This window comes from Leucopleurus acutus (genome assembly GCF_964270905.1).
Source record: "Leucopleurus acutus genome assembly, chromosome: X".
Classification (NCBI taxonomy): Eukaryota; Metazoa; Chordata; class Mammalia; order Artiodactyla; family Delphinidae; genus Leucopleurus; species Leucopleurus acutus.
In genome coordinates, this window is record NC_139148.1 from 99,326,162 (window position 1) to 99,611,031 (window position 284,870).

The following is a 284,870-nucleotide window of genomic DNA, read 5'->3' on the forward strand; positions in this document are numbered from 1 at the left end:
AGCCACGCAATGAGAAGCACAAGTACCACAACAAAAAGTAGCCCTCAATCGCCACAACTAGAAAAAAGCCCGTGCACAGCAACGAAGACCCAATGCAGCCAAAAATACATAAATAAATAAATAAATATAAAAAAAATAAGTTATCAATACAGTGACTTCACAGAAGACTGCTCATATATTTCATGAGAACTTTGGAAATCAGACTTTCTCTTCCAAGTCATGATTTTTCGTTAAAAATTCATATTCAGTATGGAGGAAAAATATGGGGCAGTTATAAATTTGTCTGAAAATATATTATATTCCTAGTATTCAAGAACATCTTAGTAGTAATAGTAGTAGTAGTCATATTATTCTGCATTCATTCCCATGGTCGGTTTAAAACCAACATTGCCTATCTTCTTGGATTATGCTCTCCCATCTTTGTAATAAAAGTTGGCTAAAATGGAAGGTTAAAAAATAAAACAAAACAAAGAAAATTCATCAAAACTGGAGACAGAATTTCCCAAAGAAATCTAAGGGTATTCAATGAGAGTTGATTTTTTTTAAATACTGCCCCAAGTCATCAGCAATTCTTAGACCATGACCTGCTTCTTTTTTTACTCTCCTTTTATTTTTTGAGACAATAACCATAAAACCCAATATGGAAAGTGACCCTATGGGTGCAACCACAAAGTTTCAGTGAGAAAATCATTGTTAAATTACTTTCAAGAATCTCCGAATTCCTGGTACCAACAGTAGACATCAGTGTCCTCCACAACTCCAGTTACATCCAGGTCAAGCCAAAGTAAGATTTTAAAGACTCTAAGCACTGAAAAGATTATGGTGCCTTCCCAGATAACACTTAGAGCACCAGGAAGGCAAAATAAAAAATTTAAACTAATAAGGCAACATAATTTAAGCATATTTTTTTTTATTTTTTTATTTTTTTTTTTATTTTATTTTATTTTTTTTAACATCTTTATTGGAGTATAATTGCTTTACAATGGTATGTTAGTTTCAGCTTCACAACAAAATGAATCAGTTATATATATACATATATTCCCATATCTCTTCCCGCTTGCGTCTCCCTCCCTCCCACCCTCCCTATCCCACCCCTCCAGGCGGTCACAAAGCACCGAGCTGATCTCCCTGTGCTATGCGGCTGCTTCCCACTAGCTATCTACCTTACGTTTGGTGGTGTATGATTGATTAAATATTGCATAAACTCAGTGCAGAGACAAAATATTCCTTTACCTGAGACCTTATGGCTGCTGGGAGGGTTTCTTTTAATTATCCCTAGCACACTAAAACAAGGAATACTTATTCTAGCTAGAACTATCTATTAATTTGATTTTTCTCAAATATATTCTGTAATATCTGTTATGTTTATGCTTTCTAGGACTGCTAGGATTATACTGTGTTCAAAGAAATGTTTTTGTTCTCCTTTGCTTTATAGATTCTCTTTCAAACCTCACTAGTAGCACAACGTCCTCTGTATTTCTAACCAATAATTTAGAAATTACTGCTGGATCCTGGGAATGAGGGGTTGCAGAGGGATAGAAAAGCTTGAAGTATTTCTTATTTTAATATTTTCAGTTAATTTCACAGCTTCCCACTAAAGCTTTAAAGTTTAAAGGCAAGGATTATTGATACCTTGCCTCTCTTTAGGCTTGTTATCCAGAAGATTGTATCTTTTGGCCTTTTAAAAATAAGAGTTTCCTGTCTGCAATATCATCCCCTAAGGGAAGTTTGTCATACAAAGCAATTATTTGAGTTATTAATGCCCTTAGAAATTTCATATGTTTTTAACAATGAAAACGATTATTTGATGGGGAAATTTTAAATAGAAACTATCTTTTAGTTGCATTAGAAACTCCTAAAGTGAACCACGAAAAAGAAAATATGCCAATAATTGTGTGATGGGAACATAGGCCTAGTTCTGGGTTTTGTTTTGTTTTTGATACTATAGACTCAGATTCCTTAGGTAAGATTTAAAATATGTTTGTTTGTGTGTGAATGGGGACAAGAGACAACAGAGAAAGAAAGCTCTTTAACTTTCCTAATGCTGAATATCTATGTTTCCTAAATAATCAGCTCACTGTCCTACTGCTCTATCTCAAAATCAATTATCTTCAACCTCATCATGTTTCTCTCCCTTTACCTCCACAAGTTCATTGTAATAAACACAAGGAAGTCATTTTAAAATATTGTGTTATATAATTCCTAGCACCATGATCTTTATTCACTGACAAATTTTGAAGAGCTATGAATTTTTAATAGCAGAATTACAAAAATTAAGTTTTGTCCCAGTCAATAGTAAACACTAGTTGGGAACCACCAGTGCTATAGTGAACAAATAATTCCTCCGAGGTTTTGTAAACTTTTCAACTTGGTTAATTGAACAATAGAGTTATGTGTTCACCCTGACTCCCCAAAATCATTAGGAGAGTTAATATGAGTGCATTTGTTTTGCACATTGCAAATAAGAAGTGCCAGATAAATGCACCATGATAATAATAATGATGAGCTGCAGTGAAGCTTAGTGTCATTTAATTATATCTTAAGAGTTGATTTAGCAAACTTTCCTCTTTTCATTAACATCAGAAATCATATATTCACACTAGGAAACAAACGAATGTCACTAACGAAACAATTTTGTTCAAGTAGCATGCTTTCAAGTCAATTCTTCAAAGGCATATAATGGAGCATACTTCATACAGTGTTGAACAAGATTATATAAGCATTAGTCCTTCTCCCTGACTTCAAGTAAGACCACACCCTAAGCTCACTAGAAAAAACTGAAATACGTCCGTTTTCTAAAAGCTGAGATAAAATATGATTCACTGGTACCTCTTGTTAACTACAACAGTCAGGTCACCCATCATCCTTTGCAGTATAGTGACTTCTAGGGTATACCTGTATCTGCTTTACCCTTCTTCTTTTCACCCGTACTTGGAAATAAAATCTGTATCTAATCAATAGCACCTACTAAGATGACGTTTCTAATTTACTGAGAAACCAGTAAGTATTTGCAGAAGAAAAAAGAAGTCTTACATATGCTACTGAAAATCATGAAATTAAGTGTAGCATTTACCTATACCATTTGGGGGTGGAAAATAAGTTTAGAAACACTGATACAATGCCAAGAATCCATAAAGATGGACTGTAATAGCAGTTACAGGTGCAAAACTGAATGAAAGTACATCCATAACAGGTTTTTTTTTCATTTATCTTAAGTTCAAGTTGAGAGTGGTTTTATTTTCATTGTTTTGGACTCTTAAAGATTTGTGACACAAGAGGAAAAGGATTTGATGATTACTGATAAAACTATACAGTGTTGATCATTCTTCTTGTTCATTGTTCTTCTGTTTCCTTAGAGCATGAATTCTCTGTGGGCTTAGCATTTGCCCTCTTATTATAGAAACCCTAAGGAGAAGAAAATAATGTCTTGTTCATAGTAGTTGCTTATTAATGGCTTTCTATGAGGTTCCACTGTGGGGAAAGGAATTAAAAACTTAATAATCCTGCTAGTTCTCTGAGCAGTTTAGAGCACAGGAGATATTTAAAGTTTTATGGCATTCTCCTGGGAAGCCATCATCTCTTTGCCTTTCCTCACATTTAAGATTTTAATTGCCTCAGTGTTTCAATAACAATTACAGCCTATTCGGAATTTTTCTTTTCATGATCTGACAGCTCTGAGTTTTAAATTCTGGGAATCTTTCCTGAAGTAGGTTATATTTGTTATCCAAAGTCTCAGAGGAATATCATTCTGTGCAATATGCGATCAATTTCCCATTTACTTGCTTTGGAGCCATCAGTCTTTTACCTGATTCTGTATATTAAGCAAGCAAAGCTTTTCAATGTTTCCATTTCCTTTTGTGCCACTAATCTAACAATGTACTGACTTGATCACTTGATTTCTTAGTCCACATCAATCCAAATAAAGTGCCTTCTGCTTTTTTTGGCATAAATTTAATTCAATTCTTATTCATGCTTGTTCAAATCTAATAAAGCTTCTCTATTAAGATGGATTGTGACAATGTACAACTTCTAATTTTTTCCCATTTTGAGCCTGATTTTCCCATTTCTATCAAAGAGAATGCCAGAAAAAATGAGTTAAATAAATTAAAATGTAAAGGTTTTAAACCCATTTACCTAACAAGGAGAACAAGACTTCGCCTGCTACATCTTGTGATTCTTCTGTTCCTTGCCTCTATTCTCTTCTAGTCAGTTTTCTGAGACTCTACTTTTTGCCCATGCCATCGCCCTCACTCTTCTACCTTTCCTGATATATCACAATCATTCCTACTCCTCACACTTTGATTCTATTTGCTCATGTCTCTGCCCCTATAATAACTGAACATTTTCCCCATGCCTCTTATATTAACTGTATTGATTAATTGTATGTTTTCTATTGCTGTGTAACAAATTACCAAAAACCTAGTGGTTTAAAACCATACCCATTTATTAGTTCACAGTTTTGTAGGGCAGAAGTCCAGGGACCTCCCCTGTATTCTCTGCTTAAGTTCTCAAAAGGCTGAAGTCCATGTGTCTGCTGGGTTGAGCTCTTATCTGGAAGCTCTGGAGAAGAATTTGCTTCCAGACTCATTCAGGTTGTTGGCAGAATCCAGTTCCTTAGGGCTGTACGACTGTAATCCCTATTTTCTTGCTGGCTGCCAACTGTAAGCCACTCTCTGCTCCTCAAGGAAACCCACATTCATTTTCACATGGCCCTCTCTATCTTCAAAGCCAGCAACTGCATATAGAATCCTTTTCATGCTTCAATTCTCTTCACTTACAAACTAGAGAAAATTATCAACTTATGAAGCACTAATAGGATGAGATTAGGTCCACCTGGATAATATCTCTTGCCGTATAAAGCAACAAACTCATGGAAGTAATATCTCATATTTACATGTTCAGGTCACACTAAAAAGGAGGGGATTATGCAAGGGTGAGTGTCACTGAGGTCATTCTAAAAGATTTGCCTACCATGCTAACCCATTATCATGGAAAGCCTTCTAGTGCCTTTCAAAAATTTTTGATTGATATCCATAGTATTGAAATACATTGTAGTGTGAAACTCGGAACACACACATACACAGTTTCACAAAAGAGAATTCTTACTATGTGCAATAAATGATGTTATTTTCTATTTCATAAAAAGAAAAGATTGCTTTAACCTACTAAATTTAGGGCAAAACTTTTTTTAGCCAAATTGGGAAAACCAGTCACTTCTGTTTCCATTTTGGAAACCCATTTGTAATTTTGGTGATCTGCAAAATTGATCTATGAAAATTGGGATGAGATAACATTTGAAGTGAGCTCTTTTATTTTTAATAGTAACTTATCCTATTCTCCTTTTATATTAGTATTTTTGCCATGTGCACATGGAATTACTTTTCATGTAAAGAAAGAGGATTAGGAATTCAATACGTAGATTGTTGTATTTAGGTGGGAGCATTTTATTCTGTGTAAAAACCACCATACGGCCTACCAATATAAATGACGTTTTTAGTAGTTATTGTGGTAGTCACTAGATGGCAGATGTGTATTGCCCAAAATAAAAGGTGCCCACAAGCCAGCAAGGATCTCATTCAGATTTGATGGAGAAATTAAAACCTTTACAGACAAGCAAAAGCTGAGAGAGTTCAGCACCACCAAACCAGCTTTACAACAACTGCTAAAGGAACTTTTCTAGGCAAGAAACACAAGAGAAGGAAAAGACCTACAATAACGAACCCAAAACAATTAAGAAAATGGGAATAGGAACATACATATCGATAATTACCTTAAATGTAAGTGGACAAAATGCTCCCACCAAAAGACACAGATTGGCTGAATGCATACAAAAAAAGGACCCATATATTAGCTGTCTACAAGAGACCCACTTCAGACCTAGAGACACATACAGACTGAAAGTAAGGGGATGGAAAAAGATATTTCATGCAAACGGAAACCAAAAGAAAGCTGGAGTAGCAATTCTCATATCAGACAAAATAGACTTTAAAACAAAGATTATTATAAGAGACAAAGAAGGACACTACATAATGATCAAGGGATCGATCCAAGAAGAAGATATAACAATTGTAAATATTTATGCACCCAACATAGAAGCACCACAATACATAATGCAAATACTAACAGCCATAAAAGGGGAAATCGACAGTAACACATTCATAGTAGGGGAATTTAACACCTCACTTTCAGCAATGGACAGATCACCCAAAATGAAACTAAATAAGGAAACACAAGCTTTAAATGATACATTAAACAAGATGGACTTAATTGATATTTATAGGACACTCCATCCAAAAACAACAGAAAACACATTTTTCTCTAGTGCTCATGGAACATTCTCCAGGATAGATATATCTTGGGTCACAAATCAAGCCTTGGTAAATTTAAGAAAATTGTAACTGTATCAAGTACCTTTTCCAACCACAACGCTATGAGACTAGATATCAATTACAGAAAAAGATCTGTGAAAAACACAAACACATGGAGGCTAAACAATACACTACTTAATAACGAAGTGATCACTGAAGAAATCAAAGAGGAAATAAAAAATTACCTAGAAACAAATGACAATGGAGACACGACAACCCAAAACCTATGGGATGCAGCAAAAGCAGTTCTAAGAGGGAAGTTTATAGCAATACAAGCTCACCTTAAGAAACAGGAAACATCTCGAATAAACAACCTAACCTTGCACCTAAAGCAATTAGAGAAAGAAGAACAAAAAAAACCCAAAGTTAGCAGAAGGAAAGAAATCATAAAAATCAGATCAGAAATAAATGAAAAAGAAATGAAGGAAACGATAGTAAAGATCAATAAAACTAAAAGCTGGTTCTTTGAGAAGATAAACAAAATTGATAAACCATTAGCCAGACTCATCAAGAAAAAAAGGGAGAAGACTCAAAACAGTAGAATTAGAAATGAAAAAGGAGAAGTAACAACAGACACTGCAGAAATACAAAAGATCATGAGAGATTACTACAAGCAACTCTATGCCAATAAAATGGACAACATGGAAGAAATGGACAAATTCTTAGAAAGGCACAACCTGCCAAGACTGAATCAGGAAGAAATAGAAAATATGAACAGACCAATCACAAGCACTGAAATTGAAACTGTGATTAAAAATCTTCCAACAAACAAAAGCCCAGGACCAGATGGCTTCACAGGCAAATTCTATCAAACATTTAGAGAAGAGCTAACACGTATCCTTCTCAAACTCTTCCAAAATATAGCAGAGGGAGGAATATTCCCAAACTCATTCTACGAGACCACCGTCACCCTGATACCAAAACCAGACAAGGATGTCACAAAGAAAGAAAACTACAGGCCAATATCACTGATGAACATAGATTCAAAAATCCTCAAGAAAATACTAGCAAACAGAATCCAACAGCACATTAAATGGATCATACACCATGATCAAGTGGGGTTTATCCCAGGAATGCAAGGATTCTTCAATATATGCAAATCAATCAATGTGATACACCATATTAACAAACTGAAGAAGAAAAACCATATGATCATCTCAATAGATGCAGAGAAAGCTTTTGACAAAATTCAACACCCATTTATGATAAAAACCCTGCAGAAAGTAGGCATAGAGGGAACTTTCCTCAACATAATAAAGGCAATATATGACAAACCCACAGCCAACATTGTCCTCAATGGTGAAAAACTGATAGCATTTCCACCAAGATCAGGAATAAGACAAGGTTGCCCACTCTCACCACTCTTATTCAACATAGTTTTGGAAGTTTTAGCCACAGCAATCAGAGAAGAAAAGGAAATAAGAGGAATACAAATCGGAAAAGAAGAAGTAAAGCTGTCACTATTTGCAGATAACATGATACTATACATAGAGAATCCTAAAGATGCTACCAGAAAACTACTAGAGCTAATCAATGAATTTGGAAAAGTAGCAGGATACAAAATTAATGCACAGAAATCTCTGGTATTCCTATACACTAATGATGAAAAATCAGAAAGTGAAATCAAGAAAACACCCCCATTTACCATTGCAACAAAAAGAATTAAAAAATCTAGGAATAAATCTACCTAAGGAGACAAAAGACCTGTGTGCAGAAAATTATAAGACACTGATGAAAGAAATTAAAGATGATACAAATAGATGGAGAGATGTACCATGTTCTTGGATTGGAAGAATCAACATTGTGAAAATGACTCTACTACCCAAAGCAATCTACAAATTCAATGCAATCCCTATCAAACTATGACTGGCATTTTTCACAGAACTAGAACAAAAAATTTCACAATTTGTATGGAAACACAAAAGGCCCCGAATAGCCAAAGCAATCTTGAGAACAAAAAATGGAGCTGAAGGAATCAGGCTCCCTGACTTCAGACTATACTACAAAGCTACACTAATCAAGACAGTATGGTACTGACACAAAAACAGAAAGATAGATCAATGGAACAGGATAGAAAGCCCAGAGATAAACCCACACACATATGGTCACCTTATCTTTGATAAAGGAGGCAGGAATGTACAGTGGAGAAAGGACAGACTCTTCAATAAGTGGTGCTGGGAAAACTGGACAGGTACATGTAAAAGTATGAGATTAGATCACTCCCTAACACCATACACAAAAATAAGCTCAAAATGGATTAAAGACCTAAATGTAAGGCCAGAAACTATCAAACTCTTAGAGAAAAACATAGGCAGGACCCTCTATGACATAAATCACAGCAAGATCCTTTTTGACCCACATCCGAGAGATATGGAAATAAAAACAAAAATAAACAAATGGGACCTAATGAAACTTCAAAGCTTTTGCACAGCAAAGGAAACCATAAACAAGACCAAAAGACAACCCTCAGAATGGGAGAAAATATTTGCAAATGAAGCAACTGACAAAGGATTAATCTCCAAAATTTATAAGCAGCTCATGCAGCTTAATAACAAGAAAACAAACAACCCAATCCAAAAATGGGCAGAAGACCCAAATAGACTTTCTCCAAAGAAGATATACAGACTGCCAACAAACACATGAAAGAATGCTCAACATCACTAATCATTAGAGAAATGCAAATCAAAACTACAATGAGATATCATCTCACACCAGTCAGAATGGCCATCATCAAAAAATCTAGAAACAATAAATGCTGGAGAGGGTGTGGAGAAAAGGGAACCCTCTTGCACTGTTGGTGGGAATGTAAATTGATACAGCCACTGTGGAGAACAGTATGGAGTTTCCTTAAAAAACTACAAATAGAACTACCATATGACCCAGCAATCCCACTACTGGGCATATACCCTGAGAAAACCATAATTCAAGAAGTGTCATGTACCAAAATGCTCATTGCAGCACTATTTACAGTAGCCCGGAGATGGAAACAACCTAAGTGTCCATCATCGGATGAATGGATAAAGAAGATGTGGCACATATATACAATGGAATGTTACTCAGACATAAAAAGAAACGAAATTGAGCTATTTGTAATGAGGTGGATAGACCTAGAGTCTGTCATACAGAGTGAAGTAAGTCAGAAAGAGAGAGACAAATACCGTATGCTAACACATATATATGGAATTTAAGAAAAAAAAAAGTCATGAAGAACCTAGGGGTAAAACAGGAATAAAAACACAGATCTACTAGAGAATGGACTTGAGGATATGGGGAGGGGGAATGGTAAGCTGTGACAAAGCGAGAGAGAGGCATGGACATATGTACACTACCAAATGTAAAATAGATAGCTAGTGGGAAGCAGCCGCATAGCACAGGGAGATCAGCTTGGTACTTTGTGACCGCCTGGAGGGGTGGGATAGGGAGGGTGGGAGGGAGGGAGACGCAAGAGGGAAGAGATATGGGAACATATGTATATATATAACTGATTCATTTTGTTGTAAAGCAGAAACTAACACACCATTGTAAAGCAATTATACTCCAATAAAGATGTTAAAAAAAATAAAAAAATAAAAATAAAAGGTGCCCACAGAAGGGAGTCTATTTATTAAGTATTCGAATTCTACCTCAGACATTCTATGGAATCTTGAGATTGTTCAACAATAAAGCAAGCCCTAACATGGTATAATTTAATGTCCTCTAGTTTTCTTTGAGAAATATTTATAATAGCTTTTTCTTTTATTTTAAGCTATGGCTTTTTAATATACTTATCTTACAACCCCAGCACTATAAATGGATTTGGATCTGCTAAACTTGAGACTGACATACAATTTTTTTCCAATAACCTTGTAACCAAATGAAAAACTGGCATAGCATGAATCCTTCAGATCCCAGTTAATTGTTACTTCTTTAAAAGGCATATTTGACCAACCAATATAAATTAAACTCGCTCCTAGAACCCTATCCTTTTCCTTCTTGGCACCAATCACAACCTCCAGTGATATGGAATTGGTGTGATTTTTCATACAAACTCTGTTATATGCAATAGACTTTCTTCTCCATACAAAAAAAGGATGTCTATTCTGCCTGTCACCATGTCACCAGCACCTAGCATAGTGCCTGACACATAAAAGGCCCTCAGTTAAGGCTTATGCAATAAATTAATGATGGATATGAGTGTGGATTCTTTTCTTTTTTCCTCATGAAGTGCTTTTTTGTTAGAGACCTTGCTTTTTCTCAGGGAGTACCAAGGCTAAAGTGAATCACCTTTACTGTCATTGCAAAAAGAAGGCAACTACTTTAAGGTATAGTTTCAAAAGTCTGCCTGTGCAACTTTTTAATTAAAATGTTGATTTTTTTAAAAATCCTTTCATGCATATAATTTTCATGGAGGAAGAGAAGAAATATCAAACTGCTAGCCAATGTGTACCTTCTTGAAACTGTATTTTCTGTGATCCATCTGATTTTATATGACTGCCAGTTCCCTCATTAACATCAAAGGTTACTGCCACAGATATTGGTCTGTTGCATTTCTTATGATTCAATATGAATTTCTTGGCAAGGAAAGCATGAGTCTACAGATTTGAAAGTGTATATAATATAAGCATAATAAATGTTTCTCTTCATTTCACTCTAGCAGTTTATACTGGCAGGTGATTTTGTACTCATTCATAATTCTTCTTCTTTTCTAGTAACATAAGTAATATAATGAAGCATTAAATTATTCCTTGAAGTGGAATATGAATTATGCTGAGTGTAAATAGGACTGACATGCTACTCTAAATCATTATGAATAGATGTGAAGGCATGTGATTGTACCTGCCTTTGTCAATAAAAAAATGCATTCTGTCATATTTTAAAGTTTGACGGACATAATACGCCTTCCCTAATTCACTGGCTCTTCATTTTATTATTGTTGTTTTATTAGAATAACAAATGCCCTGCTGAAATAGAGGCCTCAAGAATGTTTTGCTGATGAGCTTTGAATCCATATAAAGACTTCAAATAGATTGGACATGCTCATTTTTTCTACACCTGCCTGCCCTGATTTTTTTGAACTTGAAAGTAAAAATAACCCAGTTATTTGACTCTTTTATGCTTATTACAAGATTTAAGAGCAAAAAAGAATTGTGATCTGTTAAAATCGGTTTGCATAAATGCACTCTCCAGTTGGCTTAATCCTCTTTAAAATAGGCTGGGGCTTCCCTGGTGGCGCAGTGGTTGAGAGTCCGCCTGCCAATGCAGGGGGCGCGGGTTCGTGCCCCGGTCCGGGAGGATCCCACATGCCACGGAGCGACTGGGCCCGTGAGCCATGGACGCTGAGCCCGCGCGTCCGGAGCCTGTGCTCCTCAACGGGAGAGGCCACAACAGTGAGAGGCCCGCATACCGCAAAAATAAATAAATAAAATAAAATAGGCTGGATTATAGTACCATCTCATGCTGAAATCTATAGTTTTTGGTAATCCAGTCAAAAGAAAAGTAGTAACCAAATGATCACGTATAATTTATTTTAAAAATTATTAAATGGTAATAAATTGAAATGTAATCAGTGCTTTAAAAAAATAAGATTTTAAGATTTGTCCAGGCTGTTTTTTTCTAGAATTTATTAAAAACAACCAAACAAAACAAAAAAGATTTCAACTGCTGTTGTATATATAGAGAAGATACAAACTGTCAATGAATACCAGCCAGCACCCTAACTTAAATCAGAAGAAAATCTCCAAGAACTTGTTATCCTTAAAACTTCAACTCAAAAAGCTCAAGACTATTTTTGAGTGCTTACTATATGTATGCTTAAAAAATGATGAAGTGGGCTTCCCTGGTAGTGCAGTGGTTGAGAGTCCGCCTGCCGATGCAGGGAACTGGGGTCGTGCCCCAGTCCGGGAAGATCCCACATGCCGCGGAGCAGCTGGACCCGTGAGCCATGGCCGCTGAGCCTGCGCGTCTGAAGCCTGTGCTCCGCAACGGTAGAGGCCACAACAGTGAGAGGCCCGCGTACCGCAAAAAAAAAAAAAAAAAAAAAGATGAAGTGATAGAAACTTCTTAAAGGAATTTTTACTCAAAATATTATTACAGACATTTAGATTAAAAACATATATCTATCATGTTTTATAAGGATGTATTAATAGTGCATTGTTTCAATGGGACTATAAACCTAAAGATCTAAACATCACTTTAAAAACCTGCAGAAAAGGCCCATCAGTTTGAAAGCATGTGCTTTTATAGTAAACCATCATGATTGTTCAGTTATCACTTTCCCTTGAATGGATTGCCGAAAGCTAACGATTTCAGCTCAGGATGGTACTATAATCCAGAGGATTATAAAGAAGATGAAGCTGACTGAAGAGCGTATTTATGCTGAATCTGTTACTAAAGAGTGATTTTTTTCACTATCAGAAATAATTTCTTCTTCTGACGGTCCACTTATTCCCATATTTCAGTTCATGGCTTATGTGAGTGACTTTCTTTCCCTACCCGTGTAAATTCTCAGAGTGTTTGTGTATCTCCTCATTTGAGTATCATGGAAACCCTGTTGATTTCAGTTCTAGTCAGGCTTGAATACAGTTAATTCAGTCTTTCTGTCAACTTTGCCCTTTTTTTGAAAGTAAGACTACTTATACATAAATGTATTATAACCATTTCTAAGTGGCATGCCTCCCAATCTTTGAAGACAAAGAAAAAACTCTAGATGAAATAAATGTTTATTGTGAGTTGTTTCATTACGAATCTATTGTATTAGAGTTGCATATTAGGAAATCAATCAACGTTAACTAAAATAGTTTGGTACCTAATCATGTTATTCTGACCACGATTTTAAAATAATTAGATGATTCTATTGACTAATTTCAGAAAATGCACTTACTCACTAAATCAACATACCTCTTTAATATCTGCCAATCATTTAGCTTTTTACAGAGCAATTTCACATTTACCAGCTTTTTGGCTACACACTAGATTTAAAAAGGCACAGAAGGATTAAATGAGTTGCCCAAAGTTATAAAGTTCAGATGTAAAAGTTGTACTCAACTTTCTATCTTTGGACCGCAAAACTCAACGCTCATTCAAATGCAGCATACTTCTGTCTTCCTTTAATACAGTTAAAGTCAGCTTATCCCAGTATTTTATGCACCTTATCTTAAAGGTTTAGAGACATAATGTCCTCCAAAAGTTGGTTACCTGACTCAAAAATTTTAGTATTATTCAGTTTCACGTGAAATGGACAAAAAACTTTCTATGCATACTTAACTATGTGACCCAGAGGGAGAAGGCATTATTTGGCAACTCTTAAACTATAATAGAACACTTTATTGCTTGAAAGGAGTCTCTGCTTTCAAAACTACTAGTGCAATTAGTTTTATAAGATGAAAGGCAGTGTCATCATGTGAATCACTTGGGTTAATCCTAGTGCACCAAAGCTAAAAGCTATCTTTCTTGCTATTTAAAACCTTCCTAGTGGAGTTTTATTTTGCCTATAATTGTGTCAATTATGCTAAATTCACAAACTGTATTAAACTAATAATCTAGGACTGTTGGTTGGTGGGATTATCTCCATACTACTTGTTTGAATACATAAACTAGTGTGTTTTCCAACAGAACAAAATTGCCTTCTTTACATTTTTACTCTAGTCATGGAAGTGTTAATTGTATCTAAAAATCACTTTGTCCCCTTGCTATTGTTATCAGTAAATTACATGATCAAGAAAGCAACTGTGAGATTTAACAAAGTTTTGCATAAACACTAACTTATGTTTGAGAATAGCCCTGCCAGCTATTCCTGAAGAGTTAGTCCCTGGAACAGTATGCATAACACAACCATGTGGGGCCTCCAGACATCCAGGAATTAATACAGATTTGAAAACAATTTTCTTTCCCCTTCTTCCTTCTGTTCCCTTCCTCTCTCTCTTCCTCCCTCCCTCCTCCCCTTTCTCCCTTCTCTTTTTCTTCCTCTCCTTCCTTTCTTCCTTTTTTCTTTCTGCCTTTCTGCCTGACTTCCTTTTTTTGAATATTTAAAGAGTGAGGTGTTCAGGAATGCATTCCAAAGTAGCTTTCTACTGCGTTTAATTGTGTAGTCTATGACATTTCCTTCACTTCTTTTATTTAAAGGGAGGATATGAGACATTGGTACTAAACATTATGCATAAACTAGTGAGACTTTAAACATCTGTGACTTTTAGAGGCCCTTTGCTCTTGGTAAGGCTCAGCATCAAAGGACTGGAAAGAGAATAGACTTGCTTCTAATCTTGGCACCAACAAAAATTAACATAAGGACATTGGATAAGTCATTTATCTCTTCTGGATCAGTTGCTTCAATCGTCAAAACAGGAAGTTGGATGGTCTTTGAGTGTTTCCTTCAATACCTTTCCTGAGAGCGTACTTATTAGACATAGAAATTGACAGGTATGATGTTCAACTTGGAGAATGTTATAGTTTCTTATAGGAATCAAAGAACCACTGTAAGGGTTGGTGGTACAAAGTGAAAGAGTATAGACATTGGAATGAACAATTTTGAAATTGAATCCATCTCTACCACTTACTATCTATAGGTGATATTTTAACATCTCAATTTATTTTTTAATTTGGTATTGCATTGTTATCATGGCCAAGATTAAGTGAGAAAAACTATATGAAGTATTTCTCACAGCATTTGGCATACAATAAAAAATTAGTAAATGGAAACAATTATTATGCATCCCCTTTTCATATTCTTTTTTTATAAATGTATTTTATTTACTTATTTTTGGCTGCTTTGGGTCTGTTGCTGCACGTGGGCTTTCTCTAGTTGCTGGGAGCAAGGGCTACTTTTCATTGTGGTGCACGTGCTTCTCATTGCGGTGGATTCTCTTGTTGCAGAGCATGGGCTCTAGGCACGCGGCCTTCAGTAATTGTGGCACGTGGGCTCAGTAGTTGTGGCACATGGGCTTAGTTGCTCCGCGGCATGTGGGATCCTCCCGGCCCAAGGATCTAACCCGTGTCCCCTGCATTGTCAGGCAGATTCTTAACCACTGCGCCACCAGGGAAGTCCCTCATATTCTTTTCACGTTAAGAAATTTCTGCAGGGATTACTCCATCAGGAAGATCTTTTATTCTCTCTACATATCTTAGGGTGACAAATGGTGACTTAGATACTAACATTTCCCAGGGTATATCACAATGACAGATTCAGTGGCATGAACTTTATAAAGTCCTGTACTGAGATTTTCTCTACTGCCAGATGCAAAATATCAAGCCAAAAGGTACGTGGGAAGCTGATGAATAAATTTACACAAATATTGGCAAGAGCTGAGTACTTGTTTTATGAATGTAAATTCTCAGTTTTTGGCAAGTTAATTGCAATGACCATTTAGATAATTTCTGGCTTTCTCTGAGTAGCAGGTGTTCTCTGGAATCTGTAGAATTTTTCAAACCTATATATATATATGTGATGTAATATGATCGGCTATGGAGGCACTATATTGCCAACTCTTCTATCTTTGGCTTTTATTTTTTTAAGTTGCTTTTCTATACAGATGGATTTAATTTGGACCAAAATATTTTAGTAATTTAAAATAAGATTGTAAAACTCAAGGAATCTTTCTTTCAATAACAAGTAATGCGGTGACAACTGGTTTTATTTCAGAACTCCAACACCAGCAGATGGTGGGAAAAATTGTTTCAATAGAGAACAGCAGTGAATATAAAATCACAAATACGTTATTCAGTAACCTTAAGGATTGAGGTAATTTGGCAAAAGTAGCTTGCAGAACTTTTATTCTTTTATTTGTAGAAGAGATGAGTAAAATCTTGAAAACATTTAGAAATTATACCAATTTATTTTATCATATATTCTCCATTAAGAAATAATTGATAATCAGTGGAAAGAACAAGAATGTAATCTCTACATGGGCAGGGGTCTTTGCTTTATTTACTGTTGTATTCCAAGTGTCTAGAATGTTGTCGAGCATATACTAGGCATTAAATAAATGTGTTGAATAACTGAACAATGCCCTGATGAGCACTTAAGCTCTCTGCTTATACTGTCTTTCTAAATGTGTTGGTTTTTTAATCCGTAAAATAATGTTTTAGAATCTTGACTTGTTATTTACTAGGAAAAACTGCTTAACCTCTTTGAATCTAGCAATTTCTTTTTCTGTAAAATGAGTTGTGGAACTTCAAATTAGGTGAAACTAATTGTCATAGTGCCTGGCACACAATAGGTGGTCATTAAATGTTTGTGGATTTTGTTTTATTAGCACTGTACCTGCAGTTTGAAAAAAAATAGGCCCCTAGAACTTTAACCTAGAAATTGCTATTTGTAAAATAAGAAAATAGGACTCCTGTGACAGTTTTTGAATGTAACAATAGAAGTAACAACACTGCCTATGATTTACTACTTAAGAAGAACAAATGTCCATGTTGATGCATATATTTTTGTTAAACAAATGCATAATTTAGTCAGCATCATATGCCATTTGGAAAAATAAAGCATTATTTAAATGCCATTTCCGTGATATCATGAAATACTGAGCCCCTGAAATGAGAAAAAAGAATAAAGTACTCTCATTAACCTATTTCCCAGCATAATTTCAAAGGTCTATAAAATCACATATGAGGCAAAGGGGTCACACCGTACCTCAGTGAGGATTAGCACAAAATACATTTTCCTTTATAAATTTGCTGAGTGAACAGAGGTTTCCAATGAGAAATTAATACATTTAATCAATGCAAATTTTCAATATATTTAGTCACTGTTAAAAATTATGCCCAGTCATGCACAATGGAACCACTTTTGAATTTACAGCTACTAGAGAAATTCATAGCAAATTTAAATATTGTAATATGCATATTGCATGTGAAGCTGTCAGAAAACCTTATTTACAGTCAGTCACCCTCCTCTAAATGATCACATTTCTGTCCTGCAAGAATTTTAAGACCTTTACCAAATTAGAGCCATGCCCTGTATTTAATGAATCACCATGATTGCGTCTCCCTCGATAGCTTAAATGAGAGAGTTCAAGTTGTTGTAAGCTGTTGTTGAAGTGGAGAGGGTGTACTGATGAAAAGACTTTAATGAATTGGTATTTGAAATGTGGTTCACTCAAGGAGGCTACTTTTCTCAAAATACACTGTCATAATATCCACTGGGAAGAAAGCTATCAAAGAAGAAAGAGGCCTAGATAAGTTTACAGTATCTAGAAAGATCAATTTTTTTCTAGAGAAAATACATTGTCTTCATCATATTAGAGATGGCTAAAATAATGTTTTGTGTTTTGTTTTTCTTTTTAACAACTGGACTGGTGGCATATTATGGTGCTAAAAATAAAAACTGGGTTGGGCATAAAACAATGAATTCTGTCATCTTTGAGAAAACTAAATATTTTTCATGCTATATAACCTGAAAGCATATCTCATTTGTAGTTACAATTTCCTTTGAAAAACTTTCAAACATACACAGTAGTAGAGACAATAGTATAATGATCCTTCATGTACCCATAACCCAGATTTAATAATAAGGTTTTTCAATGCTTGATTCATCTATCACTTTTTCTTTCTCTCCCACTCTCTTTGTTGAATTATTTTAAATGATTTTGCTTTACTTCAGCATGCATTTCTAAAATTGTGGGTATATTCTTACATAACCATGATGTAATTATCATACCTAACAATTTTAAGAATAATCCATTGTTACCATCTACTATTTCAGTCCATATTCACATTTTCTCAATTGTCTCAGAAATACCTTTTTATATTTTTCTTCTTAAATTTACTTTAACTTTGGATGAAACTGTAGAATAACATGATGATATTTTACCAAAGTTGCCTACAGTTGGTCTATATTACACTATGAATCTATGTGATAGAAAACTGTCTCTACTGTACATGAGTGGGTGGAACAGTCATGACTGCCTATATATAGAATAATCTTTCAATGAGATGTAAAAACCGGTGTTTCTGTTATGAAGCATCTGTTATTTCACAAATTGCTTATTTCTGCCAAATGTGCAGTAATCAATATTTCATAGACTTTTAAAATTAGGTAAGTTAATTCTCCTGCTTGAAAAACATGAATGAAAATATTCAACCACTCAAAGGGGCTTTGAATCATCATGAAATGATTTCAACTTATGAGATTATGGTGTTATGGAGGATGATAAAATTTGTATATTCATAGCACCTTTCTTTTCATTCCCCAGCTCCAAAATACACACACACACACACACACACACACACACACACACACACGTACACACTTTGAAATCATGAGCAAAAGGGTTTGAGGATTTATGTTGGTTTGAACTTCTTGACAGATTGTATTTTTGTAAACTGAGTTGTACAGGGTATACTCTGGGAGGGCAATTAGAAGAATTCTTCATGCGTCTAGTTAGGAAAAAAGTGAAAACATATCACATATCATTTGTGGTCTGATACTTTAGCTTTAATGTCACTGAGAGGAGTTATAAAATAGGCAGCTCTGTTTCTCTAAATATTAACACCATCTGATATAAAGTTCACAGAATTGGTGCAAGAAACAGTATTTTCAAAGTTGTCGAATTGCAGTACCATTTTTCTCCATAAATAAATAAAAAGGAAGAAGAGTACACAAAGCAGTAAACAGGTTTTAGTTGAGCATTAGACTAGCAGAAGTGAAACTTTAGATAACCATGAAACTGGCCAGTACTTCTTATACTTCACTTTTCTGTAAACTATCCTAGGCATAAAGACGTTTTAAAATCAGAAAATCACAAATAATTTTGTTTTAAAATTTGTGTGCATCTGGGTAGTCTCCTAATTCCTTGAGAATGAAATACATATTTAAGAATCATTTAAGGAAGCATAAAGAAGAGATGGGACAGAATACATGCACATTAATTTGCAGGCTACATCACAAGAAAAATCAAGGTAAAAACCACTTTCACCTTCCTTTCAAATCAAGAGGCTTTCTCAGATGAATGTCATGTCCTACATTTCAGCAATAAATAGAAGTAGAATCTAATTGTAACCAAACTTAGCTATTTAGAAGCATCTTACTTGTAAAATAGCATAGAATAATGTTCAACATTTATAAAGAAAACCGGAATCACAGCCTTTTGGAGTCACAAGGGATAGAGATCCTTTATCACAACCCTTTCATGTCATGGTTGAAAAAGCTGAGGCCCAAATTGGTCCAGTGACTTATCCTAAATCACACATCAACTAAGTGATAAAATCAAGACTAGAACCGAGGTCTCCTACCTCTCAGCCTCATGTCCTTTTTGCTATACCTCACATATAACACCTAGGTGACTGAATAGTATTAGAATGATGTATACATTATATAGCTTATCAGTTATACAATTAATTTCAATTTTGGCTCAATTTTTTGAATTTGTGATATATTTTATTTTCACATTATTAATTTGTTATTTAATAGTATTGCCCAATTTTAGGGATTTATATGCATTGTATAATAATAACTTATAAAACAATAGTAGGAGTTGCTTTTTGTAGCTGGGGCAGCAGAACCAGCGCTAGATGGATCCTTCCACTCCAAAGTGGCTTTTTGTTTGTTTGTTTCTCTTCCCTTTATATAGGTGATTCTGAAGCTGTGAAATGACTAGCTATTGGAAAGAGGAGAAGTTAAGAGTTCATTCAGCTGTCCAGATGTATCCAAGTACCCCGATACTTGGCAATAAATACATCTGGGCAACTGATTGAATTTTTCGCTTTTCACGACTCGACTGGAATCCTCTACAGCCAGAAGGGCCTGCTATATAGCCAAAAGTTTGTGATCTCTTAAGCTAATGATATGGGACGTGGGAGTTGTTTATTGGGGAGGAGACAACAATGTAAATATAAGTGGGAAAACATTTTAGTTTGCAGCTCAATTGAATTTTAAGTATCTTAGCAAAAGATGGAGAGTTTCCCACCCTAGTTTGCAAAATTAAAATCAAACTAACAGAAAATGTTGAACTGTTTCCACCAATGACACTTGTGTGCTTAACTCACCAGTGTAAAAGGACTGGATTTTTTATTGTGATTGAGAAGGCCCAGCAAATGCTGGCTCATATTATTAGTATACTATAATATTTTTAAAATATCTAACCTCAAGCTATGGCTACATACCCAAGTCCATCTAAAGTATTTCCCCCAGTCACTCTTTATCCCATTATGCCACTCCATTTTACACATATCAATTCTTACTATCTGAAATTATCCTACTTATTTGTTTAGATGTTTATTGTCTGTGTCTCCTACTAGAATATAAGCTCCTGGAGAGCAGGGACCTGTTCTACTTTGTTTGCTACAGCACCTGGCAGAGTGCCTACCATATAATAGGCAATCAATAAATATCTGAATTCATGAAAGTGCTGTTATACAGAGTTTTCAGTCCTGCAAATCAGTCGGAATTGGTCTCCAACACAGAGATTTAGCATGTGGTTTGCTCCGCGAGCTCCCCTGTTTAAAATCCTTCAATTTACTCTGCTATGTGGATACTTATGTTGAGATAATTCAGGGAGAGTTCTGCTGCCACCTGTGGAGAAAGCAGCTTCCAATCGCTGAGCACACTGCCCACAAAGCCAGATTCTCTCAATGTCTGTTACGACTGTCAGGAAGTAGTTTACTTCCATTTACCCTTCTACCCTTCTTGAGTTCTTGTGGCTGGACTAATAAAATTGTCACAAGACAGACTAACAGGAGAAAAAGAAACAAATTTTAATTCATGCATATGAAGCACTCATAGAAATAGGACCTAAGAAGTGGCTAAAGCAGGCAGCTTGTATAATTTTTAGACAAGGAGACAATAAATTTGTGAGGAGTTGACAGGACAAAGGAACTTAGGCTTTGGGTGCTTAACTAGTGAGGAATCTAAACAGAGTTTGAGCTTGAGATAGTAAATTAAAGAAGTAACAAGGTTTGTTTATACAGACTTCTTGGTCCCAATTTCCCTATCTCTGGCAATAAGGATGTCCTACTTCCAAATGCAAGGAGTGCATATGATATTTATTTCCTGCTTTCAGGGAGACAGAAAGGAGGGTCAGAGTGTCCCTCTTGCATTGGCTGTTTCTTAATTTTAATTGAAAATAATCAATATGCCATTGAAGCATATTTGGGGGCAGCCTGACCTGGGACCCAACACTACTATCACGAAGTGAGTTTGATAGCTATTTTAACTCTATCAATTTCGAGGCTATTTTGTTTTTGAAGTATTATTTTAGGTAAATGGAATAGGTCTAGCTGCGAAAAACAGGATTTTATATACTGTAGATTTTAGGAGTTAACTATCTTGTAATGTCTCACTAAATTAAACAGTAATCACTCTCATGAAATATGTAAAATGCAAGCAGAAGCATTTAGTAAATACAAATAAGGAGAAACTCTTTCATGTTTCATTTTAACTTCAAGTACAAGAGGAACAGTTGAATTTGCTTAAACAACCACTTACATTATCTTGAGGGGGTGGGGGAAGGAAATGACAGTAATGACACTAGATCTGCATTCAAATAGAATAATCAACTTATTACCAGATCTAATGAAATGCCCAAGAGAGACCCAGAGTCTCATCCAGTTAATGCTCCCGGCCCCCAACCTTCATTTACAAAAGTATCTCAGTTTGGAGAAGAGATTATAAAATCACCCAACATATATAATTGCATATTCAGAAAAGTTAGAGTTCTCAATGGCACTTTATGAGGAAATGTCCATTTCTGTGTCTGAATGGCTGCATTCTCAGGCAAACCAAAGAAAGATGCAGTAAGCAAGTTGCTAGTATCATATCATCCTGTGATATAGATACTCAGTTTAGTAAGGAACTAATCACTCCCATTGAAGACTGTTAGCTTGAGGCTTTTTGCCTAATATAAAGTAACATTTTCTGGCAAAGCAGATTGCTAAACATTCGAAGGTCATGAAATTGCCTTTCCCAAAGGTTGTTCTAAAGAACATCAATTATCAAATTTCTTAAAGTAGATTAAATATAGGCCTGTCTGAAGGCAGAGGACTGGATTATGTGATCACTCATAATTTTTTCAGCCCTAGGAGTTCTGTGAATTCATAATTGTAGAAGAAATTAAGATCTTACTTGAATACAGAAGTTTTGAATTTATTTAACTTCCTAGAATAAATTTCTAAGTGAGCCTAACATGCTTGAAAATCCTGGATTGACTGATGGAACGGCAGGGTTTCTTTTCTTTATTGTAGAAGAGTTTTTAATCACACTGATCATAACTGGATAACTTAGCAATTTTTATTAAAACCATAAATAGTTATTATCTGATTTGACTGTAGTTAGCAAAGGTGAATTTTTCGTATGACAACTGTATATTTTATTAGAAAATCTCTACAGCACATTTGAAGTTGAAAGAAAATTCCTACAACATTCATTAGTCCTAAGAACAATTTTTGAATTAAAAGATTTCCCCTCAAAACGTTGTAAATCTGTGCCACATTAATATAGTCTTCCCAGGACTAATTTAAACATTTGTGACTAATTCACTTTTTTTTTTTTTTTTAATTCGGCACGCGGGCCTCTCACTGCTGTGGCCTCTCCCGTTGCGGAGCACAGGCTCCGGACGCACAGTCCCAGCAGCCACGGCTCACGGGCCCAGCCGCTCCGCGGCATGTGGGATCCTCCCGGACCGGGGCACAAACCCGTGTCCTCTGCATCGGCAGGTGGACTCTCAACCACTGCGCCACCAGGGAAGCCCTGACTAATTCACTTTTGATCTAGCCATCTGCTGAAAGCTCAGAGGCTATAGTAACCAGAAGGAAGATTTATATTTTAAGATTATGAGTCCATAATTTCTGAACAGAGAAAACTGACAAAAATTAAACCTCTTCGTATATTATCATTCAATTCTTAAATGCTTTATTATAAAAAATCAGAGAAGAATGATCTCAGTTAACTGTCTATTCAATAATTTTTAACAACATTTAGTGTCAGATGTAGGCTCTTCGGTATGAGAGAAACCAATCTGCTGCATCACCATGATGAGCTCGTGGAATTTCCAGAAATCTAATGTAAACTACATCTTTTTATGGGTTACTGTATACCCCCCAAATTTTGTTAAAACGTCAAGTAGAAACACTGGCATTTTCTTTTTAGCCTCATCAATATTATGTTTGACCTTGTCTGGGGAAGAAAGAATAAGAAACAGTTTGAGGACAGAAAATGCGATTGAAACATGAACAATCTTTCTTCAGTGTCAAAGGTGGAAAAGGTAATAGTAAAAATGAACTATAAATGGTTAGCTTAGAAGGTGCAAGGAAATGTCCACGGTTTTCAATAAAGTTGTAGACTTTTATCATCTCCAAACACAATTTGGACAGAACCACAGCTCTCCCTTTATTCTTAGGATATTTTGATGTCACACCTTAAATCACTTCAATTCTCTCCCTTTCGCTTTCCTTCAATCAGCCAATTACTTTGTACCCAGCACTTCACTAAGGAATGTGGGAGTTACCTGGAAAGTACACTTAGATGGTTCTTCCTCTCAAAAAGTTGTCTTTAGTACACATTTAGTACACATCTGCCTCTGCTGCATCGGACAAAACCCTTTGAACATTTTCCATTTCCTCACCAACCACCTCCTCTCATCTGGCTAGTCCTCTTCTCTTCCCTTCATCCAACTACATTCTAGATCCTTTCTACACTACTTTATTGAAATGGTGCTAAGCTCACCAGCAATCAATCTCCTTTTAGACAAATCACACCGTATGCACTCTGTTCCTTCTCAAAATACATTCCCTTGACATTTTCCCTTTTGCCTATTCTTTCCATTTTATTTGCTGCCCTCTCCCTTTATTTTTTTTCTCTAATGTCTACTCTCTACTGGTTTAACAGTTGACTCTTAAACCTAATCCTCAATTATGACTTTACTGGAGACCAAAATCATGGGTTTTTTTCCCCTTGTTGTTCTTGTTATTACTTCGAAAAGAGAGCAATGTAGATGCTCTTTTATCAGCTAAATGTGTGTAAAACTGAGATAATGTGCAAAACTGATTTCCCTTCCTCATCTTTGTAGTTTTCACAAATGAATTTAATAAGTATTCTATGGACCACAAGGATGGTCATATATCTCCCACCACTTGGATGGCAAATTGGCATGGAAAACTAGGTATCTCTTAGAGAGAGCATGGTACTGGTCTTCCAAGTGAATCATCACATTATTGCCCAATGAAGGCAAGAGGCATAGCATGACTAAACTCATGACCATGAAAAACCCTTATAAGGTCACTAAGAAGAAGTCAAAATCAAAGTTGTGTGCTGAAGAAATCTTAGCCAGGTCCCATCATAGTCATTCTTAAATTTAGAGCTAAATGAGAATCACACCAATTAGCTATTAAACTAACAAATTCCCAAGTCTAGCCTGCAACCATGTTGGAAGAGTCAAAGATAGCTTTTGTTCTTTTTAATTCATGCCAGCCTTTCTTCCCCACAGTGTTTTTTTGCTTTTTTTAAAAAATTTCACTTCCAAGATGATTATTAATAATGGCTTTTAAGTATTTCTATGAGTGATACTGATTCCGATAGTTTGAAATTTAGTTCTGAATATAGAGTGGAGATCCTATTTAGGGTCAATTATTTTCAAGTGCTCACACTATTTTTGATGATGGATGCTATATGACAGGTGACATATGTTGACATATGGGCACAGATTTCATAGGCATCAATTAAATATAATGCTCAGGATATGAGTTTTGCTTAGTTGAAATTCCACATTAACTGAAGTTATTCTGCAATATCTTGTGTACTATTAAGAACTATATGAAAAAAAAGAACTATATGAAAACTAATATTTGTCCCCTTTTTTGCCTTAGCAAACACAGTTACTGTTAGTGATGCCTGAAGATCTTACAGAACTTTAGAGAGAGCATGAAAAGATTTGTGATTTATGTTGCAGAAAGAAGTGAGAGATTGGTCTGAATGTGTATTTACTGATCCTGAACTTATTTCTGTGACTTAATCTGTAATTTTCTCTTCATGCTTGAGACAATTTCAGGTTAATCAATACTTTTCTCTACACAAAATTTTATATATATTTATATATATACACAAACACAAATACATATATACATACGTACACACATATAAATGTGTATATATATTCTTATTATGTTACTACATGATCAAACATAGTTTCTATAAGAATCACAAATTCTCATTAAAAATTAATCAATTACTCTCAGTTATCCCATGTGATTTTTAAATTTATTTTATAAAACACAAGTCCTCCCAAATTTGAATACTTGAACTCACATATATTTTTGTGTTTGTGTTCACACAATCATGAGAATTCCGTTATGAAAGATTGGTGGAATCTGAGAGGTATGCAGATCAGTGTTCAATTAGAGTTGTTTTTGTTTGTTTGTTTCTTATTAATTTCTTATCCGAGGCTTTAAGAGATTTTGCATCCCCTCCCCTTTTTGTAGAATTACTCACAGAACATTTCTCATACTGTAGTTAAGGGGATGATTTGGGGATAAATTTTTGTGTAGGTAGCACTAAGAGAACTCACAAGTGAGAGTTGAGGGATAAGAAGTGAGAAAAAATTAAATTTGTAGCTTGACTGACTAGAATAAGAGTGCTGTTGAATAAGATGGGAAACATAGGGAGGTGCAATTTTTTCTGGTAAAATTTTATTTCCAAATTTCTAAAAGGAACTAGAAAACATTAAAAAAGATTACTGACAAATTTTTATCATATTCCTTGAAAATACTTACAAATTAAACAAAAGCGATGACCTTTCAATATTCCATGTTCTCAAGCTATTCAACTCTCTCTTTCTCCCTTTCTCTCTCCCTTTCTCTCTCTCCCCACCCACAAACATACACAACTAAATTTTTCTCATTGACAGCCCACTACTTGCAAACTTAACATCACAATCTTGACTCTCATAATAGCTTGTGATCCCCAAAAAGAATACAGTTACATGTTTGGTATGAGAAGAGAGTATAATCAAAATCCAAAAAAAAGAAGATATAGAGAAGGCAACATGAAAAACAGAGAGGTTTACCTACTCTATTCCCAGTTAAGAATTGCTATGCAGAAAAACCAAGGGGTCTCTATGTTAATCATTAGAATTCACTCTGGGTATTTCTTCAATATCAATGTAAAAATTCATAGTGACACGTTTTACTCCGTGTAAAGATATTATTTCCACAAGGAGCACAGCAGCGATCCTCAGCAAATTTGCATCCAGTCTACTCTTGGCCAACATTTTAGCACACTGAATATAGTGAGGGCTAAGTGGTGAATAATCTCTTATGTAAATATTTGGTGGGGTTTTGCATTGCAACCAATAACTCCTTCAAAAATAGCCTACAGAAATCAAAGGTACTCACTCTGAAATTCTTTGATGTTTGTAGAGTGTTCATGTTTCCTTCCTAATTCCTCTGAAGATGCACTGTCAGTTCTTAATCAATAAATGAAACTAAATTTTGTTTTTCAATCATCGAGTGCAACTGACCTTTTGTTTGCAATTTTCAACATTATCCCATGTGCCCTGACTGCAGCATATTATCTGTTGGATACTAACTAGTTGGTTCATAGGGTTATTGCTATATTTAATTAGGTAAACTTAATCAACTCATTTATTTTGGTATAAACCTGTGGCTACCCTCTGGATAATATTGTTGGTTAATGCAAAAGTATAAAGAAAGCTATCTATGAAAAAGCAGATTGCTTCACTGGAAAAAAAAGTTAGAAATGTTGTACAAAATATGTTCACTTTATAAAAATGCTTAAAACTTGTTTTAGTTTTTCATTGCTCTATAAGATGAAACCTTTTTACTTTATACATGCTACTTAATTATTAGATCACAAACTTTCCCCCAATAGTTTGCAAATTAAGAAGCATTTATTCTTAATTTCTTTTTCAAAACACTGCTTTGTACTCCAGCAGGGGGAGATTTAGTAGAAGCCCCATATAAAGAAAGTATATACAAGAAATTTTAGAAAAATTATGATGGTTGTATATTGGTAAATAAATGAAAAATCTATTCTCCTTGCCATTTTTTATCACTTATATAATATGCTTGCTTGTTTGCTAAATTTAGTATTGATTATTTCTTATCACTTAATAAATATATTTACTTTTATTTAATCAAAGGTTATTAAAGTTATTTAAACTTTTAACTAACTCTCTTTTTCTTTTTTCTCTCCCCAGAAAGGATGGCATAATGAATCCAGTCTGTTAAATTTCCTCTTCTCAATTTTAAACTTTGGTTGCTTAAGACTGAAGCAATTATGGTGAACCTGAGGAAGGCAGTGCACTCGTTCCTGTAAGGATGTTATTACCTATTATTTTTTTAAAATAACTTTTCATAGTAGTTTGCTCAAAAATGTTAAAAAGGTTTTTATATGATTATTCAGCTATATTTGCCTCAATCTGTATAAATGACTTGCATTCCAATAGACTAATATTACTGGTGTTTTCTATTCAAAAACAATAAATGGGAAAAAAACCAATAACTTGAACTCCAATTAAACACAACCACTCATATGTTCAAACAAGTAATATCATTCAAAAATAATTCTGATACTTGTGGTTGCTTTCTATATGGTTAAAATGTAGAAATAAGAAAGGTTCTTTCCTCTTCCTTCCTGCATGAACTAAACAGCCAAGAGAATAAATGTCTTTACAAGTCTCTGATTCTATGAAAAATAGTTAAGGTTGCAAAAGAATGAGCAAGAGGTCAGGGAATAGGGGCTGGAGGATGTAGCTGGACAGGATGTAGCCTTGAAACAATGAACCAGTAGTTAAAGTCAATAGAACATAACATAAAAGTGATAAGGAAAGCATTGAATTCAAGCACTAAGCAATTCAAAACATGATCTAATCCAGGTATATCTTCTTTTTAACTTAGTAAAAGGTTGGGTTGCTTTCTTCTAAACCTACTCTTTGAGGAATGGGGGCATGGAAAACAAGATCCAGGGCTCTGTAAACTCTGATCAGTACAACTGAGAAGCCTTGAATCACCTTGCTCCTGCACAATCTCCTCTGTGATTTCTATAAAAGTGCTCACTGAGGAAACAGTTTACAGAGCAGTGTAGATATAAAGTACATCAACACTGGATCCTCTGCAATATGCACCATTATAGTCCATCTTAGATGTCATTGTACATTGTAGTGATGATAGTCTCAAGGATACGTGGTTCCAAGAAAACTAGAGCAGAGAGGAAAAGGAAAGGGTGAAGGACAGTGATAAAGAAGGGAAAAAAAGAGCCAGGTCTGGGAAAATGAAAGGACAACTTAGTATATAGGCCTTGATCCATATACCAAATGCAGGGCTACCTTAAAGAGTACCAAATTATTCTGCTATGGAATTAAAGAATTCACATAGAATTTTTTCCATTACATTAAGAGAAACAAGGGATCATTCATCTCTTCTAATAATGCCCATTGTCATATGCCATGCAAAAACTCAGTAGATTTAAAATGTACTCAGACTTTTAAATCAAATTATAATTTTGTTTATCGACTAAAAATGTCAGATATTTTCATTCAAAACTTAGTAGCAATTAATAAGTTATTTCAATTGTTCAGATAGAAATTGTGATTTTTGTGCATGTATTTTATGAGACTTCTGTGGGCTTAATAGCAATCAGCATAAGCTTTAGAAACAAGACCTAGATTACTCCTCTTCTGTAAAAGGACTGTATATTTTTCACTGAACAAGTAAATGTTACAAATTAGGTTTAATTAGAATACAGCCAATTCTTGATTATAATACTGTAGAAAATAGGACTGACTGCAGTAAAAATCATAATAATTTGCTCATAAGTAGTGCTCAATAAGAATTTATTAAATTGAATTGAATTGAAACCAGGAAACTGAAGTAAAAACTCTGTCAGGATTTTTCCCAACACCATTATTTTATTTAATAATTCACAAAAGATATAGTTAGATTCTACAAGCTTCCTCAATAATTCAGTATTTGTTTCATGGACTCTTTAATAAAAAGTAAAAATATATTTGACCAGCAGAGGTAGGCAAGATGAATGTTTTAAGTGGTTTTGTACCCCAAAGTTCTAAGATACTCAAATCATAAAATTCATAATTGGACATAGTTTTTCGTGTACTTTTGTTATATACAATTTTATTTTGTATTCTTCTACTATTTTTACAGAAATGTGAAAGGATTTAGATGTTTTCACAATTTACTGAGAAAATTTGAAGTTGCATTGCATATCCTGTTAGGACCATATTATCTAGGCTTAAGAATAAATATATTTGTGATTCTGCAACTGAAAATTGAAGATGCAGCATATCACTGTGAGCATAAAGTCTTGTGGGACTACTTGAAATGATCATCAACTAATTTAAACCAGAATTTTTTTTTAATTTCAGAACATGTTTTTCAACAGCTAGGCCAGAAAAGACCTTGGATTTAAAATTACTATCTGAGCCAGTTCTGCATAAATAAGTACCTTCTTAAAATAAAACCAGGACTTAAATTCTTGACAAATTTTGAAGTACATTTAGGGTATAGCTACCACAAAATACTTTTGTTTAACTTTGAAGGCAGAAAGAAGGTAAGCTCCAACATTTACTGAGGGCCTATTACGACAAAGGTATTATTTTGAGACTTTACATGTATCATTTAATTTTCACAACAATAATGTGATCATCCTCATTGTAAAGATGAGGAAATTGATCTTCTGAGAGGTTAAGTGACTGGTCAAAAAAAATCATTTAGGTCAGGTAGCCAGGACATTAGCCACATGCCAAATACAACAAATACAGTGACAGAGTAATCAAAGCTGAAAGCAAATACCTTGCTTCTATTTATTTGGTCCTTTATTTCAATAATTTCTATTCACTTTAATCACAAATTAATTATGATACAGATTTTTTGAATCACATATTATTTTAGCTTATTTTTTATGTCTCAGGAAAAAAGAATACATCCAGCATTGGAAAGAATTTAATGATTACTTCTCATGATTTGAAGAAAATTATTATGTATGTCTCCCACCGACATGATGCTTAGGATATCAGGCAGCTTTGACTAATGAGGAAGTAGTTTTAAGCTAAATGTCCGAAGTACTAGTTTTCACCCCTTGTAGAATGAGAAAGTCAAAATATTTTCATGATTTCTTCATTACGTTAAAATACATAAAGTATATTAACAAGATATTAAGAGAAATAATTTTTAAACGTGGTAGAAAATTATTATAATATTTTACTTAAGTTTAAATAAGGCCAATAATTTTTCAGGTTCAGTGTTCCAGTTCTGGTTCAGAAAGTATGGTGTGTGTGTGTGTGTGTGTGTGTGTGTGTGTGTGTGTGTGTGTGTGTGTATAATATTATAGATACAATTATGATAATCATAATCATCTAGTGTTACTACTGCAAGTTTCTCTGATGATTGATAATAAGTGATAGTCAATTTAATCACATATATTTTCCCTGTAGAAATAATATTTTTAGCTCAAAGAACAAGTGAATGAGATAATGAAATCAAAACTTTTACATGGAGAACTCATAGACTCTGGATTTTGTAATGTCATGTGTTCCATCCCCCATGCAATTTTCTTGCATAGAGAATTGGTTAGCACATATTGTACCAGTAGAGGAAATTTTCTTCTCTATAAATAATATCAGGGTTTAACAACTAGTACATATAGTATAGTTGTTGCTTAGTATTCATTAAATAACTATTACTGAACATAGAATACACATAAGACAGTCATTCACAGATAATAATTCTTGCTTTTAAGCAGGAAATATTGAATATACTTATTCTTGTTTATCTTATTAAGGAAAATAAATATTAGTTTCATGAGACAATTTATGGACTTACATTAATGTATGAAACCTGAATAAATCTCATATCACCATCAGGGGAAATTAATTTGGAATGTTCAAAACATAACCACGTCTGTCTCTTTTGCATTAGTCTGCCACTTGGCCTGAAATTCCTACCAGTAAAAATCTACATAAGTACCATCATGAGAGGTGTACATTTTAAATGACTTAAGAGATTTCTTTTCCAGCATAGGAAAGTAGCAAACCCACAGGAGTTAATTATCACCACAAATCATTTTCTAACCTAGAACAACACCAGAAAACATAGGACAGAAATGGGGAGAGTGTCAGGTAGAAGGAAAATTTACAGGACAGATATTAAGAAATTATGGGCCAGCATAAAGTCACTCAGCAAGTCAAACAATACTGTGGTTTCAGATTGAGTATAGAGAGTAAAAGTCTAAAACACAGGCTTTGAATTCAACGGGACTTGAGTACGGACCCTGCCCCTGCTACTTACTGCCTATATTTCCTTGAGAAAGTTACTTAACTTCTCTGAACCTCAGTCTCTCCTTATACATAATAGATATAAATCAGTACTGACTTCATGAGGATGTTATATGAGATCAAATGAGATTACACATATATATTTCAGTAAACTAAGTGCCTGACTCATATTAAGCATTCAATAAAAGTATTTGGGGGAGAGAAAGAAGAGATACTGAAGTTTAATTGAGAGTAGAAATGATGATGATGATGATAATGATTGTTAAAGGAAAAGCAGTTGATTTATGTAAGTAATTTATTAGGTACAAGCAATATAATATATACCTGATTATTTTTTTCTTAATTTTCAGTGTGCACCTGATTGGCCTATTGGTTTGGCAATGTGATATTTCTGTGAGCCCAGTAGCAGCCATAGTAACTGACATTTTCAATACCTCCGATGGTGGACGCTTCAAATTCCCAGACGGGGTACAAAACTGGCCAGCACTTTCAATCGTCATAATAATAATCTTGACAATAGGTGGCAACATTCTCGTTATCATGGCAGTAAGCTTGGAAAAGAAACTGCACAATGCCACCAATTATTTCTTAATGTCCCTAGCCATTGCTGATATGCTAGTGGGACTACTTGTCATGCCACTGTCTCTGCTTGCAATCCTTTATGGTAAGTACAAATTTATTAGTATTTTGATCTCAGATCATGTCATAAATCTGTGGCAGGTATCGTAAAAAATCAGAAAGTTAATTATTCTACTTGTATCATTTGGAAAATAAACAGAAAAGAAAATTGTGTGACAGAAGAAATTGGATGTGTGTATATTTATTAAATAAATCAGTAGCAGACTCTTGAAAAAGCAAAACAAATGTTTTATAATATATTAAAATCATATATAGATACTCTATTGCTCAGTGTCATTTGTAAACAATGACAATTGCCTTCCAATATACAGATTGTGACAGTGAAAGAAACATGTGCCTACCCCTATGTTCTGGGCAGTACACATACCTAGTACCAGCTTTTATACAAAGAAGATGAAAGAAGTTCATCATCTTCATTTTTTTTTAACATCTTTATTGGAGTATAATTGATTTACAATGGTGTGTTAGTTTCTGCTGTATAACAAAGTGAATCAGATATATGTATAATATATCCCCATATCCCCTCCCTCTTGTGTCTCCCTCCCACTCTCCCTATCCCACCCCTCGGTCAAAAAGCACCGAGCTGATCTCCCTGTGCTATGCAGCTGCTTCCCACTAGCTTTCTATTTTACATGTGGTAGGTATATACATGTAAAATAGATAGTTATCTATTTTACATGTATATATGTCAATGCTACTCTCACTTCGCCCCAGCTTACCCTTCTCCCTCACTGTGTCCTCAAGTCCATTCACTACATCTGTGTCTTTATTCCTGTCCTGCCCCTAGGTTCATCAGAACTTTTTGTTTTTTTAGATTCCATATATATGTGTTAGGATACAGTATTTGTTTTTCTCTTTCTGACTTACTTCACTCTGTATGACAGACTCTAGGTCCATTCAACTCACTACAAATAACTCAATTTTGTTCCTTTTATGGCTGCGTAATATTCCATTGTATATATGTGTCACATCTTTATCCATTCATCTGTTGATGGATACTTAGGTTACTTCCATGTCCTGGCTATTGTAAATAGAACTGCATGAACATTGTGGTACATGACACTTTTTTGAATTATGGTTTTCTCAGGGTATACGCCCAGTAGTGGGATTGCTGGGTCATATGCTAGTTCTATTTTTAGATTTTTAAGGAACCCCCATACTGTTCTCCACAGTGGCTGTATCAATTTACATTCCCACCAACAGTGCAAGAGTGTTCCCTTTTATCCACACCCTCTCCAGCATTTATTGTTTCTAGATTTTTTGATGATGGCCATTCTGACTGGTATGAGGTGATACCTCATTGTAGTTTTGACTTACATTTCTCTAATGATTAGTAATGCTGAGCATCCTTGCATGTGTTTGTTGGTAATCTGTATACCTTCTTTGGAGAAATGTCTATTTACATCTTCTGCCCATTTTTGGATTGGGTTGTTTTTTGATATTGAGCTGCATGAGCTGACTGTATATTTTGGAGATTAATCCTTTGTCAGTTGCTTCACCTGCAAATATTTTCTCCCATTCTGACAGTTGCCTTTTCATCTTGTTTATGGTTTCCTTTGCTGTGCAAAAGCTTTTAGGTTTCCTTAGGTCCCATTAGTATATTTTTGTTTATATTTCCATTTCTCAATGGATCTTGCTGTGATTTATGTCATAGAGTGTTCTGCCTAATGTTTTCCTCTAGAGTTTTATAGTGTCTGTCCTTACATTTAGGTCTTTAATCCATTTTGAGTTTATTTTTGTATACGGTCTTAGTAAGTGTTCTAATATCATTCTTTAACATGTAGCTGTCCAGTTTTCCCAGTGCCACTTATTGAAGACACTGTCTTTTCTCCATTGTATATTCTTGCCTCCTTTAACAAAGATAAGGCGGCCATATGTGCATGGGTTTATCTCTGGGAGGTCTATCCTGTTCCATTGATCTATATTTCTGTTTTTGTGCCAGTACCATACTGTCTTGATTACTGTAGCTTTGTAGTATAGTCTGAAGTGCGGGAGACTGATTCCTCCAGCTCCGTTTTTCTTTCCCAAGATTGCTTTGGCTATTAGGGGTCTTTTGTGTTTCCATACAAATTGTAAAATTTTTGTTCCAGTTCTGTGAAAAATGCCATTGGTAATTTGATAGGGATTGCACTGAATCTGTAGATTGCTTTGGGTAGTATGGTCATTTTCACAATGTTGATTCTTCCAATCCAAGAACATGGTATATTTCTCCATTTGTTTGTATCATCTTTGATTTTTTCATCAGTGTCTTATACTTTTCTGCATACAGGTCTTTTGCCTCCTTAGGTAGGTTTATTCCTAGGTATTTTATTCTTTTTGTTGCAAGAGTAAATGTGAGTGTTTCCCTCTTTTTCTCTTTCAGATTTTTCATCATTAGTGTATAGGAAGGCAACAGATTTCTGTGCATTAATTTTGTATCCTGCTACTTTACCAAATTCATTGATTAGCTCTAGTAGTTTTCTGGTAGCATCTTAGGATTCTCTATGTATAGTATCATTTAAACTGCAAACAGTGACAGTTTTACTTCTTTTCCAACTTGGATTCCTTTTATTTCTTTTTCTTCTCTGAGTGTTGTGGCTAAAACTTCCAAAACTATGATGAATAATAGCAGTGAGAGCAGGCAACCTTGTCTTGTTCCTGATCTTAGAGGAAATGGTTTCAGTTTTTCACCTTTGAGAACAATGTTGGCTGTGGGTTTGTCATATATGGGCTTTATTCTGTTAAGGTAAGTTCCCTCTATGTCTACTTTCTGGAGAGTTTTTATCATAAATGGGTGTTGAATTTTGTCAAAAGCTTTTTCTGCATCTACAGAGATTATCATATGGTTTTTATCCTTCAATTTGTTAATACGGTATATCACATTGATTGAATTGTGTATAATGAAGAATCCTTGCATTCCTGGGATAAACTCCACTTGATCGTGGTGTATGATCCTTTTAATGTGCTGTTGGATTCTTTTTGCTAGTATTTTGTTGAGGATTTTTGCATCTATATTTATCAGTGATGTTGACCTGTAGCTTTCATTTTTTATGGCATCTTTGTCTGGTTTTGGTATCAGGGTGATGGTGGCCTCATACAATGAGTTTGGGAGTGTTCCTTCCTCCGCAACTTTTTGGAAGAGTCTGAGAAGTAGGTGTTCACTCTTATCTAAAGGCTTGATAGAATTCTCCTGTGAAGCCATCTGGTCCTGGGCTTTTGTTTGTTGGAAGATTTTTTTTTTTTTTTTTTTTTGCGTTATGCAGGCCTCTCACTGTTGTGGCCTCTCCCATTGCGGAGCAATGGCTCCGGACGCGCAGGCTCAGCGGCCATGGCTCACGGGCGCAGCCGCTCCGCGGCATGTGGGATCTTCCCGGACCGGGGCACGAACCCCTGTCCCCTGCATCGGCAGGCAGACTCTCAACCACTGCGCCACCAGGGAAGCCCTGTTGGAAGATTTTTAATCAGTCTCAATTTCAGTGCTTGTGATTGGTCTGTTTATATTTTCTGTTTCTTCCTGGTTCAGTCTCAGAATGTTGTGTTTTTCTAAGAATTTTTCCATTTCTTCCAGGTTGTGCATTTTTTGGCATATAATTGCTTGTAGCAATCTCTCATGATCCTTTATATTTCTGCAGTGTCAGTTTTTACTTCTCCTTTTTCATTTCTAATTCTGTTGATTTGAGTCTTCTCCCATTTTTTCTTGACGAGTCTGGTTAATTGTTTATCAGTTTTGTTTATCTTCTCAAAGAACAAGCTTTTGGTTTTATTGATCTTTACTATTGCTTCCTTCATTTCTTTTACATTTATTTCTGATTTGATCTTTATGATTTCTTTCCTCCTGCTAACTTTGGAGTTTTTTGTTCTTCTTTCTCTAATTGCTTTAGGTGTAAGGTTAGGTTGTTTATTTGAGATGTTTCTTGTTTCTTGAGGTAGGACTGTATTGCTATAAACATTCCTCTTAGAACTGCTTTGCTGTATCTCATAGGTTTTGGGTCACTGTGTTTTCATTGTCATTTGTTTCTAGGTATTTTTTGATTTCTTCCCTGATTTCTTCAGTGATCTCTTGGTTATTTAGTAGCATACTGTTTAGACTCCACGTGTTTGTATTTTTTACAGTTTTTTCCCTGTAATTTATATCTAGTGTCATAGCGTTGTGGTTGGAAAAGATGCTTGATATGATCTCAGTTTTCTTAAATTAAACAAGGCTTGATTTGTGACCCAAGATATAATCTTTCCTGGAGAATGTTCCATAAGCACTTGAGAAGAAAGTATATTCTGTTGTTTTTGGATGGAATGTCCTATAAATATCAATTAAGTCTATCTTGTTTAATGTGTCATTTAAAGCTTGTGCTTCCTTATTTATTTTCATTTTGGATAATCTGTCCATTGATGAAAGTGGGGTGTTAAAGTCCCCTACTATTATTGTGTTACTGTTGATTTCCCATTTTATGGCTTTTAGCATTGCCTTATGAATTGAGGTACTCCTATGTTGGGTGCATAAATATTTACAATTCTATATCTTCTTGGATTGATCCCTTGATCATTATGTAGTGTCCTTCTTTGTCTCTTGTAATAGTCTTTATTTTAAGGTCTATTTTTTTCTGATATGAGAAATGCTAAGCCAGCTTTCTTTTGATTTCCATTTGCATGGAATATCTTTTTCCATCACCTCATTTTCAGTCTGTATGTGTCCCGAGGTCTGAAGTGGGTCTCTTGTAGACAGCATATATACGGGTTTTGTTTTTGTATGCATTCAGCCAGTCTGAGTCTTTTGGTTGGGGCATTTAATCCATTTACATTTAAGGTAGTTATCAATATGTGTGTTCCTATTACCATTTTCTTAATTGTTTTGGGTTTGTTTTTGTAGGTCTTTTCCTTCTCTTGTGTTTCCTGCCTAGAGAAATTCCTTTAGCATTTGTTGTAAAGCCAATTTGGTGGTGCTGAATTCTCTTAACTTTTGCTTGTCTTTAATGATTTTAATTTCTCCATCAATTCTAAATGAGATCCTTGGTGGGTAGAGTAATCTTGGTTGTAGGTTTTTCCCTTTCGTCACTTTAACTATGGCCTGCCACTCCTTTCTGGCTTGCAGAGTTTCTGCTGAAAGTTCAGCTGTTAACCTTATGGGAATTCTCCTGTATATTATTTGTTGCTTTTCCCTTGCTGCTTTGAAAATTTTTTCTTTGTACTTAATTTTTGATAGTTTGATTAATATGTGTCTTGGCATGTTTCTCCTTGGATTTATCCTGTATGGGATTCTCTGTGCTTCCTGGATGTGATTGACTGTTTCCTTTCCCATGTCAGGGAAGTTTTCAACTATAATCTCTTCAAATATTTTCTCAGTCCCTTTTTTTCTCTTTTCTTCTGGAACCCTTATGATTTGAATGTTGTTGCCTTTAATATTGTCCCAGAAGTCTCTGAGACTATCCTCAATTCTTTTCATTCTTTTTTCTTTATTCTGCTCTGCAGTAGTTATTTCCACTTTTTTATCTTCCAGGTCACTTATCCGTTCTTCTGCCTCATTTATTCTGCTATTGATTCCTTCTAGAGAATTTTTAATTTCATTTACTATGTTGTTCATCATTGTTTCATCTTTAGTTCTTGTAGGTCCTTGTTAAACGTTGCTTGTATTTTCTCCATTCTATTTCCAAGACTTTGGATCATCTTTACTATCATTACTCTGAATTCTTTTTCAGGTAGACTGCCTATTTCCTCTTCATTTGTTTGGTCTATTGGGTTTTTACCTTGCTCCTTCATGCTGCATATTTCTCTGTCTTCTCATTTTGTTTAAAATACTGTGTTTGGGGTCTCTTTTTTGCAGGCTCCAGGTTCATAGTTCCCACTGTTTTTGTTGTCTGCGCCCAGTGGGTGAGGTTGTTTCAGTGGCTTGTGTAGGCTTCCTGGTGGAGGGGACTGGTGCCTGTGTTCTGGTGGGTGGGGCTGGATCTTGTCTTTCTGGTGGTCAGGGCTGCATCTGGCAGTGTGTTTTGGGGTGTCTGTGAACTTAGTATGATTTTAGGCAGCCTCTTTGCTAATGGGTGTGGTTGTGTTCCTGTCTTGCTAGTTTTTTGGCATGGCGCATAAAGCACTGGAGCTTGCTGGCCCTTGGGGTGAGCTGGGTCTTAGTGTTGAGATGGAGACCTCTGGGAGAACTCTCACCAACTGATATTATGTGGGGCTGGGACATCTCTGGTGGTCCAATGCCCTGAACTCGGCTGTCCCCCCTCAGAGGCTCAGGCCTGACACCAGGCCAGACCACCAAGACCCTGTCAGACACATAGCTCAGAAGAAAAGGGAGAAAAAAAGAAAAAAATGAATAAATAAATAAATAAATAATTATTAAAATAAAATAATTTAAAAAAAGAGAGCAACCTAACCACTAAACAAATCCACCAATGATAACAAGCACTCAGAACTATACTACGATAAACATAAGAAATCAGAAACAAATCAGTCACAGCCAGCAAACCCGAAGTCTACAATTGCTCCCAAAGTCCACCGCCTCAATTTTGGGATGATTCATTGTCCATTCAGGTATTCCACAGATGCAGGGTACATCAAGTTGATTGTGGAGATTTAATCCATTGCTCCTGAGGTTGTACAGAGAAATTTCCCTTTCTCTTCTTTGTTCGCACAGCTCCTGGGGTTTAGCTTTGGTTTTGGCTCCACCTCTGCATGTAGGTCGCCCTCAGCATCTGTTCTGGCCCAGACAGGATGGGGTTAAAGCAGCAGCCTATTAGGGGGCTCTGGCTCACTCATGCCGGGGGGTGGGAGGGGTACAGTAGTTATAATTGGAATGTGGGGCAAGCCTGTGGCAGCAGAGGCTGACATGACGTTGCAACAGCCTGAGGCATACCGTGTGTTCTCCCAGGGAAGTTCTCCTTGGATCAGAGGACCCTGGCAGTGGTGGGCTGCACAGGCTCCCAGGGGGCTATGGATAGTGACCTGTGTTTGTACACAGGATTCTTGTTCGCTGCAGCAGCAGCATTAACGTTTCATGCTGGTCTCTGGGGTCCAAGCTGATACCCATGGCTTGCACCTGTCTCTGGAGCTCGTTTAGGTGGTGCTCTGCCTTCTGTGGGCAGAAAGGGAAAGAATCCCCTCTCCTCGCACATCCTGAAACAATGGTCTCTTGCCTCTTAGGCAGGTCCAGACTTTTTCCCGGACTCCCTCCCGGCTAGCTGTGGTGGACTAGCCCCCTTCAGGCTGTCTTCATGCAGCAAACCCCTGTCCTCTCCCTGGGATCTGACCTCCTAAACCTGAGCCTCAGCTCCCAGCCCCCACCCACCCCAGCAGGTGAGCAGACAAGCCTCTCAGTCTGGTATATGTTGGTCAGCACCGATCCTCTGTGCAGGAATCTCTCCACTTTGTCCTCTGCACCCCTGTTGCTGTGCTCTCCTCCATGGCTCCAAAGCTTCCCCCTGCCCACCCCCTGTGTCTCCCAGTGAAGGGGCTTCCTAGTGTGTGGAAGCTTTTCCTCCTTCACAGCTCCCTCCCAGAGGTGCAGGTCCCATCCCTATTCTTTTGTCTCTGTTTTTTCTTTTTTCTTTTGCCCTACGCAGGTACACGGGGAGTTTCTTGCCTTTTGGGAAGTCTGAGGTCTTCTGCCAGCGTTCAGTAGGTGTTCTGTAGGAGGTGTTCCACATCTAGCTGTATTTTTGATGTATTTGTGGGGAGGAAGGTGATCTTCTCATCTTACTCCTCTGCCATCTTGAAGGTCCCCAAGGCTCATCATCTTTAAAAACATATTTTAAGTAATCTTCCTAAATATTGACAAACTAAGTGCTTGGCACATAATAAGCACTCAATAACAGCTATTCTTCTTCCTAGAGTCTATAATTCATGTTTTTAAAAGGAGACAGTGATAAAAATTTTTTCTTTTGATTTTCTGCCATATCTTTGCCATATTCGTTTTAACCTAACTTTTGTTTCTAGCTAATATTTATTAAGAACAATCAAAACCACTTATACTACACTGCAAAGTTTCTTTCCTAGGGAGTTGGAGAACCCAGTTTGAATTTCATTGCCGATATGCTCATCTCACAAGGCAGTGAAATAGACTCCCTTCTCCCTGGAGTGTATAATGGAATTAGACTGGAAGGACTAATACTGAAAGTGTATCTAGTTCTCAAGTCCTAAAAGAAGATTACTGCATCTAGAAAATAATCTCTCATGGAACTTACAAATTAATTATCCTGTTCTAAATACACAGTGGTAATAGATTGTCTCAATAGGCATTTTATAAATAGTGTTCTCAGGAAATATGCTTTCCTTATATTTACTGAGTTTGAATGATGCATTAATTTCAAAGTATAAGTATTTTACCTTCTCTGTGAGCATTTTACCACACTATAGCTCCAAATTATGTAAGAAAAGGTCACTGGAATGAATATGCTTTAGAAGGTATACTTCGTCTTGTGGTGTCTATTTCATTTTGCCAGTTTCTCCCTTAAAAATATATGAGTGGTCAAAAAATGGCATCAGCCTAAATCCAAATGTCCTAACACATCCATCACCACACCCCCAAGCAATAAAGAACAACAAAACAAAACAAATAAAACTACACAATACCACCACCTAATTTGGAGAACATTCAAATTCCAAATAATCTGTAAGCAGAAAATAAATAAGAGATCACAATGAGCTTTCTATTAGGCTCCCACCATGTGCTGTTGTGAAGAGGAAGGGCAGTCCAGTAAATACTAGATGAAAGAGAGAGGAGGAAAGCTAGTAGGAAGCCTAAGATTGATCTAAAATCATCATAAGAAAGAAAGTCTACCCCAAGTATGAAAATTCTGAGAAACTTCTCTGGAAGCTCATCCTTTAGAGAATTGACTTAGAAGTGTACATAGGACTCAAGAAAGCAGTGTTGGAGAGGAACTCTTTGGAGGTAGAAAAGGGTTAAAAGGGAGAGGTGACTTTTGAAAAAAAATGCACAGTGAAGGGAAAAAGAAACAAGAGGGGAAATTTCATCAACTTACAAGACAAAAAAATGTCAACATGTAAGAACCCATCAACCCTCCCCCCACTGCCCTCCACTTTACCCCAAAAGTCCTCCAATAAAGAAATCATACTTTGTTACATGAAGAGAAAAGGGTGCTCCAGAGCTTGGAATCTTGGAAACTACCCACAAACCACTAGCCATGGAAACCACCCACAAACTGCTAGCCATGTTCATACAAATTCAAAGATGCAACCAACTTTCATCTATACCAAGCTACTATAAAAAGAAAGCAGAACATGAGAATAAAAAAAGCCATTTGATGAAAGTTCCCACAAATAAAGAATGATCAAAAAACAAAAAAGCTGTAACAAAATACTTCAAGATAAACTAAATTTTCTCAAACATTTAAAGATATATCTATAAAAAAAACACCTTGAAGTAGAAATCTAAAAACTAAGAAAAGAAATGGATAAAAAAATTGGTCAACATAAAGCAAAAGTTGATTGAACCCAGGAGAATAAAATAGGAGAAAAAGATAAAATCATATTGGAATGAACATTAAATTAAAAGTGCCTAAAGAAGAATAGATTAATATGAAAACTTAATAAGGGGCACTAAAGAAAAACACGGAAACAACAGAAAGAATGAAAATGAGATGGAGAAAGAAGTAAAAGAGGTCAAAAAGAAAGTGTTTGAGATGGAAGACCATCAAATAAAAGAGCCAATGTGTGTATAATGAGAATCCTTGAAAAGAAAAAAATATAATGGAACAGAATTAATATTTAGAACTATAATCCTGGAAAGTTTTCCAGAAATAAAAGAGGGTCTCAATGTACATATTGATAGGGCCAACCCAGTACCAAAAATTGACCTGGAACAGTCAACTCTGAGATATATCTGAGACATTAGGTGTTAAATAGAAAGAAAAATCTTCAGGCAAAAATAAGAAATAATTTACAAAAGCAAGAGAATTAGACTGGCTTCATAATTTTAAAAAATAACAAAACAAAGCAACACTGAAGCAATATTTTTATAAAAGTCAACCTCTTATATGATATTCTTTCAAAAGTAAATCTATAAAGACAGAAAACAGATCATTAGTTTCCAGGGTCTGAACATGCAATGCTGACTCCAAAGGGGCATTTACTTTGGTAGTATGGAACTGTTCTATATCTTGATGGTGGTAGTGGTTGTATATATATTTCTCAAAATTTTAAAAACTATATATTCTAGTATGCAGTTTTAAAAGGGTGAATTTTACTGTATGTAAGTTATACCTGAAATTTAAAAAAGAAAAATACTCAAATAAAGTTTCAAACCAAGATTTTATATCCAGACAAGTTGGCCATCAAGCTGTAAAAAGTTTAATATTTTTTAAACCCAGAGAATTCTGAACCCATAAGCCCTTCTTAAGAAATTGAATAATGGATAAGATTCATCTAACAAAGGGATGATTGGGAACTTTTCCTCAAAAAGATGGATCATGAGTGTTTAATATATTTAATTTTAGAGCTAAGACAGAAATAAAGGTGGTATAAGGGCATAAGAATACTGTCATATCTTATATGATATATATTATTTGTTATATAGTCTAACAACTTAGAAGCAATGCAACTAAAAATTGGGAAGAAAAGAGAAAGGGAAAGAGAAAGAAGAAAGTAGAATAATTTCATTGATTTTTCTATAAACAAAAGATGGGTGTTAATTTATATGACTCCAAAAAATGGCAAGCCAGAAAAACTAGATTTCATAAGAAAACAGAGGTCTAAGAGTATTAAACAGGATGTAAAGAAAACATGATATAAACATGATATAAGGTTAACCACTAGAACAAAAAGACAAACCTATCTAAAACCAAAAGAAATGCAATTAATAGAAGAGTAAAAAAAAAAAAAGTCAAGTAGAGGAAGAAACACAAGAAAATAAAACAATACTCTCAACATTATACCATGATACAATAACAGAGGTGAAAACAAACATACCAGTAATAGCAATACACTTGTATGAACCTAACTTACCATTAAAAATAAAAGATTTTCAAGTTGGCTTACAACAAATTACCCAACTATACTCTCTATATTTAGTGGAACTCATAACCCAGTGAATCACAATGGTTAAAATAAAGGGATGGGCAAAGGTATAGTAAGCAAATAGAAACACTAAGAAAACAGAAATTGTGATGTTGATATCTGACAAAGTAAATTTTAAATAAAAAATTAAAAAACCAGTAAGAGTAAAAAAAAAATGATGCTTTTTTTTCCCAAAAAGGATGCTTATTTATGATTAAAAGCTGTAATTAAGAAGTATACAGCAGTTAAGAATATCTATGCCCCCAATAACACAGCAATGCTCTTTTAAAAGCAAAAACTAAAGAACATGGAAGGATACATTTATGGATACATTCTACTAATGGGAGACTTTAAATATCATACTCAGTACAAAAAAATTGGACATGTAGGTCTTATGGATGTATATTAAACTTTATACCCTTATCATCGAAAGTATATTTTCTTCACGAGTTCATGGAACACTTACAAAAATTAATTATCCATTAGGCCACAAAGAAAATGTTAGAAAAGTAAAACTATTATGAAAAATACTTTCTGATAAGAACACAATAACGCTTGAAAGTATTAACAACAAAAGTTTAAAGACCATCTGATCTTGAAGTTATAACAAATTTTAAACAACTGTTGGTCAAAAGGACAAATGCAAACTGAAATTACAGACTACTTTAGAAATATGATAGAATACACACTACATATCAAAATCTATAGAAGATACTTAAGCAATGATCAAAGGAAAATTCATAGCCCTCATCACCTTTATAAGTAAAAATGAAGGTATACAAATGAATTAAATTCCTAGAAAGCAACCTTGAAAAAGAAGTGCAAAGTAACTCAAAAGAAAGCACAAAGAAACAAACTAAAGATAAAGCAGAAATTAATTAGGTAGAGAATAGAAAAACAATATACCTAATTAATAAATCAAAATCCTGCTTTTTTAAAAAGCAACTTTTAAACAAAATAAAAGCACTAGCTAACTGAAACAAGGAAAAAGGAAGAAACAAAAATATTCAAAATAAGAAATAACAAGGAAAATAACCATTGAAGCAAAGTAAATTTTAAAAATTAGATTACTTTGTAGGTTTATATGCAAATCAATTGAGAACATTAAAAAAAAACAGGTAGTTTCCCAGGGAAAATCAGGTTAGCAAAATTAACCTCGTTAGATATAGAAAGAAAGAGAACAATTTCAGTAGAAGAAATAAAGTTATCAAGGACCTACCACACACAAAAAAACATCAGATACAGATAGTTTCACTGGGGAATTCTTTAAAACGTTTGAAGACCAGATAGTTGTAATATTCCATAAATTGTTTAAGACCATTGAATAATTTTTTAAAAACCTTCCTAATTCTTATACAAAGCAAGCATAGGTTTAACACATAAACCAAATAAAGACAAAGCACAAAGAAGGAATATTATAGACTAACATCACTTATGACAAAAATTCTTTATAAACAACTGGCAAACAGAATCCAATGTCACATTAAAAAATATTATACGATGAACTGGGATTAATTCCAGTAACACTATGTTGGCCCAATATTAGGGAATCACTTAATAAAACATATTAATATATAATATCAACATTATTACTAATTAATATTTATTAATAGTTAAAGGTAAAAATATTATCAATATTGATACAATTATAATATTAACACAGCATTATATTTAGAACATTAACATTAAAATATAATTTTTAAAGTATGTGATTTAGCTCTAAAGACGTTGAGTGAAAAAGCCTTTATCCTAAAACATTCTAGAAAAGCTAGAGTTAATGGAAATAAACATGTGATAAATGGAATCTTTCTGATTTCTTTGAATTGGTTAACAAATAGTAGAAGATAATCTTCTCATGTACCTAACATATATCCAAAATTTGCATACCTGGAGTTCATTCTCAAAATGAAACAATTTTCTTATTTGTGTAAAGGTGGTACCACATTCCTAGATAAATGATGTACTAGGCTCTAGGACATTGGTACTTAGTGTTCACCGAAACCAGATGCCACTATCTTGTAGCTCTTTATCTGACTTCTGCCTGCAGGTGAGTTTTGTTTTACCCTAACCAATGATTTTTTTTTTTTTTTTTGCGGTACGCGGGCCTCTCACTGCTGTGGCCTCTCCCGTTGCGGAGCAAGGCTCCGGACGCGCAGGTTCAGCGGCCATGGCTCACGGGCCCAGCCGCTCCGCAGCATGTGGGATCTTCCCGGACCGGGGCACGAACCCGTGTCCCCTGCATCGGCAGGTGGACTCTCAACCACTGCGCCACTAGGGAAGCCCCTAACCAATGATTTTTGAACTTTGTAAATTGAATATCTTTTATTCAATTGTGTATGTGTTCCAACTTTGCTGTGTTTCTACTACTCCCCATTTTCTTACACCTCGCTGCCTTACTCACTGATTATAAACCTACCTGGTCCCTAAAAGCATTTAAGTTTGTGATAGGACTCACAGCTTGTGGGCACAAAAGAAACAACCTTGATATCAATACCCTAAATTCACTGGCTTGTTATCCCCATGTGCTAACAAAGTTACTCCAATCCCCTGGAAAGATACACACCTTCCCTCCAAATACTTCTAGAAGTCCCCAAGAGTTATCTCACATGTGATCATGAATAAATCAATTTGCATCACTCACTGTTGCAACCATTCTGGGCTTTCATCGAGCACGTATGTATCCACCGTCACCTGCCACCATTCACTATATATGCTGATAATCCAACATCTCTCACTGATCATCCATCATCGCCCACTGGGCATCCATCATCATTTGCTGGGCATCTGCTGAGTACCGCCCTGTCTGTTGGGAATCCACAATCTCCCACCAGGCATTGTGGTCTCTGCTGATGCTCTGCCATTTCACCACCCGTGACTTCCATGAGAATGCTGCTTTACCTGTCTTGGGTACTGTCACCTGGTATAGCCAAACCTACAAACCCTCAAGATACCACATGGTGCTGCATTTGCTTCAGTATTATATTTAGTGTTCCCTGAAAAAATTAGGAATATGTAGCACACTTTGTTATCTAAACATGGAAAAAGCAATGCTTGTCCTTGCCCTCTTCACAAAATCCCTCTGTAAAACAACTCTTTTTTCTTTTTTACTTACTGTAGTTTCCTCAGGGCTTACATTCTATAGGACTGATCTAGAGTATATTTGCTGATGCCTTAATTTCTGTCCTCAAGCATCCACATAAAAACTTCTCCCTGAAAGGCTAAGCAGTGATCTTCTCAGTCTTGTAACCCAGCATTTATCCCTGTATCTGGTATTTTTTAATGAATAAATGAAGGCTTCTTTCCCTCTTGCAAATTAATTCATGAGGTTAGATACTTGGGATAGCCCAGCTCCACACATCTAGAACTGTGAATCTTTACTTTTTGGTTTAAATGTCTACTCCCAATATCCCCTGTCCCAATCCACATAGTCATTTCACTACAGGCTCTTTATCCTGGGGCGAAAATTTTCTTTACCAAGTAAATTTTAATTCCAAGTATAAACGGGAAGAATGGCATTCAGTATATTTACAGAAAATTACAGTGACATATATTAAAGAACACAGTCCAGAGGTCCTGATTGTTGTTCTTACCTCTAGAGTCTGCTATCTCTAGTAATTCTTTGTACTTTCTTCTTTCCTCCTTAGAACAACTTTTGCAGATTACTTCTTTTATTCTCCAACAAATTCATAATGTAGTTTTAGTTAACATTCCAGTTCTACTTGCAAAAATCACTTCACTTACAGACAGATAGGCAGCACTAAGCTCACTAATAAGTAACACCTGAGTGCTGGCTCAGTGTTGGCCCCTATTCTAAGTGCTATACATTTACTATCCCCATTTAACAGGTAGGGAAATCAAAGCACCAAGAATTTAAATACTACCAATGATCTATTGCCAAGTTGGGAAAAATCCCCCTATATTTTCTACATTAACAGGAAACTCTCTTCTATCTTCTCAAGTTGGGTTTGGGTTTCCTGGTAGAGTACCCATTGCTGATGTTCTGAAGATTCACTTCATTTTATCCTTTACTTCTATTTGGCTAATCCCAAACACAATTCCTGATATAGGTATTTTTTGAGTTTGGAAAATCTCATTGTTTTTCATGGAAACGTTCACTGGCTTTATATCATGTTATGATGTGCCAATTCCTAGAAAGCTAAATTCTCAGCTCTTATTTCCAAAGACTCTTTCCCCTAATCCGGTATGTGTGATCCAAGAGCCTTTTAACTTGGTTCCATGATGATGTTAAAGAAGATGATGATAACAATAATTATTATAGCTAACTTTAATTGAGCACTGTATGGGAAGGAAAACTTGTCTGGGGTCCTGTAAATTAAATTGACAAAAGACAGTTTAACAGGAGAAAAGGTTTATTACTTATGCATACTGAGTTCTTCATAGAAAAGAAGTGAAAACCCAAAGAAGCAGTTAGACCCCAAGGGTGTATGTATCATTTTAACAAAGAGCAATAAATTGTGGAGAAGTGACAAGACAAAGGAAAAGCAGTTTGGGCTTCTAGGGGTGGTAAATTGTGGGAAGGTAAATATATGTGGGAAACTAATGGAAGATAAGGGTTACGTTTGTAAGGTTTGTTATGAAGCCTCAATCTTGTGTAGTATGGGGTGATAAGTGTGTCTCCAGTGATTGAGTCATTCTCCTCTTCCTGGTAGAGGTGGGGATGCGGACACCTTCACAAAGGGAAATTTATAACCTGACTTTAGGCAGAAACGGGGAGGGCCAGGAGCTTTTCCTATATTGGCTGTTTCTCATTTGCCTTCAGCTCAAAAGAATCCTTATGCCAAAGCAGCATATTTGGGGGATGGTATAGGTAGAACTTTACATTTTCGCCACTTCACAGATGAGGAAAACTAAAGCACACAATTTACCTGATTTTAGGGCCACGAAAGGCTAATATCCATTCTCACTTAGATCAATGACATTAAGGGCCCCATTCCCCCTGCTACTCAGACTGAAATTTTTGCCACTCATCCATGGAAATGTGGAACTTGCTATATCTTCCTGAAAAACCAAATGCTGATTCTTGCTTCTGTCTTGATACAGCTTTAGACACACAGAGTACCATAACTAAGAAAATAATCTCTTGTATATCCAGGAGTAATTTCTCCAAGCCCTACAATGATAACAATAGTTCACAGTTCTTTTACACATATCAGTGCTATACACCATTTTAGCTGATAGACACTCTTTTAGAAACATAGCTTTGCTCAAAGTAATTTCTGTTCAGTACATTTTAGATCTATTAACATTCCCTTCAGACGCAGAGTTTGAAGGCCCAGGTTTCAATGCCTTTGTTGCCATGTGATTAGAAAATAGAATTAAGGGGGTGTGGGGGAGGGGCATAATATATCTTCAAATAGTTGAAGGCTCTTCATGGCTCCAAAAGGTAAAACCAAAATAAATGGTAAAAGATACAGAAAGAAGCAGATTAGGGTTCATTAAAATGTTCTTTATCAATGAAAAGTTCTATCTTTCAAAGAAAGGAACCACTCCATTACCGAGGTTATATAAGGAACTTCTGCTTTGAATAGGAAGTTACACTAGATACTTTCTGTGTTTCCTCCTATGTTTTCAGATTGTATCATTAAGTTTCCTACTGATGTCACTTGGAATGAGTTACTTGGAGTCTGAAATTATCATTACGGAAGTAGAAGGAATGACAGGGAGATGAAAAGAAGAATTACTATTTCATACAACAGGGTTACATTTCACATGTGCTTTTAAGAGACCCTGGATGAAAAACCTACTCATTAATTATATATTATTTTAACAACTCAGAAAACATTTTACCTCTTGTTGCCATCTAAGTGAACATAAAAGAAAATTTGCTTAGAATGAATGGACTGTATATCCAAAACCCTCACTTTTAAACATTATGAGATGAATAAGAATAGACTACTTAGCCTTTACCTCAAAGGGCAGTAATTCAATCTTGAAAGCTGTCTTTCATATGTTAAATAGAATCGCTTACAACGATGAATCTGAATTGTTCTCATTTATATCTATGTGTTCCTAACACAGTGCTTGAACTGTGTAGTATCCGGGTTCTTGGACTAATTGTTAAAAGTTGATTTCTTTCTTTTCCTCCTTAGTCAAACTAAATTTCTATATTCTGCAAGTGCTAAAATTTGTTTCATGTTCCAAGTAAAAGATATCAGAAATATAAAATCTTTGCACTCTAATTTTCTTTTTTTTTTTTTTTTCTTTTTTTTTTTTTGCGGTACGTGGGCCTCTCACTGCTGTGGCCTCTCCCGTTGCGGAGCACAGGCTCCGGACGCGCAGGCTCAGCGGCCATGGCTCACGGGCCCAGCCGCTCCGCAGCATGTGGGATCCTCCCGGACCGGGGCACAAACCCTTGTCCCCGCATCGGCAGGCGGACCCTCAACCACTGTGCCACCAGGGAAGCCCTGCACTCTAATTTTTCTGCATTCAAAATATAGCAAATGCAAGCTACTCACCCATTATTCACATAACACTAAGTTCCAAAAATATACTTCATAAATTGTTTTTCCATGACTTGATGCCACTGTTTCTTTTTAATAAGAATATCACCAAGACAGTCAAGGTTAAATGAGATTTTTTTCTAGTATGGATCTTCTCACTGAGAAATATTTCATAAAATAGGTAGTGAAAGCAGAATTTTAATTATCAGCTTATGTATCTTTATTTTTATTCTTTAATTACATGGCAAGAGATATTTGAGGGTCTTTATGGAAGTATACAATTTCAAATGAGCCCAAACCATTGTAGATTATTTATCACTGTTTACTGTGTAATTATAAGATCAAAGCTACTGTGGATTTTTAACTCTATTCAGAATGAAGCAGGAAAGGAAGTATTCTGAATTAGTAGGTACACATGAGATAACTACATCAGGACACCTTCTGTAGAGCAAAAGTATTCCTTATTCTAGATCAAGATCACTTTGGAGCCCAAAAGAATTCACTAGCTAATTAAAAAAAAAGTTTCTCCTCAAAATTATGTAGCAAAAACCTTGAAGGGGAACTAAAAGAAAGGCATTTAATATTTATTAGGCACTTATTCATTTTTCTATTTTATTTTAACCCCATCTTATATACTCTCAGCTTAATATTTCCATATTTGTAGGCAGAAAGGACTTTTCTGAGTTTCCTATTTTAGGAACAAGTACAGAAGAGGAAGTTAAATGTGCGCTATTGGACTAATATAGATGAAGCTAACTTTCACGTATTTCATTTCAAATGGAAAATATACTCAAAACAGAGCACAGATAAATAATGAAAAGTAAAATCCTTATGTTCTTTGAAGTATTTCTCATGATGGGAGAGAATGAAGTCTCTAATTTTCAATTCCTCAAAAACCTAGGATTATAATCTCTGTATATACATGAATTTCACCAGTGGGTGGCATATAAACCATTGTAATCAACCAGGGTGTTCTCTAGGAGGGAAATTGGAGTAAAAAATAAAGATAATTATTTCAAAGATTTGAATTATATTTTGCTTAGTTACCAATAAAAAGGAAACGGTTTAATAGAAAAATTATACAAAAGCCGAACATGAATATAAGTTAATCATATACGTATTTGAATTTTGATAGTTTTATATCCTTAGCTCCAATTCTGCCTAAGAAATATTGTGTTTTAACTATATCTTTTTGATCAAATGACTCCAATAATGCCATATTAATATTGTGACTATGAGCAAATCAGTGGATATCTCTAAGAATTAGATTCTCCTTTATGAATGATTAGTTTTTATCGTGTACCTATCATGCTAAGTATTTTAACCTACATTACGTCACTTAGCATATACTTTACAGGTACTTATGACTATTAAAGACCGAAAGTGAAATTATTTAGTGAACTGTAAGCCTCTACACGATTTTAAGATATTATTATTTTTAGTATTACATTAAACCAAGCCTCTATCTAAATTTAAATATAATGTGCATATGAAAATATAAACTATGCATTTCCACATCTACCAAAACAAATGTTCTGGAAGTATTTTCTTGGTTTAACTATAATATAATATAAAATATAAATTTTCTGTTTAATTATAATGAAGTAAGTAAGCTTCTTGTAGTTTAATTAGAGTAGGAAAATTAAAGGATCAGTTAGCCAAAACTTACTTCATTAAAAAATACAAGGCAGGGCTTCCCTGGTGGCGCAGTGGTTGGGGGTCCGCCTGCCGATGCAGGGGACGCGGGTTCGTGCCCCGGTCCAGGAGGATCCCGCGTGCCACGGGGCGGCTGGGCCCGTGAGCCATGGTTGCTGAGCCTGTGCGTCTGGAGCCTGTGCTCTGCAACAGGAGAGGCCACAGCGGTGAGAGGTCCGTGTATCGCAAAAAAAAAAAAAAAATACAAGGCAAATTTTGAAGACCAATATTTCATAAATAAATTTTTTAGCATGCAATACTATGACAAATTACTCAATTAACTTTTACCATGGCTTACTCACCTAAAAGTTTAATTTTAGGTTAGTCACAATATTATTTTACACTATTAGTGAACTCTAATTAAATTAGTTATATAAATGACTGAACAAAAGAGGGGAAATATAGTGAGAGAATCTGACTGTATTTAATTCTGATGTAAAATATTGTAACACTGTAATTAAGAACTACCCTATTTTTACTGTGAAACAAACAAAAACTGAGTAAAAATATTACACTTGTAGCCTACCTGATGTTCTCTTAGAATCTGTTTTTCAGACGTGTTAGGATTACTTGAAAAAAAAGAGACAATTTAAACAGTACACAAAGGTGATAGTAGAAAAAATAAAAGAATACAGAAAGTAAAAGTGGTAGGTAGACTCACATTGCTTTCTTACCTATTGCTTTTTTAAAATTCATGCCTAATAGGGCAGAGCTATGGCCTAAGGAAATTATTATATGCTAACAAAACAATAACACAAGTAAGACCAATAATAGTGATAGCTATGTCTATATTGGGGCCCAGCTATATGCCAAGCACTTTACTCAAATCTTATGATTTAACCTAAAAATATTACATAATGTAGGTGTTACAATTCATCTTTTACAGATGAGGAAATCTAGTTTCAGGTTGAACAACTGATTCAACCTCAAAGTTTATGCTCTTTTCAGTCTGCTTTGCTGTGTCACACAAATAATAGTAGTTTCTCAGATTTAATATTTCTACTTATATTATTCACTAAAACATCAAAACAGTCTTTTGTTACAGGTATCATTATCTATACTTAAAGCTGGGGAGAAAAAAAAATGAGTTTGTAGTGATTTCAAAACAGTGTGCTAATAAGTAAAAATTATACAAGTGATTTAATCATTTTTTCCCTTAAAGAAGAAGCCAACCCCCTCACATATACCACATAAGGAATGACACATATGGAAAAACGTCCAGGTCATTATTTTTCTGCTCAATTTCTTACCACTATGACAATATTTTTCTGGATTTTGAAAGACCAACTACTGCTAGTCACAAAAGATTCTTAATTATCTTTTACCCTTGTCAACTAAATGGAAATGATAGAGATATTTTGTATTGTATCATTTAACTTACTTTGTTGAATTTTTCTACTATGTTTTTTGAATTTTCTTAGAGGTTGCTCCAGGTCTTATAATATGCATCTCTTTATTTTCATTCCTCTTAAAAAATTGAGATATAATTCATATGCCATAAAATTCACCTTTTGAAAGTATACAATTCAGTGGTTTTTAGTATATTCACAAAATTGGGCATTCATCATTATCTAATTCCAGAATATTTTCATCACCTCAAAAAGATGCCCCATAAAAATTAGCAGTCACTCCCTATAATATGCATTTTAGCTCAAAGCAAGCTTGTTAAGATTAATATTGAATTTCAATAGTATATAGAAACTTTGTGCCAATATACTTCCATTCCTTCCCCCTTCTTTGTGCTATTATTGTCATACATATTGCATCTTATACATTATAACACATCAAAATAGTTTTGTAGTTATTGTTTTATGTAGTTGTCTTTTACATAATTTTTCATGTCTTTCACATTTAGGAGAAAAGTGTTTTAATTCATATGAATTCAAGTTACCATCTAGCCTTTCAATTCACCTGGAGGATTCACTTTAATAGGTATTGTAAGTCAAATATGCTGATGACAAATTCAATTTCTGTTTATCTAGAAATGTCTTTATTTTTCCTTCATCTTTGAAGGATAGTTTTACTGGATATAGAATTCTTGGTTGACAGTCTTTTTCTGTCAACACTTTGAATATGTCATCCCAATGCCTTCTGGACTTGTTGGTTTCCAATGAGAAGTCAGCTGTTTATCTTTTTTGGGTCATTTTACATATGTTGAGTCATTTACTTCTTGCTGTATTTAGAATTTGCTCCTTGTCTTTGTCTTTTGACTTTGACTATGAAGTGTCTAGATGTCTTTCTCTAAGTTTATCCTAACTGGTGTTCCTTGAGCTTCTTAGATGTGTAAATTAATGTTTTCCATCAAATTTTCAGCCATTATTTCTTCAAAATTTTTTTCTGCCTTTCTCTCCATCCTCTCCTTCTGCATACATATTCCCATTATGCATACATTTGATGGTGTCCCACAGGCTCTGTTCATTTTTCTTATTCTTTTTTCTTTCTGTTCTTCAGACCGGATAATCTCTTTTGACTTATCTTCAAGTCCACTGATCTTTTCTTCTGCCTGCTAAAATTCACTGTTAAATCCATCTAATGAATTTATAATTTCAGTTATTATACCTTTCAACTCCAGAATTTCTATTTGTTTTTGGTTTTGTTTTAAATATTAGACTAATTTGTATCCCTCTATTGATTTTCTCTATTTGGTGAGACATTATCATCATAGTTTCCTTTAATTCTTTAAGTATAGTCTCCTTTACTTCTTTAAATATATTTTTATAGTTGATTTAAACACTTTGTCCAATAAGTCCAACAACTGAACCCCCTCCTGGATACTAGAAAATGACTGCTTTTATTCCTGCCTATGGGCCATACCTTCCTGTTTCTTTGCTATCTTGTATTTTCTTGTTGAAAACTGGACATTTTAAATAATATATTGTAACAACTTTGGAATTAGACCCCTTGCCTTCTGGTGTTTTCTGTTGTTGCTGTTTTTTTCCTCATTCCTGCTTGCTTTAGTGACTTTCCTAGATTAAGCTTATAGATTCTATATTCCTTGCAATGTATGGTTGCTATTTTTTTCTGGTGGGTTTTTTTTTTTTTTAATTCTTGTTGTTAGTTTTAAGCCTGGCTTCTTAGGAGTCACCCCTGAATCTGCATAGTGTCTGATCAGTCAATGATTGGTCAGAATATTTCACTAAATGTTTTAAGCCAGTTATACTTCCACCCTTTTCCATGGGGATTTTTTGTGTGTGAAGTCATACCTTCAAATTTCTGGGGGTTACAAGTCAGTTAAGACTTTTACTTTTACTTCTTACTTGAGAAGAGAATCAAGGAAAGCAAGAGATGAACTAGCAGGGGTCCTCTCCAGGCTTTCTTGGGCATATGCACAGCCATGCATGTATGCAGCCTCTTTAGGTCTCCTAGAATATGTTGGAGCTTTTTAAAGTCCTTTATATTTGTCATATTCCTATTACAAAGGCATTCCTTCTAAACTTTTAGCCAGGTTCTTATTTGTTCCAACTGAATTCACAGCCTTACACAACTACAGTGTTATTGAATCCAACTTATTGCTATTGTTTCAAAAATACCCAAGGTATAGGACTTTTTCTGAGGGACTGAATTCAGTCATATCAAATAGCCACATGCCCTGGGAATAGAGTGTTTCAAGGAAACTACTGTAAACATTATAAAAATATGTACAGTGCTATGGGGATGGAAATTTACAAGGAACTCCAAAACAAGTCAGGCCCCATTCCACTGGCAGCTGCTCTTCATGGCTACTGTGCTCCACTGTTGAGCTGGGAGGAGAATAGGAGCAACCTCAAGGGAAACACAGATGCCACTGTTCTTACCAAATGTAAGTAGGTTGTTTTTGAATGAATGTCTTTTAGGTTAGTTCTGTGCCTTTGTTTAAGAATACAATATCTCACAAGTCAGCTTACAAGTGGAAGTGCCCTACAGCTTTGTGAGTAGGATTTGATTAGCACTTTTGTGTGCAGCATATATGTCTTGGTGGAGTGGGAAATGATCATACATACTTTGTTTTCCCATTCATGTATATATCTTTGTTGCCATTTCCATGTTTAAAAAAAAAGTTTGTATCTGTCATTATGAAAACAGAGCCACCTAGATGAAGCTTCCTATATAAGAGACAGTGACGGACCGTCTGGCACATAGATGGAGGGTTGGCTGTATAATAAGGAATCTTTGCTCTCCCACGTCAGGCATGGAAAACTTTAACTTCCAGGCTGGTCATCCAGTTCCCATCCTGATTCTCTTTACTATCTCTTCAAACTCCACATAAACAAAAAAAAGAAAAATGGAGAATAAAAAATATATAGGGCTAAATAATCAAAGAGAATATTAAAAGTTTTGTGTATAAATCCTATATCCTTAATCACAGACTGACTAACCTCCCCAGCATTCCATTTCCAAAGACATTTGATAGAAGATAAAATTGCCTCCTGTTGCAACATTAATTTCCAGTTGTCTACATAGGCCTTTGAGGTAGGGAAGAGTGCACAGGCCCAACACTGGTTCAGTGCTTTGGGTAACTTATGAGGACAGTTGAAGCATAAGCAGCAGAGGTATGTTATCTTGGGTGGAAGACTATAGTTGCTATCTTAAATATTTAACCCATTCATACACATTATTTTTATTTATTCTCAAACAACTTACAAAGTAGATAAAACAGGTAATTTTCTTGAGTTTTCAGAAGGGAAAAAAATCCAACTAAATCCCAAAGTGGATACACACTTATAGATAGTATGTGACAAAGCAAATCTTCCTCCCTTCCTCATTAGAACCATACTCATTAGAACCATAGAATGTTTTCTCCTGTGCCCTGCAGGTCGGAAGGAGAGTTAAGCACCTATTAACAGTAATGCATAATATCTCCAATGCAGCTTCTTATTTTAGGCAAAAATCCTTTAAACTCAAGCAGGATCACTGCTTCACATGGACAGTGGGGCCCTGAGCTCTTTCAGACTCACAGTGCACTACTCTGGAAAGCCACTGGAGGGGTGGGGGTGTCATACTCAAAGATTAGCAGCTATCTCAAATGATAACTCTACATTTCAATAAAAATCTCTCTAGTTCAGAGCTTAGTTTCCCTTTGTGGGATCTCAACTTATTTGTAGGGGAAGTGGAGGCATTAGGTACAAGATGAGACTTTATAAGGTTATTTAGCAATGAGTTCTGTTTTCTGAAATATGGCAGTCTAAGTTTGTTTGAACAACACTACCAAGCAAATAAAAGTAAGGAATTATCAAGGCAAAATTTTAGTCAAGAGTGGAACCCAGACATAGGCTCAGGATGTTTACTCTGCAGAAATCTGCTTAAAAAGGAAGCTTGAGAGTATGCAGACAAGAACTCAAGCAGAAGATCATTCCCATTTTAAGCTGGCACCCTAAATGACTATACCTTAATATAAGGGTGATCCAGAGGTAAACCAGAACCACACCCTCACCCCTACGGTCTGCCAGGAAAAGTGACTTGGAATTGAGGGGCAGAGGGAACCTGTCCCTGATAATTTTTAACCATAAGCCAGAACTCACATTTTCAGTGGTCCAAAAAATTCAAGCTATAAATTTAGCTGATAATATTCTTGGAATATAGTGCCCCTGTGCATCAATAAGGAAATAGCAAACAATGCAATTGACAAAAAGACAAAATTGAGGAGGTACTTCACAAAAGAAGTCCAAATGGCCAATAAACATATGTAAAGATGCTCAGACTTATCAGTAATCAGGGAAATTAAAACTACAATTAAGTACTGGTAAATACTCACCAGATCGGCAAAAATTAAAGTGTGACTATACTTGTGCTGGCAAGCATATGGAACAACATGAAGTCATACACTTGTGATGGGAATGTAAATTGACACAAATATAATTAAAAACAATATAGCATTATATAGCAATACTAGAAAAGTGTGTACCCTATGATCCAGAAGGTCAATTGCTGGGTATATAGTATAGAGAGAGGCTTACTCCTGAGCATCAAGATATGTGTAAAAGAATTATTTGTAGCAGCATTGCTTGTAATTACCCCAAACTAAAAGGAACTAAATTGTATAAGCAATAATAAAATGGATACTTAAGTTGCTGCCTTTGGTAATATAACCAAATACTATACAGATGAGGAAGCTTAGGCACAGAGAGGTGCAGCTATTTACCCCAAATTTTACACAAATTTTAAGTGACAGAGTTGGGGTTTGCCTCCACGCAATCTAACCCTAAAGTCTTTAGCTATTACACTATGCTGCCTCTGTTAAATTTGTTTTGCAGGAAATGAATACTATTAGGTTGAACTATATGAAACTGGCATTTTTGCAAGTCAAGAGTTGAGTATTAGCAAATTCATATGGTTCAGCCTAATAGCTCTCCTAAATTCTAAGCCCAGTTGGCCTGAAATCACCTTGCTCGATGCTATCAGCCTACTTCTCCTTAGCTCTGTCACTCAAAATGACTTTCTAAGCTGTCGTTTATCTGTGAAAAAAGTTTCCTTTGTTCTTTTCCTCTAAAAGCCTTCATTGCTAAAGGGCTGTGGTTGATTCTTTCTTCCAGTTCTCATTTTGTTAAGTGACTGTGGGGCAAAACAATCTGATTAACCATGGGGGATGGAAATGATGAAAGCAATAACAACTGTCAACATCTGCCGAGAAAAACAGTCTTCGGCATACATTTGTACTAGTCATCCACTTCTGGGCAACAGAGTCTTTCCTAACTTAAAAACTCATAAGAATCTTTTTCTGGGTCACCCTATACACAGAATGAGGGTAAACCATCTGTCCCTGCACCTCGTCCCCCAGAGGAGTCTATACAACACAAACCCACCAAGTTTGAAATATCCTTCCAAAATTTCATAGAAGCAAATAAGAAAACATAATGCATCAATTTATACACACAGAGAAATTTCTCTCAGAATTATAGTTCAAGGTTTTAAGAAGACAGCAGAAGATAAAGGAATATGACAAGCAAGTCATGAAAAATTTGGTCACAAGAAAGTCTTTATGATTTCACAGACCAGAAATATCTATTTGTTGGTTATGGAAAAAATGAATTAAAATTCACAAATGCTTGAGACAACTTGTCTTAAGTATAAGAGATTGAATTAAATTAAATAATCTGGAAAAAGAAAGCTATAAAATGACAATGTAACTTTGGCCTAAAAGGTAGACCTTTTTCTAATGATTCAAAGCTGGGGTTTTCTTTTCATGCAGAAATAAACACACCAAAGCTAAATTTTAAAATCCCCAAATATTCCCTACAATAATGAGGAAATTCATTTTTATATATATTTTGTGTTTAGGAGGATGAGAACACTCTGTTGACGTTCAGGGATTAGTCCTGCATTATTCATCCAATAGTATTAATAAAACTAGGAAAAACTAAGGAATTCCCTGTCTCTGCCCTTCCACCCCCTGGCCCCTACCTCCAGACTAGCTGTAAGTCTTTATTAACTAGATAAATTTCAGATTCTAATGAGGTTTTATGCTTCATCAATATAACCTTCCCAATTCAGATGAAATCACGTTCAGAAATTAGGACAGTGTCAGGGACATTTTGGGAAATTTGTTGTTATATCTCAAATTCAAGTTTTTGTCTTCCTACTTTAACTTATGTCTGGGGAGGAAATGACTTTATTAATGTCAGTCTCCTCAAAGTACACTTGCTCTGGTCTATTCTTAGAAGAAGCATTAGAAAAACTGCAGTTCTCAAGAAAGCTGAGACCTCCCCCCCACTTAGTGATACCAGCTCAAGAAGAAAATAATTTGCTTCAAACTTCTAGCCCAGGGAGAGTTTTGAAGGAAAGATTTTGAAACAGTTTAATTACCCTTTTGTGGTAATCAGAATGGAAAACTGTTTGAGATTCTAATTATGTCGCAGAATGCCAAGTATTTTGGTGTAGTCATTATTTTGTTACTGTACGAGAGAATTATGATTCATGCTTTATCCTACTTTACACTTACAAAGAACCAAATACCCCAGCATTTCTCATTAATTTCAGGCATACACGCTATACAATGTTGAGTCAAATCCTCCCAGTGCTGCAGCTTCTCATTGGAAATTAAAGCCTTTAAAAATGTCACTTAAGGCTTCCGTGGTGGCGCAGTGGTTGAGAGTCCGCCTGCCGATGCAGGGGACACGGGTTCGAGCCCCGGTCCGGGAAGATCCCACATGCCGCGGAGAGGCTGGGCCCGTGAGCCATGGCCGCTGAGCCTGCGCGTCCGGAGCCCGTGCTCCGCAACGGGAGAGGCCACAACAGTGAGAGGCCCTCGTACCGCAAAAAAAAAAAAAAAAAGTCATTTAATTCTTTCTCAGTTGATTCCTGAAAGTAAGCTAACCTTTTACAGGCCTGTCTCAGAAAGAAAATAATTACCAGTAATTATAATTACTAGTGATCTTAATTAGAAGTTATCCTAAATATTAAGGTAAAAAGAAAATTGCCAAGGACCTCTAATAACTCAAAAAGTGAGCTTTGAGCTTAGCAAAAGCATGGAGGCCACAAATGGGAAATACTGCTAACACACGCACAACCAAGGACAATATTGATAAGAAGGGGAGAAAGTAAGAAAGTCTCTTATGTTTAGACAAGAGTTTGGAGGATGAGAAAATGGCTCAGATATACTCCAAATTCCTTATCCGTAAAATGGGGATGATAATAGTAAGTACTTTACATGATTTGAGGACTAAGTAAGGTAATAAATAAAACTCCTAGAATAGTGCCTGGTGCATAGTAAGCAACATATATTACTTACTATTGCTGTAAATAATATGTTTAGTATTCTAAGGATTTTGCTTCCTACCAAGTCTTTATATTATCTATAGGCCCTTAGAGTATCTTTTGAACAATGCTGAGTTATCTTTGTGCATCTAAGTACTTATATTTTGGCTACATTTTGCATAAAATAAATTGCTTTGTTTATTCTAAATAGACAATAACAGATTGGTTGGTCTGTGAAGGACATTACTGCATTTTTTTTGTTCTTTAGTCATGTTTAAAAAAATATCTAAAAATATCTATATAGTACATGTAGTTAGATGTCTGTCCCATTCTTCAAGATATCTAGGAACAAAGATCCTACTATTCTTTTTCAGGATAATCAAAGCCCTCATGATATTCAAAAAAAAATTCCACAATAGGTGTAAATGTGAATATTTACTTCTATGTCTTTCCAAGCCCTTATTTTTTCCACTGGTTCTATTGTCTTAATAATCTATTTGAGATGCAATTGCTTTCCTATCAAATGGATATGTTTAGTGGCATGAATTTCCATAAGTACTGAATTAAATGTTTGAGGCAAATAAAGTCCAAAAGTACCATTATGTTGAAATGTTTTACAAAAACAAAATGATTTCTGAATCCCAGCCAATGAACCACTTAGGTTAGGCAATATCAGTTCTTTATAGAAAAAATAATTTTCTATTTTATGGGAATTCATTGTGATAAGATATATAAAAGATAGATAGATAGATATTCCACTGTACTTATAAAATTTCATTTTAGAAGCTAAGTTGAAAAATAAGCACTCAAACCAATATACATTTTTATTAGAGATATAGAGTAGAAAATGATAACCCTTTCCTTTCTCCAACTTAGAATATAGCACTGCTCACCTTCCCATAAATATATTGTTCTCTATCAAGAGCTCACTGTTCTCGGGACTTCCCCAGCAGTGCAGTAGTTAAGAATCCGCCTGCCAATGCAGGGGACGTGGGTTCAAGCCCTGGTCTGGGAAGATCCTACATGCCACAGAGCAACTAAGCCCGTGCACCACAACTGCTGAGCCTGTGCTCTAGAGCCCGCAAGCCACAACTACTGAGCCCACGCACCACAACTACTGAAGCCCGCGCACCTAGAGCCCGTGCTTTGCAACAAGAGAAGCCACCGCAATGAGAAGCCCACACACCGCAACAAAGAGTAGCCCCCACTCGCCGCAACTAGAGAAAGCCTGCGCACAGCAACAAACACCCAACTCAACGAAAAAAAAAGATCTCTCTCACTGTTCTCTATCAAGATCTTTCTTTCAGAAAGACAGTTTCTGCTACTAAGCCCTGTGGTCTGTCCAGACATATGAGAGCAGCAGCACAATAATTTTCTAAGGGTCATTCTGCCTTTTTATCTTCTTGACCAAAGTCCCATACAATAATATATTGACCTCAGCCAATGCAGAGGGAGAGAGAGTATTTGCACAATCTTTAAAAAAACTTATTATTTAACAGTGAGTCTCTTAGGAAGATAGTGATTTTTTGTTTTTTGTTTTTTTCTGTTTTGTTTTGTTTTTTTTTGCGGTACACGGGCCTCTCACTGCTGTGGCCTCTCCCGTCGCGGAGCACAGGCTCCGGACGCACAGGCGCAGCAGTCATGGCTCACGGGCCCAGCCGCTCCGCGGCATGTGGGATCATCCCGGACCGGGGCATGAACCCGTGTCCCCTGCATTGGCAGGTGGACTCTCAACCACTGCGCCACCAGGGAAGCCCCGGAAGATAGTGATGTTTAACTGACCTAATCTTTACACTTCCAAATATTGAAGCTAGGTATCACTGGCTTCTCATTGTCCCTTGGACTTAGGACAATTAACGTTTGATAGGAAAAGTTACTTTATAAATCAATAGTCTTCAAATAATCTTCAAAGAATAATCTTTTCATTACACACATTACCTGTACTACCCATGTTCACCTTTCTGTAAGGGGACATTATGGATTTTCATAGTTATCTTTCTCTTCCATTGATCAGCCTCAAGCATGGTGTAATAAAGAGAGTACAGGATTGAAAGTCAGGAGATTTAGGTTCCAGGTCTGGCTGTACTACAGAGCTTAGCTCTGTCTGACTCCAAAGCTTGAGCTCTTTACGCCATTTCATAAGCACAGTGACACAAAGAGGTAGATGGTTGAAGCACTATCATTATTCTCATGTATCAAGATATGGTGGAGAATTGAGTGCCACATCTGCAACCAAGTGTTTTTTTTTTTTCATTCTATTGACAACCAGAGAAGGTGATATGCTTATGACAGTAATTGTTAACACTGGAACCACAAATCATGTGTCACCCTTGACCCTGTTTTCTTTCCACTATACCATTCTTTCTGCCAAATTGTGGCCCTCTTAACTCCAATCCACCTGTAGTCGGCCTAAGGTAAATTCTGGTGAAGGCCATTTAATGTAAGGTTTTCTAATTATTAAGAGTTCAGTTTCACTGATTAGGCAACACTGTGTTTTGAGTTTTTAACCTAGGCTATAGTATATATAAGTTAACCATCCATGGGCATAAAAGTGCCTACAGATTTTACTTCTTACCCTTAAATTAATTAAAGAAGCAATTAGTTGTTGTGCTACCAGGATTAAGTAGTGTTCGTGGCTATAAAAGATCCCATTGTTCCATAAGTGTTCTCACTTGGGAAGTTGGCAATAAGGCTTAATCAAACTAAAGAAAATTTTGCCAAGGCGGACACTGTGTAGCTGAAATACTCCTAGTCAGACTGGATGAGGTCTGTTCTCATAAATGGAGCATCTGGCTGTAGCCCAGAACAGCATATATGAAAAGGGATTTATTTCTGGGATACGGGGACTGAATCATCATCAGTTAGAGAAAGGGAACAAGCAATGTCCCATTGAGACACAGTAGTAAGATTAACCTTGTACTTGTCATCTATACGAGATGTTATGGTATGCATGTGCTAAGATAGGGGTCTTTGGAAATCACATATATGAAATAGCCAAATTTCAGTAAGAATATTTGCTTCCTTCATGTGATTTCACACAGCTCTGAATGTTAATCTTACTGTAAATTAATTATATTAGTATTAACATTGTCCTGTTAATATGATTTCAATAAGCCTGAAAGAATGGCTTGGCCATCTCTATATTCCCCAGATAATTAGGAAGACAACCTACTAGTTTATACCCAGAGTCTGAGGACTAAAAGAGACCTTAAAATTCAAACATCTCAGCTTCCCTCCTTTTACTGACTTGGAAACTAAGGTTCAGTGTGGTTAACTGATTACTCTAGACACAAAGGTAAGTAGTTTCAGAGGCAGTAGTAGAGTCTATTGAACCAGACTGCAGTCCTTTAAAACCAAGAGAGCCCTAGGCACTTAGAGCTTCCCAAGCATACCTGGCCTTGATTACACCAGGAACTGATTAATCTGACCCAGTCACAGTGCTTGGGGTTTTAATGTCAGGAAATGACCTAATTCTTTACTTTTCCTAGTATTTGTGTATTTCAACATGGCCCTTCAATGACTAAAAACTTCACTGCATATTATAATTTTATTAAATGGGAATGTGAACAGAAGGAATAACTTAAGGAATTTGACTGATGTGTCAGAACAGTAGTATGTTGCCGACACACAAAGAACTTTCAAGTAATGCTTATATTCTTCAGATTACAATTAAAACCCATCATATTTTCTATACAAAGTTAAATATGTTGCGGCATTAGTTATCACATAAAAACACTGCTTAACCGTAATATGCTGTTGTTGGTCATAGTAAAGACAGTGTATTATCATAGCACTAAAAACAACTTTCTCACTGTACATATTTACCTTTTATTTCTAAATCCTTGACTCTGAAAACATTAAGAAACATCTCCTGTGAGTTCCATGGTTAATTATTTTTTTTTTTTTTTTAAGGAGGACCAATTTTTTTTTAAGTTTTTATTTATTTATTTTTTATTTTTTTTTTTTAACATCTTTATTGGAGTATAATTGCTTTACAATGGTATGTTAGTTTCAGCTTCACAACAAAATGAATCAGTTATATATATACATATATTCCCATATCTCTTCCCGCTTGCGTCTCCCTCCCTCCCACCCTCCCTATCCCACCCCTCCAGGCGGTCACAAAGCACCAAGCTGATCTCCCTGTGCTATGCGGCTGCTTCCCACTAGCTATCTACCTTACGTTTGGTAGTGTATATATGTCCATGCCTCTTTATCGCTTTGTCACCGTTTACCCTTCCCCCTCCCCATAGCCTCAAGTCCATTCTCTAGTAAGTCTGTGTCTTTATTCCTGTTTCACCCCTAGGTTTTTCATGACATTTTTTTTTTAAATTCCATATATATGTGTTAGCATACGGTATTTGTCTCTCTCTTTCTGACTTACTTCACTCTGTATGACAGACTCTAGGTCTATCCACCTCATTACAAATAGCTCAATTTCATCTCTTTTTATGGCTGAGTAATATTCCATTGTATATATGTGCCACATCTTCTTTATCCATTCATCCGATGATGGACACTTAGGTTGTTTCCATCTCTGGGCTATTGTAAATAGAGCTGCAATGAACATTTTGGTACATGACTCTTTTTGAATTATGGTTTTCTCAGGGTATATGCCCAGTAGTGGGATTGCTGGGTCATATGGTAGTTCTATTTGTAGCTTTTTAAGGAACCTCCATACTGTTCTCCACAGTGGTTGTATCAATTTACATTCCCACCAACAGTGTAAGAGGGTTCCCTTTTCTCCACACCCTCTCCAGCATTTATTGTTTCTAGATTTTTTGATGATGGCCATTCTGACTGGTGTGAGATGATATCTCATTGTAGTTTTGATTTGCATTTCTCTCATGATTAGTGATGTTGAGCATTCTTTCATGTGTTTGTTGGCACTCTGTATATCTTCTTTGGAGAAATGTCTATTTAGGTCTTCTGCCCATTTTTGGATTGGGTTGTTTGTTTTTTTGTTATTAAGCTGCATGAGCTGCTTATAAATTTTGGAGATCAATCCTTTGTCAGTTGCTTCACTTGCAAATATTTTCTCCCATTCTGAGGGTTGTCTTTTGGTCTTCTTTATGGTTTCCTCTGCTGCGCAAAAGCTTTTAAGTTTCATTAGGTCCCATTTGTTTACTCTTGTTTTTATTTCCATTTCTCTAGGAGGTGGGTCAAAAAGGACCTTGCTGTGATTTATGTCATAGAGTGTTCTGCCTATGTTTTCCTCTAAGAGTTTGATAGTTTCTGGCCTTACATTTAGGTCTTTAATCCATTTTGAGCTTATTTTTGTGTACGGTGTTAGGGAGTGATCTAATTTCATACTTTTACATGTAGCTGTCCAGTTTTCCCAGCACCACTTATTGAATAGGCTGTCCTTTCTCCACTGTACATTTCTGCCTCCTTTGTCAAAGATAAGGTGACCATATGTGCGTGGGTTTATCTCTGGGCTTTCTATCCTGTTCCATTGATCTATCTTTCTGTTTTTGTGCTAGTACCATACCGTCTTGATAACTGTAGCTTTGTAGTATAGTCTGAAGTCTGGGAGCCTGATTCCTCCAGTTCCTTCTTTCGTTCTCAAGATTGCTTTGGCTATTCGGGGTCTTTTGTGTTTCCATACAAATTGCAAAATTTTTTGTTCTAGTTCTGTGAAAAATGCCAGTGGTAGTTTGATAGGGATTGCATTGAATCTATAGATTGCTTTCGGTAGTAGAGTCATTTTCACAATGTTGATTCTTCCAATCCAAGAACATGGTATATCTCTCCATCTATTTGTATCATCTTTAATTTCTTTCATCAGTGTCCTATAATTTTCTGCATACAGATCTTTTGTCTCCTTAGGTAGGTTTATTCCTAGATATTTTATTCTTTTTGTTGCAATGGTAAATGGGAGTGTTTTCTTGATTTCACTTTCAGATTTTTCATCATTAGTATATAGGAATGCCAGAGATTTCTGTGCATTAATTTTGTATCCTGCCACTTTACCAAATTCATTGATTAGCTCTAGTAGTTTTCTGGTAGCATCTTTAGGGTTCTCTATGTATAGGATCATGTCATCTGCAAACAGTGACAGCTTTACTTCTTCTTTTCCGATTTGGATTCCTTTTATTTCCTTTTCTTCTCTGATTGCTGTGGCTAAAACTTCCAAAACTATGTTGAATAAGAGTGGTGAGAGTGGGCAACCTTGTCTTGTTCCTGATCTTAGTGGAAATGCTTTCAGTTTTTCACCATTGAGGATGATGTTTGCTGTGGGCTTGTCATATATGGCCTTTATTATGTTGAGGAAAGTTCCCTCTATGCCTACTTTCTGCAGGGTTTTTATCATAAATGGGTGTTGAATTTTGTCAAAAGCTTTCTCTGCATCTATTGAGATGATCATATGGTTTTTCTCCTTCAGTTTGTTAATATGGTTTATCACATTGATAGATTTGCGTATATTGAAGAATCCTTGCATTCCTGGAATAAACCCCACTTGATCATGGTGTATGATCTTTTTAATGTGCTGTTGGATTCTGTTTGCTAGTATTTTGTTGAGGATTTTTGCATCTATGTTCATCAGTGATATTGGCCTGTAGTTTTCTTTCTTTGTGACATCCTTGTCTGGTTTTGGTATCAAGGTGATGGTGGCCTCGTAGAAGGAGTTTGGGAGTGTTCCTCCCTCTGCTATACTTTGGAAGAGTTTGAGAAGGATAGGTGTTAGCTCTTCTCTAAATGTTTGATAGAATTCGCCTGTGAAGCCATCTGGTCCTGGGCTTTTCTTTGTTGGAAGATTTTTAATCACAGTTTCAATTTCAGTGCTTGTGATTGGTCTGTTCATATTTTCTATTTCTTCCTGATTCAGTCTTGGCAGGTTGTGCCTCTCTAAGAATTTGTCCATTTCTTCCAGATTGTCCATTTTATTGGCATAGAGTTGCTTGTAGTAATCTCTCATGATCTCTTTTATTTCTGCAGTGTCAGTTGTTACCTCTCCTTTTTCATTTCTAATTCTATTGATTTGGGTCTTCTCCCTTTTTTTCTTGATGAGTCTGGCTAGTGGTTTATCTATTTTGTTTATCTTCTCAAAGAACCAGCTTTTAGTTTTATTGATCTTTACTATTGTTTCCTTCATTTCTTTTTCATTTATTTCTGATCTGATTTTTATGATTTCTTTCCTTCTGCTAGCTTTGGGGTTTTTTTGTTCTTCTTTCTCTAATTGCTTAAGGTGCAAGGTTAGGTTGTTTATTCGAGATGCTTCCTGCTTCTTAAGGTGGGCTTGTATTGCTATAAACTTCCCCCTTAGAACTGCTTTTGCTGCATCCCACAGGTTTTGGGTCGTTGTGTCTCCATTGTCATTTGTTTCTAGGTATTTTTTGATTTCCTCTTTGATTTCTTCAGTGATATCTTCATTATTAAGTAGTGTATTGTTTAGCCTCCATGTGTTTGTATTTTTTACAGATCTTTTCCTGTAATTGATATCTAGTCTCATGGCGTTGTGGTCAGAAAAGATACTTGATACAATTTCAATTTTCTTAAATTTACCAAGGCTTGATTTGTGACCCAAGATATGATCTATCCTGGAGAATGTTCCATGAGCACTTGAGAAAAATGTGTATTCTGTTGTTTTTGGATGGAATGTCCTATAAATATCAATTAACTCCATCTCGTTTAATGTATCATTTAAAGCTTGTGTTTCCTTATTTATTTTCATTTTGGATGATCTGTCCATTGGTGAAAGTGGGGTGTTAAAGTCCCCTACTATGAATGTGTTACTGTCGATTTCCCCTTTTATGGTTGTCAGTATTTGCCTTATGTATTGAGGTGCACCTATGTTGGGTGCATAAATATTTACAATTGTTATATCTTCCTCTTGGATTGATCCCTTGATCATTATGTAGTGTCCTTCTTTGTCTCTTCTAATAGTCTTTGTTTTAAAGTCTATTTTGTCTGATATGAGAATTGCTACTCCAGCTTTCTTTTGGTTTCCACTTGCATGAAATACCTTTTTCCATCCCCTTACTTTCAGTCTGTATGTGTCTCTAGGTCTGAAGTGGGTCTCTTGTAGACAGCAAATATGTGGGTCTTGTTTTTGTATCCATTCAGCCAATCTGTGTCTTTTGGTGGGAGCATTTAGTCCATTTACATTTAAGGTAATTATCGATATGTGTGTTCCTATTCCCATTTTCTTCATTGTTTTGGGTTTGTTATTGTAGGTCCTTTCCTTCTTTTGTGTTTCTTGCCTAGAGAAGTTCCTTTAGCAGTTGTTGTAGAGCTGGTTTGGTGGTGCTGAACTCTCTCAGCTTTTGCTTGTCTGTAAAGGTTTTAATTTCTCCATCAAATCTGAATGAGATCCTTGCTGGATAGAGTAATCTTGGTTGCAGGTTTTTCTCCTTCAACACTTTCAATATGTCCTGCCACTCCCTTCTGGCTTGCAGAGTTTCTGCTGAAAGATCAGCTGTTAACCTTATGGGGATTCCCTTGTGTGTTATTTGTTGTTTTTCCCTTGCTGCTTTTAATATGTTTTCTTTGTATTTAATTTTTGACAGTTTGATTAATATGTGTCTTGGCGTATTTCTCCTTGGATTTATCCTGTATGGGACTCTCTGTGCTTCCTGGACTTGATTAACTATTTCCTTTCCCATATTAGGGAAGTTTTCAACTATAATCTCTTCAAATATTTTCTCAGTCCCTTTCTTTTTCTCTTCTTCTTCTGGAACCCCTATAATTCGAATGTTGGTGCGTTTAATGTTGTCCCAGAGGTCTCTGAGACTGTCCTCAGTTCTTTTCATTCTTTTTTCTTTATTCTGCTCTGCAGTAGTTATTTCCACTATTTTATCTTCCAGGTCACTTATCCGTTCTTCTGCCTCAGTTATTCTGCTATTGATCCCATCTAGAGTACTTTTAATTTCATTTATTGTGTTGTTCATCGTTGCTTGTTTCATCTTTAGTTCTTCTAGGTCCTTGTTAACTGATTCTTGCAATTTGTCCATTCTATTGTCCATTCTATCTCCAAGATTTCGGATCAACCTTACTATCATTATTCTGAATTCTTTTTCAGGTAGACTGCCTATTTCCTCTTCATTTGTTAGGTCTGGTGGGTTTTTATCTTGCTCCTTCATCTGCTGTGTGTTTTTCTGTCTTTTCATTTTGCTTATCTTACTGTGTTTGGGGTCTCCTTTTTTTTTTTTTTTTTTGCAGGCTGAAGGTTCGTAGTTCCTGTTGTTTTTTGAGTCTGTCCCCAGTGGCTAAGGTTGGTTCAGTGGGTTGTGTAGGCTTCCTGGTGGAGGGTACTAGTGCCTGTGTTCTGGTGTATGAGGCTGGATCTTGTCTTTCTGGTGGGCAGGTCCACGTCTGGTGGTGTGTTTTGGGGTGTCTGTAGACTTATTATGATTTTGGGCAGCCTCTCTGCTAATGGGTGGGGTTGTGTTCCTGTCTTGCTAGTTGTTTGGCATAGGATGTCCAGCACTGTAGCTTGCTGGTCGTTGAGTGAAGCTGGGTGCTGGCGTTGAGATGGAGATCTCTCGGAGATTTTTGCTGTTTGATATTATGTGCAGCTGGGAGGCCTCTTGTGGACCAGTGTCCTGAAGTTGGCTCTCCCACCTCAGAGGCACAGCACTGAGTCCTGGCTGCAGCACCAAGAGCCTTTCATCCACAGGGCTCCTTAATTTGGGATGATTCGTTGTCTATTCAGGTATTCCACAGATGCAGGGTATATCAAGTTGATTGTGGAGCTTTAATCCGCTGCTTCTGAGGCTGCTGGAAGAGATTTCCCTTTCTCTTCTTTGTTCTCACAGCTCCCAGGGGCTCAGCTTTGGATTTGGCCCCGCCTGTGCGTGTAGGTCGCCGGAGGGCGTCTGTTCTTTGCTCAGACAGGACGGGGTTAAAGGAGCCGCTGATTCGGAGGCTCTGGCTCACCCAGGCCGGGGGGTAGGGAGGGTCACGGAGTGCAGGGCGGGCCTGTAGCGGCAGAGGCCGGCGAGACGCTGCAGCCTGAGGCGCGCCGTGCGCTCTCCCGGGGGAGCCGTCCCCGGATCCCGGGACCCCGGCAGCGGCGGGCTGCACAGGCTCCCCGGAAGGGCGTGTGGCTAGTGACCTGCGCTCGCACACAGGCCTCCTGGCGGCGGCAGCAGCGGCCTTAGCGTCCCATGTCCGTCTCTGGGCTCCGCACTCTTAGCCGCGGCTCGCGCCCGTCTCCGGAGCTCTCCCAAGCAGCGTTCCCAATCCCCCCTCCTCGTGCACCAGGAAACAAAGAGGGACGTAAAAGTCTCTTGCCTCTTCGGCAGGTCCAGACCCCTCCCCAGACTCTCTCCCGGCCAGCCGCGGCGCACCAACGCCCTGCAGGCTGTGTTCACGCCGCCAACCTCAGTCCTCTCCCGGCGCTCCGACAAAAGCCGGAGCCTCAGCTCCCAGTCCCGCCCGCCCCGGCGGGCGAGCAGACAAGCCTCTCAGCTGGTGAGTGCCGGTCGGCCCGATCCTCTGCGCTGGAATCTCTCCGCTTTGCCCTCCGCACCCCTGTTGCTGTGCTCTCCTCCGCGGCTCCCAAGCTCTCCCACTCCGCCTCCCGAAGTCTCCACCCGCGAAGGGGCTCCTAGTGTGTGGACACTTTTCCTCCTTCACAGCTCTCTCCCGCTGGTGCAGGACCCGTCCCTATTCTTTTGTCTCTGTTTAGTTTTTTCTTTTGCCCTAACCAGGTACGTGGGGGGTTCCTTGCCTTTTGGGAGGTCTGAGGTCTTCTGCCAGCGTTCAGTAGGTGCTCCGTAGGAGTTGTTCCACGCGTAGATGTATTTCTGGTGTATCGTTGTCAGGAGATAAGCTTCCACACGGTGGTTAAGAGACCAAGGCTTTTTTGCATCTTGTGCTCCACCATTTCTCCAAGTCCTCTTCTGAATGGTCTGCAACCGGAGAAGCGTCGCGCAGCTCCATGGTTAATTATTGAACAAACTATTTTGAGAGTTATTTACATAAAATTAAATAGCCCATAGTAGTGTGTAAATATATATATTATATACAGTATATATGTATTTCTCCCCACAAAAGGAGAACATTGCTCAAGTCTTCAGCACTATATAGCATTGAATTAATTATATTTAAAATTATCTCTCCATTCTAAATTTCAATATTGTCTATATAGTCTAAATTTTACTTAAACTTTGACCATACCAGTTTATGACTATTTCCTTGCTATTAAAAACACAACAGAGAGACAGAGAGAGAGCCCCCCCAATTATTTTCATTCTCCTCCCCTTCAAATGTTTATGTACCTAGGCTCAAGTGACAAAGAGATACAAGACATGATCTCTACCCTTGATGTTTATAGAAAGAGATAAAAAACTGCAAAGCAGTTTAGACCAAGTGACACATACACAATGTGTCATGTGAGGTGAGAAAAGGGAGGGATGACAAAGGATTAACAGTCAGAGAGGGACTCATTGAGACAATATCAAACTCAAATGATATTTTCTTGAACCTCAAAGTTACTATTAGTGAATTTCAAGGGCTAGAAAACTTTAGTTTCAATGTGTTAATTTCTCCAAGACGATATTCTTGGATAAAGAAGATATGGTATATATATATATACAATGGAATGTTACTCAGCTATAAAAAAGAATGAAATAATGCCATTTGCAGCAACATGGATGAATCTAGAGATTATCATATCAAGTGAAGTAAGTCAGACAGAGAAAGACAAATATCATATGATATCACTTATATGTGGAATGTAAAAAATGATACAAATGAACTTATTTACAAAACAGAAACTTACTTACAAAACAGATATAGAAAACAAACTTATGGTTACCAAAGGGGAATCGGGGAGGAGAGGGGGAGAGGGATAAAGTAGGAGTTTGGGATTATCAGATACAAAATACTATATATAAAATAAACAACAAGGTCCTACTGTATAGCACAGAGAACTATACTCAATATCTTGCAATAACCTATAATGCAAAAGAATCTGAAAAAGAATATATATATTATTCAGTTATTTATATATATATATATATATATATATATATAATCAGTCACTTTGCTGTACACCAGAAACTAACACAACATTGTAAATCAACTATACTTCAATTAAAAAAAGATGATATTTTTCAGGTAAACAGTCTCCGCACAGCTCTCTAGTAAGGAATGCCACTCAGAATAATAAAGTGACAATAAGGCAAATTGAAATATTATGCATTCTTTGGCATTTATTAGCATCATTTATATCACCACTCGTGAGTTACAAATGGTTGGCAGGAGCCATAAGGTCAAGAGTCACTCAAAATCCCTCCTCCCTTAAGAATAAAAAGATTTATTTTAATTACAAAGATTCTTTCTTCTTTTTTTGAGGGATATTTGGAAATTTTAGTACATATTCTTTCCCACAATGGGCAGAAAAATGAACTCTTCAATATCTAAAAATAGACTACAAAAAATTCATTAAATGAAAAGATATAACAAGTATTATAGACTTGAATTTATCAGTCATTAAGTTAATACCAAGTATGACACTTACTTTGTATTTTATATATATATATATATATATATATATATATATATACATACACACACACACACACACCTGGACATATTTATATATGCACTACGTGAAAGTTTTTTGTGTGTAGGCAACATACTACTGTTCTGACACATCAGTCAAATCCCTTAAGTTATGCATCCTTCTGTTCACATTCCTATTTAATAAAATTATAATATGCAATGAAGTTTTTAGTCATTGAAGAGCCATGTTGAAATACACAAGTACTAGGAAAAGTATATATTTATAAATATATCCATATGTTTATATACATTCCACTATGATAATATTTGATAGATGCTAAATTAGAAGTATATACAAACTTCCGATAGGAATATATCAGCTCAGAAGTTTCATTCACTAATACATTCCACTATGATAATATTTGATAGATGCTAAATTAGAAGTATATACAAACTTCCGATAGGAATATATCAGCTCAGAAGTTTCATTCACTAATTCATTCATTCACTATTCAATGACTAGTATTCACTTAGGATCTACTGTGTATGAAGCACTATTCCATATGCTGGCCAAGAGAGTTCTTAAAATATGGGATTTTGACAGGCAGAGGAGTAGGGCTTGACATTGTAACTAGTGGGAATGACATAAAAATGAGTGGTAAATAAGAATACATGATGTGATCAGGGAAATTAACCCTGTGTGGTAAGATACTGGGTGTGTCAACATTAGAGTAAGCTAGAAAAGCACCCATTCCATAGGAACAAGTTTTTGTGGCAGTTTATTTAGCCCTCCTATGACTGAGGCAACTCTCACTTAATTATAAGATATGGCTCAATAAGCCTTTCTGTGTGTGTGTCAGCTCATGCTAGTCACAGAGGGACTCAAGGCAGCCTTTCAAGCAGTGGGGAACATAATGCAACAGTAAAGAACACAGGGAGCCCCTATTAGGTAGTTGAGAATGTTCAGCTGTCTTTATTAGGCAGTGGAGAAGAGAAGAGCAGACCTACACATTAACACAGATACCAAGCCCTAATTCATGATTTTTTTCCCTCAAGTGTCATTTCCAGTGTTAATTTTTTCCTCTGGCTTTCCTATGTTGCCCAGACATACAACATTAACCAATAAGCATTTGAAGACATCTGCCTAGATCACAGTAGAGATTCCACTCAGAATCATACAGGCTCTCCCCAAAGTTCATCATCAATGCATCCAAGAAAAAGCAATTTACATGGAATCTAGGATAGAAAGGAATGCAAGATCATTTGTTGCTATGGATAGATGTGATGCCTAGATGCAGTAAAATGAGCTCCAATCAAGATTAGCTTTTCTGCCCTGTTCTTTACCATCATGGTGACATATTTGCCTCCATGCTAGCAAGGCATACTTTACTTAGATTCGCCTAATTTTATGAGTTAGTTCCTACCAAGTTAAACATCCACTCTCTGATAGAATCTGAGCATTTATGGACAACTATAACCACTTTGACAAGTTCTAACTGTGCAAAGAACTTTATCATCAGGAAAACCTGGTTGTATACATATATATATATATATTTATTCAAATGAATGATATTAATTTTAAAAGACTACTGCAGTTTCCCTAAATTTGGATGCATTTTCTAAGTCACAAAGCACCTTTGATAAAAGTAGTAGTGCAATGAGGTATAGAGACAATAAAGAATTTCCCCTATTCCAAAAAGGTCCATTTATGAAACTTTTACCATATTCCTGAGAGCCTAATAACTTATTTTAAATTGAGGCATTGTAATTTTGGAATCAGCAATCAGGGATTCTGCAGTAGAATTATGGGAGCTATCTAGTGAATATTTAGCACCAGCTATGAGGTATTCATATACAATTTTATGGAGCTGCATAAAGTTCCAAATACAAGATAATGAGCTTTCTCATCTATCTCTTTTACTTGAGCAAATAGGAGTCTCTATGGAAGCCAACTTCAAAGTCTGGTCTAATGATACTATTAAACACAGAGATGGGAAATCATAGAGTGAGGTCAGGAGCTTTTGCACGGAGTTTCTGTGCTATTTCCTGACACTTCCATTAGGAATATGAGCTAATTAAATACAAAAGGGGGGCAGTCATCTTAGAATGTGCCATAGAGTTTCACAATTTACCTTCTTCTCAGAAATATGCTCCATTATTTCCAAAGAGCCAAATTAATTTCTAGAAACTCCTCTGTCTCCCTAACCAGATGACAATTATTATGTAGCCCATGATGACAATCAGAGATTTTGTTGATAAGGGTCTCTACTTATTTCATTGAGTTTTGCTCAGGATAATGCCTTTTAGCTTTACATTTTCTGGTCTTATTTTACTGACATAGTGTGCTTAGGTTCTTTTTATCTACATAGCTGAAAAAAGGTTACCATCCTTCTCTTTTCATTCTTCCTGTAAGAAAAAGATAAATCAAGCCACTTGAGTATTGTCTATTCATCTGTCTTTTCAAACATTAAAAGGAGCACCTACACGTGCTGAGCTCTATGTTGAATAAACATATTCCTTTGCCTGTTAGGAGTCATAACGAAGGAAACTGACACAGCAGCTGATAATTTTAATACACGGTGGTATAAATGTCAAGTTAGATCTATGTCAGTTTCTTGAGAAGACAAAAAGAAACTAGCTAATGGCTTCATGGAGGTGGTGACACCTAAGCTAGTGAAATTGTGTCTCACACTCAGGTTTGTCTAGTTTCAAAGTCTGTGTTCATTTCACGATAGTGTAAGAGCAGAGGTTGTACAATGCTGAACTAGCAATTAAATGTTGCTGAATCTAAGAATAGCATGCTTTTATTTTATATAAGGTTGTTGAGATAAGAAGAATAAAAATCATTAAGAAATAATTGCTGCCAAAATGATGTAATGTTAAAATTGTATATAATTACTTTCTGATTTTGTAAAACTTTGCAATATCCAAAAGACATTAAAGTGATCAAAAGGAATAAAATAAAAATTTAGAAGCCTTCAGCTTTAGTATATGGATTCTGGAATAAGATTTTGTAATCTACATTTTAGAAGGAGAAAATCAGCCTGCAACTGGTATTTCTAGGGACTTGTTGCAGTACCATAATTTCAGGTAAAAAGTAATTCAAAAAGCTATCAAAGTCTTTGGTCCGGTGTCTACTTCCCCTACAGTCTTTCCCTGGACAACACATCTACTTTCATATTCTCAGCTACCATCTGCCGATGACACCCAAATCTAAAATCCAGGCCGCAAGCTTTTTCACCACTTTGAGCTTTTTATCTTCAGATCTTATGAACATTTTTATGCCAAGAGGAAAGCTTATCTGTTTGTGAAAAAACCATGCCAAAGCAAAAGGAAGCTGATCAGAATCCAGGTAATAAAACATAAAGGTTGAAAGTTAGGAATGTAGCCAGATAGTACATTTAATCTGAGGGAAACAGGCAGGACAAGAACTGGGATTCACCAATGGGTTAAAGAAGACTTTTCTCTGTTTATCCTGCTGAGTCCCATGGGGTGCCGCAATTGCTCCATTTTACTTTCCAGCCATTTCTTCTTGCCTTTTTTCCCTTTTTTTTCCCCCTGCCTATCTGATTTTCATACTTTAAAAGATTAATCTATTCCTCAAGGTGTAGACATAACAGCTTCATTTCCTGATTAACCTTTGTTGCCTCCTTAACCAGGGCTCAGGGCCTTCTCTTGTAATACGGTTTCACCATCCATCCACTATTTTCATCCCTGTAACTGTCTCAACACCTTTTCTTTTGCCATTTCATGTCTTCAATTTCAATTTTGAACCAAGACTTTCATCACACACACAAAAAAAGAAAAATTCTTATACTTCACCCCAAAGTGATTATATCATAGTGATGGTTCAGCTAAAATGTATAGTTTCTGTTTTTAAAAACCAATTTATAAAAATATTTTATATTATATTATATTGAATATTAATCAATAACAGATAAAATGTGACATAGCTAGACTAACAAACTGCTTATATCATAGATAGAATGGCTAAGTGTGTTCTTGGAATTCTTAGAACTTCAGAGTAAGCCTCTTATCAGGTGTCATTTGAGGGACACTGCGAAAGTTGCTTTGTCCTCCCACACCAGCCAAAATTGTTCCCTGTCACTTTGCCTTCCCTACAATTCCAATCATAGAAATCTAATTTATATTCAAATTGCTTAATTAAAATATAGGTACTATAAATGGGAAAAAGAGGTTTGAAAGTAATGAAAGTGTCCAAGGACCAATTTCATCTTTTCATAATTTTCCCCAGACCCCCCCCACTACATATTTTTTAGAGGATTAATATGCTAATGTTTATAGAATCCTTTAAAGTCTTTGGATAATGACAGATATTTAAGTAGTACAATGACAACAGAAATATAGCAAAATATCCAAAGAACATACAGATGTCACATATAAATATGGAATACTCATACTGGGGAAAACCTTACATATTTCCTCTTTACCTTTACATGACATTTCTCGTCACTTTAATCATGACAATATCTGCCTTATGGAAAAAAAAGTCATGATAATATTCCCATTGCAGGCATTCATTATGAAGACTTAATTCACTGAGAAATATATTAGCATATTAAATCTACAGTTTGTCTCTCAAGGCTAAATGTTTTATGTCACTATATTTCTAAATGCATAGTCTGAATAGAAGATAGGAGAGGAGTTATTGCAGGAAGCTTCTTCATGGGAACATTTTTGCTTTCTGGAAAGCTACTACTTGCTCCCAGCATGAGCCTTCATTAGTCATTTACATGGAATCTATTTATTAACAACCACCGGTTCATGCTCCAAACATTCAAGGTTCCTCATGGCAAAACAACCATTTCTTCCTAGGGTCACTTTTTTTCCTACTGTCTCTATGCAGCCACAATTTTGGAAATATTTTTAGTCCCACTACCTTCTCTTATGTCCCTTAGTATTCTGTGAATGGTTATTTACTCACCTAAACTGCTTTTCTGTAGAAATCATTATCTAGAGTGGTAGCCACCCCGAAACTCTGTGACTCCTTCCTTGGTTACCCCAATTTTGTTCTCCATCCCTTATATGGGTTATACACTTAACAAACCTACATTATGAAAACCGGGCCATATTCTATGAAGACATTGTCTAGTAGCTAAGATAGATCCAGAATGTTTAAAGAGAATGATGAAAATGCCATCTTAAGCCCAAATAAACTGTTAGTGAATTGAAGTAGCTGATACTAATTTCCAAACTTCCCAAGTAATGCTGGCTTATAAATTCAATTATTATGCTAAAGAGTGGATATTTTGTTAAATAAAAGTAAAAAACAACAAACAGTATAATAAGTATTTGAATATTTTTACCAGACAAAATGTCCTTTGATATTTAAGTTTATGATTAACTTTTTTAAACATACTGCAGACTTAGGTAGTCAAAAAGGTCTTTATAGTTTCATCTAATTAAATTCTTTGCACTCATAAAAAGTCATGCCACCCCGTAGATGAAAATCTACCCAAAATCCATCATACACATTCAAAATATATTTCACAATCTCCTTTATTAATGCATGCAAACATTAAAACTACAACCTCAATGATTAAATAATGTCAGAAACAGACTCAAGAAATAAGGATTTCGAGAGGGCTTGCGCCAGGGGGTGCTTCCCAGAGCTTCTGCTGCTAGTGTCCTTGTCCTCGCGGTGGGACACAGCCACCCCCCCCCCGCCTCTGCAGACCATCCAACACTAGCAGGAAGCTTACAAGTTCACTACCAGCTAAGCAAGGAAGAAACCCATGTATTCACCATTTATACAGAGAACTTTGCCAAGAGAAGACTGCACCACCTGAAGATTAACTGAGAGGGCAGAGGGCTTACCATTCAGATGGATCAGCAACTCTGACTCAGTTATAACTTCTCCTCAGAGGTTGAGTTCAGGGCTATCAGGTCCCTCACCTTGGGCAAAGTCACAGAGAATCTTGGATTGGATTCTGAAGTTGCTAAAGCAAACACCCTGGGTTTTGTTGGCTGTCTGGCTTCAGTCCAATACAACCACATAGCACCACTGAAGGCAGCCCTGTGCCATGCCACCACCGCACCTGTAACCATCCAAGGGATCTTGACAGAATCCAGCTGTGGCTCAATGATGGATTCGGATGTGAATGCAGTGACCATGGTGCATTCTTCATCAGATCTTTTTGAGAAGACAGATGAACCACCAATGCAGTGCAAAGTGACTCGGCTCTCATCGGAGGAGTAATAGCAGTGGTGATATTCATCATCTTCTCCATCATCGGCACCATGAGCCGCTTCCTTTACCAGCATAAGCAGTCACATCATACCAACCAGATGAAGGAGAAGGAATATCCGGAAAATTTGGACAGTTCCTTTAGAAGTGACACTGATTTTCAAAACACAGTGAGCGAGTGTAAGCGGGAATATTTCATCTGAAAACCTGCAGGGCCACCTCATACTCTTTCTTTGTTGTTCATTTTTGGTTTCTCCTTCTCCTCTTTCTCCTATTTTTTCATTTTGCTCATTCTCTTTCTCTGTTTTCCTTTTATTTTTGGAACATACCTGCATTCACCACAGCATCTATCCCCTCGAACCAGCCCAGAATACCAGGCAGCTATGGCCACTGCCTTCCTCTGTGACAAACTTATCATGGTGAAAGTGATCATTCAAGAGACTGATTACTTTATACAAGGAAGAGATACATGTGTGCACATGTCCATATTCAGTTCCGTACTTCCACTTTCTAAGATGCAGCCTTCAGTTCTGCAACCATTCAGTCTTGCAGGCTTTACCTTGAACCTGAGCTCTGTGACTTCAGCATGAAACGGTCATCCTCAACACCCTCCCCCATTTCATGTCCACCCCGACCAGGGAACTCAGGGTACCAAAAGAAGATGCTAGGGCCTGGTTTGTGTCAGTGGCACTTTAAAAGGAACAAGAGAGGTTTGTTGTGTATTAATTTCCCCCCCACAGGAAGCCCATTACCCTAACTCATCATCATCGTTCACTCTAACTCATCCCCTGAGTATTTTCAAATATAGGATTCCTGATAGTCGTGAGCTATTGCTTTGTTCCTTTCTTACCACTCTCTCCCAGGGCTGACACTTTAGAGCAGCACACAATAGCATAAACCTAGGGGAAGCATGGAAAATAGTCACTTGAAACTAGGAGGTAAAAAGAAAGCTGCTAGGAAGTAGAAGTTCTATAACTTAAAAAATGCCTCTTCCAGTTTTGTGGGAAATGCTAGCTAGGTTATTCCTGGGATTATTATACATATATATATATATATAATTTTATAAATATATATATATTATAATATATATTATTATACAGTATATACAGTATATATACAGTTCCACACAGAAAATTATATAATAAATAGTATTCTGTTTTGTAAACAGTCCTTTCCCTAACTAAAATAAAGTTTTACTTATCCTTGCCAGGTTTTCCAGAGAATACAGTCAGCCCTTTGTATCTGCAGGTTCTTCATCTACAGATTCAACCAACCACAGGTCAAAAATTAAAAAAAAAAAAAAAAAATTCCAGAAAATTCCAAAAAGCAAAACTTGAATTTGCCACACAGCTGCAACTAGTTACATAGCAATTACATTGTACTTATAACTATTTACATAGCAATTACATTGTACTAGGTATTATAAGTAAACTAGATATGATTTATGCATTCGGGAGGATTATATGCAAACACTACACCATTTTATGTAAAGGACTTGAGCATCTGCCCAGAGTCCTGGAACCAATCTGAACCCCACCCCCAATACCGAGGGATGACTGTGTTAACTAGCAGAGTGTTTTTCTATAAGTCTTTCATTTTTATCTGCTTCTACTTAATAGCACTGCCCTATTTTGGGCTATTTGACCATAAATTTCCATTCTGTCTCCTTTCAAAATCAATATGTAATATTTAGGAGGGCTAAAGAGATATTCGGATGATGACTTGAAAAAGATATTCTGCATCAGACAATCAGGCTCACCTTTCTCCTTGATACTTTTCCTCAACCCTAAGCTAAAACTAAAAGAATAGCTTTTACCTTAAAGTACCTTAAAGCATCAGAATATGTAAAACTGCTGGAAACTGGTCTTAGCATTTCACACAAGTCCTATAAAATCAAACAAAAAGAAATCTAAAACCCCAGCAGAAATTAAAAAAGAGTATTGGATGCATGGTAGAACTTCTAAATGTTTATAAAAACTACAATGATGTGACTAGAATGAGAAACAATACTAAAGTTTGTCAACCCAAAGGACCACAAACTATAAAGAGTCCAAAAGGCAGTTTATTTGGGGTCTTAGAATTGCTATTCTGGGAACACAGATTCCAGAGGAACACAGAATAGTGTCCCATCAGAGGAAATGGATAGGGGTTTTTACGGGAAAAAGCGGGAAGCTCATGCAGGCTTATACAAGTTGTTTCCCAAGAATTTGTATTGGAGGATAAATTTGTTCTATAAATACAATTGGGTTATTGAGCATATCTCATCTATTACTACGGAAAGGTATGTTTTCTCTAGTTCAGAAAAAGTACAGTTCTCAGCATTTTTTTTTCCTTTTGCCAACTCAGCAACTATTCAGCACTTTTATTTAGACTGTTCAGCAAAAGTTCAGCACAAGCAGTGAACATGGAGGTCCTCAGGGCACATCTCAGTCATTCCTGACCTTGCTCCTTTCACATGTTCAACCTAAGTTCTATCTCCTCGGTTAGGATGGAAAAGTGGTAAAAGGCGAGACTCACTCTCAGTCTTGCTTTCCAACTTCCTGATATGACAAGGGAAGCTGGAAGACTAAAAAAATCTGCATTAATCTAAAAAACTGGCAGTAGAGAAAGTATACAATACTATATAGTTGGCGTATATACACCAAATGTGGGAATAAACATTTTTTAAAGCACGTTACTGTAAATTCACAGAGCCACATGATTTTTATAGCTACTCTTATAATTTGACAAAAATTAAGAGCGGGTCTACTGTAATCAACTTCCTACATCTCAATATAAAGTTCTTCCTTCCAGCCCTTTAACTCCTTCATTCACAAATATTGTGTTCTATGACAACATTGCAGATCTCCTTGACTTTTGTCCAACTCTCTTGCTTCCTCCAAACTTCACTTTCTTACCTTTCCAGCTTTCTCTGAGAAGACTTATCTTATAAACCTGGGGAGAGTTAAGTTTATCATACTCAGTATTTCCAGAATATCATGTGCACTACCTCTGTCATGGCACTTAACTCATTGTAGTGAAATTTTTGTTTGCATGTTTGTCTCTCCATTATACAGTGAATCCCTAGTTATTAACATAGGAAAATTTTCAATGAAACACAATACAAATTGAATTAACAGGGTGAAGTCATGGCTTTTAATATGTATATTCAAATCCAAATTATCAACTGCATCACTTTCAGTGTTAATATCACCAAACTTCAGCGGTTTTGGGCTTTGATCTGTAACTAATTTATGAGGTTATTGTGATGCATAAATGATATAATCTGTAAAGTTTCCTGGAAAAAAAAATATACCTAACTAATGCTAGTTTCTTTTTATCTAATGAATTTAAGGATTTTTAAACATATTATGAAATATATAAATATGGCATTGTGATAGGTTAAACACAATAAACTATAATTAATCCTGGTAGAGCCTGAAAATCATTTAATAAACTTCAATGCATATTTCTAATAAACATTTTTCAAAGACGGAAATAGAAAAGTCATTTCTTAATATATTCTAAGTCAACAGCCAGTATAATAACAATGTGTGGATGTAGGATTAAACATATAAAAACATTTTTTTAAAAGTTAAAAGTACAGCAATAGGTCATACTATTTATCATAGATGAGACATTAAAATCAATGATAAAAGAAAACATGTTAGATAAATTTAGACTCTTGCCTCATTTCACACACGAAAATAAATTCTAGGAAGATTAAAAAGTTGAATATTTAAAACCTATCCAAGTAAACACAAGAAGAAATTGAAAAGGATATTTAGCCAACTATTGGATATTTACCTAACATCTAAGACGAAGAAACCATAGGTGATTACACAAATGAGAAGACTGAGAGATTTGGCTACATAAAAATATAACAATTCTGACTACAGAAACATTTTTTTTAAATGTAAAGTAGAACATAACTAATTATCAGAGAAATGCAAATCAAAACTACAATCAGGTATCACCTCACACTGGTCAGAATGGCTATCATCAAAAAGACTACAAACAATAAATGCTGGAGAGGGTGTGGAGAAAAGGGAACCCTCTTGCACTGTTGCTGGGAATGTAAATTGGTACAACCACTAGGGAGAACAGTATGGAGGTTCCTTTAAAAACTAAAAATAGAACTACCATATGACCCAGCAATCCCAATCCTGGGCAGATATCCGGAGAAACCATAAATCGAAAAGATACATGCACCCCAATGTTCACTGCAGCACTATTTACAATAGCCAAGACATGGTAGCAAACTAAATGTCCTTTGCCAGAGGAACGGATAAAGATGTGGTATATATATATATATATATATATATATATATATATATATACAATTGAATATTCCTCAGCCATAAAAAAAGAACAGAATAATGCCATTTGCAGCAACATAGATAGACCTAGAGATTATCATATTAAGTGAAGTCAGAGAATGACAAATATATATCAATCATATGTGGAATCTAATTTTTAAAATGATACAAATGAACTTATTTACAAAAGAGAAACAGACTTACAGATATCAAAAACAAACTTATGGTTACCAAAAGGGAAACATCGTGTGGGGGGGGATAAATCAGGAGCTTGGGATTAACATACACACACCACTATATAAGACAGATAAGCAACAAGGAGCTACTGTATAGCACAGGGAACTATACTCAATATTCTGTGATAACCTATATGAGAAAAGAATGGATATATGTATAACTGAATCACTTTGCTGTACATTTGAAACTAACACATTGTAAATCAACTATACTCCAATAAAATTTTTTAAAAAACGTAAAGTAGACTGGGATAAAATAATTGCAGCAAGAAACAAACATAAGCAAAATTACAAGATAAAGCAATGACTGACATAAAATATTTGTCTCATTTAACAATTGTGTTAAAATACTATATTATAAAATATACCTATAGGTTTATTTAGAAGAACAGTGTATAATGCACCCCCTAGATACTGGGAAATGAATATGAACATGATGTTTCCATATTCTCATTCATACTTCTGTTCAAAATCACCATTTCCATTCTGTATATTAGTAATATGATCTCAGTGTGCAAAATTTTCTACAATTTCTAAACTGTGTGAGATTATAAAATTTTAAGATGTGTTTACAACACAAAAATTATATGTGGATATAAGTCTTTAGTCCTTCCAAAATTCTCTCTTCCTTAAAAGCAACAAGAAATTTTACAAAAATTGTCAGAATCAACTAATTCAGGACTCTGGAAGTTACTTAAAAGCCCAAAGCAATCCAGGGAGTGTTTATTCAAAAAAAATGACTGAATTTTGCTAAGAGCAGCAGTCTCTGTAGCATTTTAACTTGCCCTATTTCATTACCCGTCTCAGGCTCCGGGGTAGCCTTGAAAACCAAGAGCCTGCAATCTCAGTGCAAACTAGCAGCCCAATACCTACCAGAGGGAACAGAGTTAGCACACTCCTTCAGAGCCTCATTTCCAGAGAATTGTCATTATTTGACATGTCTGGTGGTCCCCTGGAAGAATTAACACCAATTCTTCAAAAACTTTTTCAAAATTTTTTTTTAAAAAGAGGAATTCTTCCCTACTCTTTGTATGAGACTGGTAATATCCTGATACCAAAACCAGACAAAAATAGCATAAGGGAAAAAAATATATAAATCAATATCCTGTATGAATATAGATGCAAACATCCTTAACGAAATACTAGCAAATATATGAAAAAGGTTGGACACCAATATAATGGGTATTATCCCAGAAATGCAAAGTTGGGGCAAGCCGCTCAGGCGGTCCTGCGGATCTGTCTTTTGCTTCAACAGTGTTGGGGCAAAACAGACCGAGGGACGCCCCTTGCTCCAGCCTCCAACCACCCTCCAACCTTTTTTCCAGTCGCAACTTTCGGAATCAGCCACTCAGCCACCCTCAGCTTTCGGGACCAGCCAACACCATTTTTTGAGCTTAACTCCGTATTACCGATCAACCATGAGCTCCCAGATTCCTCAGAATTATTCCACTGAGGTAGAGGCTGCCATCAACTGCCCAGTTGACATGCATCTGGGTCCTCCTACACCTACCTCTCTCTGAGCTTCTATTTCCACCGCGAGGATGTGGCTCTGGAGAACGTGGGCCACTTTTTCTGTGAATTGGCCAAGGAGAAGCACGAGGGCGCCCAACGTCTCTTGAAGATGCAAAACCAGTGCAGCAGCCGCACCCTCCTCCAGGAGCGCAGAAGCCGTCCCAAGATGAGTGGGGTAAAACCCAGGACGCTATGGAAGCCGCCATTCTCATGGAGAAGAACCTGAGCCAGGCCCTTGCGGACCCACAGGCCCTGGATTCTGCCCGCGTAGACACGCACCCCTGTGACTTCCTGGAGAGCCGCTTCCTGCAGGAGCAGCTGAATCTCATCAAGCAGATGGCGACCACCCGATTAACCTCCACAGGCTGGCTGGTCCCAGGCTGGGCTCCGCCAGTATCTCTTTGAAAGGCTCACCCTCAAGCACAACTAGGAGCCTCCAGAGCCCAGAGGCCTTTGAGGAGCCCCCCTGGTGTCAGGGCTTCTGCCTGAAGCCTGTCTCTGCAGCCACTAGGGCTTTGTAACCGCCCTGGGGCCCTCTCCCAAGCCTTGGACCAAATGGAAACAATAAAGCTTTTGGCAGCAAAAAAAAAAAAAAAGCAAAGTTGGTTCAACCTGTGAAAATCAATCAATATAATGCCCCTTATTAACAGAATAAAGGGAAAAACACTACCTGATTACCTTAATAGACTCAAAAAAGCATTTGACAAAATCCAACCCCTTTTGTGATAAAAACAGATATGTGGAATCTAGAATGATGGTACAGATGAACCGGTTTGCAAGGCAGAAATAGAGACACAGATGTAGAGAACAAATGTATGGACACCAAGGGGGGAAAGCTGGACGGGCGGGGAGCGTTGATGGGATGAATTGGGAGATTGGGATTGACATATATACACTAACACGTATAAAATACATAACTAATAAGAACCTGCTGTATAAAAAAATAAAATAAAATTCAAAAAAGTATTTAGCTCTGAAACAAAAAAATGATATTTTAAGAATAAAGTTGTATTACTAAAAAAAAAATACTGAATCATCTCCATCAACCCTCAACCACACCTCAGTTCCCCCTTCCTAGCCCTTGAGGTCAGGTGTTGGCTAACTACATCCATGTGCCAAATCCTGGTGACTACTGATATTGATAAATAAAGTTTTCTTGGAATACAGTCACACCCATTCTTTCAAGGATCGCCTATGGCTGCTTTCAACCTACAAAAGTAGAGTTGAGTAGCTGCGAAGACTAAAATATATATTACTTAGCCCTTTACAGAAAATGTTTGCCATTCTCTGGTTTAAGATGCCGTTTGAAAATCCCAAGTTTTTCCTTGTTTGTTTTTTGGTTTTGTTTTGTTTTTCCATTGGCTTTCTTCTCTCTTAATTGCTGCATGTGAAAAAAAATAAAATGCCCTTCTACTCCATGTGTGCTTTTCTTTTGTCCAGTTAATTTATTTAATTAGTTTTTCATCTTAAAATATTTCTCACTATACTATAAAATCATGAAATGAAAATGAAAATGAAAACCATCTCACATGTAGAAAAAAAGTCTGGATTTTAAAAACCAAGAAAAAAATGCTTTCTAAATGACACCATCTGATTCAAGTAAAAAAATGACTTAAACACTAGTAATAACAAAGACAAAACACATTTCATGAAGAATACAAAAAGAAATGCCTGCTGAGTGTTTTAGTTCAGATGTTTCAGAATGCTGCTGTATGTTTTATGAGAAATCTGAGGGGAAGATTTCATAGCAGGAGGTGTTAATGTGGCCTGCATTGACTTAAGTGGTGATCCGGCTGGACTGTGAAACTGTGGGATGCCTATGGATTCAAGCTGCTTGTTAAAGAGGTACTCCCCACTGTTGTTCAGAAATCCTTCCTCACTTCCTCTCTCCTCAAGCTTCCCATCCTCTACCGGCTCAGTTTCTAGCATTTCAATATCTTCTTCCTTGCTAAAGAACTTGTCCAGGTAACTGGGTTAAGTGTTTTCCTTTTCAATTTGCTCATCCTTCCTTACCTCACAACAAAACTGACTTATGAGAAAACAGTCCTCCCCATCACCCACAAACTGGCTATCCCAAGAAGACTGGTACAAGCCTTCTAACTGAGCCAAATTGGCCATTCTTTTTTCCTGTTTTTCTCGGCTTCCTGACTTTGATATCAAACTTTTCAATTCTAGTTGGGACACTGAGCTATTCAAGTCATTCAATTTGTCATCAACAGCAGTAGGCTCATGTTGTGAATTAAGTTGAATAGTTCCTGCAATAAAGGAATCAAAATCAAATCCCTAATTCTTTTCCCTTTCTTTTTCAGCAAGTTGCTGTGATGCTATTGGACTTTAACCAATCCATTCCTTTCACATTTTGACTTGCCTTTCTTATTAGATTTTTCTTTGCTTTGTTCTTTCCAATAAGTGTGGGTTCATAGTAATGATTAACTTCACTCTCTCTCCAAACCAAGTTATCTAAGTATGATGATGACCTCGTTTTGTAGTTACCAGTATGGCTACACTCCAGATCACAATATTTGTTTTCATGATGATCTGGGTATTGCCAACAAGGCTCAGTAGAATAATTGGTCTCAAAAGCAGGATCCTCCAAATACTTTTCACTATCTCCATCCAAATATTTTCGAGATCAACTTGTACTTCTTCTTCATCAGTGACATCAGACAGAGCTCTTGGGTCAAGCTGAACTTCATCAATATCAAAGTTGTTATGTATAGGCCAATCATGCTCTGAAAATTGACAATCATGGTACCTTTCCCAGTTATAAATGTGACTATGAGTTTCATCCATAAGCAAAATATCATCAACTTCATCTTTAATATGAAAAGGACGACCTGAAATTGGCTCATCCATTGGAAAAGAATAAATGCTTATGTAAGGATGAGAAAGCACTTCTGCTGTCAACCGATCCATGGGGCTAAATGTCAAAATTTGTTCCAGGAAATCCAGTGCTTCTCGACTGATTCCGGGGAGCAGCTGAGTTAAGGGTTTGTGTGGCTCAGTCATGTCATTTCTAATGTAAACTGGAATTATGCTGAGAAGCTCCTGTCAATCTTCCTCATGTACAATAGGAATAGACTCTAAAATCAGCTGCATCTGTTCAAGTTCATGTGCACCTGCAAAGAGGGTTTTACCAGGCAGCATTTCAGCAAAGATGCAGCCTGCAGCCCACATGTCAATGGCTTTAGTATAAGTATTAGGAGAAAGTAAAAGAGGTGGGGATCTGTACCATTTAGGAACCAGTCCTTCAGAAAGATGACCTTAATGGGAATAATGGGGATCCATGATCCATGCAAGACCAAAGTCACCTATCTTCAGCACCAAGTCTTCAGTATTAATGAAAAGATTAGCTGGTTTCAGATCTCTGTGCAGTACGTTTGCTGAGTGAATATATTTGAGCCCACGTAGCAGCTGATACATGAAAAGCCTGGCATGCTCTTCCAGTAACGGGCCCTGCTCCAGCACATTAGCCAAGTCTGCCTCCATGTACTCCTGAACAATGTAAACACTGTTCAGTTTGGTAAGAGAGCCCACATCATCTGTTAACAGGCTACCACTAGGACCAAGAATTTCAAACACCTTCACAATGTTATCATGGTCAAGTCTAATAATTTTGATTTCACGTAGAGCATGTTTGACACTCTGGGGATCAGTAAGGACAATTTTCTTGATGGCTACTCTTTTGTCACAGTCATTGTCTACAGCAGAAAAAAACCAAGCCATTGCCTCCACAACCCAATGGTTTTAAGTCCATATAACTAGAGTCCAGATTTCATGAGACTTTTAAATTTCTCTGCCATTTTGAAACCCTTACTATTGCCTCTTCCTTTCAAATTGTTGAACTTGTGTAAATAAGGAAGAAAATTGGCATCAAAAGGAAAGATCTTTCAAAAAAGTAGAAAAAATAATAATTTTGCTTCCACAGCAAGGTGGTTTCATTGCATATGCCAACCAGGCCTGCTGAGTTCCCCTTAGATTTAAAGCTCAAAAAGCTCTACTCATACTGAGAATTAAAAAGTTTGCAGTACTCATAGGTGAAGAAAGGGGCAGCAACTCTGCAGACATTTAAAGAAAACACTCAAGAAACTCAAACGGAATGAAGTGACACTCAGATTTACTGTGCTGAAGGATTTAACATTTAACAAAAATGTGAATAAATATGCACACAACAGGCTTCTATGAACATTCTCCTCGCAGTGCAGATACATTCAGTGTTGGACTGGTCCTGAGCAGCATCATTCTAAGGTGCTGGCAAGCACTATTTCCGTTTTGCTTCTTTTCTTCCTTTGTTGCTGTATATTTCAACAGGAAGCTATGGGGGCGGTTGGTTAACAAAATGTCTTTCGTTAGTGACCAGGTGGCTCCAGCTCACCACAATCACAATCAAACCTACCGTCCATCTTACTCTGATACAACGGGACTTCTACGATTCATCGAGGGAGTGCGGGGCCCACGGACAGCCCCCAGTGTCAGCTCAGGTCTCCGGCTGTGCTGGCGGTGGCGTCTCCGAGGCACGGTTTTGTGTTATTTTAAAGCAAATTTGTGAAAGTTTTAAGGAAATTTTTTAAATGGCAATATTTTAATTGTAAACCACAACTTTATAAGTCATATATATGTAAAATATAGTTTGTTTTTAGCTATGGAATTCTATGTCAATATTGCTTTCCTTTCCCCTTTAAGAAGCTTTAGAAGGAGTTTCCGTTTTCTGTTAATTAAAATTTCACAGTAACTTTTTTTTTTTTTTTCGGTACGCGGGCCTCTCACTGTTGTGGCCTCTCCCGTTGCGGAGCACAGGCCCGGATGCGCAGGCTCAGCAGCCATGGCTCACGGGCCCAGCCGTTCCGCGGCATGTGGGATCTTCCCGGACTGGGGCACGAACCCGTGTCCCCTGCATCAGCAGGCGGACTCTCAACCACTGCGCCACCAGGGAAGCCCCACAGTAACTTTTAATCTATTCTCATTCTGCAGAGTAAACTGTTTGAACAGGGAATAAATAAAAACCAAAAAGCTTTACTAAAACTTAGGATGTGGGGATGTTTGAAATTGGGCATATGAAAGGCAGTGAATAAGTATTGGTTTCAACCTATGATGTAACAGAAGGGAGGTCATGGGGGCATTCAAGTTTAATACCTGGAGTTCACTTGGAGATGTACTGAATATTTTTAAGCCTTGGGTATTTACTGCAAGTAATCAAAAGGATCACTAACTAGAGAAAGCAGATATGGGTATGGGTTACAAATTCACAAACAGCAGTTACTAGGGTGCTCTAATTAAGGCTGTAGATGGTGTCTCTTTGACGTAGCTACTTTGAGTGTTCTAAAATCATGATTGCTACTCCATGCTTTAAGAAATCTGCCTGATACCTGGCAGCATGTTGTTGACACTAGTATCAGTAGCTATTAATTTAGACTTGACTAGATTTTTAGTAAATATTAGTATATAAATTTAAGATAAAAGTAAATTGAGGGGCTTCCCTGGTGGCGCAGCGGTTGAGAATCCACCTGCCAGTGCAAGGGACACGGGTTTGAGGCCTGCTCTGGGAGGATCCCACATGCCGCGGAGCAACTGGGCCCGTGAGCCACAACTACTGAGCCTGCGCGTCTGGAGACTGTGCTCCGCAACAAGAGAGGCTGTGATAGTGAGAGGCCCGTGCACGGCGATTAAGAGTGGCCCCCACATGCCACAACTAGAGAAAGCCCTCGCACAGAAACGAAGACCCAACACAGCAAAAATAAATATATACATTAATAAACTCCTACCCCCAACATCTTCTTTAAAAAAAAAAAAGTAAATTGATTTTACAGGTTTTGTCCTATATCTTTAGTTTAAATATATTGTAGAAAATGTATCCTCCCAAATAGTAAATTAACTAGTAGCCACCAAAAATTTAGAAACATTGATCCAAAAATTTCAAATGATAAATTGTTCAGTCAGGGATAAGTTATTCATTACTTGAATACTAATCTTTAATAAAATGTGCATTTTAGTATTTATGAATATGTTATTAGAGATTTAAAGGATTATTATAAAAAAGCATTATTCAAAAGAACATTTTAGGTTTGCTTTGGTCTTTAGTGAACATTAGAATGATGGGGTGGTCATCATATTTATCATTCAAGTACCTAGGAGAATTACCAAAATTTAATCCTGCTAGTATCATCAAGACTTGATAAATTATGAATACCAGATACTTTTTAAAAAATATATTTTCTCCTGTTGAGTTAGCAATCACCTTACATAAATGACACAGTCAAATAGGCTTTTTTTTCTTTTGAATATAAAGTACCAGATTATGGGTGTGCTTAATGTATTAAAATGAAACTAAAACCAAAAAATCTAGAGGCATAAATTTAAAGCCACAATAATATCTTATTCTCTTACCTCTATCTTTTCTTTTTCCCGCACTACTGTGCTAGGGTAGAGCCACATAGTACAAATAGCAGAATTTTTCATTAATGTATACTTGGTTAGGTAGAAAGCACCAGGAAAACACTCATCATTTCTTCTTTGTCCTTCTCCCTTTCCCACCCAAGATCCATAAAATTGCTGAGTCTTCCATTCTCTGGAGAAAATATAAACAGAGACATGGAAATCATTGCCATATTCCCATAGGGAAAGACTTGAAGCCAACTTGAAAGGAACTAGCTCAATTGCAAATCATAAGGAAAGCTCCCGGGTGGATGGGTTGTGGGACTATTTCAGGGAAACAAATCCAGGGTGTTATTCAAAAAGGTATTATACATCATATTGAGCCTTTCAGGTGTCTGGTCCTGGTGGAACTTCAGGTTCACGAATTTTTACAGGTAGAAAAGTTCTCAGAGCTGAGAGGCTTGAGATAGGAAAGTACATAATGCAAAATTTATTCAGCTGGAAGAACGAGGCCGACAGAATCTGTCTTTAGCTAAGTTTCTTATTTATTTCAGGATGTGGTAGTCAGACTGCATAGCCACAGAGCAGCGAGTCTCAGGATGATACTTCTAGACCTATGTTTTTGGCAAATAACTTGTGATACATATAAGATGGTTAATTTCAACTGGGACAACTTGGGATAACTGGGATAAATGTATGCAGCCCATCTAGGTTCTTCTAGCAATAGAATTGCCTCTACTGTAATATAAGAAGTCTGTGTTTATATTATTTAGAGTGGCTTATATAATTTAGAGGTTTATGTATTTATTTAGTAAGGGTCGACAAAATTGGAAGTGGAACTGGAGAGTGTTTGTAATCCATGATATATCTTGGCATCTATGTCAAGAGAATTTTCTCTTTTTATTTAAGTTGATGGAAAAGTATATTGTTAGAGATATGGGGTTTAAGTTTGAGTAAGAGGTGGGTTATTAGTTACCAGGCTTCTAGATCATGTAGGCCATTAGTAATCACAGCCAGTTCATCGGGAACAGAAGACCAGCTTGGAAGAGGTCTCCCTGAAATGGTTCACACAAAGACACATCAAGCGACAAGCCCTTTGACAGAAACTGGAAGGAACTTCATGATGCAGCAGTTAACAGTCACATGGGTGGGGAGGTTGAACATCCTGCGTAGTGCTGCCAGGAAATCCCTATTTTATACTAAGAGGGGGCTGGCTGGTTGCATATGTAGGATGTCCCATCTCCCCGCCCACATCGTTGAGACATACCAGACCGCCCACATCATCAGGACATATACCAGAAACACCACTCTGCCTCACTGAAGAACCATAAAATCTACATGTCAAGGAAGTACAGATGCTAAGCTACATCACTAGAAAGGCATTCTGACAAATCTTCATTAGAGGATAGAGTACTGTTTTCTATGACCTTGGCTCATGAGACACAGCGGGTGTATGAGTGGATCTGTAAGCTCAGGGCCAGTAGGAAATTATTGAACAATAGTAGCCAGATGAAGAACCTGCAGAGTTCCCAGCAACTCCACTAGCCATACAGGTAATGCCTCCAGAATTGCACCTCCTCCTTTCAGCACTACACCAAAGTAGGTGAGTTTAGTAGTTGGACATATTTACTTAGGGTGCTCAGAGACAGAGTAGATAGAGGGAGAGAGAATTTAATTCCTACTGCAGAGAGAAGCAAAGGTTATAGCCTAAAAAGCATCCCAGAATTTCAGGTCTGAGTGTCAAGGTAATACTTTTTTAAATGTCTCAACTTCAGAAGCAGGAGATTTGGGTGCAGTGGCCCAGAGAAGATCCAGTAATTCTAAATCAAGTTCAAGTGGGTGCAAACACAGTCTAGTATCAGGGAAGAATCAAGTTGCAAGGGAGTGGGTGTGATTCCAAGGGAGAAAGTTAGTGGCATTCCCCGAAAGCATTTAGAAGAAATAATTGATGTAAGATGCAGTATCCAATGATACCCAGGAGACTCCATCAAAGGCAAGGTGATAGGAAACATCAAGAACAGGGCTGAGCCCTTCAAAAACATGGGATAAGGAATAAAATAGTAAAGCAAAATCCAGCTTTACTGAATTTTATGGGCTAGACTCTTCTACTTCTGGATTCTCTAGAGAAGATAATCTCAGAATAAAAATAAGTCCATATATTTATTGGACTAATTTATTTAACTAAAATATATTTAAATGGAATAAATATAGCTTTATTAAAAATACACTGTCATAGTTACCTTCTCAATTTTCTCCATAGACTGAAAATTTCACTATGGACCTGTATATGAAAATTACTGATCTATAGGAGATGCTGCTGATAATCAATTCTGTCAATAGCATCAACCTGAGTGACAGCCTAGGATGCCATTGAGTTTTCCAGACTTTAATTAAGGTCCACGTTAACCTGGCCATCTCAAAAGACTTTGGAGTTCTAAAAAGGCTTTATTCACTATGCATTCAAATCTGGGTTAAGTTTCCAGTAAACTGCCCTGGCTTTGGCAGTCTTCAAAGAGTGCAAGTGGGCCAATGTTAGGCTAAGGAAAAGGCTGACTCAGGTTTGGGGATTCAGAGCTCTTGTATCCTTTTAATTTAATTTAATTTAATTTTGTTTTATTTTATTTTATTCTCAGCAGCACACTCTCCACTGAAATTCTGGCCTCAGTTCAGGAAATTTGTGATTTCATGTCTAAGGACCCCAAAATCCCATAAAATTTATGGGCAAACCATTGTTTATAATTATAATTCCCTTATACCTGTCTATGGAGTCTACAGAGATATTTCTTCTTTCATCACTGATAATGATAATTTGCGTCTTCTAGTTTTATTTTTCTCCCTCAGTCTGTTTGGAAGTTTATCAATTTTATCAATCTTTTCAAATAACCAATATTTCATTTCATTGAATTTTGTCTGTTATTGTCTTTCCTCAGTTTCATTGATTTCTGCTTTTGTATTTATTACCTCCTTTCTTCTGATACTTTGGATTTAATTTTTACCCTTCTTTGTCCATTTAATATGGAAGCCTAGATCATGGATCTGAGATATTTTTTCTTTTCTAAAATAAACCATTAATGTTAGTAATTTCCTTCGAGTACTGCTTTAACACTGTCACACAAATTTTGATGTTTTAATTTTCATTTAGTTCAAATTATTTTCTAAGTTAATTTATCTTCCTTTTTGAAACATGGATTGTGTAGACCTGTGTTAATTGCCAGATGCTTTGACTTTTTCAAGATATCTTTTTGTTACTGATTTTTAGGTTAATTCTGTTATGGTCAGAGAATATACATTATATGATATCAATTATTTTAATTCCTTAAGATTTAATTTATGGCTCAGGATGTGTTGCTTCCCAATCAATTTCCATGAGCTCTTGAAAAGAATGTGTATACTCCTATTGTTGGTTAGAGTGTTCTGTAAATGCCAATTTGTTGTAGTTTGTTGTTAGTGCTGTTCAGTTCTTTCATATCGTTGGTAATTTTCTGTCTACTTGTTATGTTAATTACTGAGGAAAAGATGTTGAAATCTCAAAGTATAATTGTGATTGTACTTCTTTTCCCCTAGGGAATGCACACTTTATTGATAGAGCTATAAAGAAATGTTAAGTTACTGGTTACTGTAAATGTCAGGACCGTGGTTAATTTGGAGGGGAGAAGGGTTTACAATTGGGTCAGAGCACATGGAAGGGCTTCTAAGGTGGCTGGAAAAGTGCTATTTCCTTTTTTTGGTAAAAGATACATATCATAAAATTCATCATTTTAACCATTTTTAAGCATATAGTTCAGTAACATTAAGTATATTCACACTGCTGTGAAGCCATTACCACTATCCATTTCCAGAATTTATCATTCCAAACTGAAACTCTGTACCCATTAAACAATAACTCCTCTTGCTCCCTTCCCCCAGCCCCTGGTAACTACCATTCTGCTTTCTGTCTCTGTGAATTTGACTATTTTACAAACCTTATATAAGTGGAGTCATCATTCTGTGTCTGGCTTATTTCACTAAGAATAATGTCTTCAAGGTTCCTCCATGTTGTAGCATGTATCTTAATTTCATTATTTTAAAGATGAAGCAATGGTCCATTGTACATATATATATGTGCGTGTGTGTGTGTGTGTGTGTATATATATACATATATATATACATATATATATAGTGATTGTACTTTTGTTTTCTTTTTTTTTTTTGCTTCATGAAATTTGAATCTGTTATTAGGTGCATAAATGTTCACTATGGTTATATTCCCTTGAGGAATTGACACTTTTATCACTATAAAATGGTTTCTGTTATCCCTAGTAATATTCTTTGATCTGAAATTTATTTTGTCTAATATTAATACAGCAACTCCAGCATTCTTTGATTAGTGTTTGCATAGTTTACCTTTTTCCATTCTCTTACTATATATCTATCCATATTGTATTTAAACTTGTAGGTTTCTTATAGACAGCATATAGTATTATTGTTCTTCTTTTTAATCCAACATGGCTATCTCTTTAAATTGATACAAATTACACCTTGTACCATTTACATGTAATGCAATTATTAATTTGTTTGTAATTATGTCTGCTATTTTATTATTTTCTATTTATCCCTTCACTTTTTCATTCCTTTTTTTCTATTTCTGAATTATTTGGTGGGTTCTACATTTCATTTTAGTATTCCATTTTTATTGATCTGTTGAAGTTTTACTATATTTCTCTGTACAATTTTTTAGTGATTGCCTCTTAGATTGAAATATACATACCTAATCTGTCAAAATTTCCTTATAATTAGTACTTTATTCACTTCAAGTGAACATAAAAAACTTACAACCATATCGTCCCCTTGGCGCTCCCCCTTTTTGTTTTAATTGCAATATGGAGTACATCTGTATACATTGAGAACCTTCAGATGATTTTATAATTTTTCTTTTTGACAGTTACATATATTTTAAAGATTTAAGAAAAGAAAAATAATTATTATATTTTCCCAGATTGTTTACCATTTCTGTTGTTCCTCACTTATTCTTTTTTTTAAAATCAGGAACCTTCATTTTTTATTAATTTTTATTGGAGTATAGTTGCTTTACAATGTTGTGTTAGTTTCTACTGTACAGCAAAGTGAATCAGTTGTACGTATACACATATCCCCTCTTTTTTAGATTTCCTTCCCATTAAGGTCACCCCAGACCACTGAGTAGAGTTCCCTGTGCTATACAGTAGGTTCTCATCAGTAATCTATTTTATTCATAGTAGTGTATATATGTCAGTCCCAATCTCCCAATTCATCCCATCCCCCCTTCCCCGCTTGGTATCCATAAGTTTCTTCTCTACATCTGTGTTTCTATTTCTGCCTTGCAAACCAGTTCATCTGTACCATTTTTCTATATTCCACATACATGAGTTAATACACAATATTTGTTTTTGCCTTTCTGACTTACTTCACTCTGTATGACAGTCTCTAGGTCCATACACGTGTCTACAAATGACCCAATTTCATTCCTTTTTATGGCTAAGTAATATTCCATTGTATATATGTACCACTACATCTTTATCCATCCATCGATGGGCATTTAGGTTACTTCCATGACCTAGCTACTGTAAATAGTGCTGCAGTGAACATTGGGGTGCAGGTGTCTTTTTGATATATGGTTTTCTCTGGGTATATACCCAGTAGTGGGATTGTGGGGTCATATGGTAATTCTATTTTAGTTTTTTAAGGAACCTCCATACTGTTCTCCATAGTGGCTGTATCAATTTACATTCCCACCAACAGTGTAAGAGGGTTCCCTTTTCTCCACACCCTCATCAGCAGCTGAGGGTTGTCTTTTCGTCTTGTTTATAGTTTCCTTTGCTGTGCAAAAGCTTTTAAGTTTCATGAGGTCCCATTTGTTTATTTTTGTTTTTATTTCCATTACTCTAGGAGGTGGGTCAAAAAAGATCTTGCTGTGATTTACGTCAAAGAGTGTTCTTCCTATGTTTTCCTCTAAGAGTTTTATAGTGTCCGGTCTTACATTTAGGTCTCTAATCCATTTTGAGTTTATTTTTGTGTATGGTGTTAGGGAGTGTGCTAATTTCATTCTTTACAGGTACCTGTCCAATTTTCCCAGCACCAGTTACTGAAGAGACTGTCTTTTCTCCATTTCATATCCTTGCCTCCTTTGTCATACATTAGTTGACCATAGATGTGTGGGTTTATCTCTGGGCTTTCTATCCTGTTCCATTGATCTATATTTCTGTTTTTCTGCCAGTACCATATTGTCTTAATTACTGTAGACTTGTAGTATACTGTAAAGTCAGGAAGTCTGATTCTGCCAGCTCTGTTTTTTTGCCTCAAGATTGCTTTGGCTATTCAGGGTCTTTTGTGTCTCCATACAAATTTTAAGATTTTTTGTTCTAGTTCTGTAAAAAATGCCATTGGTTTTTTGACAGGGATTGCATTGAATCTGTAGGTCGCTTTGGGTAGTACAGTCATTTTCACAATATTGATTCTTCCAATCCAAGAACATGGTATATCTCTCCATCTCTTTGTGTCATATTTGATTTCTTTCATCAGTGTCTTATAGTTTTCTGAGTACAGGTCTTTTACCTCCTTAGGTAGGTTTATTCCTAGGTATCTTATTCTTTTTGTTGCACTGGTAAATGGGATTGTTTCCTTAATTTCTCTTTCTTATCTTTCATTGCTAGTGTATAGTGATGCAAGAGATTTCTGTGCATTAATTTTGTATCCTGCAACGTTACCAAATTCATTGATTAGCTCTAGTAGTTTTCTGGTGGCATCTTTCGGATTATCTATGTATAGTATGATACCACCTGTAAACAGTGACAGTTTAACTTCTTCTTTTCCAATTTGTATTCCTTTTATTTCTTTTTCTTCTCTGATTGCCGTGGCTAGGAATTCCAGAACTATGTTGAATAATAATGGCCAGAGTGGACATCCTTGTCTTGCTCCTGATCTTAGAAGAAATGCTTTCAGTTTTTCACCATTGAGAATGATGTTTGTTGTGGGTTTGTCATATATAGCCTTTATTATGTTGATGAAGCTTCCCTCTATGCCCACTTTCTGGAGAGTTTTTCATTAATAGGTGTTGAATTTTGTCAAAAGCTTTTTCTGCATCTATTGAGATGATCATATTGTTTTTATTCTTCAATTTGTTAATATGGTGTATCACATTGATTGATTTGTGTATATTGAAGAATCCTTGCATCCCTGGGATAAATCCCACTTGATCATGGTGTATGATCCTTTTAATGTGTTTTATTTATATTTTTTTTTTAATTTTTTTTTTTTTTTGCGGTATGCGGGCCTCTCACTGTTGTGGTCTCTCCTGTTGTGGAGCACAGGCGCCGGACTCGCAGGCTCAGAGGCCATGGCTCACGGGCCCAGCCGCTCCGCGGCACATGGGATCCTCCTGGACCGGGGCATGAACCCGTGTCCCCTGCATCGGCAGGCGGACTCTCAACCACTGCGCCACCAGTGAAGCCCTTAATGTGTTTTTGAATTCTGTTTGCTAGTATTATGCTGAGGATTTTTGCATCTATATTCATCAGTGATATTGGTGTGTAATTTTCTTTTTTTGTAGTATCTTTGTCTGGTTTTGGTGTCAAGGTGATGGTGGCCTTGCAGAATGAGTTTGGGAATGTTTCTTCATCTGCAATTTTTTGGAAGAGTTTGAGAACGATGGGTGTAAGCTCTTCTCTAAATGTTTGATAGAATTCACTTGTGAAGCCATCTAGTCCTGGACTTTTGTTTGTTGGGAGATTTTAATCACAGTTTCTGTTTCATTACTTGTAATTGGTCTGTTCATATTTTCTATTTCTTCCTGTTTCAGTCTTGGAGGTTATACCTTTCTAAGAATTTGTCCATTTCTTCCAGGTTGTCCATTTTTTTGGCATAGAGTTGCTTGTAGTAGACTCTTATGATGCTTTGTATTTCTGTGGTGTTCATTGTAACTTCTCCTTTTTCATTTCCAATTTTACTGGTTTGAGTCCTCGCCCTCTTTTTCTTGATGAGTCTGGCTAAAGGTTTATCAATTTTGTTTATCTTCTCAAAGAACCAGCTTTGCGTTTTATTGATCTTTGCTATTGTTTTCTTTGTTTCTATTTCATTTATTTCTACTCTGATCTTTATGATTTCTTTCCTTCTACTAATTTTGGGTTTTGTTTGTTCTCCTTTCTCTAGTTCCTTTAGGTGTAAGGTTAGATTGTTTATTTGAGATTTTTCTTGTTTCTTGAGGTAGGATTTTATTGCCATACACTTCCCTTTTAGAACTGTTTTTGCTGCATCCCAAAGGTTTTGGATCGTCATGTTTTCATTGTCATTTGTCTCTAGGTATTTTCTGATTTCATCTTTGATTTTTTCAGTGATCTCTTGCGTATTTAGTAATGTATTATTTAGCTTCCATGTGTGTTTTTTTTACTTTTTTCCCTGTAATTTATTTCTAATCTCATAGCGTTGTGATCAGAAAAGATGCTTGATATGATTTCAATTTTCTTAAATTTACTGAGGCTTGATTTGTGACCCAAGATGTGATTTATCCTGGAGAATGTTCTGTGTGCACTTGAGAAGAAAGTGTAATCTGCTGTTTTTGGATGGAATGTCCTATAAATATCAATTAAATCTATCTGGTCTATTGTGTCATAAAGCTTGTGTTTCCTTATTAATTTTCTGTCTGGATTATCTGTCCATTGGTGTAATTGAGGTGTTAAAGTTGCCCACTATTATTGTGTTACTGTCGATTTCTTCTTTTATAGCTGTTAGCATTTGCCTTATGTACTGTGGTGCTCCTATGCTGGGTGCATATATATTTATAATTGCTATATCTTCTTCTTGGATTGATCCCTTGATCATTATGTAGTGTCCTTCCTTGTCTCTTGTAACATTCCTTATTTTAAAATCTGTTTTGTCTGATATGAGTATTGCTACTCCAGCTTTCTTTTGATTTCCATTTTCATGGAATATCTTTTTCCATCCCCTCACTTTCAGTCTGTATGTGTCCGTAGGTCTGAAGTGGGCCTCTTGTAGACAGCATATATAAGGGCCTTGTTTTTGTATCCATTCAGCAAACCTGAGTCTTTTGATTGGAGCATTTAATCCATTCACATTTAAGGTAATTATTAATATGTATATTCCTATTACCATTTTCTTAATTATTTTGTGTTTGTTTTTGTAAGTCCTTTTCTTCTCTTGTGTTTCCCACTTAGAGAAGTTCCTTTAGCATTTGTTGGACAGCTGGTTTGGTGGTGCTGAGTTCTCTTAGCTTTTCCTTGTCTGTAAAGCTTTTGATTTCTCTGTTGAATCTGAATGAGATCCTTGCTGGGTAGAGTAATCTTGGTTGTAGTTTCTTCCCTTTCATAATTTTACATATATCGTGCCACTCCCTTCTGGCTTGCAGCACTTCTGCTGAGAAATAGCATTAACCTTATGGGAGTTCCCTTATATGTTATTTGTCGTTTTTCCCTTGTTGTTTTTAATAATTTTTCTTTGTCTTTATTTTTGTCAATTTGATTACTTTGTGTCTTGGCATATTTCTCTTTGGGTTTATCCTGCCTGGGACTCTCTGTGCTTCCTCGACTTGGGTGGTTATTTCCTTTCCCATGTTAGGGAAATTTTCAACTGTAAACTCTTCAAATATTTTCTCAGGTCCTTTCTCTCTCTCTTCACCTTCTGGGACCCCTATGATGTGAATGTTGGTAGGTTTATTGTCCCAGAGGTCTCTTAAGCTATCTTCATTTCTTTTCTTTTTTCTTTATTCTGTTCTGTGGAAGTGAATACCAGCATTCTGTTTTCCAAGTCACTTAACCGTTCTTCTGCCTTATTTATTCTGCTATTGATTCCTTCTAGTGTATTTTTCATTTCAGTTATTTTATTGTTCACCTCTGTTTGTTTGTTCTTTAATTCTTCTAGTTGTTTGTTCTTTTAGGTGTTTGTTCTTTAATTCTTCTAGGTCTTTGTTAAACATTTCTTGCATTTCTCGATCTTTGCCTCCATTCTTTTTTCCAAGGTCCTGGATCATCTTCACTATCATTATTCTGAATTCTTTTTTTGGAAGGTTGCCTATCTCCATTTCATTTAGTTGTTTTTCTGGGGTTTTATCTTGTTCTTTCATCGGGTACATAGTCTTCGGCCTTTTCATTTTGTCTATCTTTCTGTGAATGTGGTTTTCATTCCACAGGCTGCAGGACTGTAGTTCTTCTTGCTTCTGCTGTCTGCCTTCAGGGGTGCACGTATCTTTTTGATTTATCGTTTTCTCCAGGTATATGCCCCAGATTGGGATGGCTGGAACATATGGTAGTTCCATTTTTAGTTTTTCGAGGAACCTCCATATTGTTCTCCATAGTGGTTGTACCAATTTACATTCCCACCAGCAGTGTGGGAGGGTTCCCTTTTCTCCACATCCTCTCCAGCATTTATTATGTGTAGACATTTTGATGATGGCCATTCTGACCTGTGTGTAGTTTTGATTTGCATTTCTCTAATAATTAGTGATGTTGAGCATCTTTTCATGAGTTTCTTGGCCATCTGTATGTCTCCCTGGAGAAATGTCTATTTAGGTCTTGTGCCCATTTTTTGATTGGGTTGTTTGTTTTATTGATATTGAGCTGCATGTGCTGTTTGTATATTTTTTTTACAAGTTTTCTTTCTTTCTGAAGAACTTCCTTAAAAATTTTTAAAGTAAGTCTCCTAGCAACCAATCTCTTAGTTTCCCCTCCTATGAAAATCTCTTTTTCTCACATTCATTCTCTGAAGGTATTTTCACTGGATATAAAATTCTGAATTGTGATTATACTGCCTTCTGGCCTCTGATGAAAGAGTTATTTTTCTCAGCTGCTTAAGAAGTTTTTTCTTTATCTTTTGTTTTCACCAGATTATTATGTGTCTAGGCATGATCTTATTTGAGTTTGACCATTATGGTTCTGCAGAATTTCTTAAATCTATAAATTTATTTTTCATCAAATATGGAATATTTTAGTTATTTCTTCAAATAGTTTGTTTCTGTATCAGTCTCTCCTCTCCTCAGATTCCAATGGCAAAAATGTTAGATGCATACATATGTCCCATAGGTCCCTACTATATTCATTTATTTTTAATTTTTTCTTATTCTTGTTCAGTTTGGATAATTTCTATTGATCTGCATTTGGTTTTAATGACTCTTCATCTACCATATCCATTCTTCTATTGAGCCCACCTGGTGAGTTTTTTCCTTCAGATATTTTCTGCAGCTCTAAACTCCTCATTTGGTTCTTTTCATAAGTTCTATGTCTTATTCGAGAAGTCCTCTTTCTGTTAATTTCAACAACATCCACCGTTTCTTCACTGAATATGGTTATGGGAGCTGCTTCAAAGGCTTTGTAAAGACTGTACTGTCCAATTTTAAAATTTAATGTAATTGAAATGTATTTAATGCATTACTGATTACAATAATTGCTGTTGGTTTTTGTAAGTTATCAAATTTAAGGGGATTCCATTTATCTCTATATAATTAAAGTTTTAGTTAGGAATGGCTCCTGTATTTTATCAAGTTATTCTTAAAAATCTATTAAAAGATCATAAAAGTTCTTTACAGATGATAATATAAGGGATTATATTGGTAGATTTTTATAATATTAAATTACCATTGCATTCCTGGAATAAGTTTTGTTTTAATGTAATATATTTTTCATTTTACTCTTTGCTGGATTCTATTTGTGAGTATTTTGTTTGTAATTTTGAATCTATATCAATGAATGCTATTTGTCTCTAGTATTATTCTTTCAGTATTTTGTGTTTTGATATTGACACTGTATTATTTTATGAAATGAATTAGAGAATTTTAAAAACTTTTTTGTGGTTATTCATCTTTTCATATATGTTAACTTAAAGACATCAATTATAACTTCTTTATTTCCATTCTAGCTTTGGAATGGCTTTACAGTCCAACATTTCCACATTTCTTTTTTTTTTTTTTAACATCTTTATTGGAGTATAATTGCTTTACAATGGTATGTTAGTTTCAGCTTCACAACAAAATGAATCAGTTATATATATACATATATTCCCATATCTCTTCGCGCTTGCATCTCCCTCCCTCCCACCCTCCCTATCCCACCCCTCCAGGCGGTCACAAAGCACCGAGCTGATCTCCCTGTGCTATGCGGCTGCTTCCCACTAGCTATCTACCTTACGTTTGGTAGTGTATATATGTCCATGCCTCTTTATCGCTTTGTCACCGTTTACCCTTCCCCCTCCCCATAGCCTCAAGTCCATTCTCTAGTAAGTCTGTGTCTTTATTCCTGTTTCACCCCTAGGTTTTTCATGACATTTTTTTTTTAATTCCATATATATGTGTTAGCATACGGTATTTGTCTCTCTCTTTCTGACTTACTTCACTCTGTATGACAGACTCTAGGTCTATCCACCTCATTACAAATAGCTCAATTTCGTCTCTTTTTATGGCTGAGTAATATTCCATTGTATATATGTGCCACATCTTCTTTATCCATTCATCCGATGATGGACACTTAGGTTGTTTCCATCTCTGGGCTATTGTAAATAGAGCTGCAATGAACATTTTGGTACATGACTCTTTTTGAATTATGGTTTTCTCAGGGTATATGCCCAGTAGTGGGATTGCTGGGTCATATGGTAGTTCTATTTGTAGCTTTTTAAGGAAACTCCATACTGTTCTCCACAGTGGCTGTATCAATTTACATTCCCACCAACAGTGTAAGAGGGTTCCCTTTTCTCCACACCCTCTCCAGCATTTATTGTTTCTAGATTTTTTGATGATGGCCATTCTGACTGGTGTGAGATGATATCTCATTGTAGTTTTGATTTGCATTTCTCTAATGATTAGTGATGTTAAGCATTCTTTCATGTGTTTGTTGGCACTCTGTATATCTTCTTTGGAGAAATGTCTATTTAGGTCTTCTGCCCATTTTTGGATTGGGTTGTTTGTTTTTCTGTTATTAAGCTGCATGAGCTGCTTATAAATTTTGGAGATTAATCCTTTGTCAGTTGCTTCATTTGCAAATATTTTCTCCCATTTTGAGGGTTGTCTTTTGGTCTTCTTTATGGTTTCCTTTGCTGCACAAAAGCTTTTGAGTTTCATTAGGTCCCATTTGTTTACTCTTGTTTTTATTTCCATTTCTCTAGGAGGTGGGTCAAAAAGGACCTTGCTGTGATTTATGTCATAGAGTGTTCTGCCTATGTTTTCCTCTAAGAGTTTGATAGTTTCTGGCCTTACATTTAGGTCTTTAATCCATTTTGAGCTTATTTTTGTGTATGGTGTTAGGGAGTGATCTAATCTCATACTTTTACATGTAGCTGTCCAGTTTTCCCAGCACCACTTATTGAATAGGCTGTCCTTTCTCCACTGTACATTTCTGCTTCCTTTGTCAAACATAAGGTGACCATATGTGCGTGGGTTTATCTCTGGGCTTTCTATCCTGTTCCATTGATCTATCTTTCTGTTTTTGTGCCAGTACCATACCGTCTTGATAACTGTAGCTTTGTAGTATAGTCTGAAGTCAGGGAGCCTGATTCCTCCAGTTCCTTCTTTCGTTCTGAAGATTGCTTTGGCTATTCGGGGTCTTTTGTGTTTCCATACAAATTGCAAAATTTTTTGTTCTAGTTCTGTGAAAAATGCCAGTGGTAGTTTGATAGGGATTGCATTGAATCTATAGATTGCTTTGGGTAGTAGAGTCATTTTCACAATGTTGATTCTTCCAATCCAAGAACATGGTATATCGCTCCATCTATTTGTATCATCTTTAATTTCTTTCATCAGTGTCTTATAATTTTCTGCATACAGATCTTTTGTCTCCTTAGGTAGGTTTATTCCTAGATATTTTATTCTTTTTGTTGCAATGGTAAATGGGAGTGTTTTCTTGATTTCACTTTCAGATTTTTCATCATTAGTATATAGGAATGCCAGAGATTTCTGTGCATTAATTTTGTATCCTGCCACTTTACCAAATTCATTGATTAGCTCTAGTAGTTTTCTGGTAGCATCTTTAGCGTTCTCTATGTATAGGATCATGTCATCTGCAAATAGTGACAGCTTTACTTCTTCTTTTCCGATTTGTATTCCATTTATTTCCTTTTCTTCTCTGATTGCTGTGGCTAAAACTTCCAAAACTATGTTGAATAAGAGTGGTGAGAGTGGGCAACCTTGTCTTGTTCCTGATCTTAGTGGAAATGCTTTCAGTTTTTCACCATTGAGGATGATGTTTGCTGTGGGCTTGTCATATATGGCCTTTATTATGTTGAGGAAAGTTCCCTCTATGCCTACTTTCTGCAGGGTTTTTATCATAAATGGGTGTTGAATTTTGTCAAAAGCTTTCTCTGCATCTATTGAGATGATCATATGGTTTTTCTCCTTCAGTTTGTTAATATGGTTTATCACATTGATAGATTTGCGTATATTGAAGAATCCTTGCATTCCTGGAATAAACCCCATTTGATCATGGTGTATGATCCGTTTAATGTGCTGTTGGATTCTGTTTGGTAGTATTTTGTTGAGGATTTTTGCATCTATGTTCATCAGTGATATTGGCCTGTAGTTTTCTTTCTTTGTGACATCCTTTTCTGGTTTTGGTATCAAGGTGATGGTGGCCTCGTAGAAGGAGTTTGGGAGTGGTCCTCCCTCTGCTATATTTTGGAAGAGTTTGAGAAGGATAGGTGTTAGCTCTTCTCTAAATGTTTGATAGAATTCGCCTGTGAAGCCATCTGGTCCTGGGCTTTTCTTTGTTGGAAGATTTTTAATCACAGTTTCAATTTCAGTGCTTGTGATTGGTCTGTTCATATTTTCTATTTCTTCCTGATTCAGTCTTGGCAGGTTGTGCCTTTCTAAGAATTTGTCCATTTCTTCCAGATTGTCCATTTTATTGGCATAGAGTTGCTTGTAGTAATCTCTCATGATCTCTTTTATTTCTGCAGTGTCAGTTGTTACCTCTCCTTTTTCATTTCTAAATCTATTGATTTGAGTCTTCTCCCTTTTTTTCTTGATCAGTCTGGCTAGTGGTTTATCTATTTTGTTTATCTTCTCAAAGAACCAGCTTTTAGTTTTATTGATCTTTGCTATTGTTTCCTTCATTTCTTTTTCATTTATTTCTGATCTGATTTTTATGATTTCTTTCCTTCTGCTAGCTTTGGGGTTTTTTTGTTCTTCTTTCTCTAATTGCTTGAGGTGCAAGGTTAGGTTGTTTATTCAAGATGTTTCCTGCTTCTTAAGGTGGGCTTGTATTGCTATAAACTTCCCCCTTAGAACTGCTTTTGCTGCATCCCACAGGTTTTGGGTCGTTGTGTCTCCATTGTCATTTGTTTCTAGGTATTTTTTGATTTCCTCTTTGATTTCTTCAGTGATCACTTCATTATTAAGTAGTGTATTGTTTAGCCTCCATGTGTTTGTATTTTTTACAGATCTTCTTCTGTAATTGAAATCTAGTCTCATGGCGTTGTGGTCAGAAAAGATACTTGATACAATTTCAATTTTCTTAAATTTACCAAGGCTTGATTTGTGACCCAAGATATGATCTATCCTGGAGAATGTTCCATGAGCACTTGAGAAAAATGTGTATTCTGTTGTTTTTGGATGGAATGTCCTATAAATATCAATTAACTCCATCTCATTTAATGTATCATTTAAAGCTTGTGTTTCCTTATTTATTTGCATTTTGGATGATCTGTCCATTGGTGAAAGTGGGGTGTTAAAGTCCCCTACTATGAATGTGTTACTGTCGATTTCCCCTTTTATGGTTGTCAGTATTTGCCTTATGTATTGAGGTGCACCTATGTTGGGTGCATAAATATTTACAATTGTTATATCTTCCTCTTGGATCGATCCCTTGATCATTATGTAGTGTCCCTCTTTGTCTCTTGTAATAGTCTTGTTTTAAAGTCTATTTTGTCTGATATGAGAATTGCTACTCCAGCTTTCTTTTGGTTTCCATTTGCATGAAATACCTTTTTCCATCCCTTTACTTTCAGTCTGTATGTGTCTCTAGGTCTGAAGTGGGTCTCTTGTAGACAGCAAATATATGGGTCTTGTTTTTGTATGCATTCAGCCAATCTGTGTCTTTTGGTGGGAGCATTTAGTCCATTTACATTTAAGGTAATTATCGATATGTGTGTTCCTATTCCCATTTTCTTAATTGTTTTGGGTTCGTTATTGTAGGTCCTTTCTTTCTTTTGTGTTTCTTGCCTAGAGAAGTTCCTTTAGCAGTTGTTGTAGAGCTGGTTTGGTGGTGCTGAACTCTCTCAGCTTTTGCTTGTCTGTAAAGGTTTTAATTTCTCCATCAAATCTGAATGAGATCCTTGCTGGGTAGAGTAATCTTGGCTGCAGGTTTTTCTCCTTCAACACTTTCAATATGTCCTGCCACTCCCTTCTGGCTTGCAGAGTTTCTGCTGAAAGATCAGCTGTTAACCTTATGGGGATTCCCTTGTGTGTTATTTGTTGTTTTTCCCTTGCTGCTTTTAATATGTTTTCTTTGTATTTAATTTTTGACAGTTTGATTAATATGTGTCTTGGCGTATTTCTCCTTGGATTTATCCTGTATGGGACTCTCTGTGCTTCCTGGACTTGATTAACTATTTCCTTTCCCATATTAGGGAAGTTTTCAACTATAATCTCTTCAAATATTTTCTCAGTCCCTTTCTTTTTGTCTTCTTCTTCTGGAACCCCTATAATTCGAATGTTGGTGCGTTTAATGTTGTCCCAGAGGTCTCTGAGACTGTCCTCAGTTCTTTTCATTCTTTTTTCTTTATTCTGCTCTGCAGTAGTTATTTCCACTATTTTATCTTCCAGGTCACTTATCCGTTCTTCTGCCTAAGTTATTCTGCTATTGATCCCATCTAGAGTACTTTTAATTTCATTTATTGTGTTGTTCATCGTTGCTTGTTTCATCTTTAGTTCTTCTAGGTCCTTGTTAACTGATTCTTGCAATTTGTCCATTCTATTGTCCATTCTATCTCCAAGATTTTGGATCAACCTTACTATCATCATTCTGAATTCTTTTTCAGGTAGACTGCCTATTTCCTCTTCATTTGTTAGGTCTGGTGGGTTTTTATCTTGCTCCTTCATCTGCTGTGTGTTTTTCTGTCTTTTCATTTTGCTTATCTTACTGTGTTTGGGGTCTCCTTTTTTGCAGGCTGAAGGTTCGTAGTTCCTGTTGTTTTTTGTGTCTGTCCCCATTGGCTAAGGTTGGTTCAGTGGGTTGTGTAGGCTTCCTGGTGGATGGTACTAGTGCCTGTGTTCTGGTGGATGAGGCTGGATCTTGTCTTTCTGGTGGGCAGGTCCACGTTTGGTGGTGTGTTTTGGGGTGTCTGTAGACTTATTATGATTTTGGGCAGCCTCTCTGCTAATGGGTGGGGTTGTGTTCCTGTCTTGCTAGTTGTTTGGCATAGGATGTCCAGCACTGTAGCTTGCTGGTCGTTGAGTGAAGCTGGGTGCTGGCGTTGAGATGGAGATCTCTCGGAGATTTTTGCTGTTTGATATTATGTGCAGCTGGGAGGCCTCTTGTGGACCAGTGTCCTGAAGTTGGCTCTCCCACCTCAGAGGCACAGCACTGACTCCTGGCTGCAGCACCAAGAGCCTTTCATCCACAGGGCTCCTTAATTTGGGATGATTCGTTGTCTATTCAGGTATTCCACAGATGCAGGGTATATCAAGTTGATTGTGGAGCTTTAATCTGCTGCTTCTGAGGCTGCTGGGAGAGATTTCCCTTTGTCTTCTTTGTTCTCACAGTTCCCAGGGGCTCAGCTTTGGATTTGGCCCTGCCTGTGCGTGTAGGTCGTCGGAGGGCGTCTGTTCTTTGGTCAGACAGGACGGGGTTAAAGGTGCCGCTGATTCGGAGGCTCTGGCTCACCCAGGCCGGGGGGTAGGGAGGGTCACGGAGTGCGGGGCGGGCCTGCAGCGGCAGAGGCCGGCGTGACGTTGCAGCCTGAGGCACGCCGTGCGTTCTCCCGGGGGAGCCGTCCCTGGATCCCGGGACCCTGGCAGTGGCAGGCTGCACAGGCTCCCCGGAAGGGCGTGTGGCTAGTGACCTGTGTTCGCACACAGGCCTCCTGGCAGCGGCAGCAGCGGCCTTAGCGTCCCATGTCCGTCTCTGGGCTCCGCACTCTTAGCCGCGGCTCGCGCCCGTCCCTGGAGCTCTCTCAAGCAGCGTTCTTAATCCCCTCTCCTCGTGCACCAGGTAACAAAGAGGGACGCAAAAGTCTCTTGCCTCTTCGGCAGGTCCAGACCCCTCCCCGGACTCTCTCCTGGCCAGCCGCGGCGCACCAACGCCCTGCAGGCTGTGTTTACGCCGCCAACCTCAGTCCTCTCCCGGCGCTCCGACAAAACCGGAGCCTCAGCTCCCAGTCCCGCCCGCCCCAGCGGGCGAGCAGACAAGCCTCTCGGCTGGTGAGTGCCGGTCGGCCCGATCCTCTGCGCTGGAATCTCTCCGCTTTGCCCTCCGCACCCCTGTTGCTGTGCTCTCCTCCGCGGCTCCCAAGCTCCCCCACTCTGCCTCCCGAAATCTCCACCTGCGAAGGGGCTTCCTAGTGTGTGGACACTTTTCCTCCTTCACAGCTCTCTCCCGCTGGTGCAGGACCCGTCCCTATCCTTTTGTCTCTGTTTAGTTTTTTCTTTTGCCCTAACCAGGTACATGGGGGGTTCCTTGCCTTTTGGGAGGTCTGAGGTCTTCTGCCAGCGTTCAGTAGGTGCTCCGTAGGAGTTGTTCCACGCGTAGATGTATTTCTGGTGTATCTGTGGAGAGGAAGGTGATCTCCGCGTCTTACTCTTCCGCCATCTTCCCGGAAGTCCCACATTTCTTAATTATATTATCAGAATATTGGAAAATTATTTTTTCTGTGATGGGATTATAATTTTCAGGGTGGGGTTATTCCTTTATACACTTAACAAATATTTTTTGAGTGCCTACTTTGTGCAAGGCAAAACTTGTCTCTATTATTTCATAGAAATAAAGCCCTTGTATTTTTTCATTTGCACAAATGAACTGAAATTTTACAGTGTCTATTATTCAGTCTTTGCCTTTATTGTCAATATTGGTGGGGATGCCTGTGATTTTTGGAGTTACTAAGGCTGACGTAATCTGTGAATAAATAAATGAATGACTGAATGTAGGAAAATGTCTTATGAAACACTACACAATTTTTACCTCTGAAAACAAGATTTAATCTCATTCAACTAATTGACCTCCCCCATGGAAATTATGCTATGTGGCCTTTTTGCTATGCAACTTCCACAAAACTTCTCACATATTTCTTGTCTGGAATGTGCCTGATCACATAAATTTATCTAAAGAAAATACACTTTAATTCCATTGAGACAACTAGAAAAATCCATTTGTCTTCTTAACAAGACAAATATGAAAACTAAATTCTAAATATTTTGAATTAACAGGTCTGTAGTGAAATCCAGGAAGGAATATATTTAATAAGAATCTTAGGGGATAATTGTGATCAGCCATAATTGTACATCTTGTATGTTTCAAAGTAGACTTCTTGAAAACCCTGTACAAGGAATATTGTCCTCTATTATAAAAGCAATTGAATTTATTATTCAATAAGAAATAGTGTATGGTGATAGGAGGTACCTTAGTGTTCAGGAAAAAGTGTCAGATTTGGAGCAAAATTCTTTACTCACACTGTAGACTTGAACAAGTCTGAAACTTTGAGACACATTTTCCTCACACTGTAGGATAACAGAACTGACACTACAGAATTTTTTGTGTTGTATGGACTATAACTAAAAATGAAGTACCTAACTAACACTGTGCTTGGTATATGACAGGTACTGTACAATAGCTATTGCCATTTTTGCCATTATTAAATATGCAACTGCTGAGAAATGACCAGATAGTGTATTGACTTTGCAGAGTGGACATGTATCCTCATGAGGCTATATATTGGCATATGGTGAAGTTGAGTTTAGAGTGAGGTTATGATCTGTTGAGAGGGATGTATTCTTTTATACATTTAACAAATATTTATTTAGTGCCTACTTTGTGCCATGCATTGACCTAAGCATTATGAATAAAACAGTAGAAAAATAAAACAGATAACAATATTGACCCAATGCATCTTATATTCCAGTGGTTATGGCAACAAAATTTTCCACATAATGGCAGTGAGGTAATACTTGTGTATTTGAAATACAATTTGAAAAATAATTTTTGAACGTCAAACAGTTCGAGAATACCCAAACCCTCAACACAATCAACTTCTAGATGGATACAATCTGAGGAGATTACAAGATAATGATGAACAGAAATGGACATTCATAAACATTTTTGTTTAGAAGAATTTTTAATAATGTCTTTGATTTCTTTGTTGTGCTCCTTGAATTCCAATGGTTGTTAGTTACACCTCTGCAGATAAAAACTATTAACTCTATTAACTCTAAACATAATACAAAAACAACTATCTAAAGGTACTGGAGAAAAACCTAAAACAGAAAGATTCTGGAGGGTCTCAAGACTTGGAAGAAGAGAACAGCACTGGTTGAGTTTCCAAATTTCATGACTTACAGTCGAAGAGGAAGATGCAGTCTATGTCAGGTCAAGTGCCTAAACCTCCAAAAAATCTGCAGTTATTGTAGCCCAAAGAAACTGAGGACAGAGTTTGAGGAAATCTCAAAGCTGAAAGTTGAGGGAGCATATAGGAAAGGGCAGAGATAGAGGGAACCATAGATTCTTCTCTGGGGAACCATAAACTTGGCTTAAATCTCTAGCTAACCTCTGAACCATACGTGTCTGGGGCAAAATCAAATTTCCTGAGTTGCCAAATTATAAAATTCAAAATATTCAAGTTTCATCAAAGGTAAGAGGAATGCAAATAAACTAGAAAGTATGGCCCATTCACAGGAAAAAAAATTAATAGAAAATGATCCTGAGGAAGCCTAGGCATTAGACTTACTAGACAAAGACTTTAAATCAACTCTCTCAAAAATGCTCAGATAGCCAAAGGAAACCATGGACAAAGAACTAAAGGAAACCAGAATTTGTCTCAACAAATCAAGAACAGCAATAAAGGGATATAAATTATAAAAAGAAATCAAATAGAAATTTGGGGGATGAAACGTACAAAAATTCAATTAAAAATTTACTAGACCAATTCAACTGCAGAATGGAGCAGAAAGAAGGAAGAATTAAGGAACTTGGAGATAGGTCAATTTAGATTATCCAGTTTGAGCAGAAGAAAGAGAAAAAAATGAAGAAAAATGAACAGCACCTGAGAGAAACAAGATACTATCAAGTTTACTAAGCTCAATGAATGCTAAGCATATATTACTCCAAGAGATCCACACCAAGACATTATGGTCAAAATTACAAAGGATCTTTAAAAAATTAATAATGAATTTTCTTTAGAAACCATGGAGGTCAGAAGGCAGTGGGATGACATATTTAAAGTGCTCAACAGGGGCTTTCCTGGTGGCACAGTGGTTAAGAATCTGCCTGCCAATGCAGATGCAGGGGACATGGGTTCGAGCACTGGCCCGGGAATATCTCACATGCCACAGAGCAACTAAGCCCGTGCACCCCAACTACTGAGCCTGTGCTCTAGAGCCCAAGAGCCACAACTACTGAGCCTGCGTGCCTAGAGCCCATGCTCTGCAACAAGAGAAGCCACCACAATGAGAAGCCCGCACACCACAACTAGAGAAAGCCCGCATGCAGCAAAGAAGACCCAGCACAGCCAAAAATAAATAAATTGGAAAAAAAAAATAAACAAAAAATAAATAAATAAAGTGCTCAACAGCAACAGGAACAACAACAATTCTGTCAACCAAGAATTCTGCATATGGCAAAACTCTAAACTATCCTTCAAAAAATGGAGAAACTGAGATTTAAGGCACAATAAAGTCAACAAAGTTGATAAACCTTTAGCTAGAAATACTAAGAAAAAAGAGAGAGAAGACACAAATTTCTAAAATTATAAATGAAAGCGGGGAAGGGCATTATTACTGACCTTACAGAAATTAAAAGGATTATAAAAGAATAAATGAATAATTGTACTCCAACAAACCACATAACCTAAATAAAATGGACAAATGACAAATTCCTAAAAGCATGCAAGCTACTAAAAGTGACTCAAGGGACTTCCCTGGTGGCACAGTGGTTAAGAATCCACCTGCCAATACAGGGGACTCGGGTTTGAGCCCTGATCTGGGAAGATCCCACATGCTGCGGAGCAGCTAAATCCATGCGCCACAACTACTGAGCCTGTTCTCTAGAGCCCACGAGCCACAATTACTGAGCCTGCGTGCCACAACTACTGAAGTTCGTGTGCCTAGAGCCCATGCTCCACAACAAAGAGTAGCCCCCACTCGCTGCAACTAGAGAAAGCCTAGCGCAGCAATGAAGACCCAACACAGCCAAAATAAATAAATTAAATAAATTAATTTTTTTTTAAAGTGACTCAAGAAGAAATAAAGACTCTGATTAGACTTTATAACAAGTAAAGACATTGCATCAGTAATCAAAAAACCTTCCAACAAGACAAATCCTGGACCAGATGGCTTCACTGGTCAAATTTTATCAATTATTTAAAGAAGAACTAATACCAATACTTTTCAAACTCCTACAAAATAAAAGATTAGGGAACATTTGTAACTCATTCTATGAGACCAGCATTATCCAGATACCAAAGCCAGATAATGACATCACAGGAAAAGACAATTATAGACCAATATCACTTATGAATATAGATGCAAAAATCCTCAACAAAATGCTAGCAAACTAAATTCGGCATCATATTATACACCGTGACCAAGTGTGACTTATCCCAAGAATGAAAGGTGGTTCAGCACATAAAAAATCAATTAATGTAATGCATCACATTAATAGAATGAAGGTAAGAAAACCACGTGATCATCTCAAATGATGTAGAAAAAGCATTTAACAAAATCTCTCTTTCATCATTAAAAACACAGAACATACTAGGAATAAAAGGAAACTTCCTCAACATGATAAAAGGCATGTATGAAAAACCCACAGCTAACATATCCTATTCAATAATGAAATAATGAAAGATTATTCTTTAAGATAAGGAGAAAGACAAGATATCTGCTTTCACTACTTATATTCAACATTGTACTGGAAATTCTATCTAGAGAAATCAAGTGAAAGAAAATTAAAGGCAGAGGAAAATTGGAAAAGAAAAAATAAAATTACCTCTCTTTGCAGATGATGTGATCTTACATATGGAATATCCTAAAGAACCCACACACAAAAATATAGATCTAATAAATGAATTCAGCAGAGTTGAAGGTTTCAAGATTAATACATGAAAATTAGGTATAGTTCTAAACAAGAGCAATGAGCAATCCATAAATGAAATTAAGAAAATTTCATTTATGAGAGCATGCAAAAAAATTTCAACTGATAAGAGCATCAGCCATAGAAAAGAATGAAGTACTGATAGAAGCTACAAAATGGATGAACCTCAAAAAGAAAGAAACCAGACACAAAAGGTCGCCTATTGTATGATTCCACTTACATAAAATAACCAGATTAGCTAAATTCAAGAGACAAAAGGCAGATAAGAAATTGTCAGGGGCTGGGGGCGGTGGCGAAAATGGAGAGTGACTGCCTAATGGGTAGTGGTTTCCTTTTGCAATGATGAAATGTTTTGGAACCAGAAAAAGGTGATGGTTGCATAATGTTGTGAATGGGCTAAATGCCTCTAGATTGTACACTTTAAAGTGATTAATTTTATAATATGTAAATTTTACCTCAATAAAAAATAATGTATGTAACACTGAATGCATTATCATCATCATCGTCATATCATTACTATGGAAAACAATGTTTACCAAATTTTACTTTCTTTTATAAACTTAGATTATGAGAAGAAAAAATACGTAGACTAAATTTAAAACTACAGTTGGTATAATTTACATAACATGTTCTTGTCTTCTCTCTGTTCTCTTTCAGATTATGTCTGGCCATTACCTAGATATTTGTGCCCCGTCTGGATTTCTTTAGATGTTTTATTTTCTACAGCGTCCATCATGCACCTCTGCGCTATTTCGCTGGATCGGTATGTAGCAATACGTAATCCTATTGAGCATAGCCGTTTCAATTCACGGACTAAGGCCATCATGAAGATTGCTATTGTTTGGGCAATTTCTTTAGGTAATTAACTTTCTTGGCCAGTAGAATTGCAGCGGCTATGCTCAATACTTTCGGATTATGTACTGTGAACAACGTACAGACGTCGACTGGTAACATTTGCGTTTAATCGGGATTCTTCTATTTAATAATTATTCTTAACCTATTTATCTGATATTTAGGTTAACAATAATGTAAGAAATGTAAAGTATATAAATATGCAAATGTAAAGTTTCCATTTATCCTGCTAAATTATTTTACGTGTCAAAAATGCCAATGAATTCTGCAACACAGACACATAACCTTTGAGATAATTAAAACGATTTGAAGATGACAAAGATACATGGTAAAATCTAAATTTTTAAAATGCAGCTTTTAAATCTTAGAAGAGATCAATCTATCCCAGAATATTAATCTTAATATTTTTATTCTAATTCTATATCTTCAGTGGAAAACTTTATAGTGCAAGATGAATCTTCACAAAGTAAACATGTCAAAATTTATGCTGTTAATCAACCTAAAATATACTATTTCCCCTTCACTTTTAAATATCTCCTTGAATTCTGGTTATACAGAAACAAAAACATCTATTGGTTTCTTTAAAGATTTCGGGGAGGTTAAAGGGAGAGAAATGATCATCTTACTGCTTTTATTTAAAATATTCATGCTCAACAATACTAATATTCAAGTCACAAAATTTAACCAATTGGAATATAAGGGATTTTACAATTCATATTTTCCTTTTTTTTCTCCTCCAGTTGGAACGTACATTTAGTGTCTCATTAAATAATTCCTCTTCAAAGTTATGTTTCTGTAAAAGATTCTGATAAATTTTACAATATCAAGATGTCTTTACTGATATCATCTAAAGATCTTGACTCTGGGTTCATTGATAAAATAAATTTAAGTTTTAAGATTGTTCTATTATAGGTGAATGCACACACACACACCCCTTCAGATAAAAAACAATGAAACTTCTCCAAGAAAAAAAAGTGACTCTATATACACAATTTGACCTACATATTCAAGGACTTATACATTTTACCCTCTCCATCATGAAGACCTTCTCTAGAAAGATGCCAGTTCTTACGGCGCTTACAAAGGAAATACACAGCTAAATTAAATCAGAATATTAAAAGCATTACCTTCTAACAATTGCAGACTGGGTAATTTGGACTGACTCTTGTGCTAAATACAACAAAAATATGGGGAAAATACTATAAGCATTGAGAAGCTAATAAGAAAATCTAGAAACAATAAATGCTGGAGAGGGTGTGCAGAAAAGGGAACCCTCTTGCACTGTTGGTGGGAATGTAAATTGATACAGCCACTATGGAGAACAGTATGGAGGTTCCTTAAAACAATAAAAATAAAACTACCATATGACCCAGCAATCCCACTACTGGGCATACACCCTAATAAAACCATAATTCAAAAAGAGTCATGTACAACAATGTTCATTGCAGCTCTATTTACAATAGCCAGGACATGGAAACAACCTAAGTGTCCATCGACAGATGAATGGATAAAGAAGATGTGGCACATATATATAATGGAATACTACTCAGCCATGAAAAGAAATGAAAATGAATTATTTGTAGTGAGGTGGATGGACCTAGAGTCTGTCATATAGAGTGAAGTAAGTCAGAAAGAGAAAAACAAATACCGTATGCTAACACATATATATGGAATCTAAAAAAAAAAAAAGGTTCTGAAGAACTTAGGGGCAGGGCAGGAATAAAGATGCAGACGTAGAGAATGGACTTGAGGACACGGGGAGGGGGAAGGGTAAGTTGGGACAAAGTGAGAGAGTGACATGGACATATATACACTACCAAATGTAAAATAGATAGCTAGTGGGAAACAGCCACATAGCACAGGGAGATCAGCTCTGTGCTTTGTGACCACCTAGAGGGGTGGGATAGGGAGGGTGGGAGGAAGACACAAGAGGGAGAAGATATGGGGATATATGCATATGTATAGTTGATTCACTTTGTTATAAAGCAGAAACTAACACACCATTGTAAAGGAATTATACTCCAATAAAGATGTTAAAAAAAAAGATAGTGAGACATCCATAAAAAGACAGAAATCCAGGAAAAATGATTATGACTTTTGGGTCACGTCTGCTAATGAGGCATTTGCAAACCTGAAGATGTGATGACAGGTTGAGAAGCTCATTCAAGTCTCACGAGCCTGGCAAGGGTCAACAAACTTGGGCTTAGTTTGGGATCCCAAAGGACTGTACACTAGAAGTAAGGATGAACCAGGGTTAAACCACCCTTGGCATGGAGTTCAGGCCTGGTTCAAGCCACCCATCTAAGCAAAATAATCTTGAGCCTGGCAATTGGATTAAGGTGATTTCATAGTCTTCACCTTTCCAATTTTCTTGGTATAAACAAAAAAATCCTTATCATCCTAGGCTTCAAATGACTTCTTTCAATAATTTTCAATTCCTGTAACTGAAATACAATGATAAACAGACACACGAAGAAACAAGACAAATGAACTAGATATAACACAATAAAAGATAATACAAATGAACCCACAGGCACTCAAGATAGTTGAATTACCTGACATAGACTTTAAACAACTATTTGTAGTGTGAACATGGAAATTACAAGCTGAACTTACATATTTCAGCAAGAAACTGCAAGCTGTAAAGGGTGACATTTAAGATATAAGAAACAACGAGAAAACCTGGAGCTCAAACATATGAAAACCTTAGAACTCAAAGACAGATTAGACATGGCTAAAGAGAGCATTACTGGAGGTCAGTCAGAAGAAACTGTGATGAATGAAGCAAGGAAAATCAGAAGGATATAAAAGAGAAAATAAGAAGATAATGGACATACAGTACAAAGTGAGAAGAATTCCATAAGGTGAGAAAAGAATGGCAGAAAAGCAATATTTGAAGAAATAATGGCTTTTCAAATTGATGAAAAACACCAATTCTCTCATTTAAAGAGCTCAACAAGTCTCAAGCAGAATGAATAAAAAACAATCAACATTTAGACCCATCATTGTGACATTGCAGAAAAAGAGAAAACATATATCAACCTTAAAAAAAAAAGATCAAGTTAGTTCAGTAGAGCAACGATAAGATGGATGAATGCCTTCTCAACAGCAACAGTGAAAACTAGAAGATATTAAAATGATAGTGTCAGTGTGCTGATGAAAAGTGAATGCTGGGACTTCCTGGGCAGTCCAGTGGTTAAGACTCCCACTTGCACTGCAGAGGGCGCATGTTCGATCCCTGGTCTGGGAACTAGGATCCCGCATGGCACAGGGAGTGGTGAAAAAAAAATTTTTTTTAAGTGAATGCTAAATTAGAATCATATATTCAGCAAAATTATACCTCAAGAATCAAAGTGAAATAAAGACATTATCAAGCAAAAACTAAGAGAACGTGACAAAAGCAGTCTCCTGCTTAACAAAATACTAAAGGGTGTTCTTCAAACAAAGGAAAATGGCCACAAAAGGAAGGTTGGAGATGCAGGAAGCAATTAAGTGCAATGAAAATGGTAAATGTGTAGTTAAATATAAATAAACATTGACTGTATAAAACAATAATGATAATGTCTTATGGCATTCAGTATATTAATAGAACTAAAATGCACAAAATAGCATATAAGAACAGAGGGTTGAAAGTAAACTTTTATCATTGTCCAGGAGAAAAATAAAAATGATATTTAGTATTAAGCTTTGATGAATAAAGTATAACTGTCCATTCAACGGTAATCACTAATAGAAAGGAAACGTTTACCTTCCAAATTTTTAGAAGAATATTAGAGAATAATATAACAAATCTAAAAGGAGGCAATAAAAGATAAAAAATAGTAACACAGATCAGGTGGGAAAATATAGAAACACATACTAAGATGGCAAAATTAAAACCAAATATATCCATAATTATATTAATTGTAAATGGGACTAAATATTCCAAGACTGTCAGATAAGATTTGAAAAAATAATCCAACTATGTGTTTCTAAGACACATATATATCATAAGGAAAGTAAGGGATTAAAAAGGTACTCCACACAAACACTAACCAATAGAAAGATTGTATAGCTATAGTAGTAATCTATCAGAATAGATTTTTCAGCAAAATCAATTATTTTAAAGAAAGAAGGTTACTTCATGATTATGAAGGAGTTAATTCATTTGGAAGACACAGAATAATGAATGTATGGATATAATATTATGGCCTCAACATTACTAAATTAAACATGGACAGAATTGTAAGGACAAATAGGCAAGTCTACAATAATGGTGTAAAATTTTAACACACCCTTTTCAGTGATTGTATGAGGACAATGAAAAAAGCTGAACTAATGGACAAGTGAAAATACATATTCCTATCATTTGCATAAGAAATATTTATCATAATTGACCATATATTCGGCCATAAATTAATTCTCAATAAATTTCAAGTGTTGGAATCAAAGTAATTCAAATTCAAATGAAATAGAAATGTTTACCAAAAGGTAACTAGAAAAATCTACATATATTTGGAAATTAAGAAATTATTTTCCAATAAACTATGACCCAATGGATTTAGAATCCACTGATGACTCTTCTCTGAACCATTTATTATTATGTGATTGTAAACTAATGATTTTTTCTCTTTATTATTCTTTCTTCCTTTATTAGTTGGCATTGTACTGTAAGGAAGGTTTTCCCTCCCACTTTGTTATTCATTTATTCATATTAGTAAATACTCTTGAATTCTTTTGTAATCAATATAACTTAATTCATTACTGTCCTTAATTATTTTGACGCTCAAATTGTCCCAGATTTGTCCAATAACTACTTTTGTTATGTCCCATCAGCACATTAAGCACTTTCTTACTTTCTGTCATTGATTTTGCCAGATTTACCCTTTATTTTCCATGTCCCAGTTCTGAAATCAGTTATTTCATACAAGGAACCCTTGGGTTTTTTTAGTGGTCAGAGGTTTTACAAACAGATATGGTATCTAGGTACACTCATTGCTATATCTATGCCTTTAATTCCAACCCAGTAACACAAGATTCTTCTGCTACCTTCCCAATTCCTTGTTATTCCTCACCTTTCTCACAATGAGTAACCTGATCCTCAAAAGCATCAAGATATTTATTTAATATTTATATTTTCTAAATCCTACAATATGAAAATTCATTTCAGAATTGCTATCCTCATACAACTAAATAAATAAAATGCTATGTTTAAAATTGTATTGCAATTGTTTTTTTGGTTTTTGGGTTGTTTTTTTTTTTTTTTTGCCTTTAGAATGTTTCCCACTGAGGTTATATGTCAAAGCATTCTGTTCAAAATATTACAATTAATATGGATATTTTCTTCTGTGTGGATCTGTTACCAATTCTTAAAAGTTAGGGATTTTTTTCGTTTCTGTATGCATTCAGTATTGATTTACCCTACCTTGCTGCCTTTATTTTTTAATATGTAAGACCTTAATATTATGTTCCAAAGTATGCAAATAGTATACTCAGAGAAGTGTCACTCTTTCTTCTCTCCCTTGGTTAACCCATTCAATAATTTCTAGACTACACTTCAAAGTTTATTTTTTCAAAAAACTATATATATTCTTGTTTCTCCTTTCTTAGATAAAAGATAAAATACTATATACATGTTAACACTTTGCTGTTCTTTACTCTGTAATATGTCCTGGGAATCCCTCTCTATCCATTCATAGTAAGATGGTAGATGTAAACCCAAATATCATGTAAATGACCTAAACACTCTGTTTAAAAGCCAAATTCCTTTTTTAAATGCTCATTAGTACTGCATTTTATAGATATATTGTAATTTATTTAACCAGTCTCCTGTGTAGTATGAGCGTTTGTTTCTAATATTTTGTAATTACTAATAATTCCACCAGAAATAATCATTCTCTCACTCTGTGTGTGTGTTTCATATTTTTGAAAGTTTAATTTCACCAAAAATTCCTCTTTCAGTCTTTCATAATGAAGTAAGATATTAGCTGTAGGGCTTCCCTGGTGGCGCAGTGGTTGAGAGTCTGCCTGCTGATGCAAGGGACATGGGTTCATGCCCCGGTCCGGGAAGATCCCACATGCTGCGGAAGATGTTAGCTGTAGGTGTTTTACAGATGTCCTCTATGAGGTTGAGGAAGTTCCCTTCTATTTTTTGTATGGTCACTATTTTATCATAAAAACACATTGCATTTTGTCCTTTATTCTATTAATATCACGTTACATTGATCGATTTTCACATGCTGATACAACCTTGCATTCTTTGGATAAATTCCCCTGGGTCTTGATGTATACTCATTTTTATATGTTGCTGGATTTGGTTGGCTAGTATGTTGTTGAGGATTTTTGTACTTATATTAAGAAAAAGTACTGGTCTGTGGTTTTTCTTTTTATATGACATCTTTGTCTTTTTTTTTGGTATCAGGAGTAATACTAGCCCCATAAAATGAGATGGGAAATACTCTTTCTTTTTCTATTTTTTGGAAGAGTTTTTGAATGATTGGTGTTAATTCTTTAGATATTTGATAGAATTCACCAGTGAAGCCATTTGGGCCTGAGCAGTACTTAGTGGAGTTTTTTTAATGTCAAATGGAATCTCTTTACTGTAACAGGTCTATTCATATTTTCTTTTTCTTTGTGAATTAGTCTTCATAGCTTGTGTATTTTTTTTTAATTCATGTATTTCCATACAAATTGTAAAGATTTTGTTCTAATTCTGTGAAAAATGCCTTGGTAATTTGATAGGTATTGCATTGAATCTGTAGATTGCTTTGGGTAGTATAGTCATTTTGACAATTTTGATTCTTCCAATCCAAGAACATGGTATATCTCTGCATCGACCCCAAATAGCCAAAGCAATCTTGAGAAAGAAAAATGGAACTGGAGGAATCAGGCTCCCTGACTTCAGACTATACTATAAAGCTACAGTAATCAAAACAGCATGGTATTGGCAGAAAAACAGACATACAGATCAATGGAACAGAATAGAGAGTCCAGAAATAAACCCACACACCGATGGTCAACTAATCTATGACAAAGGAGGCAAGAATATACAATGTAGAAAAGACAGTCTCTTCAGTAAGTGGTGCTGGGAAAACTGGAGAGCTACATGTAAAAGAATGAAATTAGAACATTCCCTAACACCATACACAAAAATAAACTCAAAATGGATTAAAAGCCTAACTGTAAGGCCAGATACTATAAAACTCTTAGCATAGGCAGAACACTCTCTGACATAAATTGCAGCAATATCTTTTTTGATCCATCTCCTAAAGAAAATAAAATCAAAAGTAAATAAATGGGACCTAATTAAACTTAAAAGCTTTTGCACAGAAAAGGAAACCATAAACAAAACAAAAAGACAACCCATAGAATGGGAGAGGATATTGGCAAATGAAGCGACTGACAAGGGATTAATCTCCAAAATATACAAATAGCTCATGCAGCTCAATATCAAAAAAACAAACAACCCAGTCCAAAAATGGGTGGAAGATCTAAATAGACATTTCTCCAATAAAGACATACAGGTGGCCAAAAAGTACCTGAAAAGATGCTCAACATCACTAATTATTAGAGAAATGCAAATCAAAACTACAATGAGGTATCATGTTACACCAGTCAGACTGGCCATCATAAAAAAATCTAAAAACAATAAATGCTGGAGAGGGTGTTGAGAAAAGGGAAACTTCCTACACGTTGGTGGGAATGTAAATTGGTACAACCATTATGGAGAACAGTATAGAGGTTCCCTAAAATACAAAAAATAGAGCTACCATATGATCCAGCAATCCCACTCTTGGGCATATATCTGGAGAAAACAATAATTCAAAAGGATACATCCACCCCAATGTTCATCACAGAACTATTTGCAATAGCCAAGACATGGAAGCAACCTAAATGTCCATTGGCAGAGGAGTGGATAAAGAAGATGTGGTACATATATACAATGGAAAATTACTCAGCCATAAAAAAGAATGAAATAATTCCATTTGCAGCAACATGGCTGGACATAGAGATTATCTTACTAAGTGAAGTAAGTCAGACAGAGAAAGACAAATATCATATGATATCACTTATATGTGGATTCTAAAAAAAATTGTACAAATTTTGAATGAAAGAATAAGGCAAGTTCAAATTCCACAAAACACTGTTCTTACGGAAGTAGAGCTTTCTTCTTGAATAAATACTCCCCGAATTACTGAAAGACTTTGGCATATTTCTGGAGTTCTGATAGGTTGATTTTGACAATATTTTCCAGTGTTCTCATTGTTTTTATAGATAAGAGCATTTTTATGTCTTTATCACCATTTCCACTAATGTCACCTTCAGTTGTATCATCATTCTTTACTTTAACCTCCTTTTGTCTTTATAATTAAGCTAGGTTTCTTATAGATAAAATATAGTTGTCTTGTTTATTTATCTAATCTTGCAATCTCCACTGCTCATATTTATATCTTTTATATATAATGTCATTATTGGTATAGTTGGGTTTAAAACTAATCTTTTGCTGTTTATTATTTGTCCCTTTTTTATTGTTGTTATTTTCTGTCTTTTTTTTTTTCTTATTCTTTTTTCAATACTCAATCACCTCAGGGTCTCTTTTACTAACTCTTTCATCTTCTGATCAGCAGTTACTGCTTCAATGTTCTTTGCATATCTAGTACTTTTAATTGTATGTCCAGCATTGTGGGTATTATATTATAAAAGCCCTTGATTTTGTCATCTTTCTCTCATAAGTGTTAAATTTTATTCTAACTGAAAGTTAAATTATCAGCATATCACCTGGATACTGTATTAGATTCCTAGCGCATAGCCTTACTTCAGTCTCAACTAAAGGCCCTGAGTATTTTCCAAAGACGGTCCACTATGCGTATACGATCTCTAAAATCTCAGCTTTTCTTTCCAGCCTTCCAGTGTCTGTTATATGCTAGGACCCCAAGAGGCTTACCTAGGTCATTTGCATCTCAGGAGTTGGCCAAAATCATGAGAAGAAATTTTATGCAAGTTTCAGAGAACCCCTGTGTGTCTGTCCATTCTCTCCTGGCATAACACCCAAATTTAAGTCTCCATTCAGCTCTGAAATGTTATTTATGTCTCAACTTCCCAGCAAAAGTGCTACACTTTGACTGGGCTCTATTTCCTTAAAACATAGTTTCAAAATTGCTCATCAGGAGGAAGCTTGTGTAAATGGGAGCTCAAACATGGGCTTCCTGTCTCTTAAAGATTGTAGCTTTGCACTTCAGCTTATCCAGTAAATAGAAACAATTGTATAATGTATTTGGTGCAGCCTTGTTTTTTGTTGCCAAGGTATAATTTACATACAATAAAATGTACAGATTTTTATGCATAGTGATTGATGAGTAAGAAAAAATGATAATTTCTATGTAACCATCAGAAATAAAACAAGATTTAAAGTAATTCTACCGCTCAATAATTGTCCCCATTCACTTTCCAGGCAATACACCTGTAATGGGACAACCATTGTTCTTTATTACTAATATTTAGTTTTAACTTTCCCAGATATTCAAATAAATGAAAATAAACATTGCATTCTTTTATGTGTCTATCATCTTTTTTCAATATAGTGATTTTGAGATACATCCATTTTGTTGCACTTATCATTAACTTGCTCTTTTTTATTGCTAAGTAACTATCATTGCATGAATATACTACCAGTTGTTTATTCAATTATCTCCAGATGGATATTTACATTATTTTCAGTTTGGGACTATTAGGAATAAAATTGGTATGAGAATTATTTTTCAAAGTCTATTTTAGGTTCTCTGTTTTTATTTCTCTTGGGTAAATACTTAGGAATGGAATTGCTGGGTCAAAACAAAGTTGTAGGTTTATCTTTACTTAGAAGAAACAAACAAACTACCAAACCAGTTTTCAAAGTGGCAGTACTATTCTGTATTCCCACCAGCAACATATGTGAGTTCTAGTTGATCCATGATTTCGTTGCCACTTGGTAATGTCCTCTTTCTGATTGCACAGTCCCCTGTAGTTTCTACCTGCTTTTTGTTCACTCTCAAGTATCTTCGCATGTTGGGTGTTTTAAATTTTGTTCAAGCTTTTGATTGTTGTCAGCAGGAGACCTAGTCTTCTATAAACTATTCCACCATTATTAGAAAATGATAGTATTTACTTACAAGTTCTTATAGATTTTTGTGGCAGGAAGTTAAATCTGACTCTGATACCAGCTATTGAATCATGACTATAGCTGGGAGTTTGTACATTTTTTTTTTAATTTTTTTTTTTTTCCAGTACGCGGGCCTCTCACTGTTGTGGCCTCTCCCGTTGCGGAGCACAGGCTCCGGACGCCCAGGCTCAGTGGCCATGGCTCACAGGCCCAGCTGCTCTGCGGCATGTGGGATCTTCCCGGACCGGGGCACGAACCCGTGTCCCCTGCATCAGCAGGCGGACTCTCAACCACTGCGCCACCAGGGAAGCCCTGTACATTTTGATGGTTAAAAAAATTTGCATTTTTTCTTCTAGTTTTGTTGAGATATAATTGACATACAGCACTGTATAAATTTAAGGTATACAGCATAATGGTTTGACTTACATGCACCATGAAAAGATTACCAAAATAAGTTTAGTGGATATCCATCATCTCATATAGATACAAAATTTAAAAAATAAAAGTTTTTTTCCTTGAGATGAGAACCCCTTCCCTCTTAATAACTTTCATATATAACATACAGCAGAGTTAATTATATTTATCATGCTGTACATTGTGCCCCTAGTACTTATTTGTCTTATAAGTGGAAGTTTGTACCTTTTGACTGTCTTCATCCAATTCCCCCTCCTCCCACCTCCCACCTCTGGTAACCACAAATATGATCTCTTTTTCTATGAGTTTGTTTATTTATACATTATACATTTCAAATTGGTCACCATGAGAAGTCTAGTTACAGTATGTCACCATACAAAGATATTACTTAATTGTTGACTATATACACCACACTGTACATTTTATACTCATGACTCATTTATTTTGTAACTGGAAGTTTGTACCTCTTAATCTCCCTCACCAATCCTCTCCTTCCCTACCCCCCTCCCCTCTGGAAACAACCTGTTTGGTCTCTGTATCTATGACTCTGTTTCTGTTTTGCTATGTTTGTTCATTTTGTTTTTTAGATTCCACATATAAGTGAAATCATACAGTATTTTGTCTTTCTCTGACATTTCACTTAGCAAAATACCCTCTATGTCCATCCATGTTGTCATAAATGACAAGATTTCATTCTTTTTTATGGCTGAGTAATGTTCTTTTGTGTGTGTGTGTGTGTGTGTGTGTGTGTGTGTGTGTATACCACATCTTCTTTATCCTTTCATTTATTGATGGGTTGCTTCCATATCTTGGCTATTATAAGTAACACTGCCATGAACCGGGAGGGCATATATCTTTTCAAATTAGTGTTTTTGTTTTCTTTGAATAAACACCCAGGGGTAGAATTGCTGGATTATACAGTAGTTCTATTTTTAAATTTCTTGAGAAATCTCCATACTGTTTTCCATAGTGGCTGCACCAATTTACATTCCCACTAACAGTACACAATTGTTCCCTTTTCTTCACATCCTCACCAACAATTATTTGTTGTCATTTTGGTAATAGCCATTCTGACAGGTGTGAGGTGATAGCTCATTGTGGTTTTGGCTTGCATTTCCCTAGTGATTAGTGATATTGAGGATCTTTTCATGTGCCTGTTGGCCATCTGTATATCTTCTTCGGAAAAATGTCTACTCAGGTCCTCTGCCAATTATTTTAATGGGATATTTACTTTTTATGTGAGTTGTGTGAGTTCTTTGTATATTTTGCAGATAACCTCTTATTAGTTACATCATTTATCTTCTCCCATTCAGTAGGAAGTCTTTTCACTTTGTTGATAATTTCCTTTGTTCTGCAAAAGCTTTTTAGTTTGATGTAGTTCCATTTGTTTATTTTTGCCTTGTTGGCCTTGCCTGAGGAGACTTATTCAAAAACAATATTGCTAAGACCAATGTTAGGGAGCACACTGCATACATTTCCTTCTAGGAGTTTTATGGTTTCAGGTCTTACATTTAAGTCTTCAATCCATTTTGAGTTTATTTTCATACGAGGTATGAAAGTAGTCCAGTTTGATTCTTCTACACGTAGCTGTCCAGTTTTACCGACACCATTTATTGAAGAGGCTGTCTTTTCTCCATTGTATATTCTTGCCTCCTCTATCATAGATAAATTGACCATATAACTGTGAATTCATTCCTAGGTTCGCTATTCTCTTCCGTTGACCTAAGTGTATGTTTTTTGAGCCAGTATCATACTGTTTTGATTACTGTAGATTTGTAGTGTAGTTAGAAATCAGGGAGCATGATGCCACCAGCTTTGTTCTTTTTTCTCGAGATAGTTTTGGCTCTTCAGGGTCTTTTGTGTTTCCAGACAAATTGGGAAATTTTTTGTTCTAGTTCTGTGGGAAATGCCTTTCGGTATTTTTATAGGGATTGCATTGAATATGTAGATTGCCTTGGGTAGTATGGTCATTTTAACAATATTAATTCTTCCAGTTCATGAACACAGTATATCTTTCCATCTGTTTGTTTCATCTTCAATTTCTTTCATCAGTGTCTTATAGTTTTCCAATACAGGTCTTTTATCTCCTTAGTTAGACTTAATGTTAGGTATTTTATTCTTTTTGATGCTATTATAAATGTAATTGTTTCCTTAATTTCTCTTTCTGATAGTTTGCTGTTAGTGTATAGAAATGCAACAGATTTCTGCATGTTAATTTTGTATCCCACAACTTTACCAAATTCGTTGATGAGTTCTAGTAGTTTTTGTAGAAATCTTTATGCATCTATATATAATATCATGTCATCTGCAAACAGTGACAGTTTTACCTTTTCCATTCCGATTTGGATTCCTTTTATTTATTTTTCTTGTCTGATTGCTGTGGCTAGGAATTCCAATACTATGCTGAATAAAAGTGGTGAGAGTGGGGCATCATTCTGTTTCTGATCTTAGAGGAAATGCTTTAACCACTGAGTATGTTGTTAGCTGTGGGCTTGTCATATATGGCCTTTTATGTTGACTTATGTTCCCTCTATACTCACTTTCTGGAGAGTTTTTATCATAAATCAATGTTGAATTTTGTCAAAAGCTTTTTCTGTATCTATTGAGAGGATCATATGATTTTTATTCTTCAATTTGTTAATATGGTGTATGACATGATTGATGTTTGAATACTGAACCATCCTTGCATCCCTGGGATAAACCCTATTTCAGCACAGTCTATTATTCTTTTAATGTATTGTTGAATTCAGCTTGCTAGTATTTTGTTAAGGATGTTTTTGTATCTATGTTCATCAGTACTATTGGTCTGTAATTTTCTTTTTTGTGATATCTTTTCTGGTTTTGGCAGCAGGACGATGCCGGCCTTTTGGAGTGAACTTGAAAACATTCCTTCCTCTTCAAGTTTCTGGAATAGTCTAAGAAGGATAGATATTAACTCTTTTCTAAATATTTGGTGGAATTCCCCTTTGTCACCATCTGTTCTTGGAATTTTTTTTTATTACTGATTCAATTTTATTACTCAAAATTGGTCTGTTCATATTTTCTATTTCTTCCTGATTCAGTCTTGGGAGGTACATTTCTAGGAATTTGTCCATTTCTTCTAAGTTGTCCATTTTATTGGTATAGACTTGTTCATAGTAATATTTTATGATCCTTTGTAGTTCTGTGATGTTGACTTAACTCCCCATTTTTCATTTCTGAATTTATAGTTTTGAACCCTCTCTCATTTTTTTCTTTATGAGTCTGGCTAAAGGTTCATCAATTTTGTTTATCTTTTTAAAGAACAAGCTCTTAGTTTTATTGATCTTTTCTATTTTTTTAGTCTCTATTTTATTTATTTCTACTCTGATATTTATGATTTCTTTCCTTCTACTAACTTGGGGTTTTGTTCTATTTCTAGTTCATTTAATGTAAGGTTTGGTTGTATATTTGAGATTTTCTGGTTTCCTGAGGCAGGCTTGTATCACTATAAACTTCCCTTCTAGAACTGTTTTTGCTGCATCACATAGATTTTGGATCATTGTGCTTTCATTTTCATTTGTCTCCATGTATTTTTTGATCTCCTCTTTGATTTCTTCAGAGACCTATTGGTTATTTAGCAGCATATTGTTTAGCCTCCATGTGTTTATGATTTTTGAAGTTTTTATCTTGCAGTTGATTTCTGATCTCATAGTGTTGCAATGTGATGTTTAATATGATTTCAATCTTTTTCAATTTACTAAGATTTGTTTTGTAGCTTAGCATGGGATCTACTCTGGAGAATGTTCCATGTGCACTTGAAAAGAATGTGTATTCTGCTGCTTTGGATGGAATGTTCTATATAAATCTATTAGGTCCATCCAGTATAATGTATCATTTAAGGCCAGTGTTTCCTTATTGATTTTTGGTCTGGATGATCTGTCCATTGATGTAAGTGGAGTGTTAAAATCCCCTACTATTATTGTGTTCCTGTCAATTCCTCCCTTTATTTGTTAATATTCACTTTACACATTTAGGTGCTCCTATGTCGGGTGCATATATATTTACAATTGTTATATCTTCTTTTGGATTGATCCCTTGATCCTTATGTAATGTCCTTCTTTGTCTCTTGTAACAGTTTTTATTTTAAAGTTTATTTTTTTGTGGTATAAGTGTTTCTGTGCTGGCTTTCTTTTCATTTCTATTTGCATGGAATAACTTCTTCCATTCCCTCAGTTTCATTCTCTTGTCTTTAGATCTCAAGTCTCTTGTAGGCAGCATAGTGATGGGGCTTGTTTTTGTATCTGTTCAGCCACTCTATGTCTTTTGATTGGAACATTAATTCATTTACATTTAAGTAATTATTGATAGGTATGTACTTATTGCCATTTTGTTCATTGTTTTGGGGCTGTTTTGTAGTTCTATTTTTTCATTTATACTTCTTTTGTTCTCTTCCCTTGTGATTTGATAACTATCTTTACTGTTACATTTGGACTTCTTTCTCTTTTTGTGTGTATTTCTATTATAGATTTTGTTTGTGGTTACAATGAACTTTATATATATCTATATAAATATATGATTATTTTAAGTTGCTATCTCTTAAGTTCAAATGCATTTTAACAAACCTGAATTTTTATGTCCTTCCCCACTTTTAATGTTTTGGACATCATAGTTTACAACCTTTTTGTTTTGTGTATCCCTTAACTACTTACTGTGGATATAGATGATTTTACTACTTTTGTCTTTTAAGCTTCTTACTAATTTCATAAGTGATTGATCTACTACCTTCACTATATATTTGTCTTTAGCAATGAGATTTTCTCCTTTTGTAATTTTCATTTTTCTGGTTGTGGAGTTGTGGTCTTTCTTTTCCAATTAGAGTAGTACCTTTAATATTTCTTCTGAAACTGATTTCATGATTCTGAATTCTTTTAGCTTTTGCTTGTCTGCAAAATTCTTTATCTCTCCTTTAATTCTGAGTGACAGCCCTGTTAGGTAGAGTATTCTTGGTAGTAGGTTTTTTCCTTTCATCACTTTTAATATATCATGCCACTCTTTCTGACCTGCAGAGTTTCTGCTGAAAAGTCAACTGATAGCCTCATGGGAGTTCCCTCGTACATAACTTGCTGCTTTTCCTTTGGTGCTTTTAATATTCTCTTTTTATCTTTAATTTTTGCCATTTTAATTACAATGTGTCTTGGCCTGTTCCTCTTTGAGTTTATCCTGTTTGAGACTCTCTGTGATTCCTGGACCTGGATGGCTGTTTTCTTTCCCAGGTTAGAAAAGTTTTCAGCTATTATGACTTCAAATAAGTTCCCTGCACATTTTTCTCTCTCTTCTCTTTCTGGGATCCCTACAATGCAAGTGTTAATAGGCTTGATGTTGTCCCAGAGGTCTCTTAAACTGTCCTGATATTTAAAAAAAAAAAAATTTCTGTTCTGCCTGAGTGATTTCCATTGCTCTGCTTTCCAGTTCCCTGATCTCTTCCTTTGTATCATCTAATCTACTGTTGATTCCTTCTGGTTTATTTTTTATTTCAGTTATTGTATTCTTCAGCTTTGCTTGGTTCTTATTTATATTTTCTAACTCTTTGTTTAAAAACTTCTAACGTCTAACTGTGTTTATCCATCCTTCTCCTGAGTTATTTGAGCTCCTTCATGATCATTACCTTGAACTCTTTATCAGATAGACTGCTTATCTCCATTTAGTTCTTCTGGGGCTTTATCTTGTTCCTCCTTTAAGCAAATATTTCTCTGCTGCCTCATTTTGCCTAATTTGCTGTTTTTATTTCTATGTTTCTGGTAGGTGGGTTACATTTCCTGACCTTGGAGAAGTGGCCTTATGTAGGAGACTTCCTATGCCTTTCAGCAGTGCACTCCCCTCTGGTCACCAGAGCTACATGGTCTAGTGGTGTCATCTATGTGAGCTGCATGGGCCCTTCTTTTGTGGTGGGCTGACTACTATAGGCATGCTTGTAGGTAAGGCTGGCCCCCAGTCTGGTTGGTTGCTGGGCCCTGCCTATTGTGAAGATTGCTGGTTGCTGGTGGGCAGGGCTGTGTCCCATCATGTCTGGTGGCACAGTCCAGGGGTTCCTGAGGCTAATGCTGGCCTGCTGGTGGGCAGGGTAGGGTCCTGTGATCTCTGGTGCTAGAATTGGCACTTGCCAGCACCATTGTCCTCATGGTAGAATGAGCTCCCCAAAATGGCTACTGCTAGCATGTATGTCCCCAGGGTGGATTCAAGTTTTCTCCTGCCTCTCCAGGAGGCTAAGATAGCAAGTGGTTATGACCCAGGCTCCTTTCATATTACTGCCTCTGCCCTGGGTCTCAGAGCTTGTGAGGCTTTGTGTGTGCCAAGAGTAGAGTCTTTTTTTCCTACAGCCTTCCCCAAAAGTAAGCCCCACTGGCCTTCAAAGCCAAACATTCTGGGGACTTGTCTTCCTGGTGCAAGCCCCCTGGGCGAGGAGCCCAACGTGGGGCTTGGACCACTCATTCCTTGGGAAGAACCCTTGCAATTGTAATATCCTCTCATTTGTGGGTTACCTACCCAGGGGGATGGGTCTTGACTATATTGTGTCTCTACCCCTCCAACCTGTCTCATTTTGGTTCCTTCTTTATATTTTTAGTTGTAAAAGATCTTTACTACCAGTCTTCAGGTTGTCCTCATTGATGGTTGTTCTGTAAATAGTTGTAATTTTGATGTTCCTATGAGAGGAGTGAACTCAGGGTCTTTCTACTTCACCATCTTGGCCACTCCCTCCCTGCATCTTTATTTTAACTAACTTATAACTGAAATTTGGGATTTACTTCAATTACAAATGTAAGCAATAAACCAAAATAGTAATTTGCAATATCTGTAACAGTATCACCAATAGGCATTACAAATACTTGAAAATCATATTCAGTTGTAGCAGATATCTTGCCATATGATAGATGCTCATCACTATTTCAAATTTCAGGAGCTGTTAGGCCCATTACTAGATTTTGTTATTTAATGTGCTAATTAAAACCTGCATATATTACTGTTTCTAAATTTTATCTTTAATATTTTGATAGCAGAATGTCAAAATAATTTATTTCCTTTGCAATCTCCTGTATGTTATTTTATACATTAAAAACATTATTCTAAGAAGAGATCCTTAGGTACAAAAAGGTTTGGAACCCTTTCCCTAGATTTTTGTATGACTTCTTTTCACCAAAGTTCTCCCTAAAAGATCATGATCTTGAAGTTTCCCTTTATAAGAAAGATCCTGTTCCCAACCGCACCTGCCTCCTGAGTTTTAAACAACTATATTCACAGAGAATTCCATATTGATACTCATAAACATCTCTAACTTTACACAATCCAAAGTGAGTCCATTACTTTCACTGCCAAAATCCTGCTCCTTCATCTATGTTCTTGTGCTTAATGGCATCCCCATCTACCTAATGACACAAAACAGAAATTTTCATTTACTTATTAACTCTTGCCTCTCCCTCACATGTCACATCCCATCAATCACCATATCCTATCAATGGAACTTCTAAATGGCTCAAAAAAATCTGTCTATTCTCCCAATCCCCTCTACTCTTCCCTTAATTCTTTCCCTTGTATAATAATCTTTTTTTTTTTTTTTAACCTGTTACAAGAGAATTGAGGCCACCCTCTACCCAAGTCTTGACTTTCTTCCTGGAACCCATGAGTCTATTTTTTCTCAAGTTCTCAGGGTCTGGCTCCATTACTCAATGTCTTTTTCTCCACATCTTCAAACTCCCTCTTCTGAATATTTTTCCAATAGCATGTAAGGGTGTTCAACTGTCTGATTTTACCTTTAAGAAAGTTGACTATCCACACTCATCTATCTGCATTTACTCTCCTTATTTCTCACTGCTTTGTGGAATCAACAGATATACATTTAAATGCACTTTGTGCATCCAGTTAACAACTCTGTTCTTTTGCCATTTAACACTTTCTTCTCATCTCTCTTCTACCTTTTTGTATAAGGCCCAATAATTTCTGCCACCCATTCATACTACTATGTCTTCTAATAGAAAGGAACAACAAGTCTTTAGTCCTAGTGTAATTTTTCCAACTGTTTCCAACTTTGCCTCCTCAGGGACCTTTATCTAACATCTTAACCTTTCTTTTCTGTATCTTTAAGCTTTTCCACTCTATTGGCCTTCACCTTTAATGTGTAAGCATATTATTGCACCTTAAATATAATCTTAGTTTCCTCAATCTTCATTAGCTTGTGAGCAATGTAGGGGAGGAAAAATAATTTTCCCTCTACCCTTCTGAGTTTTGGGCTTAGACTCCTATAATAAAACACAGTTTAAAAAGAGAAAACAAACAAGTTTATTAACATGTATATGTTATGTATACATGGGAGATACCCAGAAAAACTAAGTAACTACCCCAAATGGTGTAAGCCATCACCTTAAATACCATCTTCAGCTAAAGACAAATAAAGATGTGGGGTGGGGGAAACCAGTTATAAGAGGTGACCAGGAAAAGCTAGGTAAACAAGGGTTAGGTTTGTTATGCAGAATTAAGTGGGCTTCTTCTCCATTGATAAGATTCTCTTATGATTTAGTCATCCTTCTCTTCCAGGTACAGAGAGGAAAATGTTTACGAATGGAGATTTCCTTTGTAAATGCAAATTTCTCTTAGGCTGTTTTCAGAGTTTCTCCTGTGTCTGTCATTTCTCAAATAACTCAAAATAATCCTTACGCCAAAGACGCATATTTTGGGGTGGCATATTCTGCTACCCATCAGTAGTAATGTTGCCATATTTCGATGTTATCTCAAATTTCACTTCCTCATGCACTCAGCCATATTATAGTTGGACCTCCCTAGGACCTCCCTCACTGTTAAAAAAATAAAATTCAACTGAGTAAATTGGAAGATCTAATTGGCTTTATTCAATGATTCATGAATTGGGTAGCATCCCTTCTAGTGAATAGATAAGCACTTCAAGGGACTGGACAAAATGGAAGGTTTTTACAGGCAGAAGGAGAGTGGGGCAAGGAAGTTATTAGCAAAACAAAATAATTATTTCAGGTTAGGTCATCTTCTTTTGAGGGAAAAGGTAATGGAAGGGGTCATTATGCAGATTACCTCATTAGTGCTGACCAGGAAATTTCAGATTGCTTAAAAGTCACATTATTGGGAGAAGTTGAGATTGCTATTAAGCCTTGGTTTGCTGTCATGGAGGCAGATGACTCCATTTGGTGCTTGCTATTTCTTTTTAACACCCAGCTGTCCAGAAACTCTTACCCAAGTTTATCTTACAAACCCTGGGCATTCCTTTTGTCACCTCATGAACTGTCTTCTCATGCTTTCCTGCTTACGAAGAATCTTCTTCTTTTAGTTCCACTTCCCTCAAAGTCATTTAAGGTCTTTTCCTTACTCGATATCCTTCATTCATGCATGCCTAGGTTCCTACTCTTCTCAAAGCTAAAAACTCCTTAAGTTCAAAGTTGACTCTCAACCTGATTCTGACTTCCTTAAAATTCCCACTGCATCATAACAATACTGATTTATCTGCCAAAGTATGCAAAATATTTCTCCAACTCTCAGTCACACTTTGTCACCTGAGAACTAAGGCAGCACTGCTTGTGTTTGTTTTGTCTTCTATGTTCTTCTCTGAAAATAGTTCCTTCATCTTCTGCTGTTAATTCCCATTGTCAAGGGACTCACTTATTACTCCGTGAGGCAAGGGACCATTCCCATCAGCCTGACATTGTGTCATCCTCCTAGGTGTCCTTGAAAAAATTCCTCTCCATGAAAAACTCATGAAAATAGATACCTAGGAGATAGCCCTGCAGTTCAGTAAAAAATTCCCTTAATCCATGTTTTCATTTTGATGTTGGTCAATCTGCTCCAGGAAATGTATTTTATAATCTCTCTTTCCTCTATCTAATTACCATTTATTATTCATCTCTTGGCAATCTGTTTCCTGTCTTCACTACTCCACTATAATTGTTCTCTCTATAATCACCAGTGACCTCATTTTCAAAGACAGAGGAAATGTTTCAAATTCTAGACTCTTCTGTGACATTTGATGCTGTTGAGGATGCCTTGTTCAGAACACTCCCTCTTTTTGCCTGTTATGACATAATTTTTCGTTCACAGTGAACTATTACCATGCTGCTGATAGCCACTTTGCAAATTTTGCTACTGGTAATTTTGATCTTACCAGAAGATGTCAAAAGAAGTTTATCATACCAGGCTCACACATATGCTGACAATGTAACGCTATGTAATGACTACTGTCTGGCCAACACTGATTGTAAGATACTATCAATTGTAAGATGCATCACACATTAGAAGATGTTAAAATCTAAAAGAAATGTACATCTAAGAATGATTGGCATATGGTATTATTATCTGATTGAAGAGAATTGATCTGTGTTGCTTGAATTCAAGGCTTCAAGAAATAATGCGAACATCTTTATACATTCTCTGAACTTACTTGCCTTATCTGAAGTAAAATAACTGCACCAAGTTATTTTATGGCTTTTATGAGGCTAGAGTAAAATAATGCATATAAAGTATACACTGCAGATACAGTACCAAAGTTAGTAAGCACTCAATAAATGATAGTAGTCGTGGTAGTCATAGTAACACATATTTTCAATAAAAACTTGAACTATAATTATTACTGAATTCAGTGTTCCTAAAATGCTAAGACTCCACATGTTTATTGAAAGTATTTTTTTCTCTCTGAGTTTAAGTAACCTTAATGAATAATAATCACTTTCACAGGATTTTCTGAGAACTAAATGAGACAATGCATGCAAAATATTTGACTGTTTATTGGTTGAAGTAGTACCTGATATTTTCAGCCGAATGTGAATTATAACTTATCTTTGTTCTTTCTAAAATTCTAAAGATGATGTAGATTAATTGAAGTTAATTTCAGAAAGACTTAGTAATTCTAGTTAATAATTCCTTCTTTTTATGTTTTTTGTCTGGATTAAATAATACATGAAAGTATGTAATAATTATAAAACACATGACTCAGTGTGTGACAAATAAAAAGCACTCAGTAAAAAGTAGTTATTATTATTGCAATTGTTGTTATTTATACCTGGCATTTTCTTTCTTTTCTTTTTTTAACGTTTTTATTGGAGTATAATTGCTTTACAATGGTGTGTTAGTTTCTGCTTTATAAAAAAGTGAATAAGTTATACATATATCCCCATATCTCTTCCCTCTTGCATCTCCCTCCCTCCCACCCTCCCTATCCCACCCTTCTAGCTGGTCACAAAGCACTGAGCTGATCTCCCTATGCTATGCAACTGCTTCCCACTAGTTACCTATTTTATTTTTGGTAGTGTATATATATCCATATATACACTACCACTCTCTCACTTTGTCCCAGCTTACCCTTCCCCCTCCTGGTGTCCTCAAGTCCATTCTCTAGTAGGTCTGCGTCTTTATTCCCATCTTGCCCCTAGGTTCTTTTTTTTTTTTTTTTTTTAGATTCCATATATATGTGTTAATATACGGTATTTGTTTTTCTCTTTCTGCCTTAGTTCACTCTGTATGACAGACTCTAGGTCCATCCACCTCACTACAAATAACTCAATTTTATTTCTTTTTATAGCTGAGTAATATTCCATTTATATATGTGCCACATCTTCTTTATCCATTCATCTGTCGATGGACACTTAGGTTGCTTCCATGTCCTGGCTACTGTAAATAGAGCTGCAATGAACGTTGTGGTACATGACTCCTTTTGAATTATGGTTTTCTCAGGGTATATGCCCAGTAGTGGGGTTGCTGGGTCGTATGGTAGTTTTATTTTTAGTTTTTTAAGGAACCTCCATACTGTTCTCCATAGTGGCTGTATCAGTTTACATTCCCACCAACAGTGTCGGAGGGTTCCCTTTTCTCCACATCCTCTCCAGCATTTATTGTTTGTAGATTTTTTTAAATTAATTTATTTTGGGCTGTGTTGGGTCTTCGTTTCTGTGCGAGGGCTTTCTCTAGTTGTGGCAAGTGGGGGTCACTCTTCATTGCGATGCACAGGCCTCTCACTATCGCAGCCTCTCTTGTTGCGGAGCACAGGCTCCAGACGCGCAGGCTCAGTAGTTGTGGCACACAGGCCTAGTTGCTCCGCGGCATGTGGGATCTTCATAGACCAGGGTGTGAACACTTGTCCCCTGCATTAGCAGGCAGATTCTCAACCACTGCACCACCAGGGAAGCCCCTGTTTGTAGATTTTTTGATAATGGCCATTCTGACCGGTGTGAGATGATATCGCATTGTAGTTTTGATTTGCATTTCTCTAATGATTAATGCTGTTGAGCATTCTTTCATGTGTTTGTTGGCAATCTGTATATCTTCTTTGGAGTTCATTTTCACTTTTTCTCCTTGGACATATCAAAGACTGCTTCATTATACTTGCTAAATTAATTTAACTTTTCTGAAGTTAACTTCACCAAATAACATGCGCCTTTCATAATTTTTACGACAATGAGTGAGATGATGCATGTAAAATATTTAGTTGCTATTATTGATGTTGTTTATGTTTACCCTGACATAACATCACCTGAATTTCTACTAGCTGACAAATTTAAAATACTGAGAAAGACTTCATAAATTTGCTGAATTTAACTCTCCAGGGCTTAAGTAACTTCATCCATTAATATAGAACAGCAGCTCTCAAACTCTTTGGTGTCAGGACCTATTTATACTTTTTGAAATAATTGAAGACCTCAAAGAGCTTTTGTTTGTGTGGATTATATCTATTGATATTTATTATAATATAACTTAAAACTGAGAAATGTTTAACATATTTATGAATCATTTCATTTTAAATAACAGTAATGAATCCATTTAATGTCAACGTAAATATTTTTTATAAAAATAAACTATATTTCCCAAAAATAATTGAGAGAAGGCCGACATTGTTTTACAGTTTTAAAATCTCTTTAATATTTAGTTTTAGGGAAATATAGTTGGATTCTCATTTATGTATCTGCATTCAACCTGTTTTATGTTATTTGGGTTGAAGTTTATAAAGAAAATGCAGTTTTAAAGATAAATAGCTGGAAAAGGGAAACATAGCAAACTCTCTAAAAGAGTATCAGAGGCCCCCCAGGGTCCTTGAACCACACTTTGAAAACTGCTGACATATACTTTTAATTTTTTTTTAAGTATTGATTAAGATAATCTGTACAATAGGTACTGCTATTAATGCTGCTTTAGTTGCTATTATTTACATTTCATTTCCAGATACTGACAAAAGAACTTAAGTTTCTTGTTTTGTTGACTGCATTCACAGTTTCTAAAAAACCAAAAACAAATAAAACTAGTGATGATATAGATTTGGTAAAATGGTTAAGCTCCTTCACCAAATAATATCTGTATTTTAGGAGTTTTAACCAAATTGAGATAATACATTTTATATCTTTAATGTCAGTAATATGCATGGCTCAATGCCTGGCATACAAGATAGACTCAATAAAAGGCAGCCTTAGAATCACTCTTTGTTCAATGTACATAAAATTATACAAATAGATGCCAGGGATAAAATTGGCGTCACATACCCACTAACTCCTTTAGCTCATCTGGGATCACTCTGCTACCTTCTCTTGTTGTCTCTCAACAGGCTTACTTTTAGGCCCAAGAATCCTTTAGGAAAGTGAATAATCTTTTAACAGAAACAAGCTAATACCAGTTCAGAGCTGGGCTCTGAGTAATGCTGACTTCCACTGACCTTCTGATCAGAGTGTGAGGCCTTCCCTAGAAACTTCAGATATCTAGAAATACCTAAAATATTGTGCAGCATTTCCTTGGGAATTGAATCTCCACTCCAGCACTTGTTTCCTGAGTGTAGATATGTCTACCCTTGTCAGGATTCCTCCAGAATGAATGCAAACTCCCCAGATCAAGTTTCTAACCTCACGCTCTGGTTCTCACATTGCTAGAGGGCAGGGGAGGGGGGCAGTTTGGAAGGGGAGCCATTCCACTATACCCCTCCTCTGGTCTTGCTATAGGATCCTGAGAAAGTATAACATAGTTTTCTACCAACATTTTGTCAGAAAACCGCCTTCTTCTCTATATTTATATGAAAATGTTGAGCGTTTCCACTCAGGAGGCCAAGACTTTTGCTCTAGAAATAATCACTTCCAAAGTTAGCAGTGGTAGTAAATCTTAGAGACTTTTATGATCTGAGGTCTAACAGCCATTTCTTTCTCTGTTTCAGAAAGGACTTCTATGTCTTCTTTTAATTTCTTCAATTTTTAAAATATTAAACTTTTGTTATAGACACTTTCAAAGATTGTAAAGTTAGATAGAATTATATAGTAAAGACCCATGTACTCATTACCCAGCTCCAAGATTTATCAGTTTATGGACTGCCTTCTTTCATCTATACTTCCATCCACTTCTCCCTCCCATATTATTTTGAAATAAACCTCAGAATCATAATACTTTATCCTTAAATACTTCAGTCTCTATATCTAAAAATATAAGATTTTTTTCTACAGAACCACAATATCAACATCACTTTTAAAAATTAATGAACAAAAATTATTTAATATCATCAAAAGGCCAAACATTGTTCAAAATTTCCACCTGTGTCGTGAATATTTTTTAAAATTTATTTGCATCAAGATCCCAAGAAGGTCCACATATTATAATGCTTGATAGGTCTTTTAAGTCTCTCTTAATCTTAGGTTCTCTCTCTAATTTTTTCTCTTGTAAATGATTTGTGTTTAAGTAACCCGTCCCTCTTTTCTTAATCTCATATTAGCTTCCTTAACTCCAGAAAACTTCCTGCAGCCTAATCCTCACTAAAACATTTCATGAAGGATAAAGCCAATACTGACTTTTTTCAGGCAAGCTGGATCTACACTCTTTCTAGATATTCCCTCATATTTATAGCTTTTGGAATAAAGATCCTAACAGTACAAACTGACCACATTCTTAACTGTCATTTTATAACTCTTAAGAAATGTAATCTGCGTGGTTCATCAAACTGGGTGAATATTACCTTCTGATACTTGCCACTCTTCCCATCCAGAGTTCAAAGGTCTTTTCACCGGATCCTGCACTGTATTACCTGAGGACACTTTCTGTTTGCAGTGTCTCCTAGTTTTCACAGTCGTTTTTACTTTCTTGAATGGCATGCCCAGGTTCAGGGTTGCAGGCATATACCAATACCCCAAGAAGTCTTGTCACATCTATCACTGGTTCTCATACCATCACTTGGCCTCTTTCTCTAGAAAAAACAACAAACAAAAAAAAACGGTCATTTAGGAAATTCAGGATCTGAGTTAGAAGGCTTAAAGATCACTTTCCAAAGACTCTTTCTTCCTCATGTCTTCCTAGAAATTAATTACCAATCAATATCCTCAGCGAGCTCTTAGCAAAGAAACATTTACCATTTATTTCCTTCTTGATCATCCAGCCAAACACTCTATACCTGACAAAGTGTGTTAAGACAACCTGTAGGGGAGTTCCCTGGTGGTCTAGCGGTTGGGATTCTGGGTTCAATCCCTGGTCGGGAAACTGAGATCCCACCACCCACGCTGTGCGGCAAAAAAAAAAAAAAAAAAAAGACAATCTATAGGGACTTTCAGTTTCAGATTTGTCACTGTTCCCTAAAGCCAACAATGATCTTTGAGAGTGCGCTTCTATCCCCTCTCACAGTTCATAGTGCAGATATCCACCAGCTCAGGATTCCTCATAATAATCTCTGATGGAATCCTAAAAATGCAGTCTGAATTTTCCCAGGCTTCAAGTTCCTGTGGACACAAGAGAGAATAAATTAACATTAAAATTTGAATTTCACTTGCAAGTTATCCCTACTTATTAATGTAGGACCTCTTCGAGATCTACCATAATGATTTCTAAAAATTTCTAGGTTTCTTACTTATGCTCAGGCATAAGAGCACCTTCTGCTCCCACCTCCTTGTTGATATCTTCTGCCTGTGAGCTTCTTTATTAATGGAAGTGCTTACCAAATTACTACCTCTCAGTATTCTTAAAAAACAAAAGAGTTCAAAACTCCACACAGAAATGGGAGGACTGTATCTTTCCCAACTCAGCATTTCTATCTGTCTCTTGACCCTGCTTAAGCACAGAGTCTCAGGAAAATGCTTACTAAAAAGACAATCCTTTCAGTTTCTGCATAGATTATGTCCACACTGTGGTCAGATCTAATTCCTGTTTGGGGGTCATACTATCTTCTCCATCTCCAGTAACTCCAGAGCTCCTAGGCCCTGTCTCCAAAGGACACACACACAGAAGTTCCTCTTCTTGACCACTTTCCTCAGGAAAAGATGTCCTTGGCTAAAAGCTCAGCCAACCCTGATATGCTATAATTACTCTTGTAGGTGGCATACACATCATTTTTATTGCATTTGGAAGATGCTTAAAAATGAACAGTTGAATTTATTGACGTCATTGAGTATAGATGTGAAGTTATTCACTCATTCAACAAATATTTATTGAGTGCTTTCTATGAGCCAGGACAGTTCTAGGAATTGGAGATAAAACAAAAAAGACACGAACCACTCTTATGCACAACCATACCTATAATTATCTCAATAATGATAATTCCACATCTTCTACAGGAAATTTGGCGAGAAGGCATTCCTAACTTGAAAAAAGCTGTCATTTTCTGATATCATACTGCTACTCTTTCATGTGACTACCCATTTATGCTGTGAATAGCCTTCAACAGATAGATCTAAATTTTCTTCAGTGAAATGCAATTAAATGCATCCCACTGTACAAATCTGTGCGACCCTTCAATATGTTGTAACAATGTCCTACCTTCTTTTCTGTTCCTGTAGGTGTATCAGTTCCTATCCCAGTGATTGGACTGAGGGATGAAGACAAGGTGTTCATCAACAACACCACCTGCGTGCTGAATGACCCAAATTTCGTTCTTATTGGGTCCTTCGTAGCTTTCTTCATACCGCTGACGATCATGGTGATTACATACTGTCTAACGATCCACGTCCTTCGCCGACAAGCTCTGATGTTACTGCACGGCCATACGGAGGAACCGCCCGGAATTAGCCTGGATTTCCTGAAGTGCTGCAAGAGGAATACTGATGAAGAGAACTCTGCAAACCCTAACCAAGATTTGAACCCACGCCGAAGGAAGAAGAAGGAAAGACGGCCAAGGGGCACCATGCAAGCTATCAACAATGAACGAAAAGCCTCGAAAGTCCTTGGCATTGTTTTCTTTGTGTTTCTGATCATGTGGTGCCCGTTTTTTATTACTAACATCCTGTCGGTTCTTTGTGGGAAGGCTTGTAATCAAAAGCTAATGGAAAAACTTCTGAATGTGTTTGTTTGGATTGGCTATGTTTGTTCAGGAATTAATCCTCTGGTGTACACTCTTTTCAACAAAGTTTACCGAAGGGCTTTCTCCAACTATTTGCGCTGCAATTATAAGGCAGATAAAAAGCCTCCGATCAGACAAATACCGAGAGTTGCTGCCACTGCTTTGTCTGGGAGGGAGCTTAATGTTAACATTTACCGGCACACCAATGAACCAGTGATTAAGAAAGCTGATGACCAGGAGGCCGGTATAGAGATGCAAATCGAGAATTTGGAGCTACCAGTTAATCCCTCCAATGTGGTTAGTGAAAGGATTAGTAGTGTGTAAGAAAGAGCAGCGGTGCAGTCTTTTCCTACAGTAAAGCTATAAATGTAGGAAATTGTTCTATAATTCTTCTGTCGGTCATAACCTAATGTAAATATTGCTGTTTGAAAAAGTTGTTTTTATATATAGCTTTGCAATCCTGTACTTTACAATCATGCTTACAGTAGTGAGATATAGGGTTCTGTATTTACTGTTTATAATAGATTGAGAATAATTTACTTTGGTTGTTTGATGCAAACATGTTGATTTTTTCCCCCTTCCTTCCTTCCTTCCTCCTTCCCTCCCTTTCTTGCTTTCTTTCTTTCCCTCTTCTCTCTCTCTCTCTTTTTCTTTTTCACATACGGAAGTGTTGATCTTCATCTCAGGTGACATTTGCAGGAGACCAGAATGATGCACAGGACAGTGGTTACATTTCAACCACGCCAAAATTGAACAAATTCAGTGAAATCTATTTTCTGGGTTAACAGTAAATATACACTTTAAATTCTTGCTCAGCTCATCTACACACATAAACACAGTAAGATAGGTTCTGCCTTCTGATAATCTATCATAACTATTAGTGACTTAAAGGCAGGACTTAGCCTTGTTGTCACACATAGGGGAAATTTTGACATTGTCAGAATGTTCTGTTGATATTTTACTGCAATGTCTGTCACCAGACATAGTGGTATTTTAACATAGCAGCTGGTTAACCAGGACTACAGAAGTGGAAGGATGATACAAGATATATACACCAATAACAGCTTTTCACTTCTTACAGACAATGTTCAAATTCTGATTATAATGACAAGCAAACTGGAATTAGTGTTTTCATTCTGGTTCTTAGTAAATACCTAATTCCATGATTAAACTGGGAAACAAAATCCCAGAGTTATTTCCCAATCCAGGATTCATCATCAATTGGGTTTTGATCTCAGGATCCTGGAAGTTTGTGTGCTACACACAAAATGAAATTAGCATTTTGAGCCTTATTAAAATAGTATATTAATTATGGTACCTCTATCTATAGGACCTAATTTAGCAGTCCATTTTTGAGTAAAACTTGCGTTGGAAGCATAGATGATCAAAAGCTTGGAAGTTTTGCTTGATTAAGGACTACAGAACTGGGCCCTTAGAATGTGAAAAAAAAAGTAATTAAAAAGAAGCTTTTACTGAACTTTGGGAAAAACAGAAATACAGAGTTTCCATTTGGATTTTAAATAAAATGTATCTCATTTACAGATCCTTCCAAACTCTCTAGTGCAGGCAAGGCTGCAGCTAATTTGTAAAAGTGGCAAGCTCTTCATTGTACTGCAATTATGTACCAGAAGTTTAAATCTTTGTTAAAATATAGTGTTGTGTTACAGTAAGTGTTGGCCATTGTTTCATTCTTGGGCCTGCTGCTCTCTAAGAGTTCAGTACCATTTTACTAGTTTGTTAACCGTGAAAGGTTTTCAAACATTGCTAAAGTCAGACCATTAAGTCTATGCTGTGTGCAGAGTGTACAAGGGTTTCCAGTAACTGTATTTCCATGTGTGTCCATGTCACACAACTGTGGATCAATTTCTGAAGAGTTCATGATGCTATTTCTTATGCCTGACAGTTACTTACACACCTTAGAGTATCTTGAAATTGGTGAAGGCAGAATCTGAATTTCTAAAATCCCTGGTGTGTGTCCTCAACACACAGCATAGATAAATCCAACAGTCTGCCACAAGGGCGGTGGGAGAGCCAATGGACGTATTTGAGGAAACTCATACAGTCCCTACATGATTTGCAACACTGCCAAATGCCGGTCAATTGCTAGAGCATGCCCAATTATGACATGAAAGTAAAGTCTACCTGCCTGTTGGCTCTGTTGAACTGCATGTTAAAACAGTTATATGAAATTGAGTGAGATCTAATTCTTACTGAAACGAAAATGTCTGAAGAAACACACCATGCACTGAGCATGAGTTCTGCACATACAGATGGTGTCCTGCATGTATGCTGTGTATGATGCATAAATCCATCGATTTGTATTAATGTAAGGCAGAGTAGGTGATATAAGAAGGACTGAAGCAAATCCTTCAGCAGTCTTTAAAAAGACCACGTAATCAGATCTGAAGTATGGTGAGTATTAGAGAAAATTGGAAACATCTGATTTCTTTCCTGAACTATCGGGGCAAGCTCATAGCACATGTTTTACAAAGAAATAAAATATAAACCACAGATTTTCAAAAGCACTAGCAATAAGTTGAACGATAATAGCTTACAGCACATTTGTTAATAATTCTTATGCCATCAAGTAGTAGTACTTAATAGTACCCAACACAGTAATTATTCTCAAATTGTGTGCTATTCATAAGTTCTGTGCAGTTCGGTATGAAACAAGTATACTCATTTGGATATAAACCTTACAGTTCAATGTTAAACCTACACATTTTATAAATGTTTTAAAGTCCATGTGATAAGTGTAAACGTGGTGAATTTACTGTCAAACAGATCATTTTGATGTCCTATTATGTATGTATATCTGTTTAAGACACGTGCAACAGACTGCCTTATATTATTTCCTGTAAGTCTTCTTTCATCAAGTGGTACTTTTTGTGAGTGGTTGCAAAGTGTTGTCTTATTCCTGGTTCCTGTATGTTATCCATTCCAGGTTTTTGTGATACTTCCTATTAATTTATTAAATTTATTAAATGTTGCCTAATATGTCACCTGTCTTTTTTCCCCCTGCATCTTTTGAGGGAAAAATACACCACTTCATTTCTTGGAAAATTAAATTGTAACCTGTTAAATAAGTTCATAAAGACAAATACAACCAGAAAATATTACTCTTCTCTATGTACTCAAAGACTATGACACTTGAGGAAAGACAAGAGGTGTAAACAACAAACGCAATATTAATAACAACATCACTGATGCCTGGTAAGCAGAATAACTGCAGTCTCAAATTATCCTACTTTCCTTAACCTGAGCAGGGGCCTGGGGTGGCTCATATGCTCTCCTTGCTATAGGTATCATTGCTATCTTATTCCCATCAAACTCTAAGCTCCCCTAGAGAGGACCATGTTTACCTTATTGATGGTTTTATCCCCAGTTGATAGCGGCCACTCTATGTTCAACAGACACGTATTGAGCGTCAGTATTTGTGGGCATTGTATTATCTGTTCCTGTTGCCAGAAGGAGTCTTACAACTCCCCACTATTCAGTCATGTGGTGTGACTTGATCACCTTAACTGACCCCTATCCCAAATGGCTTTGGATACCTGTGCAATCATCAGGGTCACCATACTAAGCTGCTCTGTTCCTCCATACCTGAAGCCATGGGTGACAAAATACACTGGCCTTTTCTTTCAACATTTGTACCTTCCTGACGCTGAGTGAGCCCACTGGCATGAGTTCAGTTCCCTGAGAAGAAAGCAGGAATACCTCGTTCCTTTGCAACCATGACTAGGTTGAGTCCTAGGAATGGGTCAAAGGATAAAGGTTGAACTGCCACTTTGAAACAACAGCGTCACTGCTGCCCATGGCTAGAAATATCTTGTACCACTGAAGCTAGGGACTACTCTTCCCCAACAGCAAGGCAATGGAGAGAGGTTGAAATCTCTGATGGCACAGACCTGGAGTTGTTACTACCAATGAAAGGGAAGGAGGGGCAGAGGAAGACTGGAGTGCCACATCCCATTGTACAGGAAGGTTTCATGGTCTGAGGAAAGAAAGATGCTCCCTGCCATCAGGCAGCAGTACATTTCTGCTTACAGCAGAAACACACAGTTTCCACACAGTTAATCAGCTCCCCCTTAAGTCAATGCAATCTCCATGGTTGAGGCCCATTTCTCCTTGTATATTCCCCTAGACATATATTAACATATCACACAGAAAGCTGAATATATTAGAAAGAGGTATTTTTATAGGCAATGCCAACAGGAGTAGGTGACAGCATAGTGGCTCTCAAATATTATGTGACCCATAGCACACGTTTTTAAACATAAATAGCTCTAAGATGGGTCCTCTGGGATATAAATTCTGAGATGAAAATAAGTGTGCAGGATGTTTATTAGGAAGTGATCTTGGGACCCATCTGCACGGGGAAAGGGAAAAAAGGATGACTGGGCAGAGGGAAAAGTTGGGCTGTGATGTAGTTACAATAAGGACTTACTCCCCCTGCATCTTTGGTAGGGAAAATATACCACTTCACCTCATTTTCTTTGAAAGTTAAATTGAATTCTATAAAATAAGTTCAAAAAGACATACTTAACCAAAAAGTATCACCTTTCCTGACTAATTCTGCATGTATTCAAAGACTATAACACCAGGGGAAAGACAATTGAGAGGTGTGAACAACAAAAACAATATCACACTTAGATGACTCTCATGGGAAGCTTCAGAGTTGTCCCAAGTTGAAGCAAGGGGCCAATCCTCTATAGCACCACTGTCCCCAAGAGAGATATATGACTTTATGCCAGGTCACTCTCTCCAACAGAGGCAACTCCCCAAGAGGGCTTATACCTGAAAGTTGTCAAGTCCACAATCTCCCATCACCTGAGGAATAAACCCTTCAGCCCTGAAGGTAGGATCTGGTCAGTGTAGCATAGCATCTATAACAAATAGTACATTTATTGAGTAGAAAAGATTCACCACCTAATTCAAAAAGATTCACCACCTAGTTCAGCACCTATACAAATAACATGAAAGAACCTGGCTGCCTGTTACTTAAGCCAAAATCAAGGCACATGGAGGTGAAAATAAATACATGTTTTTATATGAGATTTCTTTTCATGCTAAAGGTGTTCTCAATCAACAGCTTACTAGGATTCTTAGATTTCTGAACCCATCTGGACAGCTCAGGCTAAGCTGCAGTAAAAAACAATCCCAAAGTCTCAATGGCTTAACAAAACAAACACTCATTTTGCTCTCACACTCCATGTCTAACGTGGGTTGCCAGGAAACCTCTTCTCATCATAGTTACTCTGGGAAAAAATGGTGATAAAGGCTTCATCCTTCACACTTGCTTCCATGTAGCAGAGGGACAGAAATTTAGTGAACCTATTTCTTAAACCAAAACTAACCTACCGTTTACTTTCCATTTAATCCTAACTCTATCCATACCCTCATGTCTTACCTATAACATTATTTCTGTTCTTAACTTTATCCTTAAAGCTATCTCATTATTTCTGTTCTTAACTTTATCCTTAAAGCTATCTCTATGTGTGTCCTGTCCTGCTCTTAACTTTATAATTAATTCTAACCCTGACTCTTGTTTCTAAATTACCTCTAACCATGATCCTGCCTTCTGCGAACTCTAACCTTCCTCAAAACTCTAACCTCACACTTACTATTAACTCCAATGCTTCCTTTGTCTTTAACCCTCCCTTAGGGCTAACTATAAACTTTCTTCTAACCTTACATCTAAGCACCAGGTCTAGCTCTAATTATTTCTATTTTATTCTAAAAAAATTTCTTTTTGTTAAGAGTCTGAGAAGCTGGACTGGAAGACACAGAAGGAAACTTTATGCTTGATCCTTTTGTATTTCTCTGTCTTAAAACCTCACAAGGGGCCAAACACAGACGTGCTTTGTTTTATGTAAACAGGTGGTTCATACATTTAAAAATCTCCACTTTGCTATAATGGAAATCAAGGTCAGTGAGGTAAAGGGTCTTCCCCTAAATCACACTGCTGGAAAGAGCAGAGACTGAACTATCTGGTTTCTAAGGCTGTGCTGTTCCCAATATACCATATGACTCCTCTTTACTGTCCCATAGGCAAAACTGGCTTCCCCAGGGCAGGAAGCACAACCCATATTAAAGTGCATCTTTCCAAGTGTTACCACTTCAAAATGGGGTAAAGAAGTAGATGAGTGCAAGTTAGGAATAGCCTTTTTAAAATTCATTCACTCCTGCCGTTAAAATTAATAAGGATGGCCATGTATAGTCCACTGTGAATCCCTATTATGAGAGAGTTTTACCCTGAATAGGTTGGAAAAGGGGACAAGGATTGAACAAACAACGACTAACATGAGATTCATAGTGACAAAGACAACTCTCTCAGAAGTGACTTGTTTATGCTTAAGATGAAAGGGGTGCTTGAAACACAATAAAATAATTTTGATGATGAAGATAATGTTGCCGATGACATTCTAACATCAAAGAAAATACAATTACTATTTCAACAGGGGATTCATTCTAAGACTAGTGTCTTAGCCCATTCAGGCTGCTATAACAAAATACCACACACTTGGTGGTCTGTAAACAATAGAAATTTATTTCTCACAGTTCTGGACACTGGGAAGTCCAAGATCATGGTGTCAGCACGGTTCTATTCTGGTGAAGGCCCTCTCCTAGGTTGCAGACTGCCTGTGTCCTGCCATGTCTTCACATGGTGGAAGGGGTGAGGGAGCTTTCTGAAGCCTCTTTTATAAGGGCATTAATCCCATTCATGAGGGCTCCAGCCTCATGCCTAAGCATCTTCCAAAGACCCACCTCCAAATACCATCATGTTGAGCATTAGAACTTCAACATATGAATGGGGAGGGGGGACACAAATATTCAGGCCATAGCAATTAGTTTAATTTTACTAGGCAAAAAGGCTAAAATTTTATTTCAATGTTTAATTCAGAAATTACCCATATGCTTTTTATGGAAAAACCTAGCTTAGCTCTTCCCAGCTGAAGTAATCTTTCTGTGTAAGACAGTCTAACAGAGACAGTCAACAAAAAGGCTCAAAGGGAAAAAAAAACAGGAGAGACATTCAATTCCAAAACCTACTATGGTATGTTTTTAACAGAACTGGCAATAACTTACATGAAAGCTGCTCCTGGATGGTAATATAATTTAATATCCCCACTGCATGATTCTAAGGAGAATTTTGCAGGCCTTTGAGCATCAAGGGTATGGGTTCTCAGTAAATCACTGAAGTGTGGAGCTGCTCTAGTTTCAAGTGTCTCCGGACCCCATAATTAAGTACTTTTCCTCTACTGTTCACTCCTTTCCTCTTTCATATCTGTATAATTTTTTTCAGTTTTACAAATATTTTATTTTTTAACAATAAATACAATTAATATTACAAGAAGCAATACATGATAAGATTTTATTTGCATTATTTTTTAACACAGTTCTATTGAGGTACAATCTACAAGTCTGGGACTGGTAGTAGGAGTAGAGATTTACTGCAAATAGGCATGAAGGAAGTTTTGTGGGTGATGAAAATGTCCTAAAACTAGATTGTGGGGATGGTAGCACAATTCTATCAGTCTACTAAAAATTATTGAATTATACACTAAGTGTCTGTATTCTTTTGAATGGATGCTCTGTGAAAAATGCATTCAAGCAGGTAATGAATTCAAAGATACCACCACAGTTAGTTTGGCAACCTCTGGACAAACCATAGCCTACGTTGCCACTGGAGCTTCATGACAGCCTGGATCTCTTACCTAGGTGGAAACTAAGGACTTTGGTGATTCTATTGGTTTCTTCAGAACACTTTGACATTTTACACTGCCATTGCTGTGCTATACAGCTTACTGGGCCTTGAGAATAATCTAAACCACCCAGATGCCTCCTGATCCTGATGCCCCAATTCAAATGGTACCTCAGGAATACGTCATCTTTAAAAATTAGAGTGTGGGAGTTCCCTAGTGGTCCAGTGGTTAAGACTCTGCGCTTCCAATGCAGGGGGCGTGGGTTCCATCCCTGGTTTGGGAACTAAGATCCCACATGCCCCGTGACGTGGCCAAATTAAAAAAAAAATTAGAGTGGGAGCCAAGTGCCCTGAAAGTACCTTCACTAAAAGCAGCTGAGAAGCACATACATTAACCTATACACCTTCTCAGGCACTCCTCCTGGTCTTCTGAAATGATACCATGATAACAGACCAGAGGCTGTTTCAAAGAGATAGTGTCTTAAGGGAAAGATACTGGTCCTTCATTTTATTGTAGGAACCACCCTTCGGTTCAATTTTGGAAACTCTTGGTTCATTTCTCTGTTACGATTCAATCAATAGATCTTCTGCCCTCCAAATGTACACTATTTTCCCTTAGGTGATTAAAGAAGAATACAAAATAGCATACTACGTATTACTTACTACTTCAAGTCACTGTAAAGCCAGTAAGTAAACACATAATCCTTTACTTTGTTAGTGGTCAGCAGTTCAGAGAAAGCTAATAACGCAATGAAACTAGTAGCAACAAAACCAGAGAGAAGTTTAACAGAGAGAACCAGCAAAAGAAAGGGCCAAAAAGGGCCTTGTTAACAGTATACTCACTGCTGGAGGTCTAGAAAGCTGTGCACACATGCTAGGCTGCACTCACTCAGGAGGGACTAGAGTGGACATTTTAGACATGGGACAGATCTGAAAGCCTTCCCCAAGCCACACACAGATTTATCTGCAAAGGATGGAAGTTTTACTGCCTCATGGGAATCAAGAACCAATTATGCCAAATCACTAGCAGAACACTAAGCAGTGCTAACTTTAAGGATGACTTCTAGGAAGCCAGACTTTAAAAATAAACACAAGGAGGGGCTTCCCCTGGTGGCACAGTGGTTAAGAATCCGCCTGCCAATGCAGGAGACACGGGTTCAAGCCCTCGTCCAGGAAAATCCCACATGTCACGGAGCAACTGAGCCCATGCACCACAACTACTGAGCTTGGGTTCTAGAGCCCATGAGCCACAACTACTGAGCCCGCGCACCACAACTACTGAAGCCTGCACACCTAGAGCCCGTGCTCCATAACAAGAGAAGCCACCGCAGTGAGAAGCCCACACACCACAACGAAGAGTAGCCCCAGCTCGCCACATCTAGAGAAAGCCCGCACACAGCGACGAGCGACAAAGGCCCAATGCAGCCAAAAATAAATAAATAAATAATACATTTATATATATATATAAATAAAATAAACTCAAGGAGAAAAAATAGAGTTGCACCATCAGAGGCCCGCACACTGTGTGGGAAATAGATTTTGCAGAATTAGTCTAGACAAGTCATTGAGAAACAAACAAAAATAAAAATCCAAGCCCCAGTGGGTAATCAGAATCCAGACTTGCTACAGTATATGATCTAAAATATCTAGTTATCCATTTAAAAAATTAGACAAGCAAAGAGACAAAATAGTGTGAACCATGTTCAGGAAAAACAGAAGGCAACAGAATTTGATTCTGATGGGGTCCAGGAGTTAAACTCAGCAGAAAAAGACTTCAAAGCTGCTATTAAACCATAAATAAGAAAGAATGACAACATCTCACTAAAGAGAGAATATCAATCAAGAGGTAGAAATTATCAATAAGAACCAAATAGAAATCCTTTAGCTCTAAAAAGTACAATAATTGAAATGAACCTTTGCTAAGGGCAGTTTGGCAGGTCCTCAAAAGATTAAACAAAGAATTACCATATGATCCAACAATTCTACCCACAGGTACATACTCAAGAGAATTGAAAAAATATGTCTACATAAAAACTTGTACATAGCAACATTATTCATAATAGCCAAAATGTGGAAACAACCCAGATGTCCATCAACTGATGAATGAATAAATTGTGGTAGATTCAGGAAATGGAATATTATTTGGCAATTAAAAATATGTAGTTCTGATACCTGCTACAAATGAATAAAGCTTGCAAACATTATGTGGAGTGAAAGAAGTCAGTATTTTCACTTCACATATTTCATAAATATGATTATGTTTATATGAAATGTCCAGAATATTGACAATTCACCTACAGAATGTGTATTAATGATTGTCTAGGGCTAAGGATAGGAACATGGATTAACTGTAAATGGGCAGCAGAGATCTTATTGGGTCAAATGAAACATTCTAAAATTAAGTTGTACACTTAAAACAGGTGAATGAGGAAATTCCCTGGAGGTCCAGTGGTTAGGACTCAGCTCTTTCACTGCCAGAGCTCCAGTTTGATCCCTGCTCGGGGAGCTAATATCCTGCAAGCCACACAGCACGGCCAAAAAAGAAAAACAAAAGAAAAAAAAAAAAAAACAGGTGAATGATGAATTTTATGGTATATAATGAAAATTCAAAAGAACTATTTATATATATATTTATGTTACATATATACATACATACATATACATATATACACGTGTGTGTGTGTTGTTGTGAGCCTATAAAAGTTGTGATTCAGTCATGTCAAAGAAATCAGAGACAAAGAAATAATATAGTTACTTACATTATTATAATCTTTCTCAATGTTGATTAACAGTATTTCATAAAATGAGTTTGGAAGCTTTCCTCCTGATCCACACCTCTAAAATAGTTTGAATTTGAGTGAAAAAGTTTGATCTTTTCTTGAAGCTTAGAAAGATGCCACCTGTAAAACCTGGGTCCTGGGGCTACAAAATCTCGCCCTGGGGATTTCCTTTGGGGTTAGAGGGAAATCTCATTGACAACTTTCTCAATTTCTTCCATACTAATTTATCTCTTCTTATTCTCTATCTCTTCTCCAAGGAATTTTGATTTCAAATCACTAATTTTATCTTACTTTCAAATATATTTTCGGAGATATGATAAAGTACTATCTAATTCTTTTAGGTTTTTATCAGTGATTATGCCCACATTCTTAGTTCTAATTAAGTGCATTTATGCTTTCTAAATAACTTTCTTGATTATTTTAGGCAACTTGCTACTTCCATACTTGACGAATTGTATTTCTTTGATATATTACATTTCACCAGCTCTTTTTCAGTATTTACATGAATTGGTTTAATTTCCAACACGAATGTAAAAATATTTATTCCCTTCTCATATGTAACATGAGATATGGATAATGGTTTTAGAATCTCATTTGTATTTTCCTTGTACCTAGTTTTTGTTAATAATCTCAGCAACTGATATTCACATTATTGATTTATTTTGTACATTACTTAGATTCTATATTGAAGAGTTTTTGCCATTAATATTGATTTTATAACCTTTATACATCATCCATTAATTTCAAAGCTTACTGGTTTCAGTGATCAATGCCATGGCTCTGATAACTTGTCCCTATTTCTTAAACTCTTGATTTATTTCCATTTTCAGTTTTCTAAAACTATTTAAACAATATTTTTCCAGGAAGAGTAATTATTAGTATACTTTCTGAGTTTTTGCAAATCTGAGACTATCTCTTTATTACCCTTGCACATAAATGATAGCTTAGTTGGGCATAGAATTCGTAGGTAAAAATATTCTCCCCTCAAACCTACATATCTGCTACCCAAATTTCCTGACAGGTTATTTTTTTAATGCTTGTAGAATTTTACTTCATTCTTAAAATTCAATACTGTATACATGTAGATCTCTTTTCCTTAATTTTTTCTAGTACTTGGTAGGTTTTTTGAGTTTGAAAAGACTTTATATAGCTATAGGGAAATTTTTTCTATAATTTCTTATTGTTTGTTCTGAGCCATGTACTCTGCTTTATGCTTCTAGGATCCTATGATATACATTTTAGATGTTTTTTATCATTTTTTTCATGTCTCATCCTTTTATTCATGATAGTCATTTACACATCCCTTTTTTCCAAGGGCTAGCATAATTTCTTAAACTGAATTTTTTTTCTTTTGGCTTTGTTGGGTCTTCATTGCTGCGTGTGGGCTTTTTCTAGTTGTGGTGAGCGGGGTCTACTTTTCGTTGCAATGCATGGGCTTCTCATCGCGGTGGGTTCTCTTGTTGTGGAGCACGGGCTCTAGGCATGTGGGCTTCAGTAGTTGCAGGATGCAGGCCCCAGAGCACGCAGGCCTCAGTAGTTGCAGCTCGCGGGCTCTAGAGCCCAGGCTCAGTAGTTGTGGCACACGGGCTTAGTTGCTCTACGGCATGTGGGATCTTCCCAGACCAGGAATCAAACCCATGTCTCCTGCATTGGCAGGCGGATTCTTAACCACTGTGCCACCAAGGAAGTCCCTTAAACTGAACTTTGATTTACTGATTTCATGTTCTGAAATACCCAACATTTTATTAACTGAGCATATATTTTAATTTTTTTATCTGAATATTATTATTTCTGATCTCAAATTCTTTCCTTTTTATGGATGCAATATCCTCTTGAGCACTTTAACTGTGGTACTATCTTGGTTAGAATTGTTATTGTTTTTAGGGAATTCCCTGGCAGTCCAATGGTTAGGACTCTGCACTTCTACTGCAGGGGGCATGGGTTCAATCCCTGGTCAGGGAACTAAGATCCTGCATGCTGTGTGGCCAAAAAAAATAAAAAATTGTTATTGTTTTTGTTAGTGCACTAGTTACAAAGTTGCATATGTTTTGAATCACCTGCTTCAAACTTATTTTCCAATAAACCTTGTTATTTTTAGTGAAAGACTGCATGATATGAGATTTATTTTTCTAGAATGCATGTAACATATTATAACAAAATGTATATTCTGTAATTGATTTTAACTGGGTTAGCCCTAAATTACCTGGGACATCACCCCGGGCCACGGAGTTGCATGACTCTGGCAGTGTAAGTGTATAGCACCTCGCAAAATCTGCCCAGACATATATGATGGCCATGGCACTACACTTCTTTAATTGTCATGCTTGTTCTCATTAGGAATCCACTGTAACTAAGGATCTCATTTTAGTTATTACGCATTCCCTTAGTTGAGTATCTTGTCAAAATCTGGACTGCCTCCTTCTCTATGTTCCCCTCCATCTAATTCATTGACTATTTATAAAATGAATAAGATAAAAATCTCAAGACACCAAGAAACAGAGAAATATCAAACTTTTTATACAACTCCCTTATCTTTTAGCCTAATGTAATATTAATGGTCAGATATTATTTTCAATGCTTTTCAGATCTCTGTTAGTGAGTTTTCTTCTTTCCTTCCTTTCCTTCCTTCCCTTCCTTCCTTCCTTCCTTCTTTCCTTTCTTTCTTTCTTTCTTTCTTTCTTCAGAAGTCACAGTAGTGTTTTATGTGCTCCAAATTGAAGGAATGGACAAAGAGAAAGCCAAGCCCAAAGTCAAGCTTCATAGTCATATTCTGTAACTGCTTAGAAAGGGAAAAGTGTCTGGATCTCAGCTTTTATTTATAAACTTTCCTGAGTAGTATTAATTCACAATAATGAAATCCAACTTTTACATTTTACATTTCATCTCCATTCAAGGCACTGAAAGACAGATTTCTTTTTCCTATTCTATAATAGAATCATTAAAATGTTGTATGCATATATGCTTTCTGGACAATGAGATACATAAGAATTTTGTAGATTAATATATACGTCCATTTCCAGCCCTTGTTTACAACCTGTGTAAATCATCTCTTGGGATGGAATGGACAGAGACTTCTAGTATTATGCTCTAGGAACACTAGTGACAGTGCATCAATCCCTTCTCTTTCCAAGAGGAATGACTTACATGGCCAATTTCCCAAAACCCGTTAGCCTGCAAGCAGGATTATCTAAGGGTCTTCTGAAAGATTAAGTCTTAAAGTGAAGGACATGGCCAGCTCCTCATTGTGCTGATGCTAGTAGGTTTGCTATCTACTCTTCCAACCCATTAGCTCCTATTTTTCTTTTCCCTGGAATAACCTCCTTTGGAGATTTTTTTCTTTGCATACTCTGGATATCAAAGTAATGGCAATACTCCTATATTTTGATCATGTCTTTTATTATCTTTTAGAAATTTGAGCTTGTTGCTGGCAACCTTCCCTACTTCTAGTACTGATCCAGGGTTTACTGAAATTATTATATTCCTTTAATTACAAGAACTAGGGCAGAAGGAGTGATAAATATGTGGGATATAATTGCCATCTTGAATAAGAAGTCCAAAGTAGTTTTTATTAAAACTGTAAAGTCAGCAAGAAATAAACTACAGAAATAAAAATCGTTAAATTATTAAAATTATAAATTATTAAATACCAGAGTTTGCAAATGAATTATATCCCAAATATATTCATGCCAATCAATACCACTGGGAAAAAACTCACCACAAAACATTATATATTTTGTCATATTTTGTATTATAATAAATAAACAATTAGAGCAGTTACAGGAAATATAATTATATCTTCTTAGATAAGCACAATAAATATAACCCATTTGGAGTAATGTTATAAAAACGAAATAAACAAAAGAGATAAGCACAAGACTGTACAGTCATAAATTTTGAACCCAAATGATAACTTTGTATTCATTTTTTTATGTTGCTCAAATTTTTATCAATCTTATTATGCAAAGTTGCCAATTCAAAATAGTGTTACTAAAATATACTTGACATGAGAAACAGCATAGGCTTCTATTCCCTTTATTGACTGAACTGTTGGAATTCCTGATAGAGTTTGTCTGAATTATCTTCAGACTACTTTAAGGCTTTCATTGGTAAGTAGGAGTTGATTACAATAAACTCTGTAATTGTCCCAACATCTTCCATATGAGGCCATAGGAAAATTGATAGAGACAAGTAACAATTCAAATTTAATATTATAAGCACTTTTTTTTAACATAATCAAATCCACCTTGTAACAGTCCTAAAGCAGTGTATGGGATTTGTATGCTGACAATTAAGTTCTCACAAATATTGCAGTTTCACGTTCTATGAAGTAATATAGCTTCATACTTGACAAGAGTTTACATAATTTACCTGACTTCATATACAACAGTGAGACTGCATTTAAAGTGCTTTTGGCACAGCTTGCCTGATCACCCTTGGTTCCACTAAGATAGACAGACCTGCTGTTGAGAAGCCTAAGTGCCCTGAGGGGCCTGTGGGGCTTCTAGGGGTCTCTTCAGGTGTGAGCTGCCTTACAACCTCTCTATCTCTGCCTACCAATTTCCTCTTATGAACTATTCCTGGTATTTGAGGCAAAGTGGTTATTTTCTACTTACCATGACACATCTGAATGCAATCAACTTTAAAAAAAACTTCACATTTGGCTTACAATCAATAATCATTCATTTATTTATTATTTTATTCAACTAATATTTGTCGAACAGCTACTACTTACCAGGCATTTCTTTAGGTACTGGGGATGAAGTGTGAACAAAACAGCCCCCAAAAATCTCTGTACTCATACAGTTTACATTCCATTCAGGGGAGACATATTTTTAGCTAAGTTATAAGTAGGTTATATGATGTAAAGTGTGAGCAGTATGAAAAAACCTAGAGTCTATCATACAGAGTGAAGTAAGTCAGAAAGAGAAAAACAAATACTGTATGCTAACACGTATATATGGAATCTAAAAAGAAAAATGGTTCTGAAGAACCTAGGGGTAGGACAGGAATAAAGACACAGACATAGAGAATGGACTTGAGGATGTGGGGAGGGGGAAGGGTAAGCTGGGATGAAGTGAGAGAGTGGCATGGACATATATACACTACCAAACATAAAATAGCTAGCTAGTGGGAAGCAGCTGCATAGCACAGGGAGATCAGCTCAGTGCTTTGTGACTACCTAGAGGGGTGGGATAGGGAGGGTGGGAGGGAGATGCAAGAGGGAGGGGATATGGGGGTATATGTATACATATAGCTGATTCACTTTGTTATACAGCAGAAACTAACACAACATTGTAAAGCAATTATACCCCAATGTAGATGTTAAATTTTAAAAAAAACAGGCTATCTTATCATTCAAAACATTCTACTGCAAAATATACTACAAAATTATTGACATATGAAGAGGTTATCAAATATATGCAGCCCAAAATACACACTAAAAAAGTTTATGGTGTTCAGGATATGCTACCCCAAAATATGTTACCTTGACATATTACATTTGTGCTAAAGAAGTCTTCTCTAGAAAGCTGCCTGCTCCTCCATAAAACTATTCTCCTGTTATGATTTCTAAGAATTCTAAACATACATAAATGAACTACAGACATACCTCAGAAAGGCTGCAGGTTCAGTTCCGGATCACTGTAATAAAGCAAATATCATAATAAAGCAAGTCACACAAATGTTTTGGTGTCCTAGTGCGCATAAAAGTTATGTTTACACTATACTGTAGTCGATTAAGTGTGCAACAGCATTGTGTCTAAAAAAATGTAAAGGACTCCCTGGCAGTCCATTTGTTAAGACTCTGCGCTTCCACTGCAGGGGGTGCCGGTTCGGTTCGATCTCTGGTCGGGGAACAAAGATCCCACATGCCACGTGGCATGGCCAAAATAAATAAATAAAAATTTTTAAATGTACATATTCAATTTAAAATACTTTATTGCTAAAAATGCTAGCCATCAATCCATATGTTCAACCTTCTGAATATGTCTAACATGTCTCTTAATCTGTCATCTGTTTTTATCCATTTTATTTTCCTCTTTTTACTTCAGTTTATGTATTTTCTATTAACCTAGCTCCTATTTAACCATTTCTGGAATTGATGTCCAATCTGCTGTTAAACTCATCCATTGAGTTATTAATTTCAGGTATTGTATTTATCAGTTTCAGAATGCTTATTTAATTATTTTTATAGATTCCAATTCTAAGATGAAATAATCCAGTCATTTATTTGTTTGTTCATTTTCTCTATTAAACTCAACATTCTAGTCATAGTTATTTATTTATTTATTTTTGCTGTACGAGGGCCTCTCACTGTTGTGGCCTCTTCCGTTGCGGAGCACAGGTTCCGGACACGCAGGCTCAGCGTCCACGGCTCACGGGCCCAGCCACTCCGCGGCATGTGGGATCTTCCTGGACCGGGGCACGAACCCGCATCCCCTGCATCGGCAGGCGGACTCTCAACAACTGCACCACCAGGGAAGCCCTAGTCATAGTTATTTTAAAGTATTTTCTATTAACTTCAGTATCTTGATCACCTGTGAGGGTGCTTGACATCTTTTTTTTTTCTTTCTTGACATCTGTCACATCATCTTGCGTCTTTATATGTGTCATAATTTTTATTGTTTACCCAACATTATTAATTAAAGAACCATAGAAACTCCAAAGGAGGCTACCTCTACCACAGGTGGCCTACCTTTTGTCTATTAAGCTAATAGTATATGATGTGGGGGGGAAGGGATGGTCATGACAATCTAATCAGGGATTGAGTTAATTTTTACTGGATTTAAATTTTCATAAGGTTGTTTACCTCTACATCATCAGTGATTTTATGGCATTGTCCCTCCATTGTTTTCAGCTGAAACCTTGGTAGAGCTTTGTCTCCTTGGCCTGGAAGATTGTTAAAGATTCAATTCTGCCCTTTAGAAATTTTCAGCTTCAAAATTTGGTAAACGTCTTGAGCAGGAAATAGCAATGTTTTTTGGAGGCCTTTCAAATTTCCAGTTTTGTCATTGTAGCCTCACATGAATGCCAAAATCTCTGCAGATCTTTGCCCCCAACAGTGGCCTTCTAAACGAGGTCCAACCTACATTTGTAAACTCTAGATGAGTCCAGCATTAATAAATGCCCCCAGGTTAAAAGGGACCATACAGCCTCAGTGTTAACTCATCGCTCCTTTTAGAGCTTTCATTTCTTTTCTGTTTTGATTTTGCAGGCCCTTCCTCCTGGCTAGTCTCTTTTTCCTAAATACTCTGAGCCCACGGGACATTTTACTTTGCCCTTCTGAAGCTTTTAGCTTGGCTATTTACCTTCCTACATAGGATCATAATAAAGCCTCTGTATCTGAGGCCTAATTTCCAGTTTTGTCACACCAGAACCATGTAATAAATAAAAGCTCTGCTGGTTTCTCTTTCTCCAGACGTGGCCCTTCCTTTATGCCCAGAAACAGCAAATGCCCACAGTGGAAAAATAGTGACCAATAATCTGCTCAGTTCTTCAATCTCCGAATTTTAGTCAATTTAGTGATTGTTGCTTCCATAATTTTCTGATGCCTTTAAAATATGATTTTGTAAAATATCCAATTTTTTTTAGTCATGGTCAGTGGAAGCTTTAACCTGCCATACTTATTATGTAATACCTAGAAGTAAAAGGACCTTTGTTGCTTTTCAAAGAGTGATTATGAGAATAAAACTTGCTCTGGGTAAAAATTCTTATTGTACATATATTCAGTAAAGGAAAAGGCTCCCTCTAACTAGCTCCATACTCCATAATCCTGTATTTTAGAGGTAAACATTATCACAGTTGTCTTGTTTGTCCTTTCAAAAATCTTCCAGACATATACATACATATGTATATCAGTACTGTGTGTCTCTTATTTATAAAAGGCATTATTCTGCATTTGAGAGTTTCTCACTCAACTTTATATTCCAAAAGGTTTTTAACTCAACTATGAAATGTTTTGCACTCAAAATCAGGAGATGCAAAACTACTTCATTCAGTTGCAGAAAAATGCTAAAATGTATTTAAATAGACTCTTTCTGATGTAAATTTAGAGTTTCTTCAGTGTCTTGATAATACAGTTCTGCAGTAGGCGGTCTTTTATATATGCTGTGAATATATGAGGTAGTAGAGATGGAGGACTCATTAGACAAAAATGAAATCTCTGAATCATAGTGTATGCATTTTATGTGTTGACAGGTATTATTTGTCCTCTATAGAGATTTTACCAATTTTTCTTTTTCCTCCAGTTTCTTCTTGAAGGGGACTAGGATTTGTCATCCCAAAATATGCCACTTTGGCATGAGGATTATTTTGAGATGAAGAAAAGACAGATTAAAACAGCAGATTCAGGAAAAGCTCTTCACCTCCCCCTCAACTGCCTAAATTTACATTGGAAAGGGGCCTGTACCAGGAAGAGAGCTATTACCAGTGTTAAAAAACAAAATTCAAACAAGTTAATTTGAAGATCTAATTGGCTTTACTAAGTGATTCATAAATCAGGCAGCATCTCACCTAGGAAAGTAGAAAGGCCCTCTGAGGAGCTGTACAAAATGGAAGGTTTTTATAGGCAGAAAGGAGGTGGTGTAGGGGAGTTAAAAGAGTGGATTATTTCAGGCAAAGTTACCTTCCATTAGGGGAAGGCAGGGGGTCTCAAGCAGATTAGCTCACTAGTGATGGCCAGGAAATTCCAGACTGATTAGTTTAAAATTCCACTCCTGAAAGGGGCTGAAACTACAATTAAGTCTTGGTTTGCTCTTCTCGGAGCAAATGACTCCACCTTGGGCCTGTTGTTTCTTTTTTTAACACCAGAGATACCTTTTTACCTATGAAACTTATCTGCATAACAGGGCAAACTTTGTTTTCTAAACATCTCCTCTGAGGTGGCTTTTCTCCTCTTTGCATCCCCAGACCCCTACTCCTTTCCTTAACTCAGGATGCTATATAAGCTTCAGTTACCTGGTTGCCATTTGTGTGTTCATATCTTTATGCGGCTTCTGTATGTATGTAATTTTGTTTGTTTTTCTCCTGTTAATCTGTCATATCAATTTCATTATTGTACCAGCTAAAGAACCTAAAAGGGAAGAAGGGGAAATGTTTCCACTCCTACATTGTGATGGGATTCAGGAGATGCTACCACAAATTATAGCACCTTGGGATATTGAATATTTTAAGCTGAAGGAGTTTGAGAAATCAGTTGTCAACTACAAATTGGCCCTCGCCATTGGCACTTGCCATCTACCTCTACAAGGATTAAATCATGTGCTGCTGCAGCTGCTGACTTTCAACACCCCCTGAAAAGAGTTCAGGGGGGGAGAGCAGAAATGAGGCACTCTGTGCCCTGGGAAAAACTGGCAGAATAGGTCTTCAGATAGTTAGATATTTTCAGGAGTCGACTTTATGAGCCCAATTCTTGTATCTCCTCATATCCAGAAAAACACTAAAATCCTTCATGGTGATGTCTGCTCCTCTTGACTAGCAGTAACTTTCACGAGACTAGCAGAAACCTTCTGCAAAAAATATGTGCTCGATTGCATGTACTCCCCCTTCACCAAAATCACATATATACTGACCTTCCCCCCTGCCTCTCAGGAGCAGTTTCTTAGAGCTATCTGAAATGCTGTCTCCTGGGCTATCATCCTCATTTTGCCCCAAATAAAACTTAACTCTCAACTCTCATGTTGTGCATTTTTTTTAAGCTGACACAGTAAAATCAGGAAGGTCACGCTGACCTTCCTCACCTCTCCCCGCAACTCCAACCCAGCCCTTCTAGCTCTTCTCTCCAGAAACAGGTCATAAAACCCTCATGTGAGAGGTGCTCTCCCTATACTTGGAGGAAAGGAGCATCCTTATCTCTGAAGACAGGGGACACCTAGAAGAATCCTAACAAACAGGCCTTGCTAAGTTTTCCCCAGTTTACTACAGTTTCCTCATAGTCCTTAACTTACCATATTGCTGCACAGCTGCACACTCTATCAAACCTAGCATAAAAATACTTAGGTCTAACTGTTTCCTGGGGTCTTCATTTCCCTATGAATGCTCTTGTATCCCATAAACAAATTTGTATGTTTTTCTCCTGTTAATCTTTGTCAGTTTTATTTTCAGACCCAGCTAGGAACCATAAGAGGGTCAAGGACAATTTTTCCTCCCCTACACATGCCAACATTGTGACAGTGACAGTGTGAAGTCAATCTTTTCACCATTACTAATGTGATAAAGGAATATTTACTTCCTTTCTGTTTTATTTGAATTATTCTTATTTGGAGATAAGACTTTTTTTGTTACTTGAACATTTCATTTTTTTGTATCAAGATATTAGTCTATAATTATTTGTAAGAGAGTCACTCCATTTCTATTGTGTGCTCCAAATACTTTTCTCAATTTTACATTTAAATTGTAATTTGTTTATGGAATTTTTAATCCACAGAAATTTTTAACTTTTCTGATTGTTGGGACCCAGGGCTGGCTGCCCCAAAATATGCTTTAATGGCATATTGATTTTTTTGAATTAAAGTTACTTGAAAAGCAGCTGGTTCAGAAAGAACACTTTGACCCTCCTTTGTCTCCCTGGATGAAGGAAATAAATCTCCCATGTGTGAAGGGTACCCTTCTTACACTAGGAAGCTAACAAGAGACACCGTTATCACTAGAGATAGGGAATTCAGGCTGAGAAGCCTGTATAAACAAACCATGTTTCTTCTTTAATAATATACTACCCCAAGCCCAAACTTTGCTTAAATTCCTCACTAATTAGGCACACAAACCTAAGCTTCTTTGTGCTGTCTAATCCTCACAAACTTAACATTTCTTTATGTAAAAAGATATCAAAGCTGCCTACTTTTGGTAACTCTCTGAACATGATTTTCATGATCCTTCTGTATATACAAAATTAAATTGGTTTTTCACCTATTACTCTATCTCACATCATTTTAATTCTTAGACCAACCATAAGAACTTAGGAGGGTAGAGGAAAACTTTTTTCCTCCCCAACATGACAAAAGATATTTTTCCCAGAATTCCCTGGTAGTCCAGTGGTCAGGACTCAGTGCTCTCACTGCCAGGGGCCCAGGTTCAATTCCTGGTCGGGGAAACTAAGATCCCGCAAGCTTAGCAGCACAGCCAAAAACAAAAAAAAAAGAAAGACAGAACTGCTGTGGGTTGTTGGGTGCTGCAGAAGCTCAAAGTCATGAAAAGCAAGGCCTTCTCAATTGACTTTTTAAAAAAAGATATTCTTCCATTACTCAATAGCTTTTAAGATTTCAGTGTCTCAGCAAAAGCTATCTACACTCTAAAATTCTTTGAATATATACATTGCCCAGAACTTCTAGTCAGATTTTAAGGTGACAGTTTTTAAAACATGAAACTTAGATTTAACTAATATTTCTGGCAAAATGGCACAGTAATTTAAAACAAAAAAAACACCTTTATGCAGCATATAAATATCTTGGATTAAAGATATAAGCGTTTTTTAAATATGCAGGTTTTAAAGCTCCCCAAGTGGTTATGTTACCAGTCCAAGCTCACTCTGCTCGCCACGTGACAGACCAATGAATCGGAGATGATGTGTTGAGGCAAGGAATATGGCTTTATGGAAAGCCAGCAGACCAAGAAGACGGCAGACTAGGGTCCCCAAAAAACATCTTATCTTATCGGGGTCTGGATGCCAGTTTCTTTTATAGAATCAGAGAGGGAGAGGCGGTGAGGAAGTAAGGTAAAAGGGCCATCAGTCTTGCAAAACAACCCCTGGAATGGCCAGCCTCCGTGAGGGGATGTGTTAATTTCTTCTTTTCTGCAGCCATTCACAGGAAGGTGAGGTCAGATTGTCTCCCTGTGAGCTGAACAGAGGCACTTTAGTTTAACATTCAGGCAGAGGGGCAGGGTTCCCTGAGGTCGGCCATTATGTATGATTCTAATAACAAAAGCAACGAAAATCAAACGTTAAAGTCAAAGAAAGAGATTGAACATGGAGTCCGATTTAGCTCTTCCCTGTTACAGTTATAATGGCATCTAGGTTCTCAAACTTAGCAGTTCTCAAACCTAGCTGCCATTATAACAACTTGGGGAGCTTATAAAATACCAATGCCAGGATATCAGCCCCAGAGATTTGGATTTAATTATTTTGTGTTGGAGGTTCATCAGTACTTTTAAAAGCTCACCACATGATGCAAAACATGCTATCTGGGTTAAAAACAGCTGTTTCAAATTCATAATAGTACTCAAAACAAACGATAGGATATCCCCAAGGGCGAAAAACAAAGAAGAAGCAGGAAACCAGAGAGTTAAGTTACAGTGGAATCTATGGCTGCCCTGGGATCATTCTCTCATTACTGTAATGATGAGACCTGAATGTTAAATGACCAGCGCCCAAGGATAGGAGATGATGCCTTTGTGTAACACAAGTTAGGGAGACAAGAAAAATTTGAATGTAAAAATAAAAAGATTCACCAAGCATTTACTAACCAAAACACACAGACAGATACACACACACACACACCCATACAAACACACACACACACATACACATACTGTTTAAAACAATTATTCAATGACATTTGTTTAAAGACAGTAAGACTTTATTTAAGGTGGGACTATTGTGATAAGTAGAAGACCAGTGAAATGGATCTTGCTGTAGGGGAGAGAAATTGGGCACAACTCTGAATACAGCATAGGAAAATGGGAATTTAAAGCCAAGGAGCAGGATGGGGGTCACTGAATGGAACATTACTAAGAGGAAACATCAGAGGTAAGGGAGGATTCTGGCTAAGCCAACCTAATAGGATTCTTGCTTAAGACAGGCCAGGGTAATCAGACATCACCTGGGGGACAGGAGAGGATGAGTAACCCAACAGATATCAAGGACCACATATGGACTATAGGGGATTCTACCTAAGCAGATTAAGTAGGATTCTTGCTAAAATTGGGCAATACAGAGAGGAATACAGAAGTACAAAAGTCAAGGCCTAGTTGAAAAAAGTTCAGAGGAGCTTGAGTAGAGTTTGTTCAAGGACAGAATTTTGGTCAACACACACGCACATGCACATGCACACAAACAAATCCACCTTGGGTAGTTATATTAGTATCTATCAACATATACCTTAAGATATGATGCATTATAAGAGATACAGAGGGCTACTACATAATGATAAAATGTTCAGGTGACTCAGAAAATATAATATAAGGATCCTAAGTAGTATAAATCAAAAGATGTTGACTCAAACTGTAAGCAAAATTGACAGAGCTATGGAGAAAATTTAATAAATTTACACTCTTGGTGGGAGACTTCAAAATGATTTTCTAGGGCTTTCCTGGTGGCGCAGTGGTTGAGAGTCCACCTGCCAATGCAGGTGACATGGGTTCGTGCCCCAGTCCAGGAAGATCCCACATGCCGCAGAGTGGCTGGGCCTGTGAGCCATGGCCACTGAGCCTGTGCATCCGGAGCCTGTGCTCTGCAACGGGAGAGGCAACAGCAGTGAGAGGCCTGCGTACCACCAAAAAAAAGATTTTCTAGGGCTTCCCTGGTGGCGCAGTGGTTGAGAGTCCGCCGGCCAATGCAGGAGACGCAGGTTTGTGCCACGGTCCAGGAAGATCCCACATGTCACGGAGCGGCTAGGCCCGTGAGCCATGGCTGCTGAGCCTGCGCATCCGGAGTCTGTGCTCCACAATGGGAGAGGCCACAACAGTGAGAGGCCCACGTACCGAGAAAAAAAAAAAAAAAAAAAAAAAAAGATTTTCTAAATTGCTGATCAGTCAAGTAAAAAGTATTTAGTAAGAATAGATTTAAACAACACAGTTAACAATCTTGATTCAGTGGTCATATATAGAACTTGCAGGTGATCAAAATATGCCACCCCCAAATATGCCACTCTTAAATAAGGATAATTTTGAGCTGAAGACATTTGAGAATCAATGAATTTAAGAAGAGGCTTTCTCTGAAATTAACTTCTCTGCTTAAAAACAGATCCTCCAAAAAAAAAAGAAAGAAGCAATTGTCATAAAGCTTCTCCTTCAGAGATTAATCAACCAGGGAAGAGTGACTCTTATCACAAAAGAGGAGAGAAGTCAGTACCATGCTCAAACAGACACTGTCAAAAATTATCTCCCATCCATTCTCCTAAGGGCTCATTTATCTTTCCTAAAAATCGTTTGCTCTCCCATAAGTGGCCTTTCATCCCCTCCCCTGCTTTTCCCCTATAAACTCTCAAATCTCACTGCTGATTTGGGCATTAATTTCTTCCTGTGATACCCCCATGCACATAAAATAAAAAATTAATATATTTGTGAGGAGATTGGTTCAAGATCGCAGAGTAGAAGGACATGCCCTCACTCCCTCTTGCAAGAGCACCAGAACCATAATTAACTGTCGAACAGTCATCAAAAGGAAGACACTGGAACTCACCAAAAAAGATACCCCACATCCAGAGACAAAGGAGAAGCCACAGTGAGATGGTAGGAGGGGTGCAATCACAATAAAATCAAATCCCATAACAGCTAGGTGTGTGACTCACAAACTGGAGAATAATTTTACCACAGAAGCCCACCCACTGAAGAGAAGGTTCTGAGCTCCCCATCGGGCTTCCCAACCTGGGGGTCCAGCAATAGGAGAAGGAATTCCCAGAGAATCAGACGTTGAAGGCTAGTGGGATTTGATTGCAGGACTTTGACAGAACTTGGGGAAACAGAGACTGCATGCATGGAGGCCACACACAAAAGTAGTGTGTGCATCAGGACGCAGGGGGAAGGAGCAATGACACCGAAGGAGACTGAACCACATTTACCAGCTAGTGTTGAAGAGTCTCCTGCAGAGACAGGGGGTGGCTGTGGCTCACGGCGGGGACAATGACACTGGCAGAAGAAACTCAGGGAAGTACTCCTTGGCATGAGCCCTCCCAAAGTCCACCATTTGCCCCACCAAAGAGCCTGTAGCCTCCAGTGCTGGGTCACCTCAGGACAAAAAACCAATGGAGGGAACTCAGCCCCACCCATCAGCAGACAAGCCAATTAAAATTTTACTCAGCTCTGCCCATCAGAGCAACACCCAGCTTTACCACCACCAGTCTCTCTCATCAGGAAGCTTGCACAAACCTCATAGATAGCCTCATCCACCAGAGGGCAGACAGCAGAAGCAAGAAGAACTACAATCCTGAAGCCTGTGGAGTGAAAACCACATTCACAGAAAGATAGACAAGATGAAAAGGCAGAGGACTATGTACCAGATGAAGGAACAAGATAAAAACCCCAGGAAAACAACTAAATGAAGTGGACATAGGCAACCTTCCAGAAAAAGAACTCAGAATAATGATAGTGAAGATGATCCAGGGCCTTGGAAAAAGAATGGAGACAAAGATCAAGAAGATGCAAGAAATGTTTAACAAAGACCTACAGGAATTAAAGAACAAACAGAGATGAACAATACAATAACTGAAATGAAAACTACACTAGAAGGAACCAATAGCAGAATAACTGAGGCAAAAGAACAGATAAGTGACGTAGAAGACAGAATGGTGGAATTCACTGCTGCGGAACAGAATTAAGAAAAAAGAATGAAAAGAAATGAAGACAACCTAAGAGACCTCTGGGACAACATGCAACAACATTCACATTATAGGGGTCCCAGAAGGAGAAGAGAGAGAGAAAGGACACAAGAAAATATTTGAAGAGATTATAGTCGAAAACTTCCCTAACATGGGAAAGGAAATAGCCACCCAAGTCCAGGAAGTGCAGAGAGTCCCATACAGGATAAACCCAAGGAGAAGCACTCCCAGACACATAGTAATCAAATTGCCAAAAATTAAAGACAAAGAAAAATTATTAAAAGCAACAAGGGAAAAATGACAAATAACATACCAGGGAACTCCTATAAGGTTAACAGCTGATTTCTCAGCAGAAACTCTACAAGCCAGAAGGGAGTGGCATGATATACTTAAAGTGATGAAAGAGAAGAACCTACAACCAAGATTACTCTACCCACAAGGATCTCATTCAGATTCCATGGAGAAGTCAAAAGCTTTACAGACAAGCAAAAGCTAAGAGAATTCAGCACTACCAAACCAGCTCTACAACAAATGCTAACGGAACTTATCTAAGTGGGAAACACGAGAGAAGAAAAGGACCTAAAAAAACAAACCTAAAACAATTAAGAATAGGGTCACAGGAACATACATATCAATAATTACTCAAACGTGAATGGATTAAATGCTCCAACCAAAAGACACAGGCTTGCTGAATGGATACAAAAACAAGACCCATACATATGCTGCCTACAAGAGACCCACTTCAGACCTAGGGATACATTCAGACTGAAAGTGAGGGGATGGAAAATGATGTTCCATGCAAATGGAAATCAAAAGAAAGCTGAAGTAGCAATACTCATATCAGATAAAATAGACTTTAAAATAAGGAATGTTACAAGAGACAAGGAAGGACACTACAGACTGATCAGGGGATCAATTCAAGAAGAAGATATAACAATTATAAATATATATGCACCCAACATAGGAGCACCCCAATACATAAGGCAACTGCTAACAGCTATAAAAGAGGAAATCGACAGTAACTCAATAATAGTGGCGGACTTTAACGCCTAACTTACACCAATGGACAGATCATCCAAAACGAAAATAAATAAGGAAACAGAAGCTTTAAATGACACAATAGACCAGATAGATTTAATGATATTTATAGGACATTCCATCCAAAAACAGCAGATTACACTTTCTTCTGAAGTGCGCATGGAACAATCTACAGGATAGATCACAACATGGGTCACAAATCAAGCCTCAGTAAATTTAAGAAAACTGAAATCATATCAAGCATCTCTTTTCTGACCACAATGCTATGAGATTAGAAATGAATTACAGGGGAAAAAAGGTAAAAAACACAAACACATGGAGGCTAAACAATACGTTACTAAATAACCAAGAGATCACTGAGTAAATCAAAAAATATCTAGAGATAAATGACAATGAAAACACGATGATCCAAAACCTATGGGATGCCACAAAAGCAGTTCTAAGAGGGAAGTTTATAGCTATACAAGCTTACCTCAAGAAACAAGAAAAATCTTAAATAAACAATCTAACCTTACACCTAAAGGAACTAGAGAAAGAAGAACAAACAAAACCCAAAGTTAGCAGAAGGAAAGAAATCATAAAGATCAGAGCAGAAATAAATGAAATAGAAACAAAGAAAACAATAGCAAAGATCAATAAAACTAAAAGCTGGTTCTTTGAGAAGATAAACAAAAGTGATAAACCATCAGCCAGACTCATCAAGAAAAAGAGGGAGAGGACTCAAATCAATAAAATTAGAAATGAAAAAAGACAGACACCAAAGAAATACAAAGCATCCTAAGAGACTACTACAAGCAACTCTATGCCAATAAAATGGACAACCTAGAAGAAATGGAGAAATTCTTAGAAAGGTATAACCTTCCAAGACTGAACCAGGAAGAAACAGAAAACATGAACAGACCAATCACAGGTAATGAAATTGAAACTGTGATTATAAATCTTCCAACAAACAAAAGTCCAGGACCAGATGGCTTCACAGGTGAATTCTATCAAACATTTAGAGAAGCACTAACACCCATCCTTCTCAAACTCTTCCAAAAAATTGCAGAGGAAGGAACACTCCCAAACTCATTCTATGAGGCCACCATCACCCTGATACCAAAACCAGACAAAGATACCACAAAAAAGGAAAATTACAGATCAATATCACTCATGAATATAGATGCAAAAATCCCCAACAAAATAGTAGCAAACAGAACCCAACAACACATTAAAAGGTTCATACACCATGACTAAGTGGGATTTATCCCAGGGATGCAAGGATTCTTCAATATACGCAAATCAATCAATGTGATACACCATATTAAAAAACTGAAGGATAAAAATCATATGATCATCTCAATAGATGCAGAAAAAGCTTTTGACAAGATTCAACACCCATTTAAGATAAAAACTCTCCAGAAAGTGGGCATAGAGGGAACCTACCTCAACATAATAAAGGTCATATACGATAAACCCACAGCAAACATCATTCTCAATGGTGAAAAACTGAAAGCATTTCCTCTAAGATCAGGAACAAGACAAGGATGTCCACTCTCACCACTATTATTCAACGTAGTTTTGGAAGTCCTAGCCATGGCCATCCAAGAAGAAAAAGAAATAAAAGGAATACAGATTGGAAAAGAAGAAGTAAAACTGTCACTGTTTGCAGATGACATGATACTTATACACAGAAAATCCTAAAGATGCCACCAGAAAACTACTAGAGCTAATCAATGAGTTTGGTAGAGCTGCAGGATACAAAACTAATGCACAGAAATCTCTTGCATTCTTATACACTAATGGTGAAAAACCTGAAAGGGAAATTAAGGAAACACTCCCATTTACCATTGCAACAAAAAGAATAAATTACCTAGGAATAAACCTACCTAGGGAAACAAAAGACCTGTATGCAGAAAACTAAAGACACTGATGAAAGAAATTAAAGATGATACCAACAGATGGAGAGATATACCATGTTCTTGGATTGGAAGAATCAAGATTGTGAAAATGACTATACTACCCAAAGCAATCTACAGATTCAATGCAATCCCTATCAAATTACCAATGGAATTTTTTACAGAACTCGAACAAAAAAATCTTAAAATCTGTATGGAGACACAAAAGACCCCAAATAGCCAAAGCAGTCTTGAGGGAAAAAAACGGAGTTGGAGGAATCAGACTCCCTGACTTCAGACTATACTATAAAGCTACAGTAATCAAGACAATATGGTACTGACACAAAAGCAGAAACATAGATCAATGGAACAAGATAGAAAGCCCAGAGATAAAACCACGCACCTAGGGTCAACTAATCGATGACAAAGGAGGGAAGAATATACAATGGAGAAAAGACAGTCTCTTCAATAAGTGGTGCTAGGAAAACTGGACAGCTATATGTAAAAGAATGAAATTAGAACACTCCCTAACACCATACACAAAAATAAACTCAAAATGGATTAGAGACCTAAATGTAAGACCAGACACTACAAAACTCTTAGAGGAAAACATAGGAAGAACACTCTTTGACATAAATCACAGCAAGATCTTTTTTGATCCACCTCCTAGAGTAATGGAAATAAAAACAAAAATAAACAAATGGGACCTAATGAAACTTCAAAGCTTTTGCACAGCAAAGGAAACCATAAACAAGATGAGAAGACAACCCTCAGAATGGGAGAAAATAGTTGCAAGCAAATCAACTGACAAAGGATTCATCTCCAAAATATATAAATAGCTCATGCAGCTCAATATTAAGAAAACAAACAACCCAATCCAAAAATGGGCAGAAGACCTAAATAGACGTTTCTCCAAAGAAGACATACAGATGGCCAAGAAGCACATGAAAAGCTGCTCAACACCACTAATTATTAGAGAAATGCAAATCAAAACTACAATGAGGTATCACCTCACACCAGTTAGAATGGGCATCATCAAAAAATCTACAAACAAATGCTGGAGAGGGTGTGGAGAAAAGGGAACCCTCTTGCACTGTTGGTGGGAATGTAACTTGATACAGCCACTATGGAGAACAGTATGGAGGTTCCTTAAAAAACTAAAAATAGAATCACCATATGATCCAGCAATCCCACTACTGGGCATATACCTTGAGAAAACCATAATTCAAAAAGACACATGCACCCCAATGTTCATTGCAGCACTATTTATAATAGCCAGGTCATGGAAGCAACCTAACCGCCCATCGACAGACGAATGGATGAAGAAGATGTGGTACATCTATACAATGGAATATTACTCAGCCATAAAAAGGAACAAAATTGGGTGGTTTGTTGAGAAGTGGATGGATCTAGAGACTGTCATACAGAGTGAAGTAAGTCAGGATGAGAAAAACAAATATCATATATTAATGCATTTATGTCAAACCTAGAAAAATGGTACAACTGAACTGGCTTGCAGGGCAGAAACTGAGACACAGATGTAGAGAACAAATGTATGGACACCAAGCAGGGAAAGTGGCGGGGTGGTGGGGGTGGTGGTGGGATGAATTGGATGATTGGGATTGACATGTATACACTGATGTGTATAAAGCTGATGACTAATAAGAACCTGCTGTATAAGAAAATTAAATTAAATTAAAAAATTGAAAAGAAACAAAAATGGAGAGAACTGAAAAATAAGCTATTACAAAATTATACTTGAATACTGCAATATTTTTCTCTGAGATTGATATAATAAAGTAGATCAATATCAGCATGGTTATACTGGAAGATGTTTGAAAACTGGGGTACAATACTTATATTTGTTAAACTACTAGGTAATATTCCACTTCATATATCATCTTGCTATCTTGGCCAACTAGCTTACTGAAAGAACTTGTCAGGCCTGGTCTACATAACGTGAAGTCCATATTTGTACAAATGTGGTACAGGTAAAAATTTTGTTATCCACAGTCCATTGATCAAAGATAAAAAGGTAAAGCATGTCTTTCTTGGTAAACAAAATCTTCTCAAGTCTCTGTCATTTTTTTATGTTTGCCCTCCAATACATTATGTTTCACCATCTCTTTGTGAAAAGATCAGCCAAGACAAAGTTTTACCATGTCTCATGAAAATAGCACCTTCAACTTCAGTCTCAACATTTTTCATGTTAACAGTTCAATCTCCAGTTATCATGACATCTTCTGTCATTATTTCTTCAATCCTCCCACAAATCCCTACTCCAATCCAAAACTCCTCTGCTCACTCTATTTAAAAACAAAATCTCCCATGTAAATATGTGCAACAAAGAGATAAGGGAGTAGAAAATCCTCCCTCTCAATAAAGCCTGGCTTTTAAGATGAAAATTGCTTCTTCAACTTACTCCTAAAATTTCCCACAGTAGAGGCTCAATCTAATCTATTTTGAAGATTAGAAACATATTAACTAATTATGTCTTTCAATTTCTGCTGTAATTATCCTAAACCTCACCAGACATGTGTGACTCTTCTAGAATAAAAAGGAAATCAGTACAAGAAAAATAAATCATGTTAATACATAATCAAAAAATTCTCTTCTTGGGAATTCCCTGGCAGTCCAGAGGTTAAGACTCTGTGCTCTCACTGCCCCAGGACCCAGGTTCAATCCCTGGTTGGGGAACTAAAATCCCACAAGCCACAGAGCGTGACCAAAAAAAAATTATCTTCTTACTATAACAATGTATGATTTCCTAAGGTGATGACTTTGAAGCAAATATCATTAAAGTTTTTGTGTACACTTTGCATGATTTCTTACAAAATTTTCTTACTACTTTTTTATGTCATAGTGCATTATTATTGAAATAAATCATGTTAGTATGCTGTTCAAATGAAAATCTTATATTCTTGACAAGTTCTATTGTCTTTCTGCCATTAGAATTAGAGAAGTACCCCCACCACCCATCCTAAATCTATCCTCCGCGCTGTGATCAGAGTGATATTTCTATAACACTAATCACATAATTCCAGAGCTGAAACTCTTTGAATTACTTCCCTATCCGTCATCCACATTCATGGCTTCAACTATCACTTATATGCTGATGACCCCCAAATCTTCAACCCAAATCTTTCCACTGTACTCCAAACCTATATCCAACTATCTATGAGAAGTCCACCAACATCTTCATATACCTGTCCAAAATTAACCACTGATTTTTTTCCCAATGTCATTACTTCAGTGGCTCTATACACATGTTCTTTGCCAACCATACTAAACAATTTTAAGTTCCCAAAATGTGTATTCATGCTTTTGCAGATACTGTCAACTTTGTAAGGAAGTTCCAACCCTATAACTATTCACTCTCATCCCTATGTCCTTTCCTTACTGCCCCCCCACAGCAACCTGTGGGTTCATTAATAACAAACTAATACTGAGATACACTGAGTGCTTTGTGTCCAGTACCTTAAATGGATCATCTCACTTAATTTTCCAAACAATCCCATGAGATGGGTACTATAATTATCATCATTGTACATATGAGGAAAGCAAGGCTGAGAGACATTAGGTATTTGTGCTCAGGTCAGATGGCTGGTAAAACCAGGGATGGGAATACAACGACAGCCAGACTCCAGAGTTGGAGCACTTAACCCCACTACTATGCTGTCGTCCCTTTACGTATTATACAGCACATATTATATTCCCTATAATTGTAATTTTACTTTTTTGCCTTCCCAACTAGACTCTGAACAGTTTGAGAGAAGGGATGATGTCTATCTTATTCACCACTTTATCCTCTGACCATGAACAATTCCTAACACACAGTAAGCACTCAGTAAATGTGTGTTAAGTGTGTGACTGTAGAGTTGAATCAAAGAATGGCTTCTTTAATGTGTTTTCTGGGCAATCCCACTCTATCTAGTACTTAAATGATTTGAATCTATAAACACCCCCACACACACACACACACACATACACACACGTATACAAAAAACTGTAAGCTAGCAAACTGAATCCAACAACACATAAAAAAGATCATAAACCACGACCAAGTTGGATTCATCCCAGGGTCACAAGGATAGATCAACATACGCAAATCAATCGATGTGATAAACCACATCAACAAGAAAACACAAAAAGCACTTGATCATCTCAATAGACTCAGGAAAAGAATTTGATAAAATTCAACATCCATTCATGATAGAAACCCTTACAAAAGTGGGTATAGAGGGAACATATCTCAACATAATAAAAGCTATTTATGACAAACCCACACTCAATATAATACTCAATAGTGAAAAGTTGAAAGCCTTCCTGCTAAAATCTGGAATAAGACAAGAATATCCACTCTCACCACTTCTCTTCAACATAGTATTAGAAGTCCTAGTCACAGCAATCAGAAAAGAAAAAGAGATAAAAGTTATTCAAATTGGTAGGGAAGAGGTAAAATTGTCATTATATACAGATGACATGATACTATATATAGAAAACCCTAAAGACTCCACACAAAAACTACTAGAACTGATAAATTAATTCAGCAAGGTAGCAGAATACCAGATTAACATACAGAAATCAGTTGTGTTTCTTTATACTAACAATGAAATATCAGAAAGGGAATGTAAGCAAAAAATCCCTTTTAGGGCTTCCCTGGTGGCACAGTGGTTGAGAGTCCGCCTGCCAATGCAGGGGACATGGGTTCGTGCCCTGGTCCGGGAAGATCCCACATGCTGCCGAGAGGCTAGGCCCGTGAGCCATGGCCGCTGAGCCTGCGCATCTGGAGCCTGTGCTCCACAACGGGAGAGGCCACAACAGTGGGAGGCCCGCATACCGCAAAAAAACAAACAAACAAACAAACAAAAAAACCCTTTTAAATTGCATTAAAAAATAGGAATAAACCTCACCAAGGAGGTGAAAGACCTATATGCTGAGAACTACAAAACATTAATAAAGGAAATTGAAGATGATTCCAAAAAATGGAAAGATATCCCATGCTCTTGGATTGGAAGAGTCAATATTGTTAAAATAGCCATACTACCCAAAGCAATCTACAGATTTAATGAGATCCTTATCAAATTACCCATGACATTTTTCACAGAACTAGAACAAATAATCCAAAAATTTATATGGAACCATAAAAGACCCAGAATGGTCAAAGCAATCCAGAGGTAAAAGAACAAAGCAGGAGGCATAACCCCCCGACTCCAGACAATACTACAAAGCTACAGTAATCAAAACAGCATGGTATTGGCACAAAAACAGACATACAGATCAATGGAACAGAATAGAGAGCCCAGAAATAAACCCACATGCTTATGGACAATTAATCTTCAACAAAGGAGGCAAGAGTATACAATGGGGAAAAGACAGTCTTTTCAACAAGTGGTGTTGGGGAAGTTGGACAGTTACATGTAAAAGAATAAAATTAGAACACTCCCTAACACCGTACACAAAAAATAAACTCAAAATGGATTAAAGACTTAAACGTAAGGCCAGATACTATAAAACTCTTAGAGGAAAACATAGGCAGAACACACTCTGACATAAATTGCAGCAATATCTTTTCTTTTTTTAACATCTTTATTGGAGTATAATTGCTTTCCAATGTTGTGCTAGTTTCTGCTGTATAACAAAGTGAATCAGCTATACGTATATATATATCCCCATATCCCCTCCCTCTTGTGGCTCCCTCCCACCCTCCCTATCCCACCCCTCTAGATGGTCACAAAGCACTGAGCTGACCTCCCTGTGCTATGCAGCTGCTTCCCACTAGCTACCTATTTTACATTTCGTAGTGTATATATGTCAGTGCTACTCTCTCACTTTGTCTCAGCTTACCCTTCCCCCTCCCCGTATCCTCAAGTCCATTCTCTACATCTGCATCTTTATTCCTGTCCTGCCCCTAGGTTCATCAGAATTTTTTTTTTTTTAGATTCCACATACATGCATTAGCATACGGTATTTGTTTTTCTCTTTCTGACTTACTTCACTCTGTATGATAGACTCTAGGTCCATCCACCTCACTACAAATAACTCAATTTCATTTTTTTATGGCTGAGTAATATTCCACTGTATATATGTGCCACATCTTCTTTATCCATTCATGTGTCGATGGACACTTAGGTTGCTTCCATGTCCTGGCTATTGTAAATAGTGCTGCAATGAACATTGTGGTACATGACTCTTTTTGAATTATGGTTTTCTCAAGGTATATGCCCAGTAGTGGGATTTCTGGGTCATATGGTAGCTCTATTTTTAGTTTTTTAAGGAACCTCCATACTGTTCTCCATAGTGGCTGTAGCAATATCTTTTTTGATCCACCTCCTAGAGTAATGAAAATAAAAACAAAAATAAACCAAAATAAACAAATGGGACCTAACTAAACGTAAACACTTTTGCACAGCAAAGGAAACCATGACAAGACAAAAAGACAGCACTCAGAATGGGAGAGAATATTTGCAAATGATGTGACTGACAAGGACTTAATTTCCAAAATGTACAAACAACTCAGACAATTCAATAACAAAAAAGAAACAACCCAATCAAAAAATGGGCAGAAGACCTAAATAAACAATTCTCCAAAGAAGACCTACAGATGAGCAATAGGCACATGAAAAGATTCTCATTATGGCTAATTATTAGAGAAATGAAAATCAAAACTACAATGAGGTACCTCCTCACACTGGTCAGAATAGCCATCATTAAAAAGTCTACAGATAATAAATGCTAGAGAGGGTACAGAGAAAAGGGAACCCTCCTACACTGTTGATGAGAATGTAAATTGGTGCAGCCACTATGGAAAACAGTATGGAGGTTTCTTAAAAAAAATAAAAATAGAGCTACCATATGATCCTGCAATCGCACTCCTGGGCATATATCCAGAGAAAATAATTCAAAAAGATATATGCATCCTTATGCTCATAGCAGCACTATTTAGAACAGCCAAGACATGGAAACAACCTAAATGTCTATTGACAGATGAATGGATAAAGAAGATGTGGTATATAGATGTACAATGGAATATTACTCAGCCATTAAAAGAATGAAATAATGTCATTTGCAGCAACATGAATGGACCTAGAGATTATCATACTAAGCAAAGCAAGTCAGAAAGAGAAAGACAAATACTATATGATATCACTTATATGTGGAATCTAAAATATAACACAAATTAACATATCTACAAAACAGAAACAGACTCACAGACATAGAGAACAGATTTATGGTTACCAAGGAGGAGGAATGAAGTGGGAGTTTGGAGTTAGCAGATGCAAACTATTATATATAGAATGGATAAACAACAAGGTCCTACTGTATAGCACAGGGAACGATATTCAATATCCTGTGATAAACCATAATGGAAAAGAATATAAAAAAGAATATACATATGTAAAACTGGGTCACTTTGCTGTACAGGAGTAATTAACACAACATTGTAAATCAACTATACTTCAATAAAATTTAAAAAAACTGTAATCTAACAGCTTGGTTCCATTTTGTTTGCTTTCTAGAAGTCTTCAGTTTATTATGTTATCGAATTACAAGGAGGTGTCATTTATTATGTGTTCTATAATACTGTGGTGATTATAAAGCATTATCAGCCAGGGAATAAAATTATCATAAATATATAAAATTGGTGGAACAATATAAATCTCAAATGAGAATAAATATTAAGTGAAATACAAAATAGACTCAGATTATCATACAACTTCATTTAAAGATTCTAGGTTGAAAATCATACATTGCTGACACCCAGTGGTTACCAGATATAAAGCAAGCTTGGTTTATTTAATGATTTTCATTTCCAGCTGCTACACTGAATGATTTTATTCTTTATTTTATATTTTATTTTATTTTTATATTCACAATATTTTTTTTAATTTTTGGAAAGTACAGAAATTTCAAAGACTATTGTTTATAAGCATATTATCAAGAAACAACAACTCCAATGTTTTTAATGAAATTTTAATTATAACTGAGGTCCTAACAATAGTGTTTTAGAAGGAGTATCCAAACACATAGCCTAGGTCTTTTCTCTAGCACATGAAAAGTCATAAATCTATGAGGGAGGCAAATAAAAAAGTAGAAGAAATAGTTTTCAGGTGGGTACCAGCTAATAGTATTTTGCATTTCTCTAGTGCTTTAATCTTTGCAAAGCATTTTAAATGCCTTATATGGTAGATACCTCAGTGTATCATAAGAATTTATCTCCTTTTTTGATAGAATTAATGTGGAAGCATTAAATAACAGAATCAATAATCCCTTCTAATAGTCTCATGTCTTAATTATTTAACTGATAAGCATAGTAAGGCTTTTCGGTGATTGTGAAGTACATAAATAATCCTAAAATGACAACTAGAGATCACTGCCACCATCTTTACGAATCTTGCCTTTTATCCAATGTGTGAGCAAAGTCTGTTGCTGTGTTTAATATCAAGATGGCAGCTGCTCTGGAAAACTGTCAATTGAAAACCAAAACCACTTTCACAGACAGCTGGAAGAAATAGGTTATTTGCAGTAGTAGATAGCCAAAGGAAGTGAGAACTTATGCTTTGATGTTTTATCTTTAAGTGTATCTCAGTGATCACAGGCCTTAGTATAGGGGTTCTTACATTATTTTATCTCAAAGACCAGTAAATTTTCAAAAAACATTGTGAAAGTCTGACGTAGGTCTGCTATTAAAATTTTTTTTTCAAGTATGGGAATTTAAAAGAGGGTACTTTAGGAGGCTGTTGGTTCCGTCCTGCCCACGCCTCACAGCACTGCAGGGCCCAGCGTCCCAATTTGGCTGGTTTGTGGTTCAAAGAGACACAAATAGGCTGTTTGGCTCCAAGAAACCAACAAAAAGCGGTGTTTTGTTTGATTTTGTTTTGTTTTGTTTTTCCTCGCCATGTTTGGGAAGAAACATCATCAGCCTGAATTGGAATGGCGGAAAGGGGACTCGAACTGAGAGTCCTGAAATCCGGATTCCTGCTTACTAATTTAGTATCTGGAGGCTTCCCGGAAGATGGCGGAAGAGTAAGACGCGGAGATCATCTTCCTCCCCACAGATACACCAGAAATACATCTACACGTGGAACAACTACAGAACACCTACTGGACGCTGTCAGAAGACCTCAGACCTCCCAAAAGGCAAGAAACCCCCCACGTACCTGGGTAGGGCAACAGAAAAAAGAGTAAACAGAGACAAAAGGATAGGGACGGGACCTGCACCAGTGGGAGGGAGCCGTGAAGGAGGAAAGTTTTCCACACACTAGGAAGCCCCTTTGCGGGCGGAGACTGCGGGTGGCAGAGGGGAAAGCTTCGGAGCTGCGGAGGAGAGTGCAGCCACAGGGGTGCGGAGGGAAAAGCGGGGAGATTCCCGCACAGAGGATCAGGGCCGACAGGCACTCACCAGCCCGAGAGGCTTGTCTGCTCACCCGCCGGGGCGGGCGGGGCTGGGAGTTGAGCCTCGGGCTTCGGTCGGAGCACAGGGAGAGAACTGGGGTTGGCGGCGTGAACACAGCCTAAAGGGGGTTAGTGCACCATGGCTAGCCAGGAGGGAGTCCGGGGAAAAGTCTGGACCTGCCGAAGAGACAAGAGATTTTTTCTTACCTCTTTGTTTCCTGGTGCTCGAAGAGAGGGGATTAAGAGCGCTGCTTAAAGGAGCTCCAGAGACGGGCACGAGCCGCGGCTAAAAGCGCAGACCCCAGAGACGGGCATGAGACGCTAAGGCTGCTGCTGCCGCCACCAAGAAGCCTGTGTGCGAGCACAAGTCACTATCCACACCCCCTTCCAGGGAGCCTGTGCAGCCCGCCACTGCCAGGGTCCCAGGATCCAGCGACAACTCCCCCGGGAGAACGCACGGCACGCCTCAGGCTGGTGCAACGTCACGCCTGCGTCTGCCGCTGCAGGCCCGCCCCGCACTCCGTGCCCCTCCCTCCCCCCCTCCCCCAGGCCTGAGTGAGCCAGAGCCCGCGAATCAGCGGCTCCTTTAACCCCGTCCTGTCCGAGCGAAGAATAGACGCCCTCCCGCGACCTACACGCAGAGGCGGGGCCAAATCCAAAGCTGAGCCCCTGGGAGCTGTGAGAACAAAGAAGAGAAAGGGAAATCTCTCCCAGCAGCCTCAGAAGCAGCGGATTAAAGCTCCACAACCAACTTGATGTACCCTGCATCTGTGGAATACATGAATAGACAATGAGTCATCCCAAATTGAGGAGGTGGACTTTGAGAGCAAGATTTATGATTTTTTCCCCTTTTCCTCTTTTTGTGAGTGTGTATGCTTCTGTGTGAGATTTTGTCTGTATAGCTTTGCTTCCACCATTTGTCCTAGGGTTTTATCCATCCTTTTTTTTTTTTTGGTGTTTTAAAAAATTTTTTCTCTTAATAATTATTTCTTTATTTTAATAACTTTATTATATTTTATCTTATTTTACTTTATCTCCTTTCATTTTTTCCTTCCTTCCCTCCTTTCTTCCTTCCTCCCTCCCTCCTTTCTTTCTTTCTTCCTCTCTTTCTACTTCTACTAATTCTTTCTTTCTACTTTTTCTTCCTTTTATTCTGAGCCGTGTGGATGAAAGGCTCTTGGTGCTCCAGCCAGGAGTCAGTGCTGTGCCTCTGAGGAGGGAGAGCCAACTTCAGGACACTGATCCACAAGAGACCTCCCAGCTCCACATAATATCAAACGGTGAAAATCTCCCACAGATCTCCATCTCAACACCAGCACCCAGCTTCACTCAATGACCAGCAAGCTACAGTGCTGGACATCCTATGACAAACAACTAGCAAGACAGGAACACAACCCCACCCATTAGCAGAGAGGCTGCCTAAAATCATAATAAGTCCAAAGACACTCCAAAACACACCACCAGACGTGGACCTGCCCACCAGAAAGACAAGATCCAGCCTCATCCACCAGAACACAGGCACTAGTCCCCTCTACCAGGAAGCCTACACAACCCACTGAACCAACCTTAGCCACTGGGGACAGACACCAAAAACAATGGGAACTACGAACCTGCAGCCTGCAAAAAGGAGACCCCAAACACAGTAAGGTAAGCAAAATGAGAAGACAGCAAAACACACAGTAGATGTAGATGAAGGAGCAAGATAAAAACCCACCAGACCTAACAAATGAAGAGGAAATAAGCAGTCTACCTGAAAAAGAATTCAGAATAATGATAGTAAAGATGATCCAGAATCTTGGAAATAGAATAGAGAAAATGCAAGAAACATTTAACAAGGACCTAGAAGAACTAAAGATGAAACAAACAATGATGAACAACACAATAAATGAAAGTAAAAATCCTCTAGATGGGATCAATAGCAGAATAAGTGAGGCAGAAGAACGGATAAGTGACCTGGAAGATAAAATAGTGGAAATAACTACTGCAGAGCAGAATAAAGAAAAAAGAATGAAAAGAACTGAGGACAGTCTCAGAAACCTCTGGGACAACATCAAATGCCCCAACATTCGAATTATACAGGTTCCAGAAGAAGAAGAGAAAAAGAAAGGGACTGAGAAAATATTTGAAGAGATTATAGTTGAAAACTTCCCTAATATGGGAAAGGAAATAGTTAATCAAGTCCAGGAAGCACAGAGAGTCCCATACAGGATAAATAAATAAAAAGTGGGAGAAGTTCATGCAGAACTTAAACTTTTGTGTAGAAGCATTAAACATTAGTGGACAAAGCAGTACTCAGGAAAAGAAAATATGGACAGTGTTGTTCAATTAGAAATAAATATTTTCCAATATAAATGAAAAAAGTTTTAGAGGACAAATTTAGCAAAGTAAGAACTGATGGTATAAACAGCAGCAGAAGTTTTGTTGAGCAGTGGATCTATTTAAACATAAGATTAAACACCTGTGGAAATTATGGTACTAAAACACAATGTAAATGCTACAGTGGAAATATGGAAATAACTTTTTAAAGTATACTTGTGAATTAAAACGAGATACCACTACACACTTATTGGAATGGTCAAATCCAAAAATCTGACAATACCAATTACTGGCAAAGATGAGGAGCAACAGGAACTCTTATTCATTGTTAGTGGGAATGCAAAATGGTACAGTCACTCTGGAAGCAATTTCTTACATAGCTAAACATTGTCTTACCAAAATGTGTAGCAATTATGCTCCTAGATATTTAACCAACTGATTTGAAAGCTAATGCCCACACAAGAACATGCACACAAACTTTATACCAGCTTTATTCATAATCTCTCTCTCTCTCTCTCTCTCACACACACACACACACACACACATACACACACAAACTGGAAGCAACCAAGATGTCCTTTAATAGCTGAATGGATAAACAAACTATGGTACATCAATATAACAGATTATTATTCAGGAATAAAAAGAAATGAGCTATCAAATCATGAGAAGAGATGGATGAAACTTGAATGCATGTTGCTAAGTAAAATAAGCTAGTCTGAAAAAGGCTATAAACTGTATGTTATCAATTATATGACATCCTGGAAAAGGTAAAACTATAAATAAAAATATCAGTGGTTGCCAGGGGTTCAGGTGTAGCATAGAGGATTTTCAGGGCAGTGAAACTATTCTGTATGATGTTATGGTAAATACATGACATTACACATTTGTGAAAACCCATAGAACTTTACAGCACAAAAAGCGAATCTTAATGTATGCATATGAAAAAAATATATTTTGACATCGAGAATGGAATGCAGAATTTGACTAAACAATCTAACTATATTACAAATGTATGAAACAACCTCACTAAGGGGGTGGAGGAAAACGGTGCTGACAAGTAACTTGGGAAATGATAAGAGTTTGTAAGACTAAAAGCGAAATAAAAAAGCACTGTACTCTAGTTGATAACGTTCTTTCTCATGGGGGTACAGGTTAACAATCCTGATATTGTTATACATGTATACTTGAACTTAACAACTAATTAAATAGATGGCAGATGCTGGGAGACAGGTTTCTCACTGTTAGAGTGGGAGGTTATAGATAGCAAAGTGATTCATGTGGTAATGTATTACTGTTGGATATATCAGTATAACTTTTAAACAGAAATATTTATATATAGAAATATTTATAGATATCTGTATATGTAACTAATATGATTTGAGTATATTATATGATTATGAGATATGAGTATTCACACATATATTTCTTTGTTCTGTTAGCTGAAACGGTCTAAAAGAAATGATACTCCTAAAATCTGAAAGAAACAACAACATAGAAATAAGCACAGATCTTGGTTCCTAATACTATTTTCCAATAAAAGTAACCAGGCTTCTTGGAGAAATTACTGATTCTAGGGCTCAGAGAGGAAATATAGAAGATGAGCCTGGAGGATCTTATTGTGTCAAAAAGTAAAGAAGTGCTAAAAAATAAAAAAGACCCACAGTGATGGGGTTATGTCAAAGAAGACAGGAAAGACCTCCCAATGGCCAAAGCTATAACAATATGAGCAACACAATAAATAAAGTAATATTGGATTAGACCCCAAAGTATAAAATAAATATCTATGAGTTCACACTGATAGAAATAAACGATTGAATAAACAAACGTGAGAGAGTGGACCAATTTCCCATGCAGAAGAATTCCAGATAATTTATGTAGGTAATTCTGCTCTCAGGGAGGTGGAGTATTCCTTAAGAGTGAGCTACACAGAGTGACTTCTTTCCCCCAAAATACAACAATATGGAGAGGGAGAAAAAGTAACTTTACAGTGGAATAACCTGACAAACTCTACTTCAGCCAAGTGGTCAAGGTCAACATTAACAGGGACAAGTCATGTTGATAGTATGTAACCTTGGTATCATTCGATGAAAAGAACACTCCTCCTCTGTGGTCTTCCTCCCCCAAAATCCATAGTCCCAGGCTAATAGGAAAAACATCAGACAAATCCAAGTTGAGGGACATTTTATAAAATACCTGACTAGTACTCCTCAAAACTATCAAGGTCATAAAAAATAAGGAAAGCCTGAGAAATTGTCACAGCCAAGAGGAGCCTAAGGAGACATGGCTACTAAATGTAATGTGGGATCTGGGATGGGTTCCTGGAACAGGAAAAGGACATTAGGTAAAAACTAAGGAAATCTTAGTAGGAAAAATCTTAGAAATAAAGTGGGGACTCTAGTTAATAATAATATGTGTGATATATGGGAACTCTCTGTACTATCTTTGCTTTCTTTTGTAAATCTAAAATTGTTCTAAGATTTTTTTAAGTTCATTTTTAAAAACGAGAGTGATGGAGGTAACATTAGCATTACTTACTGATGACATAATTGTATATCTGGAGACCCCAAGAGAAAATTATTATATACAGTTGGCCTTTCCTATCCATGGGTTTCACATTTGAGGATTCAACTAAGTGTGGATTAAAAAAAAAAAAAACCTCCAGAAAGTTCCAAAAAGCAAAACTTGAATTCATGATGTGCTGGCAACTATTTACATAGAATTTACATTGTATTTACAACTATTTACATATCATTTACATTGTATTAGGTATTATAAATAATCTAGAGATGATTTAAAGTATATGGGAGGATGTGTGTAGGTTATATGCAAAAACTAAAATACTATGATACTTTATATAAGGGACCTGAGCATCTGTGGATTTTGGTATCTGCTGTGGTGGGGGCAGGATGTCCTGGAACTAATCTCCCACAGATAACGAGGGACAACTGTACTTTAAAGGAATTGAGCAAGATGGCTGGGTAAAAATAACAATATATAAAACAAAGTGTTCCTATATAGTAACAACAAATTACATTTATAATGGAAGACACCATTTACAAAAGCTACAAACAGATAATTATTTAGGAATATATTAAACAAGAAACGTGCAATAGCTATTTGAAGACAACTCTGAAATGCTACTGAAAAACACAATATAGTACCTGACAAAATGGAAAGATACCTATTTTTTTGGATTGGAAAAATTTTGTACAGATATCAATTCTCCCACAAATTATTTTATAATTATGATGAGATCTCAACAAAAATACCAATATGATTGGTGTGGGGAATAAAACAAGCTAATTCTAAAATATATGTGGAAAAATAAACATTTAAGAAGAGGCAGGAAATTTCTGGAAAAGAAGACTTATGAGCATGGAGGCCTATCCTTACTAGATATTAAAGCATACTATTAGACTACATAGTTAAATAGAGAAGTACTGGTACATGACTAGTACTGGTACATGATTAGACTTACAGCTCACTAGGCAAGAAGAGAGCCCAGAAATAAACTCAACTACACACACACACACACACACACACACGCACACAGCTCTTGTCTGAATGTTTGTGTCCCCACAAAATTCATGTTGAAAACCTAATGTCCAGTGTGATAATATTAGGAGGTGGGGCCTTTGGGAGATGCTTAGGTCATGAGGGTGGAGCCCTCAAGAATGGGGATTAATGCTCTTACAAAAGAGAATCCACAGAGCTCCCTAGCCCCATTTCACCATGTGAGAATACAAAAGAAGTTGGCAATTCAGAAAAGGGCCCTCACTTGGCCATGCTGCTACCCTAATTTTATACCTCTAGCCTCCAGAACTGTGAGAAATAAATTTCTGTTATTCATAAGTAACCCAGTGTGTGGTATTCTGTTATAGCATCCCAAGCGGACTAAGATACACACACACACACACATACGCATACAAATTAAGTATATGATAAAGGTAGAAGGTGTCATTTTGCATCGGGAGAAGAGAGTTTGTTCAACAAATTGTGATGCAATTATTTAGTAACCTTCTGGAAAAAATATAAGCTTGAAAAATTATTTTTCTATACCCCATAATTCACATATAAGTTCCCTTCCCAAAATGCCCTTTATCTATCTTTGATTGGCAATGCCCACTTGTCCTTCCAAATTCAATTCAAGACCCCCCTTCCTTCCCCTTCTTCCTCTTGCTGAGCAACTCATCATAAAGCAATTAGGTGAGATAGATCAAGATAGGCATCCATGACAGGGAGGAGTGGAATCATAGTGACCCAGAGCGATATGTTAGAGGTGAAGTGCGGGTGAAGAGAATACCCATGCAGTCAGAGTAGCCCAGTATGGAGAATCAGAACTCAAAAAGGGTGAGATGATAAGATCCACAAAAGCAGGGAAGGGAGGTGTGTAGTATGAGATGTCAGAACGTGAGCAGGGTAAACAGGATGACCATGCTAGGACTTGTTATGGGCAGTCAGTGGCCAAGTGTGATTAAGAAGCATTCACAGAGCCGAGCAGCTTGACACAAGAAGTCAGTTTAGTCAGGAGGATATTAAATAGGAGGCTTGCCTGGCATGCAGAGTAAAAGCCTAAGTCCAGAGAAGAGGAAATCCACAAGGGGGAGGCAGGCTAGTGTAGAAAGTTAGCGGCCAAGCAAGGTGAGGAGGGCATCCATGCATGGAGGTGGGGCATCCCTGTGTGGGCAGTTAGAGGCTGAGTGGAACAAGGAGAGTATCTGCACATGGGGGAGTCCCAGCACAAAATATCAAAGCCCAAGCAGGGTAAGGGGGGCATGTCTGTGAAAGGGTGGTCTGGAGTGGGGTGTCAGAGTCTGAGCAGGTTGAGAAAGGTATTCACATGGGTTGGGGACAATCCAGCATTTTGTGATAGCACAGCCTGAGGTATATAAGGAGGATACACACATGCATGCATACATGCTCACATGTACATTTCCCAAACTCTTGTCCAATGAGAGGAACTGGGAAATAATGAGTACGTATAGCCCTCATATAGCCTTCTTTTATGTCATTATTAATATGATTGAATTTATGACTGTCATTTTACTTTTTTTTTCTGACTCATGTTATTTCTTTCTTTTTCTGCTTTATTGCCTTCATTTGTAAATGTTTTCAGTGTAGCATTTGAATTACTTTAAAGATTGTTCTCTACATTTATATTTATTTTCTTAGTGGTTAAGTGGACTTTCAGTATACAGCTTATTAGATCTACTTCAGATTTATACTAACTTAAAGACAGTGACATACAGAAATGTTATAGAGCTCTATCTCCTCTTCTGCCTTTTTGTGTTATGTTTCCTCACCAGCAAAATCTGCATTTCTTTACAGCACCCTTAGACTTGAACTTCCTCAGTCTCTATTCCAAATAAAGTCAGGGAGAGCTACACAGCTCTCTGTTCTTATGGCCTGACTCTCACCCTTTGCAGAACCTCTGTGCTACTGCTCCAGAGATGTGGGCAGGAACTTTTACTCTTGCAGTGCCACCCGTTACAAGCAAGACTCTAGGCTGGGAGGCAGGAGGGGATGGGGCATCGCTGGTCTTCTTGGTTTGTCTCTCACAGAATGGAACCTCTGCCCTACAGGGAAACTGGTGTGAAGATTATTGAAGCCTAGTATTCTCAGCTTACTATGCCTGGGGTAGAGTTTCTGTCCTATGCATGTGAGCTGTGTGGAGGAAGGGAGCCTCAGATCTCTCTTGCCTGGAAAGGAGCTTCTGCAACAGAGCTGGGAAGGATAAAGAACGCTGGTGGCCAACCCCTTCTGGGGAGAAATCATTGTCTTAAACTGAAATCTGGAAAAAGAGCAAGTCCCGTGTTATTAGCTACACCTACCTGGAATAGAATTCCCATTGCACTGAGCTGGGAAAGGTGGGAGGTAGGGAATAGTTCATGGTTCAAACGCCATAGCTGATCTTACCAAGATTTACCAGATTTTCTTGAATAAATGTTTCTCCATTTGCTGTAGGCTTTTAGAGCAATTTCTAGACACTTTAAATATTTGTTTTTTTAAAATAATTTTTACCAGTTATGGTTGTTTTGCTGATAGGCTCCATCGAGCTCCTCATGCCACCAATCTAGGAGTGCTTTTTCAAAAAACTTATTTTTAGAGTGAATGAAACCTAGGGCTGTTCAGAGCATGGAAATAATAATGAATTCCCATTCTAGCTTTAACACTTTAAGTGTATTATTTAGCCTAAGTTTTTCCTTATTTATAACATGGGCACTTTATATACCTCTCAGATTGTGATGAGGATTGAAAGACTATTGAAATAGTGTTATATAAAGCACCTAGCATAGAAGTTGACTCATAGTAGACACTCAATAAATGTCACTTCTCTCCCCTTCAAGCAAATGACTGTCTCAGGCTGGATGGCTATTTTAGTGACTATCACAGTGTCTGGAATATGGTATTGTGCAATAAATGTTGAACTGGATTGAAGGATGGACAAATGAATGGATGATGGGTGGGTGGTGAGTGATTTCTAAGGTTCTAATTATTGATTTACCGATATAAAAAACCAGGGGTGATGTCCAAAATGTTTTAATGGTGCATCCTGAGAAAACTAAATCAGAACTGATGCTGGCTCTCAGGAGTGGCTACATAATTAACAGAACACAGTAAAGAGTAAAATATGGGGCCCCTTCTTCAAAAATGATTAAAAATTTCAAGATGGTGACAGCAGATCATTAAACCATGACTGAGGCCCTTCCAAGCATCCAAGAATAGGGCCCTGTGTAACTGCACAGAACACATACCCATGCAGCCATCCTCGCTCACTTTTGCCCAAGAGTAGGATCCTAAGGAACTCCTGATATAAAAGGTATTATTCCTTAGTTGCTGGGATAGCCCAGGGGAGGGGGGTTCAAAGTAAGGGGCTAGGGCAGCCCTAGGTGGCAGAAGACAGATGGCCAAGAGGGGGACCATGGCTTAAGGCACTCTGTATATACCAAGCATTTGGGAAATATTCAGTACCTTAAAACTCTATCATAATGCAAAACAAAAATGAGAGAGCGATTTCAAAAAATTCAATTTCAGAAAATTTGGGGTCACATTACTTAAAGGTTAATAAACCTATACAGCTAGCAGGCCAGGAGTTCCAGGGGTCCTTTTGCAAGGTCCAGCTCTGTCCAGATTTGGTGCCACATGGTTGTTATAGCCAGTTTATTGGGGCAATTCTGGTAGGGACTGCGAAGTTTATGGCAGGGATTCCAGAAATCTTTGATTAGAAGAGCTTGCTATGCACGTTCTGAACAGGGGAATTGAAATACTAGGTCCCAAAGACCCACTCAGCCTCCAAGGATGGGATTGCCTGCGATCTTCCCTGCCTAGCCATGACCTCTCCCTTCCACACTCCTTCTTCCTCCCCACAATCCCTTAACACACTAAGAACAACTTTAGCAAGCCCTGAATTGAGAGTAATTTGCCAAACATGTTATGTCTTAATTCATATTACCTTGGGGGTTTTAATGTTTAACAAGGATAGGTCTACTTAAGGAAATGGTGGTGCATCCTATCACTGATTACAAGTGATAGTAGAGGATGGTATTCTGGTTTACATCTCAGTTTTAGCTCTTTTTTCCCCTTTTAGAGATAGATGATCAGTGCCAATGATAGTCAAAGCTATAGTTACTCTGCCCATGGGCTTACCTCTCCATTATATTATTTTAGTCTTTTTCATTCTAGAATACTGGAATATATTAGTGTTTTTCAAATTGAACGTGCAAATGAATCACCTGGGGATGTTGTTAAAATGCAGATTGCTAATTGAGTGTGTCTAGGTTGGGGTCTGAATTCTGCATTTCTTCTAATAAGCTCCCAGGTAATGCCCACTCTATTGGTCTGTGGACCACAGAGTAGAACCATTATGAATAATATTAGATATTGACCCAAATTAAAACTTGATTGTAATCTGTAGGTCATTATTCTCTAAATTTTAAAGTAACTGTCTATAACTAGGTTGCCACGTCTTCTCCTAGAAGTCAACTGTCAATTAGTCTGAAGTTTGCATATAATTTGAAAGGCTTCTTACTGATTTCAGAGGCTTGTGCCTTTTGGTCTCTGAACTAAAAAAAAAAAAAAAAAAAAAAATCACACCATCAGAAAGTAGGAAATACTGCCTGCCAACTAGTATAGGAAACTCTCAGGCTTGTATTGTGTAGTTTGTGACATCTGAATATTTCGAATATGATCTCTAGTCATTTCATTATTTTCAGCCTTTTAAGCACTGCATTCTTCCCACCTTTTGATGAAACGTGAAGCACACATTTAGACTATGAATGTATTTAAAACTTCTTGTTTCTTATTAATCCTCTCCACAGGTTATTTTTAAAGCCAAACAACCTTATTCATGGTGAATAATTTCATCCCAAGTGCAATGTTAAAAAAAACTAGAATCTCATCTTCCAAGATTTGACAATATCTCTACGGCTCAATGAAAGTCACAAAATCACATTGTTTTATGAATACATCACAGATTAGATTCTGACCCCTCCCTTGAATTTTCTACATGCAGCACTCTCATCTTGGATTGAGGAATGTTAAAGAGAAAAACCACAGGCCCAAAAAGGCATAACTTGTGCTAAAGCCCATGATACCAAACCTAGATTTAACAACTAACCTAACTGCAGTTTTGACCTTCCCCAGAAATGTAATCTTAATCAACCAGCCTGGAATTTTCTGGTCAGCACCAATGAGGTCATCTGCCACATGGGCCCTCTACATCCCCTAAGAGGAAGAAGAGGCAATCTGCATGATAAAACCCTTTCCTTTCCCTTCCCCCTCAGAAAAGATGTCTTGGTCTAAAAATAATCTTTTCTTTTTTCTTTTGCTAATAGGACCTTGTCCCATCCTTCTTCCTATAAAAACCTTTTATTTTGTACAACCCCTCAGAGCACCCTTCTACTTGCTAGATGGGATACTGCCTGATTCACAATCATCTAATAAAGCCAATTAGATTGTCAATTTAATTGGTTGAACTTTGTTTTTTAACAAGAAAAAAATCTGTTAATAGGATTCAGATAATTTGCTACTAGTTGAGGATTTTAATAATCTAATGCTTATTTAAATACAACAATGCTTTCAAGATAAGATTTATTCAACATTTGGGGAAAAAATTCAGTTTGATAAGACTCTTGTTTAACATTTGGCCATAACCCTGGAATTTACTGAGTCAGCACTGTATCACCTGATTAGAAGAAGCTTCTTTTTTGGTATGAAAAATCTGAAATTAAGAAAGAGCTCCATTATTAACAGTCATTAATAACACAAACCATTTCACTTAGATTAATAACTCAGAGAAATAGACAAAAAAGCATTCAGCAGAGAAATAAAGCAAAACATTTCACACACATTCACAGTTCTCTTTATCTTTAAAAGACCTGGCATTAAGATATTTTTTTTCTCCAAGTCACACTTCCTCCTTAAAGCTCACCAACCCATAGTGGTCCCTCCATCTTCTGAAATTCTATAGCATTATCTGTATAACTCAAAAAGCAATCAGATAAAATCAGCTCATAATGAAGGTTATATTTTTTTGTATAGATTCTAGCTCCTCCAACTAGAGTGTGAGCTCTTGGAGGGTACACACCAAGTTTTTTTAATCTTTGTGATCTTTTGCCTGTGGCACACTAGTAGTATATCTCAGTCTATGTCCATTTTAAGTCACTCTTTCCTTTCCCCAATCCTGTTTTTCTCCTGTAATTCTCATATTTTTCCTTTATCTAGAGGTAAATAGTGTTTCATGTTCTACAACATTATTCTTATATTCCATTCAAAAGTAAATCCACCCCAAAACGTAGCTTTTTTGGGTTGATTTTTTAAATTACTGTACTTTCCCTGAAGACATTATCATAGTCTACACAACATCAATGAACACTCACAGTGTACAGGCAAAATTATAAAATGTAGGCCCATCAGTTCTAAATGCAAAATATTTTTTATCTACTATCTCAGACTAAACATTGTAATGTCACACAACTTACCGTTTTCAGCAAACTTTTTTGCTTATACAAAATAAGGCAAGTTATTAACAAAACAAGTAATGAGACAAAAGCCAATGGTATCATGAAAAATATTAAGGTTTCCTTCCATGTGTTACCTAGGATTAAAATCACCAAAAAGGGGGGAAGGGTTAGATGTGTACAATTATTTTAAAAACTTAATTATTTTATAAGTAAACTAGTAAATGGTGAAGAACTGAGTCAAACTTGGCAACTTCTGCCATATTTGCCAGTACCTAGATACCATAGTGATGCCTCAGAACAGCATTCCTTTCATTTGTGCACTTTTTTGCTGTACTACTTTACTGAACTGTGACAGCTCTTTATTTTGCTTAGAAAAATAACTACCTAAAGCCCCATTCTTATTTTCTTATATGATTTTGTTTAAAATTTGACCTTGCGAATTTTTCATAATAAAAAAACGATAAAACATTAGCCAAGTGATTAGATAAACATGTCTTGTGTATGTATCTCTTAACTCTCAATAACTCAAATGTTTACATTATATCATACAATGATGTAGTGAGTGAAAGCAGGTCTTCAATAAAAGTCTCAGTGCAAATAATGGAGCTAGTCTTTAAAGGTCATGTTTTTAAAGTTGCCTCACATTCTGGATCCTAAAGAGATGAGGTTTTTCTCTTCTTTTTTTTCTTTTCTTTTTTTAGGGATGAAGTTTTAATGGTTCGTCTGCATAGCAAGAAATGAGCAATCACTAGATAAACTTAAAAAGTACACAAAGCTTGTCCTTCTAAAACTAGTATCTCCCACATTTGAAATACTATGGAACACTTTGAATCCTAGGCCTATATCTATACTCAAACCTACCTCCAACCCCACATTTTTCTTTGTCCTATTCCCTTGGGATCTTATTTTCTATTAGAAAATTACCAAATTCATAGGCTCAGTTCAGTTCAGAATTGCAACGATATAATCCAGAGAAATGACTAATAACGTAAGTTTTTTGGCATGCAAAATTAACAGTGGGAAAACAGGCTTCTTTTGTGAAGTTTCAGTAGAGTTAATCTTATAGTCATTTCCAAAAAAAATTATTGTGCTATTTTTCTATAACTTAAAACATCCAATAAGAAATGTCCAAAAGAACTAAAGACCACATGCATCTCAGGAAAGTCGTTGTTCCTAATCTGAAATTTATTAAGATTCTACCAAGAGATACCCATCAAGGCAAAAGAAATCTGTCATAAATAACATGGTTAAGTGTATATTTAAAAAAATTAAAAAAACAAAAACAAAAAACAAAAAAAACAACATTGTAAATCAACTATTCTTCAATTAAAAAAAAAGATTGCATATAAAATACATAAAAGGATGTATATTTTGAGGATATGCCTAAAAACTCACCATATCTACTTTAAACCATGCACTGAATAATAACAAGATATAATTCAGGGCATGACTTTCTCAATGTCAGTTCCACAGAGTCTCCAGATTTTTTATATTAGTGACAAAAATGAAAAACAGTACAAGTAAGTATTCTTTCTGATTCCATATATCTTTAGTTAATTGAGTTCTTCCTCTCTCTTCCTATTTTTTCTCCATGGCCCTGATTATATGATATATTTGGCTTCTTTATTTATTGTCTATCTCTACTCAACTTGGGAATAAAATATAAATTCCATGAGGACAAGGATTTTTTTTTTACTGCTATATCTCCAGTGCCTGAAAGAGTCTGACACATAGTAAGTGCTTAATAAATATTTCGTGTATGAAAGAGAACAATGATACCACTATATTAATAGGGAGATTACAGTCAAACACAAATTCTATTATAATGGAACAACATAAAAGGAGATGATTGATAGAAATGCCATTATGTTTGCATCTATATCTGTATATGTATTTATATACCTTTATGTGAAAGAACAATGCTGAGTTAATCTCCTTCAATTTCAAACAACTATTAATATTTTCTATTGATAAAGCCAGTATACTGTGAAGTACAATAATATTTTGCCTCATTCTCAAGATTTTTTAGTTTATATTGCTATTTTTTGTCTTCTATGAAAGTTTATTTTCTTTTTTTAATTTTTAATTTTATATTGGAGTCTAGTTGATTAACAATGTTGTATTAGTTTCAGGTGTACAGCAAAGTGATTCAGTTATACATATACATGTATCTATTCTTTTTCAAATTCTTTTCCCATTTAGGTTATTACAGAGTACTGAGCAGAGTTCCCTGTGCTATACAGTAGGTCCTCGTTGGTTATCTATTTTAAATATAGCAGTGTGTACACGTCAATCCCAAATATATTTAATTTAAACATGTCTTTTATCATAAGTCACTTTAAATCAGTGTTGGAAGTGAACGGAATGTTCATTTTACTAATGATGACATATTAATTAGAAAAATATTCATTAGGCACAGTACCAGACACTCAAAAACAAGTGTATGCTACCTATCCTTGCTTTAAGATTTGTTCTCTTGAAAATTGAAAGCATAGGAAAATATTGATTAAAATAGGCTTCCCCGCAAAGAACTAGCATATTCTCTTTACTGACAGTCAGAAAAACAAGATGTTGATGACTGAACTATAACAAGACACTTAAACTAGTTAAAACTGAACATTAGATTTTCCATAAATCTATGTTCGATTGTGGTGATTGCTAATTTATCTTCTCTGTTTATAGACTATATGCAAGAGTATTTTGACTTCCATAATTACAAAATACACTGAGAGAAAATTATTTTGCTAGCCAATAGTTAGCAAAATAGTTTAGTTACTGTTCTTTTTTTAAATATATTTTCTTCAATAACCATGTCAACATATTTTATGATTGTTCCTTCTTTCTAAAATTGTATAAATGGATTCCTTTAACTCTCAATAGGGAAAAGGCACAGACTATAAAAAATTTGAATAATGAGCACATAGTTTTTCAAACCATATAAAGAAGGCACACAATAATGTCAAGATTCTGATAAAGTACATATATACTTGTAAGTAAAACTTCAGAGTAAATGTACGACTACAATTGGTACTAATACATGCAGATTTGGTTAACATCTAGTTAGTATATAAGAAGCTCGAGAATAGTGCCACCATACTTTGGAGCTAAGACTACCACTGGAAAGTAATCCACTAGTAAAATCAAGGCAAAACAGGTAAGATTAGTTTGTCAAATGAAAGTAGGAAGAATCAAACAGAATCTATTAACTCTTGGAATGTGGAAAAGATACAGCTCAATTAATGTTATAGACATCTATAAAAATATGGAATATAGCCAATATTTTATAATAACTATAAATGGAGTATATATAACCTTTAAAAATTGTGAATCACTATATTGTACACCTATAACTCATACTTCAATAAAAAAATAATGAAGATTTGACCCTATGACCTTCATAACCAGTGTCACTGAACTGTAGTGACCTATGACATCCAGTAAGGCATCTTCTTCCTCAAACAGTGCTAGAAATACTCTAGTTACTGTTATTTTATCTTATACCTTTCCAGCATTGTTCATCACTCCACTCACTCCATATTCCATCATCTGAGCAATAAATATTTACTTTGCTCCTTACTAAAAAGCATAATTCGTGGCTTTCATTTGATGTTCTTGTGATGTTTATTTCATTTTCAACTGTGGTAGTCTGAAAGCCAAGGTAAAAATGAGATATCATTATTTGATCTAACTGCAGCTAGCCACACCCCATTTGATTTGTCATTTTCTAAGTGGGTTTTGTTACATGAAAGAAATGCATCAAATGACTAGAAAGGTATATACCAAAATCCTAACAGTGGTTATCTCTCTGTATGGTGTTTTATTTTTTCTTCTTTATTTATATTTAAATTTTTTTCTATAGTGATAATGGGTTACTAGTAGTAAAGGGCATGTGTGACAGGGCAAAATTCCTAGGTAGTTTTGGTGCTTATGACACCCATTTTGGATTAGTGTCAAATTTCCCAGATTCCATAAATTGGAAAATGCTATATATACTGAGTTAGCAAAAGGAGTCATCATGTGAATGTTGTTTCTATGGAAACTGTAGAGTTCGTATACACAAAGCTTCTTTTTTCCCTTATTCTTATTTTGGTTAATCATCATAAGACCAGTGTAATAGTGCTCAGGGCTTGGCATGAAACTACCCCTTCCAATATGAGAATACACAAGGCTGGATGATCTCAAAACAACCAAAAGAAAAAAAATCACTGAAGTGATTACTTAAATTTTGCATCTCAAAGAGCTGAAGAGTGTTTCTCATCCAAAATACCAGCTTTTCTTTTGTTGTAACTTTTCTTGGGAGACAGCACAATGTAATGTAGGTTAAAGTGGACTGGGAATAAGATCTGGATTCTAGTTCTAGCTGTGTAATTTGATTGTAAGTCAACTCACTTCCTTGGGACTTGTAAATATATTCAACTCCCAGTTTTCTCATCTGTAAGTGAAATGAATTGATTAGAAATAATGGCTCACCTACTTGTCTCCACCACTCCCTAAGTTGGAAACCAATGAATAAAATTAACATATAACGCAGTGGGGCTAAAGGCATCATCACATTGCTGGCGCTGGGGGGTAATCAGTCTTGGAACCATGGCTTACTTCCCCAGTTAGCCTCTCTTCCCTGCTACAAGCAATTCTCTGGTAGCCCTGCCAGGCTCTATTCTGATTTTGACCTGATAGTTGCTCCTCAAGAAGTGGTTTTTATGTTTGTTTGTGCTTCTTGCTTTGTGTTCTTTTTACATGAGGCCTCTTCGCAATCCGTCTTATGCATGTGCTTGACAACTTTAATTTTTTGACATAATATTGGAAACAAGTGACTAGATTATCTCTAAGGACCTATATAGCTTTAAAATTGGTATAATTGATTGATAATACTTTCAGACTGCAAGCATCTTTCTTTTGTCCACTAGATTATTTGATTATTTGGTTTTCTGGAAGTTAAACTAAGGTACATGTCATGTTCTATTCTTCATGTGGATAGCAACTGATTTTGGTTCTTATGTTTGCCATTTTATTTAAAAGGCTATGTTCATGATTTTCTCAAATAAATGCAATATCCATACCACCCAGGCAGTATCATCTTCTATGAATTCAATTTCATAAATGAAACACTTTGCTGGAATAGGTCCTTTGGGAATGCTCCACTTCAGGTTAATTTCCTCTGAATTCTTCACAGTAAGACTAAGGTCGTCTGGTGGCAAAGGTTTAACTGAAAAGCAGAAGGAAATAATTTCAACATGGAGGTTATTAAAGTTTAGCAGTGGCCCTTATCAAAAGCTAGGGACACTTACTAACAGAAGCCTCCAGGATAAATTAGGTGGCTCAAGACTATTCACTATTATGTGAATTAAAATCAAAGCTGCTTGCCAACCAAGATTAGTTTATTAAGAAACCTGGTTATTTGGGGAACTCATTTTTTGATAAGTCACATATTGACAAATATTTAAGTCCAAGAGAAAAGTTAGATGATCCAAATCATTACAGTCATTTTTCCATTTTATAACACTAGAAACAACTACCACAACATATTACTACTACTATTTTTATTAATAGCTAATTCTTATTTAGAGCTTATGATGTGTCAGGCAGTGAACCAGGAATGTTACATCATAAACTTATTCATGTCTCACAATAAATCTATGAGGTGGTCCTCTATTATCCTCATTTTACTGATAAGGGAATTGAAACACGTTAAAAGTAACTCGCCCAAAGTCATACAGCTAGAAAGTGGTAAATTCAAGATTCAGACCCAGGTATGGCTGACCCTAGAACCTGTCATTCTCATAACTGTTAGGACTGAGAACACAAACTCAGAAAATATCCACCCATTTGCCTATTGAGGCCTGGAATAAGTGATTCCATAATTACTCCAGCACCAACACTGGACAAAAATACTTTATAGCAGGGGCTTCCCTGGTGGCGCAGTGGTTGAGAGTCCGCCTGCCGATGCAGGGGACACGGGTTCGTGCCCCGGTCTGGGAAGATCCCACATGCCGCGGAGCAGCTGGGCCTGTGAGCCATGGCCGCTGAGCCTGCGCGTCGGGAGCCTGTGCTCCACAACGGGAGAGGCCACAACAGTGAGAGGTCCACGTACCACAGGAAAAAAAAAAAATACTTTATAGCAGAGAGACTCAAGCTGGGAAACAAATTGTGAGTTCTAAATGAAAATGATACTTTATACTCATTCAATTCCTTATCTTCCATACTTTCATATTTAATCAGTGCTTCCTCATACTCTGTTGGCCCCCAGTTTTCTGGCTTTGCATTTCTGTAGGTATCTCCTTTATCTCTATCTCTATCTCTTCTCTTCCACATGGTCAATTGTAAATGGCCTAAACTGGAAACATTCTGAAGTTGTTTGTTTACCTCACCTATATTTTGAAGGTGAAAAATGAAATAGCTGGGTCTGATAACTTGGGATTCTGATGATCCATTAACACAGATGTAGAAATCTTTACAGTCTGATGACTCCAAGTAGGGAAATACGCATCCAATATTTTTTCCATTAGCCTTGATGTAATCAGCACACTGTAACACATGGTCCAAGCCCTCATACCTGTAAAAAGAAGTGTTGTAAGAACTGTGTTTACCAATATCTTCTAGTAGCATGGTATTCAATTTTCAATTATTGTAAGATACTAGGTAAATAAAAAAATCATTTAATAACATACAATACTCATTGAGCACCAACTATGTGCCAGATCCTATGATAAGTGCTAGGGCTACAATAGTAAGGAAAGTAGAGATAGGCCATGATTTTACAGAGCTTACAATCTGGTGGGAGTCTTTATAAAATCTCAGATATAGGGCAAGAATTCTTACTCATATACTTGGGTTATGTTGACTCATGAACAGGATTTGAGAATCAAAGAATAAGATTCCTATTAAGAAAATATGGGGTTTATATTGATAATCCTAAATGATACTGCTTTTTTTCTATTGTACTGGAGAACTTATTAGAAGAAAACAGATTTTTTAATAAGAAAACAGATTTAAAAGCAGACTTACAAGATGGCCAAAAAGCACATGCAAAGATGCTCAACATCGCTAATTATTAGAGAAATGCAAATCAAAACTACAATGAGGTATCACCCCACACAACTCAGAATGGCCATCATCAAAATGTCTACAAACAATAAATGCTGGAGAGGGTGTGGAGTAAAGGGAACCCTCCCACACTGTTGGTAGGAATGTAAATTGGTACAACCACTATGGAAAACAGTATGGAGGTTCTTTAAAAAACTAAAAATAGAACTACCATATGATCCAGCAATCCCACTCCAGGCATATAGCTGGAAAAAACTAATTCAAAAAGATACATGCACTCCAATGTTCACAGCAGCACTATTTACAGTAGCCAAGACATGGAAGCAACCTAAATGTCCATCAACAGAGGAATGGATAAAGAAGATGTGGTACATATATACAATGGAATATTACTCAGTCATAAAAAAAAAGAATGAAATAATGCCATTTGCAGCAACATGGATGGACCTGGAGATTATCATACTAAGTGAAGTAAGTCAGAAAGAGAAAGACAAATATCATATGATATCACTTATATGTGGAATCTAAAAAAATGATACAAATGAACTTATTTACAAAACAGAAACAGACTCACAGACTTCAAAAACAAACTTATGGTTACCAAAGGGGGAAGGGATAAATTAGGAGTTTGGGATTAACATATGCACACTACTATATATAAAATAGAAAATCAACAATTACCTACTATATAGCACAGGGAACTCTACTCAATATTCTGTAATAACTTATATGGAAAAAGAGTCTGAAAAGGAACGGATATATGTATATGTATAACTGAATCACTTTGCTGTACACTTGAAACTAACACAACATTGTAAATCAACTATACTCCAATATAAAACAAAAATTAAATATAAAAGATATATAAAATTTTTAAAATTTAAGAGAAAATTTTTTAACAAAAAATAAAAGCAGACTTACAAAATATCATTATGTTTAATAAAATGAATTAAAATCCTCTGAGGATATAATACACATGAAGAGATAAACCTCAGAAAAGCCAACAGGGGCTCAAAAAGAAAAAGAGGAGTTGTTTGGCAAGTAAATATCTAACTTCCCATTCTCCTAGACAAGAAATGTTGCCATATCATTGAAAGTTAACCTCTTTTCAGTAATAAAGCTAATGGGAATTAGGGGAGAATTTCCCTACTGATTTCCAAAGGAACAAATGCCTGGTTTATTTTCCTAAAGAATAACTTGTAATACAAATTGACATTATCTTAAAAGCAGCCAAAATCCCGTTTGCAATGAGGCTAATCTAGCAGCTGATAAGGTGCTGGTACAAATATCAGGACTCTACTGAATTCACTTTATGCCAAGTATTTATTTTAGGCCAAGTCTGCAAAATTGTACTCTCTGGTTTAGTTCACCTGGTTAGAGTTTGGGATATTTGCCTTCTAGGCTGGACTTTACATAATTTACTTTATGCCAGTGGAAAGCCTCACGGTACCCTTATTTTCCAGTCTCTAAAATGTCAATATTTATTCCTCTCTACTTTACTAAGGTGAGGATAAAGTTATGTTAAACATGAGCTACAATGAACAAGAGGGCAGGGACTTTGCCTTATTCATACTTCCTTTTATCTAGAACAATGCCTGGCATTTAATAATTGCTTAATATTTATTGAATTTATTTAATTAACAAATAAATTAGAACTTAGAAATTGACCCATCCAATTCCAGATGAGGAAACTGAGACCCCAAAACAAGAAATTGTTTGCCCAAGACCACTAAGTTAAGTGATGCCATAATATGGATCAGAACCCAGTACTCAGGAGATTGTTAATAGCTTATACCTTATTGCTTATACATTGTAATTTTCTAAAGAAAAACACCATGATAATTTGTGCCTGAGACTCAACAAAGAGTAATGCTTTGTCCTCTCTTGTTTTTTCTGTTATTTAAAAATGCATAAGTTCTGATACTTGTCTATCAACTTACCGATGTTATTATCATCATTTGGTTCATTCATTTAATGACTATTTAGCGATAATCTACTATGGGCATAGCACAGCAGAGACAGTCAAGAGAAGTATCAGAAATAGTTTGTGCCCACCAATCTCTTAAAAATTTAAGAGAGAAAGGAGACAAAAATTTAAAGGTCATCTAGACAATAAGTAGTTAAGAACTATAATAAGTAATAGTTCAGAGAAAAACTGAACGGAAGCTAATGTGAGCAGTAAAGGGTTAATGAAATTGAATACCAGATGGGTCTTGAAGGATGGATAAGGGTTAGTGAAAGAGAGAGTCAGATGGTATTCTAGGTACCAATGCACACAAAGGCATAAAAGATCAATCATAACATGGATAGAAAAATATGTAGAGATGGGTCTAAATGGAGCAGAACATTCACATTGGTGGTAGTAGAAGGTAATGTTGGAAAGGCAGTGATGCAGTGAGGCAGAGACTTGAATGGCCTAGACTTTATCCTGGAGGCAATGAGTAGCCACGGCAAGTTTTTGAGCAAAAGAATGGCATATAAAAATAGAAGAATAGGAAGATAAATCTGGCTACAGTGTGCAGAATGAATAGGAAGGGGAGAGACTAGAAGCAGAGAGACCATCATTTGGGAGGCTATGGCAATCATCCAGGTGTGGAACGAGGTAAGCCTGAAGAAGAGTTCTTACAGTAGAAATGGGAAGTAAAGAACAGATGTGAGACCTTGCAAAGCAGTGTCGTTGATTATGGTGATTAATGTTACCATGAAAAAATTAAGGAATGAAGGAGATAGAAGATTCAAGATGGTTGTAAGTTTAAAAGCCTTAGTGACAGTTAACAAACGTAGGGAAGTCAGAAAAAGGATCAAAAGGCAAGAATATGAAATATGCCAAAACTTTTTAGGTTATAACTCCATCTATCTAAAAGATACAAAATATTTAATCCAGTACAGAAACAATGACTGCATTCCTTATTATCGCCCATAGAGTGCCTTCTAGTAGCTACAGCCTAAACCTACTTACTCCCATTGATAATCCCAAATAATTGTAAATAAACTTCATCATAAATACAACTCTGAAAAGATATAATGAATTTAATTTAATGAAAATACAGTTACTCATACTGTGAATTAATTTTGATAGATATCTTCCTAATATGGAATTCTTATTATAAAAATACTTACCAATAAAACAAGTTGTAATTGGTATCAGAATGGACACACATGCCAGGTTTCCAAGAGCAAAGTAAATGTTGCCGGTTGTAATATACACAATCCATATCCTGAATTTTAGTTTCCAGATTTCCTAAGAAATGAAAAAACTGTGAATGCTTGAAAGACATGACGATGAATCATATGGGAAATAACTGCAATTTTATTTCATTTCCTTTGACCTCTCCACTTGATTTAGCAATCAACATAATCAGGAATATTCCAAAAGGAAGTTGTTGCAAATCACTTCACTGTAAGTGGGACATGAAAAATCAAAAACTTTTGAGGGCTTATTTACTGGTACTAGTGTAAGCATATGCAAAAGTACTAAATTAATAATTCTAGGATGCTCTGAGCAGTTGCATAAATAGTCACATGCATATTTACTAATATGAGCCCCAAACTGGGAACTATATTAACCTAATAAGATGTAGGTTTTGCCACATGTGTTTGCTGATATAAAGAATTCAAAAAGGCCAGTCACCCACTCCTAAGAAGGATTCTCTTTTGTGCCACATTCTCAATTGTACATGTAATCTGATGTATAAAGGTTAAGGGACTTACTTCCCATATAGATTGTTCTGAAAGTATTAAATATGAAAAGAGAGCTTTGTTTTAACCTTGTGGTGATATCCAATAAGTAGCTTCTGACCATGAACTTTGAACTTCTGATCCATTTGTGCATTGCCCTAGCAGAAGTGTGTGTATCTTTGCTTCAACACCTTTGTTAAGATCAAACCCATCTTTGTAATGTAGATTCTTAGTAATGATGGTCTGTTTGATAAAAAGATGAGACAAAGTTAAGCTTAAAACAATAATGGTATCATGAGCCACATTAATAAGGCTAAAAAGTCATTTACACCCTGGAGAGTTCCCAATATCTAAGAAATTCCTGATGATTATCTGATAAAATGTCCCAGATATATTTCTGGCAGAGTTCACTTCTGCATATTATATCATTTGATGAGATCATTTGAATCTTAGCATCTCATTAAAAAAAATTCTGGAAGACAAAAAAGGCTCTATGGGAGGAACTTTTGAGCTATAACCGTCAAGTTGAAATTGAGAGAGAATTTTCATGTACCATATGCCTATTACATGACAATTTATCACATTTCAAATATCATATGAACTCTTCAGGAATCATATAAAATCTTGGAGGTAACTGAAGAAAGCCAGACAAAGTGTGACCTCCTGAAGGACTAAAATCATGTATCATTTATCCTTCTATTACCGATACCTAGCTAGTGGAGTGCTTGGAGAAAAAAGTTGCACAATGAATGTTTGATTTGAATTGTCCCTTGAAACTACCTAGCTGAATTAGGAAGGTAACAGAATGCCTTGTACAACCAAAATCTTTGAATAAACATGCTTGTTGACTATGTAAATAGTTAATTCAGTAAACCTTCACTGAGCACTTAATACAATATATGCACAGAACCATGCTGTGTTCTGTAGGGAGAGCACAAAGATAAATAAGGCTTGATTCCTACAGAGCAAAAGCTCACATAGCCCAGTAGCATATATAAGACCCATATACAGGTATATAAGTAACTTTGAAATATGGTAAAATGTGTAAGTACTCTTCAAGTCCGTATTCTATGGGACCAAGTTTTCTTTTTTCCTGTATTTCCAATGGTAGACTTAATACTGGGTGGGGTGAAAACAGATGTTGCAGGATGCACAGGAGATAGCAGCAGGCATGCAGCTTATTATTTTTTTTTTCTTAAGAACTTTTATTCCATGATACAATACTTTAATGAGTCATAAATCAATCAAAAGCTGATTTAATGCAATGGACATTGTAATTACTATTTCAGAAATAACTGAAATGTCCACTCTTTTCCAATACAAATAAAAGAATTGCCATTTTATGCCTAGATAACTCAGGAGGAAAATGTGGTGAAACTGTGAAGAATATTCTTTTTTTTTTTTTATTGGAGTATAGTTGCTTTACACTGCTGTGTCAGTTTCTGCTGTACAGCAAAGTGATTCAGCTGTATACGTATACCCCCTCTTTTCTGGATTTCCTTCCCATTTAGGTCACCACAGAGCAGCGAGTTAGAGTTCCCTGTGCTATACAGTAGGTTCTCATTAGCATGCAGCTTATATCTTAATAATAGCTATTGAGATACAGGAATAAAAGTAGACACTGACATCAGGAATCACAAGAAAACTAATAATCATTCCAATATCTTAAGTGCATGCTTTACTTACCTTCCAGCTTGCACTACCAATGTTTCGATACTTTAATTCATATTCTACTGTGCATTCCTTAAAGTTATCCAGAGACAGTGGAGGTTGCCACTGCAAATAGAGATAGCCTAAATATCCAGGATCCACTATTTCAAAATCCTGAGGAGGATTAACTGAGAAAAATCAATAAGATATTTTAATTTTTATCCTGTATCTTATGACAAAGATTGCTAAATCTAGATTACTTCCATATGTCCATCAACTGATGAATGGATAAACTGTGATATATCCATACAATGGAATATTATCCAGCCATAAGAAAGAATGAAATACTGATACTTGCTACAACATGAATGAACCTTGAAAACATTAAGCTAAGTGAAAGAAGCCAGCCACAAAAGACCACATATTGTATGATTCCATTTATGTGAAATATCAGAATAGACAAATCCATAGGGACAGAAAATCGATTAGTGGTTGCCGGGGGCTGGAGGGAGGGGAGAATGAGATGTGACTACTGAATGGATTTGGGGTTTCTTTTGGTGGTAATGTAACTATTCTGGAATTTGATAGTTGTGGCTGTTACACAACTTTGTGAATATACTAAAAACCACTGCCCAGTATACTTTAAAAGGGTAAGTTTTATATCCTTTAAATTGTATCTCAATAAAGCTGTTTTTAAAAATCTAGGTTACTGCTACATAGTTGTCCCTTCTTTAAGGAATTGCATATGTAAAATGTGACTTAGCCAAGCTAGGTAATAAGTTTCCATGGAAATAAGAAATTCAACATGGAGTTATCTCTGTGGTCATATAGACAAGAATTTAGTCTAGGATGGGAACACTTTATTACCTAAATCTCTCTCATAGCAAGAATCAGTCAGTATTAATCCTGTGTTTACCATATATAAATAACATCATGGCCCACACGAAAAAAGGGATAGAAAATATAAAATATGACTACTATGGCTAAGCGCCTTAAGAATTAGGAGAACAGGCAGATCTTGTTGGTCCATTCAGGATAATTGAATCCTCTAGTCAACTGAAGTTCAGAGGTATTTGTAGAACATGGCAAACCAGAGCCACTCTTTGGAAGGGCTCAAGAAAAAGTGGCAGGCAGCTGAGTAGAGTGACAGGAAACAGCCTGTTTTATTTTGAGGGGGTGGGGGCAGTGGGAGGCAATGGCTCCCTCATCTGGTGATTTAAAAAGCAATAAAAACAAACAAATTATTCTATAAACTTACTAAACCTACTAGCAAATCTAGTACTATAGTACTGTCCTCATGTTGCCTTTCTGCTAACAATTTCCTCTCATTTCTGCCCTGTTGTTCATTTTAATACTTCACTTCATATTACTTGTTGAGGTGAGGAAAAGAATCAACAGAAAGAAACGGTGGCACAAATAATGATTTGAAATGGGACCTGCATGAACCAATAAAGAAGGTTTCTATTGAGGATGAAATGACAATACTACTGTTTCAACTTTTATGATTAGAAATCTTTGTTAAATGCATTGTTCTAATTACCTTCTGCAATGAAAAGTTCATTAGACATGATTTAATAATTCTGTAATTATTTTAAAATTTTATTTTAAATCTCTGTATTTTTAAAATTTATCTAATTGTCTTAAAAGTTAAGGATAGTAATAAAGGAAAGTTTTCAGTTAGTTGGGTACCAGGCAATGAGGTTTCGGATAATTAACTTCTTTGTTAGAAAAGACTACACAGAAAGGTATGGAAAGTGTCTTTTAGTTTGGCTTTTATCCCACAAAATGTTTATTATCATCAGTTACCTTATACATGAGGCTGACTAGTAAGAACATATCTTTTGTGTATGGACTCCCTGAAATATTTCCAATAACAAGCCATCTACTTGTTATGCACTTTTCATAGGGTAGGTTGAAAAGGCAGTTAATATCCCTAATTTTAAAACTACTCCATTCTTGGTTTACCTTTTATCTCAGCATTTGAAGACAAAGTAGAGCCGAATGCTGTGCAAAGAAGAAGGGTATACAGGCATCTGATACCCAAATGAATGAAAGCCATTTCTCCAAGATTTAATACCTTCAAATTTCTACTCTAAGAAGGAAAAATATAGCAGTTTAACTTTATCATACCTCAAAAAGGACTAAATGTGACTAAAAATACATTTGGGAACTCTCTGTGTGCTTTCTATCAAGACTTGTGAAAACTGTGCCCCTTTGAACCATTTAAACAGAAAAAAAATCAAGTTTGGAACCAAAATAATTGGAAAGGAGGATTTTAGTCTCATTCTTCTTATGAGAGCAAAAAAAAAAAAGCAAAACAAACAAACATATCCCTTTAACTCCCACCCCCGCCACACACACACACACACACACACACACACACTTTTCTACACATCATATGCTATGACCAGGATTTGAAAGTTATCTGAATAATGACAAAGCTCAGAATCTACACCAAAACCTCAGATAACTCAGAACTATGCTTCATTTCTTCTTAAATATTAAAATCATCATCATCTTCTACTCTCCTATCCGTTCTACTCTTCCCTGTTATTTCCTATATCAGTAAATGGCACCATCATCTTCCCAGTTGCCCAAAGCAGAAACCTGAGAATTTGCCTCAACTCCTCCCTCTCCCATCCAATCTCCCCTTCCTAAATTGAGGATCTCATCATCAGGGGTCTCCTTATCCAGTTTTTCCTGTCTCCAAACCATTTTCACACCACATACAGTAAGGACAAATCTGAATTTACCACCTTTCTTAAAAGAGCACTTCACTGTCACAGAATACAATTTATTCATCTTTTTATTATTGAAGAATAATAGTTTATGATTGAAACTAAACTAATAGTTTATGATTGAAACTAAAAGGATTCATGTCTCCACATATCCATTCAATCAAAAAATACTCTCCTTTCAATGAAACATCACTACTTGCAGTTCTCCACTTCTCTTTGAGTCTATATTCCTAAAACCAACAATTTCACAGGAAGTTAAGGATTAAAGGTCACTTACCCCAACAGTCAGGGATTACCTTTCTTTTCCCCTACATAAATTAATTAAGCAGGACAGACCCTCTCTCCCTGCTCCACCCTCTTCATCTTACCTGTTCCATTTGTAGTGTTCTCATGTTGGTAGGCTTCGATTATTACATAATGGAACCTTGGGATCAAACTGTTAGAGCCAGCAAGTATATTGGAGGCAATGCTAGTCCAATCCTCCTTCATATATTGGGAAGTAAAACTCAGACTTACCCAAGATTACACAGCAAGTTAGTAACAGAGCTGGAAGTAGAACAGAGATGAGATTCCCAGTCTAGTGCACTTCCACCTTACTATGCTGGATCCCACACGTTTGACTCAGGATTATGAAAGCTTTTCCTCTGAGACTCCAGCATTTAAGTCTTCCTTCAATTAGCTAGCCAGGCTGAATCAACACGATGCTGTTTCTTTTTCTATGTCTCATAAACTCATAAAGGGATGCCATTTCTCTTACTGAGGTCCAGTGAATCTCTCTCCTCAATTCCTCCCTCCCCACCACCAGCCCACTGCTGCCTTCTAAGGCATCTGTAAATAGTAAGTAGGTTTCGTCAACAGAAAGCCATATTTCTGCCATAGAGCTGCTTTTACAGATTGAGGTGAACAGACGGGTTACTTTTGGATCCAAGGCAATAGGTCTGACAAAGAGAAATCCTTTCATATTACCTATAAAGACTAAGACAATCAGGCTTCCCTTAAAACGCTCTCAGAGAGATCTTTTTTTTTTAATAACTATTTTATTTTAATTTTGGCTGCATCAGGTCTTAGTTGCAGCACACGGGCTCCTTGTTGCAGCACGTGGCTTCTCTCTAGTTGTGGGCTGCGAACTCAGTAGTTGCAGCACGTGGGCTTAGTGGGCATGTGGGATCTTAGTTCCCCGACCAGGGATGGAACCCACCTCCCCTGCATTGGAAGGAGGATTCTTAACCACTGGACCACCAGGGAAGATCTCTCAGAGAGATCTTAAAGTTCTCTCTCCCCTATCAATCTGTCCTTAAATATTTCATAGCCCTGTGTCATGTACAGCATAAATGCTAAGAGTTAAAAATACCTTGCTTCTATTCTATTTATAGGCTACTGAAATTTGATTCAGGCTATCAAATAGCACTTCCTGGATTAGCCAAATACATTAAGCAAAGGTAGGAAATGGGATAGCTGGCTTCCTGAATCACTTATCTAGAAATCCACAAAAGGAATTCCTGAATCAACCTTAGTGTCCCACCTAGACTTTCTTACCCAAATGAACATGAAGACAATTCTTTCTTTGGCTTGTGGGTTACAGAACTGTCACTAGTGCAATGAGGTATTTTGTATACTATATGGTTACCAGAGGACAGAGTTTTTCACAAGAGGGGAAGGGATCTGAAGACAAAGGGAAGATGGGGGATGGAAGTGCAGAGATACAAAATTTGAAACATTTTCTGATATACTCCCCACCCCCAGTCCACAGTTAACAACCACTCATGTGGTCATTTTATTTTAAAAAATGAGGAAATACCCAGAGAGGAAAGTGAGTTATCCTAGCTCACACAACTTATTGGGGGCAGAGCTAGGACTGAAAACCAGCTCTCTTAAGTGCTTTCCACTGACTAGCAAATGAACTTTCTTGTTATAAGGAGTCTGTCCTGAACCTATGTTACCAGAAGGCTCCCTGCGAACCCTCCTCAACCTATTGTCACCACCCATACCATCAACCCCACCACATAGTTTTATCATCATGACATTTTTAGCAGAGTAATAATTCAATAATCTTTCATTGTGCACTTTTTTTTTTTTACCAAATACTATCCCAGCTGAATCTTGTCTAAGACACAAGGTACAAGTGATGAATCATAACATCTGTAATAATGAAAATAATACCTCCTACTATTTATTTACCCTTCCCAGCATCCCAGGCACTAGCCTGTGCTAAACCCTTTACGTGCATAATCTCATATAATACTTGGTCAGCCTTGGATGTATGTACTATTTTTATTCCCATTTTAAAGACCAGAAACTGAGACCAGGAGAAATTAAACAACTCCCTGCAAGTTACCACAGGCTATAAATGGTGAAGCTTGGATCTGAACCCAGACAGCCTAGTATCAGAACCCTTGATAACCACTACACAAGTGTAACCCTTGTGGAGGACAGCTTCCTGTTTCTACCCACTCAGTTTCCCACAACACTGTTACTTAGACAGTTTCCCACTAAGAATCTCCTTTGGAATGGCAGGCCTAAAGTTATTTCCTGGTTTCAGCCTCACTTCCCCACCTCTTCAAAGCCATGCTACATAATCCCTTCATTCTAAGAGTTGGCTGAGATAATCCTTGCATTATTGCAGAAACTACAGGTACTTACCAATAATACAGTTTCTCAAGAAATGGATTATCATAGGCAATTATCACAGCCCCTCTTTTCTTCCCCTCTCCAACTGAGAGACAGTTACTGAAACTCTAACACTTCCCTTCCTGTCTGATAATCAAGCACACTGAAAAAAAATAGATTGGTATTCCTGAAACAGCCAGTGGGCCAGGATACAGATTCTGTAAGTCACAAGATAGGGGAGGTTACGGGTAGCGCTAAAAGCCATCCAAAGCAAACTTAGACTCACAGCACAGTGTTGCAAAAGCTGACAGGACTAAGTAATCTTCGAATAAGCCAATAGATATATAGATGAGGAGCTTGTATACAGGCACAATAGTATAAAGATCAACCTGGATTTCAGCCCTGCCTCAACCACTAATGTGTTTGGAAGCAAATTATAACTCAGTTTTCTTCTATAAAATGGAGGTAATGACACCAGCCTGGCAGTTTTAAGATTAAATGAGATAATGTATGTAAAAGTGAAAGAGAATAGTAAATTGCTCTATATACTTGCAAGGGGTTTGTTTCTGAGCACCTTGTTACTATGAAAAAACTTGAAAACAACTTGCTCCAAACTACACATCTGCTCCTACTAATTCAGCAAACTTGACTTGTGCACAGTTGATAAGTAGGTACTTATTATTAACCTCTAACTTCTACCACCCTTATTGATCCAGTAGCTGCCTTTACTGGTCTTTGTCTTAGTAATAATAATCTATTGCATTTGTTTAGCTTTTTATAGTTTACCAAGAATTTATTGAATTATTTTAACAAATCTGCAGATATGAAATGTTGGTATCACATATTTACAATCAGTAAAATTGGGGCTTAGGGAGGTGATGTGACTTGAACAAGACTCCACTGCTGGTACAATCCACACTGAAAGGAAAGGTAACAGAAATAAGGAACAGAAATATGTTGTAAAGCTAATAATGCAGTCACTTACATAATACGGTTTTGTAGAAAATTTCCTTCTCTGCCTTGACAAAGAAAAAAAAAGATCCTTCCAAAGTATCTGAAATAGCCACAGGTTCTTGTTTTGTTTGTAAAGGCAGTGACCAAGTTACAAAGACAAATAATTATCTATTATAAAATGATGAATGGGGTTTTGCAATGTCACTAAAGTGGCTTCTAAGCAAACCTCCTAAAGGAAGTATGGCCATGTCATTTCTGTTGCCGTTGTTTAGGAAAAAAAAAAAGTTATGAAATTTGATACTTTCTGTATTATTTAAAATATCTAAAAATATCATCCAAAGCAATTAGAATAGGGATAAGAGAAAAAGAAAATGGGAAAATAGAAGAGAAGTAATGCTTGAGGAGAGAGAAATGGAAAAGTAGGGTTGATACTGGAAAAGCTTTATCAAAAGTCCAGGCTCTTGTTCAACTTGTCCAAGAGAGTTTGGGCAAGGAACACAAGACACCAAGGAAAAATAAACACACACACACACACACTGAGGCTGAGGAGCAAAGAGAACAAAGAAGCAGTTTATTTAGGGCAGAAGCTAAGAGTGCCAGCGTCCTCACAAGTGAGGAGTGCCCACAGGCTTGTTGATCCCCCTTTTCATCTTATTTTTAGTCCTTTGAATGGGTGGGGGTCTTTTTGATTAGGAGCAGAATACTCGAGGGGAAGGTTTAGGTGTGGCCTGGATTGCACCAGGTTGCATCAGCTTCCGGCACACTTGCCTCCTGAAGCCACTGTACATGCGTTCTAAGAGCTGTTTGCCCTTATATTTTCCCTTACTAATTGAGCGCCACACCTGGAAGGTTGTACAGGCTCATCAGCAACCTGTGCATTTTTATTTGCGCATGCTCCACTGTTTTCATGTTCAGAGTTTCTTGCTCAGATGCTACAAAGTTTCTGTTTTAGATGCCATTCTGACCTGCGTCATGGCCTCATTAAATGCAAAACAAGGAGGTGGCTTTGCCTTGTGCCTAATGCATATACATAAGGAGGATGTCCTTGGGCCCCACCCTGTCTTCCCTGCCTCAGGGTGATTGCAAAGGCTTAAATGTTGTCTGGGGGTGAAATGACAAATTTATATGATCTTACATGAGAAGGCACTGACTAGCAGATCTGGGCTCTAGCACCAACTTTGGCAGGGGATTTAGAAAATGATAATAATAGGGACTATAGTTTATCTTACCAGGTGTCAAGCTCTGTGCCAGATGCTTGATATGGATTAGCTCATTTAAGTCGTTGATAGTTACAATTATTATTATCGCAATACTGTATTATAAATGAGTTGTTTGAGGCTCAGAAAGGTTAAGTAAATTACGCAAGGTCATACAACTTAAGCAAAAAATATGTGTATATCTAATTCTAAAGACTATGCTCCTATTAACATATCTCACTTTAGTGAAACTCAATTTCCTCTCCTATGAGTTATCCCTGGGATATCTTTCTGTTTTATCAGTTAATCTGGTGTGTATCCATCCATGGTTTCAGGATGTGACTCAAAAGCACCGGCTTCCTGAATAACTTGTCTCATTTCAAGGAGACCATCCAACATGTACAAATGTCTCTTCATAGTTCCTGGAGTACAGCCATGACTCAGCATCAAAATCAGCACCTCTGGAACGGGACAGATCCTGAGGCCTGACAACATTTTAAGATCAATACATAGCTCAATAATAGTACAATCAGTCTATGAACTGTTGGTGAGTCAAATCTAATTTAGATAATAACTAGCACGTAATATTTCACGCAGTGGAGTAGTTTATAAAGAATGCTGAAGATGACTTTGTGTACTTTCAAACATAAAAGAACTTTGAATCAGACAGATTCATCATGCTTGCCCCTAGTCAACTGTCATTTCCCACAAAAATACACAAAGAAGTTAGGCACATGTTGAATGATGAATATCACTGCAGACGAATGAAGTACAGGTAGGATCTCTTTTTAACAAATACCACTTTAACATCCAGTTATATATAACATGATTATATTTGTGTCCCTGCCAACATTACATACTAATATTGTTTCTTGATATTTATGAAATATGTTCAATAAATCCTGTAAAACATAAGTAGTCATTTTATTCCCAAATCCTTTTTGTAGATGGTTTCCTGTATGACATCCTGAGTTCATCCAGCTGACAAGTTTCCTGAAGCACTGTCAGAGCTACAGAATTCCGTTTTGAGCTACCACAGCAACTGACAGGTTTATAGTGTTCCTTCATGAAGCAGTTTACACATTTCAGAATCTGTCCCTAAACTGGGCAGATCAGAGCTTTTTAGCTTATAATTCCATCCAAATAAACCAACAACAGGCTTTTACAACCGTTTTAAAAAAATCTACCAGGTCATCGCTGTCTTAAAATAGGTCAGATTCTTATTATTAAATACACCTTAAGTTCTATTCAAATGAAGTCACAGCTGAAGAGCAATGCAGTTTCTTGAAAGGCACCACTGCTCTGGAACTAGCAAAACAATCTCTTTTGTTTGTTCAACACACTTCTCCTCACTCCCAGATGCTCCCAAATAATTATTAGCAAGAAAACACTGTGTACCCAAAACATTCACTTCAAGTAATGACTTTAGAATAACAACTTTAGAAGTCAGTAATAGAGTGTGACCCACCCTCTCCATACTAAGTAAAAACAGAATAGAAAATGTACAATAGCAGATTTTATATTGTTTCAATGTTATTCTACCAGTATGCTCTTGCATGTACATAAGATATAAACTGTAAATACATGAAAATATGGTATTGTGTAACATATACTGCCATCAGTTATGGAAAAGAATGTTAACAAAAACACATAAATATTTCTATCATGTATTCATTATTCAACGATTATTTCTGGAAGCCTACTACATGCCAGGCACTGTTCCAGCCACTGGAGGTACAGCAGTGGACAAAACAAAGAACCTGCTTTCTTGGAACTAACTTTCTGGAGTGGGAGACAGACAATAAACAGACAGATGGACAATATCAGATAATTATAAGTTTCACAAAAAGAAATAAAGCAGGATAATATGAAAGAGAGTAATGAGAGTTCATTTTAGATAGGGTGGTCAGGGAATGCCTCTCTGAAAAAGTAACATTAAGGACCTCAATGAAGTGAGGGAATGAACCAGATGAAGATACAGGGAAAAAAACTTGCAGGTAGAAGGAATAGCACATTCAAAAGCCCTGGGGAGGGAATCAGCTTAATAGTTCTAGGAATAGCAACAACGGTAGGATAAGAAACGGAAAAGGTTAGATGATCTCACAAAGATAGGCCGACTGTGGGCAATGGTACTGGATTTCCTATTTATTTTTAGTAAAATGAGAAGCAATTGGATAGTTGTGAGTAGAATAACATGATGTAACTTACATTTGAAAAGGCTACTCTGTATGGAAGGGAAGGATAGAAGCAATAATCCAGGCTAGAGTTGATGGTAAGTTGGACCAACTTGACAGCAGTGGAGATGCTGATAGGATTTTACTGATGGATTGAGTGTGGAGTACCAGAGGATGATGCCTGTATTTTTGTCATGGGCAACTGAATAATTGTTTATGGGGCTTGGGGATGATGGACAAGAGTTCAGTTTTATATGTTTCAGTTTGAGCTGCCTAACTAACATCCAAGAGGAGAACATGAGTAGGCAGTTGGATAGTTGATGCTGGAGATTAGGGGAAAGACCAGAGCTATGGATATATTTTTGAGAGTCATCAGTATATAGGTAGTATTTAAAGCCATAGGATTAATTAAAGTCACCTAGGGTATAGTGTAGATAAGATAAAAAGAAGAGGACCAAGGACTGAGATCTGGGACCCTCCAATATATAGAGGCCAAAGAAATGAGGAGGTATCAACAAAGGACACTAAGGAGAGGCCAAGGAGGTGAGAAGAAAACCCAGAGTTTGTGGTGTCCCAGAAACCAAGTATGGAAAATGTTTCAAGGATAAAGTGATAGACAATGTCAAAAGCTACCAATAGGCCAAGTAAGATAAGGCCTGAGAATGGTCTAACAAATTTGGCAAACTGAAGATAGTTGGTGACATTGATAAGGAAATAAGTGGAATGTCTGGAGCAAAACTCAGATTAAAGTGGGTTCAGGAAAGAATGGGAGGGAGACAATGAGTATGGATAACTCTCTTGAGTAGTTTGCAATGAAGGGACATAAGGTTCTCTTGCTAGGAGGAAGTCACTCATTTCTTCCCTCTTGAAAACAGGAATGAAGAACATCTCACATAAAGGTTTGATCCTGTTGTTACTTAGATTTTTGTCGTACCTGTTTAGTAACAGTGAGTGTTCTTATTTGAGGGGTGCAGGCCAGAGTATTTTAGGATTGTACTTATCAAAGGGTACCATACCAAGGTAGAACATTTTTCTGAGACAATTAGAAACTATCAAAGTTTAGTTTCACCAGTGATTACTTTAACAAATACTTTCCATCTGCTCAAATTGTTTTACAAAGGTATCTCCATCTTGTCACATTTCCAATGAAATATTATTTTTAAAAGCCTGCAATTTCTCCAGACTGTAGAACATCTTTACTTTCCATCTATGTGCAATCTGAGATTTCATTGTTTTTCTTCTAAATTTGTCTCCTGCAACAAAAGTAATCAGAAACAACTTTAACTATATTTTTACAGGGCACTTTAAAAACGTGGCTATTGGTCTAGAAACATGATTGAAAATCAGAATCAAGGGACATCAGAGATTCTTGTTCTAGGGAACATAAAGCCTTTATTGTATTTTGAAAGTTCTGAAACTGAGGGATCAAATAATATAACTGTCCATACTCCCAAAGGGCTCCAATAAGTGCATATCTCTAGGCAAGAGGATTTGTATTCTGGCTTAGATTGGCAGCCTATTTGAGATTCAGAGCATGGATGATCCTATTTCATCATTCAGGCTCTTGCTGTTTGCTTCTTCTCCCACACGCCCCTCATCTTCTTTCCTTATATTTTTCTTTTTCCATTTTCTCCCTCTTTTCCTCTTTCTTACTGATGTTTTCTCTTTTCCATTAAGTGGAAATAAATATATTTTTGGATTCCTGGCTGTCCTTATTTTAAATATACTGGAGCATTCTCTCTTCTCAATACATTTTCTTTTCTTTTCTTCTTCTTTTTTTTTTTAATAAATCTATTTATTTATTTAATTTATTTTTGCCTGCATTGGGCCTTTGTTGCTGCACGCAGGCTTTCTCTAGTTGCGGCAAGCGGGGGCTACTCTTTGTTGCAGTGCGCGGGCTTCTCATTGTGGTGGCTTCTCTTGTTGCGGAGCAAGGCTCTAGGTGCGTGGGCTTCAGTAGTTGTGGCTCGCGGGCTCTACAGCGCAGCCTCAGTAGTTGTGGCGCATGGGCTTAGTTGCTCCGCAGCATGTGGGATTTTCCCGGACCAGGGCTTGAACCCATGTCCCCTGCATTGGCAGGGGGATTCTTAACCACTGTACCACCAGTGGAAGTCCCTCAATACATTTTCATTAGTTGTTTGGCTTCAGAATATTTTCCATGCATTACTTGAAGATTAGACCAGTTTTGTAACTTTGTGAGTTTACTTTTTTAAAGTACTTATGATAAAAAGGTTATTTTTTACTTGTATGTCAGCAGAGCTTTATTGTTTTTCACTGGACTGATTGCCCTTCATAAAAATGAATTTCCTGCTTTAAGAGAACTGGTTCTTTATAATCATCTGCTTAAAAGCTCTGAATCCACTAATAATTTTAAGTGGTAGTTCTGCCTACTCACCTACTTTCTCACTTTTTTTGATAGCTGCTTTTCAGGTTGGGTTAGACAATGTTTCTTAAATGACTTTAGGGGCTTCTCATCAAGCCCCTATTTTCTATTTTTATGGCCTGTGCCTTTGATTGCTGTATTGGTGCTGATACGATCATAGGCATCTATCCAGATCTTCATTTCACAGACATTTCCTGAGCACCCATTTTGCACTCAAGGCTGCAGATATGAAAGCAAGCAAGACACAGAGTTCCCTGCCATCAAGTTTATGGAAGGAGAGCCAAAGAAACCAGAAACCAAAAAACAACAACAACAAAACCCCACAGTAACTCACTACACACTTGTCAGAATGGCCAAAATCCAGGACACTGACAACAACAACAAATGATGGCAAGGATGCTGAGCAACAGGCACTCTCATTCTTTGCTGGTAGGAATGCAAAATGGTACAGCCACTTTGGAAGATAGTTTGGTGATTTCTTACAAAACTAAACATACTCTTACCATATGATCCAGCAATCATGCTCCTTGGTTATTTACCCAAAGGAGTTTAAAATTTATGTGCACACAAAAACCTGCACACAAATATTTATCGCAGCTTTATTCATAATTGCAAAAACTTGGAAGCGACCAAGATGTCCCTCAGTAGGTGAATGGATAAATAAACTGTGGTACATCCAGACAATGGTATATTACTCTACTAAAAAGAAATCAGCCATGAAAAGGCTTGGAGGAACCTTAAGTTCTTATTACTAAGTAAAAGAAGCCAATCTGAAAAGGCAATATAAGTGATGATTCCAACTACATGACATTCTGGAAAAGGCAAAACTATGGAGACAGCAAAAAGATCAGTGGTTTCCAGGGGTTGAAGTGAGGGGGAGGGATGACTAGGCAGAACACAGAGGATTTTTAGGGCAGTGAAAATACTCTGTATGATATTATAATCATGGATACATGTCATTATACATTTGCCCAAACCCATAGACTATACAACACTAAGAATGAACCCTAATGTAAACTATGGACTTTGGGTGATTATGATGTGTCAATGTAGGCTCATCACTCTGGTGTGGGATGCTGATAATGGGAGAGGCTATACATGTGTGGGGGCAGGAGGTATATGGAAAATCTCTGTACTTTCCTCTTAGTTTTGCTGTGAACCTAAAAATGCTCTAAAAAAATAAAGTCTTTAAAAATTAAATTATATAAACTTACAGTTAAATAATTTATAATATAAGCAAAATTAATAAACAAAATGGTTACTATAGTGTGTGAGCTTTCCTTGGGCTACTGGCAGAAATGTGAATTGATAGAATCTTTTTTGGAGGCAGTGTGGCTGAGATTACTACTTGTCCCCTAATATTCATTCTCCTCTCCTTCAGTGTAATGAAACCCCCATGTTTTAGCTGGGCACATGGGCATACAAACTGAAGGCTACCATGACAACATTAAGTTCTTGCCTAAGAGGTATAAACAGAAGTGTTATCTCCAATCTCTGTCATGCCTTTAAAGAGAATAGACCATTTCTCCCCTTTCCCTTTCCCCCTTTCTCCACTCTGCTTCTTAGAATGTGGTCCTGGTAGTGAGCCATCTTTGATTAAGCAGATGAGGAAAACACCCTAGGCATGGCAGAACAAGTTTGGAATAGCCCAGGGCCTTTGACCTCATGAAGTAAAGCTTCATGCAGCCCTGGATTAGCTACCTCCAGATAGTTATGTGAGAGCAAAATAAACCACTTTCTTATTTAAGAAGAGCCTGCAACCTAATTAGAGGCGTATTTAGCACTGTGTATAAAAGTCCTTTTCTTTGGCTGCGCCACGTGGCTTGCAGGATCTTAGTTCCCCGACCAGGGATTGAACCCAGGCCCACGGCAATGGAAGTGCTGCGTCCTAACCACTGGACCCCCAGGGAATTCCCTAAAAATCCTTTAAAAATTCATAATCTTTTAAGCCCAAATTTCCAGGTAATCAAAGTATGCACTTATACAGTCCAACCCCTCATTTTCTACATAGGCTTTGAGTCAGCTACATTTAAGCTGTGTAGCACTTCCTTGGCTAAAATCTCCAACCAGATACCTGGGGGAAAAAAATCATACTGAATCACCCCACTTGCAAATATTATAACCACAAATGCTGAAGTAGAAACTTTTCACAGTGACAAAACACAATGTGATAAAACTCCAACATCCCCTTTGAGGCCTTCAAAGTCCTTACTGTGCTAAATAAGTGCTAGAGAACTCTCTCTGGACATCTGGAGATTCTGCTAATATGAGCTGCTCTCAGGTACCACAGCACTTTTCCCACCACCATGAGCTGCTGCCACAGTTTTCTGAATGATGTTCTGATGGTGCACTCACATAATTTTAATCCTATGCTGCTTCACCTTTTCCAGATGTTGATAGTTCATCCACATGCTTTGGTTATTATCAAAATGCCCTGGAGTTCAAGTTTCCTCTCGATCAATCAGTACTAATTCCACCAATAATGTATACTGTTCTTCCTGCAAAAGTGCTAGATAAAGGAGATGGCTGATTCCATAGTTAGAGAGTAATCACTGCTGGATGAGCAAAGTCAAACATACCTAGAGAAAAGAGAACTACTTGTAGTAGAATCACACCTATAGATGCATGGCTTTGTCTTCCTTTGACTGAGCATCAGTGGGAGAGTTAGAATGACTCATACCTCCTACCCTCTAACCCTGTTTCATTCCACTTCCTATCCTCCAACCCTACTTCATTCCTTAGAAGTGGGCAGGATGCTCTTCAGAAATTCCTAGGTCCTCCTGATTCTCTTGATACTTACTATCAAAAGACAATGAGATACATGCATAAATTTATACAGACACAAAACATACTTGGCTTCCACTGTCTATCACCATGGCTTATATACAGATGAGAAAACAAGCCAGAGAAGTTAAGTGATTTTCCCATAATCTCCTTTCATTCTAGCTTACGTTTTAAGTACTGCCACTGTGATCATTTTTCAGCTTTGCAAAGACTTGACTGTTTTTTCCAAATCCATCTGGCAGACTTTGCTTTCTTCCCTTTTTTATTCAATCTAGATTAGTTTCCATACCCCCAAACTAAAGCTGTCCCTCTGCCTGTTTATCATAACTTCCTAACAAAATCCCAAGCTTGAATGAATCCAACTTTCAGGTTTTCTCTGTGCCTATACCAGAGAAGGTGGGTGCTGAAGGAATAAGTCCCACAATAGATTAGTTCCATGATAAAGTTATAATATTCAATTTCACATGAACCCACAGTACTACTCAGAAACATTACATGTCTCTGTTCAGCTTTATTCTATTCTTGACAATAATTACAAACTTCTTCCAGTATCTCCAATCCTCTCATCTCCTCTCCCCAATCTCAGCACATGACTTTGTCTCTTTAAAAACAAAATTGAATAAGGACCTACTGTATAGCACAGGGAACTCTTCTCAATACTCTGTAATGACCTATATGGGAAAAGAATCTAAAAAAGAGTGGATATATGTATAACTTATTCACTTTGCTGTACATCAGAAACTAACACAACATTGTAAATCAACTATACTAAAAATTAAAAAATAAATAAAAACAAAATTGAAGCTATCAGATGGAAATTCCCTCATCTTCTTGATTCTACATTTTCCCCACACCCTCTCTTCCTTCCCTACTGCTATAATAAAGGAGTATATTTCCTATTAAGGTAAAACTCCTCATGTGTGTTTTGGATTCCAACCCTCATCACATTATCAGGAATCTTACCATTTAATTTTTTCTTCTCATATATTTTCAACATACATGAGATGTATGTATACATACATACGTAAATATCAGGTGGATATATCCATTAGCATTTAAATATGCTCATTTCTCCCCAAACTTAAAAAAAAACTATCTTGTCCATATATTTGTCTCCAGCTACTGCCCCAATACTCCCATCTTCTTCACAGCCAAATTTCTAGGAAGAGTTGTCTATACTTGCTATTTTCACACCTCCCACTCACTCTTCACCACTCCATTCCCTTCTAGCTTCTTCCTTCATCCCACCACCAATCTATGACTCTCCTGAAACATGTCCCACTAAAATAACTAATGGCCTCCATGTTACTGAATCCAATCAATATTTTTTATCCCAATCTTAAAGTGGCATTCACCTGTTTACCACCATCCTTCTTGAAACACTGTTCCCTTGGTTTTTCTCACACCAGCTTCCCAGTTTTCCTTCTACCTCTCTGGCCACACTTTTCATTTCATTTTTAGGTTCACCCTTTACTTATCCTAATATTAAATGAAGTTCTTTGAAGCCCTCATCTCTTTTGACTCTATGTTCTCCCTACGTAATTTTATCCACTCCCACAGCTTCCATTACTATCTATATGCCAATGACTTTCAAACATATATCTCTCACTCAAGCTACTGTTCTGAGCTCCAGACCTGTATATCTAATTGTTCTCTCAAATTTTTCACTTAGAAGTCTCAAACACACCTCAAATGCAAAATATCAAACACCAAAATCATGATCTTCCATCTGAAAATGGGTATTTAGAGAAGGAGATCTGTGATGTGTGTGGGTATGAAATGACGGTTGAAGATAAATGAGAGAAAGGAATCTAGGATGATTCCTATGTTTCTGGTTTAGGACACTGCTTGGGAATTTATGCTACCATTTGGTACTGGAAATAGAGGAAAGGAAAATGATGATAAATTGCATTAATGTTTTGAATATTTATAATCCCTGTGTATTCATGTTCTTTGAAACAGAGAAAACTGAATTACAACATCCATCTGTGTTTTGAAATCATGTATTGAAGGATCATCTGGCTATTTTAAGAAAATCTGCATAAATGGAATTTATCACTGTTCTAGGGAAGATATACTTTCTTCTCCATGCCTTTCTTTGATAAGTACAGGTTTGTTATTTACACAGCTTAAAAATAGTATTAGTGACTGATGTTGTGCAAATGAATGAAAGCATATGGCAGGACACCAATTCTCCTGACTTCCATTCCAGTGCTCTTTCCACTCTACCACAACTACCCATACCAGATATTTAATATATTATAATTATTATAATAAGGGCCTATGCATATACATTATTATCTCTGTTTTATTCAAGAAGAAAGTGAAGCTCTGAGAGATTAGTTATCACATGCAAGTTAAAAAGCTAGGACTTGGTGGCATCAGAATTCAGTTCCAGGTCTTCCTGGCTCCTAAATCTGAGCTCTTTCTCCAATTTCACACTGTCTGCTACATATATGAACTCTCCTAGGAGTATGTGCATTTGAAAATCCTCACAACCTCCCCACTGGCAAAGAAAAACAAAACAAGCAAAGTAATCATTTTAGTGGTAAAATCTCAGGAAAAGTGAATGTGACAAGCCAATGAAGATGATACTTGTGGGCAGGCCTGTCAACTGCTTCCCAAATCATATCATGTAGGCACCTGCCTACCTACTCGGTGACTCCACGTTATCCATCTCCCCAGTATAAGTCTTGATCCCACAGAGAGAATGGAAGACATAATTCCAAATCTTCTTAGTATTGCCCCATGAGACTCTTGGAGCAGCATGGAATAATGGAAAGAGCCCAGACACTGCAGCCACACAGATCTAAAGAAGACACTTCAGCTCTCTGCACTTAAATTTTCTTATCTATAAAATGAAGGCAGTAATACGTGGGGCTTAGGAAATAATTAAATGGGATAGTGCAGTGGTCCCTAACCTTTTTGGCACCAGGGACTGGTTTCCTGGAAGACAATTTTTCCATGGACTGGGTGGGGGGGTGGCGGGAGGGGGGGATGGTTTGGGGATGATTCAAGTGCATTACATTTATTGTGCACTTTATTTCTATTATTATTACATTGTAATATATAATGAAATAATTATACAACTCACCATAATGCTGATAGGAGGTGGAGCTCAGGCCGTAACGCAAGCTATGGGGAGCAGCTGTAAATACAGATGAAGCTTTGCTCACTCACCCACTGCTCACCTCCTGCTGTGCGGCCCGGTTCCTAACAGGCCGCAGACCGGTACTGGTCCATGGCCCAGAGGTTGGGGAGCCCTGAGATAGTTCACATAAAATGTCTGCAGCATAGTGGCCATAATAACCCAATTGTTATTAGCTGCCTTCAGCTTCTCCCATATCCAGGAGTCACCTCCTATTAATTCTTTGAAGACACTGTGAAAAATACATCAAAAGGAACCAGCAACCTACCCCACCCCCACTCCTCCAAGTTGCAGAAAAATACAGGTGATATTTCTCCGATTTTCAAAAAAATACCCTGAAAGCAGCTTTTCACTTACAGGTAAGATCTTAGCATTAAAAAAAAATAAGAAGAATCCAATAGTTGTTCTGTCTCTCCTTTGTTTAATCCTATTGTTTAAATAATCATTTTTAACATTTCTACTGCCTTTCACAACATTAGGCAGAGTCAGGACATCTGGCTTACTTTACAGATGAAGAAATAAAGATGGAGAGGGGGTAGGATGTCCATCCTAAGGTCACAGGACCATATGGAAAAGATCTAGAACTAAAACCCAGATCTCTTAGTCCTTAGTTTATTACTTAATAATAATAAATCTATGCAGTTAAGTCTTGAACGCTCTAAAAATTCTATACATTAATAAAATTTTAACCAAAAACAGCTGATAAATGCCCTATATTCATGTTCTGGTTTTATATATCTTTTTACATATTGAAGAAAGAAAGCTAACTTGGAAGCATCCAAAATGAGTGCAATGTATAAAAGTGATGGTCAGATTTAAATCTTAACTATGGATTCTTTCAAAGAAAAACAAGCATCAAATGTATAAAATGTTAGTTCATTTCAGAGCAAAAGCAGTGAAAATTGTCATTTTTATTTTAATAATCTACTATATATGTAACCATAATATTCAAATAAATGAAATCACCATATATACAGGTATGCATGTTCCATAAATTAAATCAAAATATCATATAAAGGTAAATTAAATAATTCATTTTAGAGGAGCTCTATGGTTATTTCTGAGCTTAAGAGAGAAAAGTTATGGCAAAGTGTAAGATTCTCACTTATAGAAAAAAAATCACATAGAAAACAATCTCAGAAAACCTCTTAACTCTAAAATGCAACTATTCTTACCATTTCTAAAGGACCAGGTTTGCTTATAAGAGGTATGATTTGTATAGAAAATAAAGGCTAATAAGAAAACAACAATAAAAATTAAAATCACTAGTGTTATTTATACTGATTAACCAGCACCTATTAATTAGCTTCATGCAAAAAATTACATTATTTCCCCAAATTAATATTATGTCAAGTCAAACAATTTTTGCCACAAAAGAGATTTATGAACCCATTTTAAAAGAGGTGAAGAAAGTGAAACAAATAATTATTCAAAACAATTTACTTCTAATCCCCTCTCTCCCTCCCCCAAATTTAAGTTCCAGACTTACTATAAGTAAATAATGTGTCCAGTTATAATCAAATTCTTCTGCAATATCACTGAAATCTGCTCATTGAACAGCTTCTTAACTTAGTGGATTTTATATGACCTTAGAACTGAAGTCTTTATGTAGGAGGAGCTCTGCTTTATCCACCAAATGTACTGTCATGAGAAAATGTGCATTCAAAGCAGTTCAGCATTCAAGGTTACGTTTGTCAAAAGACTCAGAGGAAATCATGAAGTTCATCTGAGTGATTTTCTTTCCCTTTTAATTAGTTCCTGATACAGCATTTCAGTATGCTAATGTTATTTTACTATGTGACTCACCACATTGGGAATTAAAAGATAATCCAAAGGTAAGTATGTGTATGCTAGGACTATGCCAGGACTATAAACTCACTGTGTTGAGTCTCAAATATCTTTAAGTAGGAAGAGAGTCATAAGTGGACAAGGAATCCAGAAACCTGGGTTCAACTCTAGGCTCTCCTTCCCACAATCAACTAGGGGACCTTGGGCGATTTCCTCAACTTCTTTGGGCCTCAGTTTCAAAAAATTTATTGAATGTATCCTCAGAAGTCATCTAGTCTAACTTTCAATTCCAAGCAAAAATTGCCTCTGTATTTTCCCTAAGAAATGGTCAGTTTCTCATATGTAAAATTAGCATTAGAACTAGATGATGGCTAAGGTTTCCCTGATTTCTAAAATCCTCAGTGTTATAATTAAAATTCATTAAGTGTCATGTATATTTTCTCCCATTGAAAGTTTATCAAATAGTTCTTTACATAACCAAACAAGATTTTATTTCAGCCCAGATAAAATTAAATTAAGAAACTCAGATCAACACCAAATCATCCCTCATCTTTCAAGTCTCCACAGAGTTTTTAATCCACCCCTGATTTTATCTCCATGACCAGGAACAATGCAAAACTATAAGAAGCCAGGATACTTTTGATGCTTTTCTAAAGTAGATGAAGTGACATCATTGATTTATTCTGAAATAGGGATGAATTGAGACTGGATCTCAGTCTATATACCATCTAATATTCCAATGGATAAAAAGTATCGTCCTTGCTTTGGAACACAGGTTCAGAGTTGATAGCGCCTCTCAAATACCAAAGATATATTTTACACTAAATATATGAATAAACAAAGAAAAAGCAAAGAGTCTGAATGAAGAGGGGATCATGGATTACAGTCTTCACTCCATTACTAACTTTATGTTTTACTTAAGATATTTTTTTCTTTCTGTGTTCTTTTGCATAGTTAATGCTTCCCCCTAAATTGAAGTTGGAAAGTGGAAAGAAACCGAGAATTGTTTAGGGAGTTTGGTATCTGCTTTTCAGATGTCAGCTAGTTTGCCTCTTTCACAATCATTTTTGTCAGAAATTACTTATCAGGCCTACGTGAGGAATTTTATAATCAGAATTTGCTGACATGATGGTAAGAAAAAGGAGACCTAGATTCAAAATCTTCTTTCCTTTCCCTGTGACTACAATTCCAATTAACTCATTTACTTTCTTCTATTTAAAAAAAGAAAAAACAAAAAACAACTCTCCAGGAAGTTTTCTTCAAGCTTCCTATTTCCCCCAAATTTTCTGGCCCTTGCAAATATTTTATTATACTATACTTTATAGTAGTATAATGGAGAGGTACAATTCAAAGAAATAAATGTATAATAATACCTTGGAATAATACAGCACATTTATTTGTAGACATGTGAACCATAAATTAAATAGAGTCATCCCGTGGTACCCACAGGAGATTAGTTCCAGGATCCCCACACGGATACCAAAATCCATGGATGCTCAAGTCCCTTATATACAATGGTGTAGTATAGTTGGTCCTCCTTATCTGTGGATGCAGAACACACAGATATGGGGGGCTGACTGTAAAGTTAATAAAATGCTGTTGGAAACAATAATGCACCATGCCTCAGATGTTAAAGTTGATTAGATTTGAACTTCTACATTGATTTGACAGCTTAATCAGTGAAAGCATAGGCTTAGCTTTGCTCCTTGGTGTGAAGAGAAAGAAACTAAAAAGACAACTCATTTTAATATACTAAAAGTCCTATTTGATGGCTTTCTAGTGACATCATTAGAAGTTGCCAGTGAAACCTGTATGCTTATACCTTAGCACTCATTACTCTGACACAGATACAAGGCATGTTGCAACTCCTAAGAGAGAATTTGGGAGTAAGCCTGATTGGTGTAGAGAAAGGAGGTGGGATAAGACTAGTTGGAATGGTGCCCCCATAGCTGGAAGCTGGTCTACACCAAAAAAAAGTGTATAAACCCACGTTTGATGCAGGCCAGGGTCATGTCCCTTCATTTCACCCAAGGGACATGAAATGAAGAGGTACATCAAAGCCTCAGAGTGGGGAAGTTCCTAAGGACAATTGGGATCAAGTCATTCTTCTGAGAGAATAAGGCAAGATGATACAAATGATTCTGTAAGCAGTCAACTGTCAGTCCCTGGAAAGGGGCCAGCAGAAATTAGGCAAAAGATTTAGGTCTGGATCCCAATTTCAACAGAGACACGGAAAAAGAATTGAGCTTCCAGATTGGAACCAAAGTCCAATTAAACAGCCAGTAGCAGATGGTGGGGTAAGAGATAAATGCTAAAGCCTGATGCTTACAAAGTTTCCCAGGGGCCCAAATCAATTCCAGAGGCATAGCATACACTAGGTTATTTCCAGACTTCTACCTGCTAAAAGAAAATGGTTCTCATTGGGCCAGGGGTATATCAGAACTGAGATTTCTTAGGCTGACACCATGAAGTGAAGCTAGATGGGCCTAGGGTAGACAAGTACTATCTCTGAGCTCTTTAGCAGGAACATATATAAGTTTCAGTAGGTTAAATAACTTCCAGAAGTCAAAAATTCAAGAGAAATAAAACCTAGGTAGACCTGACACATAGTCCAGTGCTCTTCCTACAGAGCTACTGCTGGGATTCTTCCTGATACCTCAGCTGCTAAAATAGCTTACTGGCAGGGATCACGATATCTCTTTCATTGTGTAAAGCTCAGTAACTCCCACTCTGTGGACCATCAAAACAAGAAATGGGTATTCCTGAACTGCTGTTCAAGTGAGGCAATCAACAAAGGCATTATTTAATGCCCCAAAGTGTTATTTCCTTTGTAATGCTAAAAAGACATCAAATTAGCATGAACAAGAAAATTAAAGATGTGAAAAATAAAGATTTAAAAAGTAAATAAAATAACCATTCTAGTTTATATATGCGCACACACACACACACAGACACCCCATTCTTAAAAAAAATTCTCTGAATCTGAGAACAGTTTTTAAACTTTCAGGCAAATGTTAAACTTCTTAGGTTCTGTGGGGATTTTTTTAAAATAATAACACCCCGGAAAACTGACTTGAAAAGTTATTTGGTATAGTTGACATGTATACAGAAAAGCAGTGTCCTATAAAGAACATGCTCTGTAAGACAAAGGGCATCTAGACTGCCTGTGTTCCCCCAAATCTAGTTTTTTTTTTTAACATCTTTATTGGGGTATAATTGCTTTACAATGGTGTGTTAGTTTCTGCTTTATAACAAAGTGAATCAGTCATACATAAACATATGTTCCCATATGTCTTCCCTGTTGCGTCTCCCTCCCTCCCACCCTCCCTATCCCACCCCTCCAGGCTGTCACAAAGCACCGAGCCAATATCCCTGTGCCATGCGGCTGCTTCCCACTAGCTATCTACCTTACTACGTTTGTTAGTGTGTATATGCCCATGACTCTCTCTCGCCCTGTCACAGCTCACCCTTCCCCCTCCCCATAACCTCAAGTCCGTTCTCTAGGAGGTCTGCGTCTTTATTCCTGCTTTACCCCTAGGTTCTTCATGACATTTTTTTTCTTAAATTCCATATATATGTGTTAGCATACGGTATTTGTCTTTTTCTTTCTGACTTACTTCACTCTGAATGACAGACTCTAGGTCTATCCACCTCATTACAAATAGCTCAATTTCGTTTCTTTTTATGGCTGAGTAATATTCCATTGTATATATGTGCCACATCTTCTTTATCCATTCATCCGATGATGGGCACTTAGGTTGTTTCCATCTCCGGGCTATTGTAAATAGAGCTGCAATGAACATTTTGGTACATGACTCTTTTTGAATTTCGGTTTTCTCAGGGTATATGCCCAGTAGTGGGATTGCTGGGTCATATGGCAGTTCTATTTGGAGTTTTTTAAGGAACCTCCATACTGTTCTCCATAGTGGCTGAACCAATTCACATTCCCACCAGCAGTGCAAGAGGGTTCCCTTTTCTCCACACCCTCTCCAGCATTTATTGTTTCTAGATTTTTTGATGATGGCCATTCTGACTGGTGTGAGATGATATCTCATTGTAGTTTTGATTTGCATTTCTCGAATGATTAATGATGTTGAGCATTCTTTCATGTGTTTGTTGGCAGTCTGTATATCTTCTTTGGAGAAATGTCTATTTAGGTCCTCTGCCCATTTTTGGATTGGGTTGTTTGTTTTTTTGATATTGAGCTGCATGAGCTGCTTGTAAATTTTGGAGATTAATCCTTTGTCGGTTGCTTCATTTGCAAATATTTTCTCCCATTCTGAGGGTTGTCTTTTGGTCCTGTTTATGGTTTCCTTTGCTGTGCAAAAGCTTGGAAGTTTCATTAGGTCCCATTTGTTTATTTTTGTTTTTATTTCCATTACTCTAGGAGGTGGGTCAGAAAGGATCTTGCTGTGATTTATGTCATAGAGTGTTCTGCCTATGTTTTCCTCTAAGAGTTTGATAGTTTCTGGCCTTACATTTAGGTCTTTAATCCATTTTGAGCTTATTTTTGTGTATGGTGTTAGGGAGTGATCTAATCTCATACTTTTACATGTACCTGTCCAGTTTTCCCAGCACCACTTATTGAAGAGGCTGTCCTTTCTCCATTGTACATTCCTGCCACCTTTATCAAAGATAAGGTGTCCATATGTGCATGGGTTTATCTCTGGGCTTTCTATCCTGTTCCATTGATCTATCTTTCTGTTTTTGTGCCAGTACCATACCGTCTTGATAACTGTAGCTTTGTAGTATAGTCTGAAGTCAGGGAGCCTGATTCCTCCAGTTCCTTCTTTCGTTCTCAAGATTGCTTTGGCTATTCGGGGTCTTTTGTGTTTCCATACAAATTGTGAAATTTTTTGTTCTAGTTCTGTGAAAAATGCCAGTGGTAGTTTGATAGGGATTGCATTGAATCTATAGATTGCTTTGGGTAGTAGAGTCATTTTCACAATGTTGATTCTTCCAATCCAAGAACATGGTATATCTCTCCATCTATTTGTATCATCTTTAATTTCTTTCATCAGTGTCTTATAATTTTCTGCATACAGGTCTTTTGTCTCCTTAGGTAGGTTTATTCCTAGATATTTTATTCTTTTTGTTGCAATGGTAAATGGGAGTGTTTTCTTGATTTCACTTTCAGATTTTTCATCATTAGTATATAGGAATGCCAGAGATTTCTGTGCATTAATTTTGTATCCTGCCACTTTACCAAATTCATTGATTATCTCTAGTAGTTTTCTGGTAGCATCTTTAGGGTTCTCTATGTATAGGATCATGTCATCTGCAAACAGTGACAGCTTTACTTCTTCTTTTCCGATTTGGATTCCTTTTATTTCCTTTTCTTCTCTGATTGCTGTGGCTAAAACTTCCAAAACAATGTTGAATAATAGTGGTGAGAGTGGGCAACCTTGTCTTGTTCCTGATCTTAGTGGAAATGCTTTCCCAAATCTAGTTTTTAATACTCTGAAACCAGCTAATTTATGAACTCTGAGTTCCCCTACAGACTACCACAGATTCAACAGCAGGATACCAGAGCTGAGATTCTCAGGAAATCCAAATGAGCTGGGAAATACAGTCAGCAACATCATGATCTAGTCCCCAGATTAACACCAAACACACTTAAACACAGACACACAGACTGCCAAAAGTCAGCAGTGCCAGTCTCTGCTTTCTATCCTCTCACATTCATTTAATGGTTCACAGAGCAATGATGTGTCAAGCACCTTGCTAGATGCTGGGGGTACAAATGTGAGCTAGATAGTATCTCATGTAGCTCACATTCTAGTTAGAGGGATAGAAACTAGAAACTATTGATAATTATAGTACTGTGTGATAAGAACAGTATACTATGATAGAATCATTGGCAGCTAAGGGAGCTCAGAGGAAAGAACAACTCATTCTATGTGCATTGTGGTAAAAAAGGTGAGCATCTTTAGGAAGAGATGGCTTGGGTGGGGGGAACTGCTGCTCCTGATATATTTGGTCCTTTGTCCCCAGTTCCTGGCACAAAGCTCCTAAAACCCTTGGAATTTCCTGAGTTAATGGAGTGTCTTGTTATTCGTAATGGGCTCCTTTCAGCAAACTTGAGTTTGTGCTAATGAGGTGATGATTGGTGAGCCTCCACTTAGCTCAGGATGAGGGCTGGTTGCCAGAGAAACCAACCTTGAGATTAGAGGTTGGAACTATCATCCCCACCCCCTGAGCTCCTGGAAGGTGAGAGGGGCTGAAAGTTGAGTTTTAATCACTAAAGATTTAATCAATTATGCCTTACTAATGAGACTTCCATAAAAACCCCTAAACAACTGGGTGTGGAGAGCTTCCAGGTTGGTGAGCACATTAAGGTACTAGGAAGTTGACATGCCTGGAGAGAGAATAAAAACTCCATGAGCTGTGGTACCCTCATCCCCACCAATACCTTGCCCTATACATTTCTCCCATTTGGCTGCTCTTATAATAAACCATTAATAGCAAGTAAAGTGTTTCCCCAAGTTCCTTGAGTCATTCTAGTGAACTTTCAAACCTGAAATGAGTCGTTAGGACTTCCTAAATTTATAGCTAGTTGGTCAGAAGTGCTGGGACTTTCGACTGGCATCTGAAGTGGGGACAGACTTGATGGACTGACCTCTTAACCTGTGGGGTCTTTGCTAACTACAGATAGTGTCAGAATTGAATTGAATGGTAGGATACCCAGTTGGTATTAGAAAATCTGAGACTTAATAATTGGTTGATGTCAGAAAACACCACAGACGAGTCAACCGTCTTTTTAACCATTTCTTTATGACTCATACAACCCCCCTATTAGGAAAGGCCTAGGTCTTTCAGGAAGCTTATCAAGATAAAGTTGTCTGATAAACTGTGGCAGAGACCCTAATTGTTTCCCAGTATCCATTCTCCTCTTCTTCCTGTTAGTAACAGAACCTTTAGCTGTGTACATGGCCTCCCAGCCAGAGACTAAATTTTCCAGACTCCTTTGCAGTTAGGTATGAAGATATGATAGAAATTTAGACAATGATATGCAAGCAGCAGCAATGTGTGCAACCTTTGAATCATGTTTTGACAAAAAAAAAACTCTTGTCCTCTTCTGTCTCTCTCCTCACTCAACCAGTAGGCTATAGCACAGACATGATAATGGGAGCCAAACTTTGACCACATAGACAAAGTCACCATACTAGGAGATAGCAAAGCAACAGGCAGAAGGACCCTGGGCCTTGGATGACCTCCTGCAGCAGTGCTGCCTGCCCACCTTTGGTCTGTTGCTTGAGCCATAATATTTTGAGGTGTCTTGATTATAGCAATTTTCTCTGTACTCTAAATAACACAGAAATAAATCTTCATAAAAGTGCAATTGAGGGCTTCCCTTGTGGAGCAGTGGTTGAGAGTCCGCCTGCCGATGCAGGGGTCGCAGGTTCGTGCCCCGGTCCGGGAAGATCCCACATGCCGCGGAGCGGCTGGGCCCGTGAGCCATGGCCGCTGAGCCTGCGCATCCGGAGCCTGTGCTCCGCGACGGGAGAGGCCACAGCAGTGAGAGGCCCGCGTACCGCAAAAAAAAAAAAAAGTGCAATTGAGCTCATAGCAGCACTATTTACAATAGCCAAGACATGGAAGCAAGCCAAGTGCCCATCAACAAATGCTTAGCTTAAGAAGGTGTGGTATATATAGAATATTACTCAGCCATAGAAAAGAATGAAATATTGCCATTTGCAGAAACATGGATGGACTTAGAGAATATTATGCTTAGTGAAATAAGTCAGACAGAGAAAAGACAAATATTATATGAAATCACTATACGTGGAATCTAGAAAATAATACAAATGAATCCATGTACAAAACAGAAATAGGCTCACAGACGTAGAAAATAAATTTATGGTTACCAAAGGGGAGAGGGAGGGAGGGAGGGACAAATTCGGGGTATGGGATTAACAGATACAAACTACTATACATAAAATAGATAAGCAACAAGGATTTACTGTATAGCACAGGGAATTATAGCCATTATCTTGTAATAACCTATAATGAGATATAATTTGCAAAAAAAAAAATTAAAAAAGAATCACTATGTGGTACACTTGAAACTAACACAATACTGTAAATCAACTATACTTCAATATTTTTAAAGATGCAATTGATATTACTTAATGTGTTACTCTTCCCAAAGGCATTTGCACATGGAATCCAAAAATCAAAGAATGTATAAACTCCAAAGAAAAATATGCTAATGGTAATTCAGATGTAGTGATAGGCCAGAGGTTTCTGGCTTTGGTTATATTTTGTTTTTAGCTCCCTTTAAATCTCAGCATGCCAACAATTGCCTACTCTGTCACTCTTTTAAGTTCAGCCCTGACTCTAAGCTTTCACATGTCAGTTTTTCCCCTTAGTATGTGATTTCCTTAAGAGCAGGAAGTGTGCCTTACTTGCCTCTATAAATCCAGTTCCTAGAGTATAGCAGATGTTCAATAAATATGGATTGAATGCTTCTAGTGAAGGTAACCAAAACAGCCATATTTTCTCCCTTTTGAAAACAATTTCTCCACACATAGCTTTATTCTAATAATGCAAACAACTAAGTGACAACAATAATAATGACAGAATAGGCTGATGATGTTGGTTTAAACTGCTTGTCAGGCAGTGTGTTTAATGATTACCCATGTTCTTTAGTCCTCACAATAACTCCACGATGTAGATACTACTATTGACATTCCCATTTTATAGAAAAGATAACTAAGGCTCAGAGAAGTTTAAAAGCTTTCCCAAGATCTCACATTTAGGAAATGGTTGAAATAGGGATTTAAACCCAGGATTGCTCAGCTGCAATGTAGTCTGCCATATTATCTTCCAGAAATGACCTGGCAATGTGTAGGGTGGTGAGGGGAAAAATTAGCCTGGGTTTAAGAATGAGGTACAGATAATTAAGCCAATCTAAAGTTCATGTTGTGAGTTGCCAAATCAATATAAATTATATGATGCTTGTAAGAAACTTTTGTTAGTTTTCTGATCAAGGAATACTTTCACCTTGAAAATCTGTACATGGGGATATTTTTAATCTGGTCGTGAACCTTGGCACAGTTCCCTAAAAACTGAAGAAAATTGCCCTGGAATGATCATAAGAGGAACTTCTATTTTATATAAATGTTTCAGACGACACTGGAAGAAAACAGCATAGACATGAAATAGACTTCACAAGATCAGTTTGAACATATTATCTGCTATCAAGCATTTTATTCATCAATTATATTTCTAAGTTTGCTATTGTTTAAGAATATTCAAAGATATATAAAAGTAGAAATAGTATAATGAAACTGCATGTACCCATTATCTAGATTCAACAATTATCAAGATAAAATTTTTATTAATCATATCATGAAAACTGATATTCCTACTTTCAAAGGTAAGAAAGCATCATGTTCACAGATACTGCTTAAATGCTGAAACAAATCTAAAAATCCTAGTCTAACACCCTCTTTTTACAGCCAAGTAAACCAAAGCCCTGAATGCAGCAATGACCTAATCAAGGCCATTTAGTTAGTAACAGCCTATATAAGAATCAGTTTCCACTATATCACACTGCTATTTAGTATTAAATACTCCTTAGTTTATTTGAATCCTTTGAAAATAATTGATGAAACGTGGTAAAAGCCTTTTTTTCCATAAATTCATTAAAACAGACTAGGCTATTCTCCAGATGAGTCTGTTCTGCCGAATTTTTCTGAGAATACAAGTTACAACTCTCCCACTTATCCCCTTTACCATCTAAATGTATTATAAAATAAACAGTTTTCAATCAAAAGAGTTCAGAGAAACAATCATATAGAATTTTACCATAACATCATGATCTTTCCCTATTTGTCTTGATAATGCTGAGACAGGAACAAACATATAATGAACTTGTTAATTAACTACTAACAGGAAACCAGAGTATACACATGTGTGTCCTTGTATTGAGCCTTAATAAAATTAGGAAGTTAAGTCCCAGCTGGAGGCCAGACAGCCAGCAGAAAATTCCTAACAGCCAGGGCCCAGCATAATTTTAGGAAAAATAAAGATCAACAATACACATTAATTTTCTCAAGTTGTCATTCTAATAGTGGCATACGGGTTTTAAAATGCTTAAACAGTTCCTAAACTGGGTTTCAAAACCATCTCATCTATTAATCTTTGCATTTAATTTAGAAGAAAAACACAGATTTTATGGATCATATTTATTGCATATTAACATTTGACTTCAAAGTGGCTGTATCACCTGAAAAGAGAACAGCTGGATACTTTACACTAATATTTGTGAACTATATTTTAGATTGGCAGCATATCTTTAAAGAAATGTTTTATTTTTTTTCCTAAGACTATGACCTACTTTCTCCCTAGGTTACCATCATTCATTCATTCATTCAGTCAGTCATTTATTTGACAAACATTGAGTTCTGTGCTAGGTAAGCGGGATACAGCAATGAATGAACAAATTCCTGCCCTCACTGAACTTACATTCCAGTGGTGGAGATAGATCATAAACAAACAAGCAAACAAAAAAATATGTTAGGTAATGATAAATGCCATAAAAAAAAGAGGCAGGGTAAGAGGCTAAATAGTAATGGGTGGAGTGAGGAAACAAGGCTATTTTAGAAAGGATGATCAGGAAGACCTCTCTGAGGAAGGATCTGAATAAAAGGATGGAGGGAGTCATGAAGATAACTGAGTATAGAGTGTTTCAGGCAAATGGAATAGCAAGTGCAATGGCCCTGATGAGGGACTGTGTAGGTTGTAACAAGGAAGCCTGTGTTGCCGGAGCAAAGTAAGCAAGGAAGAAAGTAAGAAGAGGAAAGGTCAGAGAGGTAGACAGAGGGGGCAGTTTGTGTGGTGCCTTCCAGGCCATTTTAGACTTTGGCTTTTGTTCTGAGTGAGATGGGGAGCCATTGGAAGGTTTTGATTGGGGAGTATATGAAATTAGTTATAGCTTAGAGATAACTCCAGCTGCTGAGTAGACAATAAACTGGAAAAGGAAACAGTTTTCTATCCGAGAAAGTTTTGTAATTTTCTAGCCAAGAGATGATGGCAGCCTGCATTATGATGGTGGGGAGTGCCATATTCTGAATATATTTTGAAGGTAGGGCTGATGTGATTTTCTAAAGGATTAGATGTAGGGTATGTGAGAGAGAGGGTAATCTAAAATGACACCAAGGATTCTAATCTAAGCAACTAGGTAAATGATGATGCCGTTTATTGAAAGGAGGCACAGTGGGGGAGGAGTAGGCTTGGTGTGGGAATAAAGAATTCAATTTTGGACATGATAAGTGTGAGATGCTCATTAAACTTCCAAGTGAAGATACAGAGTAGACAGTTGGAGACACAAATCTGGAGCGTAGCAGAGAGCTCAGTACTAGAGATAAAATTTGAGAGTTCATGATATATACATGGTCCTTAAAGCTCTGAGACTGAGAATGAGATTGTCCTGTGACCATTTGGATTGTGTAGCAGGTTGAGGCATGGGTCATTCTAAAACTAGAAAATTAGGAACTCTAGAGAATTACCACACCGTTAAAAAAAAGATGAATATTTGCTGATTGGAACAATTATCAAACATCACTAGATAAACTAAATGGTGTTCATTGGTTTTAATCTTTCTGTCCTTTATTCTCAACTACAAAAGTATATTATCTCACATGGTAACATGTCAGAACTAATTCAGTCATCTTTCTTTTAACTTCTATTTTAAATAGTCAAAGTTTCAGCAATATTAACTCTACAGTGCTAATCACTAAGTTTCTAAAAGCCACACAGTCTTTTATTCACTTTATAAGACTCGTTCTTACAAAGCTCTTTTCTAGAACTTTTCCTTGCCTGGCTGGTGGCATTACTGCATTAAAATATGAAACTTCTTTACTTTTAAACCCCTCATTTCCTTTCTTTTCTATTCAAGTTTGAAGACCAATTAAAAATTTTTGTGCTCATGTGACAACTAAGGGACAATAAATGAAAATTTCCCTGAAGAGAAAGTTGTTCAAAGACTCATAATTTCAGGACCCAAAAGACACCTTTAAAAAAAATCCTCCAAACTCATCAAATTGTACACATTAAATATGTACAGTTCTTTGCATATCAATTATACCTCACTAAGCTGTTAAAAATAATTTTTAAAAAAATCTTCCTTCATTCTGTGTCACCAAATTGTTGCACTGATTTTCTGTTACTACTAGTTTCAATTGATCTTTCTGGTAGATTCCCCATTAATCCTTGTGTGCTGTGTTTAAATGTTGAGAGCAAAGTTACATACCATTTTCCTTGGTTCTGAGCTGCTCTCTAGCATATATATGTGACACACATTTAGAAGAAGACACAGAATAGCTAAGAGAAATGCAGATATACATACTAAATTAATCATAAAAGTTTCAGATCTTAGTATAGTGTCTAAGAACATTAAATCTGGAGTCATATTGCCTGGGTTTGAATCTCAGCACCATTATTTACTAGTTGTGTGACCCTAGAGAATGTACTAAACATCTTCATGCCTCACTTTCCTCATCTTTAAAAGGGCTTACTTCACAGGATTGCAGTGAGAATTAAATGAATATGTGTAAAGCATCTACTATGTGCCTGGTGCACAGTAAGCCTATGTGTGAATTAGGTGATAGAAGATTTTAAGCCAAGTTTGTTTTTTTTTGTTTTTGTTTTTTTTTTTCCGGTACGCTGGCCTCTCACTGTTGTGGCCTCTCCCGCTGTGGAGCACAGGCTCCGGACGCACAGGCTCAGCCGCTCCGCGGCATGCGGGATCCTCCCGGACCGGGGCACGAACCCGTGTCCCCTGCATCGGCAGGCGGACTCTCAACCACTGCGCCACCAGGGAAGCCCGGTGATAGAAGATTTTAATCAGAAGATTGGGCAGGGGTTGAATAAAATAGAGCACCATCTGTCCATTTACTTGTCAAGATTTACCCCCTTGCCACCTACTGGGGTTACAAGTCCCAATTTGGCATAACGCCTCTGTGATAAACTCTCAAAGCAGGAATTATTTCCTCTAAAGCACGCATTGATATTCACATAAAGTACTCAAGAGGTCTGTATGGGAAAGAAGCAGGTAAGTGTTAATCTTTCACATTTGCACAGTATGACTAATTCTTATCTTGAGTATTTTGCAAAGTACAAAGACTAGGACTGCTACATTTTAGTGATCTGTAAGGAATGAAGGTATGAATACATGGATGCATGTATGAACGAAACAAAAAATCCTAGAAGAGGGAGGATAAACATAATGAGAAAATATCAAAAGGGAAGGAGATGGGAAAGCAAGAATTGCTAAGCCATCAAAGACCTCATTCCCATACTTGGCAACTATGCCTAAGCCTCCTGCATTTTTTTTCAAGTAAGAGGAACAATTTTCTGTAAATGCTTAACAGAAATCCTTAAAGTTCCATTATTGGTACAAAAGAGGCCCCTCCTTTGGAGAAAATGCAGCAGAGTGTCTCAGGATATAATATCCACAGATAATTATAAGTTCTCAAACATTAAATAGCAATGACCAGATTCCTTCCCTAGTTTATCAGTTCCATATGCCAGAGTGGGCTGCAGAATCTCAGAGACCCAGAAGATAGAATAAAGGATTGTAAGGAAGCCAGTGTAGAAAAGCAGTTATAACTTCCATTTCTTCCTAAAGCTTGGAAAACCTAAATTAGGGGAAAGGCATAAAAATATATTTTCTTCCCTCAAGAAGCTCACAGTCTAGTCTAGGCAGGTAGACAGGTGCAAAGACAAATATGATGCAGTCTACTAAATACTATGATAGAGAGAAGCATTTTTTCCATGTGGGTCTATGGAAATCCAGGCTATGGGTTTCAGCGAGGGGATGATGTCTAAGTGGAGTTTTAAGTGATAAACAGGTCTCACTATCTTCTTTTTGGAGTATTGAAAGTATTTCCTATCTTCCCTCTGGCCCACCCTCTCTGGCCACACAAGAAAAATATGAAGGAGGACTTGAGTTGTCCAGGGAGGGAGAACTTGAGATGGGTCCAGCAAACATAGTTTTTATTTAGGACAAGGTAGCTTGACTGTGTATAAATTTGGACTATCTTCTTTTTCCTTCATTTAATGTATCAGTAACATTAGCCTTCCACATTACCATGAGTCTTTTAGAATGCCACACTGACAATTGTCATTTGCTATGTCATCCAAATACTTAATGACACAGACAGACTCTAATTCCAAGCTACATAGATGCTACTTACTATGGACTCCTTAGAAAAAAATTAAACAGCTGTGAACATTCTTTTTCATAAGGTTTGGTAGGATTTGTTGTGGCCAATATATGCCACATTTAATTTCTTAACTATCATCTATGATATTTAATATGAGTCAAATTCCCATGATATCAACTGATATCAACCTTTTTTTTAAATTTCCAAGCATGGCAAATTCGTATCTCTCCCTTCTCCTCCTCACCCCTTATTCTAGAAGAGTCCCAAAAGACAAAGGTCATCTCTAAAGTCATAAGAAATATCTTCTATATGAATCTCCCTCTGCCATGGTACCCCTCCTGTGTCCCTCGATCTTAAAGAACATGCTCTTCTGAGTCATCTCTCTCTCATATGCCTGTCACACTTCTATGGACCAACAGATTCTTATCCCTCACAGACATACACATACCCATGGCACCTCACCAGACAAATAACCATCAAAATAGAGACAGATTTAGTGATGTGTATTAAGAGCACTAGACTGTGAATTAGGGGACCTGAGTTTTGGCCATAATTCTACCACTGCTACATTGGATGCAAATTTCATTTTCTCAGGACCTCAATTTCTTCAACAGTAAAATAAGCTTGATGACCTACAAAGTCATATCCAGCTCTAATTAGTCTCCAAAAATACTTTAAAATAAAATTTGCTTTATTAAAAATACATTTATTTTACACAAGTTTATTATAAATTTTAAGAAAATTAAGACTTACCTTTCCAAATGTGTGAGACCCAGTCACTTCTTGTGAACTGTCTCTACAAGGCCTGTGTAAGAAGAGTAATATGGGTTAAAAGCAAATGAACTTATATGAAAAAACATATTAAATGTGGTAACCTCGATGATATCTGTGGAAAGGAAATTATTCAAATAAATACTGTTTGCTTTTACAAAATGTTTAAGGTAACAGAACTTGTGTGGACTGGCACAGTTCACATTATTTTCCCTCCTTCCAAGAAGAATGGGTAATATTTATACTAATCATCACCAGTGAAATAATTATTACTGATACCGTAAAGAAACATACTGAGATATTACTCACACTATCATTATGTTTTGAAATGAGAGGAAACTACTAAAGATTATAACTTGTTTACAGAAGATTTTTTTTTAAATATCACTTAACCAATACTTTAAATGCAAATCATGCCAGCACACTCCAACATTATATAAAGACAACATGATTCCAAAAGAGCTAGTGTACCAAATGTACTACTACAGAAGAATCCTTAGGGTCGCTAGGTCTTGCTGCTACATTCAAACCATCATAGACAAGTGAGACTTTCTCCTATTTATAAACCTCTTTAGAGAGAAGATTCCACTACTTTCCTCAGAATCCATTTCCAGTGTTTCACAATCAAGATTCGTCCTTAAGGGTCTAACAAAAATCTCCCTTGCCCTTTCTTAAGTTTATTTAATCATCTAAGAATAAAGAGACTATTGACTACCCTCTGCATCTGAGTCATTGATATTTTAAGGCAATTATTAAATTATCCCTCAGGCTTTTCTTCTTTGGGTTGATGAATACTGTTCTTTCAACATTCCCCTCAGAGCACACATCTCTTATGTCCCGTGACCTATTTTCTGTTTTTCTAGGTAAATGCTTTGCTTCAGAATTCTGGTAAGGCCTGCCTAGATTTGAGCTTCTCATTTTATGTTTTACACTCTAAAACCCTTTAGAATGTATTTAGAATTTACATGGGGTCTATAGTATCTGCTCATTACCTAAGATTTTATCTGCCAGAATAATATTAAGCAATCACCCAGATTATCCAAAATATAGCTGTATAACCACAGTGCAAAAAAATATAAATTAAAAAAATGTAAAAGTCCTAATTCAAGCTCACAAAATAAGAGCAGTGCGGTTTTAGCTTTGTGGTATCCTGTCCAGAAGCCAAGAAATTATTTGTGGTATTTCTCAGGAAACAAATGTTTAAACTCTTGGGAGAAAGCCAGAAATCTGGAGTGGGTGATGCAGTTCTTGGCTCCCTAATTCTTATGTCACCAGAGAAATATTTTGGCTGAGCACTCGATACTTGTCCTCATTTCTAGACCACTTCATTTTGTGAAGTTAGATTCTCTGGAGAACTACATAGTGCAGGCCAAGGTGCATTTTTATGTTCTAATAGCCATATGCTATATATCTGAAATTTGAGCTTTTGGAATGTATGAAGGTATTGCCAATGTAAAAGCTGTCTTCCCGAATATTACACAATAGCACAAGAACTAATGCCTCTCTAAGGCTTCTGTTTTCTATTGATGAATCAGACTCTCAACAAGAAAAAGTAATGGTGCCCTTTGGATTTAACCCTGACGTGGTATACAAATCGGACCAACTCTACACATAGGCAGAATAAGTATCACCTTTCTAGTGAGATTTGAGGGGCCCTAAAAGATCAGTCTGGTTCAGTACCTGACTTGCTCTCTTTGGTTCTCAAACATCTCCTTCTCAATAAGACCAACACTAGGTCCACTCTATTTAGAACTGCAACCTGTTCCAATCACACACACGCACACACATGCACAGAACATCTACTATTTCTATATTTCAAAGCATGCATTTCCTTCTAATATACAATATCATCTAGTTAGTGAATTAATTAATTTGTCATTTATTGCCTGTCTCTCTCCTCTAGACTGTAGGCTATATGCAGCAGGTATTTTTGTCTGTTTTGTTCACTGATGATGCCCAAGTACCTAAAACTAGTACCTGACACACATTAAGTGCTCAATAAATATGCTCTAAATGAATGAAGGAGTTGACTAATCCCTGAGGGATAGCTAGTATACAGACTGGCATTATGACATGCTCTACTTTGATATACGACTGAACACATCAATGATCAGTTAAATCATTAAGTTGAAAACAGAAATAGCAAGTATTATTCAACCAATTGCAAAATATTATTGAATGTTACTTTCGTTTATTTATTTCAAAGCATTTATTCAGTGCTTACAAGTTGCATTTCATCATCTATATAGATATATATATTCATATACACAACCACATATGTATTTTCTATAAACACTTAGACAAGGGCACACATGGAAGAAGCAAAAGGAGTAAAGGAGAATAGAAGAAAGAAAGTGAAAATAAAATGGAGAAACCATGGGCTGATTTGAGAACTGAGAGGATAGTAAGTGGTTTTGGAGTAGTTGAAGAGAGTATTAAAATGGTCAGGGAAAAATCTAGAGGTGATATTAGAACATAATCAGGAAATATCTCACCTGGATCTCTCATGAAACTTAACTTAGATCAGGTAGGATAGGTCAGCCTCACTCCATATAAACCTCATTCATTTTTTCCTGCTCTTGGGATCCCTACCTATTAAAAATCAATTTCCCTTCTCCCAAGGTGCTACATACCCCTGGTTTCATTAAACTACTGTAGTTCATTTCCTCACACTCAAAAAAAAGAAAAAAAAAACCCAAACTTATTTGTTTACCTTAGTTAACAAAATAGGAATGATGTATTAGACTTGCCTTTTCATGTGACTATAAGCATGCACATTCTCTGGAAATGAGGCTGAAACCAAATGGGGAAGCTGCCCCAATGGGCGGCCTGAGTGAGCCAGAGCCCGCGAATCAGTGGCTCCTTTAACCCCGTCCTGTCCGAGCGAAGAACAGACGCCCTCTGGGGGCCTACACACAGAGGCGGGGCCAAATCCAAAGTTGAGCCCCTGGGAGCTGTGAGAACAAAGAAGAGAAAGGGAAATCTCTCCCAGCAGCCTCAGAAGCAGCGGATTAAAGCTCCACAATCAACTTGATGTACCCTGTATCTGTGGAATACCTGAATAGACAACGAATCATCCCAAATTGAGGAGGTGGACTTTGAGAGCAAGATTTATGATTTTTTCCCCATTTCCTCTTTTTGTGAGTGTGTATGTGTATGCTTCTGTGTGAGATTTTGTCTGTACAGCTTTGCTTCCACCATTAGGCCTAGGGTTCTATCCGTCCGTTTTTTGTTTTCGGTTTTTTTGTTTTATAAATTTTTTTCTTAATAATTATTTTTTATTTTAATAACTTTATTATATTTTATCTTAGTTTATTTTACTTTATCGTCTTTCTTTCTTTTTTCTTCATTCCCTCCTTCCTTCCTTCCTTCCTCCCTCCCTCCCTCCCTCCTTTCTTTCTTTCTTTCTTCTTTCTTTCTTTCTTTCTTTCTTTCTACTTCTACTAATGCTTTCTTTCTACTTTATCTCCCTTTTATTCTGAGCCATGTGGATGAAAGGCTCTTGGTGCTGCAGTCAGGAGTCAGTGCTGTGCCTCTGAGGTGGGAGAGATAACTTCAGGACACTGGTCCACAAGAGACCTCCCAGCTCCACATAATATCAAATGGCAGAAATCTCCCAGAGATCTCCATCTCAACACCAGCACCCAGCTTCACTCAACGACCAGCAAGCTACAGTGCTGGACATCCTATGCCAAACAACTAGCAAGACAGGAACACAACCCCACCCATTAGCAGAGAGGCTGCCTAAAATCATAAGTACACAGACACCCCAAAACACACCACCAGACGTGGACCTGCCCACCAGAAAGACAAGATCCAGCCTCATCCACCAGGACACAGGAACTAGTCCCCTCCACCAGAAAGCCTACACAACCCACTGAACCAACATTAGCCACTGGGGACAGACACCAAAAACAACAGAAACTACGAACCTGCAGCCTGCAAAGAGGAGACCCCAAACGCAGTAAGATAAGCAAAATGAGAAGACAGAAAAACACACAGCAGATGAAGGAGCAAGATAAAAACCCACCAGACCTAACAAATGAAAAGGAAATACACAGTCTACCTGAAAAAGAATTCAGAATAATGATAGTAAAGATGATCCAGAATCTTGGAAATAGAATAAACAAAATGCAAGAAACATTTAACAAGGACCTAGAAGAACTAAAGATGAAACAAACAACAATGAACAACACAATAAATGAAATTAAAAATACTATAGATGGGATCAATAGCAGAATAACTGAGGCAGAAGAACGGATAAGTGACCTGCAAGATAAAAGAGTGGAAATAACCACTGAAGAGCAGAATAAAGAAAAAAGAATGAAAAGAACTGACGAAAGTCACAGAGACCTCTGGGACAACATTAAATGCACCAACATTTGAAATATAGGGGTTCCAGAAGAAGAAGAGAAAAAGAAAGGGACTGAGAAAATATTTGAAGAGATTATAGTTGAAAACTTCCCTAATATGGGAAAGGAAATACTTAATCAAGCCCAGGAAGCACATAGAGTCCCATACAGGATAAATCCAAGGAGAAATACACCAAGACACATATTAATCAAACTGTCAAAAATGAAATACAGAGAAAGCATATTAAAAGCAGCAAGGGAAAAACAACAAATAACACATAAGGGAATCCCCATAAGGTTAACAGCTGATCTTTCAGCAGAAACTCTGCAAGCCAGAAGGGACTGGCAGGACATATTTAAAGTGATGAAGGAGAAAAACCTGCAACCAAGATTACTCTACCCAGCAAGGATCTCATTCAGATTTGTTTGAGAAATTAAAACCTTTACAGACAAGCAAAAGCTGAGAGAGTTCAGCACGACCAAACCAGCTTTACAACAACTGCTAAAGGAACTTCTCTAGGCAAGAAACACAAAAGAAGGAAAAGACCTACAATAACGAACCCAAAACAATTAAGAAAATGGGAATAGGAACATACATATCGATAATTACCTTAAATGTAAATGGACTAAATGCTCCCACCGAAAGACACAGATTGGCTGAATGGATACAAAAACAAGACCCATATATTTGCTCTCTAAAAAAGACCCACTTCAGACCTAGAGACACATACAGACTGAAAGTAAAGGGATGGAAAAAGATATTTCATGCAAATGGAAACCAAAAGAAAGCTGGAGTAGCAATTCTCATATCAGACAAAATAGACTTTAAAACAAAGACTATTACAAGAGACAAAGAAGGACACTACATAATGATCAAGGGACCGATCCAAGAAGAAGATATAACAATTGTAAATATTTATTCACCCAACATAGGAGCACCTCAACACATAAGGCAAATACTAACATCCATAAAAGGGGAAGTCAACAGTAACACATTAATAGTAGGGGACTTTAACACCCCACTTTGACCAATGGACAGATCATCCAAAATGAAAATAAATAAGGAGATAAAAGCTTTACATGATACATTAAACAAGATGGACTTAATTGATATTTATAGGACATTCCATCCAAAAACAACAGAATACACATTTTTCTCAAGTGCTCATGGAACATTCTCCAGGACAGATCATATCTTGTGTCACAAATCAAGCCTTGGTAAATTTAAGAAACTTGAAATTGTTATCACGTATCTTTTCCAACAACAACGCTATGAGACTAGATATCAATTACAGGAAAAGATCTGTAAAAAATACAAACACATGGAGGCTAAGCAATACACTACTTAATAACGAAGTGATCACTGAAGAAATCAAAGAGGAAATTAAAAAATACCTAGAAACAAATGACAATGGAGACACGACGACCCAAAACCTATGGGATGCAGCAAAACCAGTTCTAAGAGGGAAGTTTATAGCAATAAAATCCTACCTTACGAAACAGGAAACATCTCGAATAAACAACCTAACCTTGCATCTAAAGCAATTAGAGAAAGAAGAACAAAAAAACCCCGAAGTTGGCATAAGGAAAGAAATCATAAAAATCAGATCAGAAATAAATTAAAAAGAAATGAAGGAAACGATAGCAAAGATCAATAAAACTAAAAGCTGGTTCTTTGAGAAGATAAGCAAAATTGATAAACCATTAGCCAGACTCATCAAGAAAACAAGGGAGAAGACTCAAATCAATAGAATTAGAAATGAAAAAGGAGAAGTAACAACTGACACTGCAGAAATACAAAGCATCATGAGCGATTACTACAAGCAACTCTATGCCAATAAAATGGACAACATGGAAGAAATGGACAAATTCTTAGCAATGCACAACCTGCCAAGACTGAATCAGGAAGAAATAGAAAATATGAACAGACCAATCACAAGCACTGAAATTGAAACTGTGATTAAAAATCTTCCAACAAACAAAAGCCCAGGACCAGATGGCTTCACAGGCGAATTCTATCAAACATTTAGAGAAGAGCTAACACCTATCCTTCTCAAACTCTTCCAAAATATAGCAGAGGGAGGAACACTCCCAAACTCATTCTACTAGGCCACCATCACCCTGAGACCAAAACCAGGCAAGGATGTCACAAAGAAAGAAAACTACAGGCCAATATCACTGATGAACATAGATGCAAAAATCCTCCACAAAATACTAGCAAACAGAATCCAACAGCACATTAAACGGATCATACACCATGATCAAGTGGGGTTTATTCCAGGAATGCAAGGATTCTTCAGTATACACAAATCAGTCAACATGATACACCATATTAACAAACTGAAGAAGAAAAAAGATATGGGCATCTCAATAGATGCAGAGAAAGCTTTTGACAAAATTCAACACCCATTTATGATAAAAACCCTGCAGAAAGTAGGCATAGAGGGAACTTTCCTCAACATAATAAAGGCCATATATGACAAACCCACAGCTAACATCGTCCTCAATGGTGAAAAACTGAAAGCATTTCCACTAAGATCAGGAACAAGACAAGGTTGCCCACTCTCACCACTCTTATTCAACATAGTTTTGGAAGTTTTAGCCACAGCAATCAGAGAAGAAAAGGAAATAAAAGGAATCCAAATCGGAAAAGAAGAAGTAAAACTGTCACTGTTTGCAGATGACATGATACTATACATAGAGAATCCTAAAGATGCTACCAGAAAACTACTAGGGCTAATCAATGAATTTGGTAAAGTAGCAGGATACAAAATTAATGCACAGAAATCTCTGGTATTTCTATACACTAATGATGAAAAATCTAAAAGTGAAATCAAGAAAACACTCCCATTTACCATTGCAACAAAAAGAATAAAATATCTAGGAATAAACCTACCTAAGGAGAAAAAAGACCTGTATGCAGAAAATTATAAGACACTGATGAGAAAAAAGACCTGTATGCAGAAAATTATAAGACACTGATGATGAAAAAGACTGATCAGTGTCTTTTATAAGACACTGATGAAAGAAATTAAAGATGATACAAATAGATGGAGAGATATACCATGTTCTTGGATTGGAAGAATCAACATTGTGAAAATGACTCTACTACCCAAAGCAATCTACAGATTCAATGCAATCCCTATCAAACTACCACTGGCATTTTTCACAGAACTAGAACAAAAAATTTCACAATTTGTATGGAAACACAAAAGACCCCGAATAGCCAAAGAAATCTTGAGAATGAAAAACGGAGCTGGAGGAATCAGGCTCCCTGACTTCAGACTATACTACAAAGCTACAGTAATCCAAGACAGTATGGTGTAGCACAAAAACAGAAATATAGATCAATGGAACAGGATAGAAAGCCCAGAGATAAACCCATGCACGTATGGTCACCTTATCTTTGATAAAGGAGGCAGGAATGTAAAGTGGAGAAAGGACAGCCTCTTCAATAAGTGGTGCTGGGAAAACTGGACAGGTACATGTAAAAGTATGAGATTAGATCACTCCCTAACACCATACACAAAAATAAGCTCAAAATGGATTAAAGACCTAAATGTAAGGTCAGAAACTATCAAACTCTTAGAGGAAAACCTAGGCAGAACACTCTATGACATAAATCACAGCAAGATCCTATTTGACCCACCTCCTAGAGAAATGGAAATAAAAGCAAAAATAAACAAATGGGACCTAATGAAACTTCAAAGCTTTTGTACAGCAAAGGAAACCATACACAAAACCAAAAGACAACCCTCAGAATGGGAGAAAATATTTGCAAATGAAGCAACTGACAAAGGATTAATCTCCAAAATTTATAAGCAGCTCATGCAGCTGAATAACAAAAAAACAAACAACCCAATCCAAAAATGGGCAGAAGACCTAAATAGACATTTCTCCAAAGAAGATATACAAACTGCCAACAAACACATGAAAGAATGCTCAACATCATTAATCATTCGAGAAATGCAAATCAAAACTACAATGAGATGTCATCTCACACCAGTCAGAATGGCCATCATCAAAAAATCTACAAACAATAAATGCTGGAGAGGGTGTGGAGAAAAGGGAACCCTCTTGCACTGCTGGTGGGAATGTGAATTGGTACAGCCACTGTGGAGAACAGTATGCAAGTTCCTTAAAAAACTCCAAATAGAACTGCCATATGACCCAGCAATCCCACTACTGGGCATATACCCTGAGAAAACCATAATTCAAAAAGAGTTATGTACCAAAATGTTCATTGCAGCTCTATTTACAATAGCCAGGAGATGGAAACAACCTAAGTGCCCATCTTCGGATGAATGGATAAAGAAGATGTGGCACATATATACAATGGAATATTACTCAGCCATAAAAAGAAATGAAATTGAGCTATTTGTAATGAGGTGGATAGACCTAGAGTCTGTCATACAGAGTGAAGTAAGTCAGAAAGAGAAAGACAAATACCGTATGCTAACACATATATATGGAATTTAAGAAAAAAAAATGTCATGAAGAACCTAGGGGTAAGACAGGAATAAAGACACAGACCCACTAGAGAATGGACTTGAGGATATGGGGAGGGGGAAGGGTAACGTGTGACAAAGCGAGAGAGAGGCATGGACATATATACACTACCGAACGTAAGGTAGATAGCTAGTGGGAAGCAGTTGCATAGCACAGGGAGATCAGCTACATTCTTTGTGACCACCTGGAGGGTGGGATAGGGAGGGTGGGAGGGAGGGAGGTGCAAGAGGGAAGAGATATGGGAACATATGTATATGTACAACTGATTCACTTTGTTATTAAAGCAGAAACTAACACACCATTGTAAAGCAATTATACTCCAATAAAGATGTAAGAAAAAAAACAAAAAACCCTGTAACATTTATAGTATGTTCATTGAAATAATTTGTTTGAACAACTGGAGGAAACTGTCAGCATTCCAAAGGCAAAACACATTAAAAGGCATTTATTTTAATTTTCAGCACATAGTTAATATTTTTCTCCTCTGTCATCTTCTTTTTTTAGTGTTTCATGATATTAAGCTTCCAAAGTAGTTTATATTTGAAAAATAGTATAGACACATCAGAGCTGTACATGACTTTAAATTTTATATTTATTTTTACATGTGAGTTTCATAGGAAACCATTGAGATAGGAAGAACAGGAAGTATTCACCCCATTTTCTAGATGAGGAAAATAGTGCATTTTCCAAGATCACATAACAAAAAATTGTCTATCTGTTAGCAGAGATCAGGCTGTCTTTTAACGTTGTCTGTATTCCTATATTCTTCTATTTCCATTTAGAAGATATTAATTGAGCACCTAGCACCTAGCACTAAAAAACCAAGAGCTACATACTCTAGATACAAACATAAGACACAGTCCCTCTCCCCTCAAGGAAATTAGTATTTAGTATACAAAACAGACATGTAAATAAATATTGCTAATACAGTAAGAGGTCTCCAAATTTTGTAGATAATAAAATTCACTGTTTTATTTTGAACACATCCTCTCAGTAGATGTATGTTCATTTATAAATTATACACCTACAGTGTCATAATTAGCTAATATCTTAAGGCAAAAAGCATTTTCAAGGTGAAGTTCACTTTTACTATACAGGATATAAATTCATATATCAAAGTCTTGTTAACTTTGAACACTGTAGGCCAACATTTTAGCAGGTCTTATTAGATCATCATGTTTTTTGGATTTCTTTTGTTTTGTATTTAAACTAATAATGTAGTTTGCAAAGAATGCTGTCAATTTCTTATTCAGTCATTCTTACATTATTAGTAATATCATCAATATTCTTTGCAGGAATCTTTTAGAGTCATTTTGTGAGGGCTAGTTTAAAATTTGATGATGTGATTGAGAAATCTAACTGGGAACATGTAAACTGCAATATCTTATACGATGCTGAAATTTAATAAATGAGTGTTTTGGTCCATTCCTCTACACTTTTGCTCTGGGATACCTCAGAGATATTATATGACATCACATGTGACCCTCTGTTATCAAACAGACTAAGTGATGACAACATTATTTATATATATATATGCAATTATATATAATATTTTATTATATATAATAAAATATTATTTTTTATTAAAATAAATATAAATTGACATTCTTATATGTATACGCAACAACAATGTCCACCTAAAACAACCCCTAGAGTATATTTCTCTAGCTTGACATACCACTGCACCAGTCCATGCGATGGTGAGAAAATGAATTTATAAATTTTGAAGTATTTTCCAACAAGGACTAAAAATGTTTTCTGTTGCTTTCTGATCCCTAACCAGAAAATTGTCTAGCCATGGTGTCTCAAATTCAATCCTCATGCCTTCTAGCTGAGCTTTTACTATATTTACTCTATAATTTTAAAGAACACTTAGGAAGAAAGAGTGTAAGAGATGGCCGTAAACTGGTTACCAGACTAATTAAATGGTTCTATTAATAGGCTAAGATTATCTCATGTGTTATTACTTTATTTAGAGACTAAGTTCCAAGTGACTGTACTTTGCTTTGAATCATATTATATTCTCAAGATTATAAATCTAAACAACAAACATGGTGTATTAAGCCAAACGTATTTAAGGCAGCATGATGTAATGGAAAGAGTTTTGAAGTCAGAGAGGCTTGAATTTAAATTCCAGCTCAGCCATTTAGGAGTTATGTGGCCTTGGGAAAGTAGCTTAATTCTCTGAACCTGTTTCCTCAGGTGTCGAATGGAAGTAGTATCATCTCCCTCATCAGGATTTTTTGTGAGTAAAACATGTCATTCAGTTAAGTGCTCAATAACTGAATATCAATTATCACTTAAAATAAATGAAATTATGTGCAAACGGTGCAAAATTTTCAGCTTAGTGTTGCATGGTAATTATACCTTCTGGGAAAGTTTTCATGAATGGGCTAGTGTAGTGGCTCATTCATTCAACTAATATTTATTGAGTACCAACTCTATGCTCAGCACTGTGCCACACTTTGTGGGGAATACAGTGTTCTCCTACTACAACATAGTAGGGTAGGTTAGACTCCTGTTAACAAATAAACATAAATATGCAATTGCTCAAATGCAACAAAGGCTTAATTCTTGTTCACTTAACAATCCAGAGTGGGTATTCAGGTCACCAGGTAATCTTTCTACTTTCAACATATGGTTTCCAATGTTGCTTTGGTTGCCATCATTCTTTTCCATGGAAAGGCAAATAAAACTCGGAAGTGCACATATGGAGGTTCTATGGGCACGTCCTGGAATTGACATATGTAACCTCTGCTCCCATTCCATTGGAGAGAACTTAGTCAGATGGCCTAACCTAACTGCAAGGGAAGCTGGGAAATGTAGTCTAGCTGGGTGCACAGGAAGTAGGACAGAACAGACTTTGGTAGACAGTTATCAGTCTGTAGTTGATTTTTGAACAGACATAAGAAAGACAACAATGTCTGTATGTATAGGAAATCAGAGTTTATAGAAAGGATGGGGAATCACACCACTGCTGTTGGAGAAAAGGTTCACAACCAAATCACTGTGTTTACATACCTTCCAATTTATTATACAAGCATACCTTGGAGATATTGCAGGTTTGGTTCCAGACCACCACAGTAAAGCAAATATTGCTTTAAAGCAAGTCACACAAATCTTTTAAATTTCCCAGTGCATATAGAAGTTACATTTACACTGTAGTTTATCAAGTGTGCGATAGCATTATGTCTAAAAAAACAATATACATACCTTAATTTAAAAAATACTTTATTTGCTAAAATGCTAGCCATCAACTCAGCCTTCAGCAAGTCACAATCTTTTTGCTGGTGGAGGGTCTTGCCTTGATGTTGACGGCTGCTGACTGATCAGGGTGGCGACTGCTGAAGGCTGGGGTGGCTGTGGCAGCTTCTTAAAATAAGACAACAATGAAGTTTGCTGCGTTGACTAACTCTTCCTTTCACGAACAATTTCTCTGTAGCATGCAATGCTGTTTGATAGCATCTTACCACAGTAGAACTGCTTTCAAAATTGGAGTCAATCCTCTCAAACCCTGACACTGCTTTATCAACTAAGTTCATGTAATATTCTAAATCCTTTGCTGTCATTTCAACAATCTTCACAGCATCTTCACCAGGAGTAGACTCCATCTCAAGAAACAACTTTCTTGCTCATCCATAAGAAGGAACTCCTCATCTATTAAAGTTTTATCATGAAATTGCTGCAATTCACTCACCTGGCACGTCTAATGCTAAGTCTCTTGCTATTTTCACCATATCTGCAGTTACTTCCCCCACTGTAGTCTTGAACCTCTAAAAGTCATCCATGAGGGTTGGAATCAACTTTACCCAAACTCCTGTTTATGTTGATATTTTGACCTCTTCCCATGACATGAATGTTCCTTTTTTTTTTTTTTTTTTTTGCAGTATGTGGGCCTCTCACTGTTGTGGTCTCTCCCGTTGCGAAGCACAGGCCCAGCAGCCATGGCTCACAGGCCCAGCCGCTCTGCGGCATGTGGGATCCTCCCGGACTGGGGCACGAACCCACGTCCCCTGCATCAGCAGGCAGACTCTCAACCACTGCGCCACCAGGGAAGTCCAGGAATGTTCTTAATGGCATCTAGAATGGTGAATCTTGTCCAGAAGGCTTTCAGTTCACTTTGCCCATATCCAACAGAGGGATCATTATGGTAACTATAGCTTTACAAAATGTATTTCTTAAATCAGAAGACTTGAAAGTGAAAATGACTCCTTGTTCCATGGGTTGCAGAATGGTTGTTATGTTAACAGGCATGAAAACAACATTAATCTTACTGCACATCTCCATCAGAGCTTCCGGGTGACCAGGTGTATTTTCAATGAGCTGGAATATTTTGAAAGCAATTTTTTTTTCTGAGCAGTAGGTCTCAACAGTGGGCTTAAAATATTCAGTAAACCATGTTGTAAACATGATGTGCTGTCATGCAGGCTTTGCCATTCCATTTATAGAGCACAGGCAGACTAGATTTAGCATAATTCTTAAGGGCCCTAGGATTTTCAGAATGGTAAATGAACACTAGCTTCAATTTAAAGTCACCAGCTGCACTGGCTCCTAACAAGAGAGTCAGCCTGTCCTTTGAAGGCAAGCATTGACTTCTCTCTGGCTATGAAAGTCCAAGATGGCATCATCTTCCAATAGAAGGCTGCTTCCTCTACATTGAAAATCTATTGTTTAGTTGAGCCACCTTCATTAATTATTTTAGCTAGATGGTCAGGATAACTTGCTTCAGCTTCTACATCAGTATTTGCTGCTTCACCTTGCACTTTAATGTTATAGAGATGGCTTCTTTCCTTAAGCCTCATGAACCAATCTCTGCTAACTTCAAACTTTTCTTCTGGAGCTTCCTCATCTCCCTCAGCCTTCATAGAATTGAAGAGAGTTAGACCCTTACTCTGGATTAGGTTTTGGCTTAACAGAATGTTGTGACTGGTTTGATCATCTATCCAGCCACTAAAACTTTCTCCATATCAGCAATAGAGCTGTTTTGCTTTCTTATCACTCATGTGCTCACTGGAGTAGCACTTTCAATTTCCTTCAAGACCTTTGCATTTGCATTCACAACTTGACTGGTGCAGGAGGCCTAGCATTTGGCCTATCTTGGCTTTCAACACACACCTTCCTCACTAAGCTTAATCATTTCTAGCTTTTGATTTAAAGTAAGAGAAATGTGGTGGTCCAGTGGCTAGGACTCTGCACTTTCATTGCCGAGGGCCCAAGTTCGACCCCTGGTCAGAGAACTAAGATCCCACAAACCACGCAGCCAGCAATCAATCAATCAATCAATCAAGTGAGAGAAATGTGACTTCCTTTCACTTGAACACTTAGAGGCCACTGTAGGGTTTTCAATTAGCCTAATTTCAATATTGTTATAGAGAGGAATAGGGAGGCCTGAGGAGAGGCAGAGTAATGGGGGGAATGGCTGGCCAGTGGAGCAGTCAGAACACACACAATGATTATCAAATAAGTTCACCATCTTATATGGGTGAGGTTCATGGCGTCCCCAAACAACTGCAATAGTAACATTAAAGATTACTGATCACAAACCACCATAACAAATGTAATAATAATAAAAAAAGTTTGAAATATTGTAAGGATTACCAAAATGTGACACAGAGACACAAAGCGAGCAAATGCTGCTTGAAAAATGGTGCTGATAGACTTGCTTGAAGCAGAGCTGCCACCAAGAAAGAAATGTATGAAAAACACAGTATCAGCAAAATACAGTAAAACGAGTATGTCTGTAGTCCCATCTGTACCTTTATTCATTCAAACTGTCTCTTCCTCTTTTCCACAGGGATCGTAGAAGAACATCATACTAAAACAGATAATTTTCTCATGGCCTGGCAAGGTTCACAATTTTTTTCTTCCCTATTCCATCTTTATGATCAAAGTGGCCTCCAAAAGAATTAAGCCTCTACATATTCTCTTTTCCCTCCCACATTCCCCAAGGCCATCTTGGCTACGTCCTATGTTCCCTAGAGCAACAGGGAGTAGTTTCTATCCCTGCAAATACATACTGTTCCCATGGAAAAGGAGAGAAAAGCTAATGCAAAGGGAATACAGAAAGCGAGAGAGAAAAGGAGAGAGACACTTGCTAAATAATTTCAGAGTAACTAAAAAAAGCTTATTTTCAAGTCTGTATCACAGATCTGATAGTCATAGTTCACTGGAAAATAATCCAAAAATAATAATAGATACAAGAAGAGTTTCCTGAAATAGATAAAATCCTCTTTCCCTGAATGCAGTTGTCAAGCAGATGTCCCTTGTGAAAGAGGTTCTTATGTTGATTGGAAGAGTCTTCATTCCGCAGACTGTAATTATAGCTTTCAGTAAAGCTTGCAAACCTGTCCCTCCTGTGTGTGTGTGTGTGTGTGTGTGTGTGTGTGTGTACATTTAGGTATTGTCCACTCTCCTCATACACACAACCACCACACTTCACTTTGACTCTCCTGGTGAAAGTAGCAATATCTTCTGGGAATTGAACATGTACAAAACCTAGTGAGACTGGGGTTGCTGGAAGAATGAAGTTCAGGAGGGAAGCAGACATGAAAGTGAGAAGTCTGAAAGTTAGGAGCACAAAGTACACCCATATACAATGGTGAAGCAAATTCCATTAAGTCATTAGGAACTCATTATTGGGCCTAGAGAGAATTCTACTCTGTAATAGACTTTTAGTAAAATGCAAATACTTGTGCGAAGGATACTTTTAGATGGGTCCATTATTATCTTAGAGGAAACAGCTGACAAGCTAGCAAAGGGCAAGGCGGTATAGGAAGGAAAATCAAGCTAGGCGGGAAGGGGATGAAAGAGCAAAAGTAGGATGGTGGAAGTGGGGAGAGAGGCTGAACAAGGAGAACAGAAGGTACCAAAGATATGTGCTTGTCTGCTTCATAAATTTGATTAGGTCCATCTCCAGATCTTCTGGTTCCCCCTTTATTTTTCTTTTTCTGCAGATTCCTCATTCTATACTTCATTTCCTAATCACTGTTCTTTAATTCCTAATCCAGAAAGGGTCGATCTAGCAGATTGGAAGATAAAAAATCAGTGTGAAACTTCTGGGCACAAATAGAGGAGGTATACAAGAAGAAAGCCAAGTTATAAACAGGAAAGTATGAAGTACAGGCAAACATGTATTATGGCTTTTTTCCCCATTAGAGTGCTTCAATCTCAGTTTGTTTTCTCACCCCAAGTAACATTCACAATCAAAATTATATTAGACAATCTTTAGACTAGAAAAAACTGGGAGACAGTCCAGAGAAAGAACATTAAATTAAAATACATCTGGGAAGACTGAGTTATAAACCCTGCACATTACCCAACATAACCTAAATTAAACAAAAAGGAAATTGGCAGTGGAACTTCCAAAAGAAGGAACTTGCTTTGAATTAGAGGGGGGAAAACACCCACGCCTTGAAACTCCTGAGCATCCTAGAAATCTTGAGGTTTTATTTAAAGTTTCATAAATTTATCATTTCCATTTTTAAACGTTTTCAAAATTATCAACCTGTTACAGCTTAAAGATTTCTTATCCTACCTTCCTAGGAATATATGATAAACATTTTTATATACATGTCATGACCTGAAAAATTCCAATAAAAATAGAGATCTTGTTACTAATGTCTTTTCTACCCTTGTTAAAATACTGCACATACTATATTATTCTTGGAAGGCACAGATCATGACCATAATTAAGGAAATGTTCTTCAGAACCCAGTCTTCTTGGACATTGTTTATTAGTGTGCAGTCAGCTGTGTATGCAGCTCCATGTCATAATGTTGGCTTATTTTCTCTCTTTGTTCATTATTTTTTTCTCCTCTAGGGGATTTATTCTTAGCATCTATTGAAATTAGAGAGTTTAGTGGAATTAAATAATAAATAAAAACAGCTTTGTCAGAAAAACAAAGAAATTTGAGGAAAAAAACACTTGATTTATCTTGGTTGGGACTAATATAACAAACCCTTGGCTTCTAAGGAAAAAGGAACATTTTATCTAATTAACCCTTGCAAATCTTTCAAAGTTAAGGGTCAATCTGTGGGTTGATTTTCTCATTCGACTGAGAAATTAAATGGCTCAAGTCACTTCATAAAGCATATCAATGAGTAGGTACACAAATCCTTTGAGAACAGGTCTTCCCTAGAGTTTTAATCCAAGTTTGTTCAGATATAATGACTGCCAATGTATAGCCCAGGAAACGATTGATTCCTTCCCAGTTATCTTTAGGTCAAAGGACATATTTTGCTTTCTGCATGCCTACTTGGAACTTGTATACATCACTCCAGTTTACTCCCTGTGATCCAAATAGGAATATGGAATAAAATAGAGGAAAAAAGCTTTATAAAAAAGAAGAAAAAATCAACTGAAATTACAACAGAAAATTGTACACTTTAGGTAACTCAAATTCAATATATCTAGAACTTAACTGCCCTATTCCAAATCTGCTTCTCCTACTACCTTCCTTATATTGGTAATGGCATCACCATTAATATGATTCAAGACAGAAAGCCTAGAATATTCTTGACTTCCCCTCCAATGCCAACATGTAGCCACTCATCAACTTCAATTGATTTTGCCCCTAAAATATCTCTCATATCAATTCCTTCCTCTCCTACCCACTGCCACTGACCTAGTCTGTGCCCTCATCATTTCTCACAAAAACCTGTCTGTCAGACTTCTTGCCAATCTTCCCTCTTATTCTGCCACACTGCCATCCACACGTCTCTCTAAAAGCCCAATATGAATATTCCTTTTCTTAGAAACCTTCCTTAGCATCATTACTTACAGAATCATGGCTAAATTCCTTAACATGGAGTTCAGGGTTTTTCATAACCTATCCTAGTCTACCTTTCCAACCTTATCTCCCAGTCACTTGTTTCTATGCATCATATATGCTAGCACTCAGGATTTTTTTCTCTTATATGGTTAGTTGAACCATATAATTTCAGGCCTCTATTTTTGTTTTTGTTTTTTCCCCTCATGATTTTTCTCTCAGCCTGGGATGTCCTCACCACTTTCAACCACTAATAAGCCCTAACTCGTCTTGAAAGATCCAACTCTCAAATATCACCTTTGCTCCACAGCTTTCCTTTATTTCCTCCACAACCACCATCCCCACTCTAGGCACACAGAAAAGACTGCTCCCTCGTGTATGTTTCTATAAGCAATTTTCTTACAGTTCTTACCAATTTATATCATATGTGGATTATTTGTGTATAACAGTCATGGCTTATTGCCTGTTTCTCACAACCCTGCTAGGTATATGTCACCATGGTCTATACCAAATGACCCTGTTCACCCTCAAGCTATGGCTGATTAGACCAAAGAGGAAATAGTGCTTTACAATGGACAGATCTGGTGGTCACCACATTAACCTAGTGGTCAAGCTTGACCTCAACAATAATGGAATGGCTTGACATGATATGTAACCTAATGTGATGCTGTGGGAATTATACACACTCTCATGTTATCTTCTTGCTAGATATGTTTCACCTGAAACTCATCATAAGGAAAACTTCAAATAAATCCAGAATGTGTGACATTCTGCAGAACATCTAGCCTGGACTCTTCAAAAGACTTAATGAAATGAAAAAGAGGTAATGGGAGCCTCACATCTACTCTGAATCTTTAGAGCTATGAGCCAGACCCCTTAGAATTCAAGCCAGATAATAACTCCCTCCCTTGAATCCATCAAAGACTCAAATCCTCTCAGAGGTGCAATGGACCTACACCTGCTTGTCACCATCCACTAAGGGAAAGCCAGGATTACTTATAACTATCAACCAGCTTAATCCACACATCTGTCATCTTTGTATGAATATAAGTTCATTCAGCTGTCCATTCTCCTAACAATTATTTTCCCGTGACTGAATCTACCACTGGTCTCTTTAATCTCTTACCTCTCCTTTTAAACCTCCAAAATATTTTAACAAACTGTGATACAATTTAAGCTCCTTCACTGACTGCAATTTCCTTCTCTAACCTTAATTTAAACAGGTTTATCTCTGGATAATACTTCTCTTGCTATACAGCCAGGTAGAGGCTGCTATTTCTCCCACATTCAGTTTAGCTCTGGGTAAGTGATGGGACCAGTGTTCTCTTCATTTCATATTACTTTTAGAGCCTCACACATCTAGTTGCCTGTGAAAACCCTGGTTTATGCCATCTAGCTCTAACCACACCTTTTTTGGTTGTGGAACTACCAATTCCTGCTAATATTCCTCCATTCAATGAAGATTTGACTTATGGTTAGTTCAGAACACTTTTCCGCTTCAAGTCCTGACATTTTAGGGTATTTCAAATCTATGTTAATGACATATCCATCATTCTGAACTTTCAGTACCTTAATCTCTACCTCCCATGACTTCTACCCCATTTCAGCCATATACTTCCATGGCAACACTCTGGACCTTGTAGTCACCCAGAACTAATTACTTCTGAAATAAATTTGGTCACCATACCATTTGAGAATATTTTCAGGATTCTCACCTTACCAATATCTTTGCTTTTCTTCCCTATCAAATTTAGATTTCATGTTCTATCTATCACTTCAACCTTCTGTTGTCAGTATCCTCAACTCCCATGTTTTGTGGCCTTACACTTGCTTGGTGCACCATTCTATATAAAAGTGATTTTAATCAGATATGTTAATTGTGCTGTCAAAATTTTCTCTATTCTTTAGTCATTTTTGAGGGGTCTTCTTAATGAATCAAACACTAAGAAAGATATATTAAAATACGATGGTAGATTTGTTAATTTTTAAATTTTCTATCTAGAGATTTTGCTTTATATATATTAAGGCTAAGATACTGGGTACACACAAATTTGGACTTACTATACCTTCATGATAAGTTGAGACTTTTTTTTTTTTGCCGTATGCGGGCCTCTCACTGTTGTGGCCTTTCCCGTTGCGGAGCGCAGGCTCAGCGGCCATGGCTCACAGGCCTAGCCGCTCCGCGGCACATGGGATCCTCCCGGACTGGGGCACGAACCCATGTCCCCTGCACTGGCAGGCGAACTCTCAACCACTGCGCCACCAGGGAAGCCCCAAGTTGAGAATTTTATAATGTGTTAACTGTTGCTAGGACTGTGTCATACTTATTGTCTATTTTGCCTCAGTATAATACATAAGCTCTTTATTGTTAAAAGTTGCCTGCTAACTTTACCATGATTTTATGACCTCAGTGTTCAACATCAGTGTATCTTTTTTTTGGGGGGGGGTGGCATGCCGTGCAGCCTGTTGGATCTCAGTTCCCTGATGAACCCGGGCCCTCAGCAGTGAAAGCTCAGAGTCCTAACCACTGGACCACTGGGGAATTCCCTCTCAGTGTATCTTACAGACAGCATATAATTGTCTATCTTTTTTCTTTTATATATTGATTCAATCTGACAATCTGTGCCTTTAACTGGAAATATAGCTTCGTTTACATTTATTGTCTAAAATTATTTTCTACTTTTTGTCTTGCTTTTCTCCATATTTTGTCTTTTAAAATAACAGCATTATTGAGATATAATCACACATGATAAAATCCACCCTTTTAAAGTGTACAGTTTAATAGATTTTAATATAGATACAGAGTTGTGCAGCCATCAATACCATGAATTTTAGAATATATTCATCACCACAAAAAGAAACCCCCACATGCAGTAGTATGTACACCCAACCCCCTTTTTCACCCTGTCAGTCCTATGAAACCACTAACCTATGTTCCATAGGTTTGTCTATCCTGGACATCTCATGTAATTGGAATCATATAACATATGGTCTTTAGTGACTGCCTTCCTGGCATTTTTTCAAGGTTTATCCATGCTGTGGCCTGAATCAGTTCATCATTCCTTTTCACTGCCTAATAACATTACATTGTATGAATATACAACTTTTTGCTTATTCATTCATCATTTAATAGGCATCTGGGTTGTTTCTGCTTTTTGGTTATTATAAATAATGCTACTATAAACATCCATGTACAAGGTTTTGTTGTGGACATGTTTTCATTTCTCTTGGGCATATACTTAGAAATAGAATTGCTGGGTAATATAGTAATTCTATGTTTAGCCATTTGAGAAACTGTCAGACTATTTTCCAAAGTATCTGCAATATTTTATGTTCCCGTCAGCAATATACGATGGTTCCAATTTCTCCACACCTGCACCAACACGTGTTATTATCTGTCCTTTTGATTACAGCTATCCTAGTGGGTGTGAAGTGGTACCTCATTATGGTTTTGTATTTATAAATGTAAATGCAATGTTTTCTATATATCTTATGTCTTTTTGGTTCCTCTATTCCTCAATTACTGTCTTCTTTTCTCTTAAATAGATATTTTGTAGTATACCATTTCATTCCCTTGTTTCTTTTAATCTCTTTTTAGTTATTTTCTTAGTGATGGTCATGAGAGTTACAATTAATATCTAACATTAAACCAATATAGTTCAGATTAGTACCAACTTAATTTCAGTAGTATTCAAACACTTTGCTCCAATATTTCTCTGCCCCTCCCCCATCTTTTTTTCTATCATTGTCATACAAATTACATCTTTATACATTATAAACACATGAGTGCAGTTTTCTAATTACTGTTTTACACAGAAGTCTTTTATGTCAGATAGAAGAGTTACAAACAAAATTGCATTTACACTGACTTCTATATTTATCTATGTACTTACCTTTAGGGTGCTCTTTATCTCATGTGGATTCAAGCTCCTATCTAGTGTCCTTTCACTTCAGGTTTTAGTATTTCTTGTAGGGCAGGTCAGCTAGTGACAAATTCTATGTTTTTAATCTCAGAGTATCTTAATTTCTCCTTCACTTTGGAAGAATAATTTTGCTAGTTATAGAATTTTTAATTGAATCTTTCTTTTAGCACTTTGTCATCTCACTGCCTTCTGGCTTCCACTCTTCCTGATGAGAAATCAGCTGTGAATCTTATTAAGCATCCCTTGTACATAATCAGTCACTTTTTTCTTGCTGTGTTCTTTTTTCTTTTTTATGGTCAGACCAATTGGTCTGACTTTATATAAACTATTTAATAAAATGAACAATTAAAAATGAAGCATATGATTCATTCCTTTATAGTTGTTCTTTAGTAAAACAGGCATGTGATATGCTCCCTGGACCTAGAACCATACAGATACTCCTTGGGACCACAAAAGAAGAAATCCTAAAATGCGACTGTGGTCCTTGCTCATAGAATTGCCTGTGTCACTAACAGAAGGCTGGAGAACCAGGATTCCCTTCAGGTCTCCAGGGCAACAGTCCAGGTGACCAATCAACTCCTAGGCCTAGGCTCATTGTTGGAGGTGTAAATGTTGCTATGACTACTGAAACCTTGGTGACTGAACTAAGCAAAAAGTAGAGCCTGCTCAGTCTCCTAAGACTACAACAAGCAAGTTTGTAGACATGTCTGTGGGTTAAAGATGGTAAAAGTAGAAGAGGTATGCAGAGTTGGAAAGGGGCTGGGTTGGATGTGTTTCCCTGGATGAGATTTCCAGATCAATTTACCAGAAATGGACAGTTTCCTGAGAGAGGCCCTTGAAGTAACAGAAGGGTAGTAGCAGGAGTGGGAGATTACGTCTGGCACATAGTAGGTATTCAAATTTTGTTGCATACTAACCCCTGAATGTTTCCTTTGATCCATTCTGAAAGGAGTAGGACTTTCTCCCCACCTCGCCTAGGAAATTGCTACTCCCTGTGTCTAAAGAGAAAGGTCTATGTGTCTCCCACTGTGTTAGGTACTGAGTGAGGTACTGGAGATCAAGGCAGATTAACAGAACTCCCTTTTCTTGCAGAGTTTTCAAAGGGCCCTGGGACTTAAGAAGATGGTGGACAGGTTATCTCTGTTTCTATCCCTTCCCTTAGCCTTCAGCTTGACCTTTTTACCCTCCTGTTCTCCTGAAGTCACCTCTGAGATCTGCTCCATCTTGTTACGGGCTCCTCAAGAATGCAAACAGGCATGGAGGGAGCAAGAAGCAGCCCTTGTTCTCACAAGCAGAGATCAGCCTCCTAGTGCCCCTCTTGCTATTTTCAAGTTCCCTCATTGTCTTTTGACAGTTTGACCATGATTTGTCTTGGAGTAGATCTCTTTGAGTTTATCCTACTTAGAGTTTGTTAAGCTTCTTGGGTGTGTAGACCAATGTTTTGTCAAATTTGGGAAGTTTTATGTGTAAGTAAGTGTGTTTGATGGTGTCCCACAGGTTTCTATTCATTTTTTTCATCTTTTTTTTTTTCCTGTTCCTCACACTGGATAATCCCAATTGTCCAATCTTCAAGAATTCTGATTATTTTTTCTGCTAGCTCAAATCTGTTTTTGAGCCTGACCCTAATGAAATGCACTTTCCAACTGTGAAATTTCTATTTGGTTCTGCCTTATAAATTCTATCTCTTTATTGATATTCTCTATTTGGTGAACATCATTCTCATACTTCAACTCTTGAGACATGGTTTCCTTTAATTCTTTGAACATATTTATAATTGCTTATTTATATTCATTGAGTAGTATATCAAAATTCAGGGCTTCCTCAGGGATAATTTCTATTGACTACAATTTTTATGTATATGCGCCATACTTTCCTGTTTGTGTGTCTTCTAATTTTTTGTTATTGAAAATTGGATGTTTTAAATAATATAATGTGGCAACTCTGGAAATCAGATCTTCCTTCCCCAGGGTTTCTTGTTGTTGATTATTGTTTAGTGACTTCCCTAACTAACTCTAATTCTTTAGAGTCTATATTCTTTGGCTTTTGTGGCCATTGAAGTCTCTGTTCAGATAGCTGAATGGTTAGCTAATGATTGAACAGAGATTACCTCCATCACCTCAAACCAGTAAGCTTCCCACCCTTTGCTGAGGTGCTGTTTGTTGAAAAATGCCTTCAATACTGGCAGTTTACAACCCCGCCTTAGCCTTTATTTCCTGTTTTTTACAGAGCTTCAAGGTCAGTCAGATAAGAGATTAGGGTCTTCTCAGTTCTTTCTTGAGTATTTGCTCAGATGTGCACATGTTCATGGCCACCTAGATCCTCAGGGATATGTCAGAACTTTTCAAAGATCCCTATGGACATTTCATTCCCCAGATTTTTAAGGTTTTTGGCCTGCTGTCTGTTTGCCCCAACTATTAATAGTCCCCTCAGGAGACTGTGATATTAAACAATTGCCTCAAATTTTTTTTTTAATGAAAAATGTCCTAAGGATAAGGTTTTCCTCATCGAGCAAGCCAACAGTTGGGTCAAACAAAAGCCAGTCCTGATAATGAGGATTTCCCAGGGAACTGCCAAAAAGGTCAAATGCTGACATTTCTCTGGGTATGAGGCTCTTTGGGGAGCTCGAAATCCAATCTTCCCCCTTCTGTGTCTGCTAGGCTACAGTTATTCACAGCTACACATGGTCCTGAGACTGTTGGTTTTTAAGGCTACCCCAGAACTCAGGAAAGGAGGATGGGAATAGGGAAAGTCAAAACTTCATAATGTTGTTTTACTGAGATTCAGCTGTTTTTTAAAAAATAAATGCTCCTTGGATTTTTACAAGCCTTTGGTAAACTTTCAGAGCTGTGAAAAAGCTAATTTTGACACTTTCTGCTGTATTCTTATTGCTTCTGTGAAGGAATGGATTTTCAGAGGTCCTCACTCCACCAATGTGGAAGTGCTTCTCTCATCATCCTTCCATTTTGATTGACTTTCTTTCTCATACAACTTCCCCCTCTTATTTTAGAATATTTTTCTTTAATCTTTTAGCTTTTACTCTAGGCATTTTCTCATGCATGCTTAAAGTCTAAAGTTAAAAAAAAAAAACACCTTACCTTTTCCTGAAAAGACAAGCATCACAGAATATTAGCTCCAATCACACCTCCCTCTCAAGGTATGTTAAGTATGGTCTGGTATTTTAATTTTATCCTATATAGTCTTTAAATTAGCCATTGTTGTTATCATTTAATAGAGTCAATGTTAGTTTTGATTTACCCATATATTCACCTTTACTCTTATTTATCATTTGTTCTTGAATCTCAGATGATCTTGGGTCATTTTCCTTCTGCCCAAAGTGCTTCCTTTAAAGTTTTCATTAATGTGATTCTATGGGTGGTAAACAATATTAGTTGTTACACATCTATAAATATTATTTTGTTCTAGTTTTTAAAAAATGGTCTCACTGACTATACAAATCTAGGTTGATAATGATTTTCTATCAGATACTCAGGATATTATTCTACTGTCTTCTAGCTTTCATTGTTATTTTAGAGAAATAAGCAATCAGCATAGTCACTGATGCTTTGTAGCTCTTTTCACTCTAGGTGCTTCATCTTTTGCTTTCCCTCTGGTATTCTGTATTTTATCACAAGATTTGTATGAGTGGATCTCTATTTACTTTGCTTGAGATTTGCTGGGCTCTTTAATCTAAGAATTGTTGTCTTTTATCCATTTTGGAAAATTTCAGGTTTCATCTACTCAAATGTTCCCTCTCACCCATTTTCTTTCACCACTCCTTTTGGAAACCCCATTACATAGAGCTTAGATCTTTCCCCTTTTATCTTCCATGTCTAAATTTCTCTTTTTCTCACTATGATGAATTCCAGGTAATTTCTTCTTCATTCTCTCTTCAGCTACTTCCAATATGCTCAAAATCTGTTCACTGGGTTTTTAAATTCAGTGATAACTTTATTTCTAGATCATTTTGATACTTTTTGAAAAATCTGCTTGGCCCATTTTATAGTCTTTGGTACTTTACTCATACTGTCAATTTCCATTTTTAATTTCTTCAAACATTTTCAAAAATCTTATTTTATATTCCATGTCCAATAATTCCAATATCTAAAGTATTTTCATGTCTTAGTCTGTTTTCTATTATCTCTGCTGAACCCTTGTTTTCTTACGGGTTGTTTTTGAAATCTGATTGTGAGCTCATATTCTATAGATCCCTATCTGTGGGAATTTGAGATTGAAGATACACTCCTCTAGAAAAGATACTCTTTTGCTTTGTTCAGTTACCTGGAAACACCAACAATCAGAGTATAATTTAATTAAATTCTATGCTTGAGGTTTTGGGAATATACACAAAAAAATGTGCAATAAGTCACAAGCCCATGCTGGAGATGGTTAATTTGAGGTTATTAATACTTATGAGAGTTTTTTTTTTTTTCTTTTCCACTCAGTGTCAAAGTAAAGCCAGGAAAGTTTCCTCTTCCTTTTTTGTACATCAGACAACCCTTTGAAGCCTCATGCCACATTCTCCTTTTGTTGGCTTTTGGAATGCCAACTTTGAAAAATGTCAAATTTTATCTCCTATCCTTAAGTCCCATGCAACTGTCAAAACAGAAATTTTGTCAGAAACTATCAGGCTGATCTGCACTTACGGATGCCTTATTATCAGCTCAGCAAAGTTTTCAGCAATATATATTTTATTTTATTTTTTGTAGTATGATCCCTTTATAACTTTATTTTGGAGGATGGCTACTTTACCACTTTTTGTTATATATATATATTTAATCCAGCACTTTTAAGGAGGTGGATGGTTCTAATGTTATTTCTCTTATAATAACATAGGAAACATATCTTGAAGTACTGTTCTAAACATCTAAATATCGTTAAAAATTTTGAATTGCACTGATACCAATATTCCAGACAAAATTCTGATTGTTCTATTTTTGCTTAACAATTTTTTTTCATACATAATTGAAATGAATTAAGCTAAGCAAAAGGAGCCTTTCATGGCATATCTAAAATACATGGAAAGTATTTACAAGCACCCTAAAACACTTTAGAAAACACCTACTTACCATTATCTAGATGATTTTAAATCAATCATATCTGTATATCAAGCATTCCTCCACATTTTCATCATAACCAGGAGCCTAGAAACATGCAGGTAAATAGATGGAAAGAAGTGAATGAGAATTACAAAGTATTTTGGTCTAATTTGTCAGTCTGTCTGACTATGTTGAAGACTTGGCAGAGACCAAGCTCGTCCAAAATAGTACTCATTATTAATATCATTGTTACCAAAAATTGTACCTTCAGTGTTTTCAGGATGCTGGGCAATGTACAGAGAGACTAGCAGGCAGCTTCTTGTGGCAGTTTATAGAGCAAATTTAATGTCTTTTTATTGGTCTTACCAGGTAGGCAAGTCAGGGAAAACCTTATTCTTTTTTTTCAGTATGTGGGCCTCTCACTGCTGTGGCCTCTCCCGTTGTGGAGCACAGGCTCCGGACGCGCAGGCTCAGCGGCCATGGCTCATGGGCCCAGCTGCTCCGCAGCATCTGGGATCTTCCCGGACTGGGGCACGATCCCGTGTCCCCTGCATCGGCAGGTGGACTCTCAACCACTGCGCCACCAGGGAAGCCCCCTTATTCTTAATGTATCTTATTCCTGAAAAAGTTATTTATAAAACTGCTCATGATTATTTTATTTGTGATTAAGAAATGTGCCTAGATCCTCGCTACTCAAAGTCTGTTCCATGGACCATCAGCAACAACCTCACATAAAAGCTTGTTATAAATGCAAAATCTCAGGCTTTTCCACAAACCAACTAAATCAGAATCTTCATTTTAACAAGATTCCCAGGTAATTTTTATGCACATTAAAGTTTGAGAAGCAGTGGCCTAGATGATTCTGGTAGGTTCATAGCTGGTTGACAAACAATACTCATAGTGTTGATTGCTATCAATAGTGAATAAGGTCTCAAGCAGAACACCACATTGATAAAACGCTGAACACCACAATGTATAAACACTTAGATTAAGACATAAATGGTGTGCTTATAAAATTTGGAGGTGATAATTGTTAACGTGTAGATGGCAGAATCAAGACTCAAAAATATTTTGGAAAGGTCTGACAACTAACAAATAAAATATAAAATATATTGAGAAGAAATGTAAAGGTTCAAAAAATTGGACAAATACAGAAGAGGGGACTCTGGTTTAATACTAGTTCATATATAAAATACATAAGCAAGACTTCCAAAGATCATGTCAATGACGGAAAATGAGCACAATTACTACCTTTCTTCCCAAAATTAATTTTAGAGAAGCTATACAGGTAAACACAGAGCCCTCAAAACTAATTTTGAAAATCCTTGAAAATGCCCTGTGAATATGTGAAAGGGACCGAAGTCTGGTACAAAAGTTAGTTGGAGGCAGCAGTGAGGGGAACAGTAAGGAAAAGAAGAGACATCTGTTTTTAGTATTACAGATCTTTGCTATCATTTCCTTCTTTTTCATTTATTTATGAGCTTTTTTATTAACATGTTTATTGTAATATAATTGCTATACAATGGTGTGTCAGTTTCTGCTTTATAACAAAGTGAATCAGCTATATATATACATATATCCCCATATCTCCTCCCTCTTGTGTCTCCCTCCCATCCTCCCTATCCCACCTCTCTAGGTGGGCACAAAGCACCGAGGTGATCTCCCTGTGCTATGCGGCTGCTTCCCATTAGCTATCGATTTTACATTTGGTAGTGTATACATGTCCATGCCACTCTCTCACATCGTCCCAGCTTACACTTCCCCCTCCCTGTGTCCTCAACTCCATTCTCTATGTCTGCGTCTTTATTCCTGTCCTGCCCCATGTTCTTCAGAAACTTTTTTTTTTTAAGATTCCATATATATGTGTTAGCATATGGCATTTGTTTTTTTCTTTCTGACTTACTTCACTCTATATGACAGACTCTAGGTCCATCCACTTCACTACAAATAACTCAATTGTTTCTTTTTATGGCTCAGTAATATTATATATATATATATATATATATATATATATATATATATATATATATATGCCACATCTTCTTTATCCATTCATCTGTTGATGGACACTTAGGTTGCTTCCATATCCTGGCTATTCTAAATAGAGCTGCAATGAACATTGTGGTACATGACTCTTTTTGAATTATGGTTTTCTCCGGGTGTATGGCCAGCAGTGGGATTGCTGGTTCCTACGGTAGTTGTATTTTTAGGTTGTAAGGAACCTCCATACTGTTCTCCATAGTGGCGGTATCGATTTATATTCCCACCAACAGTGCAAGAGGGTTCCCTTTTCTCCACACCCTCTCCAGCATTTATTGTTTGTAGATTTTTTTGATGATGGCCATTCTGACTGGTGTGAGGTGATACCTCATTGTAGCTTTGATTTGCATTTCTCTAATGATTAGTGACATTGAGCATCCTTTCATGTGTTTGTAGCCAATCTATCTTCTTTGGAGAAATGTCCATTTAGGTCTTCTGCCCATTTTTGGATTGCGTTGTTGGTTTTTCTGATATTGAGCTGCTTGTAAATTTTGGAGATTAATCCTTTGTCAGTTGCTTCATTTGCAAATATTTTCTCCCATTCTGAGGGTTGTCTTTTGGTCTTGTTTATGGTTTCTTTTGCTGTGAAAAAGCTTTTAAGTTTCATTAGGTCCCATTTGTTTATTTTTGTTTTTATTTCCATTTCTCCAGGAGGTGGGCCAAAAAGGATCTTGCTGTGATTTATGTAATAGAGTGTTCTGCCCAGGCTTTCCTCTAAGAGTTTTATAGTGTTTGGCCTTACATTTAGGCCTTGAATCCATTTTGAGTTTATTTTTGTGTATGGCATTAGGGAGTGTTCTAATTTCATTCTTTTACATGTAGCTGTCCACTGTTCGACTGATCTATATTTCTCTTTTTGTGCCAGTACCATACTGTCTTGACTACTGTAGCTTTGTAATATAGTCTGAAGTCAGGGAGCCTGATTACTTCAGCTCTGCTTTTCTTCCTCAAGATTGCTTTGGCTATGAGGGTTTTTTTGTGTTTCCATATAAATTGTGAAATTTTTCGTTCTAGTTTTGTGAAAAGTGCCATTGGTAGTTTGATAGGGATTGCACTGAACCCATAGATTGCTTTGGGTAGTACAGGCATTTTCACAATGTTGATTCTTCCAACCCAAGAACATGGTATATCTCTGCATCTGTTTGTGTCATCTTTGATTTCTTTCATCACTGTCTTACTGTTTTCTGAGTACAGGTCTTTTACCTCCATATGTAGGTTTATTTCTAGGTATTTTATTCTTTTTGTTGCAATGGTGAATGGGATTGTTTCCTTAATTTCTCTTTCTGATCTTTCATTATTAGTGTATAGGAATGCAAGCGATTTCTGTGCATTCATTTTGTATCCTGCCACTTTACCAAATTCATTGATTAGCTCTAGTAGTTTTCTGGTAGCATCTTTAGGATTCTCCATGTACAGTATCCTGTAATCTGCAAACAGTAACAGTTTTACTTCTTCTTCTATGATTTGGATTCCTTTTATTTCTTTTTCATCTCTGATTGCTGTGGCTATAACTTCCAAAACTATGTTGAATAATAGTGCTGAGTGGGCAACCTTGTTTTATTCCTGATCTTAGTAGAAATGGTTTCAGTTTTTCACCATTGAGAATGATGTTGGCTGTGGGTTTGTCATATATGGTCTTTATTATGTTGAGGTAAGTTCTCTCTATACGTACTTTCTGGTGGGTTTTTACCATCAATGGCTGTTGAATTTTGTCAAAATCTCTTTCTGAATCTGTTGAGATTATCATATGCTTTTATCCTTCAATTTGTTAATATGGTGTACCACACTGATTGATTTACTTATATTGAAGAATCCTTGCATTCCTGGGATAAACCCCACTTGATCATGGTGCATGATCCTTTGGATGTGCTGCGTCTATGTTCATCAGTGATATTGGCCTGTGGTTTTCTTTTCTTGTGACATCTTTGTCTGGTTTTGGCATCAGGGTGATGGAGGCCTCATAGAATGAGTTTGGGAGTGTTCCTCCCTCTGCTATATTTTGGAAGAGTTTGAGAAGGATAGGTGTTAGCTCTTCTCTAAATGTTTGATAGATTTTGCCTGTGTAGCCACCTGGTCCCGGGCTTTTGTTTGTTGGAAGATTTTTAATCACAGTTTCAATTTCAGTGCTTGTGATTGGTCTATTTATATTTTCTATTTCTTCCTGGTTCAATCTCGGAAGGTTGTGCTATTCTATGAATTTGCCCATTTCTTCCAGGTCATCCATTTTATTGGCATATAGTTGCATGTAGTAATCTCTCATGATCCTTTGTATTTTTGCAGTGTCAGTTGTTACTTCTCCTTTTTCATTTCTAATACTATTCATTTGAGTCTTCTCCCTTTTTTTCTTGCAGTCTGGCTGATGGTTTATCAATTTTGTTTATCATCTAAAAGAACCAGCTTTTAGTTTTATTGATCTTTGTTATTGTTTCCTTCATCTCTTTTGCATTTATTTCTGAGCTGATCTTTATGATTTCTTTCCTTCTGCTAACTTTGGGTTTTTTTTGTTCTTTCTCTAATTGATTTAGGTGTAGGGTTAGGTTGTTTATTTGTGATGTTTCTTGTTTCTTGAGGTAGGATTGTATTGCTATAAACTTCCCTCTTAGAAATGCTTTTGCTGCATCCCATAGGTTTTGGACTGTCATGTTTTCATTATCATTTGTTTCTAGGTATTTTTTGAGTTCCTCTTTGATTTCCTCAGTGATCTCTTGGTTATTTAGTAGCGTATTGTTTAGCCTCCATGTGTTTGTATTTTTTACATTTCTTTTTCCTGTAATTGACATTTAGTCTCATAGCATTGTGGTCAGAAAAGATACCTGATATGATTTCAATTTTCTGAAAGTTACCAAGGCTTGATTTGTGACTCAAGATATGATCTATCCTGGAGAATGTTCCATCAGCACTTGAGAAGAAAGTGTATTCTGTTGTTTTTGGATGGAATGTCCTATAAATATCAATTAAGTCCATCTTGTTTAATGTATCATTTAAAGCTTGAGTTTCCTTATTTATTTTAATTTTGGTTGATCTGTCCATTGGTGAAAGAGGGGTGTTAAAGTCCCCTACTATGATTGTGTTACTGTTGATTTCCCCTTTTATGTCTGTTAGCATTTGCCTTATGTATTGAGGTGCTCCTATGTTGGATGCATAAATATTTACAATTGTTATATCTTCTTCTTGGATCAATCCTTTGATCATTATGTAGTGTCCTTCTTTGTCTCTTGTAATAGTCTTTAAGTCTATTTTGTCTGATATGAGAATTGCTACTCCAGCTTTCTTCTGATTTCCATTTGCATGGAATATCTCTTTCCATCCCCTCACTTTCAGTCTGTATGTGTCCCTAGGTCTGAAGTGGGTCTCTTGTAGACAGCATATATATGGGTCTTGTTTTTGTATCTATTCAGCCAGTCTTTGTCTTTTGGCAGGAGCATTTAATATATTTACATTTAAGGTAATTATCAATATGTATGCTCCTATTACCATTTTCTTAATTGATTTGGGTTTGCTATTGTAGGTCTTTTCCTTAAGTTTCCTGCCTAGAAAAGTGTCTTTAGCATTTGTCATAAAGCTGGTTTGGTGGTGCTGAATTCTCTTAGCTTTTGCTTGTCCATAAAGGTTTTAATTTCTCCGTGAAATCTGAATGAGATCTTGCTGGGTAGAGTAATCTTGGTTGTAGGCTTTTCCCTTTCATCACTTTAACCATGTCCTGCCAATCCCTTCTGGCTTGCAGAGTTTCTGCTGAAAGATCAGGTGTTAACCTTATGGGGATTCCCCTGCATGTTATTTGTTGCTTTCCCCTTGCTGCTTTGAAAGTTTTTTCTTTGATAGTTTGATTAGTATGTGTCTTGGTGTGTTTCACCTTGGATTTATCATGAATGGGATTCTCTACGCTTCCTGGACTTGATTAACTATTTCCTTTCCCATATTAGGGAAGTTTTCAACTATAATCTCTTCAAAGATTTTCTCAGTCCCTTTCTTTTTCTCTTCTTCTTCTGGAACCCCTATAATTCGAATGTTGGTGCCTTTAATGTTGTCCCAGAGGTCTCTGAGACTGTCCTCAATTCTTTTCATTCTTTTTTCTTTATTCTGCTCCGCAGTAGTTATTTCCACTATTTTACCTTCCAGGTCACTTATCCATTCTTGTGCCTCAGTTATTCTGCTATTGATTCCTTCTAGAGAATTTTTAATTTCGTCTACTGTGTTGTTCATCATTTCTTTTTGCTCTTTAGTTCTTCTAGGTCCTTGTTAAACGTTTCTTGTATTTTCTCCATTCTATTTCCAAGATTTGGGATCATCTTTACTATCATTACTCTGAATTCTTTTTCAGGTAGACTGCCTATTTCCTCTTCACTTGTTTGGTCTGGTTGGTTTTTACCTTGCTCCCTCATCTGCTGTGTGTTTCTCTATCTTCTCATTTTGCTTCACTTACTGTGTTTGGGTTCTCCTTTTCACAGGCTGCAGGTTCGTAGTTCCCGTTGTTTTTGTTGTCTGCCCCCAGTGGGTAAGGTTGGTTCAGTCAGTTGTGTAAGCTTCTTGGTGGAGGCAACTGGTGCCTGTGTTCTGGTGGATGAGGCTGGATCTTGTCTTTCTGGTGGGCAGGACCATGTCTGGTGGCGTGTTTTGGGGTGTCTGTGTCCTTATTATGATTTTAGGCAGCCTCTCTGCTAATGGGTGGGGTTGTGTTCCTGTCTTGCTAGTTGTTTGTCATGAGTTGTCCAGCTCTGGAGCTTTTTGGTCATTGAGTGGAGCTGGGTCTTAGCGTTGAGACAGAGACCTCTTGGAAAGCTCTCACCAATTGATATTACATGGCGCCAGGAGGTCTCTGGTGGTCCAATGTCCTGAACTCGGCTCTCCCACTCAGAGGCCCAGGCCTGACACATGGCCAGAGCACCATACCCTGTCAGCCACACAGCTCAGAAGAAACGGGAGGAAAAAAAGAAAGAAAGAAAAAATAGTACAATAAAATAGTTATTAAAATAAAAAAGTAATTAAAAAAAACGAGCAACCAAACCATTAAACAAATCCACCAATGATAACAAGCGCTAAAATCTAAACTAAGATCATCATATAAATCAGAAACTAGTCAGTCGCATACAGCAAACCCCAAGTCTACAGTTGCTGACAATGTCCACCACCTCAATTTTGGGATGATTCATTGTCTATTCAGATGCAGGGTACATCAAGTTGATTTTGGAGTTTTAATCCACTGCTTCTGAGGCTGCATGGAGAAATTTCCCTTTCTCTTCTTTGTTTGCACAGCTCCTGGGGTTCACTTTGGTTTTGGCCCCACCTCTGCATGTAGGTCACCCTCTGGCATCTTTTCTTCACCCAGACAGGAGGGGGTTAAAGGAGCAGCTGATTAGGGGACCCTGGATCACTCAGGCTGGTGAGGAGGAAGGGGTGTGGAATGTGGGGCAAGCCTGCAGTCGCAAAGGCCAGTATGACACTGCAACAGCCTGAGGCATTCCATGTGTTCTCCCAGGGAAGTTGTCCCTGGATCACGGGACCCTGGCAGTGGTGGGTTGCACAGGCTCCCGGGAGGGGAGGTGTGGATAGTAACCTGTGCTTGCACACAGGATTCTTGGTGGCTGCAGCAGCAGCATTAGCATTTTATGCCTGTCTCTGATGTCCACGCTGAGAGCTACGGCTCACGCCCTTCTCTGCAGCCCGTTTAGGTGGTACTCTGAATCCCCTCTCCTCGCGCACCCCGAAAACAATGGTCTCTTGACTCCTAGGCAGTTCCAGACTTTTTCCCGGATTCCCTCCCGGTTAGCTGTGGTGCACTAGCCCCCTTCAGGCTGTGATCATGCAGCCAACCCCAGTCCTCTCCCTGGGATCTGACCTCTGACGTCCGATTGTCAGCTCCCAGCCCCCACCCAGACCCAACAGGTGAGCAGACAAGGCTCTCAGGCTGGTGAGTGCCATTTGGCACCAATCCTCTGTGTGGGAATCTCTCTGCTTTGCCCTCTGCACCCCTGTTCCTGTGTTCTCCTCCATGGCTCTGAAGCTTCCCCCTGCCCACCCCGTCTCTGCCAGTGAAGGGGCTTCCTAGTGTGTGGAAACGTTTCCTCTTTCACAGCTCCCTCCCAGACGTGCAGGTCCCATCCCTATTCTTTTGTCTCTGTTTTTTTCTTTTTTCTTTTGCCCTACCCAGGTAGGTGGGGGGTTTCTTGCCTTTTGGGCGGTCTGAGGTCTTCTGCCAGCGTTCAGTAGGTGTTCTGTAGGAGTTGTTCCAAATGTAGATGTGTTTTTGATGTATGTGTGGGGAGGAAGGTGATCTCCACGTCTTATTCCTCCACCATCTTGAAGGTCCTCCTGTAATTAATCTTCAAACCACCTAGCCATTGGTAGAAAATTTTTCTACCACATTCTGCAAATGATAGAAAATTATTCTAAGCAAGTGCTCCACAGAACATTTGCACATTTAATTTATAGGAAAGGTTAATTGCATTGCTCTGTTAGCATGGCCTGCTTGAGTGCTGAATCCAGGGGGCATAAATGATTTTTAAGTACCTATTTTTACTTTTAAAAAACTAATATTGTTTCAACAAATAGACCTATAGAACAAAATAGAGAGCCCAGAGATAGATACACATATATATGAGAATTTGAAATATGATAAAAGTGGTACCACAAATCAAAGGAAAAATTATGGATTATTTAGAAGGTGGTGTTGAGAAAACATACGCTCAATATGAAGAAAAAAAAATGACTATTCCCATTGTATTGCAATCTTAAAGTCTCTGCCTCTCAAGTATGTCCCTGTAGTCAAAACAGATCTACTCTGACCAATAATCTTTCCTTTTCTACAGAAATTGTCTTTATAAAAACATAATAATAATAATAATATGTCCCCAATCACAACACATTTAAAAAGCATGTTAAATATAAGGCATTTTAAACATAACTACAGTACAAGGCCAAGTAATATTTCTGCTTTGGCACCACTACATGCAATAAGCAAATCAGCCCCCTTACAATCTCACAACTTTTATTACAGCACCTGCAAGCTCTATGTACTACCATCCGTTAATACTTTTGAATAGAGTATCTATTGTCAATTGCTTGTAGAGTATATTATTTTAACGAAGAGAAGTGAACAAAATACTTCTTTGATGCCTTACCAAGCTTCCAAATTAAAAAAAAAACCAAACATGTAGATGCATGCTCGATCATATATATCTAATCACAACTTAATCTTGTCATATGATGGATAATCTGTCGGATAGGTCAAGATAGGAGCTCACTCACATTTTTAATCAAATGACAAAAATTATTAGTAATTATTCCTTTTCTATTTATCATTACTGTGATTACATTTCCCTTGATCTCATTCAGTGGGAGACACCAGTGCCTAATGGAGACTGGGAGCTATTTCTCCTAGGTTTATAAGCCCTATGTTTTAGATTCCAGAATTATCTCTATGAGAAAACTAATCATTCTACCAGTTACAGTTCATTTTATTAACTACTTTAAGTTTAAAGTTGAAATCCTTTAAAACTTTGTGCTAAAGTTTAAAAACCCTAGGAAGATCTGTCATAAGAATTATTTGAATCATTGGAAATTCCAATCTTCGGAAAACATTTTACTCTAAATTCTCAGACATAATTTAGGCAGGATGGGATCAAAGTACCGTTTATCTCATTTCTTAAAGCCTTCTCTCTCCAAGATTACAATTCATCAATTTTCTAAATATCTCCTCAAAATTGTCCTCTCCTCCTCCCTCCTTTCTCTCTCCATCTCTCAAATATGCTCTTTAAAAAACACAAATGGCCTCCTTTTAACTATTACTTAACTCCCTATTTTCACACAATTGAGGACTTAACTACATAAGAATTTTACATAATTTAATGAAAAACTTTTGACCTGTGAATATATAGATTGGAGCCATCTATGAACTATGCTATATGATCTAGATATAGTTCCCAGGATTTAATATTTCTTCACAGCCTTTATTCTAAAACTATCTTGAAATTGGAATAGGTAAGAATGACCCCATCTCTAAGTAATTTTATGTAGTCTTAGATTATTTTGATATATAATTCACTGACTGAACAAATACTAGGGAAATAATTTTTAACATCATGTATGAGAGTGTGTAAAAAAGGAGCTTAAACTAATGGGGGGGGGGCAGTTGACAAAGGGAGCCTTAAGAAATCCTGCACCTAAATGATGACTTGGGATTTGTCAAGTTCAGTGAGTAGGGAGGAGAGGTTCACGAAGTCATTTCATTTAGTTATCTGGGGATATTAATTGATTTATTCATAACTCAAGTTTATACTGAGTTCCTACTACGTGCCAGGCACTGTGTTACCAGCTAAAGATACAGTAATGAACAAGACATATCAAATAGATCCCTGCCTTAATGAATCTTACAGTCTTATAGCGAAGTATTATTAACACATAAAATAAAATGTCACATTGAGAAGTACTATGAAAGAAATAAACAGCGTGTTATGTTATAAAATAATAAGGGAGAACTTTCTGAGGAGGAGACTTTCAAGCTGAATAATAAGCAGCAGCCATGGGGAAATTGCACTTCAGGCAGCATACAAAGGCCTTGATACACTGGAGAGATCAATAAACAGAAAGGAGACCCATGTGGCTGGAGCATGGGGAGTTGTAAGAAGAGAGGTAGTGGAGTTGATGTTGGAGAGGTAACCCAGGGTTTATTATAAGTGAGATATTTTAAGTACGGGGATGACATGATAATTTATGGCTTTAATGGGTCACTTGAGTTTGCAATATGGAGTATGAACTGGAGAAGCAAGTGTGGAAGCCAATTAGGAGTCTATTGCAGCAGTCCAGACAAGGGATGATGGTGGCTTGGGCTACAGTCCTGGCAGTGTAGATAGAAAGCATGAGACAAAGTTGATATGTATTCTGAAGAGTAAAAGTGACAAGTCTTATTAATGACTTGAACATGAAAAATAAAGTTAAAAAAATTGACAATGACTCCCTCTTTCTTGTCATAAGCAACTGAATCAATGATATTAACAGTTATACTTCTATGGGTATGAATGTGTTTGAGGCCAGGGTGCAGAATAAATAGTTCTTTATTGGTCATTCTAGGATTGAGACATCTGAGATACAGTTAAGTAGGCAATTGAATACATACATATGAAACTCTGTGGAAAGGGTTGAGCTAAAGATAAAAGTTATACATCTGTAGAACAGTGGTTCTCAACCCTGGCTACAAATGGGAATAACGTGGGAAGCTTTTAAAAATACTAAAGCCCAGGTTCCATCTCCAGAATTTCTGATTTAATTGGTCTGGAATGGGCATTAACATTTTTCAAAAGCTCCCTAGGTGATTCTTTATGCAGTTAGGGCTGAGAAGCATTGACATATAGATAGGAATGGATTAGCTCTCCAAAGGAGAAAGTGTAGACAGAAGAGAGGCACAGGAATGAGACCTAAGAAGCAAAGGTTTTCAAAATTGAGATTCATGAGCCATCTACATCATAACCTTTTAGGGTACTGGTTAAAGCTATAGATTCTGGGCCTTCCCTGGTGGCGCAGTGGTTGAGAGTCCACCTGCCGATGCAGGGGACACGGGTTCATGCCCCGGTCCGGGAAGATTCCACATGCCGCGGAGCGGCTGGGCCCGTGAGCCATGGCCGCTGAGCCTGTGCATCCGGAGCCTGTGCTCTGCAACGGGAGAGGCCACAACAGTCAGAGGCCCGCGTACCGCAAAAAAAAAAAAAAAAACTATAGATTCTTAGGCTTAATTCAGAGGTGTTAAAAAAGAACTTGGGAGAATGAAGTCCAAGAATCTGCATTTTAACAAGCTTTCAAAGCTATTTTAAAGTACACTAAAGTTTGAGAACCATTCGTTTGGAAGTAGGGCTGGAGTAGCCAGGAGGATAGAAGGCAAATTGGAAGGATATAATGTTATAAAGAGGTGAGAGAGGACAATGTTTCAAGGAGGGAGGGGCCAACTATGATGAAAGCAGGTGAAAGATCAAAAGAGATGGGAACAAAGAACTGACGTTATCTTGCAATATGGAAATCATGATAATTTTGATAAGAGCAATCAACGTCAGTGAAGAGATCAGGTAAGAAGCTAGAATAGGGTGGATTGAAGAATGAGTGAAAGGTGAGGAAGTGGAGACAGCATAGAGTACTCTTCTAAGAGATTTGGGTTTTTAGCCAAGCAGAAAAAAGGTCAGTTGCTGGGAGTATTGTGGGAGTTTTATGGTTGTTTTCAAATGAAACCAGCATATGCTTTTATGTCGATGGTAACAATCAAGGTAGAGAGGCAGAAATCAAAAATGCACGAAGAATTATCAACCAAAAAAGTGAAGTACAAAAGAGGGTTTTTTATCCCAGAGAATATGTGGCCTTTGATAAGTAGAAAGACACATATTCCACTGTAACAGTATTGAATAATCTCATAGGTGTAAGGGCAGCTAAGATTACAAGTGGAAAGATTATAGAGTCCCCAGTTGATGGTTTCTATTTTCTCAATGAATTATTAAAACAGATTAATCAACTGAGAGACTGTGGGAATAAATTTGAAGAAAGGATATAAATTACTTCTGGTTGGCTCACTGAGATAGCATTCCAGCTCAAAACTCAAGTGATCTGTAGGAACTGTATTAAACTCAATTTGTTGCTATGGAAGATAATTAGTAACTCCTGGCTTAAAGCCATCTCTTCTGCTTTATGACGGGTATCTGGAATTTCAACTGAGCAATTGTTAGACTTTCAAATAGATGATACTCATTCATAAAAGAATTTTGGTACCTACCTACAGGTAATCCTGTGGCCAACCAATATAAGGTTTCCATCTGAATTAGGATATAATAATTTCCACAACAAAATCTTTATCTACATGTTTAATATCCAAATGGAGGAAACCTACTTCGCATGAGGTGCTGTGGTAGGCAATCTACACAATTCTCATTTCATCTACTCAACTCTATGCAGTAGCCACACAGACAAGTGAAGTTAGCACATACAAAGTTCCACAGCTACTAAAGGAATTGGGAATTAAACGGTCTGTCCTGCAAAGCCTGTGCTCAACACATAACAGAGATTACTACACTTAAGGTTCAGTGAATGCAGTGTTGACTGATCTCCAAAGCCTAAGGAAACAACATTCTTGATATATTCATGTATTTTCTTATCTGGCAGGAGGCTCAGAGCTAAGTTTTGAATAAAATTGTAGTAACTGACTTGAGTCTGGATTTTCTATCTATAATTGTTCTACCATCCTATTCATTACTTGGCTCTTATTCTCTATTAACTGGATACATGACAGTTTTTATTGATTACTTTTATTGCAAACCGTCATATTATTTTTAAGAGTAGGCTGAGGTATAAATCAAATAGTAAGTGATAAACTCTGTCTTTATATTTCTAAGAGTCACAGAAGGCTTAGAAAACAGAACTCTTAAGACACTCTATATAGAATACTGCGATTGTGAGCCCCTTCAAGGTATAGGTATCTGTCTTATTCATCAGTGCATACCTGGCACCCAGGACACAATGCTTGGCAAGTAATAGATACTGAGTATTTCCTGAGTGATTTAAAACTCAAGTGTTGAGACATGCCACGGTGCCTGTTATTATTTCAAATTTCTCATTAAATTTCTCCAATACAAGAAAAATATCTAAAATTCAAACATGTATATGGACTAATATTTTGTGTAGGACTATACAGAAAATAGATATATACATATACCACAGAAAAAATATAGTCTAAACTACAAAAATAAGCAAGTGAAGGATTCATAACAATTAATTCCTTAGGAGGACTAAAGAACTTTATTTCCTGCAGGTGATGTGGTAAAATAAAGTTTCTTTGATGTTGGATAGAATTAGAATCCTAGATTTTCCACCTATGAAATGGGTAAACTTGGGTAAATCACTCAACCTCTGGTCTAATTTTCCTCATCTGTAAAACTAGGATAATTACAGTACCCATCTCATAGGGTTATTCTGAGAATTACATTACATAATGCTTGAAAACATTCAGTACAATGCTATGCACATAGTTAAGAACTCACTATATATTAGATCTTACTATTTAGAGTCCTACCTTATCCCTTTATCAACAAAACCTTATTTTATCAAGTCTGGCTAGAAAACACGTGGGTCTAGGCCTAAGGGCAAAACAGGATCATTTGTGGTAGTCTCTTCTTTCATTCCTGTAGATTAACCAGGCTGAAAGTACAGAAGCACTTTTAAAGAGACACCTTGGTTTAAGAAAAGATCTAGCAGAAAGAAAACCATTTCCATTTGCATTTATCACTTGCAACTTTGCCATAGAAAGAAAGAGAAAACAATTTGGAAATAACTGACAAGTCAAATAAATAAAAGATCAGTTAAAGAATTAGATCCCTACTGATATAAATATTACCAATAAGATTTTCAAATAATATCAAAAGCACCTAGAAATGAGTATAGAAAACAGTGAAAAATTTCCTAGTACTTTATAATTTGTTTAAAAAAATACTTTTAACATTTCCATAGGCCAAAATTACCAGAACTTGAGTTATATTTATGTTATATCTACAATAGAACCATAAACATAAAAACATTACATTTAAACTAACATGAATTATTCTAAAACTTAACACAGAGAAAGATTTCAAAGCTAATTGCTTTAGAAATAAATTATTCCAGAAAAATATAAAATTTTAGGAAATACACCATTTTCTACATAGACTATTTTACAAATCTGTGGAATGGATATATTAACTTCCTCCATGCAAATGTGATGTACAATCATTCAAAATAAACAGAATTGCTTTTCAAAGAAACATGATTGTTGGGACCAACTAGCAGAAATGAATATTCAATGACAAATGTAGTACTGAGAGGTAAATTTTAAAAATTAGCTTGCAAAATATGAGCAGGAAAAACGATAAATTTTAATAGGTGGTAACCTCACTGACATCAGCCTTAGCGATGTTTTTGTGGATGTGACTCCAGGTAAGGGAAACAAAAGCAAAAATAAACAAATGAGACTACATCAAACTAAAAAGCTTCCACACAGCAAAGGAAACCATAATCAAAACAAAATGGCAACCTGCTGAATGGGAGAAGATATTTGCAAATCACAAATCTGATAAGGGGTTAATATCCAAAATATATAAAGATCTCATATAACTCAACAACAATAACAAAAAAAAAACTGAATTAAAAATGTGCAGAGGATCTAAATAGACATTTTTCCAAAGGAGACATACAAATGGCCAACAAGTACATGAAAAAATGTTCAACATCACTAATTATTAGGGAAATGCATATCAAAACCACAATGAGATATCACCTGCCTGTTAGAATGGCTATTATTGAAAAGACAAGAAATAACAAGTATTGGTGAGGATGTGGAGAAAAGGGAATCCTTGTACACTGTTGGTGGGATAGTACATTGATGCAGCCACTATGGAAACAGTATGGAGATTCCTCAAAAAATTAAGAAAAGAACTACCATATGACCCAGCTATTCCACTTCTGGGTATTTATCTAAAGAACACAAAAACACTAACTTGAAAATATATATGCACCCGTATGTTCATTGCAACATTATTTACAATAGCCAATATAAGGAAATAAGCTAAGCACCCATGATGGATGAATGGATAAAGAAGATATGGTTTATATACACAATGAAATACTACTCAGGCATAAAAGAAAAGAAATTCTGCCATTTGCAACAACATGGATGGACCTTGAAGGTATTATGCTAAGTGAAATCTAAAAAACAAACAAACAAAGAAAATAAAACAAAAACAAACTGATAGATACAGAGATCAGACTAGTGGTTACCAGAGGGGAAGGGGGTTGGGGAAGGGCAAAACAGGTGAAGAGGGTAAACTGTATGGTGATGGATGGTAACTAGGCTTGTGGTGGTGACCACTTTGTAGTGTATATATATATAGATGTCGAATTATAATGCTGTATACCTGAAACTTATATAATAAAAGAAAAGAATCACTGCCCTAAGGTATAATTTTAATTACTACTTTATAAATTATACAGCATTACTTTGTATTTCTTTGCAATAGAAGTGACTGAGATATCTGAACAACAAAGTTCTAGAAAATTCAATTTGCTAACTAAAAAATCTATTTCTCTTTATGTACATACCTAATGCATTTCTCATCTACTTAGGTAGCTACTTGATGCATATTAATGGAGCACAGTAAAAATCAATCTATTCCTAACTTTAAATGACAGGAAATGCAGAGACTCCATACAGGATTAACCCAAGGAGGAACACACCGAGACACAAAGTAATCAAATTGACAAAAATTAAAGATAAAGAAAAAACCTGAAAAGTAACAAGGGAAAAGCAACAAATAACATACAAGGGAATCCCCATAAGGTTATCAGCTGATTTTTCAGCAGAAACTCTGCAGGCCAGAAGGGAGTGTCCTACCTTTTATTTTATGTAAAGGTTTATCTGACATTTATGTTATATCCAATCTATCTTAAGGTGACATCATTTTGTGAAGATATCTGAGGAAATCATTGTTTTTTTAAAGAAAACATTGTCTACTAAAAATATGATGTAAAGAAAATCTAGACTCAACTTACTTTGAATATCCTCTTGAAGTCTATTTTTCCATACTAGAGAACATAGACACAAGCTATCAAATACCTACAAAAAATGAATGCTGTGATGTTAAGAGAAGAGGTAGAAAGGGAGAAAAGAAATCTCAGACTTTAATTTTTTTGTTCAACTTTATCCACAGTTTGCATCAGTAATATACATTTAGTGTTCCATTTATTTTTAAATGCATCAGAAAATCAATCATAATAGATCTGTGACCAATACAAACATTTCTGAATTCTTCAAAAAATTCAGTTAGAAAAGTCAATAAACTAGCATTCTGTAAAGATAATTATGAAACAAATGGTAATGTATTTTTACTCCTTATTTCAATTCTAACATATCTGACATCACCTCTTTCTTGTGTGATACAGGAATAAAATTTAGCAGAAGCAGCTATCTACTGCATGTTTTAGGTCCTAATAAAATATTTTAGTTTGATTATTTAACCTTCTTCAAATCACAAATCCAATTCAAATAATGATAATTATTCTTAATTCAATAACTGATGAAGTAAATATATAATAACCATAAAGATCATTTAGAATAACTTTACACTTACTCAAAAATACTAAAAGAAATACATCAGAGCCTTGGTATAATGTGTGCTTGGGGACTATGCTGTGAAACTGCCATAGAGGTGATGTTGCCTTTTGCCACTACAGTAAATAAACTGCCATGGTATGGACCTCAGATAGACCCATCTTAAATGGAATTCTGCTTTGCAGTAAAGAATGCTACAAAGGTTCTGGTGTATTTTCTCTTTAAAGTAATAACTAATTGACAAGTAAGTGAAATGCAATAAGGAAATGGCCTATAATTTCACTAATATTTCAATGATATGAAACATGAAGATACTTGTAAAATAATTAACATCTAGATTGATTAACAAGAGGAATTCTACAGCATGATAACTATGAAAGCAGTATGAATGATTGCTGTAGCTTTTAATGATCGCTTTATTTGTAACACTGTCAAATTTTTACATTAAAAACTAACA

General features: G+C 36.7%; 2 protein-coding genes and 1 pseudogene across 4 annotated transcripts; 1 reads left to right on the top strand and 2 right to left on the bottom strand.

Annotated features, from left to right (window-relative positions):
• Positions 1 to 27,567: 27,567 nt before the first annotated feature.
• On the top strand, positions 27,568 to 143,310 carry HTR2C (5-hydroxytryptamine receptor 2C; the record flags this gene model as incomplete). 2 transcript variants are annotated; one of them, XM_082864845.1, is made up of 4 exons in its annotated part: positions 27,568 to 27,602; positions 31,930 to 32,243; positions 115,010 to 115,210; positions 142,487 to 143,310. In XM_082864845.1, the coding sequence occupies 4 exons, from the start codon at positions 27,568 to 27,570 to the stop codon at positions 143,308 to 143,310; spliced, it is 1,374 nt and encodes a 457-aa protein (XP_082720971.1). The 2 variants fall into 2 exon arrangements, with proteins under 2 accessions (XP_082720971.1, XP_082720972.1); XM_082864846.1 differs by having other exon boundaries at positions 115,010 to 115,115; positions 142,487 to 142,526.
• LOC309978323 (mitogen-activated protein kinase 6-like) lies at positions 86,421 to 88,540 on the bottom strand (annotated as a pseudogene). Its single transcript has one exon. The product of its transcript is annotated as a mitogen-activated protein kinase 6-like (transcript).
• Positions 143,311 to 191,550: 48,240 nt separating the features above from the next.
• Positions 191,551 to 208,036, bottom strand: IL13RA2 (interleukin 13 receptor subunit alpha 2). Its single transcript, XM_082864341.1, has 9 exons — positions 207,928 to 208,036; positions 205,999 to 206,150; positions 204,402 to 204,555; positions 203,755 to 203,875; positions 199,959 to 200,143; positions 198,651 to 198,796; positions 197,092 to 197,236; positions 193,609 to 193,724; positions 191,551 to 191,691 (listed from the first exon to the last, which is right to left on the bottom strand). The coding sequence occupies exons 1-9, from the start codon at positions 208,019 to 208,021 to the stop codon at positions 191,608 to 191,610; spliced, it is 1,197 nt and encodes a 398-aa protein (XP_082720467.1). The 5' UTR covers positions 208,022 to 208,036; the 3' UTR covers positions 191,551 to 191,607.
• Between the last annotated feature and the right edge of the window lie 76,834 nt (positions 208,037 to 284,870).

What these genes read in the sequence shown, in the direction of transcription:
- IL13RA2 (XM_082864341.1), bottom strand. Translation starts at nt 208,021, where the DNA reads ATGGCTTTCATTCATTTGGGTATCAGATGCCTGTATACCCTTCTTCTT. An exon ending in AATTACAACTTGTTTTATTG is followed by an intron (nt 200,144 to 203,754) that starts GTAAGTATTTTT and finishes TTCTTTTTACAG; the next exon opens with GTATGAGGGCTTGGACCATG. An exon ending in TGATGAACAATGCTGGAAAG is followed by an intron (nt 193,725 to 197,091) that starts GTATAAGATAAA and finishes TTTTAATCCTAG; the next exon opens with GTAACACATGGAAGGAAACC.